The 253864-nt window shown below is 40.2% G+C and overlaps 1 protein-coding gene across 2 annotated transcripts; it reads right to left on the bottom strand.

Annotated features, from left to right (window-relative positions):
- Positions 1-10925: 10925 nt before the first annotated feature.
- Positions 10926-172005, bottom strand: LOC124607499 (histone deacetylase HDAC1). Of its 2 annotated transcripts, none has more exons than XM_047139883.1 (10): positions 171873-172005; positions 164562-164674; positions 96179-96296; positions 92828-93183; positions 88132-88333; positions 59429-59678; positions 42815-42873; positions 37663-37819; positions 27236-27348; positions 10926-12119 (listed from the first exon to the last, which is right to left on the bottom strand). In XM_047139883.1, exons 1-10 carry the CDS (start codon positions 171919-171921, stop codon positions 12049-12051), a joined length of 1488 nt encoding a protein of 495 aa, XP_046995839.1. In that variant the 5' UTR covers positions 171922-172005; the 3' UTR covers positions 10926-12048. The 2 variants fall into 2 exon arrangements, with proteins under 2 accessions (XP_046995839.1, XP_046995840.1); XM_047139884.1 differs by having other exon boundaries at positions 10926-11945.
- Between the last annotated feature and the right edge of the window lie 81859 nt (positions 172006-253864).

Here is a 253864-nt window from a genome sequence, read left to right as displayed (position 1 = left end):
CAGACCAGAAGTACTACTTTCCAAATTATCCTGCAGTAATCCTAGTTTCCCGAATTGTTTATGTAATTTAGTTTTACTTGCATTGGGCGAGGTCACATCTCCCTTGTTATCTGGTGGCACATCAAGGTTATTTGATTTTACACTGCTTTTGGGTTCCAACTCTTGAACAACACACTGTTTTACACTTCTAGTGTGTTGGATTCCACCAAACTTACGTTTCTTGAATAGACTAGCACTTCTAGGCATGTTTATATTACGTCAAACTGCAGCAGATTACGTCGAAAGTCACTGTTTCATTCAAAACAAACAAACAACTGCCAAGTGACTGCAAAATAGCAGTGTGACTAACATCAGCGCCAATTGTTTTCTATCAGAGAAGAAAATCACAGCCTTCTATAAAATGTAGTTTCCGAGATATTCACATATAAACAGACGCACGTCCGAAATTTTGTGATCTTGCAGATATGCATGTAAGACTTCAAAATTAAAAATAAAATACTTCTAAACGTCACACACAGATAATTTATGCACTATTTTGTGCAGGAAAGCGTACATAATATTCTAGGGCATGTTTTGTAAAATGTGAAAATCTTCGAATTTTTGCCTGCAAACTCTCCTTAAGTTGAGGGAAGCAAGACTTATTGCATAATATGTTGTAAAAAATCCAGCTGGAATTTTGCAATTTATTCATGCAGTCTGCATATGAATCAAACATTTGGTTTGAGTGTTATGGAATTTTTAATCAAGCCGACCGATACACTCCTCAGCAACAGCAGAATGGACTTGTCCCTGAAAGGGAAAGGGGGGGGGGGGGGGGGTGGACATGAAATAGCCCATCAGTAAAAGATACTATCTGGATGAGAAAAATATATACTACAATTCTCTCAAAAAGTTACTCTGAATAAGGATACACTTTACTCGTCACTGGTGTTAATAAATGTATTTTAACTACGGATAATATAAGAAGTGATGTATCTGACATCACAGAAACAGAAAAGTTTACCAACAGGACTAGCGTCCTCTCACCTCCATGTCACTGGAGGCTGTTCAACCTCATTAGTGCACAAAGTTTACCTGATTTGACAAAGTAAAACCATGTAATACTGTGTAGGAAGTGACTGACTAGTGCCGAAAAGTTTTATTTGGAATTATTACAGTAACTACAGAGTTAGATGTGGTTAGCTCAGATGAACATAGCTTATGTTGGCCCATTGTGTTACACTGTGTCATGTCTCTTAACTCTTACTAGTAATTAGGCTATGCTCACTATCTTGTTGTGTGTATTCTGTATTGTGCTAGATAATTTAAAATGTCCTTATGTTCACGGCTGAACAGGGAGATATAATAGTAGAGAAGAATCTTGTTGTGAATTATACCAAACAGTATCCTTTTTTGTCTATGAGGTAACACGTGGCAACATATTTTGTATGGGCAATACTGAGTGTGTGGGAATAATGCCCATCTATTGAGTTATCTCCCACTGCTGCAGCTAGTTCCCACAGTATACAGTAGGGAAGATGTTTACTCAGAATTAGTGGCTCCTGTGAAGGCTCCTCGAATTCTTGCATGATGCACATATATCTTTGATGTTGAATATGATACTTCTGTACAGCGCCTTAATTAGAGGACCCAAAGTCTCAGCAATATAGTCCTGTTTTACAAGACATGCTGGATACTTATTTTCTGGTCAGCCAACCTCTTCCCTGGTCTATCACTTCATTCACAGTGTATGCATGTGCCAGCAGGAACACAACATCAAAACTTACATAGCAAATGAGCTGCGGGTAGGTTTTGCAGGCTGCAGCATCATTGGCGTGTGCTGACTTACAGTACCAAACAAGTGGATTTGCTGTCTATTTGTTTTAGACTGTGACTGTGGGTGCCTGTAGCTTAAATTGCTCCCAATGTGGAGAGTTCTTTTTGTCACAGATGTGTGCATTTCACCTAAACTGCAGAAACTGATGTGGTATTAAGAGACAGGTGACTAAGTTGCACGTGGGATAGAGTGTAAGAAAAAAAATTCATGTAGAACATGCTGTTCACTCACTACACAGCTCTTAAAGGCAATAAAAGACAGTATCTGAAGTAGTATTTTGACATCAACTAAGAATTTGGTTTTCAGTAGCTCTGCCGACAAAGAATAAATGTCAAAATAATGACAGAAATTCAAGACTGGGGATCAAGTACATGCTTAAGACTTTTCATGCACATTACAGATCATATTCATAATTGGTATGATGGGGCACATGTTGTTCATACAAGGAATGTTCAAACAAAGCTATATACAGAATGTTCAAATGAAAAAGTACAAAATGCCAGAAGAACCAAGCTGGTTGAAATTTGCATATGTTGCTTTGCGTAACATAGTGAGACCCTAAGAATGTAAATGTAGTGTCATCACTCACCCCTGAAAAATTCAAAGCTCTGCCAACAGCAGGCAACATGATGCTCAATGACTTTTTTCACATCCAACGTCTCAAGGTCTAATACTTATTGAATTCCTCGAGCATGAGAAAACCAGTAACTGTGATGTGTGCTGTGAGAGATTCCGTAGCCTACACAAGTCCATCAAGACCAAACAGCCTGGACTGCTTGTGATGCACGTCCATACTTCTCCAAGGTCACACAAAGTGTAATGGTCAAGTTCAAATGGAAGCAGCTTGAGCATCTGCCCTACAATTTGACATGTCGCCCTATGACTTTCATGTGTTTGGTCCACTAAAAAACATCTCAAACGTAAGTGCTTGAACTCTGGCGATGAACTGCAGGACACAGCAGAGGACTGGCTCCTGTCACAGCCACATGAATTAGGGGAATAGGACATCTTTTGGCTCCATAAACAGTGGGACAGTTGTGCTCAGACCTCTGGTGATTACTTTTGCATAAATACTTCAATTATACCCATAGTGTTGTTCTGTACTACTTCTTTTGAAAACCTCTCATGTAAGATTACATGTTAGTACACAACTAGCATCCATCTGATTAATTCAATCGAAGAACTTATCTGCGATACAGGAATTGTCAAGGAAACACAGTTTTCTTTATTTTAAAATTATTTGTACTGTCTGTCATATAATAAGATTTCCCTGGGGAAATGTTTTACTGCTGTCTTACTACTTCTTTCATTCAGAGTACCTGATAAGATACAGGAAGGAGTCAGAACATTTTTTTCCATGTTATTATTGCCTTTTTGAATATTCAGAAACTGAAATGAACTAAAAACATGTTTCGTCAGACAACCACTGCACTGCGAGGACGCTGATTGTTTCAATAGATCTCTTACAAGCCAAATGTGGTAGGTTCTCACGTACACCTGTCCTGTGCAATAAATTTCTCTGGTACAGCCCAGATTAATATGAAACAAGATGTTGGGGAATTAAAATAAGCAAAATTTTTTTAACTTTCTTATTTTTTTAATCCTAAGGTAGACAGTTATTCTGACAAAAGTAACTGGAAGGAGTCCTTTTGTTTTTTATAACTATGATGATGAAATGATTATGGCATCCTCTTGGGTAAAATATTCCGGAGGTAAAGTAGTCCCCCATTCGGATCTCCGGGTGGGGACTACTCAGGAGGACATCGTTATCAGGAGAAACAAAACTGGCGTTCTACGAACCGGAGCGTGGAATGTCAGCTCCCTTAATCCAACAGGTAGGTCACAAAATTTAAAAATGGAAATGGATAGGTTGAAGTTAGATATAGTGGGAACTAGTGAAGTTCAATGGCAGGAGGAACAAGACTTCTGGTCAGGTGAATACAGGGTTATAAATACAAAATCAAACAGGGATAATGCAGGAGTAGGTTTAATAATGAATAAAAAAATAGGAGCACAGGTTAGCTACTACGAACAGCATAGTGAATGCATTATTGTAGCCAAGATAGACTTGAAGCCCACACCTACCACAGTAATACAAGTTTATATGCCAACTAGCTCAGCAGACGACGAAGACATTGAAGAAATGTATGATGAGATAAAGGAAATTATTCAGGTAGTGAAGTGAGACGAAAATTTAAGTCATGGGGGACTGGAATTCGATAGTAGGAAAAGTAAGAGAAGGACAAATAGTAGGTGAATATGGAATGGGGGTAAGGAATGAAAGAGGAAGCCACCTGGTAGAATTTTGCACAGAGCATAACTTAATCACAGCTGGTTTAAGAATCATGAAAGAAGGTTGTTTACATGGAAGAGGCCTGGAGACACTAGAAGGTTTCAGATAGATTATATAATGGCAAGACCAATATTTTGGAACCAGGTTTTAAATTGTAAGAAATTTCCAGGGGCAGATGTGGATTCTGCCCACAATTATTGGATATGAACTGTAGATTAAAACTGAAGAAACTGCAAAAAGGTGGGAATTTAAGGAGATAGGAACTGAATAAATTGAAAGAACCAGAGGATGTAGAGAGTTTCAGAGAGAACATTAGAGAACGATTGACAAGAACATGGGAAAGAAATACAGTAGAAGAAGACTGGGTAGATTCGAGGGATAAAATAGTGAAGGCAGCAGAGGATCAAGTAGGTAAAAAGATGAGAGCTAGTAGAAATCTTTGGGCAACAGAATAGATACTGAATTTAATTGATGAAAGGAGAAAATATAAAAATACAGCAAACAAAGCAGGCACAAAGGAATACAAACATCTCAAAAATGAGATTGATAGCAAGTGCAAAATAGCTAAGCAGGGATGGCTGGAGGGCAAATGTAAGGATTTAGAGGCATGTATCACTAGGGGTAAGATGGATACTGCCTACAGGAAAATTAAAGAGACCTCTGGAGAAAAGAGAACCACTTGTTTGAATGTCAAGAGCTCAGATGGAAAACCAATTCTAAGCAAAGAAGGGAAAGCAGGAAGGTGGAAGGAGTATATAGAGAGTCCATACAAGGGTGATGTAGTTGAGGACAATATTATGGAAATGGAAGAGCACTTAGGTGAAGATGAAATGGGAGATATGATATTGCGTGAAGAATTTGACAGAGCACTGAAAGACCTCAGTCGAAACAAGGCCCCAGGAGTAGACAACATTCCATTAGAACTACTGATAGCCTTGGGAGAACCAGGCCTAACAAAACTCTATCATCTAGTGATCAAGATGTATGAGAAAGGCAAAATACCCTCAGACTTCAAGAAGAATATAATAATTCCAATCCCAATGAAAGCAGGTGTTGACAGATGTGAAAATTACCAAACTATCAGTTTAATAAGCCACGGCTGCAAAACACGAATTCTTTACAGACGAATGGAACAGCTGGTAGAAACCGACCTCGGGGAAGATCAGTTTGGATTCCGTAGAAATGTTGGAACACGTGAGGCATTATTGACCCTACAACTTCTTAGAAAATAGATTAAGGAAAGGCAAACCTATGTTTCTAGCATTTGTAGACTTAGAGAAAGCTTTTGACAATGTTGACTGGAATACTCTCTTTCTAATTCTGAAGGTGGCACGGGTCAAATACAGGGAGCGAAAGGCTATTTACAATTTGTACAGAAACCAGATGGCAGTTATAGAGTCAAGGGATATGAAAGAGAAGCAGTGGTTGGGTAGGGAGTGAGACAGGGTTGTAGCCTATCCCCGATGCTATTCAAACTAGACATTGTGGAAGCAGTAAAGGAAACAAAAGAAAAATTTGGAGTAGGAATTAAAATCCATGGAGAAGAAATAAAAACTTTGAGGTTTGCCGATGACATTGTAATTCTGTCAGAGACAGCAAAGGACTTGGAAGAGCAGCTGAACGGAATGGACAATGTCTTGAAAGGAGGCTATAAGATGAACATCAACAAAAGCGAAACGAGGATAATGGAATGTAGTCTAACTAAATCAGGTGATGCTGAGGGAATTAGATTATGAAATGAGACACTTAAAGTGGTAGATGAGCAAAATAACTATTGATGGGTGAAGTAGGGAAGACATAAAATGTAGACTGGCAATGGCAAGAAAAAGTACTTCTGAAGTAGAAAAATTTGTTAACATCGAGTATAGATTTAAGTGTCAGGAAGTCTTTTCTCAAAGTATTTGTATGGAGTGTAGCCATGTATGGATGTGAAGCATGGACGATAAATAGTTTAGACAAGATGAGAATAGAAGCTTTCAAAACGTGTTGCTACAGAAGAATGTTGAAGATTAGATGGGATCATGTAACTAATGAGGAGGAACTGAACAGAATTGGGTAGAAGAGGAATTTGTGGCACAACTTGTCTAGAAGAAGGGATCGGTTGGTAGGGCATGTTCTGAGGCATAAAGGGATCACCACTTTAGCATTGGAGTGCAGCATGCAAGGTAAAAATCGTAGAGGGAGACTAAGAGATGAATACACTAGGATGTAGCGTGCAGTAGTTGCTTTGTAATGAAGAAGCTTGCACAGGATAGAGTAGCATGGAGAGCTGCATCAAGCGAGTCTCTGGACTGAAGACCACAAAAACAGTAACACCACCACTATGATTCTTGTAGTTTACGTAGCATCTCCTCCAAAACACATGCAATTTCATATTTTAACTAGGTTCTGTGAATACAGCATGTTTTACATGTTTCTGTCCTATGGTGAACAAAAGAACAGATACATGTTCCCTTCATTGTATGGCATGATGGAAACGTTAAGAAGGCTTCAACAGAAATAAAGAAAATTATAACACTGCCAAGTTCAAACAATGTTGCACGAGACAGTTTTGGTACAGTTTAAACAGACCCAGAGGATACGGAACAGAAACACCTTATTTAGGCTGATGGTGCCATAACATCGCTGATGTGAAACTACAGACCCTTGTCCTTATCTTTGGTTAGCGCAAAATTTCTGAACATATTTTATAATAAATTTCCTTGAGACAGAAAAGCTTCTTTCCACAAATAAGAACAGATTTCAAAAGCATCGTTTGTGCAAAGCTCAGCTTGCACTTCTCTTACATGATTTCCTGTGAGCCACATATTAAGAGCGAAAGGCAGATCCCATACTCCTAGATTTCTGGAAAGCGTTTGACGTGTGCCCCATTATAGATTGTTATGGAAGATATGAGCATACAGACTAGGTTTCCAGATATAGGAAGGTGTCACCATTTGAGTGACTATAGGAATATACAAGGTGATGGAGACAAAATTTCTAGTTGGTGTGATGAATGGCAACTTGCTCAAAATGTAGAAAAATGTAGGTTAATGCTGAAGAGTTGGAAAAAACAGCCCCATATCGTTTGAATACAGCATTAGAAGGGTGCATCTTGACACAGTCACAACAGCACGGAAGGAATTCAGAGGTGTGCTGATATATTTGATACGCGAGTGTTACAGAGATGCTTCATGAAATTAAATGGGAATCTCTGGAGGGACAACTGTTGTTTACGCAGAACACTAATGAGAAAATTTAGGGAACCGGCATTTGCAACTGACTGCAGAACAATCTACTGCTACTAAAATACATTTCACATAAGGACTACAGAGGTAAGATGAGAGAAATTAGGGCTCATATGGAGGCATATAGACAGTTCTTTTCCTTCACTCTATTAGTGAGCAGAACAGGAAAGGAAATGACATCTTGGGTTGTCGGGTGTTCTGCCGGATATCAGCGTCGTTCTTGCAAAATATTTCGGTAATGTAGCTTGTAACCTTCATCAGGTACGACCTGAGACTGCTCCTCGAGTGGACCTGGCCCAGTATTAATTTCTGTAGCCTTGCCCTCTACAGCGGTTGCAGGCGTTCCCTCTGTGGCATGTGTCCACCAGACCTGCTCCTGGGTGTTCCATCTTTGGCCTGGCGTGTTTGGAGTTCTGTATGGGTTGCCGGGTGTTCTTCCTGCGGTCCTCTCCTGCTCACTGCGATCTTCTGGAGTGTCGCTGTTCTGTTTTCAGACCACTGCGGTTCTGGGTGTTCTCTCTGCGGTCCGCGCAGGTCAGACCCACTCTCGGATGTTCCATCTTTGGTCCAGAGAGCCTGGCATTCTGTCTGGGGAGCATTTTCTATATCCACACCTTCAGTTCTTCTATTCATGGAGTGCTGCAGCTGTCCCCATTGCTCCTTTAACAATTGCAGAGCAGGATCCCAGGCTCTGCTTAGCTGGTACCCCACGTCAGGTTCATGAGATTATCAGTTACTTTTATCTCTATCGATTCCCTTACAACACTGTCCCAAAATCTGGGTTTCATCATAATTCATGGCATGATCTGGTTCTAGACAGTGTCCAGCAATGGCTCATTTCGCCACCTGTCTTAATCGGGTGTGCCTTCGATGTTCTTTGCACCTGATATCCACTGTTCTTGTCGTCTGGCCAATGTAGGACATCCCGCATTGACAAGGTATTTTGTAAATGCCTGGTATTCGTAACCCCAGGTCACCTTTAACATTTCCCACCAGTCCCTCGATCTTGCTGGATGGACAGAAAACACACTTGATGTTGTGTTTACAGAGGATCCTACTAATTCTGGCAGAAATAAAACCAACATAGAGCAGATATTCCACCTTCTTTGCTTATATTTCAAGTACTTGGCCACTGCATATGTAGGTGCCCCGATATTACTGACAACTGGGCATAGGGGCAAGCGCTCCTTGTATATTTTAGGCAAACCATATAGTCTATGTGGTACTGGTGCTTTTCCCCGTAGTTGTCAGAGGATCTTATCAGGCATCCCAATCTCCTTCAGAAGAGCCCTGGTCTACTTGTCCACCTTGTCAGTGGGGTCACACTCCAAGGTTCTATACGAACGGTCCCTCAGAAGTTGGCATATTTTCTCATTGTAATCCACCTGCTGCAAAATGACTTTAGAATTCCCCTTGTCTGCCGGCAGTACTACAATACTGTTGTCTTCCCGGAGCTTCTTGAGTGCACGCAGGTGCGGACCGCAGAGGGAACGCCTACAATTGCCGGTGGAGGTGGAAGGCCATCGACATAAATACTGGCCCAGGTCCACTCGAGGAGCAGTCTCAGGTCGCACGTTACCAAAATATCATGCAAGAACGACACTGATATCAGGTAGAACACCCAACAACCCAAGATGTCTTTAGATCACCAGGAAAGCCTGAAGAGTTACAGAAAAGGAAATGACTGATACTGATACAGGGTACCCTTTGCCATCCATTACACAGTGGCTTGCGGAGTATGAATGTAGAGGTAGATGTAATCCAACTCAAGAGCTTAGCCCCATTTCAAGATAAAGTTCAGGTCGCAGCAATCAGTCCATTGAAAACCTCAGAAGTATTCTGACAAAGGCTTGCACTACAAACTTATGTTAGCCCCTATGCCTTCTTTAACCTGTAAAAAAAATGCACTTTGCCTTTCTACATTTCAATGCAACTGAAGTGAAGGAAATGCTGCTCATAACTTTCAAAAGAACATCATGGGAAACCTTATGTAGTTACACTTTTTCCTGGGCTCAATACATAAAATAATTAATTAATCCACTGTACCAAACAGTATGGAATGGCTTTCATGTAGAGAAAAAGCAGAGGACTTCAGATGAAATCTTCTGGAATATCCTTTTTAATTTCTTTATTCTGTGACATGGTAACCATATTCCTTAATATAAATCCTCTTTTCAGCTAAGATGGAGTGCTGTATCTTTCATATCATATCATCTCTGACAACATTGTAATTTACGCTATCTAACCACCTGTTAGAACATGGTTGGTGAATGCATTAGCACCAGTTGTAGTGACTTTCTGAAATCCATTGACCACCTTAAAATGTTTTATTTTTCACATTCTGTTACACATTTCTTCTGCATTTTCCCTTTGTCTCAACATGTGCACTTTCTTGCAGCTTAGTTTCTCTCTGATCCGTAGTGTATAGACAACTGAATTATTTTAACGTAGTTTCCTATTTCCTGCTTTTATACTGCTAATAACATTTATTTTAAACATTCTTGAAGCTATAAAAAACAACAATGTATAGGTTTTTTTTTTCCTGGCTCCTACAGGTGTTCTTGATGAAACTGAAAGTTTACCCGTACCTGTGATTTCAGAAATGCTGTCATTTTCTCTTTAACAATATTTCAGCAACCTCCCTAGTTCTCTTCATTAGATATTGATCGAAAATTTTGTTGCTTGCTGTTTGGACTCCAACCAAACTGTGTTTGACAGTGGTTGGAGTACAAACAGCTAGCAATGGAAGTAGTGTGCAACACCTGAGCCCTGCCAGAAAGGTTGTCGAAATGTCATGTAAGCAGAAAATGACATATCAGCTGTATACCCAGAGACCTGGATATCATATTTAAGTTTTCCTGGTGAACTGCATTTATCATACTTGAAATGAAAGTAGGAGGGGGGGCAAGTCAATGCACTACAAAACATTCTTAATTTTATTAACTGGCCAGACATATTTGACATATCCAATAGCCACTATCTTACAAGAAGATTAAAAGGAAATATTCTAAAACAACAACACATCAAGTGAGAGAATAGGTGGAAGAGTTTAATGAAATTATTGTGCTAGTGTACTATAGGGAATTCACATGACAGACGGTTGGTTGGTTGTTTGGGGAAGGAGACCAGACAGCGTGGTCATCGGTCTCATCGGATTAGGGAAGGATGTCGGCCGTGCCCTTTCAGAGGAACCATCCCGGCATTTGCCTGGAGTGATTTAGGGAAATCACGGAAAACCTAAATGGACAGACTGTTGTATAATATACATTTCACTTCTTTATACAGATGAGGCCGGACTACTTACACTGTCTGTGCAGTTCTTCATAAACCATATTTTGGTGTATACTTGATCATAAATAATTTATGTGCATTATTACGTCATTTTCCGGACACTTACCTTGAACTTAGTTAGATCCATATCAACATAAGCAACTGGTATCAAATACATATCAGCCCAAAAGGCATCGTCCATACTCCAAAAGAAATCATTTAGTTGCTGTTAACCTGCTTAATTGTGGCTGTTCATATTTTATGTAACACTGTTCTGACAAAATTAATGGAAAAGGTAAAATAAATATGACAAGTGGAGTATGAATCTGATAAAACAATTTATTTGTATCTATTCTAAATTTATATAAATAAGCAAGATAATTTATGGTTAAAACTTCATCTGAACTGTACAATGATATTCCTACTTACAAAGTCAGTCAAACAGACAAGAAAAGTGGTTCCAAAACAACTTGGTTTGTTCCAAAACCACTTAAAATGGCAGTCTGTATTACAGTTTATCCAACAGATAGAAAAGACAAAAATCTGTGTGAATCAGACACCAACTACAGAAGCAAATATTTACATCTTTTTATCAAAAATATCTATTAGCTTAAGTTGGATCACAATGTATCAAACAAAAATAAATGCAAGATCTATTACTTCCAAACACTGGATCCCAGTTTCATGTCTTTCATGACGAGAAACAAATACAAGAAAACAAAAATGACACCAGAGCAAATATATCATCCTGACCTTAAAATAATGTGAAGATATAAAATCCCCAATAAAAATTTATTTCTACCAGTTTTCACACAAAAGCTATTTAAAATAAGACACTTTTCAGAATACTGTCTAATCCACACTTTAAAAAATTCTTAATATGAATTACCGTAGTCAAAACAGATTTGTCGTATCAAAAAATAAGCCTAATTCAAAATTCAAATAAGTCGCAAAAATTTATGAGAAGATAGTGACGTACTGAAGTTGATTTGCATTCATAATCAACTTCTTATGAGGGCACTGGGAAGTCAAATGAGAAGTTTTACTGTGTAGGCAATGAAAAGTACATTTAAAGTTCTTTTCTATAGCATATTTCATTTTGGCAACTGTCTTTAAAAAACAATCACATCAAAAATGTACAAAATAGTCCTCCATGGAGGATATTGCTGACAGAACACACAACAAAGAAAATGAATCAGTGCAATAAAAGTCTCATGAAATGATGAAAATGATCTTCATGCATCCTGGATTTCAAATGTCACCACACAACACCATTCACTTCAAATAATGCAAAGTGCACACAACTGTAGCAAATCGCCTGATGATATTCTTGTTTAAACTGTGTTAGAGAAAGGTTGATTAAATTAATGTACAACTTTGTACATTATGATTTAGTACATAATTATGAAAGCTACATTTCATTATAGTTTTATCACAAATTATCATGGATTCAGGTTTGACTCTTTCTTTAAGTCATCTGTAATTCCAGATTTGTCATCCTTCTCCACTTCACCTATAATTAAAAAATAAAACAAATGAACCTATAATAAAAACAGCACTGTGACATACATAAAGCTAGCTGTAGAGGAAGATGCTGCTACAAAGAATATGTAAAAAATTCAGAACACTTTCAGATTATCAGCAAAAGTTAAACTAGCTTTCTTTTATAGAATATACTATTGCAGAAGTAACAGAGAGAATGTTAAAGTTTGTGTGTAGGTTTTTATGTAGCAAAACAACTTCAAATGCTACAGCTGAATGATGTGTATAGTTATTGTTACTATTATGGCAAAACATGCTATTAGTCTAACTTCTGAATACACCCTCATTATTTGTACATTTATGCAACACCTTAAAAGTATTTTCCTTATGGTACGATTAAAAGTCCATAAACCTGAAAATTTTAGTTTCACATTCTGGAAGCAGGCTCCTGGCTACTGACGATATGAAGAAAGAAAACTACTGTACACAGGTCCTCTGAGCAGAAGAAACAGATGTGTGAAAAATGCCGAATATCATCATAGTTCAGCTATCTACTTACTAATTCACATAGCCCCCCCCTCCCCCCCCCCCCCCCCCCCCCACACACACACACACACACTCAATATCACACTCACTCACTTAGGCTCTTTGCCAATTTTATGTTTGGACTGAGTTGTGGCCTCAGCTCAGATGAGTGGAAAGGATGCAGGAGAGGAAACAAACAGTGGTAGATGGGGAAATGGATAACTGTACATCAATTACATACCACCACCTTGTACTAGAACAACTAAATCAATATACGAACCACACTTGCCTTCTACTCCTTGCCTTATAGATTATGTGCATGACCTGTCATATTTGGCCCTTCACCATCTATCCTGATCCTGCCACCAGCACCTCACAGGGAGAGCTACTTTCAAAACAGTCATAATCCAACTTTGCTGCAACAACTGCTTGTCCATGAAGGAAATACCCCTGTTGTGGTCTTCAGTCTGAAGACTGGTATGATGCAGCTCCCCATGCTACTCTATCCTGTGCAAGCCTCCTCATCTCCAAGTGACTACTGAAACCTAAATCCTTTTTAATCTGCGTAGTGAATTCACCTCTTGATCTCTCACAACAATTTTTACCACCTACACTTCTCTCCAATACTAAATTGGTGATCCCTTGATGTTTCAGAATTAACTATCAACTGATACCTTCTTTTAGTCATGTTGTGCCATAAATTTCTTTTCTCCTGAATTATATTCAGTGACTCCTTATCTGTTCAGCAACACTATGTATCAAAAGCTTCTTTTCTCTCTTCTCTGAACTGTTTATCATCTATGTTTCACCTCCTTACAAGGCTGCAATCCAAGAAAATAACTTCAGAGAAGACTTTAAATCTACATCTGATGCTGACAAATCTCTCTTCTTCAGATACTTTTTTCCTTCTTATGCCAGTCCTCTCTGCTTCGGCCATCAACTGTTATTTTATTGCCCAAAAAGCAAAATTCATCTACTACTTTTGACATCTTGTTTCCTAATCTAATTTCCTCCAAATCACCCGATTTAAAATGCCTACATTCCATTACCATCTTTTTGCTTACATTCATCTTATATCCCTCTTTCAAGGTATTGTCCATTCCTACCAACTGTTCTTTCAAATTCTTTGTCGTCTCTGATAGAATTACAATGTCATGTCCCTGAATTTTAATTCCATCTCCAAATTTTTATTTGGTTTCCTTTACTGCTTGCTCAATCTGTAGAATGAATAATTTCGGGGAAAGGCTACAATCCTGTCTCACTCCCTTCTCAAACAGTGCTTGCCTCCCTTTCGCACCCCTTGACTTCATAATTACCACCTGTTATCTGTACAGTTGTACATAGCCTTTTATTTCCTGTATTTTACCCCTGCTACCTTCAGAATTTCTAAGACTATATTCCAGTCAATGTGGTCAAAAGCTTTCTCCAAGTCTACAGATCCTTTACATGTAGCTTTGCTTTTCCTTTACCGATCGTCTAAGATAAGTCTTAGGGTCAGTATTGCGTTGTGTGTTCCTACATTTCTCCAGAATCCAAACTGATCTTCAACCAGTTTTTTCCACTCTTCCATAAAGAACTTGTGTTAGTATTTTGCAACCAGAACTTATTAAACTCATTCTTCAGTAAAATTCACATCCATCAGCACCTGCTTTCTTGAAAATTGAATTATTACATTCTTCTTTAAGTGTGAGGGTATTTAATCTGCTTTGCACATCTTGCATGCCAAGTGGAATACTTTTCTGACTGGCTTTCCAAAGGGTATCGGTATTTCTATGGGAATGTTGCTTCATCCCAGGGCATTTTTTCGACTTGGATCTTTCAGTGGTCTATCAAATTCTTCTCACAGTATCACTTCTCCCATCCCATTTTCATCTAAGACCTCTGCCCTTTTTATAATATTGTCTTGTACAGTCCCTCCATATACTCCTTCCACAATTCAGATTTCCTTTCTTTATTTAGTACCCGTTTTCCCTCTGAGCTATTGATATTTATACAGCTGTTTCTAACAGGCCTTGTCTTTTTACCTATTTAATCCTCTGCTACCTCCACTATTTCATCTCTCAAAGCTATCCATTCATCTTCTACTGTATTTCTTTCCCCTTTTTCGGCCAATCATTGCCCAATGCTCCCTCTGACACTCTCAACAACCTCTGGTTCTTTCACCTTATCCCGTGTACTTACTTTCCTACCTTCTTGCTATTTCTTCAATTTTACAATTCATAGTCAATAAATTATGGTCAGAGTCCACATCTGCCCCTGGAAATGTCTTAAAGTTTAAAATCTAATTCCGAAACCGTTGTTTAACCTTTATATGATCAATCTGAAGCTTTCTATTGTCTCCAAGTCTCTTCCACATATACAACCTTCTTTCACGATTCTCAATTACGCTCTGTGCAAGGTTGTACCAGGTAGCTTCCTCTTTCTTTCCTTTTCCCTAGCCCTTAGTCTCTTCATCATCACACTTAGTGATTTAGTTTTTGATAGCAAGGAATGTTGTGGCAGCATAAATTCATTGACAGATAAGTAAGGTGTATGGCCCCAAATCAATGAATGACAGAGAATTGCGTAAGTGGTGAGCGCTTTCAAGGACAGACAGAAAATGTTCAAGATGCATCATGATCAGGCTGACCACCCGCGAATTCAGAACATATGGTCAAAGCCATGGAAGAAAATACTTGTAAAGACTGGCGATTCACAATTTCAACTTTCTCACTGAAATTTTCAAATGTGGATAGAACAACTTTCACTAACCGTCTCTTAAAAATTGCAATTTCGCAAATTGTATGCTCGGTGGGTTCCCAGGCTTCTTACTGACAAACACAAAATGGATCCAATGGCCAGCGCTCTTGAGTTTTGGATTGATAGCATAAGGAAGGAGATGAATTTTTAAAGAACAGTATCACAGGGGATGGGACTTGAGTTTCTCACATGACCCCAGAGTCTAAATGTCAGTAAGTGGAATGGCGTCACACAAAATCACCAGCCAAAATTAAGGCAAATAAGACAACCTCAACACACAAGGTTATGGCAACTGTGTGTTGCGATAGACATGAAGTCTAGTTTATGAAGCCAGGGACAACAATAAATGCAGCCACTTACTGCACTGTCCTGACTGAACTTCAATGTGCAACACAGAATTAGCGATGTAGTCTTCTGAAGTCAATGCAGACCCCTTCTGCCATGCGCACCCAAAATCTTTTGGATTGGAACAGACTGCCCACCCACTGTACAGTCCAAACATGGTGCCAAGTGACTTTCCCTGGAGTTTCTCAGCATCAAGTGCTTTGCAGAAGACAATGAGATGAAAGAAGTAGTCGAAGACAGGTTATCTATACAGGAAGCAGAAGTCTATGACTTAGAGAAACAAATGCTTATAGAACTTTATCACAAATGTTTAAACAAATGTGGACACTATGTAGAAAAATACTGAAACATATAAGGATGTAAATAAAATCAGTTTTTTGAAAAAGTCTGTGATGGTTCATGTTTTACAAGAAATCAGACCTTACTTTATGAACAATCCCTACATATTACACTGTAGGAAATACTGCAACCACCCACAAGTTTTTTGAAATGATTTTATTGCACCATTACTTGTTTCAGGCCTGAGCCCATTGTCAAATGGTAGCATTGACTTCCTTACAAGTTTTACATTTGTGTACTAAAATGTAATCAAGTTTTTGTGATTACTTAGTTTTACACTTGTATATGCTCTATACATCGTACTTACTTTATGAAAATCAAACCTCTGTCTTATAATATGCAAAGAATTGCTTTTCATCAAGTAAATACAATGTACACAGCATACGTAAGTGTAAAACAATGCAATCACAAAAGCTTTGTTATATTTTAGCACACAAATGGTAAACCTTTTACAAATTATAAATCACAAAACTTTATTGTATTTTAGGATATAAATGTAAAACTTGCAAAGAAATCAACGCTATCAACTGACAATCGACTCAGGCCTGAAACTAGTAATGGTGCAATAAAATTATTTCAAAATAACTTGTGGCTGGCTGCAGTATTTCCTACAGTGTAATTTATGAAACAGTGCAGGTTTTCTCTAACCAAAATGGATAAAATAACCCTTGTACAATTTTGTTGGATCATATGACTCCTGTGAGGTACTTTCAAATGCAGAGTGCTTTAAGGACTCGTACTTTTAGGGCTCTCTGTTGGGGCTACTGAGCAAGCTCACAATGAACATGAAGCTGTTAAATACAGATCAAAAATAGGTTCAGATTTTACAACTGAAAAAAAAAAAAAAAAGAAAATGTTTTATCTGATAATTCTTAAAGCACACTTTCAGTTGTCATTAACATGTTGCCCCAGACTGGAAAAAGACCTAGAAACAGAAAACTCGCCACATAAAGGGCATTCAAGGGGGCCGTTCACCAAAGAAATAACATTTATTCTAGTAGCAAGATTAGTCAAATTTATAACAATTTCTGTGACAACACTGTTTACACATTCAGAACAATCTTAACATCAGCTGTGTGCCCGACCGAGACTCGAACTCGGGACCTTGCCCGCGAAAGGCAAAGGTCCTGAGTTCAAGTCTCGGTCGGGCACACAGTTTTAATCTGCCAGGAAGTTTCATATCAGCGCACACTCCGCTGCAGAGTGAAAATCTCATTCTGGAATCTTAACATCACTCACTCAGTATTCAAATAATACACGTTCTATTCTCCCTGTTCTGCAGACAAATGTCTTGGCTTGGAGGGGAACAGGCAGGGCAGGCCACAAGTGTGGGAGGGGAAGTAGCACATAATAAGCAGTGAATTTTTGCATGCCGCATTGGCCCAATACAAAACTATTTTTATGAAAATAAGGCCAAACTATATCTACTGCACCCCCCCCCCCCTTTTTTTCAACCTCCGATCACTTAGTATAGGAGCTACGCAAGCAGCAGAAAGTGGACATGCACTGTAGGCTACTGCACAACTCTCGCACTACACACTCCGCCATTGCTGACCTCAAGGCAACAGTCTGTGTTGGACTACAGCTACGTAAACATGGCTGCTGTCATTGTGGCTCCTGCCAAGTGTGAATTATGAAGTGTAATTCCATTTCTGCGAGCAGAAGGGAATAGAGCAGCAGAAATTCATCGGACAATGAGCCGAGTGTATGGTGATAACTTCATGACTGATGGTGTTGAACATGAATGGTGCCAAAAGTTTAAAGATGGGTGAAATGATGTGCATGATGAAGGGGGCCAAGGACGCAAGTCTGTTGTTACAGCCGAACTTGTTGAACAAGTTGACAGAGTGGTTAGAAAAAATTGTAGGTACATAACTGCTTTGTCTATGGAAATTCCGGAAGTTTCAAGATGTGTCGTACACTCTATCATAACCAAACATTTAGGCCACAAATACATTTGAGCTTGTCGGGCTCCAAAAACGTTGACGGACGCCCACAAGTCACTGAATGGCGCCAGCTCTGAATTTCCTTGACCATTATCATGATGAAGGAGAGAACTTTTTGAAATCAATTGTTACTGGAGATGAAACTTGGATCCAATACGACACACCGGGAACAAAACGACAATCACAACAAAGGCTGCATCCAAATTCACCAAACAAACCAAAAAAATTCAAAAAAAAACATTCAACAACAGAAAGGTCATGGCTACCATGTTTAGGACCAAAAAGGTGTGTTGCTTGTAGAGTTTATACAGCCCAGAGCCACTATCAATACCGTTGCTTATTGTGAAACTTTACTACATTTGCGGAGAGCCATTCAAAACCAGAAGAGGAATGCTGACTCCAGGAACTGTGTTGATCCATGACAACACTCGTCCACACACTGCTGGCACAACCCAATGGCTCCTTGAACAATTTCAATGGGACATTTTCGATCATCCACCATACAGTCCGGACTTGGCACCCAGCAACTTTCACCTTTTCCCTGAACTGAAGGTGTGGCTAGGAGGGCAGCACTTTCAAACCAACGAAGATCTTCAAAACAACGTCAATGCTCATTTGACATCATTGGCGCCAACATTTTTTGAAGAGGGTACTGCAAAGCTTGTTCGCAGGTGTGATAAATGTCTCAATCTTTTCAGTTATTATACTGAAAAGTAACCATAGTGAACAAAACTTCTGGTAATAAAATAATTGCTTTCTATGAACTTGTCTTTTATTTACTGCCTACCGGAGGTTTAAAAAATGGCTCTCGTATCATATCACTAACTTGCCACTTGCCGTTAGGGATCATAGTTATTATGATGTTTTGAAATTAAGAAACCCACAGCACTTAATTCAGAGAACTCTGAGTAAAAAGTGTGGTTACTTAATGCTTAATGTTCTGGACTACAGTTCATGTGTTGCTGTACACGAAATGCAGTCATAATACTGAAATTGCTTTTCAACACTAAGTACCGGATCTGAATAAAGCCCCTCTGGCAGCCATGCTATGGGTGACCCATGCCCAAGTTGTGCTTATTTTCCACTGTTTATACTCCTATCATTGTTCTCATGACTTCTTTTCAGGTTTGGAGTGCTATGAACTGGCCTCTGCATGGTGCTGCCATTGTGTGGATGATTCTGAAACTATTTTGTCATTCTCATGGTCAATCCTCATTTGATCAAAACTATTGCATTGACAAGTGTCGCTGTAGTTTCTGCAGGTTTCTCACTGTGCTAACAGTGTGCCGTCCAATGAATATTTCAAAGTTTTTGACCAGTAATGAAGTCAAGAAGCTACTGAATGATCTACTTGAAGACTCTGTTTATGAAGGGGACTTTTTGAAAAGAAACACAGTGATTCTGCTTCTGAATCAGAATAAGTTATGAAAACAATATTATTTCATAATCACCATTCCATTGTTGTACAGAATTTTGCTTGAGAAATCTACTACATTAACTACATTTCCATTGTGTTTTCTGGTGAAATTCCACCTCTAACAGTGAATAATACACTGACACAAAAAAAAAATTAATGTAGAGTAACGAAATTTCAGGAATACATCTGTCCAGGTAAAATATTTAAGTGATTACCACATTGCACGATCACAGGTTAATGTAAGCACAACATAAGCCATTGCAAATGTGAAATGCTAGTACATAAACAACTGGTGTAACATGCGTTCACTGTGTTGCACAGTTGCCAGATATCAGTTTGTGGGATTGAGTTCCATGCACTTGGTCGGTCAATACAGGGATGGTTAATACTGTTAGTGGATGACGCTGAGGTTGTCCAATGACGTCCCGTATATGCTTGTTTGGAGGAAGCTCTGGTGAACGAGCAGGCCAAGGCAACATGTCGACACTCTTCAAGGCTTGTTGGCTTACATCATCAGTATGTGTATGAGCATTATCCTGTTGGAAAACACCCCCTGTAATGCTGTTCATGAATGACAGCACAACAGGTCAAATCACCAGACTGACATACAAATTTTCAGTTATGGTGCATCGAATAATCACAGAAGCGTTCCTGCCATCATACGAAATCATACCCCACACCTTAACTCAAGGTGTATGTTCAGTGTACCTAGCATGCAGACAGCTTGGCTGCAGGCTCTCAACTGGCCTCCTAACCAACACATGGCCATCACTGGCACCAAGGTAGAACCACCTTTCATCAGAGAACACAACAGATCTCCACCCTGCCAATGAGCTCTCACTTTACACCACTGAAGTCACACAAATGGCAGTGGTTTGGGGTCAGTGTAATGCATGGTAAAGGGCACCTGATTCAGAGCTGTCCTTGATGTAACCAGTTTGTAACAGTTCTTTGAATCACTGCACTGTCAATTCCAGCTCAAATTGCCGCTGCACATGCAGTACGACGTACCAGAGCCATATGTCGAACATTATGGTGTTTCCCTCCCGGTAGTGTCTTGTGACCATCAGGAGCCAAGTCTTCTTGCAACTACATAGTCTCATGATCACTGCTGCTAGCAATCATGTTAAGAGTGGTTACATTCCTGCTAAGTCTTTCTATAATATCACAGGAGGAACATCCAGCAAGTGACGATGAATATAGTCCTCAGGTTTTAGGAAATGGATTGAAATAGCTTCTCTCAACAGGGTGGAAGACGTATCTATCTCTCACACTGAGTAATGAACAGTAATCATACTTTTCTTAGAATTCCCTGCAAGGTGTCACAATGTCTTGTAATGTGTCTTACTACACCCAGCTCCAAATATACATTAATTACTAATGAGAGTATTAAAATTTCCATTATTTTGCATATCACTGACTTTATGTCTCCCACTTCTCAATGGGATTATAGTGGAAACTTCCCATATACAACTGTAAATTTGCTGATTTTATTCATTAAGTACAGCAACTCTTGCCACAATATTTTCTAGTCTTCTTAAATAATATGAAAGGTTCGCCTTCAAAATCAAAAAAGATATAGGAAATGTTGGAAATATGAGGAACAATAACTGTGTACCGACACATTTACCTGTTATGGAAATGTAATTCTACTAGCAGAATTTAAAATTTATATACAGTTTATACAAGTCACGATCTGATACCATTAGCCACAATGCACTAATTCAATTGAAGGAGGCTGTGGGAAGGAACAGATTATGGCCTTGAAGATGGAACCACTCAATCATGTACTATAAGTGGGTTATGGAAAACACTGAAAATCTAAATCTAAATGACAAACTAAGGAAAAATATATCTAAAAACAAAGATGATGTAACTTACCAAACGAAAGCGTTGTCCCTTTTTCCCCCTAAGGTAAGTATTTCCGCTCCCGGGATTGGAATGACTCCTTACCCTCTCCCTTAAAACCCGCATCCTTTCGTCTTTCCCTCTCCTTCCCTCTTTCCTAATGAAGTAACCGTGGGTTGCGAAAGCTTGAATTTTGTGGGTGTGTTTGTGTTTGTTAGTGTGTCTATCAACATACCAACACTTCTGTTTGGTAAGTTACATCATCTTTGTTTTTAGATATATTTTTCCCAAGTGGAATGCTTCCCTCTATTATATTCATATGACTAACTTTCCCATCACTGATCACTGACAAGATAAGCATAGTGTCTTACCAATGTACTTGGTACAATCTATAATACGGACAATATTGACAGGAACTTTCTGGATAGAATAAAAGTCCATCAATCAAATAATACATACATAAAGAAAACAATGTTACAAGTTAAAGAAAGAAGACAGATCAAATCTACAGGAATTTTGCAAATTATGTCTTTAGCGTCAATTGGGGTAAATTCCAAAGAAAAGAGTCATGGGGTGAACCCAGATAACTGACAGTAAAGTATAGTAAGTACAATGAACAACAGTAACTATAATCAGACAGTGAATATGGTGATAAACAACTGTGGTTAAAGGAACAAGGCACTGCCTATAGCGATTATTATAAATCCACAACAAATTTTACATTGACTGTAGTTAATCGCCATTTGTATCTTCATACTGTTGTAGGCCTATTGCGATTCTAAAGCATTAGACAAGTTACCTCTGGCACTTTCAAAAATTATGGTAATCAACATTGTAGTGGACTGCATGCATACTGAAATCCACATTAGTGGGTACTATCTCAATGTTAAAGCAGACGGAGGTATACCATCCAGTTTGGTGCAAAGAGCATCCACTATGGGTGCTCTCCTCCAATCATGGTCCCACGTCAAAAGATGAATACAAATTGTTTGATGACCAACGGTGTCAGCAAACTCAAGAGACAACAAAAGCAAAGGACTACACCACATGGCACAAGGAAGTGATTATCTGACCACGTGATATCTTCAGTTTGTGCCTATCTGCAACTCGGCATCTGCGCTATATGGTGAGTAGCAACTATCCTTTTCATAATACTGTCACTATTCAATCATGGATTTTCCACTGTTTGTTATATGGGGAAGTTGTGTGATTAGAGTAGTGAGAGTCTCTGTGGAGGGTTTAATGAGGCAGCAGGGACCACAAACTGCAACAAGCACACTATAGTACTCCTCTCTACACATATCGTACACTGACACAGACTGCCATTACTCTTGAAATATGTATGTTGTAAATAGAAACACAAGGTTCACTGTTACACCATTAGTTCAAATTCCACCAGAAGCTTCTTAAATTCATTTAGGCTGCATGGCAGTATAGCTACTATGTGAATAGTTGATGAAAAGCTCTTGGGTTTCAAGCTGGGTGGCTATGTTAAAATAATGCAATATTTTGATGACTGTCACACTCATGATCTTCTGGTGAAGAGTAATGATATTGTGGATATTGTAATAGTTATACCAGCAGTGCACCCCCGCCACCTAGCTGCAGGCAACCGGGTACTCTCTGGCCCATGAGCAGGGAGGTGGACTAATTGCAGTGTGGGGATAGTAGATGCACCAGAGGCTGTGCTCGAATCTCAATTTGGAAATTCTGGAAGTATCTCACATGTCCAATGGTTCTGGGCATGCTCTCATCATATCACCGCTAGTGCAGGATTACATGCTGCTGATTTAAATTGCAAAACTTCATCCCCACTGACCAGGTTTTCATGCCTCCTTGTTTCTATTGATTCCTTTATAATGTTGCCCAGTAGCTGGTGGCTTGGCATAGAACCTAAAAGTCAAATGTCTTGCCTTTTTTTTATGGTAAGCCCTGCCATCACCAATTTCTCTACGATTCGCTGCGGTACATGCCTCACATACCCTCACAGCACTTCGAGATACAGCACTGTGTTTGCCTGATGTATTGGAGCCACATTCACAAGAGAGGCTGTATACCCAAGGTACATTTAGTCTTAGTGGGTCTTTTGCAGAGCCAAGGCACTCTTTCAACTTAAGAAGTTGTCATAAGACTATTTTTTATGCTGTATTTCTCAAGCAGCCTCACAATTTTGTCCAAGAGTGGCCCCAAGTAGAGAAAGAAAGTTAGTCCCTTGTCTTCTTCCTCTTCTTCCCAGTTTGTTGCATCTTTCTTCTTGAATGCATTATTAATCTGTGCTTCACTGTACCCATTTTAATGGCCGCTTCCTTTGGGTGTTTTAGTTCAGGTATGAGGCATTCCTAGTTGCAGATGAGGTGTGTCCTATGTACCAGAGTGGCTACCACTGTCTGCCATAGCACTGGACAGTGGCAGCTCATTGCACGGAAGTACAGTTCTGTGCGGTTCGTATTCCTATACACTGCAGGACCCACCATACCACATGCCTTCTTTTTCAGGCCCAACAAAGGGAGACAACAATTTTCCTTTATTTACAAACAGAATGCATTGTTCTGATGGCTACTGTTATGGTAGTCCAGAAATTAATCCTACACCTGTCTGCCATGGTCTCACACCACGATAGTATCGTCGACATAGTGGAAGTAGTGCTTGGGTTTTTGGCGAGCAGTTTGAAAGGCCATCTCCTCGAAGTGTTCCATGTAGATTTACAATCTCAAGAACCTGTGGGCATGTAGATTTACAATCTCAAGAACCTGTGGGAAGCCCACAGCCACTCCATCCTTCTCTTCATAAAAACTTCCATCGTATCTTAAGCAGGAAGTCAGTACATGTTCAAAAAGTTTATCTGTGGCTCAAAATGTTGAGTAAGGATCACCAAGGAGGTTTGAAGAGGTCCTTTTGTGAATAGTGACATATGTCTAAGCTCATGAGCAGATCATCTCTTTGTAGTTACATGTCTTCAAATACTTTCACGGAATCAGCAGAGTTCTTCTGGTGGTGACTCATGTGTCCCACAAGGGGTTTAGTAGCATCGCCATATATTTGACCAGTCCATAATCATGCAAGTTGATGGTGTTAAGTATAGACTGCAAAGGAAACCTCTCCTTGTAAATTCTGGGAAGTTCACAAAGGCACTGTGGTGTCACTAGTGCCCTGGAATACAGCCACTTGCTCACTTTCTCTGGCAGATCTGAGCTCTTAAATAGAACCACAGTTTATCCGGTCATTGTCAAGGTTAAATCCTTCTGGAGTTTTTTGTGGGCCAGGTCCTTAATTACCATCTGAATGGTAATACTTTCATCTCTGTCAAGTTAGGGGACTTGTGTGAGTATTCCCTGAAGAAAGTCCCTAAAATTAGTTTCCATTACATCAAATTTACTTTTACACTCCAACTTCATTGTACACATATTCATTTCTGTGAAAATAGTGGTGTCTTAAAATTTGGAAACAAGTCAGGTTCGATTCACACTATCAGACTGCTACAGCTGTACTTTGTACTCAATAACTTCTGCTGTTCTCTGGTAGTCTGGAGGTGACAATAAGCTCTACTGTAGTTGCACTTGCAAGCAACGGTGCTCATACCAAATCCAAATCACAGGCTTTTGGGTGGAGAATCTTTCTTGCATATCACTTACCCACTCATAGGTACATTTCATCTAGTTTGTGTATGTAACTGCAACATTCTGCATGTGGATCTACAGCTTTTTGGCAGTAACAGCTTTCATTCACAGCTGTACAACTGCCATTTAAATATGTAAGTTTCTCTCTGTTTTTTAAAGAAACAGTGGCATGATGTAAAAACTTACTGGAGCCTATTTTTAGGACCATAACTTCACTGCACTAATTATAGTGCACCCTTTGACATTACACGAAAGACAATGCAATCTTCTATTGCCACCTTCCACTTGTCAATAAAAGAAAATCTGAAATCATCCAACATAATCCAGATATTTATTTTTCATGGAGCTCGTGGGGAAGTTACAGCAAGGATCTCTCTTGTCCTTTGAGTCAAGTACATCGTCTGTCCACTTCCGTCTTTCAGACTGTGTGTACAGTACTTATCCCCATATCCCACATTGTTGCCAATTTTGTCATTAACTGCCAGTCAGTTAAGCTCCTAGACTACTTCAGCACCTTCACAATAGCAAACTAAACCAACTCATCACATCATCTTAATTGCTTGGTAAATTTGAAACCATGCCCATCTAGTATAACACTTCATAGCTTACAAGTTATCATTAACATGGCACATTACTAGAAATGCATATTCAAAAATGATTCTCCTGTTTCACATATGTTAATGCGCAACGAAAGGTCAAGTCCCTATGTACACTATCTGGTAACAATCATTAGTGTCTTAGGACCCATCATCATCGGTGCCAAATTGTCCACACTAAATATCACACACAGCCGAACAGTTTAAATCACTCTATCCAGTGACAAAAGAGATGGAACTAAGCAACTCTCTATTCAACTGATTAAACAAAAAATTAAATTTACAGAAGAACATTACACACTGCAATAAGGTTTTCAAGATCTTACTTCAAATAATTATTATAATTTTGAAATCTCTCCAAAAGCAACAGCTTGAGACCAACACCACAGTTCACGACTTTTCAAGTACTCTCACTGCATGCAAAATGTTGCCAGCTGCCAGTATGAGCACAAACTTTCCAGCTGCCATTAAAAATAATTAAATGAAAGAATCTGCAAATGAATCACTCCCAACCACAATGTAATTATGGAAGTCCATAAACAATAATCAGACAAAAAATTTGAACTGAATGAAAACATTTGTTAATGCAACAGGAGCATCTACTCACCAGCATAAAACAGTAACAACTAGAGCTAGTCAATTAACATCCAAATTTAAGAAGAAAGTATAATCTTTTTTTCACTTTTTAATATATATTTTATCTTCAGAAGAGAGGAACAGGTAAATAAAGGTGCTAAAAGGAAAGAAAAGTCATTCCTCTTTTGGCAGTAGATAGGTAAGCAATATTTCTTAGGATTCAATTTTATTTCTGCTTTAGCCAATTCAATGAAAAAATGACTACTGCACTGACAGGCTATAATTAACTTCAAACTATTCGTCTCCCAGCAAGTTGATACAGCTAACTTTTACATACACTATAACAATCAGGAGTACACAAGAGAATCTGCAAAATGGTTAAGGAAGAAATCCAAAGCAACACTCACTCACAAAGTACTTCTTACGATGAAGAATTCCACATGCCAGTTGTCCACATGCTACCCTTACACACCACCAACTTGACATCACAGGTAACCTTGATAAAACTGTACACTCATGTATAATGCACAGGGATGGAAATCAAGATCCATAATGGAAGAGACTGTAGCAGACTTTTAAGTCTTTAAGGTATACACAGATGATTCATCTGAAAAGAACTGTTCAAGAACCTATATTGATGTTCTTGCCCATTAAGCTATTTTTACTTGTCACAAACATTTGACTCAGCTACATATATTTTCAGTGGTGACTGATCCAGTCATCACATTCTTTCTTCCATGTCTGTTAGTTCTGTAGGACAAGTGGAAGAGTATTTGCTGAGTTGGGAATGAAAGTAACAGACAAACTTTCTGTGACAACTGCTCAGATGGCTCAATCGGAAAAGCGGAGCATGCTGTTGCGAGTTTCACATTAAGATTTAATCAATGGGAAATACAGAAAATATAACGTACACTTAGTTTCAAATTTGAAATTAAAGTCAAATCTGAAAGAGTTAAGTGTTCTTGAAACGAAAAATTAGTGCAGCTTTGCTGTCAGAAATTTAAGAACAATTCCAGTTTCCCCAGTTAAATGAATTTTTCCCCTGGTTCATTACCGGTTTCATACTCGTATAATAAAAGTGTAAACAAAGCAAATTTTACAGAAATTTGCTAATGAGGCAGCAAGATGCAAACATACTATAAATTTGCATTCAATAATATATTACATCACATAATTTCTTGCAACGCATTTAAAATTACCTTTTGTCTCCATTTTTGTGATATCATCTGGTTTCGTCTTTTCATCTGGGTCAGGCTTTTCTGTTTTGGGCTCCAGTTTGTCAAGCCTAGGTCGTTTCCTCCCTTTGAAGGATCTGAACAAATAAAATAACTATGTTACATACACACATCACTATGTTGCAACTTTTTTATAATGTGACAACATGAAAATATAATACGGAAATTCTTAAAACTGCAATGTGCATAATGTTTGGTTTTTCAACTGTTTATCTGATTCTTGGCTTTTTCAAAGTGTCAGAACACAATGACTTACAATGCACTGAGTGCTGTTCTCAAAAGGAACAAAAATCTGCACTATTCTACAGGTATCATGACATCTTCACTTATTACTCAATACAGAACAAATGACCAACATAACACACCTCCTTAGCACTGTAGAAGCAGTCTGTTAGGACAAGAACAGTATTTTGATTGCTGACATTTGCCTTTGGAGACAACAACCAATGAGCCAGCAAACTGTAAATGTCTGGGAAAACTTTTCAGATCCAACAGAAACAAACAAAGAAGCATGTGGTTGACAAGTTTTCAGCTGAATAGCAAAACCTAAACACACTAGGATCCTAATTCAAAAACTTCTTCAGCAATTAAAACGGGTGACGGTTCACTCTCTCTATTGTCCACATTCGACATCAAGTGACTTCCACATTTTTCCTGAGATGAAATTACTGTGTGAACAGTGTTTCACCACAAATAAGGAATTGTAAGGCTGTGAGATACGAGAGCTTGGCAGAAAGATCACAAGAATTTTTTTACACAGGGCATAGGAAGGTTGTTATACACTTATCACCAATGTTGATATTCAAACTTGTTTTAATTCCCAGTCCTATACAAGACTGAAAATAGAAATGGCTCCGAATATATCTTGCATCTTGCAGTAGAAATTTCATTGTTATAGATTTAAGGACAGATTACCAGGATTCCATTGTGAACCTTTACCCTCCCAGTCAATCTCTTACCTACTAAACTATAACCTGACTCAAGGCTTCAAAGTGTCAATCTCTCTCTTAATTTCCAACCTCTGGCACACTAGCCCAGTAAAATATGCGAGAGTTTTTATGGAAATTGGAACTTAGGGAAAGAAGAGATACTGGCACATTCAATACATGCCTGTATAGTTTATAGCAAGAGAAAAGGGATTTGAGCTAGTGTACCCATTCAGTACACACTACTGATCTGTCTAGTGACTTAATAAGGCAACTGTGTTACATATTCAGCAAAAGCCATACAAACACACGTGGGATGGAGAAGGTTGAGGCTTAGCATTCAGAAAGAAAACTTTGTTGAGTGTGTGAGTGAAAAACCTGGAAAATGGTAGATCCACAATCTTCAAATTGGAATGAAAGATTTTCATGTGCCACATACAACATTGTTCCAAACTGTTACCGACATACTAAATGATGGGAAACTGTCTTCAAATTGAGTTCTAAAACCCTGGATTGTATTTGAATTAATATCAGAGGCGCACTGAGGAAACCATCTGAAGAGACACTGGTTTAATCTAGCACTGTCCATGTGGACAAGAGGGTGTGTGTGTGTGTGTGTGTGTGTGTGTGTGTGTGTGTGTGTGTGTGTTCCCATGGTGTGGAGAGTCAAGACAGCAGCAAACGAAGTTTGTCACACAATTCCCTTTCTTCCTTTATCCTATACTGACTCTGCCCTTTGTTTCAGAGATATGGACTTTTTAGTACTGGTATACAATCAGCACAGGAGAAGAATATCTTCGAACCAAATCTTGGAATTGGCATGTCTGTTGAGACACAAACACAATGCAATTGGAAATGAGTGGCATGTGCCTACAGCTGACCTGACTCCATACACCTTGTGTTGATGCACCTGTGGAGGCAGGCAGCAAGGCTGAGAGGGTAGCATGAATAGTGGGCAAGTTTGTTGGTACCTAAATGGCATCCCAACTGTAGCAGCATCAAAAGAGGCCAACACTGATCCATGTGCAACCACATGGAATTAACATGGGTAGCAACAGTTTACCAGTTGTAAATCTGCACAAATGTACATATGTGCATGCATCGAAGATTGCTACTGACAGTGGGAGAGCCTAGCATTGGTCCACTGGTAAATCACTGCCTACTTCACGCTAGGCAGTCCCCAGACAATAAGGTGCTTGCCTGTCCCGGCACTGATTATTCCGTTTGGGTGTATGCAACACTAGCATTGATAGCAACATATAACATCCACACTATAGTGTAAGGCTTCCTGGACACCTGTGGAAGCTCTCAAGATCCATGCAAAACAGCCATCAGCAACCTTGAACTAATCAGGCTTAATATTGCTATACCAACCTTGAAGGAAACCAGGCTACCAAATGATGGTTCAGTACAGGAGGAAAATTAAATATTTTTTTCTGGAAGACAAAGGACACTGCGAGTCTCAGACAACAGTGTCCAATTAGCTACTTGCATGATCCATTGAGCACCTTTAAAAGCCTAACTGGGATCTCAGAATGCATTATGACTTTGCATTTGTCAACTAGCAGCAGAGCAATAACACTGAGAGCTGTATACACACCAGTGCTGACCTCTACTGCAGACATAAAATGACCAGATTTTTGAACATCTCAGTGAAATGGTGCAGGGTCTGCACCCTGTGGACCGACTGTGCATTCTTGGTGACTTCAATGCCCATACTGTATGTGATTCTGCTGCTTGGCCTGCTGCTTGGCCAGACTGCATAGCTATACATGGGGTGAGGAAGATGAATGAGAATGGTTTACTGCTGCTTGAATTTTGTGCCAAATACCACTTGTGTGCCACTAACACATACTTTAAATACAAGGTGAGTCACAAGGTTTCTTGGCTGCACCCTTGCTCCAAACATTAGTATCACCTACATCTGATTTTAACTAAGAGGCAAGTGCTCTGGCATTTTCTTCACACATGCTCCTTCCATAGCACTGACTGATACTGATTATACAGCAATAGTGACAAAAGTGCACTTTGTGCTTAACACTTTCAACACTGTCCTCTTTACACCCGGCGCTTGGCTGTGAACTGGCATATTTAATGGATGTTTGAAATTAGATTGCAAACAACAGAAAAATGAGAGGAATATGGTTTTTGCATGATTTAAAAGGAAAAAGTAAGAGCTTTACATGAATGTGAGTTTATTTTAGAATACAAAATACAAATGGGTGTTATAATTAATAAAAGAAAACACAAAAATGTCATGGATAAAAAAGTTTTATGTGGTCTCTCTCTTGAGTAATGCCATTATTACTGTATCTAAATTAATATCACTGGATTGTATAACAGCAGGTACCTATCTTTTGTTTTTTAGTTTTAGTGTTTTGAATATTCGTCGCAAACCTTTCCTGTTTTTTATTACAGTTACCACTCCACGAGCTTTATTTTCCCACAACATGTCCAAAAGAGATGGACTGGTGTAGTACCTATCCATATAAATGCAATATCGTTTGCCAAAGTACTGTGAACACAACCTATTTACAAGGCCCTGGATACTATTGCCAACACTGCCTGCAGAACCTGTGTATAAATCACAGTTTAGCATATAACCAGTTGATGAATCGCAGAGAGCATACAATTTTATTGCACATTTATTGGGTTTGTTTTTCATGTATACTCTGAAGCTTGTTCTACCACGAAAGGGACACATTGCCTCATCTATTGTCAGATTCATGCCTGGCCGAAAACTGATTTTGCTTTTATTCACAAAGAAATCAAACAAAGGCCTCACTTTGTGAAGTGGGTCATGCTTTTCTTCATCTCTGCTAATGAACGTAGCATTGTCATTCAAGTGTAACATCGACAATGTAGCGCAAAATCGATCACGTCTCAACAATTTACTCGCAAATCCTGTCTGCGAAAATGGGTCTGTTGACCAATAATCACAGATTTTTCGGCAATTTGACGACGCACGTATGCAAAATAATACTGCGAGACCAGTAAATCTCTTGCAATTTTACTGCAGACCACTTATGCCAAACAGAGTTTATTTTCAGGCTACCATTGCATTTCACTACCATAATAACGTTACCAGCGTACCGAATCGTTTCACTTTTGATGAGCCGAATAAGGTCATCAAAGAAATAACTAAAATATTGAAGCTCCTCAGTGGCATCTGAAAAATGTGATGCTGCGCTGACTACTTCCTGGAAATCTGGTAGTACTGGCTGAACATCTAGTTCCGACCAGTGATCAGTGAGCCACACACGACCAGGTACCACAGATGGTGACTGACGGTCTGTACCATGGTCTACATAGAAAAAAAATAATGCTAAGATTGGTACTAAAAGGTACTAAATGCAAGTGAAGTAATGAACACTACTCACAATACAAAATGCGCTAATGAACTCTTCACTTTATAAACAATCGAGACATATTCATACCCGAATCATCACTTGTACTTTCGTCTGGAGAGTACAAATCCTCTTTGTCAGAATCGTCAATTTCAGATCCTGCATCTCCATAAAGAATATCTAAGATCTCTACCTCCGTCAACTCGCTGCGCGATATTTTCACGGTCGTAAACATCTGTGAATGAACTGCAGGTAACTTCGTCTTTGCAGTGCTCACAACCGCTACCAGGATGAGAGAGCCGATAAGTGCTTGCCTCTTGCGGAAGAAGAATGAAATACATCCACATTAGTTGACGAACTGCTTCGGAGACCCGCTAAACGCGCTTATGGAGCCAAATACAGGCTCGCCCGTACGGTATACGGGCGCCGTCGCCAACGTCAGGGCGGCCACGCCCGTATGGCGTACAGGCACCGTGCTCTAAGTGTTAAAGGGATTCACTCTGCTAAAACACTTTGTAGAATCAAAATTAACCTTTGCAAAACTAAGGACCCTACAACAGTAGAAATATTTGCTGATGAAGTTCACAAAAAAGTTAATACCTGGAATGTAAACACACCCATTGCCAAAGATTGGCAAAAGATCAAGTCACTTCTTACCATTACAGCTGAAACTACTTTTAGAAATTTGAAAGTGAAATACCTGGATGAGTTCTTCAAGCAAGGTGATATCCTGAAACAATTCCTCGATTCTAAATTTCTGCCAAGTTTAAATTGGCACTCAAACCCTTGCAACAATACCTGCAGTAATCTAAACAAAGCAAAAGCAATCATTCAGCACACCATCTGCAACTGAAGAGGGTTACTGGCAATCATTCTTCCTGCAAACTATTCACGATGAATAGAAAGGGGGGGGGGGGGGGGGGGGGGGAAGTGACAATGGAAGACAAAGTACCCTCTGTTACACACTGCAAGGTGGCTTACAAGGTATAGATTTAGATGTAGGTGTGTTTCTATGCTGGAAACCTTGGTCGAGTATACTCAGGTATCAAAAGGGAACTGGACCTGCCTCTAAGAAGACTGCTATGCTTACAGAACAGTCATCATGAATTGTTATCGACTGTGCAGCCTATAATCACATTTGGCCAACATAATCTTAAAAGCAATAGGTGAAATTTCTTAAATGTCAACTTGCCACCAGCTGGACAGCATGCCTCCAAAGGAGCAGCTTCAATGAGCTGTTGTGCTGCTTAAATGTGGGAAATGTCCTCGCAAAGTTGCCATCCGCACAGAACTTGTCAAAATGCTCTGCAACCTTATACTGAAATGTCCGGCTGAGAGTACTGTACCACAAAACAGTCCTTGTGGTGCTGTGAGAGTGTGTACCCTGATCTCAACGTGGGTTTCGAGCTCAGCAAATTACTACTGATATGACCTTCACACTCCATCAAATTTAAGGAAAGTTGTGCAAGCAGAAGATTCAATTGTTCATTGCTTTTATCAACCTACATAAGACAGGACAGGGAGATACCACTGTATACTTCACTAATGAAGGTAGGGTCTCCTCTAAATCTCCTGAAGATGATCATGGCTTTTCACAATGATATAAAGGGTGCTGTGGTATCTGCCAGAAGCACATCTGACGTGTATGTTGTGCAAAGATAAATTTATCAAGGCTGTGTACAAGCCCCTACCTTGTTTGGTATATTCTTCTTGCTACTTCTCAAAGTTGCTTTTGGCAAACCAAACCTGGGTATCCACTTACATACCAGGACTAACAGGAAACATTATAACTTCCCACTACTATGATCCAAGTGCTGTTGTGAGAACTTTCTTGTAAGTAGACTTTTACACACCAAGAGTGCAGCATTCGTAACATATACTCAGAATGACCACCAAAGGCTCACGGACAAATCTGCTACTGTGTGAAAGCTGTTCTCTACATCTGTGAATGTGAAGAAGATTGATTATGGCGTGAGTACACACGGATATGCCTGCCATAAATTGGATAGCTCTTTGTTGAACATAGCCTACAAATTCTGCCACCTTGGCTCAGAAGTGTCAGAGAATCTCTCTCTGGACAATGAAATATTTGTGAGAATTGGCAAAGTGGCAAATACTTTGAGAATCAGCTCTGCACAAGAGTATAACACAACAAAAATATTCATTTATTGAGCATGTACGCTAAGCATCCTCTTGTACGTGCCAAGAGTTAGACATCATACACTAAACAAGAACGTAAGCTTGACAGCTTTCATCTGCAGTGCTTAAAAAATATTCTAGGTAGTACATGGAGGCACCATGTGACAAATGAGACAGGTACAAACACTGCAAAGTTACTAATGTCACTGTAACTCCCACAGAATGTCTGCTTTGGTGGCTTGGAAACTTACACAGTATGGACCACTCCCTTCTTCGCCAATACATACTAAACTCCTGTCTTCACCAACACATACTAATTGATTAGATAGCAGCACGTGCCAAAGGACCACCAGGAAGACCTGCATTGTGTTTCCAAGATTGCACTCAGATTCACATGACCACTTTTAATACCAACTGCAATAAATGGGAAGGGGAGGTGCTCACCAAAGACCACAGCAGATCGAGGAAACTTGTCAAGGATGGCAGCAAGTGTCATGATGGCACCTGGCTATCTGGTTATCTGTGACGTGAGCGAGCAGACCATTTCGGGTTGATATACACTTTCTCAACATATGGGCACCAAGGTCGGCCCTCACATTGCACTTCAGAGACATCATCAAAAGTGCCTGTATGATGCTACTTGAATTTTCTGTTAGGAAGTCTTGGACGATTATAATGATGGTGGTGGTGTTATCTGTATAGAGTCTAAAGAGCAATCCATACAATGGCATCATTCGAAAGTTCCAAACTCAAAAAAAAAGTAAAATATAATCTTCACAGAAAGTGGTGGTATTTTGTGTCCAATAATGTATACTCTTTGTACATTTTGTAGGACTGAAAATATCAGTGAGGCCCAAAGTGTTCTGCCAAACACTACAAGAACTTAGAAATCATTCAAAATAATCAGCACAAAAAGTTGATCCAGAATTTTCTTGATTAATGTTAATGCATAACCACAAACAGATGCTATGTTCAGAAGATTGGAAACTTTTGGGGGAATCTTTTTGAATACCCCTCCCTTACATTCCAGCAACTGCCATAGCCATCTAAATCTCATGAAACCGATCGATTCATAATCAAACACTTAAACCTTCAGTTATGAACAGGCTGAAATCAGAGGAATGAGAAGTCTTCACAGATAGCTTCTGGAATGCATGCAACAAAGTTCCTGAGCTCATATCTGTCCCAGAAAGTGGCAGCCCCATGTTTCTACTGACCCCATATTCATACAAATTAGTCACAGAGTTATTCAAAGACAGCATTAACTCAATAGCATGCAAATACCTCAAGCATAGGTTAGAAGTACAGGATGTCTCAAACAGGACTGAACAGATTTGAAAATTCATACAAATTAATTGATAGTACGTACAGATGTGATTGTAGTGTCAATTTGAAGGGAAATACATCAAGATTTGTGTCGCGTAGTTCACTAGCACCGAATCGGACCATAAGGAGCGCTAGTGGCAGTTGCATTAAAGATGTCTGCCTTCACTGGACCCGAGTGTGCTAGCTGTGTGTTTTGGTTTGAAAAATCGAAGTCAGTGACAACAGTTCAGCATAATTTCCACACCCAGTACGCTAAAGATCTTTCTAGGAGGCCTACAATTTATGAGTGGCATAAATGGTTTGTAGAAACAGGGTTCTATGAGAGAACCATCAACGGAATAGTGTACCTGGATATGTTATAACTATTTTTGATATCACAGATCAATTGATGAGGATCACCAAGAATGAAATGTTTACTTCGTGCAAGACCATGCACCACCCCACTATCTGGCTGAGATCTGGAATTTTCTCAGTGACCGCTTCCAGGTCAATGGACTGGCTGTGATGTGCCATTTGCATGGCCCCCATGTTCCCCAGACCTGATACCACTCATTTTTTTCTTTTTTCTTTTTTATGGGGATCCAACGCGGATAGTGTGTTTGTACCTCCTTGCTGGCTTCTCTACCTGAACTTAGAGCAAGAATGTATGCCACCACAGAGCAAATTACACTTGCATTACTACACTGAGTTTGGGAAGAAATTGACTTCCAATGGGATGTGTGCAGGATAACCAATGAAAGCCACAAACAACATCTTTAGTTTAACATAAAAAAAACTTTGTTTCCCCACAAAATAACACTAAACCCAGCTCTATATCTTCTCTCAATAAATTTATATGGATTTTTAAAACTGGAAAGTCTTTTTTTGAAACATCCTGGAAGCGCTGACAATCTGACCAGTACTGACTTGGGAAATAATGCATATGTTATCAGTGGTCTTGTGAAACAATGCAGAATATGATGCCAGACAGCAGTTCGTACATGAAAAAAATTTCCTGACCACCTTGCTGCAGAAGGACCTGATCTTTTCCCAAGTGTGTCACTAAAGAGACACAAATTAGTGACTATGATGCTTTAACACGAGTAATGTTTACTAAAGGCAAAATTTCACCAAGGAATCTCTGAGAGCATTTCTGTTTGGTCAAAGTGACTGACAGTCACTATAAACTTACCTAAAAGATGAACTGAGAACATTTTCTTTCTCTCAGCCCATATTTATTGAGAATCTCTTTTATAATTAATAGTTAAGACATGACTTGGAAAGTTGGAGAAGGAACTGGCAGAAATAAAGCTGTTAGGGTGGGTTGCAAGTCTTGCTTGGATAACTCAGCTACTAGACTACTTGCCTCTGAAACGCAATGATCAAAGGTTCAAGTAATGGTCCTGCATATTGTTTTAATCTAGCACACAATTTCAAAGCAATAAACACACCACTGCAGAATGAAAATTCACTGAGGATCTTAAATAATGTTCTCATTATGCATAAAAGATTTACCAGAGATGTTCAACAGCACTATCAGATGGTTCACTGACAATTCTGTCGTCTATGGAAGAATATCATCTGACAACCATAAGAAATGGAGAAGGCCTTTGACAAAATTTCCGTTCTCTGTAATGAACAGCAGCTCTCTTGAAATGTGGATAACCCGATAGTGGCAGTATTTGATTTGCAGGACTAGTAGTGAATACCTTTAACACATCACATATGTAAATATCCTGGGCACATTCAGAGGGATACACATAGCTCTAAAGTTCTGAAAATAAATGGGCTCAAAGATACAAAAATTAAAATCAATGTCTAGCCAAGTTTATAATTGCAGACAGTGTGGAACTATTACAAGAAACGGTTGAAGAGCATTCACTGCTGTGCTCCATAAGCACTTTAGTCATCATCAGCTGTGAAGTTTTATAGAAGAATTAATGTGCAATGAATTCACCTAGGTTTCTAAGTGCAATTACATGTGGTGTTGGGCATTCTTCCCTTTGAGCATCAGTCTTCTTTCCTGAAGGAAGCACAGTGACTGGAGATCAGTTGTGTGTATGCTTGAATATTTCGTCCTAATTTTTCTGTTTTTATGCATGAGAAGCAGTCAGAAGGGAAACCTGTGAGTGATCTGGTTCCACAATAACAATGCCTCCGTTCACATGATATCTAAAACATAAGCCTTTCTTGTGGATCCAAAATCAATGTATATTTGCACCCACATTATAGCCTTGAAATTGCATGTGGGCACAATTCTGAACCTCAGATGAAGCTATATCTGCAAATGAAGTGTTTCTGAACACTGTGCAAATGCATCAATTTAACCCTTTAACTGCTCTGGATGTGTTAAGGCACGCACCTTTGTACCTGTCCCTGTGTGCTCTGAACGTGTTTACACACGCCACCAGTCCTTCTACCTGGTACTCTAAACGTGTTTACGCGTAGACACGTTCAGAGTACCAGGTAGAACAACTAGTGGCGTGTGTAAACACGTTCAGTACACAGGGACAGGTACAAAGGTGCGCGTGTTAACATGTCCAGAGCAGTTAAAGGGCTAAAACTTACCTACAGTAAATAATAACACAAGATGCAGTTATATCACAAATTGAACAAATAATTACAAGATTTTGGCAGTAATGAATGTCTACAATTATTAATTAAGAACAAAAACCTCTGATCTCTCCTTCCTCCCTCTCCTTCTTCCTCAGAATCACTATACTCATTGTCAGGAGCTATCCTCTTATCCAGAGCAGCCTGTGTTAACCTTTCATCAGGATTCGCTTTTTCTTCATCCTCATCAGAATCATTTACTGCGTCTTCTGGTATTGCTGCAAAGACATTTAAAAAGCAAGTAAAATTTTGCTTATCTATATTATTGGAAAATTTAACTTTCTTTGGATGTTATATTTATGTACCACTAAGAACTACAAATAAAACATTATTTATTCGCTACTGACTTTGAAGGAAACAGTCATCATGCAACATGAAATTGCTATTGCAGCACTGTAGTATCCAGATAGCAGCAGCACAAAATGTACTGAAAAACTAGACATGTTCCACATATTTCCATCAAAATTTTATTTCAGATGCAAACTAAATGGGATGTATGAAACAATCATCATTCATCATTCATAGGGTAGTGAAAAGTACTAAAGAGGACTGTACAGCAAAAATCATAGCATTACCAAATCAATAATCTCGAAAGCTGGCTGATATTTTCAAATTACATGAGCCAGAACAGAAAATATCTTATTGTCTAACTGACCAAAATTTTACCTTCTGGAAAATGAGAGTTAAGCAGTTCAACAGGTTTCCACCCATGGAACATAAACTTATTATTGTTATATGTTACTGTTAGGAGTCTGTTCTATTGGATGCTAAGTTCATCCGGTTATTAATATGTATTTCATCAATATATGTTTTAGGAAATACCCATGAAAATCAGTTTAATTTTCATCTAAATCATTGAGGAACATTATGGCTCAAGCTGTCACCCTAACACACATGGTACTCAAAAGATTGTAAGTATGATTCCTCTTTTGACTCCAGTGTATCAAAATAATCCTAATTTTATAATCATTTTCCTTACTAAAGGAACATGTGAATTTGTTAGTCCTCTATTTATTTATTCCCAGTTATTCCTTCTGGAGACAATCAAGGGCTTTGAATACAGTTATTTAGTTCATACCATTGCTTACAAAATGAATGTGACGTCATTATCTAATCCACACACAAAAGATTAGCACTTTGGGGATGAAATCTGTAAAAAAAAATACTGATTTGAACGGACTACCGAGAAGTCTGCCACCCAAAATTTTTAAGTACACACTTTCTTGATGGTTCCTCTCATCCCTGTAAGTGTTGTAATTCCCACTCACCTCAGCTTCTACGTAGGTGATATAGTTCAAGTATTACTAAATTGGGAGGGGAGGTTGGCACATTGGAGAAACATATACTTTGTCTTTTTGGTGGGTCTCTGCAGCGACATGTTTTTCGCTTGTGATCTCAGCTGAATCAGCATGGCAAGGTGGTGTCTGACCAACACTAAAATTGCTAGAGTTTTTGGGATTTTATAAATAGCAACACTTGATTTCTTGGAAAATGATGCAGATGAGTCCGAGGACAATGAGCACAAATTATTCAGTATTTTTATTCACATTTCAGTTGAGAGTATTTTCAGTAGGTAATTACAAAATGATATTATTTTCAAATATGACTGTAGTAGAATCAAGGCACACAAGAGACAAACATCACTGTTAGTCGTCTAGATATTAAACCCGATGAGTGGGATTGCAGAAAACCAAGGTCAATCATGTATTTTCAGGACAATCTGGACAGTACAATATATGTTTAGATGAATGCAGTGAATCTATAAATATTTTTGTGTACTTTCTGACAGATTCTTTCATTTAACAAACAAAGCAATACCATTACGCGAAAAAGGGAACAATAAAGTACTGGATAACTACAGGGGCATCTCTCTATTTAACAAAGGGTACAAGGTTTTGTAGAGAATCTTGCTGAGCAGAGTTGAAGAACAACTGGGGACAACAATAGGAGAGCACCAGAGTGGCTTTAAAAAAAGGACGAACTGTACAGAACAGATATTCACAATAAAAAGGATAACAGAACATAGACATGGGAAAGGAAGATAGAGGACTGGTTGCTACAACACAAGCAATAATAAAGGAAACATTAAACGACACTACTGCCAGGATCAGGCTTCGAAATACAAACAGGAGTGTGACAAGGGGATGGGCTGTCACCAATTTTATTTAACCTGGTTTTGGACGAAATAGTGAGGCAGGTGTATAAATAGGGTACATGGTTAAACATAATGCAACAGTGGACTGCCTGGCATTCGCAGATGACATGGCACTTTTAAATGAGACAGAAGAAGAAGTGAATACAGCACTAAAAAATCTAGCCAAAACACCAGAGAAGGTTGGACTGAAGATTGCACATAAGAAGACCAAGACACTAAACACTGAGTCTGACTGGAAGATAAATGGCCAAGTGGTTGAGAAAGCCAACAGTTTTCGTTATTTGGGGGAGAAAATAACTGGTGGCATACAGGGAAACAGTAGCACAGTAGACAGGGCACAGCTTTTGCAGAAGCTTTGGTATGCATTGAATATAACATATGGCAAGAAAAATCTTGTCACGGAATGCCAAATTGTGACACTACAAAGCAACTGTAAGAAATGCTGCTCTGTATGCATCAGATACAATCACACTCAGCAAATGAGCTTGTATACAGTTAGAGAACGAGGAGTGGAAAATTTTGAGACATATGGGGCACCAAAAAACATGGGGATATCTGGATACACGTAACACGACAGGAACTGTATGTAAATACTGAACCCATATTGAGCGAGAAATGGAAGAGGAAGTTACAAGTTTTTGGGCACATCATGAGTATAGATGAGGAGAGGTTGGCTAAGATGATACAGAATGCTACATGTCATACAGGAAACAACTGGGTGAAGGAAGTCAGAGATGACTGGAAGGCTGTAGGAATAAAACAAAGGACTCTGTAGCCCAGATCACGTAAGAAACAGATTGACTGTCCTTATGGCGGAACAGGCAACCATAAAAATAGTTTTCCCGTCGGTCAACAGATGTCGCAGGCGACGCTACAATGCTAACTGACCTGTCCATGTCGCGGAAATGGCAACGCTGTATCTTCGGTGACTTGAATGACACTGATTTGCGTTCGGCTAGAGCGCTGCGCGCGAAATGCATTCGTCACACAGCTGACTGTAGACCATGATCGGCTTTGGTTTTCCCGAGTTTTCAATCGAAGAATGTAGATTAGCTCCTGTAATTTACAAACCAAGTTTATTTCTACTGTAGGGATACTTCTTACAATCATATGCGAAATGAAAAGTAATTCACAATCTGCTTTCGCGCAGACATGTTACTATAAGCAGTGTTGTTTTCGAGTGAAAGCTGTGTGAGGATTATTTGCGCACAGATAAAAAAAAATTAAAATAGGGAGCGTCTATAGTTTGCATGCTATGCTCGTTCTCTTCTATCCTCCTCCCTTCATTCCAGTATAAACGTTTGTTCACATGTATAAACGAATGGAACTGAACATTGGCGAATTATCTATGAATACTCATTTGCAGCAGTGTAAACGAGGTTTTACACTCATCCACTTCGTTCGCTCTAGTATATACCAGGATTTAGAGGGACCAATGACCTAGCAGTTAGATGACAGCTATTATTCATTTATTTCACTGTTGCGATCTCAGTTCTAGAGCCATTTTCAAGTACCAAGGGAAAGGTCTTGTAAGGTAATGCTTCTTAAATTGTTTACCAAATGCTACCACACTATGATTTGTGTTTTGTTATCCATATCTTATATTGGTTTCAGTTTTCACATTGCACACAAAATTGCCTCTACAGCCAAAATTACGATAGTGAAGTGAATAAACAGTTTAAAAAAAGTCCAAATCGCAGCAAAGATTTCATTTAAAAATTATATGATATGCTTCTTGTACAGGAAGGGCTGCCTCGTTATATCAGAATATAAGATCGACAAAATTTAGATAGGATCGAATGCTTAGGGATCTTTATTAATTCTTACTCGTAACTAATTTATAGATTTACCTGAATTTAAAATCCACTCGCATAATCTTTCTTTATTTTGGACGGGAATCTGAACATTTTCAGTCCAGGATTTGTTCGTCTACTCCTTCCACAGTTGATACACTTGCAGGCCCTCGGCATGACGACTCGATCCACTACCACCGGTATGTCAGAAACAGCTGTACTTCACAGACGCCAAATAGTGGAAAGCTGCACGCGTTCGGCCGATGTTGCCACATATTTCACAGAACGGAGTGCCATCTAGTGGTTGATTCCACAAGTAAGGGTGTGACGCTGCTGCCGCCTGGTGGCCGTTCCCTGACAAGGGTTGCCTACTAGACCAAGCGATTGGGCAATCTGTTTCTTACGTGATCTGGGTCTGTAGGCAGTAGTACAGGACAGGGAGAATTATAAAGGGTCGGTGGATGGTCACAGGTGGCCGGACACCAAAGGCAAAGTTGTCTTAACAGAAGAAGAAAGGAAGAGAAGAGCTGAGAGAATGAAGAGGTACTGGGAAGAAAGAAGGCATGCAAAACAAGCCACATGTGATCCTGAAGGGTCTTAATAAAGCAGAAGAAGAAAGCAGGAATGTAAACTATATGCCGAAGTTAGGGGATAATAATTCCCTTTCTTTTATTGTACACTATGAAAGTGACAGAGTAACACTCACTGAAACTGGAAAGTTTCTAGCAATTACAGTTCACATATGTATCAGTCAGAAGATAGGTCTCACAAATTTCTGTTGTGTGATGCCTTTCTGCCCAAAATTTACAACCTAAAAGTTAGACCTCTCTGGAAACTATGAGTGCAAATTTCCACTGCACACATTTTTAATGTCATCACTGCAAATTAAGGCATTCGTAAATTGTATGTCCATTATTTCAAACAATATATACCCATATGTTACTGGAGTCAAGCATAGGTTCCTCGTTTTGTCAGTGTTGTTCTACTTGGATGATGACAATAATGAGACTTACAAGTACAACAAAGAAAATTGTTGTTTACTGTGAGTGAATGGTCATCAGTACTCCATAATAAACATTTCTTTTTAAGTATCTTTTTCTCAGATTAATAAATATAATCTTTAGCTGTCAATTTCATATCCCAGCTCTTTGCCTTCGACTCTTCACATCACATACTTGCTTTTTCAATCTTAACACAGCGAAACAAGAGCAGGAAAAGAAACATTTTACACCATGAAATTAACCTGAAATATATTTTCTGCTTACCCTGCACCTGTACACCTGGAGCATGTGGTAACATCCTTAAATTCTCAAATAACCTCGTCCTGAAATAAAAAATAAAATTAACTCATATCATTGCTCACTGTTGGTTTTGCTTGCAATTGTTATAAACAAAATATTTGATAATAACATAAAAATCTGAAGTCTCAAAGCAACACATTTGCTGATCAAATTACATAGCAGTTCTTGATAAATGAATAAAGTATCTTTACAAGATAAGGAGGAAAATGAAGGCCCGTTAACACAAAGCAAAAGCTCATGTGCTCAGTTCTCAAAAGAAAATGGATAAAAAAACTCAATGAAGCCAATCATCATATACATAACACAACCCATTAGTGCCACAATTCCAAACAAAAGCATGCACAATGAGCTACTATGAACAATCTTCATATTCAATACAATAAAGGACAGTGTAGATATCAGGTGTAGAATTTTACAACACTCCCCCTCCCATTCCCTAAATGTGTCATCAGGCATGCACTACACACAGGAAGTGGATAATAGGGTAGTGGCCTAAACCAGACATTAATAGCAATGAAATTCTAAACTCTGATTGGAACATATGTCGGAAAGACAGGTTGAATGCTACCGGTGGAGGCATGTTTATAGTCATAAAAATACAATAATATCTAGTGAGATTAGTATAAATAATAAATAATTTGGGTGAAGACAAGTGTTAAAAGACAGATCAAACCAGGTCATCAGACACTTTTATAGACTCCTTGCCTCGGAAGCGGTAGTGGCAGAGCAGCTGAGGAGAAATTTGGAAAATGTTTTGTAAATTTCCTGGTCATACTGTTGTATTTATTGAGAGATTTCAACTTATCAGCTGTTGACTGGGAGACTCAAGTGATTAGGGCAGACAGTCGGGACAGAGAATCTAGTGAAACTATTCTAAATGCCTTATCTGAAAATTACCATAAGCAGTTTATCAAGTACCCAACTCGTGAAGGTAAATTCTTAGTTCTGCTGGTGACAAACAGACCCTACCCAACTTGTGAAGGTAAATTCTTAGTTCTGCTGGTGACAAACAGACCCAAACTTTCTGACTCCGTTAACATACAACAGGGAACAAGTGATCATAAGGCTGTTGCAGCATTGATGGATAAGGATGTAAATGTGAATACAAACAAAGGTAGGAAGACCTTTCTCCTTAGCAAGTGTGACAAGAACAGATTTCAGATTACCTGAGTGGTCAGCATGAAAATTTCTTTTGCAACGCTAACAATGTTGAGTATCAATGACAATGACAAGTTCTAAGAGCACTGAACAATACGCTTTAAACAGGTATGAGTAGAGCAAAGTAGTGAGGGATGGAGAAGACTGCCATGGTTTTGCAGTCATGGTAGAAACTTGCTGAAAACAAAGACAGTTTCACTGCAAATTTAAATTCAGACAGACAGACAAAAATGAAACAAAGCCAAAATTAGAAAAAGGAGGGCTGTGCGTGAAATGTTCAACAAGTTCAAAAGTAAAATTCTATTTATTAACTTAACAAAAAATCCTAAGTGTTTGTCTTTAGTTAAATCAGTAAAGAGATTGAAGCCCTCTGACCAGACACTCTGTGACCATAATGGACTGAAATGGAGGATGCCACAGAAAAAGCCTAAATACTAAACTTTTTTCTTCCAAAATTGTTTCGCATATGACAGAAAAAAAAACAATCCTTCAACAGAGGAAAGAACACAAAATACAATGGCTACCGGCGTGATTTTACATCGAATCTACAGAACAACTTATCCCTTTCTAGCAGCTGTGTACCATATGTCTCTGGCAGAGCTAAGTGTCCCTGATGATTGGAAAAGAGCCCAAGTCATTCCAGACACAAAAGAATTAAAGAAGCTGCCAGTGGAATTCATTTATATCATTGGGGGAAGGTGAAAATTTGTCCTGGTCCAGGATTCAAACCCAGGTCTCTTGCTTACCGGGCAGATGCGCTGACCACTACACCACCCAGACAGAGCAGATGCACACCAACCTCGAACACTTACGGAATCGACAAGATGCCGTGAGCAATGAGGCTAATGAGCAGGTCCATTACATCGCTAGTGTGTGGTATAAGTTGAGAATGTGTGTTTGAGGGGAAGCATGCTAGGAAAGTCCGTGTGGTTGTGGTGACCACTGTGTCCACATGGCACACTGGTCAGTACATGTGCCTAGTAAGCAGGACACCCGGGTTCAAAACCCAGTTCGACACAAACTTTTGACTTAGCTCTGATATAAAGCAGTGTCCACTTGCAGCTAATGCTTTTAATTTCTTTCTGTCTTGATTCGTAGTGCCTGCAGGATCAAAATGGTTTCTATGTCCGAAAGAACAAACACCACATATACAAATCATTCCTGTTTTGTAAAAGGTTCATTGCACAGATGCACAAAACTATAGCCTACATCTAACATAGGTCTGTTGTAGAATTTTGGAACATCTATTATGCTCACATATTATGACATATCTGGAAACTGAATATCTCCTCTGTGGCAATCAACATAGGTTCCGAAAACAATGATAATGGAAACCCAGCTCACTCTGTTCATCCATGTGACCTATAAATCAGTAGGTAACGGTGTCCAGATAGATGCTGTATTTCTTCAATACAGTTCCACACTGCCACCTAATGGACAAAATACATGTGTATGGAATATCAGACCAACTGCATGACTGGATTGAACAGTTTCTAGCAACAGAACACAGCACGTCACTCTCAGCAGAGAGAAGTCTTCATATGTAAAACTAACTTCAGTTGTACCCCAAGGAAGTATTATAGGCCAATAACTTTTCACAATATACATAAATGACAGTACACAATACAAGAAGTTCGTGGGACTTTTCACGAATGACACTGTTGTACACAGGTAAGTCGGATTGCTAGAAAATTGTAACAAAATGCAGGAAGACCTACAGAGGATCAACACTTGGTGCAGTGTGTGACAACTGACTCTCCTATATAGACAAATGTAATTAATTGTGTATACTTAGATGTAAACACCTACTACTAAATGATTACATAACTGCGAAACAATAACGAGAAGGTGTTACCTCCATAAAATATATGTGAGTATGCATACAACGTGGTTTAAAGTGGAATGACCATATACAACTAACACAGGAAAGGCAGATGCCAGTTACACTATGTGATCAAAAGTATTTGGACACCTGACTGAAAATGACTTACAAGCTCAAGGCACCCTCCATTGGTAACGCTGGAATTCAATATGGTGTTGGCCCACCCTTAGCCTTGATGACAGCTTCCACTCTCACAGGCATACGTTCAATCAGGTGTTGGAAGGTTTCTTGGGGAATGGCAGCCCATTATTCATGGAGTGCTGCACTGAGGAGAGGTACCGATGTCAGTCGGTGAGACCTGGCACAAAGTCGGCATTCCAAAACATCCCAAAGGTGTTCTATAGGATTCAGCTCAGGACTCTGTGCAGGCCACTCCATTACAGGGATGTTACTGTCGTGTAACCATCTTGCCACAGGCCGTGCATTATGAACAGGTGCTTGATCGTGTTGAAAGATGGAGTCGCCATCACTGAATTGCTCTCCCACTGCGGGAAGCAAGAAGGTGCTTAAAACGTCAATGTAGGCCTGTGCTGTGATGGTGCCAAACAAAACAACAAGGGATGCAACTCCCCTCCATGAAAAACACGACCACACCATGACACCACCGCCTCCGATTTTTACGTTGGCACTGCACATGCTGGCAGATGACGTTCAACGGGCATTCACCATACCCACACACTGCCATTTGGTCGCCACATTGTTTACTGTGATTCATCACTCCACACAATGTTTTTCCACTGTTCAGTCGTCCGATGTTTACGCTCCTTACAACAAGCAAGGCATATCGTCTGGCATTTACTGGCATGATGTGTGGCTTATGAACAGCTGCTCGACCATTAAATATGAAATCCAAGTTTCCTCGACTCCTGCCTAACTGTCATAGTACGTGCAGTGGATCCTGATGCAGTTTGGAATTCGTATGTGATGGTCTGGATAGATGTCTGCCTATTACACATTACGACTCTCTTCAACTGGCGGCAGTCTCTGTCAGTCAACAGAAGAGGTCCCTTCGTGTTTCCACTTCAGTATCACATCAGAAACAGTGGGTCTAGGGATGTTTAGGAGTGTGGAAATCTTGCATACAGACGTATGACACAAGTGACACACAATCACCTGACCACATTTGAAGTCCGTGAATTCCGCGGAGCGTCCCCTTTCTGCTCTCTCATGATGTCTAATGACTACTTAGGTTACTTATATGGAGTACCTGGCTGAAGGTGGCAGCACAATTCACCTAATATGAAAAACATTTTTGGTGGTGTCCGGACAGTTTTGATCACATAGTGTAGATTCGTCGGAAGAGTCCTCAGGAACTTTATCTAGTCCGTCAACAGCAGAGGCAGCTTAAAAAACCATCATTCGACCAATACTTTAGTACTGTTCATCAGTATGGGATCTGTAGGCTTTATAGAAGAAGTAGAAATAATCCAAAGAAAAACATGATCATTCAGCAAGCAACTCTAGTGGCAGACACTGCAAGAGAGGCATTCTGCATTAAGGTGCAGTTTATTGTTCAAGTTCCAAGGTTGTACATTCGTAGAAGAGTCAACAAATACGTTCTAAGGCGAAAAAAGAAAATGATATACTGTGTCACAATTATCAGAATGGGACAGAAATGCGCATCTACAGACAAACAAATGATTACAATTTCAGAAAAATTGGATGATTTAGTAAGGAGAAAGGGTTTCACGAATTGAATAACTCAATAATGCACTGGTCCACCTTTAGCCCTTATGCAAGCAGTTATTCGGCTTGACATTAATTGACACAGTTGTTGGATGTCTTCCTGATGGATATTGTGCCAGATTCTGTCCAATCAGCATGTTACAACAAAAAAATCCTGAAATGATTGGAGGGCTCTGCCCCTAATACTCCAAATGCTCCGCAATGGGTATAGATCTGGCGATCTGAAAGGTAAGCCCAGCATGGCTTGCCATGGTCAGTAAAGCAGAGTGGTTCTGCTATGAAAATAAATGGCGCCCAAGATCATTACTGCTGGTTATCGGACCATATGGTGGGCGACAGTCAGGCTGATAACCCAATGCTGTCCGAGGCGTCTCCAGCCACGTCTTTGGCCTGGAATCTCACTGACTGGAGTAAAATTGTCTTCAGTGATGAGTCCTGCTTACTAGAGAATCTCCCCATTGCAGCCCCCTCAAATTTAGTGGTAAGAGGGCCCAGTGGACTGCCAGTCAAAAACTGAACACCGATCAAGCACAAAAACAGGAAAAAAAGCAAAATAGAAACACTGAATGATCCAAGAACAAGAAATGGAAAATACAGCAGCTGGGAAGAGAAATGGCATTGTAGTTAAGTGGTTACGGTGTTGAACTGCCAAAGAGGTGAGCCATGTTCAAACCTCCCTCGTGCCTACTTTTTTTCCCACTTTATTCAAAATTGTGTCTATGTCATGGCATAATACCCGTTTACAACAGCGAGGTATAAGATAGGGACCTATAATGAAAGATGATTCTGTACAACTCCATTAGCAGCCGAAAGGAAGTGGCTTTTGAATGGAAACCTCAAATGTTTGATGACAAGGTGACAAGTCAACTGAATCCTCCAGTGTCTTGTGTGATATACAGGGCATTAATGACAATATGTGTCATATGACAGGAATCTCTCATTGATGAACTTAATTTGTATGACTGGTAAGAGAATGATATATGCCTCCTTGCCCGATATTGGTGTTTGTGTGAGTGTGAATTTGATTACTTCCAAGGAAATGATGGAAACATAATAGTTTGTCACATAATCTGCAACAAATGGATGCAACAGTTTCACAATCACTCAAATTCTCTGTGCTCTGCCAAAACACATTTTCAATGTTTTTGAAGTTGTGTTCTGTTTTGGAAGCCTTGACTCGAATTTTTTGTTGTAACATAGTTCACACCCCTTTACTTGTTGTTTTCATTTCTGTGAGACGTCCTATGTGGTATATCACCTGCTCTGACTATTCATCACATTTACTTGTGACAGAAAGGTATTCTTACCATGACTCATATTCCATAACCAACCTATAATATGACAACTGCCAAGACTACAGAAAAAGAACAAACATTTCAATGAGCAGGCGGACAGTTCATAATGTTCTGGAAAAAAAGTAATAATAATAATAATAATAATAATAATAATAATAATAATAACAATAATAATAAAAATAATTATGACAACAACAACAATAATAATAATAATAATAATAACACAAGGGAGTTTTGAAAACAGCTTGCCCACTTGGGAGTCCAACACCATGAAACCTTACCCATGATGACGATGCTGTTTCAGGCAGCTCTTTATAGCACTTCTTGTTCTTGGATCGTTTATCACAATTCAGTACTCCTTCTTCCTGTTTTCATGCTTTATTTGTGTCCAGTTTTTGATGGGCTATCCACTGGGCAATCTTGCCACTAAATCTGAGGAGGGTGTGCTGGGGAGTTTCCCCTGTTAGAAATGAGCCCCATGACCAGTGAAGACATGTCTGGAGATGCTGAGGACAGCAGTGGGATACCAACCTGACCGCCGGCCATGGTGGCCAAGCGGTTCTAGGTGCTACAGTCTGGAACCGCGCGACCGCTATGGTCGCAGGTTCGAATCCTGCCTCGGGCATAGATGTGTGTGATGTCCTTAGGTTAGTTAGGTATAAGTAGCTCTAAGTTCTAGGGGACTGATGACCTTAGAAGTTAAGTCCCATAGTGCTCAGAGCCATTTGAACCATTTTTTTGTTACCAAATACAGGGCCTGACAACCAGGAGTGAAAGTCTGGAGTGACATTTCTTTACACGTCATGGCCCCTTTGGTTGTCGTTCGCAGCACCCTTATAGCACTGCAGTATTTCAATGATATTCTACAATCCATTTTGTTTTCCTTCATGGAATGCCATCCCGGGCTCATATTTCAGCAATATAACAACCACCCGCACATGGTGAGAGTTTCTATTGCTCGTCTTCAAACTTGACAAACTCTACCTCGACCAACAAGGTTGCCGGATCCCTCTGCACTTTAAAACATTTGGTGTATTATGGACAGAGCCTTCCATTTTTGATGATCTAATGCTCCCGTCAGATAGAATTTGACATAACATTCTGCATGGGGACTTTCTACACCTTTATCAATCAATTCCACACTGATTAACTGCTTGCGTAAGGGCCAGAAGTGGTCCAACACGTTGCTGACTTAATTGATTTGTGAAACTATTTCTCTTGAATAAATCATACAATTTTCATGAAATTACAATAATTTGTTTTTCTTTAGACGTGCCTCACATTTACCAGTTTCTGTCCCACTCGGATAATTCCTTCATTGCACATCATCGTTTTTTGTCTTAGCACATATATTGCTTCCACCTATGTATACATCACTAAAATACCATGAAGATAAAATCAGATTTGTTCACACATAGAGGCTTACTGTCAATTGTTCTTTCCGCAAAGCATTTGCGACTGTAAAAGGAAAGGGGGAGTGATAGTGCTACACAAACCACTCTCTGCCACACACTGTAAGATGGCTTGTAGAGTACAGATTAAGATGTAGGTATCTGGTGTTAAATAATGTAGAGTCAGGTAAATGATAAGATCCTTGGCGATATGCAATATTTTATCGCCTATTGATTGGTTGATACCCAGAAACTAAAAACAAAACTTTCTGAAAAACAGCAATTTATATCAGGAATTAGACTGCCCAGAACATTTTGTCCCTTTAAGACTTGCTGGTGGTGACTACTTTGTTTGGTCAGTTCGTAATACTGTCTTCGTTTGTTTAATGTGGGCACTTTTTTGTGTTTATGCAGTTAGAAAACAGTTTTAACTTTTTTCTGACACATCTATCAGTAGTGAACAAGATTTAATTACATGAGTTTTTTCATACTTTACATTTCTTTGATAAAATGACTGTCATACTGCCATTTCTCATGTCAATTATATGTTCTTAGACAACACGTATGTTACTTATATTGAACATCATCACTTTTCCTTAAATTATCTGGTTCAATGTATTTCAAAGAGTTTAACTCTTTACGATTTAGATTCCTAGAATACATCCTGCAAAATTCCTTTTTCCTTTGTCGCTGACTGTAATATGACTCCAGAATGAGATTTTCACTCTGCAGTGGAGTGTGCACTGATATGAAAGTTTGGAAGGTAGGAGACGAGATACTGGCAGAAGTAAAGCTGTGAGTACCGGGTGTGAGTCGTGCTTCGGTAGCTCAGATGGTAGAGCACTTGCCCGCGAAAGGCAAAGGTCCCGAGTTCGAGTCTCGGTCGGGCACACAGTTTTAATCTGTCAGTAAGTTTTGTAATATGACTGATCTTTTTGGTTGGAGATGCAAAATTCCGACAAAAACTTTCAATAAAGTTTCAATCGTGATCTAAATGTGAACTTCTCAGACCCCTAACCCCACCCCCTACCCAAACCAAGTCAAAAGTTTTAGAATCTCTGGGTTGTGAACACGAAGGAAGCTTCAGAGATCACAGTCCTCTGCTTCTTTTGACTGTTCACACAAAGTATCGACTGTTCTAATCTTCAAACATATTTGATGATATATTTACATCTGGAAGGTGTGTAATTCCAATGATCATGAAAAATAATTCGAATGAGGGCGAATTTGTCAAGGTTGGATTAGAGTCCGAAACATGTAGTATCAACATATGTCCTATTGTTAGTTAAGTGATGGATATGTCAAAAATTAAGTATGAAACAAGACTCTAATCAGTAACAAACAAGGACAAAAATACCATACAGAAACAGTTTGCACATCAAATATGTTGGATAAAATTTGCATAACAATAGCAGCAGGTTTATAGATTTTCATTTCTGTGATTTAGAATGACAAAAAAGAACTCCGCATATATGATGCTGTGCCATGAAATTTCTACTCGACACTTTGAGAAATACATGGCACTTAAAAGTGTTAACCAAATTCGTTATTCAATTTGGTTCTTTCAACATCAATTTTCTGTTTGACGATCATTAAAGATGAATATTTTGTTATTATTGTAGGCTTACAACTAACTTCCTACATTAAAATCATCCATGGAATCAATCATATAGAGGTGACGGTGGTGAAAGATTAACTAATGAAAGGAATCTCAAGAAAAGGTTTGGTGGTGCTTTCATTTTCCAATAAGACCCAAGACTGGAACCTATGTCCAATGTGTCATGTGTCTCCTCCATACTATTTACTTTTAAATACCAATTTACTGGCGTATATTACAATAGAAAAGTAAAAGGCTGTAGATCACTGACAAGTGATTAACAAATCAATTTTTACATCTACATCTCCCAAGAAAGTGTTCATGACAAACAGTACTACTGAACAAAATAGACAATTAAAACACATTTATAATTCACATATACATTGCTACATATTAAGATATATTCTCAAATCATTAATTCGAAAATTTATATAACTTACTAGAAATAAAAAAAATCTTTTTTTTTTCTCCTTTTCATTTCTCCTGCCAACCCATTTTGACTCCTCATTATTGCCATGGTCCACTGTGGACTGTGCCGTATCTTTCAACCCCTCATCAATCCATTTCTTTATTTATTCACTGCTTCTTCCAGCATATCTGGTAGTTTCTGTAGTTTTGTTCTTTAGTTTTAATCTTCTCCTCTACAATCTTATTCATCACCTGTTTCCACCATCTGTAACTATTTCACATCTATATTTATATTCCCAGTGTCTTTTGTATCTTTATGTCCAACATCCACTACTATTAATTTCTCAACTTTTAAGCAACTGAGCTATTTGGCAATGTCGTGTATACAGTTCATAGTAGCCAAGTCGTAACAGTATCATCAATCCTTTAACATGATAAATGAATTGTAACCTGATTGAAGTTCAAAAGGAATTGGTTATGAGTATAGCCGCATGTTCACCATGTACCAGGAGATCAGAATTAAAGTTGAGCTACTCGCAGAGGTCTAATGTGGGCTGTAATTATCGTGTGGCAGTGAGACTTGGTAGATATACTGATGTGTTAATGTGGAATCAATTTATGCTGGAAAACAAATTCATTCCAACTGTGGCGACCAAACGCAAATCTTGCACTGTACACTGTTTGTATGATAATATGACAAGCACGCTGTAATTTGACAAGCCCTAATGTCAGTTAACAGTACAGCTATTGAGAAAGAGAGACTGTGTGCCATTAGTGAAACTCTTTACGGACAGCAAATATTACAGTGCTGCATTGGGAGTGTATTACTGACTGAAAGGTCTGAGGAGAGGCACGATGTCGCTAGATGATGTAAAGAAGTCTATGTAAGTGGAAAAAGGATCACTGCTGTCAGCTGCAGGAAAAATTAAGCAGAATCAGTGGCGCCAAGCAAAACTGTGAACCAGACGAGGATTCGAACCCAGGATCTCCAACTTACTAGGCAGGTGCAGTAACCACTGCGCCATCCGGACACAGCGTTGTTGCAAATGCATGTACTATCTCCATAAGCCTCACAGCCAATTCACACTGCCACCTGCCCGCAGTCCCTGTCCATTATACTCCTGTTCGCTATCCAGAGATTCCCACAGAAGGTCGATGTCTTTTATGCATGCACATTGAAGAAAGTGTATCCATTTGCCCAGGCAGGTTTATCAATTACATGAATGAATGATGTCTGTTCCTCTGAAAGAAACACTATATATAAATGTAAGGAGGACCACTGCTGTCAGCTGCAGTGAGACACTAAGTTGAATCAGTTGCGTCGAGCAAAATTGTGTACTGGACTGGGATTCGTACCTGGGATCGCTTACTTACTAGGCAGGTGCAGTAACCTCTGCTCCATCCAGGAGACAGCATTATCGCAATTACGTGGACTATCTCAGTATGCCTCACAGCCGATCCATGGGCAGAGACTGCGAGGCAGATGGCATTCGGTGGGAGAGTAGATTGGCCGAGAGGCACACCAAGATAGTTTGTGCAGTTGCGATATCGCTCTGTCTAAGATGACACATTGGTTGCCACACCTGCCTAGTAAGTAGAAGATCCCAGGTTCGAATCCCAGTCCGGCAAACATTTTTATTTGACACTGCTGATTCCACCTAATGTCACACTGCAGCTGACAGCGATCATCCTTCTTCCATTTAGATATAATTTTTCTTAGCTGCGCGATCTGCATGGTGTCTGTTCTTTTGAAGCACCAGACACCACGCATTCATATAATTGATAAGCTGACTGGACAATGAATCCACTTTATTCAGTGCAAATGCATGAAAGATGTCTGACCTCCTGTAGGAACCTCTGATTAGTGAATGTGAGTATGATGGATAGAGGCTGCGGATAAGTGGTGCTCAGTGGAAGTGTGGATCGGCCATGAGGCATACCGAGATATTCCACGCAGCTACAATAATGCTGTGTCCCAAAAGGTGCAATGGTTACCACACCTGCCTAGTAAGTAGGAGATCCCAGGTTCGAATCACGATCTGGTACACATTCTTGTTTGACGCCGCCGATTCCACTTAATGTCTCACTGCATCTGATGGCAGTGATCCTCCTTCCATTTACATATAGTGTTTCACAGCCACAGGGTCTGCGTAGAGTCTGTTCTTTCGAAGAAACAGACACCACGCATTCATATAATATGATTTAAAGAAAATTATAATGAAATTTGAAAAACTAAGTAAGGAAGGTGTCCTATCATGGTGGACATTACTGTTGGGGTAGCTGTAACTGACCATGTAGTACATCTCTCGGGTAGTCTAGTACTTGTGCAGTGTCAAAAGATTTGTCTATTCCATGGTCAACAGTACAGAAAGTTTTGCAGTCTATTTTACACTGGTACCCGCACAAGATCCACACAGTACAGCAACTGAAACCTCATGATCCGCAGCGACATTCTGCATCTGCTCTTCAGTTTCTGACTGACACACATCGAAGTTGATGACTTGTGCCTGGATAATTTTCTATGGGTTGGTGAGGCACATTTTACACTAGAGAATGCTGTGAATACAGAGAACTGTGGAATTTGGGGTACTGTTGAACCGCATGTTCTGCTTGAAGAGCTGCTGCACTCGCAGTATGTGACTATGTGATGTGGATTCACAAGCACCTTCAATTTTGGTCCGTTCTTCTTTGAAGAGAATACACCCAGAGGGTGTGTACCGTGAAAATTTGCACATTATCAATACCTCCTCTTACAGCATGTGAGTCCTGATTTGGAATAGCACAACTGTGTGGAAACCATTGTTTTCATGCAATATGGGGGGGGGGGGGGGGGGGGGAGATCTCATGTTATTCTTCCAGTGGCAGATCTGTTATCTCCGGATGTTCTCCAGTTGCATGGCCTGCAAGATCGCCCGATCTGAGTCCATGGGTCTTTTGGTTCTGTAAGTATCTAAAAGAGCTAATTTACCAGGGACTTTTCAGTCTCTACCTGATCTGAAGAACAGTATACAGGAAAATATTGCTCAGATTGCACTGGAACTGCTGCGAGTAACTGTTGATCACATTGTTTGATGAACGCAACATCTTGTCAATGTGTCCGGTGCTCATATTGAACAAATTGTGGAAGTGACAAACATAAAAGTCAACATTATGCCTTTTTTGCCCGCATCATTCCTTATCAATTACATATGGAAACATTTCTGTATGTCTTCCTTGCATTCACAGCACCAGTCTTTTTTCCAGCATAAATCGGGTCCACAGTAACATATTACAATATCTGCCATATTTTGCTGTCATGCAACAATTACAGTCCACACTGGAACATTGTGAGTAGCTGCACTTTAATTAAAGCCATATGGTGCTTTCTGATGCTTTATGCCGATTATAGTTAGGTCACAAATTTCTTTATGGATTTCAGTTCACTGTAATACATTCAAAACTAGGCACAATTTTTATTTTCTTGGACATTACTTGCTATTTATTCTTATAAAAGACCTTTTGGCTTTGTTCTTGCTTCTGTGTCTTGCGTGTACCTAAATGTTGCAACTAAATGTTGCAACATTTAGTTTTCTAATATAGGCGGCCATGGTACACTCTTCTGCATTTCTTAACCTAGCGTTTCCATACATTACATTTAGCACATAACTCAATTAATATTCAGTTTCAGCTACCACTGCTGTATCATCAATTACCATCTGTGCTAATTTTCTGGTCTTGGCACACAACAACAGTTCTATAACTCCCTTTTCAATGAAAAATAAACACCAGTGGTGACAGTGACCTTAACTTGAATATTTCCTGGTTTTGGTTTCCTATACAAATCTGTCAGTGCAGACTATCCTAATTCACTTTGAAGAAAGAGGGCGGATTTCCATCTCCAAGTCCAAAAAAGGAAATATATTTTATTTTATCCCAGATTATGTCTTTTCATATTTATAACGTCATAATACACTTTGAAATATGACCTCCTTCACATTTTGAATTTGGTTCTCTACTCCACATACACAGCACACAATGGTTTTACAGCTTGTTTATACATGCTAGCCACTTGGAGTTAACGGAAGATTATCACTTTCTTTGATCAAATCGCAGGTAACGCACTAGATATGATCAAATAAATTTGACAAAGGTTCTCTATTACACTATGTCAAATATATTTGACAAAGCAACTTCGTCAAAGAAATTTGATAGTGTAATACTAGCCTTAGCATTATTCCAAAACCTTGCATATATGTTGGTTGATGGTTTTCACTGGCTTCTCATTGCATTGGAGGGGGGTAGGAGAGGGTGCAGGTGGTAAGGGGTAGGGATGATTTTAAAAGCAGGGTGCTAAATACTGAAAAGCAACATAACCCAAAAAATGCCTGGTTCTCAGCAGGTGAAATGGTTAAGTTAATAATCATTTCCCATTTCAGTAACAGGTATATCTCAGATAGTTCCTGATGTCTGCACTGGCATATACAATAAACTCAAGAATTCCATTAACAAAGAGAAAGTTATTTGCATTTTATTAATGGAAAGTAAAATTATTGATGGCCTGTCAATAGGCTATTGCTATAGTTTTTGGAGATGAGATAACAAGATATAAGTTACAATTATTTTTAGAAGTTCGGTTATAACATGAAAAATATTAAAAGCACCAAAAAATAAGAGTTATACATCTGTGACGTAGCTACAATGACCTCGAATTTAAAGCAGAAGATTGATCAGGTCTTATCCATATTTTTTATTTTACTTCAATCAGCATACTATTAGTACCTATTCGTATTTTTTTTATTATCAAGGACATTTTTTGTAGTATTCCTTTTTAATAAAAAAAAGGATACAAAAGCTTGTGTATCTACACCCCCACCTAACAGAAGCATTTCTTTCACAGACCCAGCTGGACTTTTGAATGCTTCGCCAATTTTCTACCAAGTGTGTATCTTTCTCCTGGAATTTTGGCCTGTGGGCCCCTTTGGGTCTGACATGCATCTATGCTTTCTATATTCTTTAACAACATTACATCCTCTTTTAATAATTTCCTAAATCACCCAACTCATGTTAAAAAACAAAAGTAATTTGCAGAAACATTCTCTCGATGCTATGACCGCTGAAGCAGAGAACATGCTAACTTCTACTGATAGTTTGCTGAAAGATGAACGACCAGCATAAGATGAGCAAGAACCGAATGCAAATTGAACTAGATCGAATGCTGTTTGTTTGCCTATCGTTTATGCCAGAGAGAACAATCTGTCACTGATGCTCAACTGCTTGTGCACTTTCTGGTGCAAACTGGGTTTAATGTGTCTCCAACTAGTCAGTTACTGATATGCAAATTTCAGTGCTTCAGATGCTACTTCTAAAATCTTTTCTGTTGACTTGATAATGACATACTGCACTGAACAATAAGTTTCGTCTGTGAGAAACTATACTGATATTTAAAGCAATTTCCAAGAATTAAAGTCATTTCAAATTCTGTGTTATGTGATGACATACAAGGAGCTCAAGAACCTTTTCGAATTACGTTTACAGTCACAATTGTTTTACTTTGACCCTTACAATGCATGTAGGATACTGCTAATTGGATACTCAAATAATGCTACACATAATGTAAGAAAAGACAGATTGCCACTTACCGTAAAGAACATATGCTCAGTTGCAGACAGGCTCAATTAAAAGACACTTACATATAGCTTTCGGCCATTGTCTTTATCAGCAAAACAGAGAGAGAGAGAGAGAGAGAGAGAGAGAGAGAGAGAGAGAGAGAGAGAGAGAGCATTCATGCCAACAAGCAAGCACATCTCACGCACACACGACAATCAACTCCAGTATCTTAGCCCGGAAAGCAACATCACATGGAATGCAAGCAGCAATCTGGAAGGGGCAGGGGAGGGGAAGGGGAGGAGAAGGGATAGTGTACATGTGGGGAGAGAGATGAATGCTGTCTGGTGGAGTGTGCAGGGACTAGTATGTCAACAGTGCAGTGTCAGGAGGTTCCCCTGTCCTCTCCTTTTTTGCACCTTTCTTCTCCACCTCCCTGTCCCAGAACCTCCCGACACTGTAGCTGTTGACATTCTAGCCCCTGAACACTCCCACCTGACACAGATCATCCCTGTCCCCACTCCTTCCTGTTCCCTCCAGATCACTGCTTGCATCGTTCGTGATGTTGCATTCCGGTCCGAGCTGCTGGAGTTGACGGTCGTGTGCGCATGAGGTGTGCTTGCTTGTATGTGTGAATGGTGTGTGTCCCTCTTTTACTGATGATTGCTGCGGCCGAAATCTGTATGTAAATGTCTTAATTGTGCCTATCAGCAACTTGATGTGTTCTCTATACAATAAGTAGCCCTATGTGGAATTTTCATTGTTTGATTTCATGTTACAAATAAATTGCCTGTGACATTCAGCCCCAGTAACTAAGAGACTTTTGGTTTTAATATTTTCAGTTTTTGTCCTTTTCTACCACAGTTACAATGGGATGTGATGTTGGGAAATATTTAACAGCTGCAAGCATTTTATTTTTTTTTTTTTTTCCATTTTGTTTTTTATTTTTCAGCATTCTTGGACAGTTGGGGCTATAACAAAACGCAGTTAACAAATATTATGAAACATAGACTGCCACCCACTGTAAAAATTAAAATACTATTACACACTAAGCTTTTGGTCAAAGCCTTCTTCAGACTAGAAAGAAAACAAACACTTTCACATTAGCAGGTAGACCTCTCACACACATGACCGCTACCTCCAGCTGCTTGGGCACTAGAGCTGTTTCAATCTTTTAGCATTAAAATTGCAATTGCAATACTATTTGTTGAGCATATTTTCAACAATATATGCACACCAACGACTAAACAATGTATTCGATAATTTTCAACCCTGTAATCTGGCAATGGACTGTTGTAGTAATATTACAGTTATTTCTATAATCTTCATAAGTGAATACTTCCTAATGTTTAGGTATGTTAAGTCTTGCTGATCCCAATGTTTGAAATAATAATCATTTCTCACAGTCAGTATTTCTTTCACTCAACAATTAAATACTGTTAGGCAAACTGATTGCCACTGTAAACACGCATGACAGCAATGCATGCATTTGTCCATCGAAGTGCGCACACTTACATTTCTTTCCTTTAGTCAACTACAAACAACTACCTTTTTTTAATTTTACTAAAATCCACTTACTTAATCTTCTCCAAGTATTCAGGTGTATTCTGATTTGCCATGTTAGATGGACTAATGTGCAGTTTAAAATCTGGACCAAAATATTCAAAATAATCGTTGTATGGCAATTCATTGGCTATTTCAACACCAAGAGCTACTGAAGTCTCGTAAGTCCAACATCGTGAAACATTCCGTATCGTGTAGCCACCACCACCGACCATTAAAAATGGTAGTCCATATTTTTTTACAAATTCCACACACTTCCCATGGCCTGTTTGAAACAGATTAAAATACACAACAGTTCAAAAGAGATACTTAAATAAAATACGAATTATAGGAAACTTTAAAACATAACATAATTCCAAGAGTAAGATGTAATTTACAAGCTAAAATTGTCAACAAAGCAAAAACTTCACAATAGCATAATAGAAGTTCCTCCTACAACATAGGAAACAGCTCACAGGACACAAATAATAATAGGTTGCACTTTATCATTTTCCTGACATAACTTTAGCATTGTGCAGTGAGATTGCTCATGTCTTTTGACAGAAACTGTGTTACTGCACAGGGAGGAGGATCTGAAGTACATTCAATTTCAAAACATCAGCAGTGGGGAAATACATGTCAATGCATTTCATGCTTGCTAAATGAATAAAAATATTACTTACCATTAAATGCTTATTATTACTGACTGCTGTGAAAGTCTTCAAGTCTTTAAATTGTGGTTTCATCAGCTGTATGACCAATTTCTGTCGCAGTTGAATAGAATTTCCTTTCTATTCAATGTATATCAAAAAGTGTGTGTCCAGTCACTTTCATCATCACTACTGGTATAATGGCCTTTCCAATATCCTGCTCCATTAATTCACATCTCTTTTTAATAATTGTTAAGTATGCCCACAATTTAGCTCAGTCTTCCACCACCACTTCTTTCTTGCAGTTTTGTGACAGCCCCTTTTTAAGTTTTCAAGTTTAACATTTCTTGCAAATATTTTTTGTTTAATTATGTTCCAAACTGATTTAATTGGATTTAGGTTGCAGATGCAGGCAGATAATTGTAAAAAGAAAACATCTAAATCTCTGCTGATGGTGTATGAAGTGTTACCTTTATTTGCTCTAACAATTTCCATCATTCCTGGTAAGCCCCAGTTTCTCTTCTTTACACAACTTCAGAAGACTGTGAGTGAGTTTGCTACTCACTATTTGTGATAATTTCTTCAGAGGTACCTCCACTCTCCTTTTTATTGAAATATGTAGTAAGTATTCTGCAGTGTGTACAAACAGCAGCTGTACTACTCATATTAGCAATCATTGGTGTGCTAATGTAACTTGTGCAGAATAAATGGATTCCCCACTCCCTGACCTTTGACTCTTTCTGCAGTTAGTTCAAGTATTTTCCGCAAGTAAAGACGTTAAATACAGGCAACATGTTTATCATGGTTAGAAAATATATAACTATTCATTCTGTCAAATCATTTACATTCATATCACAAAATTATTTGATTTGTTGAAATTCACTAAGATATGAATTATCAAGGCAACAGGACCAGGCCAACATTGTCTGCATAGCGAGCAACAGTAAATACAATACCAAAGATGTCTGATAATGACAGTTAAAAAACTAATGAGTAAGTAATTATTTAACTGATACTTGTTGAATTAGGCATTACATAACTTTATTTTCAAACAGAACAATTCTTCTGAATGGAGAAAGGGAAAGGCCACAAGCAGAAAGAGAGTGACATTTGTCAGTGGCTAAGAGAAGAAACCCAAAACTCAGGCAGGAGACTTTTGGGAAACCACCATCAAAGGGAAAAATTATTTGATGCGTCTCCTACAAACGTTCTGTCAGATGTCACACTGTTAACAGCTTTCAACTTCAGTTAATAAAATGAATGATTGGAAAATTGTCATTATCTATTAAAAGCACAGGACAAAAGTTGAAAGAGGACAAATTTCTATTTTCTTGTTTGGTAGCAAACCTGACCAAACCCCTATTATTTTTATTTAAATGGAAAAATTCTGTATTTTATGGTAGAACCTGACTTATAGCTGAAGCAGCACAGGGGCTCAATACAATAATATTACCTTAACATTTGTAATACAGGTCACATCAGATAAATAATATTCTAACCCAATGATTGTGGAACTGCATCATCATTTTCATCAAACAGAACATTGACAAAAAAGCAAGGAAGTCCTGAGCTTGGAGGATGCAAACCTACAGCTGCGAACACTGTCCAAGACACTGAAAGAACATGTTCATCTAAAAAGTGTTCGTAGACCTTACCACCTACTTTTCCTTTCAGTGTGAACACCAGGATATGATCATCCAAACCATCATGGACCATCCGTTGTTACAGTTGTAACAGTACAATCTGCACTTTACACCTCCTCTGTGTGTTCTCCACATAACATCTGCTGTACATAACACAACCACAGGACATGTTTCAACTGGTCAATAGATTAGTAGAGATTCGTGAATCTGTGAAGAGATCTATGCATGATGTTTACAACACCTTAGCAGAAAGTCTGCCACAGAACTTCAGAAAATTCTGGTCCTATGTAAGATTGCTACGCAGGTCTAAGACTTCTACTCAGTCCCTTGTTAACCAGTCTGGTGTGGCAATTGACGATAGCAAAACAAAAAGCGATGTTTTAAATTTCACGTTCAAGAAATTGTTCACACAGGAGAATCGCACAAACATACCATCATTTGACCATTGGACAGACTCCTGTGTGAACAACATAGTAATAAGCATCTCTGGTGTAGAGAAACAACTGAAAGAGTTGAGAACAAGTTAGCCGCCAGGTCTGGAAGGAATCGCAATTCGCTTTTACGAAGGGTACTCTACGGCACTGGTCCCACACCTACCCTGCATTTATCATGAACTCTTGCCCAACACAAGAGTCCCAAGTGACTGGAAAACAGTGCAGGTGACTCAAGCATACAAGAAGGGTAGAAGAACATACCCACAAAATTATGGACCAATATCCCTAACTTTGGTCTGCTGCAGAATCCTTGGGACATATTCTCAGTTAGAATATAATAAACTTTATTGAGAGGTCACCAATTGGGACACATCGAATTCGCTCAAATTGCGTGTGTAGAAGGAGGTGGGTCCCCATATTACGTGCCTTAAATATTTCACCTGAGTGGGCCTTCAGAAAGGAGAAAATGCTCTCGAAAGTTTTTCCAATACCACTATATACGTTACTCAGAGTTCTGTTCATCATTAACGGCATAGCGTTAATGGTCAAGCGCATTGCTTATGGAACAGGTGACCTGGGATCAATCCCAAGTGCTTTCTGATTTTATTCTGTTTTTTCCCCCATGTTTCTTTCACTTCATTTCTTCCAATTGTTCAATTATTTACAGTAGAAATTAAACACATTCAAGCAGTATTTTTATTGAATTAGGCAAAAGTTTTAATGAAAATAAAGTTTCCGAAGATTCTTGTGATTATGCGCACTACTTTTTATTCATTATCACAGTAGAAGGTTTGCAATTTGATGGTGACATCTATCATAGAAACTTGTCAAACATATATACGTTTCACACCAGGCACATTCTATGAAGGCATTGTTTGAGCAGTTACATTTTGCTGAAACATGCATCATTGGAAAGGACACTTCATTCAAGTTTTGAAACGACTGTTTATCCGCTATCAGTTTGGATGCAAACCAAGCGTGCTGGATCATAGCGGTGAACACAGGAGCACTGAATTGATGCTGCACGATCAAATGTATTTCAATTGCGTCTTCTCTTGGTGATATTTCTCGCTGTTGTCGGAGCAATTCAGGGGCACTTTGCAGTCTTAATTGGAATTTTGACTTGGCAATAGAAATATACATCACAAGGTTGAACCAAAGGTGTACATTTTGGTGAAATGACCTTCATGGTACACATTGCCTCGCCTAGCTCAATCTTAATTGTCTCATCATACGATGTTGAATCTGTTTTGCCACCCCAAGAATCCACCAACAGAAGAAATTTATTGTCTGTGACGTATGGCTTCAATGTTGTTTCCAATAATGTTGCACAAAGCTCTTTTGTTAGTTTCCCTGACATGGAACAAGTAACGACAACATTTTCATACTCGTCTTCTAATTTTTTGACAGTGGCGGCAACCTGAGGACCGAATTTATTCGCAGGCTCTTGCAAACATAAAAACACAAGGGGTGAAAGTTTCCCTGAAACGGTTAAACTGTACTGTGCTGTGTAAGAGTGGGTGGCCTTCGATAGATTAGTTTCTTCACCATAACAGTCTTTGCACCTTTCACATCCAGAGACCTGTTGTATGTTGACTCATACTGGCATCCGGTCTGGTCAGTGTTAATTATATAGTCGATGTTGAAATGTGGCATTAAATGTCTCATCTACATATGAAGCTTCTCTGCTGCTGCCGCCACTGTTTCGTCCAAAGTTACATCAATTTTGCTGACAAATTTCGTGATTTTTCGCTGCCTTATCGAATATTTTTTCTTGAAGGATTTTGCCCAAGTATTAGAAGCACGGAAGTGAAAACGCTCTGATAAATACAGGAATGCAGCGGTCATTGCCCATTCTTGTAGGGATCTAGTCATCACCAATTCATAGCAGCTACATGCATCTTGAAATTTATCCCATGTTTCCGAGTCAATTAAGGACAACTTTTCAAGTCTGGTGCCACCTTAGTGTACTTCTTTCCTCCAAATTTTAAGATAATCCCTTTTCTTCAGGATTGGGAATCTAGACTGCAATGTTGCAAATTTCCATTTTGGATGAGTGTCAGCAAATTCCAGGACCTCCTTCTTGTCAGCCAATGTTGCTGATGTACGTGAGGAACTCGTGGAAAAATCTTCAGGAGTATAATCCTTATCTGTACTTGAAGAAGTCACCTGTGACAGATAAAAAGAGACTGCATATGATTAACATGTGTGTGTGTGTGTGTGTGTGTGTGTGTGTGTGTGTGTGTGTGTCAAAGAGAGAGAGAGAGAGAGAGAGAGAGAGAGAGAGAGAGAGAGAGAATGTTCCACGTACCTCTTCATAAATATTTTCTTCTTCAGGCTCTGTGCATAGTATCAGATCTTCATCATACTCTATGAAATGCATATTCATAATGTCGATAACTGCCTCTGCAATTGCTTTACCTATGGCTATTACTGTAGGTCTGAAGGACATAGGAGGATTGTCAGTGATCATCCCTTTTTCTTTATAAATTGAAAAATCATAGGAAAGAGCACTGGTGAAGTTTGCTTTGAAATCTTCATCAAACGTTTCGAGATTATCAGTCACTTTTTGTTGGATTGCCATGTTTGATTTTGGCACGACGATACTCACAGCTCCACAAATCGTTGCGAACTGACAATAGAGGCACAGTCTAATACATACAGTCACGACACTCACTGGTGAGAAATCCATTACTGTCTGATAGCTGACGAGACGCTTGCGATTCCACCAGTCAGCTAGGGTAACGTCTGTTAGTGTCATATACATAATAAGAATAATATTTTTTTTTCTAACCTTTTTGTACGTCATTTACGATATGATTGTTTTACACTTGATTCAAAAGATTGAATGTATTTAAATTCTACAGTAAATAGTTGAACAATCTGAAGAAACGAAGTAAAATAACAATTGGGGGGGGGGGATGGAAAAATAATTAGGAAGCACCAGGGATTGGTCACAGGTCGCCTGTTTCATAAGCAATGCGCTTGACCATTACACTATGCCGTTAACGATGAACAGAAAGCTAAATAAGGTACATAGTGCTACCGGAAAAACTTTCGAGAGCATTTTCTCATTTCCTAAGACCCACTCAGGCGAAATATTTAAGGTACGTGATGTGACGACCCAACTCCTTCTACACACACAATTTGGGCAAAATCAGCATGTCCCGATTGGTGACCTCCCCTTGTGAGAAGCTTATTTCCACAAATCAGCACAGTTTTAGAAAGCATCGTTCATGCAAAACTCAGCTTGCCCTTTTCTCACAAGATAAACTGCAAACTATGGATGAATAGCAACAGGCAGATGCCATACTTCCAGATTTCCAGAAAGTGTTTGACACAGTGCCTCACAGCAGGTTGTTAATGAAGGTACTAGCATATGGAATTACTGCACAGATATTGAAGTGACTCGAAGACTTCTTAAGTAACAGAACCCAGTATGTTGTCCTCAAAAACAAGTGTTTATCAGAGAAAAGTATACCATCAAGAGTGACCCAGGGAAGTGTGATAGGACCACTGTTGTTTTCTATATACATAAATGATTTGGCAGACAGGGTGGGCAGCAGTCTGCAGTTGTTTGCTGACAATGCTGTGGTGTAGGGTAACATACTGAAGTTGAGTGACTGTAGGAAGATACAAGACGATTTAAACAAAATTTCTAGTTGGCGTGATGAATGGCAGCTAGCTTTAAATGGGCAAAAATGTAAGTTAATATGGATGAGCGGGAAGAGCAGATCTGTGGTGTTCAAATACAGTATTACTAGTGTGCTGCTTGACACAGTCACATCATTTAAATATCTTGGCATACTGTTGCAAAACAATATGAAATGGAGAAATCATGTGAGAACTGTGGTAGGGAAGCCAAATGGTCAACTCTGGTATATTGGGAGAATTTCAGGAAAGAGTGGTTCACCTGCAAAGGAGACCTTATATAGGACACTGGTGCAACCTGTTTTTGAGTACTGTAGGAGTGTTTGGGATCTGTACCAATTTGGATTGAAGGAAGACATTCAAGCAATTCAGAGGCGGGCTGCTAGATTTGTTACCTGTAGGTTGGAACAACACATAAATGTTAAGGAGATGCTTCAGGAACTCAAATGTGAATCCCTGGAGGGAAGTGTGTGGTTTGAGAAACATTAAGAAATTTTAGAGAACCAGCATTTGAAGCTGACTGCTGAACATTTCTATTGCGGTCAATATACACTGTGTGTAAGGACCACGAAGATAAGATACGAGAAATTAGGGCTCATGCAGAGCATACAGACTGTCTTTTTCCCTCGCTCTATTTGTGTAGTGGAACAGGAAAGGAAATGACTAGTATTGGTACACAACACCCTCCGCCACACACCATATGGCGGCTTGCAGAGAATCGATGCAGAAGTACCAGGTGGTTATTTTTTTTTAGAAGTTTCCCTATTTAACACGTTATAACACAGAAACTAATTACTGTACCAAGTACCAAACTTGGTAGCATTAATGTCCAGAGTATGGAATGCATGATACCCATGTGTCACAGTGCCATCGTCCAGTTCCAACTATGGCCACCATATACCATGATCAGTCATCGTGATTCATAGTCTCACACACCTGACCTGTCACATTGCACTTGTTGATGTCTCAACACGAGCTTGGATGAAAGGAGCAGGACATTATTGGTGAAGCTCTATTATCAAAACAATAGTAATGCTGCAACTGCACTTCAAGAATACCACCAGCTGAAAGAATTACAGAAGGGTCCCCTTTCTCCATCTGATGTGTGGAGCATGAAGAAGTAGTTCAAATCTGGGCGTCGCTCTGGGAAGAAGCCGACAACTGGTCATACCACAGGTGGTTGATGAAATAGCTGTTGCTATGGCAGACAGCACTGCGCGCAATTCCTGATCGCCACACAGTGCATGTGCTGTGTCACGGCAGTTGAATATCCCCATGGTTCACTGTACGGAAGGTGCTTCGAAACATTCTCAAATGATATCTGTACCAGATCCGTATCACACAGTAACTTCCACCACAGAAGGCTCTCCACTTTCTCACAAGGACTGACATTGAGAGGGCTGGCCCTGAACTATCCTATGGACAGACGAAGCTCATGGTATAGCTTCATGGCTATGTTCATCATTGGTCCATTATTTTTTTAACAGGTTCGTGCTCAAGGACCAAAGACGTGCACTGTGACTGGACAGCGTTACTGTGACATGCCTCGCCAGCATGTCATATGTACCCTACAGGAGAGAGATGTATCGAACTCAATAGTTTTCATTCAAGATGGGTCCACACCACAAATCGCTTGTGAAGTTCACCTACTTCTCCGAACCACATTTGGAAATGATCGAATTATCGACCGATTATTTCCAAATGCTTTTCCAGCACAATGGCCTGATCTCACTCCCTGTAATTTCTGGTTGTGGGGCTACCTGAAAGACAGGGTTTACCAGGAGAATATTCACACATGTTCTGATCCGAAGCACAACATATCAAGGGACGTAGCCAGCATACCTATGGACATGCTTCATTCTGCTGAGCAGAGTGCAATCCTGCACTTTCACACCCTTCTGGACACCGAAAGGCACCACACTGAGCCCCTTTTGTAGCCTTAATGGGTGCCAGTGCATAATGGTATGATGTACCGTAGCAGCATATTAAAAGTGTTTCGACTGAACTGATTCTGCATTATTTCTCTTCCGCATGTCCTTGACATTAATGCTACCAAGTTTGGTTCTTGTACATTAATTAGTTTCTGTGTCACAATGTGTTAAATAGGGTTAGTGTAATTATAACCATCCGGTAGATGTAGATGGGGACAGTAGTTTACCTAAGATAGAGGCCAGGACACTTACGGGAGCAGACGATGTGTTGCAAGGGTAACCCTCATCTTTGTGGGTCAAAGAAGTTGGTGGTGGAAGGAATGATCCACATAGCTTGGGCTGTGAAGCAGCTTATTCCGACCGATGTGATCGTGTGCAGCTTTCGTGACATTTTACACCACTGGTCGTCGCCTTTCTGATGGTGCAGCATTACTTCCAGCTACTAACCACAACTTATAATCCCCCCCCCCCCCCCCCCCCCGCCACACATTCTTCCCATCAGAACTTTATATCTTTCCTTCTCCTTTCCTGTGTATGATAATGACTTTGCACGATCAAATATCCTCACGCCACAATCCATCCTGTTGCTACCAGTACAATTTGCCCCGTCCTTTTAACTCTATGAATTCACTCTATACTACCCAGTTCTTCTTACAGCCACCTAACACTTTCAGTTGCCAATTTCCTGTGTTATTTACATTTCCTATCATCATCCCTATCCCAATGGACCACTGCTCGCACATTGCTGCACCAGTTCAGAAAAGTATCTCTTTTTCCTTGCAATAATCCAGTCCCATATCTTGCTCTTTAAATGCTGTCTGAACCATACAATCCCCTCAAAATGCCTACCCATAAAAATCCCAGGAGGGATCCCACTCTCCTCCATTCACAAAAACCCACACCTTTCCTCAGATTCTGCCCAGTCCCTATCCCTCACGAACCTGGTACTGCAAAAGCACCTCTCTACAGTACAGGCATTCCAAAACCACCTGTACTCCCTCTGCAAGACACTATTGCAATGCAATATTCACTACATACGCAACATCTCTGAAATAAAAACCTTTGCACTCCAAAACATGGAGGAGCATTCCAGACACCACCTCCGCAAACTGTCAACCTACTGGCACCCTAATCCTGTCTTGAGGTACCACTATCCATCAACATCCATCTTATTCATAATGAACCCCCTTGTCAACCCCTCATAGGTCCCAGAGCCTGCCTATCTGACCACTTTCATTTACCACATCCACCAAAACTCCCTCCCAACACCCCACAACCCAAGCAAACCTCAAACACCGTTGCTAACCTCTCCGGCAAAAACCTTAGTCCCACATACATTTCAATCCAATCCAAAAGCCTAACCTTCAGCCCTACATCCCATTTTAACAATGTTGGTCTTGTCAGAGACTGCTCTCCTCCTCCTACAGTGGAAACACTCACAGTTACCAATCCCTCCAACCAAACCCAACCTCATCCAGTATTGAACCTTGCCTCTCCCACTTCATACCACCGTCCGACCGCGACCCTTATTGCCCCTCTCCCCCCTCAACATAACCCCTCCCCCCTAGTCAGCTTCCAGTTACACAACACCACACTTGTTCAGTGAATCATGAATATGACATTTCGTAATGATGTGGATGGGCCAGTAATTCCTCAACTCCAACTTGGCATCCAACCTTCCCCAGGTCCCTTCTTAAGAACATCAACCCTTCTGTAGGTGAAAAGACAGCCATACACAACCTGAATACAGATCCAGACCTAATCATCCTCCCTAGAGACAAAGGCTCCACCACTGTTATGATGAGTTGCAGTGACTATCTGACAAAAGGCCTCTCCCAACTGTCTGACTCCTCCACCTACAAGCTCTGTCAGAGTAATCTCATCCCAGGAGTCCAGCATAACCTCTAATCCATACTGACATCCATGTACTTTCCAGAACTTCTCACCTGAGTTCCATGTCCTTCCACACTCCAATAACACACAGCACACCCATTTCCACCCCAAAAATCCACAAACCCAAATATCTTGGTCACCCCACTGTAGCTGGCTTTCGTGCTGCCACTGAAAGAATTTCTGCTCTTGTTAACCAACACCTCCAACCAAATGCCCGAAACCTCGACTCCCACATCAGAAGTATCCAGACACCCCCAAAAACATACTTTTTCATATTAGGTGCATTGTGCTGCCAGCTACTGCCAGGTATACCATATCAGCGACATCAATAGTCATTAGACATACCGAGAGAGCAGAATGGGGCGCTCCACAGAACTCACGTACTTCGAATGTGGTCAGGTGATTGGGTGTCACTTCTGTCATATGTCTGTACGCGAGATTTCCACACTCCTAAACATCGCTAAACCCACTGTTTTCAATGTGACAGTGAAGTGGAAACACAAAGGGACACGTACAGCACAGGAGTGTACAGGCCAAAATTGTCTGCTGACTGACTGAAACCGCCAACAGTTGAAGAGGGTCGTAATGTGTAATAGGCAAACATCTATCCAGACCATCACACAGAGATTCAAAACTGCATCAGGATCCACTGCAAGTACTATGACAGTTAGGTGGGAGGCGAGGAAACTTGGATTTCATGGTGGTTGAGGGGCTGTTCATAAGCCACACATCACGCCGGTAGATGCCAAACGATGCCTCACTTGGTGTAAGGAGTGTAAACATTGGACGATTGAACAGTGGAAAAACATTGTGTGGAGTGACAACTCATGGTACACAATATGGAGATCCAATGGCAGGGTGTGGGTATGGCGAATGCCTGGTGAACGTTATCTGCCAACATGTGTTGTGCCAACAGTAAAATTCGGAGGCAGTGGTGTTATGGTGTGGTCGTGTTTTTTGTGGAGGGGCTTGCACCCCTTGTTGTTTTCCATGGCATCTATTACAGCACAGGCCTACATTGATGCTTCAAGCACCTTCTTGCTTCCCGCTGTTGAAGAGCAATTCGGGTATGGCGACTGCATCTTTCAACACGATTGGGCACCTGTTCGTAATGCATGGCCTACAGCAGAGTGATTACACAACAGCAACATCCCTGTAATGGAGTCCTGACCTGAATCCTATAAAACACCTTTGGTATGTTTTGGAATGCCGACTTTGTGCCAGGTCTCACTGACCAACATCGATACCTCTCCTCAGTGCAGCACTCCGTGAAGAATGGGCTGCCATTACCCAAGAAACCTTACAGCATCTGATTGAACATATGCCTATGAGATGGAAGCTGCCATCAAGGCTACGGGTGGACCAACACCATACTGAATTCCAGCATTACCGATGGAGGGTGCCATGAACTTTGAAGTCATTTTCAGCCAAGTGTCCAGATACTTTTGATCACATAGTCCTTCCTTCACCAACTTTCACCAATCCCCATCCCTTAAACTCACGGATCCCTACTTGTCACTGCTGATGCCACCTCCCTATACACCAATATCCCTCATGCCCATTGTCTTTCCACTACTTCTTCCAACATCAGTCAGATTCCAAACCCACCAACTCATTCCTCATGCACCTTACCAACTATGTCCTGACCCACAACTACTTATCCTTTGAATGGAAGGTTTATAAACAAATCCATGACACAGACACGAGCACCCACATGGCACACTCCTATGTTAACCTTTTTATGGGCAATCTAGAGGAAGGCCTATTGTTGTTGTTGTGGCCTTCAGTCCAGAGACTGGTTTGATGCAGCTCTCCAAGCTACTCTATCCTGTGCAAGCTGCTTCATCTCCCAGTACCTACTGCAACCTAAATCCTTCTGAATCTGCTTAGTGTATCCATCTCTTGGTCTCCCTCTACAATTTTTACCCTCCACACTGCCCTCCAATACTAAACTGGTGATCCCTTGATGCCTCAGCCTCAGAACATGTCCTACCAACTGATCCCTTCTTCTAGTCAAGTTGTGCCACAAACTTCTCTTCTCCCCAATCCTATTCAATACTTCCACATTAGTTATGTGATCTACCCATCTAATCTTCAGCATTCTTCTGTAGCACCATATTTCGAAAGCTTCTATTCTCTTCTTGTCGAAACTAGTAATCGTCCATGTCTCACTTCCATACATGGCTACACTCTATACAAATACTTTCAGAAATGACTTCCTGACACTTAAATCTATACTCGATGTTAACAAATTTCACTTCTTCAGAAACGCTTTCCTTGCCATTGCCAGTCTACATTTTATATCCTCTCTACTTCGACCATCATCAGTTATTTTGCTCCCCAAATATCAAAACTCCTTTACTACTTTAAGTGTCTCATTTCCTAATCTAATTACCTCAGCATCAACAGACTTAATTTGACTACATTCCATTATCCTCATTTTGCTTTTGTTGATGTTCATCTTATATCCTCCTTTCAAGACACTATCCATTCCGTTCAACTGCTCTTCCAAGTCCTTTGCTGTCTCTAGCAGAATTACAATGTCATCGGCGAACCTCAAAGTTTTTATTTCTTCTCCATGGATTTTAATACCTACTCCAAATTTTTCTTTGGTTTCCTTCACTGCTTGCTCAATATAGAGATTGAATAACATCGGGGATAGGCTACAACCCTGTCTCACTCCCTTCCCAATCACTGCTTCCATTTTGTGTCCCTCGACTCATACCTGCCATCTGGTTTCTGTACAAATTGTAAGTAGCTTTTTGCTCCCTGTATTTTACCCCTGCCACCTTCAGAATTTGAAAGAGAGTATTCCAGTCAACATTGTCAAAAACTTTCCCTAAGTCCACAAATGCTAGAAACATAGGTTTGCCTTTCCTTAATCTAGCTTCTAAGATAAGTCGTAGGGTCAGTATTGCCTCACGTGTTCCGATATTTCTACGGAATCCAAACTGATCTTCCCGGAGGTCGGCTTCTACTAGTTTTTCCATTCGTCTGTAAAGAATTCGCGTTAGTATTTTGCAGCTATGACTTATTAAACTGATAGTTCAGTAATTTTCACATCTGTCAACACCTGCTTTCTTTGGGATTGGAATTATTATATTCTTCTTGAAGTCTGAGGGTATTTCGCCTGTCTCATACATCTTGCTCACCAGATGGTAGAGTTTTGTCAGGACTGGCTCTCCCAAGGCTACCAGTAGTTCTAATGGAATGTTGTCTACTCCCGGGGCTTTGTTTCGACTCAGGTCTTTCAGTGCTCTGTCAAACTCTTCACGCAGTATCATATCTCCCATTTCATCTTCATCTACATCCTCTTCCATTTCCAAAATAGTGCCTTGCAGTACATTGCCCTTGTATAGACCCTCTATATACTCCTTCCACCTCTCTGCTTTCCCTTCTTTGCTTAGAACTGGGTTTCCATCTGAGCTCTTGATATTCATACAAGTGGTTCTCTTTTCTCCAAAGGTCTCTTTAATTTACCTGTAGGCAGTATCTATCTTATCCCTAGTGAGACAAGCCTCTACATCCTTACATTTGTCCTCTAGCCATCCCTGCTTAGCCATTTTGCACTCCCTGTCAATCTCATTTTTGAGACGTTTGTATTCCTTTTTGCCTGCTTCATTTACAGCATTTTTATATTTTCTCCTTTCATCAATTAAATTCAGTATTTCTTCTGTTACCCAAGGATTTCTACTAGCCCTCGTCTTTTTACCCACTTGATCCTCTGCTGCCTTCACTACTTCATCCCTCAAAGCTACCCATTCTTCTTCTACGGTATTTCTTCCCCAATTGTTCCCTTATGCTCTCCCTGAAACTCTATACTACCTCTGGTTTAGTCAGTTTATCCAGGTCCCACCTCCTTAAATTCCCACCTTTTTGCAGTTTCTTCAGTTTTAGTCTACAGTTCATAACCAATAGATTGTGGTCAGAGTCCACATCTGCCCTGGTAATGTCTTACAATTTAAAACCTGGTTCCTAAATCTGTCTTACCATTAGATAATCTATCTAAAACCTGTCAGTATCTCCAGGATTCTTCCATGTATACAACCTTCTTTTATGATTCTTGAACCAAGTGTTAGCTATGATTAAGTTGTGCTCTGTGCAAAATTCTACCAGGCGGCTTCCTCTTTCGTTTCTTACCCCCAATCCATATTCACCTACTACGTTTCCTTCTCTCCCTTTTCCTACTGACAAATTCCAGTCACCCATGACTATTAAATTTTCGTCTCCCTTCACTATCTGAATAATTTCTTTTATTTCTTCTTCGTCATCTGCAGAGCTAGTTGGCATATAAACTTGTAACTGTGGTAGGCGTGGGCTTCGTATCTATCTTGGCCACAATAATGTGTTCACTATGCTGTTTGTAGTAGCTTACCCGCATTCCAATTTTCATGTTCATTATTAAACCTATTCCTGCATTACCCCTATTTGATTTAGTGTTTATAACCCTGTAGTCACCTGACCAGAAGTCTTGTTCATCCTGCCACCGAACTTCACTAATTCCCACTATATCGAAGTTTAACCTATCCATTTCCCTTTTTAAATTTTCTAACCTACCTGCCCGTAAGGGATCTGAGATTCCACGCTCCGATCCGTAGAATGCCAGTTTTCTTTCTCCTGATAATGACGTCCTCTTGAGTAGCCCCGCCCGGTGATCTGAATGGGGGACTACTTTACCTCCGGAATATTTTACCCAAAAGGACGCCATCATCATTTAACCATACAGTAAAGCTGCACGCCCTGGGGAAAAATTACGGCTGTAGTTTCCCCTTGCTTTCAGCTGTTCGCACGGCAAGGCCGTTTTGGTTAGTGTTACAAGGCCAGATCAGTCAATCATCCAGACTGCTGCCCCTGCAACTACTGAAAAAGCTGCTGCCCCTCTTCAGGAACCACACATTTGTCTGGCCTCTCAACAGATACCCCTCCGTTGTGGTTGCACCTACAGTATGGCTATCTGTATCACTGAGGCACGCAAGCCTTCCCACCAACAGCAAGATCCATGGTCCAGGGCAGGACGGGCGGGGGGGAGGGGGGGGGGGGGGGGGGGGGGGGGGGGGGGGAAATGCCTAGAGCCTCCCAAAACTCCGAATACCTAATCTGCTTCATGTTCATTGATGATATCTTCATGATATGGACTCAGGGCCATGACATCCTATTCACATTCCTTCACAATCCCAATACCCTTTCCCCCATCCACTTCAGTTGGTCAACCTCTAGCCAACGCACATCCTTCCTGGACATTGACCTCCAACCTTCTGATGGCTCCATCCATGCCTCTGCCCACATTACGCCCATAACCAGCAGCAGTACGTGTATTTCGACAGATCCCATCCTCTCCACACCAAAAAACCTCTCACATACAGCCTAGCCACCCATCGACAATGTATCTGCAGTGACGAGAACTCCCTTGCCCAGTATGCTCAAGGCGTCATAAAAGCCTTTACAGACTGGCAATACTTTCCAAACTTAGTACACAAACAGATCTCTTGGGCCGTAACCTCACGCACCGCCAATCACCCCACCACCCCAAGCATCAGCAACAAAGGAGCAACCCCCACAACAATCAATGTCACCCTGGACTAGAACAACTGAACCATATCCTTTGACAAGGCCTTTATTATCTCTCCTCCTGTCCAGAACTACGGGACATCCTACCCAAATCCTTCCCACTCTTCCCAAAGAAGTGTTCCGTCACTCACCCAACCTACACATCATCTTAGTCCATTCCTATGCCACTCCCACTACCAACATGTTGCCACAGAGATCACATGTCTTAACATACCTACTCTGCTGGAAACACTGCACAGCTTTTTATGTTGGTATGGCTACTAGTCATCTGTCCACCAAGATGGTTGGCCATTGCCCAATTGTTGCAAAGAACAAAATTGACTACCTGGTGGCATAACATGTTCAATTTTAATGTCTGCTTCACAAGTTGAATGTCCGGGATTCTTTCCTCCACCATCAGCTTCTCTGATCATGCTGATGGAACTTATCCTTACAACACAACTTCTGCTCCTGTAACTGTCCTGGCCTCAACATCGGGTAACCCACTGTCCTCGCACACTCCACACAACAGTTCCCCCTTCCTGTGTCCTGTCACCCCCTCCCAATTCATATCCCCATGTCACCTTCACTGTATGCCGCTTCCCAACGCCCATTACAATCATGCCCGCCCATATATCTGCCACACCTTCCTCCCACATTCCTAGCCAGCAAACCACCTACCTACCTTTGTGCCACTATCCATCCAACTCCCAGTCCCTTCCCCTGCCTCTCTCTCCCTCTTCCTCTTCCCACCCTAACCCACTACAACCACCACGACCATTCCACCTACCGGAAAATAGTCTGGCAGTTTCTGGTGACTAGAGGGAGCAGTGTGGTGCTGATGTGCCAGACTCTCACTCACACTTTACTAATGAGCTTACGTGGAGTTGTTTCGCCATCTTCTTTTCAGGACAGCCGGCTGCGACTGTCTGCCCAACTTCTCCAAAGATAAGATGCTGTTTTGCAGGAATTTTTTATACTCTTAAAATAACTCCGTACACTCAGGATACTTTTAAACCAATCGCACTATATTTCCATTTCCATAAACAAGACACCATATAAATGATTCAATTTTTGTAAGCCCAACAATTACCGGTCCAACAGATACTCTTACATACTTTGTAACAAATACAATCTAGAAAGCTCTATCAAATCCACCATCCGGACCTCACGAAAGTAAGCGAATAAGTAAGTGTCTTTTCTTTTCTTTAACCACATTCAACTGTTCTCAATAATGACTGACAGCACCGTCATGGAGTATGGTGAGTCTGCTCCTTGTGCTGGGCGTGTAACTTCTGAGGAAAGTGCGGCGACTATCTGCCTGCGCCAATCAACCATCCAATACACACCAGTCCTGCACAAACACATAATCAAGGCGCAGTAGACACAGTTCCACTTTCACACACTCATCTTTAAAATAACGCGTGTTCGAGATGGTGGAAATACGAGTGTGTCTACAATTTACCCCGAAATTTGCAAGGCACTACAATAGCATTTGTTGGTTCAGATGGCACCAAATAGGGACATGTCTAGGTTGTGTGTGTGTGTGTGTGTGTGTGTGTGTGTGTGTGTGTGTGTGTGTGTGTTTACTCTAGCTCATTAAAGGATAAGTTCGAAAGCTAGCAAGTTTTCTTTCTTTTGTTTGTGCGATTCCTAATAAGCTTTAGAACTGGCTGTTTTGCTAATGGAGTTATTGTCACAGTGTTTTCATTACTATCATGTTTTCTGAATGCACACAGAGCTCAGCAATCTCATGAAAATGATTTTCTTATTGTAAGTAATATCTCATTTTAATTACTTCCAGTCTACCTGGAAGCATTTTTTCTCACTATTCAGTCTTCTCACAGACTGTGTACCTCTACGGGACATAAAGCTGCTAGATATCACAAGTTGATTTGGGTATGTTGCCAACAACAAAGGGAGGTTACAACAGTTCAAAGTCTAACCTCCAGCACTGTCACAGTTAAACAGACCAAGAAATTTTTCAAACACATTCAGACCCCCCCACACACAAGCACAGGTATATCAAACCAGGCAGTCATATTAAGATAATTAGGTGACTTTCATCAATGTTACCCATCTATAATTCAGTAATTAAAATTCCTTTGCTTGCACTGACATAAAAAGTCACTGCTGTTCTAACCATGATCACCTAGAGCGGCACCAACAACTTCTACAGAGTGTCAACAAAGTCTCACAGATAATGACTTCACATCAGCAATGTCATCTTTAAAAAGGAATATAAAACAATTTCCCCTTTATGATAATTATCTACTTCCAAAATAATGAACCATTGCGGTATTAAGTGTGACATTTTGTCTTACTATAGTTAAATTAAAATAAATTCCTTTGCTCCATGAAGTTCAAGACATCTCCTCGCTATATGAACTCTTCCATGTTAAGTCCTTTACCAACCCTCCTTTACATTAGGCCATCTCTGTCTTTTCTTACCTCTTGAAGTTCTGCAAAGAAATCCTTTGGCCTCACTGCCTGTTTGGTTAACTGTATGCCCTGGCCATCTCCGTTTCATTTTCATTACGGTCGTAGTTACATATACCACTGCAGACTGATTCCTGAATCATTTGTTTTGTTTTCTGTCTCCCCTTTTAACTTCTAACATGCATCTTCCCAACACTCAGTTTCTGAATGGTTTTCCATACTGAATAAATGTCTAAATAGTTAGCCATTACATCAAAACAGATAACACACAATGAGTGTTAATTTTCCTTACATTGGATGCTTGCAACTGAAAACACTATTAAGTTTACCATCCGCATTAAATGCCATTTGTACATTTCAGTTTATTTGTCTTCCTGTATGTCAGGAGACATTAACTGCCATGAATAGTAAAACTTGACAGTTTTTTCTACAACTTCATTACTAATTTACACAGTTTTCTTTCTGCTGTGGGGTTTATATGTTATTTTATTCTCTAATATTGAATTTCTGACCTATTTTTAAACTTATTCCATTGAGTTAAGCCATTTTTGTTGAAGTTCATGTGAACAATAGGCAAACAGCACAATATCACAAACTATAAGTAGATAGTTCAAATCCATTTCTTCAAAACATATTTGTTCATTATTTTTCCATCCTGAGGACATGAAAACTTCTACAGCCACTGAGAACAGTTCTGGTGATATGGAATCTACTTGCCTTACCCCTCTTTCAGTTCTGAATTTCTTACTATTCTAATGGAAGTCGTAGCTCTGTAATCTGCTAACAGGCTAAATCAGCAACTTGTTTCTCTGTGAGATGTTGATACAGATTTTGTTCAATATGAGTGAAATGCTTAAGGGTAATTCCACATCAATTCAGCACAGAAAAGTAAACTGATCCACACCAGAGAGGGAAAACTACTAATCTGTAGAGGTATATGACAGTTCTGATAAATTTTATAGGTCGCAAAGTTTCAAAATAGTGCGAAATTTACATGCATCTGTCTGAACATAAATGACTATAATTCTGGTTCTAATCCAGATACATCACTGAAACTTGTATCATTGAAAACCTAATGAGTAGAGCTTAACATTGATATGCAAGACGGCAGATTTCTAATACCTTTCACATTCAACGTTACTGACCTTAATCTTTGACCTTGAGCATTTCAAAATACTCCACTTTCAGTATCTTTTTGGGGGGAACAAAATATATTGAATTGCTCCAATATGCTTCTATAAACTGGTAAATATCAACATCACACACCAAAGACATCAAGACCAAAAATTTATTTTCTTAGCTTCAATGTACTATCAAAATTCAGAAGGCAGCACATAAATACTAAATACAAATTATTGAAAAATACAATTTGTAAGTAATTTTGTACAAAATTATGCTTTGTATTAGTATATGGTATTATGAACCACTTACCATGTAGCTTCAATGAACAGGCAATAAAAAGTGGTTACATCTCATTTCACAAGTCTCCAATTAAAATTGTTAATGGTCACCATACCTGATGCAGGGACACAGTATATCCTGCCAGCTGGTGTCACTGGATCCAGTCTTGTGAGAATGTCACATCTTCTGCTAACAAATGTGTCTGGTATGGCAGGAAATACAAATGATGGAGATGGTCCATGCTGATGCAACTTCATCTATTTCTTCATAATTTTATTATGAAAATTATGAAAAGGATGGTTGCTACTCATCATATAGTGGAGATGCTGAGTCACAGAGAGGCTATCAAAGAAAGCTTTCAGCCAAATAGGTCTTTATCAGAATTAGACACACACACACACACACACACACACACACACACACAGCCAGCTCATGCACACATGAGCACAGTCTCTAGTTGTCAGGCTTTTTGCTTTGCCTATCTGCGATGCAGCATTTTCACTATGTGGTGAGCAGCAATTATCCTTTTCATAATATTGCCATTATTCCATCATGGATTGTCCATTATTCATAACTTTGGAAGACATATGCAGCCCACCAACAATTGTCATACATAAAGGCAACAAATCTATGTATGTTTTAACAGCATTTATTTCCATATATCAAACACCGACACTTCTCTGCTCACTAAAGAAGCAGAATATGTCTTTATCAGGTTACCTTCCATTAGGAAACTGGGTGCACTCAGCGGCTGTTATGCAATTTATAAAAGATAGAGCACAGCAACCAGTCGTCATCTAATCCAGATTTCGGCTGGTGCCTAGCCATTATCAACGCACTATTTTTTAAACTCGATGAATGTTAGTTCCCTGTTGTTTGTGTGTCAGTCACAGTTCTTTGAATAAATATTCAAAGATCTGTGACTGGCACCCGAACAATAGGGAACTAATATGCACCGAGTTTAAAAAATAGTGCATTGATAATGGCTAGGTAGTAGCTGAAATCTGGAGTTGCATAATAAAATCTGCACAAAAGGACAACTGATTGCTGCGCTCTATCATTTATAAAGGAATATGTCTTTGTTACAATGAAGCTAATGGGTACATGGGTACCTGGAATTGTACTTGTATTCTTGCAATGTTGCTTCAGTTGGCAATGACTTAATCATGATGGGAAACTGATGTGTAGTCGAATACACATGAAAGAATATTTTCTTTGCACCTCTGAAAGAGCTGTCAGTCTGTCAAAATATGGGTTTCATGTCACTTGAGGCTGACAAGTGAGGCTAATCTCTTTGCAGCCCCTACAATCTCACCCCAAGGTCCTTCACCGTGATCTTCGTAGTGACAGGACAAGAAATTCTTTCTGTTTTTGTATTGGGCAGCACATCCATCAAAAACATAGTAAATGTGCTTTGTAGTTGGAAAGTGACATTTTAAGACACTGATGAGACAGTGCTGGAAAGAATACATACATATATTGTATCATGCTGAAGGCGATCAGATACTTCCACATATGACACATGGTGTATTTCATTTGTATTTGTGGTCTGTAGTAAGTTACACACTGGTGGATGGTAACCAGTGAATTATTCCAGTGAAATACCTGTACTTAACCCTGAATGGTGAAGGAGTAATGCTCTAGAAAACCACAAACAAACTCTACAAAATCGCAAACAACAAATTATTCACTTACTTTGAGTTGTCCTTTAGCAATTTTAAAGATCTGTGACTGCAGCTGGGTGATAATGAGCAGAAGGAGCTGTTGTAAACTTTATGCAAACTAACCTGCCCGTAGTTACCCAACACTTGGATGTAATTTCACCAATGCAGTTTGTACCAACTGATAGATAATCATTCAGCCTTCTCAAACTTTGACAACAGGGACATGCGCCTGAGAAACATTGTGGAAGTGCAGGACTGCATGTAACAGATGCTATACAGTGCTTTTATGATGGTCATGTGTGTTCTTCACACTTCATTAGTTCTTTCAATTTACACACGTCAATTATTAACTTAAAATTCTGATGTGAGAGAAACAAAAAACATGGGTTCCACTGGCATGGACAAGAACACAATGCTTTGTCAGCAACTGATAAAATTTTGAGAATCCAATATTTACATCTGGTTATCTATTTTTTAAATATGCATACAGTTCCTTCAGATTGCATAATTATAGCTGCTTCTGCTTATTTACTCCAATTCTATTTCATTTCACATACACACAGTCTTTTCTTCCTAGCATCACAAGGCTCACGTTACAATCACAGTAAAATTCGTGGATGAGCTGATGGTTTTTTCACAACGTCTTACCTAGTTATGGATTTGGTGTCATTAGTATACCATGTTCTGCTACTGTTTTGCTCTTTGTATTTTGTAATCTAAAGTGTAAAATTCTTTCATGGTTTTCCTTATGCTCCAGCTCTTGGGAAATGCTTCATAATTTGTATTTTGTCACATATACATTCTGTGTTGTGAAACTTATCTTTTACCTGTGCTGTGATTTCTCTTTCTCCATTTTTTATACTCTTCTTTTTCCAGTTGTACCACGTAAGTATGCTCCAACACAAGAGGCAACCTTTCCAATTTTTGTTTATGCATTTAGCCTCTGTCTCTTCACAGGAGATTCACCCAGAAACTGAAGGTTAATATTTAAAGAATCTAATGCCAGATCAGATGCTCTTTCATCTGCACTATCATCACCTCTGGAAGTACCTTGCACAGCTGAGGCAACACCTGCAGGGGTTGAAGGGTTTTGTGGATTGCTTTCTACATCTGCTTCAAATTTTTCCACCAGGAAATACATCAGAACACTTGTTTACCATCCACTCCTGAGCACTTCTCAAATTCAGCTGTACTCCTGCAACACTACCTTTAAATGGATTTGTGACAGTTCATTTTGACCTGAGATGCATTTTTTACAAGCTACTACTACAGACTATTTCCCAGTACATGTACACTGCAGTTTGAGTAAACAAGCCACACCCACAAAACAAGCCAATAATGACTGGTTGAAATAAAAGTCTCTATGATTCATTATTAACAACAAGAAATTTTCACAAATTTGTGAGTATAATAGTGACTGCTATTGTCGGCTGTTCTGGAAGAAGTCACTGCATTTTGTTAGTGCAGTGATGGAGACAAAATAAATTTTTGATCCTGAGTCTTTGATGTGCCTTCTTGATATTAACCAAATTTATAGTAACATACTGGAGCAACACAACCTATTTTTTTTTCCAAAAAAATTGAAGGTGGTATGTTTTGAGAGAATCAAGGTCAAAGTGACCTTGAACGTGAAAATTCTTAGAAACCAGCCATCTTGCATATCAATGGAAAGCTCTACTCATTAGCTTCTCAGTGACATAAATTTCGCTGCTGTATCTGGATTACAATCAGAATTGTAGTCATTTATGTTAAATTTCACACCATTTCAAAACTTTGCAGACCTATGGCTTTTCTCACAACTGTAATACACCTCTGCTAATTGGTAGCTTTTCATCTCTTATCTGGATCACTGGACGTACCACATTTGAAACAAATCTGACAGTCGGGGTGAGTGCTGCATTGAGTTTATATGAAATTACCTTTCTGTAAAATCTGTGAATCCATTTCCTTGGTTTTATAGTTTTTTTCGCGAGTTGCAAATGGTCTACTGTGTTGCCATCCACTTCTAAAGCCAGCTAGTTTCTTTGTCTGATTAAAATCTATTTTTCCCCTAAGCAGCCTAATTTTATGGAACATCTCATTCATTGTGGAGCTAAGGGTTAATAGAGCTACAGTCTCTTTACCCCTTTTTGTTGCAAAGGAGAATAATTACGGTACTGTTCAGGTTTTGAGAAACCGTCTTCCTCCACATACATTTTGTAAACAAATTTGTCAGTTCCTCTTATACCACTTTGACTCCAGCTTCAACCACTTCCTCTAAAACACGATCTCCATATACCTTCATACCTCAAATGGTTTTACATAGCTCAACTGACATTACTTTTACAATGTAATTTTCATTATTAACCTCCAGTGGTTTCAATTTTCTCTTGCACTATGTAAGCATTTAAATAAATCTTGAATTTTTTTTATTATTTACTCTCCCTTATTAGTATGACATTTGATGAAATCCAACTTACATTTCTATTTTATTTTCTTTGTATTATTATTGTTTTCAATTGTTTCATCATGTGTGGTTCAATGGCTCAGTGATGAATATCTAAATCATGGATCAAGATCTTTTAGTTCGATATCCAGTCAGTCCTAGGACTTTTATCTGTCAAGTACAGCAAAACCCCGAACTAACTAACCTGCATTTAAGGAACTCCTGCTGTTAATGAATATTTTCTTCAGTCCTGGCAATATTCCCATAAAAATAATATTAATCATCCTTAGTTTTAACGAACACCACTCTAGGAAATACTCCAGTTTGAAGGATTAAACATGAAATATTTTGCAAATTAAAATTGAACCTTTACACAACTGCTATTGTGTCCAAGTGAGTTTTTGATTTATATGTTTCATGCAGGTCGTCTTTCGGATCATCTCATGGCAGTAAATGGTAACTTATTCTTCTGATCAACATGCACCTAGAACACAGTTTTTTGGTCAGTAACTCAAATATCCTTCTAGCGATACTGGAAAATGAGCTGAAGGAATAGGAAAGTGATTTCCGCCTTGCCCAACATGCGACTGTAGTCACGTGATCTAATTGTACGAAGTTAGATTGTGTGAAGTGTGAGCCAAGAAGTGTAGTTGTTTATTACTGAATTTATTAGTTTACTTCAGTGGAGTTATGGCTTGCAAATGTAGAAATCTCAATTCAGGAGAAGCTGGTGATCAGCCACAATGTTGAAGACAATCGCTAACAAAAAAAACTTTCCCATGTGGTGAAGGAGTACAATTTGGTGCCATGTTCATTGTGCAGCATACTAAAAAACAGAAGTGTTCTTAAATGCCTGTCTCTGTATCCAAAAGGTGAAGCATTTGCCTGTCAACACTAAATGCCATGCAAAACATTCTTTTACTACTGTTTCAAGGAATGGGAAGTGACAGCATTTCTACAAATGAATGCGTATTGCAAAAGAAGCCCCTTGAAATCATCCTAAAGGTCAGTGTTGAAAATTTCAGTGCACCTAAGGACTGGCTGGACCATTTTAAAAAAATAAATAAAAATAAAAAAGTGATAATCTCTCATTTCTCTGAAAGTGAGGCTGCAAACACAGATATTGTAAATTTTTGAAGGAACATTACGTTGCCATGACTAACACAGGATTTTAAGCCTGGAGATATTTTCAATGCAGCTGAAACTGACTTCTTTTATAATTACTTCCGACAAAAATGTATTCTATTAAGGGAGAAAAATGCCATGCAGATAAAAAATAAAGAAACAATGACTGCACTATTGTGTGTAAATAGTGATGAAAGTGAAAAAATACCTCCATTAGTAACAGAAAAATTTAAAACCCACATGTTTCTCACAAATATAAAAATATTACCTTCTGATCAGAGCTGCCGGTGGCGGCGGCCAAGTGTGCATGAGGTGTGCTTGCTTGTGTGAATGTGTGTATGTTTTCTTTGCTGAGGAAGCCTATTGCCAATAGCTGCATGTGTAGCAGCCTTTTTGCTGTTCTTGTCTGCAACTCAATGGGTCATCTTTACGATGAGTAGCAATCTATCCTATTCCTTATATTGTTGTTATTTCAACCTGGAGTGTCCACTGTTTGAAAATGCTACCTTATACTTACAAGTACAACAGGAATGCCTGGATGACATCATAATCTTTACAAGATTTCTCACACAGGAAGGACAAGAGAACTTATTATCGAGCACTGCCCTGTACATCCCAAGGAAACACTATTACTGAAAATGTATGTGACGTTTTCTCTCCTCCATAATGCACAAATCATCTGCAGTCTCTGGACCTGTGCATAATACACCCCTTTAAAACCAAATACAGAATAGCAGTAGTGTAAAAGTCAATTTCATTCCTTGAGAGAAAGGAAGTGATGAGACTCAACATTCTCCAGGCTATGCATATGTTTGTTGGTACCTAGAATAACATAACAGATTGTGTTAAATTGTTTCACAAAGGCTGGTTGTGGTGCATCAATTGCTGTTGAAGATGGCCTTGTTCTAGATGAATCGCATAGAATCACTTAGACATTCCAGAAAATAATATTTCTTGCAATGATGATATCGTGACTTCCACATTCAAGATGAATGTGAGTTGTGTGAAGGGCTTCTGAAGGAAAACTGTGAGGTAGGAGGCAGTGACAACCAAGAAGAGGAAGAACAATAACAAGAACAAGAACTTGTGCCAAGATTCACAGCTGCTGTGCAGTTGATGCCATCAGGAAATAATTTTCCTCTTTAGGATGAAACAAACAACTCTTCTAGATTCTTTTTTTTTTTTTTTTAAATGTGTTCCATTAAGATTGTGATTTTATAGATACTTTTACCACATAAACATACCTGAATTATGATTCTTGGTCACTCCTGTGTACTTGGGAAAAAACCCATTTAAGGAAAACCCCTGTTTAAGGAAAAAATTTTCAGTCCCCAGAGATCATTAAAAAGGGTTGATTTGAAAAATACTGAGTTGTACCACAGTTCACAGTCCATGTTGAACTGTAGGTCCCCTGTAACTGGCTGGTGAAGACAGCTAAAAGTTCGGAGGAAGGCAACAGTATACCACCTTCAACAGGACCATGCCTCGTACAAAACTGTGGTGCTCCAACCAATCTTCGGATTGATGATAGCTTTCCTTTTTTTATCTTCCCACATCTTTTGAAAGACATTCCTCAACAGTTTCATTTAGTTCAACATATTCTATCATAATGATTACAATGGTGGACTTAGGGCAACCAAACGAACGTCATCAGTGCTCTCACTGGAAATCAATGCATTCATTTCACGGATTAACACTGCCTCTTCTCACAAGTGAAATTGCACAGTGGTTCTCCAGGAATGTATATTAACAGCTTTCTTCAATGTCTGGCTTGTTTCTCTTATCATTGCCTCGAACTCCCACACATCCTCTTTTTTATTTGAGGTTTCCTTTTCTTTTAATTTATATGCACATAAAATAAATCTGCTGCTTGCAAAAGTTCCTTTGTTTAACACTTTCTTTTGTCTATGTCTATGTCAGAGGGTGTGTTACTGTGAACAGTTCAGTGACCGGGTTGTTCTAATCAGAATCAACAGCAGACCAACACCGACAACGATAGTTCAGGTATACATGCCGACGTCGCAAGCTGAAGATGAACAGATAGAGAAAGTGTATGAGGATATTGAAAGGGTAATGCAGTATGTAAAGGGGGACGAAAATCTAATAGTCATGGGCGACGGGAATGCAGTTGTAGGGGAAGAAGTAGAAGAAAAGGTTACAGGAGAATATGGGCTTGGGACAAGGAATGAAAGAGGAGAAAGACTAATTGAGGTCTGTAACAAGTTTCAGCTAGTAATAGCGAATACCCTGTTCAAGAATCACAAGAGGAGGAGGTATACTTGGAAAAGGCCGGGAGATACGGGAAGATTTCAATTAGATTACATCATGGTCAGACAGAGATTCCGAAATCAGATACTAGATTGTAAGGCGTACCCAGGAGCAGATATAGACTCAGATCACAATATAGTAGTGATGAAGAGTAGGCTGAAGTTCAAGACATTAGTCAGGAAGAATCAATACGCAAAGAAGTGGGATACGGAAGTACTAAGGAATGACGAGATACGTTTGAAGTTCTCTAACGCTATAGATACAGCAATAAGGAATAGCGCAGTAGGCAGCACAGTTGAAGCGGAATGGACATCTCTAAAAAGGGCCATCACAGAAGGTGGGAAGGAAAACATAGGTACAAAGAAGGTAGCTGCGAAGAAACCATGGGTAACAGAAGAAATTCTTCAGTTGATTGATGAAAGGAGGAAATACAAACATGTTCCGGGAAAATCAGGAATACAGAAATACAAGTCGCTGAGGAATGAAATAAATAGGAAGTGCAGGGAAGCTAAGACGAAATGGCTGCAGGAAAAATGTTAAGACATCAAAAAAGGTACGATTGTCGGAAGGACAGACTCAGCATACAGGAAAGTCAAAACAACCTTTGGTGACATTAAAAGCAACGGTGGTAACATTAAGAGTGCAACGGGAATTCCACTGTTAAATGCAGAGGAAAGAGCAGATAGGTGGAAAGAATACATTGAAAGCCTCTATGAGGGTGAATATTTGTCTGATGTGATAGAAGAAGAAACAGGAGTCGATTTAGAAGAGATAGGGGATCCAGTATTAGAATCGGAATTTAAAAGAGCTTTGGAGGACTTACGGTCAAATAAGGCAGAAGGGATAGATAACATTCCATCAGAATTTTTAAAATCATTGGGGGAAGTGGCAAAAAAACGACTATTCACGTTGGTGTGTAGAATATGAGTCTGGCGATATACCATCTGACTTTCGGAAAAGCATCATCCACACAGTTCTGAAGACGGCAAGAGCTGACAAGTGCGAGAATTATCGCACAATCAGCTTAACAGCTCATTCATCGAAGCTGCTTACAAGAATAATATACAGAAGAATGGAAAAGAAAATTGAGAATGCGCTAGGTGACGATCAGTTTGGCTTTAGGAAAAGTAAAGGGATGAGAGAGGCAATTCTGACGTTACGGCTAATAATGGAAGCAAGGGTAAAGAAAAATCAAGACACTTTCATAGGATCTGTGGAAAACACTGATAAGGAGAAGGGACAGGATGATAGGACATCCGCTAAGACATGAGGGAATGACTTCCATGGTACTAGAGGGAGCTGTAGAGGGGCAAAAACTGTAGAGGAAGACAGAGATTGGAATACGTCAAGCAAATACTTGAGGACGTAGGTTGCAAGTGCTACTCTGAGATGAAGAGGTTAGCACAGGAAAGGAATTCGTGGCGGGCCGCATCAAACCAGTCAGTAGACTGATGACAAAAAAAAGTCAACATGTAATATAGTTAACTATCTACTTAATGGAATCTGGTATATCTCCCTATTCTTAAATAAATTCTCAGTTCTGACTTCCTGCAACATGAATCAATTTCTTCGTAATTTGGTATATTTTTACTATGCATCTTACAGGTCTATGATCATTTTCAGTAAAAATATATTGAGTCATTGCTTTAGATAATTACTGAATGTTACCTCTAACTGTTAGGTTGAAACAGCCCAACCTATCACCCGTTAAGGAATCTGCACCACACTGTAGCACAACTGCACTAGGTTGAAAGGTTTCCATTACTTTTGATATTATAGGAACAAAAATGGATTCATAACTTTCATCATCCATTCCATCCCTTAAGGGTATATTAACAGCATAGTATTTTCCTTTTCCAGCACCAATGTCCTGAAAATAGGGAACAGTTATAAAGGACAGTCCAAAAAAATAACAAAAATGATATTTTCAGAAACAAATATTGCAAATGCATGAGCACAATTAGACATACATGTGTATAATTAATATGATATTAGCAAACTGAAGGAGCATCCAAGGAAAGGCCCCAGAATTAGTATCATTTACCAAAGGTTGTAACGCAGAGAAAGTTTGTTGAAACTGTGAGAGAATAGCAACAACATCCTAAGTTCAGATTGGAATATTTATCATATGGACAGGTTAGTCACTAATGGTGGCGACATATTTATTGCAGTAAAGAAGCCAATACTATTTAGTGAGGTTATCACACATTTCAAATGTGAATGAATCTGAGTGAAGTTAAGCTTCGAAGGTCAGTCAAAAATGGTAATCAGATGCTTTTATAGAGGCCTGTGTGTGTCAGGAGCTGTTGCAGTAGAGTTCTTCAGACAGAACTTGCAGAATACTGTTATGAACTTTCCTGATAATGTCATCATAATATGGGGTGACTTCAACTTGGCAGCCACGGATTGGGAGATCATGATACCAAACTTGAGCCACAGACAGGGATTCATATATTATCATCCTGAAAATTACTTTGAGAAGATAGAGAACCAACTAGAGAAGGTAACATCTTGAACCTCCTAGTGAAAACAGACCTGAACTTATTGAGTCAGTTAACACAGAGGAGGGTATCAGTGATCGTAATACTGTCATGACAACTGTAACTACTGGTATTACAAGGAATGTTCAGAAAAGTAGGAAAATATTTTTGCTTAGCAAGAGTGACAAGATGCAAACTGCAGAGTATCTTAACAGTCAACATAAAACATTCAATGCTGAAGACGAAGATGTGGGGCACAAATAAAAAAAATTCAAAAGCATCATTTAATGTGCGTTAGACAACTATGTTCCGAGAGAGGTCTTCAGGAATGGGAAAGACCTGCCATAGTTTAACAGCTGTATTATAAGACTGCTATGTAAACAAAGAGGGCTTCATCACAGATTTCAGAGAAGTCAAAATCTAGCTGACAAACCAAAGTTGAACAGAGAGATAATGAGCTGAGCATAATGAGAAAAATCAGAGAAGTGTTCAATGACTTTGAAAGTAAAGTTTTGTTAACCGATATGACTAAAAACCCTAAATGTTTTATTCTTACTTAAAGGCAGCAAGAGGTTTGAAATCATCTAATCAGTCAGTCAGTGACCATACTGGCAACGAAGCGAGAGATAAAAGATAGAAGATCGAAATACTGAATTCGGTTGTCTGTAACTGTTTCACCACAGAAGATTGTAACAAGGTCCCTCCTTTCAATCATTGTACAAATGTTGAATGGCACAAACTCAGATAACCGATCGCAGAATAGAAAAGCAGTAACAATCACTTAGTAGTGGAAAAGCATCTGAACCAGATGAGATACCTGTAAGATTCTGTAAAGATTATGCGGAAGAACTTGTTTCATTTCTAGCAGCAGTTTATCATATTTCACCAAAGTACTGAAGGGTATCTAATGACTGAAAAAAAGCACAGGTTATTCTCATTTTCAAGAAGGGTCGTAGGACAGGTGCACATAAGTATAGGCCTATACCATCGGCACCAATCTGTTGTAGAATTATGGAACATGCATTATGCTCAAGAATTAAGACATCTTTGGAGAACGAAAATCTATTCTATTAAACTCTACTTGGATTCCACAGACAGAGATTTTGCAAAACTTAATTCGTTCTGGTTCTCCATGAGATCCACAGCGCTGTACACAAAGGTGCTCAAGTTGATGCCATGGTCCTTAACTTCAGAAAGACAAATGACAGCCTGCCACACTGCTGCTTGGTGATAAAAAAGACAAGCTTACCGAGTACTGGTCCATATTTGCAACTCAATTCAAGAGTTCCTTGTACATAGAACTCAACATGTTGTTCTTATCAGAATAAAACTGACAGATGAAAACGTAATTTTCAGAGTACCCCAACTAAGTGATATGACTGTTACTGTTTACAATGTATATAAACAACTTAGTAGAAAGCATTGGAAGCTAAGACTGATTGCAGGCAATGTGGCTGCCTACACAAAGGTAGCAATGCCACATGACAGCACTGACTTGCAGCATGATCAACAGACTGAAGAATGGTGCATTCTCTGACAGTTGATCCTGAACATAAATAATTGTAACTTACTGTGCACACACAGGCAAGGAAATTCACTACTGTACAATAACATTATTGATGACACATTACTGGAAACAGTACCTACCGTAAAATTTTTAGGAGTAACTAACCAAATGACCTCAAGTGGAATGACCACATAAAACAAAACAAAATAGTAGGAAAAACAGATGCCAGACAGATTCACAGCTCATCTACGAAGCTAGCAGCTTACGAGGCTCTTGCTCACCGATTCTTGAGTATTATTCATCAATCTGGAATGCTTACCAGGTATGACTGATAAAATAGGGAGAGGGGGGAAGGGGGGGGGGGGGGGGGGAGAGAGAGAGAGAGAGAGAGAGAGAGAGAGAGAGAGAGAGAGAGAGAGAGCAGTGTATTTCGTCTTTGTGTTATTTAGTCAGTGCGAGAACATTACAGAGATGCTCATCAAACTCTAGTGGCAGATGCTCCAAGAGAGGCACTGTGCATCACAGAGAGGTTGAGAGGTTTACCATGAAAAATTACTAGGGAGTACTTTCCGGAAAGAGTAGGACACACATTACTTCTTCCCACATACTTCAAGAAATGACCATGATCAGAAAATTCAAGAAATTAGAGCTAATATCGAGGCTTATCAACAATCATTATTCCCATACACCATTTGCAATTGGAAAGGGGGGAGGGGCGGGGGGTTGTACAGTTACTGGAACCAGAAGGAGTATTAATGTAGGTGTACATAAGGGGGGGGGGGGGGGGGAATTTTCAGTTTTGAGATATTTCTGCACTATAACAGAACAGAATTTTTTGCCATGCTTCAGTTATATCTAACAATTACTGTCAGAGTTAGTTTATTGCCAAGGTATAATACCGTCTCAAGGAATGTGTTAATGGATCACCAGCTATTTAATGACAACTTCTGGTATGAAGGCAGACTTACAGAGATCAATTTTGCAGTCAGTGCACTGGTCGCATCGCAAGCTTTTTAAATTCAACAATCATTAAAAGGAAGAAATTAGGTTTAAAATTAGTGTAAGAGGAAAAGAAATAGTACCTCAAACAAACTGGGTACTGAGTTAATTATCAATCACAACAAAAGATTAAACGAAACTGGATGATAACTTTTTTTCCTTCAAGCGGAATGGCTTAAGAGCAGAATACTAAGTAAAAACTATAGAAAAGATGTCTTATAAGTAGTGAACGATTTTAACCTGAGGATAAATGTAACAAAAACCACGGAGAAGTGCTTCCAAGGGAAACGACCTTTGACGACTAGAAAGTTATACATGATAAATAATAGAACAACTATACATTTTCAACTACCTAGGGTATAAGTTATGTCACTGAAAGGATGGAGATCAATAACAAAATAAAGTTCAAAGAATGTGTGGTACAATACATAACACATGAGGAGGGAGAAGCCACAAATCAAGTTTTATAAGATGATATCCCTGCATTTACATACAGCAGTGAAAATTAGACACTAAAGAGGTCAGACCAGGAGAAATGAGAAGCTGCTGAAACGAGATTTATAAGATCTGTGGCAAGCTATATGCTCTTGGATAAAAGTAGATATGATGATATATGAAAGGAAATGGACATTTTTCAATATAAATTACAGAAATCAGGGCAACAAACTAACATGTAAAAAAATACTCAATGGATGGACATCAACAGAATTCAAAAGAGGTTGCTCTGTCTAAGCCAAAATGATAACACAATGCAGGAAGACCACTCACCAGATGGGAGGATAATTTGCCCTGAAGAAGGAACAGGTCTGCAAGCTAATTTTGAAGATAGTGATGGTGATGCTGACAAATTATAGAGGAGATACTAACTATGCAGAGCCATTGTTGAATACTCTATACACAATTGAACTTGTGCATGGCAAACAATGATCCATAATGATTATTAAAGTCACCATTTCCGATTAACGCCAACCTGAATACCAACACACAAATTAAAAGCTTCAGCGATGGTCAATAAATTTTTTATAAGAAACTGACCTCAAGACCATACTTATCGATATTTTTTTGATAAGGCATTACTAAATTTACAACTTCATACTATAACATAGATATAGCTTTACGCCAAACAATCAAACTATTCAAATATTAAAAGCATTTATAGTGACAAAGTTACGAAACCTATGCATGACTGTGTATGTTAATTTGGTATGTTGTATGATATACATTAAAGCAGTGATAATTAGTAATGATAACGTCAACTTCAACAACAAGAAAAACAACACATCATCTATATAGCCACACAATTTCAAAGTCTCCAAAAAATAAATATCATTATTCATATAACATTTATAACAAAATTTTAAAACTTAATAGCTCTTACCCTCAGATCTCCTGTGCCTGGGAAGTATTCACCGTATTTATGGAATGAAACAGTCATCACACGATCAGTAGTATAAAAAGCTTCTTCGACACCATCACCATGATGGACATCAATATCAATATATAAAACTCGTTGGTGGTACTTCAACAATTCTAGAATCCCAAGAACTATGTCATTCACATAGCAAAACCCAGATGCTTCAGATTTTTTAGCATGATGCAAACCGCCTCCCCAATTTATACATATTTCGGAGGCTTGTTTGTTCAATTTCACAGCAGCAGCAACTGACCCACCAGAGGATAACTGACAAAATTCATAGAGGCCATCAAATACAGGACAATCCTCTCCAACATTAACTGAAAAAGAAGGAATATCCAAGAATGAAACACTGCACAGTCCTATCAAAATGTATCAGCAGTGAAGAAATAAATAATTCTACAAAACAATGGGTTTTAAAACTACTGTTCTCTAAACTCTTCAAATACGTGTGATAGCATGTGCTCCATCATAAGCTTCATGTATAAGGTGGCATGAGCTGTTAATGTTTTCTGGAGGTATTTTACGCCTCTTTCAGGGTTGTTTCGGGGAGGTGAGTGGGGTAGCTGGTAGATGACAATGTTATGTGCCCCATAATCATGTGTTGCTAACAAGTCCAACAGTGCCCAGTCAAGACCACCCAAATTTGGTGATTTTATCACAACAGGAGCAGCAAACATGAGGGCAATCATTGTCAGCTAAGTCCACCAATAACACACCATGCCCATCCCAGAACACTGTCACAAGCACTTTCCTAGCAGACTGAGCCGCTTTGAATTCTTTTTTGTATTGTTGAACCAGAGTGTTTCCACTCTACAGATGCCTGCTCGATTTCAGGCGTGTAGTGGCAGACCCACAACTCATCACCAGTGATGATTCCTTTCAGAAAGCCGTGCCCCTCTGTGGTGTAACACCTTACGTGAGACAAGCTTGTCGTCATTTGCTGGCCCTAGTGGTTGCCTGTCAGGTTCTTAGGCACCCAGCAAACAAAAACTTTACAAAATTTCAATGTGTCACAAACAAAACCGTACATCACACCATAAGAAATGTTGAATTGCTGTAATAAAGTTCGCAGTTGCACTCGCTGGTCATTCAAAATTAGTTTCAATTGCTCCAACATTCTGCAGGGTTGCAGCTGTTACCAGCCACCCAGAGCGTAGCGAATCACTGATGTTTACACAGCCCTCTTGGAAGAATGCACACTACCTGGAACCATTGCTTCAGTCATCCCTATACATGCCACACATGTATTTGTGAATTTCACTTGGTTTATGTCCTTTGACCCACAAATATCGAAATACACTCCGCTGCTCTTCACAAGTTGACGACAGAAACATGTGTCGCGTGTGTTTTGTAATTCAGGTTTATCTCGCTACAGCCACATATAAAAACAAAATACCCCCTGCAGCGCAAACTTCCAACTACATCATCATCACGAAATTTCAACATTGAACTGCAGTACCAGGGCAAAAAAAAATTATTGTGCATTATTTTCCATTCCTCCCTCATACTTTTTACTGTCACCCAATAATTCTTCATATGATTAAGAGATTTCAGGACATAAGAATGCAGCTGACAGGAAGGAAAACTAAATTTTTCATCCAGCAGCATTTACATCTTGCCTTATGGAAGGTAGTCGGAAACAGCAACTTCCAACTAATCAAGTACTGCTAAGTCTGAATTGGGTTCTCATGATTAAAAAAAAGAAGTTATTTTCATACTAATAAAATTCTACACTGAAAATTTCTTATGCAAGTTAAGGAAAAGAAAACACTAATTCCAATGTGTGATATGGCATAATATACTACAGCTAAGATCAAAAACTATTTATTCTACAGAATATTTTGCACAACCCCATTCAGTGACCTAGGAATTATTTACACTTGCTAATACATTTACTCCCTAACAGTATTTGTGCTTAATAATGAAACTGAATTTAACATGAACTGTGAAATTCAAAATCATAACACAAGAAGTAAAAACTGTTTCAACAGACTATGCATGTCTGCCTATGGTTCAGAATGGAATTTTATATTCTGCTGGAAAATTATTTATTTTAGAGCAACCACAGGAAACATAAATCAGGATGGCCAAAAGAAGATCACTAAGGCCTTCACTGATAGCCCCCCACCCCCACCCCAAAAAATCTTGACCACAGACAATTTCACATGCTATATTCAAACTTGCACGCAATCCTTTAACCAACCCAAGAAACCAGCTGCAAAGGAGCAGCTGTCCTCTCATGGTCCAGTTGTTGTTGTGGTCTTCAGTCCTGAGCTGGTTTGATGCAGCTCTCCATGCTACTCTCTCCTGTGCAAGTTTCTTCATCTCCCAGTACCTACTGCAACCTACATCCTTCTGAATCTGCTTGATGTATTCATCTCTTGGTCTCCCTCTATGATTTTTACCCTCCACACTGCCCTCCAATACTAAATTAGTGATCCCTTGATGGTCCAGTACCATCCCCAAATGCAACAGAGAAAAACCATATCCTTTGTCAGGATGTCAATATACCATCAAGCCTGGAAATAAGGTCCATCCCACACACAATCCTTCCCATTCCGTCCAAAGTGTATTTCATTTCCTGCTCAGTCTATGCAATAGCCTTGCCTATATTACACAACTACCCACCTTGACATATGACTCATACTCTTGTGGACTGGTGCAAGGCCTGTCTGATACTGCCATCCACCACATCCAATATGTGCACAGTATTTTATGTGAGCACATCCATCAGCCATCTTTCTATCCAAACTACTGGCCACTGCCAAACTGACCAACAGCACAATTTATCACCCAGTCTCACAATATGCTGCAGAGCACAACATGTTCAATTTCAATGGTTGTCTCTGCAACATATTCTTTGATCCCATAGCTTTTCTGGCCTCTATCCCCACTAGACTGTACCCTACAGCTACCTCCACCTTTGCCCCAGAACCCTAGCTTCTGTCATCCTGCACCCACATCTGCCACTCTGCAGTTTCCCTCTTCTGCGCTATCTCCGCCTCTCAACCCACTCTCTACATCATCATGTGCTGCCTCTCCCTCCCCCCACCTGCAGCCATAATGAGCTCTTCAGTGCCACTTTCCTATCTTGGGTACCTCCTGCCTCTCCCTCCCAACTGTCAACCACCCTTTTCCAATTCTCCCTCCCATTCTCCACCTTCCTCCTTCTTTCATCCACTCCATCCGACACAAAACTTCTCACCCCACTTGAGCTGCAGTCACCCGCACAAAGTAGTCCACAGGGACAATGTATCAGTAGGCGAAAGTGTGTGTGTGTGTAAAAAATAGCAATTTAGGAAGTATACTCACAGCGTTGCATCTGCTTGTTATATTCAGACATGTTATCTGGCCTGATACTCCTTAAAAACCGCACATAATCATCACTGTGAAATTTCGTCATTTCATCAGCAGTTGCTTTATGCGGCCGCTGCAAATGGAAATCAATTTTATATAAATATTTATTTGTAATTGTAAGAATGGTCAGTATTCACATACAGGAATTCATTACATCTCTGATGTTTAACAGCTCAATTTGATTTGGTTTGTATCATGTTACGGAAATATGTAAAAAGAGAAAACGACATGAAAATTAAGTTATAAACACAATATTTGTTTGGATAAATGCAAATATCTACTAACAGTGCTGCACATTCTGATAACCAGGATCAGTACTATACAAGTGCCAAAAATATACATTGTGCTTGTTGTTCAGTCAGATAAGGTCAAAACTGAATCAAACTAGGGATTATATCCATGGTTTTGTCATGAACCCTTTGCCTCACTGCCTCATATGCTTCAGGAAATTGCAACACTGGGATGGTACAATTACTCTAAAGTGGTACAGTGTGAACACCCTGACAATAACTGCCGTAGCATCAGCAATCTGTGAGCTTTGGTGACTGAATGGATCATTCATAAGAACATTTTTATTTTTGTGAGTGACCTCTGGCAGCATGTCCCCTGAATTGTAAGCAGTACAGATCTGTTGTCTGTTTCCACTCAGATCCTGCTGTCACAATTCAGCGCATTTAATTAAGAATGCAGTCGCCAATAGATAATGTCTTCTTCGTGGCATTTCCTGCAGAAAATTTATTATCCGTCCTGTCTAAGTCACAATTTTGTTCACACTCTTACATTTCATCCATGTGCCTTTTCACTGACGTGGCTGAGGTAATAACTACTATTCAATTTTGGTGTTCATCACATACTGTTGTCTTATGGCTTTTCAGCCAGTCATACATATACAACAGTGGCTCCAACAATAAAGGTTGCATACTTCTCTAGACTTCAAATTAATTAATATTCTTGAAATGCATGGGGGGGGGGGGGGGGGGGGGGGAAGAACAGTTTGAAATGTCTGTACACTGCAAGTACCCAACAGAACAGCTACGCTGTATATGTATAAAAATTTGTCGGAGAGCCATTTTTTGTTGAAAAACACGTTATTCATTGTACATACTCTAGTTTTTATCTTTTAATAAACTTCACTAAATGATTTTTTCCTCACATACTGTGCAAAGAGAGGACGACTTCTTTGGAAACACCAAGTGAAGACTGTCTCCTGTCCACCAACTCAAACAATGGCACTGCTTGATAGTGTCAAGGATGACTTCAGACTATGGAAGTCTGGTTTCTATTAGATCCGCTGCCAATGTGGCATGACAACACAGTTCAGACAGTGAGTACTGTCCAAGATCATTGTCAAGAACACTACCATCACACCAGACCGCAGAAGCCTAACAAGCTGGGGTCATGGAACACTGCCTATCAGAGTTACACAGAAGCGATTACGATCGTGGTCTGGTTCTGGCATAGACTAACTTCTAGGGCTATGTCATTAAAGAACCTATCGAGTTTCAGTTAAGGAAATTGCTAATCACAATGAAGTGACGAACAGTGGAGATGCTGCCAGCACTCAACCCCTGGCATGAAATTCAGACAGAGCAACCAACTGGCAGAAGGAGATGTTATAAACACGCACACCCATACCTGGATGTGGGCCTCAGGTAGAGCAGCAGGTCAGCAGGAAGGCACAGGGGTAGGATCGGGGAGCAGGGCACGGAAGAGATAAAAGCGCCATGTCAGCTTCTAAGCAACCACAATGAAGCCGTTGTGTATGCCATTTCATATTTACCCAGAGTAGATAGTTAAAACATTCTGAACCTTTCAAAGGAGGTTATTTCATTAAAGACTGTCTAATTAAAACCGTAGAGATTACTCTGACAAAAAATTTCCAAAAAGCCTTTCAAAACAGTATTGTTGTCTGAAATTAAATTGTGGAAAGAATAACTGATTGGGTCAAATCATCTAGTTTTGAAGCTTTTCACTATCTGTAAAAAGAGTAAAAATGTATAGAACGTAGTTCAAGTAACTGTTTCTTAGTGTTTGCAATATAGACGTCAATACTTTTGAGGAATTATTGGAACTAGTTATTACCATCATATAACACCAGCACAGGACATGATAACTGTGTTTTTGAACATCTGCAAAAAATGCAATCTAGTTCTGTCCAAATTAACATCTGTTACTACAGACTGAACCACTCCTACAACCGGAGAAAACAATGTTTTGTGCAATTCTTTGGAAAATAAAGAAAAAAAAAATGCAGATAATTGTGAGTACGGCTCTTGCAGCAAGGGTTCTGTACAAACTTAACTTGTATTTACAGATAATTCATCCATTCAGGAACGGAGAATCTGGATGATTTTTGACTGTCATCTGTATTAATACTGGCATTATATCTTTACTGGCAATTCCAAGACTTTCAAGAATGTTTTAATTTTAAGTTTCAAGTTCAAATTTTTTGTATAATTTCCCATTTGCTATGATTTAATGGAAGTCCCCAGAAAAGAAAATGGCTACGAGTATTGTTGTTATGCAAATGTCTAACTGTTATGTGAAACAATGGATATTTTATGAGATAACAAGATCATCATCCCAAATGATAGAAGTGCAATCCTGCATCAATTACCAATATTGCTTTGCTTTGAAACATTACAGATGGTGTACGTATCTTAAGCACAGACTGTCACGGTGCAGCTGTCACGCGGCCTTATGCCTTTCCCCACTAGATGACAAGGCATTGTTTTTACAGCAGCAGGGGATTTCACTTCAGGGCTATTAGCACAAAATATTTATAAATTATACAGAAAAACCTCTCTCATGAAGAACTCTACCTATTACTGAAAACCAAATCAAATCCCTACAGTAATTTCTAAGACTTTTGACATTTTATGAAAGCAATGTCAGTTTGTAGAGGCAGAAAATATTTTTTTTATGTGATATAATTACAATTAAACAATTTTTCAATTTTTTCCTTTATTTACACTGTGAAACCTCTTGTCTTGCCAAATTGCACAACTCTAGGTTAACGGGATAGACACTGTGGGTTTTGGTGAGCGAGTTTGCAAGTATCAAAATGTGACATAAATGGCTATACCTTTTGATTGTATGACTTAAAATCTTAAATTTTTTATGCTACCAAGCAACCATAGATCTTATGATGGATGGATGGATGGGGTTGTATGGACGCACGACGGCAAGGTCTTCAGCGCCTGCTCAGTAACAGATTGAGACGGGGGTCAAGAAAATACTCAGAACAGGAAGATAAAACAGAACGTAAAACACAGGTATCAACCCTGGAAAAATATGTGCCTACCCACACCAAATCGTGGAACGAAGCATGCTGTCAGCAGTAAAATATAACAAGATCATCATCCCAAATGATAGAAGTGCAATCCTGCATCAATTACCAATATTGCTTTGCTTTGAAACATTACAGATGGTGTACGTATCTTAAGCACAGACTGTCACGGTGCAGCTGTCACGCGGCCTTATGCCTTTCCCCACTAGATGACAAGGCATTGTTTTTACAGCAGCAGGGGATTTCACTTCAGGGCTATTAGCACAAAATATTTATAAATTATACAGAAAAACCTCTCTCATGAAGAACTCTACCTATTACTGAAAACCAAATCAAATCCCTACAGTAATTTCTAAGACTTTTGACATTTTATGAAAGCAATGTCAGTTTGTAGAGGCAGAAAATATTTTTTTTATGTGATATAATTACAATTAAACAATTTTTCAATTTTTTCCTTTATTTACACTGTGAAACCTCTTGTCTTGCCAAATTGCACAACTCTAGGTTAACGGGATAGACACTGTGGGTTTTGGTGAGCGAGTTTGCAAGTATCAAAATGTGACATAAATGGCTATACCTTTTGATTGTATGACTTAAAATCTTAAATTTTTTATGCTACCAAGCAACCATAGATCTTATGATGGATGGATGGATGGGGTTGTATGGACGCACGACGGCAAGGTCTTCAGCGCCTGCTCAGTAACAGATTGAGACGGGGGTCAAGAAAATACTCAGAACAGGAAGATAAAACAGAACGTAAAACACAGGTATCAACCCTGGAAAAATATGTGCCTACCCACACCAAATCGTGGAACGAAGCATGCTGTCAGCAGTAAAATATGGACAACACAGGAAGAAAGGGGTAGAGGGAGCTAAAACAATATAGCAGATGGAAGTGGCTGGCTGACCGCAAGGAAAAGAGGGAGGAGCCAGTCACTCTGCAATACACTAAAACCTCCAGCCTTAAAGTTTAGGCCAGAGTCCAGACACATCACAAAACTTTAAAACCCTAGACACACAAGTCTCATCATTAGCTAAAACACAGGGCAGATCCCCATCAACTTCTGCTGCTGCCCTTGCATCACGGTATAAAATGCAGTCTGTTAAAATGTGCCGGACAGAGATGTGCACACCACAAGCATCACAAAATGGGGGATCCTCCTGCTGTAATAAAATTATATGTATGAGAGGACAGTGCCCGATCCGAAGACGCGTGAGGGTCACCTCTTCCTGCCTGAGCAACCGGCAGGAGGAACGTCGCAGCCGAGTTGTTGACTTCACCAACCGCAGTTTATTGGCCATCACCGCCAGCCATTCTTCCTCCTACAACTCCATGCACATCTTGTGGAGTGCAGAAATGACAGACTGCAAGGGAATAGGACACTGGACCACATCCTGCTCTCTGCAGGCCTCCTTGGCAGCCCGATCAGCCTGTTCATTGCCCCATATTCCTACATGACCAGGGGCGCCCAGCAGAAGGACACCACCTTACACCACCGTTGGAGCAAGTACAGGTGGTCATATATCAGCTGGACCATCTCCTCAGTTGGGTACAGATTCTGCAATGATTGTAAGGCACCTGAACACAATTCATCTGCTCCAGCGCCTTCAGGTTCATGTGGAGGTCCGCTGCGAAAACAGTATATTCATCAGGGAGGCGAATCCTTGTAATATGATCAGGGAACACTACAAAACAGCTAAGGAAATTCCCTTGTTTGGAGCCATCAGTGTAAACGACGGTAAAACCATGAGGCACATCTAAAATGTTAAAAAACAGATTGAAATGTGAAATCTGGCGTACTATCTTTCTTAAAATTGGTCATATCTAAAATAAGTCTGGGTCTCCAGAGAAGCCAAAGTGGAAATCTGCTCCAGCCGCGATGGAAAACACAAAAACCAGCCATATCCATCGCCGAGGCGCAATCCTGTGTGCGAATCCCATAATGGTTATGAAAAAGTCGTGCCAGAGGAAGCTGAGCAACATTATGGTATGCAGGTGTGTATGGTGTGGACAAAGTTTTATACGCCTGGCGCACCGTAAGTAGCCGTCGCCGCATATGAAGTGGAGGTTAACCAGCCTCTGCCCAGAGGCTTGGTGTGGGTGCCCCAGTGGCCAACCTAAGCCCTTCATGGTGCACAACATCCAACATCTTTAAGTAAGAAGGCCTTGCAGACCCATACACCGTGCAACCATAATCGAGCCAAGATCACACAAATGCCCTGTAAAACTGGAGCAGACAAGTCCTGTCTGCACCCCATGTACTGTGGCGAAGACATTTTAAAATACTTAAACCCTTAAGTGACCGTTGCTTCAGGTCTTTAAGATGAGGTAACCATGTAAGTTTAGAGTCAAAAATGAGCCCCAGAAATCTCAGCGTGTCTTTAAAAGCAAGGACAGTGTCCCTCATCCTCAACTCAGGAAAGGTTAAAATCGAACGAGAATGGTGAAGAAGAACACACTCGGACTTCTTGGTGGGAAACTTAAAACCACTCTTCTGCACCCAGTCATCCAAACATCTAAGAGTAAATTGCAACTGACGCGTTGTCGTTGCAAGGCTTGAAGAAGAACAAAACAAAGAGAAATCATCCATAAACAAGGAACACTGGACAGGACTTTTCACTTTGGAGGTAATGCTGTTAATAGCTATGGCAAAGACAGTCACACTTAAAACACTATCCTGAGGGACACCATTCTCTTGCTCAAAGCGATCAGACAGGACATCACCAATTCAGTATCTAGAGTATGGCGGCGAGAGGAAAGACTAAATAAAAAGAGGAAGACAACCATGAAAACCCTATTTGTGAAGCTGCTCCAGGATGAGACGGCTGCAAGTAGTATCATAGGCCTTCCTGATGTCAAAAAATACACCCACAAGGTAATGGCAGCATAGGAAAGCTTGTTGTATAGCCACCTCTAGGAACGAAAGGATATCGAAAGTGGAACGAATCCTCCTGAGCCCACAATGAAAGCAACTAAGGAGTTGCCGGGATTCTAACATCCAGACAAGGCGGAGGTTGACCATCCGCTCCAAGGTCTTTCCCATGCAACTAGTAAGGGCAACACTACAGTAGCTACTTGGGCTCGTGCTGTCTTTCCCAGGTTTTAAAAAAGGAATTAAAACTGCCTCACGCCACAAGTCAGGAAAGTGATCTGACGCCCAAATGGCATTAAAAAGGGCAAGGAGGATTTCTTTGTTGCGCCTTGTGAGGCGCCGTAGGATACTGTAATGGATCCTGTCGTGACCAGGGGATGTGTCACATTCTGCAGACAATGCAGAATCCAGCTCCCACGTGGAAAATGGCCAGTTGTAAACTTCATTAGACGTGGACTGGAAGTCCAGACTACACCTCTCAGCAACCTCTCTATGGTGCTGGAAAGCCGGATCCTGACTGGCTGTTGAAGCAACCATGGCAAAATATGCTGCCATAGTCTGGGCAACATCTCATGGAACCGTGTGGAGAGTGCCGTTATTCATTACAGAAGCCATGGGGCACCTCCGTCCTTTCCCAGAAATTCTCCTGATGGTCTCCCACACAATGGAACTTTTGGTGGAACGATTAATGGTTTTCAGAAACTGTTGCCACGACCTCTTCTTGCTCTCTTGAATAATGTGGCGGCATTTTGCCCTCGCTACCCGAAAGGCTGCAAGATTCTCAGCAGTCTGCCGACACTGGAACCGACGCAGAGCTGCACGCCTGGTCCTGATTGCACAGCGGCATTCGGCACTCCAACAAGGGACAGTTTGCCTCTTCTGGTGGCCTGTGGAATGGATGCTGCAGCGGCATTGTGGACCATTTTGATAATATGATCCACGCACGCCTCAACATTCCCACAGTGTTCGAACCGGGCCAACTGGCTATAAAGTGTCCAGTCCGGCCAACTGAGCAGCCATCGTGGTGGTCTCCTTTCAGGGCCCATGCCATCTAGCAGGTGAATCCACAACGGGAAGTGATCACTGCCGTGCAAGTCAGTGACCACTTCCCATTTAGCACTGGCGGCAAGAACTGGATAGCAAAAAAGAGATCAATGGCAGAGAACAACCCAGTCGCTGTGCAGAAGTGAGTGCTCTGTCCTGCATTGAGCAAGTAGGCACAGGATGACAGGAGAAGCCTCTCAATTGCTTTACCCCTGGGACAGGTAATTGCAGAGCCCCAAAGCACATTGTGGGCATTAAAATCATCACAAATAATGAACGGCTGAGGGAGCTGTGTAAGGAGGTCGGTGAGGGCCACATCATCAAGTGCATCATGTGAGGGCAAGTAGAGTGAACATACAGTCAATGGATGACGCACGTGCACGTACACAGCGACAGCTTGTGAAGTCGTTGTAGGCGAGAGAGGTGAGGAATGACAGTCCGGCCTGACAAAACTACCTACGCCTCCTCTACCTCTCTCTCCACGCAGGTCATCCTTTTTGTGGAGCGTATAGCCTCATAGCTCAGGGGAGTGTGATGGATGGAAATAAGCCTCTTGGAAACACAGACACAGTGGTCTACCCTGAGAGAGTAGACGAAGTTCCTCCACATGCGTCTTGAACCGCTGCAAGTTCCACTGAAGTATGGGAGCCATCTATGACGGGGGTAGCACCTTCATCCTGTCTCTTCGACAGGGTGGGGAGACTGCAGCAGGTGGAGGGGCAGGCGTGGGGCGCGATGATTGCCCCACATACATGTCTAACTTCATCAGCTCGGGGGAAGAGTCAGATGAAGCATCATGTAAAACGACATCTGCATGGTCAGACGGTTTACCATGTCATTTGACCTGCTGTTGCTGCTGTATAGGGTATAGGAGCTTTCTGCGGTTTGGTGGGCTTTAGTGGAGCCGACGTGGGAGTGGTAACGGCTGTACTGGGCTTCTGAACGGCCTCAGCTGTTGGAGGCGCCAGGGGCTGGCCCAAGTTTGCCACTGTACCTTTGCCTGCCATTCGAGTAGGGGCTGCAGGCTCTGAAACACTGGCTGCATTGCAAGTGCACTGACATCTGCATGTATTAGTGCCAACACTCACCACCTCTGTCTGCATAGAGGCATCTGCTTTTAGAGTAGGCTTCTGAACGATTGACGCAAAAGATGTAGCAAATGTGGGAGGTTGCACCGACTTGTAGATCTTTTTGGCCTCACCATAGGGGATACACTTGGTTGTTTTTATTTTCTGGACTTTGAGTTCCTCTAAAAATATTCGGCAGTCCCTACTCCAAACAGGGTGGTTTCCAGAGCAATTGATACATTTGGCTGGAGATGAGCAACCAACTCCTTCATGAGCAGCCTTAGTGCAGTTGCCACAAGTTGCTTTGCCTTTACACCCTAAGGTGGTATGCCCAAAACACTGGCATTTAAAACAGCGCATTGGGGTCGGGAAATAAGGCCTCACACTAAGGTGAAGGAAGCCAGCTTTAACATGTTCAGGAAGTTTCGTGCTACTGAAGGTCAGAATAAAGGACTCGTATTTGATAAGATTGCCATCAACCCTCTTCATGATATGTTGTACATCAACTATACCTTCCGGAGCCCACTCACGTTGCAGTTCTTCCCTGGGAATGTCGACTAGATCCCGGCATGTCACAACACCTTTGCTATAATTCAAGGTGCTGTGCAGTTCAGTGTCTATGGCATGCTCCCCAAAACATTTAGCAAATTGGGGGTTAATTGCTTGCTGGGAATTGGAAGTTTCCACCAACAAGGTCCTATTATGCAAGTGCTTCACTGATTTTAAGGAGCCACAGATTCCCTCCAAACCCTTTTGTATATAGAAGGGCAAAACCTTCTCATAACTACCCTCCTTCTGTTTCACAATGAGAAACACGTTATGATTACCAGAATGCATTCTGTTACCAAAAACTGGACTTGTCAAAGAAGCACCAGAGCCAGGGGGACTGACTGCACGAGCCCTCTTGAGAGACTGGGTGTTAGAAACTCCCAGCGGCCCACCCTTTCCGCTGGGAGGAGGAAAAGAGGATTTTGAAGGATCCATCTCGGTCCCACGAGCAGCTAGGGAACTAGAAGTCCACCTAGACAGAGTCCCGTGTGCCTAGGTAAGCCTTATACAACTGAGGTGTGACAGGTTCCCCAGAGATTGCCCGCTAATGACTGTTCCACCTCAACAGCCACGCATCTCATCGGCGCGCAGCACACCTTGAGATTGAAGGGTTGTTTATATAGATTTATTTCATCCTCGCAATCTGGGCGGCCAAGCCAAGATCCCCATTCCCTGAGAAGCACAACGTTCCACCACCGCACCACACAGTGATCGCTGAAGTATGCCCAGAGCTTACGATGACAGGGGACTGGCAGCGCTTACCAGTCCCCAGCTCAGGAACACCGGGGTCGCCAAGCCCGTACCCAGCAAATGAATGCCGAGCCCCTGCCGGCCATAGACCTTAGTACGTGACAAATTTCAACTTGATAGAACTGTCCGTTCCTGAGAAAAAGGGGCTTTAACAGTCAAACAGGTGGACAGACATACGATGGACACACAGACAGGACAGATAACAAAGTGATCCTATAAGGTTTCCGTTTTTACCAACTGAGGTACAGGACCCTAAACACAAAATGAAATTTATGATGCATACAATATTTATTATATCTACTGCATTATACATTAATAAACATCATGCACCAAAGAACCATGGAAAATGAGAAAAAACAGTCACAAAAACTAATTTCATTGAATCTCAAGGTCTTAATAAGTAAGAATTGTTGCTTTCTTAATTGAATTATAAATCAAATATTCTGCCTTGTCCTTCTATACCGAGACATGTTGACTATCATGCTCTATATGTTTATACACTTGTGGGACTTAAAAAAAGAAATATGCTTGTTGTTAATAATTACCGACCAAGAAATTTATTTATTTTTTGCTGCTATATAGTTGTGAGAGTTATGCTTAATAGTTGATGTAACAAAATGCCTTACCTGGTTTAAATTCAAAACTGCATGGAAGAGACTACACCATCATGAACACGAGTCACCAAGTTAACACATTCAAATGACAACCAGTTCATTGGGAAAAGTAGCTGAAGAAATTCCAACATGCAACATGAACAAATCCAGAATTGAATTTGAGAAAGGGTTTCCAGATTTTAAAATTGTGGAAGGCAAATTTTTCTGATAAATACTGAAGCAATATTGTAGATCTGAAGGCAAAAATAATTATGTGGCTTTGCCTACCTGGTTTTTACAAACATTTCCTGCCAAGTTCAAAAAAATCAGAAAATTCAAATATTAAATTATATTAATATTTGGATGCACAACATGAGCAATTATTTATAATCATTATGGTAAATAAATCACCTGTCAGGGCTAGAAATACTGACATTCCACTAGGTTCCATTTTGAAATTGTCCCTGCAAACAAAAGTTCCCTTAAAATAGAATATATAGTATCAGTGCCAGGATGAAAATAATTTTATCATTGTTCTCCCTTCCTGTATTGTACTTTCGGTAACTGCAAGTTCAACTGATAACAACCACCTTGCCTGAATTTATATACCAATGTAGTAACCCATTCAACTGCGCGGCCATCAACACCTATGTTAAATATGGGCATCTGTATTTAGTGACCGGAACAAAAATACCCTTTTTCACAAGCAATAGTGCTATGACTATGTCCATGTGACTCCACACCGAACTGCACGGAGGGCAGACCCTCAATCTCCCCAGAAGTACCTGTCTTAATGCTGTCACTCGTTGCTGGCATTCCAAACCCTTTCCTGTTGTCAATGTGAAGGCCCAATACGGAGTGAATGACAGAAATGAAGAACAATGTCAACGGTTTTCCATGTGAAAAAATTTTCACATATCAGTAGCTTTTTTAGAAAACATAGCAATGTCATTAATTAGGTGTGTGAGGAAGGCCATTCTTCCATGCCTAATCTGCCAGGACAAACAGCCCTCCCAATTGCCATCAACAACAACACTGCCTACACTACTGCTGTCAAGAGGTCTGGCCCTGGCAGCCAGAGACAGTGGTCATGTGTGTGAGAGTTGTATTTGCATGAAGGTGCGTGTGTGTGTGTGTGTGTGTGTGTGTGTAAGTAATTCAGAAGGCTTTTTGGCCAAAAGCTTACTTGTTTAGCAGTCTTTCCATTGTGTCTGTCTGCGATTCAACATTTCCACTATATGGTGGTAGCAATCTATCCTTTTCATAATACTGTCATTATTCCAGCCTGTATTTTCCACTATTTGATGGATCACATGAATTACTACAACATGGTAGTTTTCACATATCAGAAGTTTTTTTAAGAACACCAACATTTAGGCTGGGATTACACTGGAAATTGCATCCCACTTGACTTGATGTGGGCTTATTCAACCGGGTAACCAACACCAGCAGGTCTTCTGCCCATCTGCCATTGCAGACTAACATTCTTGACTGTGGTTTAATACTTGCATCATCCTTAGTCTTTTAAATGTATACTTCATACATTGGAGGACAAAAGAAAATTTGTCTGACCTCAAGAAAATGTTTACACTTCTAGATATTTGGCAACTGGTTGTATCTTTCACCTAACTGAATGGTAATCAAAATTAATTATGCAGCTGTAGAAAATACAGTAAGCTGCGTTAACAATGTCATTTAGTAGTAGTCTTCTGCAGAGCACAGAAGATTTTTTTTTTTTTTAAGAAAAAGAAAAAAGACAGCTATTGTAGACTGTTACAAAGAAAAATAAAGTTTCTGAAATGAACCATTGGCAATTACAGACTGTAAGTGTTTTAGGATAAAGTGTCCTACTAATAGTGGAGGATGTATTACAATTGTAAAATTGTAAACACTTTTTTTTTATCATCATCAAACTGTTGCTTGCTGCAACTGAGGGTTTATTTTGGTTGACATTTGGGGAGATAAGAAAAGTTATAGTTGTACTTTTTCGGCTTCCTATCTGTGATTTCCACATGAGGAGAAAACACAAATCATTGTATTTCAAGATCAAGAAGAACTATAAAATGTGAATTTGCTATTATGATTCCCAAATGGAGAGTATCAACCAAAGTCCACAAATACTGCCAAAAAGTGGAGAGGGTTGTCAAATGCTCCTGTTTACCACATTACATGTGCATTCAGAAGGAAGTTTATCAGTTTCATTAATACAAACAGTGTTCACATGAATGCAATTAGCAATATCACTTCCTGAGAGAGAAGCTTTCTTCTTGTATTTTAACAGTCCTTAGAGATATGTGGCTACCCAAACTTTTTAAAAAAAAAAAAAAAAAAAAAAAGAAAAAAAAAAAAAAAAAAAATCACTGAGAATTCCAGGTATGGGGAGCAAGACGATGTCATAAAAAGTCCCTGATAAACTATCTTATATCTCGGCTGAGATTTAATGGCCATAAGCAGTAGTTTGCCCACAGTCTATAAATATTGCTAATTTATATGGAAAAACATTCATATAATTAACTAACTCTGAAATATTAAGTATTTTACAATTTGTAGTTTATAAAACTCAATAAAATTAAATTCTAATGCTAGGTTAAAACACAGCATTCTCTGAGATTTTGTGAAAGTCTTGAAATTCCCTGAGAATGTCCTGATTTTTCCATGTAAAATGTAATTCCCTGAGAATTCCAGATATTCCAGAAGAATTGCCACCCTGTTGGGGTTCAAGTTCATGGCAACACCTGAGTTTAAATCATCAAAATGAACATTGATTTTTACCCATTCTATAACCTTCAAATGATATTTACAAGTACCTATTATTTTAAGTACCTAGTTTCAGCTCCCTGAGATTGCAGATGCGTGTGCAAGTTGCACTCGTGTGAGTTTGTGTGTGTGTGTGTGTGTGTGTGTGTGTGTGTGTGTGTGTACTGCTGACAAAGGCCTTAATGGCCGGAAGCTATGATTGTGTGAATCTTTTTATTGTGGCTATCAAGGCTCAGCATCTTCACTACATGGTGACAACAACTTTCCTTCTCTCGTATTGTTACATTCCATCCAGGATTTTCCATTGTTTAAGTACCTTTTGTTCTTCCAAATGTCAATGCTGGTAAAAATACCACAGAATATTCAACAGTCACTTTTTGTTGGCACAGAGCACACAGGTAGTCAGTGTGGTAATATCAGTTTAGGACGGCTCCCAATACCTACAAATGCCAACACAGTTTCTTCTCCAGCTGTCACCCCACAGTGTTGCCCTCTATTGTTGGAAAGTTATAGTGATAGATAAACAATGGTATGAGTGGAAGACAGACAGATTAACTATTTCTCCCAAAAGTCTTTATTTTACAAAAAAGCAAACTACTGCAAAAAATTAAATCACGCACTTAATGGTTGGTCACTGACAGAAACTGAACTGACCAACCTACTTTTTAATACATTAAAATCTTCAGTTGCTTACAGAGACTGCTGCAAATGACAAACTAAATTGTACAGCACATATAGTACTTGTTCCATTGTTATAAAAATGGGTCATAAGTCAGCTAATGAGATCCAGATGCACAAAATGGCAAGCTAATGAGATCCAGATGCACAAAATGGCATTGCACATCTATGGAGGAAGCAAAAATTTTACTGGTTTGCACAATGAACAGAAAATCTTATCTGCACTGAGCATCACTAAAAATATCCAAAAATGTGTTAAGCGTGGAGTAAAATGTGAGTGCCTTGTTCTCTCCCACAAATTTCATCCATGGGCTGGACTGTAGCCAATCGTGAGGCTGATCCCGTCAACAGGCACCATTCACCAACCCATGTCCTACGCCATCTGGGCAGGGCAGAGCCACCTGTGAAAGCATCCATATGATCTAGCAACTAATCTGCAAACACTGTGTTGCTTTCTACATGGGTATGAAAACTAACATGTATGGATGAATAGCTGCCAACAAATTGTGACCAAGACACAGCTGAACATGCCACCCAACAAGCTGAATTCTTCCTACAATCCTACAAACACCAGCTTTTCAGAACTGTGCAAGTGGGAACTCTCCCTACAACATATTCTTCATCCTGTAACAACCCTGTCCTACACCTTCCCTAGTTTCTTTCTCCCACTTATCTACACATTCCCTGCAACCAATCCAGCACTACAAATGTCTTCTACCCTACACGTCCTTTCCCCTTCTATCCCTTCTCTTCCTCTTCTGTCCCTTTCCTCCTGCCCCAGCAGAGCCTCCCATGCTGCACCTAACAACCATATCCTGTCTTGTCCCTATCAAGTCCCTACATGACTGTTTAAACCAGGGTTTTACACACACAGTCTGAACCCTCTCTGGCTGAAGATCTGCAAACTGTGCATGTCCTTGAAGTATATAATGCAGTGCAACAAACTTTTTTAACTGACTGACATTTTTCAGTTGGCCAAGAGCCATGGTGATTCAGTGCAGCGTATTTCTGTAATGGAGTCTTCCTTTAAACTAATAAACAACTTCCATTCAATGGCATAAAACTGGCCACGTTCTCTGCAATACAAGTACAGTGCTAGGCACTGTTTGTGGCAAAACACTTTTGTTTCCCAGCAGTCCAGATTGATCTTCTTTGCATTCCAGATGGGAATGTTTGCATTATGAGAATGACTGTTGTGGCAAAAATAAACCCTAGTGTGGAGGGCTCCAGGCAGCAACCCCACTCGATGCAAGTTAATAACATTTCTAGCAATGATCAGTTGCTGGTATCACATAACACTTTATTACTTGCAACTACACAAAAAATTCCAGAGAATTTTTAGTTTCAGTCCTGATGATCGGTCTCAGTCATTAAAGTTATATCAGTCTGGGTGCTCTCTCACTCAATGCAGTAAAATCAAAGTTGTGGGAGTATTGCTGTCATGAGATGCCACTTCTAGGTCGTGTGCAACTGATAGCCACTTACAAGAAGATGTCCTGAACACTGTAATTTTTGGTTGTGGCAGATCCGTTGGTCAAGAATATATCTGGCCTCAGTGCATATTCCATTTCGGATTTTCATTACACATACAGTACACTCCCTCAGCATGTCAGTACCTTGCGCTGCCATTAATGTGCTTCATACATAATTTGCATCAGTATTTGAACCTGGGTTGGGAAATGCACTGGACTTTCAGGCCCATGCTGTCTTATAGGCGAAGGCAAATCTGAGATTATGCAAAAAGTCCACTTGATTCCGTTGGCCATTATGGATAAGGTTAATATTCAACTCCGATAGATTATAACAGTAAGTTTTGTCCCGTTTCTTGGGATCGGTGGGCTTCGCTCTTTGTGGTGGTTAGGAAGCCTGGGAGGGGTGCCCTCCAAATGCTCAGGCACAAACTGATTATTATCACTTGCCTCATTTGGATGAACTCTATTCTAAATTTTAAGAAGGTGAACTATTCTACAAACTCTTTCTCACAGAGGCATATTTTCAGCTGCCTCTTGATGAAGACTCAAGGAAGATCTCTTGAACACACAGTTTGCACTGTCCCAATACAACTGTTTGCCACTTTGTATGGCTAGCACCCCCACCACTCTCCAGAGATATCTTGAACAGACTATTGCTAGCATTCCATACTGTCTCAGTTACTTAGATGACATTTCACTCACTGGCCATACAACTGACGAACATTTGCGCAATCTCTGTTTCGAAATAAGTGTAATTTTTCCAAGTACACCTTCACTTACCCTTTGGTCATTTATTTTGGTGATATCCTCAATGAAAATGGATTTCAGGCCACCATTGAATATGTAGTAAACGCTATTCGGAATATGCCAGTGCCAAAATTCATTAAGGATCTGCAAGTATTTCTAGGAAAAATGAACTACAATCTACAATTTATTATCCAAGCAGCCTCCATAGCCAACCCACTTGACCATAAACATAAAAAAGGAGTACCTTATCAATGGTCCAAAGTGTGCAATCAGGATTTTTAGAAGTTTAAATCCACCTTCCAAACTGCCCCCCTGCCTTGTGACCAGCCCCATTTGGCATTGGTGTTGGTCACAGGTGCATCACCACAAGGCCTTGGAGCAACTCTGCCCCCAAGTTAGACGATGGAATTAAGGAGCCAATTACGCTTTTGTCAACAACGCTTACTCAAGATCTCGAACTTTCTCTCAGATTGAAAAGGAAGTGTTGGTCACTGTTTTTGTGGTCAATTAATGTTGCATTTATTGTACGGTCACAAATTTCATCACACCGTCAATCAGGGTCCTTTGGTTTGGACCCGAACGGATGGTCCCAACCAGAGGCTCCTTTGGTTCTGTGACGATCATGGCTGAAGATTTATGGACCTGCATTATAGGGCACAGAGCTGTGTGAAGGGTGCTGTTCACAAAGGAAGCAGTTACTCAGATCGTGGAGTACTTGTAGAGTGCGCATGGGGTTGTTTTAGGCTAGGCTGTAGTTTGATGTCCTCTGCTGAATGCTCACGAGTCAAAACACAGAAAACAAAATCAAATCAGATACAAAGTGGAGACACTTCCATTCTCAAAACTTTTACAGTAAATTTTTCAAGTATTTGTTACAAAGCTCCCAAACTGACACACCTGCAGGAAATTTCTCAAACTCAAATTATTCTCGTGACCCAGAGCTGGCTGAAATCGAAAGTAGAAAGCTTCGAGATATTTAGCGTTTCAAGGAACATGTATCAGAAAGACAGATTATATGCCATAAGAAGGGGAGTGTTTATTGCAGTTGACAAACAACAGGTCTAAATCAAATCAAGTTAATTACTGGATGTTTTTACTGGCCACCCAATTCTGCTGCGACAGTTTTAGATTCCTTCAAGGAAAGTCTATGGTCAGTATGGAAACACCCAGTCTATGTAATATTAGTTGGAGGTGACTAACCTACTGTGTATACATTGGAACATCTATAGATTCACCACAGGTGGTACAGACAAACAGTCTTGAGAAGTACTTCTGAACACATTTTCTGAAAACTGCCTTGAATAACTACAAGAGGCATTCAATAAGTAATGCAACACATTTTTTTCTCAGCCAATTACAATTGAAAAGACATGGAATTTGTTGTGGGATATCGTGGAATATTCCTACTTCAGCCCCTATAGTTTCATGAACTTCATATAGGTAGCGGCACTATACGTACCCTTCAAAATGGCGTCTGTAATGGAGATGTGTTCAAGTTATCATTGAGTTTCTTTCAGCAGAAAACCAGAGCAACACAGATATCCACAGGTGCTTGCAGAATATCTGTGGAGACATGGTAGTGAACAAAAGCACGGGGAATCATTGGGTGAGAAATCTGTCATCATCATAACAAGGCTGCACAAATTTGTCTGATGGTTGGGTGGTTGGTTTGGAGTGAAAGGATCTGAACTGCAAGGTCATCGGTCCCTTCATCTGTTAAGTAGCAAACAAGGAGTAGTCATCAAAGGAAGGAGGTGAAAGGCAAATCCTAGAAACTCTACGTATAACTAACACGATAAAAAACAGAAACAACAGCCACGAAAAAAGACAGCACAGACAAGTCATTAGAAGATCTGTCATGACAAGGTGTTAGAACCAAGAAATTTAAAAGAATGAAAACAATAAAAAGGTGGAAGGGTAGAGACCAGGCTGGGCCACCCAGCAAGGGCCACCAAGGGACCGCGGGGAGAGAGGAGGTGCCAGAAAGGGGGTGCACTACCAGCTCCTCAGGTAGTCTAGGAGGCCAATGTCGTCATGGGTCACCGAAGTGTGCCCAATGTGGAGTCTACAGAGGAGGGTGGATTCCCTGCAAGAAACATGCAGGGAAGTTTGCCATGTGGTTGTGGTCTCCTTAATTGTCCTCAGTTTGTCTGAGGAAATCAGGGTGAACCAATGTGATTTCAACACACTTCCAGCAATCAATGGTGTATAAACAACTGAAGGTCCGGTTCTGGGACTGCCATTTCCAGAATCAGCATCCTGGTGGCCAGCTTGGCCAACCAGGTCAGCCCATTCATTTCCTGAAATCCCAACATGATCGGGTATCCAAATGGAAAACAATTGGCCACCCAACTAAATGAATGTCTGAGACTAGATCCTGGATAGCTGTATAACCAGTGGGTGGGGAGAGTAGCACAGGCGTACAACCTGAAGGCTGCTAAGGGAGTCACTACAGATTAGGATACTCTTTCCAGTGCAAGAAACATGGCTAAGGGCTAATTTAATGGCCATCAACTCAGCAGTGAAGACACTGCAGCCATTTGGCAAAGAGTGGAGTTCTCTGCACCACACAGAGTGTACGCAAAACCTGTTTGTCCATCGACTGTTGAGACATCGGAGAATACCACATCAGAACCCACATACTTCTCAAGAACAGCTAAGTACAGGCAGCAAAAAGTCATGGGGTCAATGGAACATTTTGAGCCAAAGGAGACTTTGAGGCAAATCCAAGGTCAGAACACAAGCCATGGGGGCATAGGTGATGTCTCCCTGACCAGAGGCGACAGTAGAGGAAGATGGAGTTCCAAACACTGACACGGGAGCTGTGTTGCAATTGCTCCTTGTTGTCTAATCCTGCATTCCTCCCATGGCGTGCCAAGAGAAGGGAATGCGTTGGTATCATATTTTGCTGTGTTGTACGAGGCCTTTGTATTTGAAGAGATTGCTGAGGCCATGTGATCACCAGCGAGAGAAAGTTTAAGCTGCTTCATGTGCAAAATATCCGCCATGGTGCCACCCAGTCCGAACGGGGGCTCTCCCCATGGGCACCATCCACCCACAGTACAGCTACCTGGCCAGTAATCTGGTGCTGGGAGTCCCTGTGCCCCAGTCACAACAGGCATATACTCCATGGCACACAAGGGACATGTTCAGCGAAGGCACCAACACTGCGATCCCTGCATGGTGGGGGAGGAGATTAGTGTTTAACGTCCCCTCGACAACAAGGTCATTAGAGACAGAGCACAAGCTCTGATTAGGAAAGGATTGGGAAGGAAATCGGCTGTGCCCTTTCAAATTAACCATCCCGGCATTCGCCTGAAACAATTTTGGGAAATCACAGAAAACCTAAATCAGGATAGCCGGAGACGGGTTTCAAGCATCATCCTCCCGAATGCAGGTCCAGTGTGCTAACTGCTGTGCCACATCGTTCGGTCCCTGCATGGTTAGGGGGGCTATCATTGTACAGGCACTTGACCAGTGTGGGGTAGCAACAGAAGAAAGAAAAAGGAAAGCTGAAGTTTTACATTCTACATTTAAGAAATCATTCACACAGGAGGACAGTTCAACCACGTCACTTGACTGTTGCACAGAGACCCACATGGAGGACATACAAATTGTCATCCGTGGGATAGAGAAGCAGGTGAAAGATAGGAAAACAAACAACTCATCAGGTCCACATTGAATCCCAGCTCGCTTTTAAAAGAGTACTTTGCGGCATTGACCCTTACTTAGCCTGCATATATCGTAAATCTCTTCCAGAGCGAAAAGTCCCAAGTGAGTGGAAAAAGCATAGATGACTCCTGTAAATAAGAAAGGTAAAACAACAGACCCGCAAAATTACACACCAATATTCGTAACATCGGTTTGCTGCAGAATTCTTTAACATATTTTCAGTCTGAATATAATAAATTTCCTTGAGATAGAAATACTTCTGTCTACAAATCAGCATAGATTTAGAAAATATTGCTTCTGAGAAACTCAGCTTTCCCTTTTATCACCTGGTATCCTACAAAATATGGATAGAGGGCAAGAGGCAGATTCCATGTTCCTAAGATTTCTGGATAGCATTTGACATGTCGCCCCACTGCAGACTGTTTACGAAGGTGCGAGCATACAGTATAAGTTCCCAGTGATATGAATGGGTCAAAGACTTATTGAGTACTAGAACTTAGTACACAGTCCTCGACATTGAATGTTCATCAGAGACAAGGGTATTGTCAATGCCCCAGGGAAGTCTGACAGGACTGCTTTTATTCTCTATATACATAAAGAACCTGGCGGACAGGGACAGCAACAATTTACAACTGTTTGCTGATTATACTGTGACATATGAGAAGGTGGTGTCATTTGAATAACTGTAGGAATATATAAGATGACTTTGACAGAATTTCTAGTTTGTGTGATGAATGTCAGCTTGCTCTAAATGTAGAAAAATGTTAAGTTAATGCAGATCAATACGAAAATGACCCTGTAATGGTGAAATGCAGCATTAGTAGAGTGCAGCTTGACACAGTCACCTCCATTAAATATCTAGGTATAAAATTGCAAAGTGATAGAAATGGAATGGGCACGTCAGGTTGGTACAAGAGTAGGCGAATGCTCAACGTTTTATTGGTAGAATTCTGGGAAACTGTAGCTCACTGACAAAGGAAACCTGTGTATGACACAAGTGCAACCCATTCTTGACTCCTGCTCAAGTGTTTGGGATCCCCATCACGTCAGAGTAAAAGAAGATATCACAGCAATTCAGAGGCAAGCTGCTATACTGTTACCAGTGGGTTCGATAAGGTCGCAAGTATTACGTATTACGGACATGTTTCGTGAACTCAAATGGGAATCCATGGAGGGAAGATGCTGCTCTTTCCCCAAGATACTATTGTATACATTTAGAGAATCTGCATTTGAAGCTGACTGCAGAATGATTCTATTGCTGTCAACATACATTATGCATAATGACCTTGAAAATAAGATTTGAGAAATTAGGGCTCATACAGAGGCTTTTTACAGTCTTTTATCCCTCACTTTATTTGCAAGTGGAAAAATTAGGGAACCGACAAATAGTGATACAAGGTGCGCTCTGCCATGCAGCATACGATGGTTTGCGAAGTATGCAGATGTAGATGTAGATCACCTCTCGTGTTACTTTTTGAACACAATGTTAAATTGCCAGTGCGTTCTGCGCATTGCATTCGGTAATGGACACACTATTTTTCGAATTTCCAGTATTGTACTTATTATCACATTTTCTGCCAGCATTCGATGTAGACGTGCTACCTCGTACTCTGTCAAGTCCTGTCCTCAATTTGAACATCCAGAAATGATTTGTTTTCACTTAGAAAACCAACTGAAGCAATCGTTCCACAAGTTCCCTAATACTTCCTGGTACATGGCTTCATTTTCTCCATGTGATCTGCTTTGTAACCACCAAATCATGAAGGCTGACAACGCTCACTGATTGAAAATTGCTGCAATACAGTCACGTACTAACTGTAGGCAAAGAGCCCAAAGTGCCACATATAGGAGCCTCAAATGTCAAACCGGGCAGATTTCCTGCCCGAGAAGAGTTCCAGCGAGCAGAATAATTCCAGACATAGGGGTCTCGTGTAGACAACAGCCTACAACAGATACTATGCAAGTGAGCATTATACTAATTTAGGTTGTACACTAAGAAGGACTTGCAAAGTTTACCTGTTTGCCTCTGAACTATTATTGTTTCCAACATACATCAGTCTACATGTGAATATGTGTCACTTTCACTGTGACAAGTACTTGCTTGAACCTTAAGGGTTCAGTCAGAGGAACAGAATCTGGCAGTTCAATTGTTCATGGTCTGTAGTACCATTTGTTACTGTGTATACCCAAATCCTAATAAAATTACAGGCCGAGGTCACCATTTGTTCTGATAACTACTGGAGACTTTAGGAACCCTCATTTATGTTTTAAACTCACAGTAGTTATAGACCAGTGTCTGTGCTCTTCTGCATGTTCATTGCAAACGCTTGAAGAAGCAACAAAAAGCAAACCAGTAAGCCAGCCTAGAATCATTTCCATATCTTCACCAAAGCTACCTATTTAGCCTAAAATTTGAGTTGTTCTGTACACACCCCAAAGACCCATTGCCTTTTCACTACTGTATGCAGCCACTCGTGCACCAAAGAATGGATGACCTCAAATAATGTGTCAGCTGTGATCTGAGTGAGCCTCTGAGTTAACTACGTTGCGATCCACATTGTGTTATGCAGGACTTCAACAAGCCCTGCAATATGTCTGGTCAGGTTGGCCTCCCACATTCACCAGTGCAGAGCCACCTGGCCTTTGATGTCTCTCTTTTTTTTTTTCTCTCTCATTAGCAGTATCAACTTCAGTCTGGCAATGTGTAGTACTTGTTATAGAGTCTGACAAACAGTGCTGTGTGTTGGCACCATCCTCTCAGCAACATCTGGTGCTTCAGTTCATGCGTCAATCCAACTGGAGGATTTCTAGGATAAAGCAACTGGCATGTCACTATGTCTAATGGCCTTGTATGGACAATGATGCTGTGTGGTATGCGTGATGCAACAGTGTGCTGTTTGCCATGCACACCAACTAGACCCAGCCAGTCATTCTCGCAATGGTTAACACCAACTAGCTGTCCTACCCCCCCCCCCCCCCTCCCCGCCAACTTCATAAGGACCATTTCCTATTGTCCATGTGGTTAATCATTGCAGACTCCTCCTCTCACTCTCTCACTTCCTGTGTGTTGTTGCCTCCAGCAGACAAAGGGAGCCTCAGAGTGGATCTTCTCCACAGAAAAAGGATGAACCCTGCATGCTGCTGACTGACAATAGTCCCCCACTTCACAGAGGCTGATTTTAAAAGATTTTGCACCCATGATGATATTCACCACCTTACAATACCCCTTTTCCATTCAGACCAAAGCAAGCATTTACACTGCCTGTGATGCGACACAATGCAATGTGATGGGGAGTTCACACTGCACGCAATGCAGCGCATGATCTGGCCACTGGGGAATAGCAGCTGTTCAGTCTCAGAATGAAGGCATTTTCCTCAACCCAGTAAATTCTTTTTCATTATAAAACAGGCCTCTCAGAATTCAACACAGTCACAAACATGTGCATAAAAATCAACAAGGAGAGAAGGACTTTAGAATAATTCTGTCATTCATACAGTGACTTGAGAAAAGATGATGATGATGAATTCTGGAATTATTTCAGGATGAGTACAGAGGCATTTGATTATATTGTGTTGTCTGTTTCAAGTAGATTACAGAAGCAAGACATAAATTTCAGGAAGGCTATTACCCCCAAATAGAAATTTATGGTCACCATCAGGTAAGTACACAATATCAAGTTTATAAAAAACTTTTTATTATGAGAAATTTACAAGTTGTGATATATTCATCATATTTTATAAATTATCACATAGTTGACAGTGAGCAGAAATAATGTTCATCACATTTCACTCTAAATCAAAGTTTTTTATAATCTTGTGAGCTTGAAATCACTATATCATCTGGCTGAATTGCACAAATGCCAATTTTATTTTGAGAATTTTCAGCAATTACAATATCAGCTGGTGGGTTTTCAGGAGAACAGCACAACCTGAAAGAATGTGCAGAGGAAGTGGTTGAATCTTCCAATTATTCCAATAAAATTTGGCTGAATTTTTATTCTGGCTTTCAACTGAGCTTCAGGCAATAGTTTTCACACTGTTGGCAGCAAAATCGCTAAAAGACGATAGCTCACATCTCATGTTCCTGATGTTGACATTTGTTGCTCGATTCACTTTAACTTCTGCTTCTTTATATTTAGCACTGATTTACTGGATCTCTTGTTTTGGTTGTCTGTATGTAGGGAGGGTGAAGGAGGAGGCTTTAAACATCAGCCTCAGAATTCAGAACATACTGACACTCTTGAACAGCTGGCTTGGTTGCTTTCATCAGGTGAATCACACTGACACTCTGCAAGAGCTGGTGAGAATAGTACATCATCATGTACATTGTTGTGTTCCAATTCTGTTCTTTTCCTGTGACAAACACTACTTTTTGTCTGCCATGGTGTCATTTTTTCGGTCAAGAATGTCATTAGCTAATACTGTGGCCAATTACAATGGAATGGTGGCATGCCACCTTCATCTTCTGTATGTTCAGCATGATGTGTTTTGAGTTCAGAGCAGAAAGTGTAATGTACATTATTCCATTTATTCTTCAGAACCTCGCCTGAAAATACAGACATGAAAATATGCATAAATAATTACGTAGACTGTATACTGAACAGATTATTTTTTGACCTTCGCACATTAATTGCACATCCTACAAAGATTGTATGGATCCTTCAATTCTGTTCACTTCCTTCTTTTTCAGATATTTGTTGGTTGGGATGTATTTCCACGCACTTTCACAGTCATCTCAGATGGGTCTAACTACAGTCACACAATGTGTGCAGTAATATTTCAAAATGTCAAATTCTGAGCCAGGACATCTGCCTTCTCTTACTATACTACTGCTCCAAACCACTGCATAACTCACGTATGCCAGTTGGAATTCTCTGAACTGTGTGTGGGGCCACTGATGGTAAGTATTTTTGGGTTAAGTACCCCCTCATTCTGGAGCAATGTAATATATAGAAGAAGAAGAAGAAGAAGAAGAAGAAAAAGAAAAAGAAGAAGTCCCTTGCTTTGCTAGCTGTAGCTGACACTAATGCAGATTAACAGCAGTTGATGTTAGAGGCTACAGCAAGCAATTACAGAGTTTACACATGGACAAGAAAAAGAAATTCCCAGATTTTTCCTAGATTTCCTGTTAAAAAATATGCTTTTGCTCAGGCGATAATACATTATACCGCTGGTGAAAGCACTTTTTTTTTTTTCTTCTATGTTAAATGACAATATACTTTCCCTCAGAGCTTCAAACTTATCAATCTTTTGAATGGTATAGGTTTTATACATCAGCTTAGAACTTTCTGGCATGTGATCTCACCAGCTAATTGCAGTAGATATTCAGTGTGTTGGACGCATAATACAGTTAGCCAACAGAATCATCACTATTAAGCAGTGTGAACACACAAGTAGAAAAAGTTAATGGTTTAAATTAATATACATACAGTATAGCTACAAGGAAAGCTGAGCTTTCATACAAAATACTGGTCAGCAAAAAAAAAAAAATTTAAAAAAATTAAAGAATACAAGGTTGTGGTTAGGCAGGATCCTAAGAGCATGGCTTAAACTGCAGCAGCTGAATATTTCTGACAAGCACTATTACAAACTTCACTGCTATGCACTAAACATTTCATGGGTTACCTGGATAAATACATGTCTTTTTTAACATGTATTACCCGTTAAGGTATCAAACATACACTGAAGTGCCAAAGAAACTGGTATAGGCATTCGTATTCAAATACAGAGACATGAAAACAGGCAGAATATGGTGATGTGACTGGTAACACCTATATAAGACAACAAGTGTCTGGTGAAGTTGTTAGATCAGCTACTGCTGTTACAATGGCAGGTTACCGAGATTTAGATGAGTTTGAACATGGTATTATAGTAGGTGCATGAGTGATGGGACACAGCATCTTCGACATAATGATGACGTGGAGATTTTCCCATAAGACCATTTCACAAGTGTACCGTGAATATCAGGAATCCAGCAAAACATCAAATCTCCAATATGGCTATGGCCAGAAAAAGATCCTGCAAGAATGGGACCAACAACGACTGAAGAGAATCGTTCAACGTGACAGAAGTGCAACCCTTCCACAAATAGCTGCAGATTTCAATGCTGGGCCATCGACAAGTGCCAGCATGCGAACCATTCAATTACACATCATCGATATGCGCTTTCATAGCCGAAGGCCCACTTGTGTAGCCTTGATGACTGCACGACACAAAGCTTTACACCTCACCTGGGCCCATCAACACTGACATTGGACTGTTGATAACTGGTCGGACAAGTCTCATTTCAAATTGTATTGAGCGGATGGATGTGTTTGGGTATGGGTATGGAGGCAACCTCATGAATCCATGGACCCCGCACGTCCGCAAGGGACTGTTCAAGCAGCTGGAAGCTCTGTAATGGTGTAAGGCGTGTGCAGTCAGTGATATGGGACCCCTGATACAACTGCAACTCTGACAAGTTACCCGTATGTAAGCATTCTATTTGATCACCTGCATCCATTCACACCCATTGTGCATTTCGAAGGACTTGGGCAATTCCAGCAGGACAATATGACACCCCACACATCCACAACTGCTACAAAGTGGCTCCAGGAACATTCTTCCGAGTTTAAACACTTCCGCTGGCCACCAAACTCCACAGATATGAACATTATTAAGCACATCTGGAATGCCTTGCAATGGTCAGAAGAGCTCTTCACTCCCTCGTACTCTCATGGATTTATGGAGAGCCCTGAAGGATTCGTAGTGTCAATTCCCTCCAGAACTACTTCAGACATTAGTCGAGTCCATGCAATATTGTGTTGCAGCACTTCTGTGTGCTTGCAGCAGCCCTACATCGTATTAGGCTGCTGTACCAGTTTCTTTGGCTCTTCAGTGTATAAGCACCAGTATAATTTTAAATAAAGGCATAAATGGCTGGTCCTCTGTATTAAGTTTTCTATGAGAGTCTAATGCTCCTTGATCTAAGAAACTCATCACCCATTCTCACACATAACATATTTCATTTTATTTAAAGAGAAATTTATTTTGAAAGTAAATCAGCATTTGTAATATCTTCCCGCGACCTGCTACAAACGTATGCAGATGTGACGTCATGGTCATCAAAATGAGGCCCGCAAGGAAGACGCATCAAAAGCAGTTTGTTGTTTCAAAGTACTGCATAGTCTTTGACACATTTTGCTGTCGGCAGCCGTTTTCGTGTACATCATGTTTTGTTGTTGTTAATGGCACATTTTCTTTGCACCTTAAGTTTTATTTTTGCATTAGTCTTTTATTTATGTTTTATTGCTGCAGTATTATTCTGCAGTAGTGGGCTAAACTGAAATTTTTTGTTAGAGTATCAGTCATACCAGTCAAAATTACAAAAATTTAACTGAAAACTAAAACAACGAAAAATTCCCGGACTCCTAAATAAATAAAAAAAAAATCCTCTGGTTTCTCCAGATGAAAAAATTCTCGTGTTTTTTCCGGATTTACCAGTTGTCTTGGGGCTTATACTCCCTGAATTAGAAGGCAGGACATTTAGAGCAAGTAATTTGTACAATAATATTTTGAATATAACTGAAAACTAGCCTTCACCGAAAGAACTACCCAGTACTTCAGTGAAAGTCCCATCACTGTTAATTGGAGATTAAGCCTTTCACCTACCAGAAAACTTAATGCGCCCTTTTCATGCACTGCCACAGAGTGAGAAAGAAATGTTATTTAACATGAAGTTATTGAGGAGTAGAGTGCTTGTGGAATGAAACTTTTGGAATTATGGCCAGCAAGTGGTGTCTCCTCCGAAAGGAAACCGAAACTTCTGTAGAACATGCAGATCTTATTATTCGGTGCATTTGCATCTTGCACTACATAACAACTAACAAAAGTAGGCCTGATGTTTCCCTTCATTGTGTGTTGACCAGGACATAACTAAAACCAATGCTTTGGCAGCACGCTTCCAAAATGATAAAGAAAATAGAGGTGGTTCAAGGAGAGTGAGGAGTGTCTGAAAGGCATTCAAAAATTATGTCAACTGTCATTAATGCAAACGTATTTCACATTGAATTTTTTGAATACTGTAACTATTGTAGCCAACATTTCCTTATCAAAATACTGTAACAATATCTGTACAAAACTGATATGTGAAAATATACAAAACTGTTTGTGTTACTTAATTCTTGTAATTCTGTAGTTATTTATTTTACTTTCTCATACTTAGTGTCTGTTCCAAAATCTTGTGCTATTTCATTCCATGCTTGACATACCAGACACCTGTTGTAGTAATATTTATTTTTCTGATCCCACAACATGGAATGTTCACACACATTGTCAATTAGCTTTCTGACATCTATCACAAGAAAGCAACCACGCCAGAAGCAAGCACAATCAAGCTCCATATGCTCACACAAAACGCAAAGCTGCTTGCAAGTACAACGGAGTCATTGCATCAGATGACTCAGCCCAATCTCCAAACAGGCACTGCGTTGTTACCAAATGTTAAACCAAGTTGCCTCATCATCACACAATTTCAGCATGTCATCACTTTGTTCAGCATCAACTTAGCCAAAATGGGCTGTCAGAACAATTTGTTTGCAACTTTAAGGAGCAAACGCTGCAAGGTTTAGGAACTGCTAAACCAAATTCAGTTTTAAACAACTTTCTAGGATCCTACACATCCACACCAGTCAATGATCACTGCTCAGTAGAGATCTTTCATGAGTGCCTCACAAGACACTTCTGGGTTTCCTGTGTTCACCCCCACAATAGGAGGAGACACAGCCAGATCATCCTGTGTTGGTGCCCCTATGTGGGCACGCACATTTGTGTTTAGTCCAGGTTGCATCTCCGAATTCATTGCCGAACAATATGGGCACCAGGTGACATTGGTGGTTACACCATGTGGGATTCTACGTCAACGCAGCACCAATTCCAGTTGCAAAAACTGGGTCAGAAGCCTTCTCCATCCAGAAGTCCACTGTCTTCACTGTTGTGGCCACATCACGGCTTTCTCCAATGCCCGGTCTCTGAGGATGGCCACCTGGTCCTCCCTTCCCATGAGCTGCAGGATACATCCATGATGGCGATATGGCTTCAAGAAAGGTTGAATCAAAAACCCTTCCATGTGTTGCAGTGACACCCCCATTCCCAGAAGTCTATGAGCCTATGCAAGAAGCTCCAGATTCAGCACCACTGTCTTCAGTGGACCAGACACCTTCCATGAGCTGCCTGCTGCAACATCATTCAGCTCCCAGCTGCTTCTGCCACATCTTCCTCTCCTGCAGTGGTTAGGTATGTACCAGCCCTACATGTCCATTCAAGTAGGGAGGTATTTAGTAACTTCATCAGACATACAAATGGATGATACAGACATATGGGTGTATTGCACACATTTCGGAATACATAGCGGGTAAATTGTAAGGGCACCCAGCAGCCATCTGTCTCAGTTTGCTGTTATTCAAATTTTTTGACTATTTACTGTGTGTTTAATGTTACAAGTTGTGAACTTGTGGTCTCCACCACTTCTTACATGTATGCAGTTTTCATTTTGAAATATGTGTTATTCGGCTAAGTCACGTTGGACATTATTGTTTTACTCCCAAATGATTTTCAAGTAATTTTTATTGTGGTTTTAAGGAACTTTTCACCACAAACTGTTTCTGCTTAATTCTTAAGCTAACTGAGTATTTACATTGTTTCTGTAGAAGTTTTATTTACATTCAATAAGTGCTGTGGCACAGAATGACAGTTACAACACAGTGTGTCTGGTATGTAACAGAATGTGACCTCATTTTCCCTTTCCTCCTATTCTGTATAGTTTTTGTGCAAGTATGTACCTTGTACAGCTTGTAGACCACTGATAAAGACAGAGCAAGTGAGAAATTTTCTATTGTCATGGTTTTTCACCTGCTCCAGTGCCTTAGGGATTAATATGCTACTTAAGATATTCAAGAAAGCACAATCTGAAGACATTTAACATGAAAAAAGAGAAGGGAATATATTTACACCCAGTTACATATATAGTGATATAATCTTGAAACAACATTGTATCTGAAGAAAACAAACTTTTCAAAATTTGTTGTGAGTATAAGAATTATTCGATAGCCAAGCTCAAAATCACTTCAGTACACTGAAGAAGTTGATACTAGAGCCTATTCATTATTGTAAGGTCTGACATATACAGCTCTACGAGACATTCTTTAGTAAGGAATCAAAAAGGTTTGCTTGCATGTGGCCAATTTCTGAACATCCATTCAATATTTGGATAATTAATCTAATAACAGCAAATACTATCCTCAGTCAGACTGAACTGGGCCAGTTTGGTAAGGCCTGTTAAAGAGAATATCTTTATAGTGGACAGATAAGGCTTCATTCTGATCAATAAATAATGACTGCCAGTTGATATGGAATGTTAGGGATGTTTTTTTAGTACTGCAGGAAATAAGAACTGTTGGGCCTCACGCTTTTCTGCTGAAGCATTTCAAAATGTCCAGTGATTTTATGCATTTTGTTCTCAGTCTTTCATACATGGCAACTTAGTTAATTTCTTGTCGAAGAGTAACTCTAGAAATCTCACAGAGTCATTAAAAATTAAAACGGCACCCTTTGCTTTGATTTCTGCTTGGTTAAAAATACAATGTGAGTGGTTAGAATTTACATGAACTGTTTTATCAAGGAAGGAAGGAAGACTGCATTTAACGTCCCATTGACATCGAGGTCATTAGAGATGGACCACAAGCTCGGATTAGAGAAGAATGAGAAAGGATATCATTTCAAAGGAACCATCCCAGCATTTGCCTGGAGCAATTTAGGGAAATCATGGAAGACCTAAATCTGGATGGCCAGATACAAGTCTGAAACACTGTCCTCCAGAATGTGAGTCCAGTGTGCTAATCACTGAACCACCTCAGTCGACGTGAAAAACTAAAACTGGTCTCTTCTGCTCATTCTTTCAGGTTTTAGACTGTCTGTTACCACTGCTATGTGATGGACGGACAAAAAAGTAGATCATAAAATCTTTGGTGAATTCTGCAGTGGATGACACCAATCTCACGAAGAACATTGGCAGGGCACCACCAATATTGAACGGAAGTACATTCTCAAAAGAAAGGACTGTATAAGAATTTGCGGTCCCAAGTTTTGATGTTGGCAAAGGATATTATAACACCGTATGGTGTCACTGACGTTTTCAGGTCATAAATATGAAAAACTGATATATGGCCACTTTCGATACGATAAGGTTATCAAAGATACCGTCTAAATCAGCACAGGAAACAGTCCACGAGGTTTTGGGGTTCAGGAATCCATACAAAATCGTTAGGAAACAACAGATGAAACATCAGTGCCACACTCAAAGTGCAAAAACGTCTTGTGATATCCGGTTTTATTAAAACAATCATGGATAATGTGTGTAGTCTGTTTTCGGGACTGTGCTGTTACTCGTGCAATTGCCAAAGTGGATTCCAGTATGTAGTATGTGTGGTTTAAGTTTCAACATCTTCAGAGCTCATCTTCCCTTCTGCAAGTTCTGCTGTAGACGTGGATTGTTGCAACTGGTCTGAGTGAGATGGTGCTGTTAAAGGGAGTACTGACTCAAACTCTTGTGAATATTGTGTGAAATGGTTAATGAGATTCACTAATTCTTTTAATGATCTTTTCTTGCCTCTCTTTGGCTCTTGCTCGGGCAGGTTGATATGTTAAAGGAATCACCTATTTTGGGGAAACCTGTTTTGTCCAGTGTCAGGAGGACACAAACACAAAAGGGTAGAGGGTCTACTAATAATTGGCAGTTCAAACATATGGCAATTGATGGTACTCCTTAGGGAAATGGTAGCAAGGGGCAGAAAAGAACACCCGGTGCACTCTGTGTTATGCCTGAGGGCCTCATTCAGCATTCTGAAGAGGCTATTCCAGCAGCCACCAAGGGAAGAGGGTGCAACCAACTGCAGATTAAGGCACATGGTGGAACAAATTATGCCTGTCTTCTGGGCTCGGAGGTCATTATTGGGTCATTCCAGCAACTGGCAGAGAAGATTGAGAATATCAGCCCAGTGCATGGAGTTTCAACGAAGCTAACGATTTGCAGCATTGTCCCCAGAAGTGATTGCGGTCCTTTAGTTCTGAGTTGGGTGGAAAGACTGAACCAGAGACTTCAAAGGTTCTATGACAAGCTAGGCTGCAACTTCCTGGACTCGTGCCATAGTGTGTGAGTACTGAAGGGTACCCCTAAATGGGTCAGTTGTGCACTACACATCCAAGGCTGCCACTCAAGTAGCTGACTGTGTGTGGGGTGCACACAAGGGTTTTTTAGATTACGCAAATCTCCATCCAATTCAGATAACGATAGTTACATGAAACCTGGAAGTATCAGTGTAAGATCAAAAGAAATGCCTCCCACAAGTGAGAGTATTCAAATCCTAATGGTAAACTGTTAAAGCATACACATCATCAAAGAGCCAGAATTTGAAGCATTCATGAAAGGCACTGAAGCTCTCATAATACTAGGTACAGAAGCTGGTTGAAACCTGAAATTGATAGCAGTGAGATTTTTGGAGAAAGTGAAAGCGTCTATCCAAAGGATAGATAAATGGGAAATGGAGGTGGTAGACACGAAACGCAAATCCACCAAGGTAGAAATTGAAGCTGCATGTGAGACTGTTTGGGGGAGACTCAATATCAGACGTGGGCATAAAATGATAACTGGATCCTTCTATAGCCCACCAGATTCATCTTCTGATGTAACCGAAAACTTCAGAGAAAACTTCAGTTCACTTGTACGTGAGTTCTCCAATCATACTGTAATCATCAGTGGAGATTTTGATCGTCCAACAATTAACTGGGAAAATTACAGTTTTGTTCCTGGTGGCAGTAATAAGACATCCTTTGAAACTTTACTAATGTCTTCTCTGAAAATTACCTAGAACAGATAGTCATGAACCCCACTCACGATGGAAATATGTTGGAGCTAATGGAAACAAATAGCCCTGACCTCTTTGAGGATGTCCATATCGAAACTGGTATCAGTGACCATAATGTGCTCATGGCAGCAATGACTACCGAAGTACATAAGGACAACTAAAACAAGCACAGATATATACGTTCAGTGAGCTAGATAAAAAGTCAGTAGCATGTAGAGGAACTACGGTTCAAGCTTAAAACAGTAGTTGACCATGCACTGGAAAGAAATGTACCCAGTAGAACAGTTCATAATGGGAGGGAACCTCCATGGTACACAGTCGCTGTAAACAAACTTCTAGAGAAACAGAAATTACTGTATAATAGGTGTAAAACAAAGTTAGGGCTATAGAGATGCTGAATGAAATGCTTTGGCTGTCTAAAGAGCAATGCATGCCGCCTTCAATGACTACTTTGCCAAAATATTGTCAAGTGATCATTTACAGAAGCCAAAGAGGAGGAGGAGGAGATTAGTGTTTAACGTCCCATCGACAACGAGGTCATTAGAGACGGAGCACAAGCTCGGGTTAGGGAAGGATGGGGAAGGAAATCGGCCGTGCCCTTTCAAAGGAACCATCCCGGCATTTGCCTGAAGTGATATAGGGAAATCACGGAAAACCTAAATCAGGATGGCCGGACGCGGGATTGAACCGTCGTCCTTCCGAATGCGAGTCCAGTGGAAGCCAAAGAAATTCTGGTCGTATGTAAAGGCTGGTAGTGGCACCAAAGTTAGTGTCCAGTCCCTAATGAATGAGTCAGAAACTGAAATTGAGGGTAGCAAAACAAAAGCTGAAATGCTTAACTCCATTTTCAAATGTTCCTTTACAAAAGAAACCCCAAGAGAAATTCTCCAACTTAATTCCCATCCCACTGAAAAGATGAATGAAATATGTTTTAGTGTCAGTGGTGTTGATAAACAGCTGAAATTGTTAAATTGAACAAAGCTTCAGGGCCCAATGGAATCTCTGTCAGATTCTATACTTAATTTGCAGCTGAGTTAGCCCCTCTTCTGACTATAATCTATTGTAGATCCCTCAAACAAAAAACCATGCCCATTTCTTGGAAAAAGGCACACATCACAATCATCTACATCAGAGGTTCCCAAACTGGTGGGCGCGCCCCCCTGGGGAGGGGGGGGGGGGGGCGTGATGATGTTGCAAGGGGGGCCCCGGTGGAGTTAGCGGTATAAACCTAGTATTTCTTTTTAATATCGATATTTTAATAAAAATGAATGTGCAGGTATTAATGATAGATTATGGTGCTAAATGCAATTGTTTGGTGTCCCACTTCCCGCAATCCTATCTCAATAACCTATCCTAGAACATACAGCTTTTGAAGATCACGTTTAGAATGTCACCTGTAGAATGTCACACACAGAAACTCTCAAAATTACGAAGGCGATATGCGTTAATTCCTATACATCAGATTTGTAAACAACTTACTTCTGACAATTGGAAAACAGAAAAGTCAGGTATTAACTATTCTGTACATTTGTACACATGAACTGAACGTAATCACGTTATAACGTTCAGCCGTAGTAGGCTATGTTCATCAGAGTAATAATCACTTATACTGCATAACTGCAAAAATGCAGTTTTATTACCCTGTCAACCCGCGGACCCCCATGTGATGCGATTACAGTGACTTTAACAGACTGTATACGCTTCAAATGAACTGGCGGGTTCATAATTTGGATGCCAGGGTTATGCACTTTGTCACCAGAAAAATGTGCACGACATGAATGCGAAACTAGTACAAGTGTTCGTTCTGAGCAGAGTACTTCACGCCGCTCTGGAAACATTGTCGTGAGTGCTAACAACGAAACATAACCAAGCTAGGCAGACAATGAAGTCCATTAGTGAGGCTACTCTCTCTCTTTTTTTTTTTTTTTTTTTTTTTTTTTCCCCCGAACGGACAATACTACAGCTCTTTCATTCGGATTACTTATCTGACAAAACAGTTATTTATCTTCTGCCTTTTTGAAATACGGCATAATTTAGTTTGAAATTAGTGTACGTTCTTTGCTGAAAGAATGGCTTCTTTTGGTATGAGTACAGAGATAACTGCTTGGCACTGTGCACAGTTTCCAGCGATGTGTGAGGTGTATCCATGACCTTACTTAATTACTGTGAAATTTGGCAACCAATTCAATTCATTGATGTTATCTCAAAACTTATAACATTTTGTTTATAAGTAACGAAAGATAGGGGCACGAAAACGATTTTCGCATAAAACCCCAGGCTGCACTGCTCAGAACAGCACCGCAGAACAGGTAGCAAATTCTTAGGGTGCCTGTGGGCTGTTTCCACCCTAATCCGGGAAAAGTGCGTTTCTCCCAGCAAGACCCCTGCTCAGCCACCAGGTCGCAGACAGACAGTGCACTGACTACCTGCGCTGCAGCTGGGCTTCCCCTTCTTTGCCCCACTCCTCACAGGCAATCATCTGAGGTGCCGACAGATGACAGTAGCTTTCCTTTATTTCAGTTGGTTGCTTGCAGTTGTTGACACATCTGATGTATTGGATTTTGTTGAAATCGCATTGAATCTTTCACAGTTGTGCCTCAGTAAAATCAGTGTTAGTGCAAAATTATACCGTTAACTTCTTGTTTTCTTTTTACTTCACCATGAGTGTCGTGAAAAAACGTAAATATAATGATGATTATATCAAATACGGTTTTGCTTCTATACAAAAAAAATGGTGTTGACCAGCCGCAATGTGTTATTTGCTATGAGGTATTGAGCAATGATTCCATGAGACTTTTTCGTCTGGAACGCCATTTGTGGGCAAAGCATGGTGCATTGAAAGAGAACCCGAAGGAATTTTATGCTGCAAATGTGATAATTTGAAACGGATGAAGTTGGACACTGCTGGATCCTTCGCTCAGACATCAGAAAAGGTACTGGAAGCCTCGTATGAGTTATCGCTACTTATTTCAAGGACCAAGAAAAGTCATATTATTGGAGAGACACTAATGAAACCCTGTTTGTTGAAAGCAGCTGATATTGTTCTTGGGTCAGAAAGTAAACAAAAAATTTCACAAATACCGCTTTCTGACAATACTGTGAAACGTCGGATTGATGATACGGCCGAAGACATACAAAATCAATTAGTTACGGCCGTCAAACAATCGCACTTTTTCGCAATACAGTTAGACGAGAGTACCGAGGTTGCGAATTGTTGCAAACTGCTAGCTTTCGTTCGCTATATAGAAAATGAAGCAATTAAAGAAGAGTTGCTGTTTTCTACAGAGTTAAAGACAACTTCAAAAGCAATTCATATAATGGCAGCTGTCTCTGAATTCTTTTGTAAAAATGAGTTATCATGGCAGAAACTGATAGGCGTATGCACAGATGGTGCTCCATCAATGCTTGGATGTCGTTCAGGTTTCGTGCAGATGGTCAGAGAAAAAAACCCTAGTGTTACTGCTATCCACTGTGTAATACATCGTCAAGCATTGGCAGCTAAGTCACTTCCAAAGGAACTCAATGATGTCTTGAAATTGTCATCAAAATCGTGAATCATATTAAAGAGAGTGCGTTAAATTCCTTGTTATTTACGGCTCTTTGTGAAGACTTGGTAGCAGAGTATAAAACACTTTTATTTCATACAGAAGTTCGCTGGCTCTTAAAAGGAAATATGCAAGGAAGATTATTTGAACTTCGAGACGAAGTGATGCAGTTTTTGGAAAATAACAAACAAACTGAATTGTATGTGGAATTTAGAAATCCCAGTGTTCATGTTGCATTGGCTTATCTGTCAGATATTTTCGAATCTTTAAACACATTGAATTTGAAATTACAAGGTGGAGAGTCAAACATTATTTTTCATCGGGATGCCATCAAAGCGTTTACTGATAACTTGCAACTATGGAAACGTAAAATTTTAACCTGCAGTTATCCCTGCTTTCCCAGATTGTTTGGAATCCTGGAAGAAGCCCGATTTCACAACGATTTTAAGGATACTGATACTAAGAGTAAAATATCGAACCATTTGCAGCACCTCATTGATTAATTCGAACGATACCTCCCTGACAGTTGTGATAGTAAAATTTATTATAGGTTAGCGGTGGATCCATTTCACGTTGACGTGGATGTGTTGCCAGACAGACTACAAGAGGAAGTATTAGAAATTAAAAATGATTCTGCAGCCAAGTATGACTTTGAGAAGATGGATAAGCCTTTATTTTGGGTGGAATATCTCATGGTGTATCCCAGCACAAAAAAAATGTTTATCCTAGATATGGCAAGCGAAGAGTAGTCCTCAAATCGTATACTGGTGAAGAAATGGTGTGCAGCAAGGGAATGTAATCAAGGTAAGGAAGTTGTTTTATTCATATTTTTTAAAGTTCTGTGTAGCCTGCAAAATTATTTCGTAAGACTTATTTTTTATTTTTGACTGGTTCTGAGGGCGTTTGTCGCCGTCGGTAAATGTAGTCGTTGACATAAATGCCAACCTATGCGCAATGACAATGGGGAGCGCTATAGGCATACAAATCAGTGATGTTCGTTAACACTGTGACTGAGTAACTATTTTTGATAACGAGTGAAAGTAATAAGCTACACTCAACTTAAAATAATGGCCGGCGTCCACTAATCTGCAAAGGTTGCAAATATTTCTCCTTGTTTACCAAGGGCTTTCTTTACTTTAGGAGTGGCTTATAATCACTACACTAGACTGATGATGTAATAACTGCGACTCGATACATTAACAGCCCACCATGTTACAAGACGTCACCATCACAAATTTTCCAATAGTTTCTTGATAATTAATAAAAATCTCCATTTTTTTTAGGGGGGGCACGGAAGTTTTCTTTTCGGCAGAAGGGGGGGGGGGGGGGGGGGGGCGTGACAAACAGAAGTTTGGAAACCTCTGATCTACATGAAGGGTAGTAGAAGTGATTCACAAAACTACCATCCGATATCCTTGATAACAATTTGTTGTAGAATCTTACAACACATTCTGAGCTCAAACATAATGAGGTATCTTGGACAGAATGACCTCCTCAATGCCAAGCAGCACACATTTCGAAAACGTCAATCATGTGAAACCCAACTCGCACTTTTCTTACATGACATACCAAAAGCTATGGATCAAGGCAATCTGGTAGACGCTGTATTTTGTGTTTTCCAAAAAGTATTTGACTCATTTTGGCTGGTTGGTACTTTAGGGCACAAAGCTGCTGAGGTGTTAAGTGCCTGTATCATAACATAAGAAAAAACAAGAACTAAATAAAAACCTGAGAGACTATAATCATATCAACAAACTTCAAACGAGGGGCAGCTAAGAACCAGGACATCCCCAGGGAAAATTTCTCAAAACATTGTTGAAATAGCGAAGGTCCCTGCCGGTGGTAGTGGTGGTGGTGGTGGTGGTGGTGGGGGTGTGTGTGTTTGTGTGTGTGTGTGGGGGGGGGGGGGGGGGGGGGAACAACTTTGCTTCGCCATGCCACTACAGTGAATAAAAAGTAAGATGCGATTGACAGAACACGTCATCCACTAAAACATCTGACAAAGTGGATGGCAAACAAAGATGTAAACGTAAACAGCTACAAAATCGGCACCAGATTTAAAAGTGGCACACCACCAAGAGTTGAGAGCAGTAGGCAGGGTCACCACTTAATAAATGGCAATGACAAAAACAAGTGTCCTATATGCAGCCAAGCTAGAATGACCTCCTTGCAATGTAAGAGCCGAGGGGAAGTTGACCATGCTATTGGGACAGGTTTAATGTCCTGGATTTTGTTCCCCTGGAGAGATCACCTCTGTGGATTCCAAAGTGATACTACATGCCGACAGACTGACAAAGACACAAGTATCAGCCACGGGAACATAATTACTAGCAGGCGGAGGGAAGAGTTCTGCAGCCTTTGCAGCAGCATCAGCAGCCTCATTCCCTGGCATGCCAACGTGACTTGGAAACCACAGGAATACCAAGTTGGCTCCCCCCCCCCCCCCCCCAAAGTAAGCAAGTGGAATGTTGCTGGATGACTTGGGTGGGCTGACAGAGGACATAGAGCTCTGCAGTAAAAATAGAGCACCGCTCAAGAAGCCAGTATTGAAAAGGATCACTGCCAAGTACAAAGACACACCTGACACTATGGTCAGTCCTGGAATCATTGGTGTAGACAAAGACACTGCAGCAGAGAAGCTGGGCACAGCCCATACTAAAGGTCTACAGAGTATTAGATGGGTGACCGGGCATATAAGACAGACGACTCACATAACGACTGAGGAGAACATTCTGCCGATAGGACAACAGTAAGACAGCAGCCTCAGCATAAAGACTCTCAACAGGACTAGTATACAAGACACCAGTGGCTAAACATACCTTGCAATGGTGGATGGTGTTAAGATGATGTAAGATAAACAGATGTGCGGATGAATATGTGATACATGCATAATCCAGTTTCAAACAGACAAAGGACCGGTACAGATGGACCAGGATGGTCCAATCCGTTTCCCACGAGGTACTTCATTAAACACGTAGAACAATGAGGGACTGAGCACAAAGAGCTGCCAGGTTGAGAGACCAACAGAGCTTCCTATCAAATGTGAGTACCAAGAATTTCATCGTGTCAACGAATGGAAGAAGGAATGGGCCAATACGGAGGGATGGGGGAAGAAACTCCCGGTGATGCCAGAAGTTCATACAGACAGTCTTGTCAGCAGAAAAGTGGAAGCCATTGTTGTTACTCCATGAGCAAAGACGATCAAGACATCGCTGAGGACGCTGCTCAAGTAGACAGGTTCACTGACAGATCGCAAAGCTACCAACGAAAAGAGTGCTTGAGGTACCTAGTGTGAGACAATTCCTAATAGGGTAAAGGTTATGGCAAATAAGCCAATGCTGAGCACAGAACCCTGAGGCACCTTGTTCTCTTTAATAAGAGTGTCCAACAGAACCGAGCCCTTACGTACCTTAAAAACACGGTCTTTTAAAAATTTTCAGATAAAGAGGGTCAGGCGACCCTGGAAGCCCCACTCATACGTAATACAGAGGATACCTGTCCTCCAGCAGGTGTCGTACTCCTTCTCCAAATCAAAACACACAGGCACAGTTTTGCACTTCCGCAAAAAATTGTTCATAATATGAGTTGACAAGGTGATGAGATGATCAACTGCAGAGCGGTGCCTAAGGAAACCACATTGGGCATTAGTGAGCAGATTCCGAGATTCGAGCCACCACACCAGCCGACCATTAATCATACATACCATTACCTTGCAGATGCTACTGGTGAGGGAAATTAGACGGTAGCTGGAAGGAAAGTGTTTGTCCCTACCAGGCTTAGCTATGGGAATGACAATGCCCTCACTCCAGTGACTGTGAAATGCGTCACCTGTCCAAATGTAGTTATATGTATGAGGGAGAAAGCATAGACCCTAAGGAATTAGGTGTTGCAACGTTAGAATGTGAATGTCGTCCAGTCCTGGAGCGGATGACCGGGACAAAGGGAGTGTATTTTTAAGCTCATTCATATTAAAAGCAATATTGTAACACAATTCTGGGAGGAGAAAGATATCACCCTTGCCTCCACCACCCATTTCAGAGTGGGGAAGGCAGGATGGTAGTGGGTGGAACTCAAAATGCCTGCAAAACATTGGCCCAGGACGTTGGAGATATCAAGAGTGTCTACAATGACATTGTTCACTATTGTCAGACCAGGAAACTAGACAGATTACCCCAAACAACACAAGAGGGAGTAAAACTGTTAAAAGAGCTTTGAAAATAAAGCCAATTAGCTTTTTCACTACCTCTGAAAATGCGGCAACAATGCTCAGTAGCTGATTATAATGGGTACAGTTCACCATCATGGGGGTGGCATTTAAAAACACACAGGACTCGTCTCCGCACGTGGATTGCATTGCGGCATGCCTTAGTCCAGCAAGGGATGGGTGCATGTAGCAGTGAGGAAGTGTTGCAACGTACAGAACATTCCACAGCAGTAAGGATAGGTTTGTAAGGTATTCTATCTGGTCATCAATGGAGGGTAAATGGTGATCACGGAACACCATTTTCAGTGAGGAGTAGAGCTGCCAGTCAACTTGGGAAAGATGCCAGTTGGCTGGATGCACAGATGGGATAGGCGTTAACTAACAAATGACACAGGGGAAATGGTTACTCGAGTGTGTGTCAGAAAGAATTAACCACTCGAGATGACGAGCAAGCTGAGCAGTACAGATAGAAAGGTCCAAGTGGGAAAAGGAGTGCGTGGAACTGCAAATAAATGTGAGTGTATCCATGTTCAAACACATTAGACTGAGCTGAATGAAGATATCTACAATGAGAGTGCCTCTCAGACAGGAGTGCCTCTCAGACAGGTGGTGGTCATTGAACTTGGCGAGCAGCAAAAAGGGAGGAAAAAGTTGAGCAATAATTCGCAAAATGCCTGCCGTGGTGACAGCAGATGATGAAGGTGAGTAGACGTGAAACAAGGAAGGAAAAGACGGACAGCAACAGCTTGAAGCTGGGTGTTCAAGGACATGGTGTAGCTATAAACATTGTCTCAAATGAGGAACACGACTTCCCAATGAGTCGGTGTCCCCATCTAACGGGGGAGGTCAAAATGGAGTGAAATGAAATGTGGGTTGTGGAAGTGATCATGAGTGCATAATTTTGTTTCCGGGAGGCAGGAAACAACTGGACAGTATGATCGCAAGAGGAACTGTAATTCAACCCTATTGGATCTGATGCTGCGAATGTTCCATTGGAGAATAACCGTATCTGATGACAGACAGGAGGTGGGTCAAATAAGGGGGCAGTCACTGCAATAGCTGTCGACTGCCAGAATTCGAACATGCACAATGACCAGGTTCAGAGGCTGGAGGATCTTGGTCCATTAGTTTGACAGAGGTGTTGGTATTCACCCTTGATTAGCCAGCGGGCTGACTGTTGTTGGTGCATCCCAGTGAAACGGAGGTTGGTGTTGAAGAAGAACATCAAGGTGTAGAAGGGCTTTGTTTGACTGCTTACAACCTTTGCGTTTGTTAGGTGCAGACCCAGACATTGGCTGGCTAGATGGCACAGAACGTCATTGCGGGAGTACTCCTTTTTTGGATTTCCGTGCTTCTGTTTGCTAGGCATGAGATTTTGTTGGTGCAGGCGAAGGTTTGTCGGTATGATGTGCACCCGAGCACCCATAGCAAGTGAAGATCAGCGTGTGACCTTGGAGATGGACACAACTTCTTCACTTTCGAAGGCCAGACATACCAACAATTAAAGGGAACAGCCATGGGTACCAGGATGGCCCCCTCCTATGCCAACCTATTTATGGGTCGCTTAGAGGAAGCCTTCTTGGTTACCCAAGCCTGCCAACCCAAAGTTTGGTACAGATTTATTGACGACATCTTCATGATCTGGACCCACAGTGAAGAAGAACTCCAGAATTTCCTCTCCAGCCTCAACTCCTTTGGTTCCATCAGATTCACCTGGTCCTACTCCAAATCCCATGCTACTTTCCTTGACGTTGATGTCCATCTGTCCAATGGCCAGCTTCACACATCCGTCCACATCAAACCCACCAACAAGCAACAGTACCTCCATTATGACAGCTGCCACCCATTCCATATCAAACGGTCCCTTCCCTACAGCCTAGGTCTTCGTGGCAAACGAATCTGCTCCAGTCCTGAATCCCAGAACCATTACACCAACAACCTGAAAACAGCTTTAGCATCCCGCAACTACCCTCCCGACCTGGCACAGAAGCAAATAACCAGAGCCACTTCCTCATCCCCTCAAACCCAGAACCTCCCACAGAAGAACCACAAAAGTGCCCCACTTGTGACAGGATACTTTCCGGGACTGGATCAGACTCTGAATGTGGCTCTCCAGCAGGGATACGACTTCCTCAAATCCTGCCCTGAAATGAGATCCATCCTGCATGAAATCCTCCCCTCTCCACCAAGCGTGTCTTTCCGCTGTCCACCTAACCTTCGTAACCTCTTGGTTCATCCCTATGAAATCCCCAAACCACCTTCCCTACCCTGTGGCTCCTACCCCTGTAACTGCCCCCGGTGTAAAACCTGTCCCATGCACCCTCCCACCACCACCTACTCCAGTCCTGTAACACGGAAAGTGTACACGATCAAAGGCAGAGCCACGTGTGAAAGCACCCACCTGATTTACCAACTGACCTGCCTACACTGTGAAGCTTTCCATGTGGGAATGACCAGCAACAAACTGTCCATTCGCATGAATGGACACAGGCAGACAGTGTTTGTTGGTAATGAGGATCACCCTGTGGCTAAACATGCCTTGGTACACGGCCAGCACATCTTGGCACAGTGTTACACCGTCCGGGTTATCTCAATACTTCCCACTAACACCAACCTGTCAGAACTCCAAAGATGGGAACTTGCCCTTCAATATATCCTCTTTTTCCCGTTACCCACCAGGCCTCAACCTCCGCTAATTTCAAGTTGCCGCTGCTCATACCTCACCTGTCATTCAACAACATCTTTGCCTCTGTACTGCCGCCTCGACTGACATCTCTGCCCAAACTCTTTGCCTTTACATATGTCTGCTTGTGTCTGTATATGTGCAGATGGATATGTGTGTGTGCGCGCGAGTGTATACCTGTCCTTTTTTCCCCTACGGTAAGTCTTTCTGCTCCCGGGATTGGAATGACTCCTTACCCTCTCCCTTAAAACCCACATTCTTTCGTCTTTCCCTCTCCTTCCCTCTTTCCTGATGAAGCAACTGTGGGTTGCGAAAGCTTGAATTTTGTGTGTGTGTTTGTGTTAGTGTGTCTATCAACATACCAACGCTTTCGTTTGGTAAGTTACATCATCTTTGTTTTTAGATATATTTTCCCCACGTGGAATGTTTCCCTCTATTATATTCATATCATTGTATAAATATTCAGTCAGACCTTGATAAGATTTCAAAGTGGTGCAGAGATTGGCAATTTACTTTAAATGTTCAGAAAATTAAAATTCTGCACTTTACAAAATGAAAAAAATGTAGTATCCTCTGGCTACAATATCAATTAGTCACTGTTGGAATGGGCCAACTCATGCAAATACCTGGGTGTAACACTTTGTAGGGATATGAAATGAAATGATCACATACATTCAGTTGTGGGTAAAGCAGGTGGTAGACTTCAGTTTATTAGTAGAATACCGCAGAACCGCAATTAATCTCCAAAGGAGATTGCTTACAAATCACTCATGCGACTGGTTCTAAAATATTGTTCAAGTGTGTGGGACCCATACCAGATAGGCCTAACGGAGGATACCGAAAACATGCAGAGGAGGGCAGCACGAATGATCACAGGTTCATCTAATCCGCAGGAGAGAGTCACAAAGAGAGTGAAGAAGCTGAACTGGAAGACTCTTGAAGACAGACATGAACTATCCTGACTAAGTTTATTAACAAAGTTTTAAGAACCAGCTTTGAATGATTACTCTAGGAATAAACTACAACTCCTTATGTGTGACACATACGGAGCGTGAAGATAAGATTAGAATAATTACTGCACACACAAAGACATTCAAACAATCATTCTTCCCTTGTTCCATACGCGAATGGAGCTGGTACAATTGGGCGTACCATCTGCCATGTACCTCATCATGGTTTGTAGAGTACAGTTGTAGATGCAGAATTTCTGGTGGTGTATTACGTCTAAACTTTCATAGAGCTACATATTAGTCCCCCTGATTGCCAAGCAACATTTCCTATTTCACCACTGGACAGTTTGTCTTCTAAGTTGAGGGGGTAACTAGTAATGTGAGCCACATTGTCCTAGAAGCTATTTCAGTATTCACACATAACCAACTGCTCTGACTCCAACTACTTAAGGAGAAATGACCACCTCAATAAAATAAGAAAAATCTGAGTGAGCATGGAAAGATCTACATGTATGTTTATTATTTTTCCAAGTGCTATTCAAACGTAGAATAGTAAAACAATAATGAAAACTGCTTCTACGAAGACTTGGCCAAGTGTTAATTGCACAGTAGTTATGTAAATGTAAAGTGTTCAGCTCCTCAGTTATATCCATATAGGCAACCTCTTTTCGGGTACAACTCATCCAGAAAGGCAAATTCATAGTGGGAAGAGCTCTATACAGAGCAAATTACAATCAACTTCCCACTGACCAGTACATGCACATCTACATAGTTACTCTGCAATTCACACTTAAGTGCCTGGCAGAGGGTTCATCGAACTATTTTCATACTACTACTCTGCCATTCCACTCTCGAATGGCGCGTCGGAAAAAGGAACACCTAAATCTTTCCTTTCGAGCTCTGATTTCTCTTATTTTATTACAATGATCATTTCTCCCTACGTAGGTGGGTGTCAACAAAGTATTTATGCATTCGGAAGAGAAAGTTGGTGATTGAAATTTCATAAATAGATCTCGCTGCAAAGAAAACCACCTTTGTTTCAGTGACTGCCACCCCATCTCGCGTATCATATCAGTGACACTCTCACCCCTATTGCACAATAATATGAAACAAGCTGCCCTTCTTTGCAGTTCTTCAATGTCTTCCATCAATCCTACCTGGTAAGGATCCCACACTGCGCAGCAATATTCCAGGAGAGGACGGACAAGTGTAATGTAGGCTGTCTCTTTAGTGGGTTTGTCACATCTTCTAAGTGTTCTGCCAACAGAGTGCAGTCTTTTTCCGCTTTCCCCACAATCATATCTATGTGGTCTTTCCAATATAAGTTGCTCATAATTGTAATTCCTAGGTATTTAGTCGAATTGACAGCCCTTAGATTTGTGCGATTTATTGTATACCCAAAATTTATCAGATTTCTTTTAGTACCCATGTGGATGACCTCGCACTTTTCTTTGTTTAGTGCTAATTGCCACTTTTCGCACCATACAGAAATTCTCTCTAGATCATTTTGTAATTGGAATTGATCATCTGATGATTTTACTAGACGGTAAATTACAGCGTCATCTGCAAATAATCTAAGGGGGCTGCTCAGATTATCAACTAGATCATTTACATAAATCAGGAACAGCAGAGGGCCTATGACACTACCTTGCGGAATGCCAGATATCACTTCTGTTCTACTCGATGATTTACAGTCTATCACTACGAACTGTGACCTCTCTAAGAGGAAATCACGAATCCAGTCACACAACTGAGACGATATTCCATATGCACGCAATTTGATTAGCAGTCACTTGCGAGGAACGGTATCAAAAGCCTTCTGGAAATCTAGGAATATGGAATCGATCTGAGATCCCTTGTCAACAGCACTCATTACTTCATGGGAATAAAGAGCTAGCTGTGTTGCACAAGAACGATATTTTCTAAATCTGTGTTGGTTATGTATCAATAAGTCATTTTCTACAAGGTGATTCATAATGTTCGAGAACAATATATGCTTCAAAATCTTACTGCAAATTGAGGTCAGTGATATGGGTCTGTAATTCAATGAGTTACTTCTATTTCCTTTCTTGAATATTGGTGTGACCTGTGCTACTTCCCAGTCTTTAGGAACAGACCTTTCGGCAAGTGAGCAGTTGTATAAGATTGCTAAGAAAGGTGCTATTGTGTCTGCACACTCTGAAAGGAACCTGATTGGTATACCATCTGGACCGGAAGACTTGCCTTTCTTAAGTGATCTGAGTTGTTTCGCAACACCTAAGATATCTACTTTAATGTTACTCATGCTAACACCTGTTCTGGTTTCGAATTCTGGCTGGAATATTTACTTCATCTTCTTTCGTTAAGGAATTATGGAAAACTGCATTTAGTAACTCCGCTTTAGTGGCATCATCATTGGTAACATTTTCATCGCCATCGCGCAGTGACGGTATTGACTGTTTTTTGCCACTGGTGTGCTTTACATACAACCAGAATCTCTTTGGGTTTTCTACCATATTTTGAGACAATATTTCATTGTGGAAACTATTAAAAGCATTTCGCATTGACGTCCGCACTAAATTTTGAGCTTGCGTGAACTGGGGATTTTGTGTTTTTCTGAATTTGGCAGGCTTTTTTCATTGATTTTGCAACAGTGTTTTGACGTGTTTTGTGCACCATGGTGGATCAGTCCCGTCTCTTATTAACTTATGCGGTATGAATCTATCTATTACTGTCAATACTGTACCTTTGAATTCGAGCCATATCCGGTGGTCTACATTTACATAATTAGCTTGGAAGGAATGGAGACTCTCTCTTAGGAAGGCATCAAGCGAATTTTTATCTGCTGTTTTAAATAGATATACTTTGCATCTGTTTTTAGTGGTTTTTGTTGATATGGTTTTGAGCCTCATTACAATGACCTTGTGTTCACTAATCCCTGTACCCATCATGATGCTCTATATCAGATCAGGATTATTTGTGGCTAAGAGGTCAAGTATGTTTTTGCAACCATTTACAATTTGTGTGGGCTCATGAACTAACTGTTCAAAGTAATTCTCAGAGAAAGCATTTAGTACAATTTCAGAAGATGTTTTCTGTCTACCACTGGCTTTGAACATGTATTTTCGCCAACAAATCGAGGGTAGTTTGAAGTCTCCACCAATTATAACTGTATGAGTGGGGTACTTATTTGTAATGAGATTCAAGTTTTCTTTGAACCGTTCAACTATTATATCATCTGAGTTGGGGGGTTGGTAGAAGGAGCCAATTATTATTTTGGTATGGCTGTTGAGTGTAACCTCCACCCATAGTAATTCGCAGGAACTATCTATTTCAACTTCACTACAAGATAAACTACTATCAACAGACACAAACACACCACCACCTACTTTATTTAATCTACCCTCTCTGAACACGGTTTGCGCCTCTGTAAAAATTTCAGCAGAATTTATCTTGGGCTTTAGCCAGCTTTCTGTTCCTATAACGATTTCAGCTTCAGTGCTTTCTATCAGCACTTGAAGCTCTGGTACTTTTCCAACACAGCTACGACAATTAACAACTACTATACCGACCGTTGCTTGGTCGATTCCCATCGTTTCTTTGCCCTATACACTTTGAGACTGGAGCCCTTTTTGATCTTTCCCAAGACTGTCTAACCTAAAAAACCGCCCAGTCCATGCCACACAGCCCCTCCTACCAGTGTAGCCACCTCCTGTGTGTAGTGGACACCTGACCAATTTAGCAGAACCCAAAACCCCACCACCCTATGGCGCAAGTCGAGGAATCTGCAGCCAGTACCAACAAGAGCAGACACAATGAAGGATATCAGTGGTGAATAGCAACCACATTGCAGTGTTAAAGTACATCCCTTGCCCTCCATAGATAATATCGATGGCAGACAATGAAAACCTCATAACTCCATCTGCCATGACAATATTGTAGTTCCAGGAATCAGTAACTCCATGATAAGAGAGAGATTTGAAAGTGTATGGCTTTTCTAATCAGTGAATAACTAGGCTTCTGCAATATAGTTACATATGTGGAAATTTATCCGTTCCACTTTATATTATAATTTAAGAAACAATTTTTGCTTCTCCCGTAAAATTTAACGAAACGGAGTTACGAAGTTTTCACTGTCTTCTGTCAATATGTCATCTACAATAATATAAATAAATGCAAGGTGTAGACATTAGTAAAGCCCCACAGTCTTTTGAAAGCCCCAAGAATGAATATTGGAGGGCATGGCCACTTGAGGCCTCAGAGAGCAAGGCATATAGGGTCTCGCAGTGGCACACTTAGAGAGTGATTTTCTGTACAAATTTCTGATGGCATCTGCTTATAAATCAGTGCTACGTCAGATTGATGAGGAATGATACCCATAATTATCGAACAAAGCCATCATTAGTGACCCTGTCACTAATCAAGGACTGTCCTGTGCAGACTGTGCCCATTAATAACATGTTGTCATTTTTAAAGTGGGTAGCATGAGAGTTTTGCCAGTCAAAAGAGTTTCCATTCGTTTGCAACAGTCCTGAATCCATTCCTGTTCCCCAAAAAATGTGAGCCACTTATGCAGTGATACCTGTCTCTACTCCTCAGTCTTAGTGGTGAGTCCCAGACATTGGAGGCTGTTTCAAGATTCACATGGTACCTTATTCAATTAGCATTTCAGAGCTGTCATCTGATGTAGAAGACTTATCCTGTGATGAATCTGAACTTTCGGTGCTTCTTTTCATTTGCCCATGGCATTTCAGTTTATTTGAATCTTTAAATACCTCATTGAATAATCATCAGAATTTCATGTACTGACTTTCAGTTCTCCACTTTGTGTAGGGAGAAGAGAGTGCAAAACTAGAAGGGAGGTGCATGGCAACTCCCATTCATGATAAGGTGGTCTCCAGTCTCCACAGTTTATTTGCCTCCGTAACCAAATTTTATACCCCCAACTTTTGAAAGTTGTAAACTGCATGGTATTCAGGATATAAGATCACACCTTGACACAGATAAATTATACTTTAAGCGTTAAAATATCTTGGCAATGATGGACATTCAAAGGTATGAATGAAAACTGATTTTTCCCAACCTGCTGTTTACTAATTTCATAACTTGTGTGCATCTGATATTCCTCCTCCAATTCTGATGTTTGGATGTGAATAAGATCTGTGCATTTTGAAACATCTTGCTAAAAATGAGAGTGCTGCAGTTCTGCTATAATCAGCTAGCAGGTTCTTTTCAAGGAGGGTGGTACCTGTAGATAAATAAATATTTTGATTAAACAGTACCAGAGAAGGAAAGTTGCTAACCACCATATAGCGGAGATGCTGAGTAAACCATTCTACTCTCAAGTCTTTTCATAGACATCAAATCTCAGCAACCCCCTTTAATCTTTCATGGAAAAGGAAGGAAGAAAGGAAGGACAATTAGGGTTTAATGTCCTGTCGACACTAAGGTCATTATAGACGGAGCACAAGCTCAGATTGGTTCAAGGAAGGGGAAGGAAATTGGCCATACTCTTTCTAATGAATCTTCCACCAATTGTTTGGAGCAATTTTAGGGAAATCATGGAAAACCTAAATTCAGATGGCCAGATGCAGTTAATCTTTAATGTATGTAACAGTGTAACATGGAGCACTACTTCTAATGACCCAGTAATTCTCTTCATATCCTGAATTACACTATGAGACACCAGTATGATGTCCTGTCAGAATTTTCAATTACTTTTTAAGCTGACTGCTTTTGTTCTCTTAATTGATTTGTATTAGTACCCACGAGTGGACTGCTCTCTCTCTCTCTCTCTCTCTCTCTCTCTCTCTCTGGTAGCTCCCAGCAAGGGGCCAGTAAGCCTAAGCAAGCCCATACATCCCTCAAGAGCCATGTACACATTGGGGTGCAGTGTTATCCTAAGCTTGAAGCCTCTTTTTAAAGGCTAAATATTAAGCCAAAATCCATGTTCCTTGTGTCACACAACATTCAATCACCATGTCTTGCTGAAGCATAGCCATATTTACAGTGGAGGAGGACTGCTGACACAGACCAGCCTGCAGGTGCACCATGTCCATTTCCAGCCGTTTCTGCTCAGGCTACAGAAGGATAGTCCAGATTAAGGAATCTATGCACAGAAGTTGAGATTAGCTGCTATGTGCACTTGAAAAGTATCCATTTTGCAGATAGTAAACAGCACATCTTTTATGACGCATTTCTATAACTGACTTTCGATTGAAATTTCAAGAAGAAAGCTGTTATCAAAAAATTAAAATGATTACTGGTATTCCTCAAGGAGATATAATTATGGAAACAGTATGTCCGTACTGATTATAGTGCCTACTGCTTATTAAGCCCTGACCCGTGGTTCTGGGTGACTTTCCCGAAATCAATCCCTTTTCCTAGACCTCTCCAGTCCTTTTCCTTCACCGTTCTTCCTTACCCTCCAACCCTTCTGCATGAAGAAGGAGCCAATGTCTCGAAAAACTTGTCAATTACGACACTCTTTTATGTGTGTGTTCTGCTGCCGCTTGGTGAATAGATTTTTTATCTATCCAATTAAATAAGTTTGTCAATAATTGATTGTTTTCACGTTCATGTTTTGCAACTTGCTAACTGTCTTTATTCCTTTTTATACACTACCATCTGCGTCCCATATCTTTCACAGCAGATGTATCACATTTATGAAATGCATACTTCTCCCACTGCACTAATGAACTGTAATAGAATATTAACATAAATGCTTGAGTTTATTTCAAACTGCTTCAATAAATTCCTTAAGACCATAAATCAAAGTGATGCCAGAGTCTAGTACCTAGAGGCCTACTGGTGAGAAATGCACTTTAGAAGTTCGTCAAACCTCTGTATGAAGTGAGTGTTAGTCTGGTAGTAACTGGTATACCAGTCTTTCAAAATTGGGCTCTCCAACTCTTTGCAATCAGTTTCATAATATACAAGAAGTGTTCAAAAATAAATCAAATTCTTGAAATAGCAAACCAACCGGCAGAGCGAAAGTGCTGTGGTTACTGTGCACATGTAGCGGCAGGTTCAGAAAACAAACTGCTGTTTGCCAGGTTTGGCTCTGGTCGTTAGTAAGCAATCTACAGCCGCTGAAGTGAGCACATGCACAGGCTGCACATCAGATTAGTACTGAAATAACAACGAAAGAGGTATGTTGATGACACCTTTGTAGTTTGGCCCCATGGTGAAGACAACTTGCAAGACTTCTTAAGACATACGAACTCCCTCCACGATCAAATAAAGTTCACAATGGAAATTGAAAAGGAGGGATGCCTTCCATTCTTGGATATTTTGGTTCGGCAGAGAGAGGATGGCACTTTGGGACATGAAGTGTATAGGAAGCCGACACACACCGATCTGTATTTACGTGCAAATAGCTGCCACCATCCTGCCCAGACAATGAGTGTTCTCCGAACTTTGACTCACAGAGCGCATATTATTTCTGATGAAAGCAGTCTGCAAGATGAACTTTCTCACTTACAAAGAGTGTTTGAAGACAATGGGTAATCTCCACAACAAATACAGAGGGCACTGAAAATGAAACCGAAAGAGGCTACAAAGAAAGCAGAAGAAGATGAAGAAACCTTTAAATCGATGGCCTTCCTGCCATATGTGGGTAGCCTCTCATCAAAAATAGGACGCATTCTCGGCAGACACAAAGTAAAAGTGATTTTTCGTCCTCCACCTAAGACAGCTGCACTCGTGGGCTCCGTCAAAGATGATTTGCTGCTCCGAAAATCTGGAGTTTACAAAATTCCATGTGAATGTAGCCTTTCTTACAGCGGACAAACAACTCGTATTGTCCACGAAAGATGTACAGAACACCAGAGATACACCTTTGTAGGTGTAACCTAACAAGTCGGCAGTGGCAGAACACTGTATTGATAATGGTCACAGTATGATGTATGACAACATCGAAATTTTGGCAACTACATCATCCTTTTGGGACTCGATAGTAAAGGAGGCAATTGAAATTCGCGTGACGACGAACCTAATTAATAGAGACAGTGGTTTCAATCTTGATAAATCTTGGAATCCGGCACTTGCCGTAATAAACTCGCAAAGACGTTGTCACAGTGCAGCTCACAATAATATATTGATATGCCAACAAAGATCAACTGCGTAGTCATAAATACAACTCGCACATTATGCACGTCTCTGCTGCCAACCAACGTCTCTGGCCCATTTGCATCTGTGGCCGCATGCGCAGTTGCGCGGTACAACAGTATAAAGGGACGAAGTGAGCGCTGGAGCAACAGTCTTGCGGCTCACTCTGAAGATGACTGAACGTTATACAGCCAAAATATTTGAAGAAAAATGAGATTTCTTGCGGCTGCACACCCAAAACTTAATGGAACAACAATGAAAGAGTTTGAAGACCAATGTGTGTGTGTGTGTGTGTGTGTGTGTGTGTGTGTGTGTGTGACATTTTGCTACAAACTTGGTTAAATTTTCACAGCTACATTACAGTTGCTTAGCCCAGCATACAGAGAGGACAGCGTGAGTCGCAGAGATATTGTGCTGCGATTCATGGAAATCGTCATTTAATTGTTTGAAAAGTTGCTGAGAAAGTTAGGCATCAGAGTAGGATCATGCCATCAAATTTTGTGTGACTACTGTGAGACACATCTTGTCAATGCAAAATTCGAGTTACATTTGTTTACTGAAGATCAGAAACAGACCAATGACTAAATCAGTGGGGAATTCCTCACAAATGACAATGACAACTTCCTTAAGAACATCACGACAGGTGATGAGACATAGGTGTCTGGCTATAATACTGAAATTAAGATGTAGCTGCCGCAATGTGTGAGGAAAGGGTATCTCCATCCAAAAACAGCATGCATGAGATGGTCAAAGATCAAGCTAATGTTGGTTGTGTTTTCTGACTACAACAGCATTGTCCATCAGGAATTTGCACCACATGGTCACATGGTAAACAAGGAATCCACCAGGGAATCCTAATGGGCTTGGGGGACGCTATGTGCAAGAAGAGGCCTCAAGTGTGGGTAAATCCAACTTGGATGTTCATCATGACAATGCGCTGGCTCACACATCACTCCTTGTCTGTAGCTATCCAGCAAAATGTACATTCCTGTTGAGCATCATCCGCCATACTCCAGATCTAGCCCCCAGAAGACTTCTCCCTGTTTCCCAAACATACGACCATGTTGAAAGGAGACTGTTTCTGACTACAAAGGAAATTCAGGACGACAAACAAGAGAGCTGTATGCCATCCCAGTACATGCACTCCAGGGGTTTTTCCAAAAGTGAAAGAAACAATAAGAACAGTGTATTGTCATTAGAGGGGATTTCTAGAGGCGCACAATGCTTAAAATGTTGTAGAACGAGCAATAAAGGTGTTATAGCGAAAATTCTGTTCTCCCCCCCCCCCCCCCCCCCCCCCCAACAACATGATTTGACACTCAGGTTAAACGTGAACGATCAGTTCACGAGTTATTTTTTAGAAGCAGTTTGTTCAAAAGAATGTATCTAAGAAGCCTAATTTTTCTTTTTCTTGTTAACTTTCCTCCTTGCGAACTGTAAAAGTAAAACAGTCACACTCACTTCCCACTAGTTTGCCAGACGTTTCCAGGCAATATGTCATCAATACACAGTTTCTATGTCCATGTAAATGTACCTTACCACCCAAACTGAATCTGTACACTGTTATTCAACAGTTGTGGAAAACTCACTCACTAAAATTTTGCATGAATATATGACAAGAGTAGCTACTGAAACCCAATCGTAGATCTGTATCTCATAAAAATGTGAGACCATAAGTGAGAAACAAAAGGATAAAGTATTATTTATCCTTAGACAAATTTACTTGAGGTAGCTTTCAGAGAGTTTTCACTATCTTTAAACAGACATATACCTGCCACTTTCAGAGAACTTTGACCCTCTTCAAATAGGGATATACTTGGCATCTTAAGTTTTCCATTGCAAGCATATATAAACAACTAGCTTAGTGATCGCTGCTTTGCTTGGGTAGACTGAATGGCCTGCAGAGAATTTTTATTTTGTTTTTGTGTGATCGAATTTCATTGTTTTTCACAAACTGCAATACCTTCTAGCATTTCATGCTAATTAAGCCCATACTCCCCATCAACCATGGACCTTGCCAATGGTGGGAAAGCTTGCGTGCCTCAACGATACAGATAGCCGTACCATACGTGCAACCACAACAGAGGGGTATCTGTTGAGAGGCCAGACAAACATGTGGTTCCTGAAGAGGGGCAGCAGCCTTTTCAGTAGTTGCAGGGGCAACAGTCTGGATGATTGACTGATCTGGCCTTGTAACACTAACCAAAACAGTCTTGCTGTGCTGGTACTGCGAACGGCTGAAAGCAAAGGGAAACTACAGCCGTAATTTTTCCCGAGGGCATGCAGCTTTACTGTATGGTTAAATGATAATGGCGTCGTCTTGGGTAAAATATTCTGGAGGTAAAACAGTCTCCCATTCGGATCTTCGGGCGGGGACTACTCAGGAGGACGTTGTTATCAGGAGAAAGAAAACTGGCGTTCTACGGGTCGGAGCGTGGAACGTCAGATCCCTTAATCGGGCAGGTAGGTTAGAAAATTTAAAAAGGGAAATGAATAGGTTAAAGTTAGATATAGTGGGAATTAGTGAAGTTCGGTGGCAGGAGGAACAAGACTTCTGGTCAGGTGAATACAGTGTTATAAATACAAAATCAAATAGGGGTAATGCAGGAGTAGGTTTAATAATGAATGAAAAAAAATAAGAATGTGGGTAAGCTACTACAAACAGCATAGTGAACGCATTATTGTGGCCAAGATAGATACGAAACCCACGCCTACCACAGTAGTACAAGTTTATATGCCAACTAGCTCTGCAGATGACGAAGAGATTGATTAAATGTTTGATGAGATAAAAGAAATTATTCAGACAGTGAAGGGAGGCAAAAATTTAATAGTCATGGGTGACTGGAATTCGATAGTAGGAAAAGGAAGAGAAAGAAGCACAGTAGGTGAATATGGAATGGAGGTAAGGAATGAAAGAGGAAGCCTCTTGGTAGAATTTTGCACAGAGCATAACTTAATCATAGCTTACACTTGGTTCAAGAATCATTAAAGAAGGTTGTATACATGGATAAAGCCTGGAGATACTTACAGGTTTCAAATAGATTACATAATGGTAAGACAGAGATTTAGGAACCAGGTTTTAAATTGTAAGACATTTCTAGGGGCAGATGTGGACTCTGACCACAATCTATTGGTTATGAACTGTAGATAAAACTGAAGAAACTGCAAAAAGGTGAGAATTTAAGGAGATGGGACCTGGATAAACTGACAGAAACAGAGGTTGTAGAGACTTTCAGGGAGAGCATTAGGGAACGATTGACAATACAGTAGAAGTAGAATGGGCAGATTTGAGAGATGAAGGCAGCAGAGGATCAAGTAGGTAAAAAGAAGAGGGCTGGTAGAAATCCTTGGGTAACAGAAGAGATACTGAACTTAATTGATGAAAGGAGAAAATACAAAAATGCAGTAAATGAAGCAGGCAAAAAGGAATACAAATGTCTCAAAAATGAGATTGACAGGAAGTGCAAAATGGCTAAGCAGGGATGGCTATAGGACAAATGTAAGGATGTAGAGGCTTATCTCACTAGGGGTAAGACAGATACTGCCTACAGGAAAATTAAAGAGACCTTTGGAGAAAAAGAGAACCACTTGCATGACTATCAAGAGTTCAGATGGAAACCCAGTTCTAAACAAAGAAGGGAAAGCAGACAGGTGGAAGGAGTATACTGAGGGGCTATACAAGGGCGATGTTCTTGAGGACAATACTATGGAAATGGAAGAGGATGTAGATTAAGATGAAATGGGAGATATGATACTGTGTGAAGAGTTTGACAGAGCACTGAAAGACCTAAACTGAAACAATGCCCCGGGAGTAGACAACATGCCATTATAGCCTTGGGAGAGCCAGCCCTGACAAAACTCTACCATCTGGTGAGCAAGATGTATGAGACAGGCGAAATACCCTCAGACTTCAAGAAGAATATAATAATTCCAATCCCGAAGAAAGCAAAAGTTGACAGATGTGAAAATTACCAAACTATCAGTTTAATAAGCAACGGCTGCAAAATACTAACACGCATTCTTTATACAATGGTAGAAGCCGACCTCGGAGAAGATCAGTTTGGATTCCGTAGAAATGTTGGAACATGTGAGGCAACACTGACACTGACTCATCTTAGAGAGTACATTAAGGAAAGGCAAACCTACGTTTCTAGCATCTGTAGACTTGGAGAAAGCTTTTGACAATGTTGACTGGAATACTCTCTTTCAAATTCTAAAGGTGGCAGGGATAAAATACAGGGAGCGAAAGGCTATTTACAGTTTTTACAGAAACCAGATGGCAGTTACAGAGTCAAGGGGCATGAAAGAGAAGCAGTAGTTGGGAAGGGAGTGAGACAGGGTTGTAGCCTCTCGCCAATGTTATTCAATCTGTATATTGAGCAAGCAGTAAAGGAAACAAAAGAAAATTTGGAGTAGGTACTAAAATCCATGGAGAAGAAGATTCGCCGATGACATTGTAACTCTGTCAGAGACAGCAAAGGACTTGGAAGAGCAGTTGAAGGGAATGGATAGTGTCTTGAAAGGAGGATATAAGATGAACATCAACAAAAGCAAAACGAGGATATTGGAATGTAGTCAAATTAAGTCAGGTGATGCTGCGAGAATTAGATTAGGAAATGAGACACTTAAAGTAGTAAATGAGTTTTGCTATTTGGTGAGCAAAATAACTGATGATGGTCAAAGTAGAGAGGATATAAAATGTAGACTGGCAATGGCAAGGATAGCATTTCTGAAGAAGATAAATTTGTTAACGTCGAGTATAGATTTAAGTGTCAGAAAGTCTTTTCTGGAAGTATTGGAGGGCAGCATGAAGGGCCAAAATCGTAGATGGAGACCAAGAGATGAATACACTAAACAGATTCAGAAGGATGTAGGGTGCAGTAGGTAGTGGGAGATGAAGAGGCTTGCACAGGATAGAGTAGCATGGAGAGCTGCATCAAGCCAGTCTCTGGACTGAAGACTACAACAACAACATAAGCCCATATAAGCATGGTATTTTTCCAAATGAGATTCTGATAGCTAGGGTTCAACGTTTTTCTTAATCATGCCTTTTGTGTTCTTGTGGAGCTATTTCCATAGCTCCTTTCATCCGCTAACAAATATTTCTTTACATCTAACTGAGAAATGAAATAACAAGAAACAAAAATGTTATCTTGAAAATTCATTCCCTTAGGGGTTGAATGTCCAAAAACAGTGACATGCATACGTTTTACTTCTAGCAGATAAACCAAATACAAATTTTCATAGATTATGCTTTAAAAATGCTTGAACAATGAAATGCTTCCATAAAAACTTTCATCTTCCATTTCACCCCCATAGTGGTTGAATTTCCAAATACTTTGTGTAATGTAACCTGTTAAAGGCTTTACTTTACCAAAGTATGCGATACCCTCCAAATTCAATCAGTTTAACGAGTATTTATGATTATAGAAAAGTTATTGTGTATGTTAACAATGATTGCATAACATGTCACCATAAACAGTCAACCCATTAAATTATACTGAATAACTGACCCACACAAAACTTAATATCACTTGATCACTGATGCAGCAAATGTCATCATGCTAAAACACTAAGTTCATCTTAAATAATTATTATGAAGTACGAAAAATAGTGGACAACTTAGGTATTTTGGATCTCCTTGAATAAAAATCACCCAGTGAAACCTATTTTTTCACTAGGAGCGTTTTCACTCAGTATTCGCGTAATCACTCCTATTTTAGACGAAAACCAATGTAATTCTTAATAATTCAAGTTATTTACTTATTTATGCAAATTAGAGAAGTCAATTGACAAATTTCTAAAAAACGGCCTTTTTGTACCAAAGAATTATTCTGTCAAGTCAACAAATCTGTCTGTCATTTTAATAACATGTTAAATTATGTCACTCGATGTAAATTAATAACTTTTCTGTACAAATTATGATAACAGATGTACATGTGACTTATAAACTATATCTCCTTTTAGTAGTTCTTTGTCAAGGCTATAAATACAAGCAGCAAGAAGGGTTCAGAGTGCAGTCGGAATGTCACTCTGGTAAAGTGTGTATTATGTGTGTTATTGTTCGAGGTGGATAAACAATGCAAAGAACATGTAAAAGCAGTACTACTTTGTGTTGTGTCATTGTCTTTGGTGGACAGTGTAATTAAGATGGCCACCAGAGTAATAAATATTTGAAGTTTAAATATTTGTTGGTTTCGCTCATTATTTATCATCAAAAGCACATCAAAAACACGGGCCCTCATTTTTTTTACCCCTAAACAACCAGATTTAGAGCCAGCATCAGCATCGAGACACAGCAGCGATTCAGCAAGCAGCAGTGATTACCACAATGCATTTTAATGGCGCCAACCTAACATCAAGTGCTAACAAGCTCCGTAAATGGGAGTGAAATAGTGCGATTATAGCAATATCTACGACTAGCCGGCCATTACAAAAGTGGGGGCTCAGTCGGGATCTTTAAGTGCATTGATGATAATAGTGCAGCGATAAATTTCATAAGTGCTTAACACTACGAAAAGTTTATTTGTGCAGTGTGGCAACAGTGAAAATATTTCAAAGTGAAAAAACGTGAGTATGTGCGACTACGAAAAATCATCATCACACCGCTCAGAAGGTTAACATCTAGATTATGTCAATGGAATTCATCACTCAAGATTTCAGCATCGATAAAAAACCAAATAAAAGTGAAGAAAGCCTACAAGGAACACCGACCATGACATCATAGCATAGCTACAGAAAAAAAAAGCAAGGTATTTTGTTGTTGTTGTCATTTAAAAAATTAATAGTTAACATGTCTGTACCTGAGGGTAATGAGATCGTAGGAAATGTAAAAATTGAACCAGGGGATGGTGAACAATTAAACTTAACATAGTGGCTAGCAGAGCTTGCAACTCAAATAAGCTCACAACTTAAACAATCTAGTGAACAAGTAAATTTGAAACTTAAAGAAAACACAGATAGACTGGACAAGTTAAGTTTGAATTTTGATCTATTAAGTACTCATCTCAATGAGAAGTGTGAGGAAATTAAAACTACCCTCAGTAAGAACACTAGAGAACAGTTGATACGCTTCAGAAAAGAATTTCAAGTTGAAGTTCAAAAGTTTAAATGAAAACATACAAGCTAACACAGACAGCATTGCCGTCATCAACAACAGAGTAGATACTGAAGTAGAAAGATTAGATCAGAGAATAGACAAAACATCAGAAAACTTTAAACAAGAATACAACCTGTATACCAACAATGTACATACAAAAGTAGAAAATATACACACTAAATATACACAATTGGAAGATGCACTGATGTCAAAACAAATGTTTTACAATCAAAATACAATGTATGGGCACATCCAAGTGAAATGCTTTCCTAGTGAAAATCTGCTCCCTGTTTACTTTATTCACCAATGTAAGGATATGTTTGCTGTAGGAATGTCAGATAACATAAAAATTAAGTTAGTAAAAAGGTTTCTAGAAGGGGAAGCCCTATCCTGGGCAAACGAGAATAATGATTCTTGGAATACTTTTGGAGAGTTTGAAGCTAAATTTATTTGTAAATTTTGGTCACAATCCATACAAGCCAGATTAAAGTCAGAATTTCTAAATGGACCAGTGTATAGAGGGAAAGTAGGGAGAATGCAAAAATTTTGCAGAGATCAATTGAAAAAACTTGCTCACTTGAATAACTCTTTTGATATTATGACACAAATTGAAGTTTTAAAGAGAAGTTTACCAGAGAGATTGCAGTGAGAATTGGTCCATGGACCAGACGATTCAATGGAAGAGTTCCTGAAATTTGTAGATAGATTAGATAGGGCCTTGGAAAGAGAAGTTTTGGTTCTGGCAACAACCAGCATGGGGGGTGGAACAGGAATGTAAAGAGAGATTATTATGGGAGGAGAGACTTTGAAAATTCTGGAAATAATGCTCCAAATAGGGGAGACAGGAGATATGAAAATGATTTCAGAAACAATACACAGGAGGGAGGATGGAGGAGAGATAACAGGAATGATAGAAATAGGTATTGGGGAAGAGAACAAGATAGAAGGGGGTTTGTTGAAACTAGTGAACAAAACGACAACTACAGACGGACAGACTGAGGGAACCAGCTGGGAAACGGTAGTTTTGGGGCTGGATAATATTATGACGGGACAACACATAACCGAAACTGGAAAAGGAGGAGATACAATGTAAAAGAGTAAGTACCATGAAAATACTGATGTTGTTAGAAGGAATAAATTAGAATTTAATAAAAGGTTTTGGGATACTATGAGTAAAAGTGATACAGTTAATAAAAACAGCGTTCAAGCACAGGTAGTTAGTGAAAGTGCAGAAGTTGAAGGTATTGCAGAGTTCCATAGTGGGGCTGAAAAAGATACTGGTGTTAATAACAAGTCAGACACACCACAAATAGAATCTATTCTGGGGGGTTTATTTGATAAGAAGGGGGATGATTAAGTGTTTAATGGAGCCAAAGACTCAATTGCTGAGATTCAGACACATAGGGGGGAAACTGAAGATGGGGTTGTCGTGGAGGAGGAGGAAGAAGTAATAGAGGGACATTTAAATAATGATCCTAAGTCAAGTGATGTTATTGATGAGAGTGTGGAGGAAAAAATAAAAGAAATAAAAGTATTTGTAGAATTGAAAAGTGATGATGAGGTAAAGGTAAGTGATGTGACAAATATGGGTAATAATGGGGTTAATTTAAGTGAAATGCAGGCTAGGGAATGTGTATCTGATGACAAGCTATTGCCTATTGGGAACTATGAAACACTAATCTATGAGAATGGTAATAATAATAATAATAATAATAATAAAGAAAATATAAAGGGATGGAATGTAAATGTGTGTTTTCAAGAAAAAGGGGAAAAGTTTTTAGAAGTTTTGTGGAACAACTATGGAAACTGTATAAACAAAGATGCCTTTTGGAAAGAATTAGCAAAGGTAAGTGCAACCTTGTATCCTACATGGTGGATAAGAATCCGTAGTGGACTTCATAAAAAATGGGGTGAAAACAGTAGTTTGTTAAGTGGCAACACAGTGTTAAGAGGAACAGATGAAAACAAAGGTTTATATTTAAATGTCAATGCTTTGCAAACAGAGAGGGATGTGTCTAAGTGTAGGAAAGAGACATTAGACTTAGGAACTAAAGAAATTGAAAATGATCTATTGTTTGAAAATACTGAAATAGATAAAGATGTTGAACTAGGTTGTCCATATGTTAAAGTAAACATTGACAAGTGGGAAGGAAGAGTGTTAGTAGACACAGGAAGTCCTGTTTCTGCCATCACTTCTACACTTAGAGATAAGCTCAGAAATTCTCAACATTTTCCTGAGATGCCAGTTGTTGGATTAAAAGTGAGAGGAGCTACAGGCAGAGCCAGTAAGGTAGTTAAAAAACAAGTATTACTTACTTTTAAAATTGATAACCTAAATTTTGAACATGGATGCTTAGTAGTAGGTGACCTGAATGAAAATTTTATTTCAGGTACGGATTGGACATTAAAAGTGAGTGCTGGGTTTAATTTTGCAGCAAAACAAATGTGTATTATAGAACCTGTTATGCAACAAAGCTGTGTAGTGAATTTGTTAATTTTAAACTGTGGTGACAGCTGCAATCACATTCAGTCAGTGTATCATGAAAATGAGGGTGTTTATTACCCGGATGAGAACTTAGAGGGAGATGGAGAGGGTCAAGAGTTTGATAAGTTAGTAGAGAAAAAACTGGGGGAAGCTGAAAGCCTAAATAGTACACAGAAGGAAAAATTAAGAGTTATTATGGGAATTCCAAGATGTGTTTGATGACAGACCTGGTAGAGTGAAATATTATCAATGTAAATTACAGTTAAAACCTCATGAGCCTTTCTTTATAAAACCGTATGGAATACCATTTGCAAAAAGAGATGATGTGGAAAAAGAAATACAAAAAATGGAAAAATTGGGAAGTTATAGAAAGAAGTTGCAGTGCCTATAACAACCCGTTGGTCATTGTAAAAAAGGGAGACAATAGCGTTAGGATTGTATTAGACTCCAGACATCTGAACAAGTATCTCATCAGAGAAAATGACCACCCAGAAAGTATAATGAGCTGTTGGGTAAATTTGAGTGTGTCAAACATATGACAAGCCTAGATCTCACCGCTAGTTTTCATCACGTTGAACTTAGTCCTGATTCGAGAAAATATACAGCCTTTCTATATAATGGTAAATGTTATCAGTATACAGTCGTGCCATTTGGTCTCAATGTATCAGTTGCAGAATTCATCAGAGCATTAGATTTTGTACTTGGTCATGAAACTAGTTCAAAATTAACCACTTATGTAGATGACATTTTAATCACTTGGAAAACTTGGGAAGAACACCTTGAATTATTAAGGGAGGTATTTATGAAACCCAGAAAGGGAGGAATGACATTAAAATTAGAAAAAATGTAAATTTGGGCTAGAGGAGTTAAAATTTTTGGGACACATCATTACAGAACAAGGGATTTTGCCAGACAAAGACAAAATAAAAGCCATAGAAAATTTTCCAACACCTAGAAACAAGAAACAACTCAAATCATTTTTCGGCTTCACAGGATTTTACAGAAAATTCATCAGTAATCAAGCATTAAATGCAGTGTGTTTGTATAACTTAAGAAAAATGTAGTGTGGGATTGGACACCAGAATGTGAAGATGCTTTTAACAAAATCAAAACGCAACTATGTAACAGCCAACTTCTACATAAACCAGACATGTCTAGTCCTTTCTGGCTAGCTACTGACAGCAGCGACGCAGGGTTAGGAGTACATATATTTCAAGAAAAGGAAGTAAATGGAAAAATGGAACACTGAACAATCGCATTTGCCAGCAGAATTCTGCAAAAACATGAAAAACACTACACAGTGACAGAAAAGGAATTACTAGCTATACATTGGGGTTTTACAAAATTTAGAAATTGCCTCTTGGGACATAAAGTAATAGTACAGACAGACCACAAAGCATTAAGCTATCTCCAAGAGTGCAGCAAACTCACCAGATGGGCCATGTTTCTCCAGCAGTTCGATTACGAAGTGAGGTACATTCAGGGAAAATAAAATGTGGTAGCAGACGCTTTATCAAGACTACCTTTGGGAAGTGATTTGGAAGGAAGTAGTGGGGAGGAGGAGAGAATTTTCAAAATTATGTATCTAAAGGGCATTAAAGAGGAAAAGGAAATACAAAAAATCTGTAACGACATTAGGAGGTTTCGGAACCACGATGAAAACTGGAAACTAGCCAAAAATTACATTGGAAAAACTGGGGTAGAAAAGGTAGAAGCATACTATAAAGTACACAAGGGGATACTATTCAGAAGACCTAACCCCAATTTAGACTATTGGAAACTGTGTTGGCCTGAGCAACAAATAGATACGCTCATTACTTATGTACATGACAGCTTTGGCCACTGTGGCACCATTAAGTGTATTGAGAAAATAGAGGAGAACATTTATTTTTACAACATTAGCAGAACAGTAAAGAAAAAGTTATCAACATGTGACAGATGTCTGCGGGTAACAGCGACTAACCAAACAACCAGGGGAATAATGCAGAACATATTACCCACAAATAAACTCAATCTCATTGCAACTGACATCTACGGACCGTTACCCAAGACAAGGGGGGTTACAGTTATATTTGTCATGGTAGACATCTTCTCCAAATTTATAAAGCTTTATCCCTTACGGAAAGCTACCAGCAAACAGATAGTTTCAAAAATTACAAGTAATTATTTCAACACTGTGGGAAAACCAAAGGCAATACTTTCAGACAATGGGTCTCAGTTCACCTCTAAATACTGGAAAACTTTTATTGAAGACACGGGAATTAAACACATTTTAATATCTGCTTACCACCCGTCAAGCAACCCAGCTGAGAGATACATGAGAGAGATTGGAAGACTGTGCAGAACCTACTGTAGCCAGAACCACACTAATTGGTTAGAGTACATAAATAGTTTTGAAGAAATAATGAACAGCTTACAGCACTCTTCCACTGGATTTTCCCCACCTGAAATAATGTACTGAAAACATAGAGTACCCACCTTGCAAAATTATGTCACCCCAAGAAAGAGAAGACTGTGTACGGGAAACCATGAAAAAACAAGGGGAATCAAGAAAAAGGCGACATGCAGCCAAAGGAAAAGCTACACAGTTCAAACCAGGGGACCTTGTTACTCATCAAGACACAAGAGAAATCAAAATTATTGTCAGCCGAACTTAAAAAGTTTTTTGATATTTACATTGGTCCATTTGAAATAAAAGAAAGCCCACATCCTAATGTGTATAGACTTATCTTTCCCAGATCAAGAAGGTTATTTGGATTAAGAAACATCACTGAATTGAAACCATATAAACATGATTAAGTACATTTCCCTTTTTGAATACAGTTACTTACCCATTTTCCATAAAGCATTTTATCAGCAAAGATGTTTACTGGGTGTGTCAAATAGCAACTACCACTCATCCTATAGATCCTGGAAAAGTTCCAGATCTCTGAGAGAATGTTTTTATATTATTATTGTCACTATTGAATATTAAATTTTGAGACATCTTCTTTACTTGCAATGGGCAAGTATAACCATGCACCCAAGAAGGTGACAAACATTTATTACTTTCTTTTTGTATTGCTGAATATGGGACATACTTGCACCAAATACAAAAGACAATATAAAAAATTGTTGTGCAAGACCCATCATTTTGTTACTATTCTTTTCTTAGGCATAAGATTTGTGTACCATTTTTTACAGCTAATCAGATGTTCACCAAGTTTGATGTTTGTGTTATGTTGTGTCCAAATTAAGTGTGCAATTTTGGTATTAATATGTTCTTGTCCTATATTGACTGTGTGTCTCAATGGGAGACAATATTTAAAAAACTATTTTTTTTTCTTCTGCAAATGCATATTATATTCATGCATATGACTTGTCTAGTGTTTGTGTGTATATATCATGTCCATACTTACAATTATGTTCTTTGTTTTCATTTCCATTACGTGGCTCAAAAAGAGCAGACAGCAGCAATATTTTCTTATGGACATATGACCTGTCAATCTATGTAATATCTTTATGTTCCTTCTATTATCTTGATTATTCTGTGACTCAATGAGAGCTGACTTTGAAATAATTTACATACATTTTTTATATATCTTAACATAAAATGTGATATATTTGTGTCTGTTTTTGATCATTTTCAATGTGGCTCACTGTGAGCGAAGATTATACATTTTTTTTTTTTTGCTTTCATATATTACTAAATATTTTTATTGTGCTGTCATACTGAGAGTCATAACACAAAGTACATTTGAAACAACATAACTAAAATATTTGCAGGAAAAAGTCATTTTGAAACAGCGTAACGGTCATTGTATACATACACATTATGCCTAGTAAAACAAAAAATTTATTAAAGTAGAACTTTTCCAAATTTTAGTCATTTGACAAATTTGTCCTAGTCGGCTAATATCATTAACATTCTGTAAATAATATTACCCGAGCGGGGTATTGTAACGGAACCTATTAAAGGCTTTACTTTACCAAAGTATGCGATACCCTCCAAATTCAATCAGTTTAACGAGTAGTTATGATTATAGAAGAGTTATTGTGTATGTTAACAATGATTGCATAACATGTCACCATAAACAGTCAACCCATTAAATTATACTGAATAACTGACCAACACAAAACTTAATATCACTTGATCACTGATGCAGCAAATGTCATCATGCTAAAACACTAAGTTCATCTTAAATAATTATTATGAAGTACGAAAAATAGTGGACAACTTAGGTATTTTGGATCTCCTTGAATAAAAATCACCCAGTGAAACTTATCTGTTCACTAGGAGCGTTTTCACTCAGTGTTCACGTAATAACTCCTATTTTAGACGAAAACCAATGTAATTCTTAATAATTCATGTTATTTATTTATTTATGCAAATTGAGAAGTCAATTGACAAACTTCTAAAACACGGCCTTTTTGTACCAAAGAATTATTCTGCCAAGTCAACAAATCTGTCTGTCATTTTAATAACATGTTAAATTATGTCACTCGATGTAAATTAATAACTTTTCTGTACAAATTATGATAACAGATGTACATGTGACTTATAAACTATATCTCTTTTTAGTAGTTCTTTGACAAGGCTATAAATACAAGCAGCAAGAAGGGTTGAGAGCGCAGTCGGAATGTCACTCTGGTAAAGTGTGTATTATGTGTGTTATTGTTCGAGGTGGATAAACAATGCAAAGAACATGTAAAAGCAGTACTACTTTGTGTTGTGTCATTGTCTTTGGTGGACAGTGTAATTAAGATGGCCACCAGAGTAATAAATATTTGAAGTTTAAATATTTGTTGGTTTCGCTCGTTATTTATCATCAAAAGCACATCAAAAACACGGGCCCTCATTTTTTTTACCCCTAGACAAGCAGATTTAGAGCCAGCATCAGCATCGAGAGACAGCAGCGATCCAGCAAGCAGCAGTGATAACCACAATGCATTTTAATGGCACCAACCTAACATCAAGTGCTAACAAGCTCCGTAAATGGGAGTGAAATAGTGTGATTATAGCAATATCTACGACTAGGCGACCATTACAAGTGTAACACCTTTTTTTATTTCCGGGAAGCCAAATTTAATTTTTCATAGATTTACCCATAAAATACTTTCTTAATTTTAAAATATTTTCATAAAAAATCTCATCCCCTATTTCATCCCCTTAGGGGTTCAATTTGTAGAAACACTGACAAATATTTTTTTTTTTTTTATTTGTAACCATGAAGTCAAATACCAATGTCCATAGACGTAACTTTAAAAATACTTTAGTAGTTCTTTAATAATGATATATTTTCAAAAAGTTTTCACCCACTATTTCATCCCCACAGGATTAAATTTCCAAAAATGCTGAAATGCACATACCTTAATTTCTGACCAAGAAACCAAATACAATTTATGTAGGTCTAGCTTCAAAACCCTATTTCACCCCCTTAGGGTTGGAATTTCGAAAAATCCCTTCTTAAAACGCCTACAATAAAAGATCCACATCTTCTCTAAGTTTCAAGTTTCTTTCCTCAGCGGTTTGGACTGGGCGATGTTGAGTGAGTGAGTGAGTGAGTCAGTCAGTCAGTCAGGATATTGCCTTTTACACAAACAGGAGAAGATTAGAGCAGAGATTTAAATTAGTAAACATTCTAGGGCTATTATGTTGTGGTTAACGATTTTCTTGACAAAACCAACATTCTGCTACAGTCTGTAGGGGATGCTGTTGACAACGGTAGGGCAGTTTGACTTTGTTCTCAGTTCAAAAGCCCGCGTGTAACCCATTTAACCTCCCAAAAAGGAAAAATAATAAAAGCACCCTTATGCTCATAAGTTGGTTTGATTTACATCCCACTCCATTCTAATATGTGATGTCCAATTAAGATGGGCGTGGCATTGCTTGTTAACAGTTTAAGAATCAAAGCATGTATCGAATAATTTAGGGATGTTGCTGGTAGTGCACTATAAGTGCACTATATCTGTTAACAGGTAACATACTCAACTGAGCTACGAAGCTGAACTTCTTTTGTGGAAAAATACTTACAACATTCCAAGAGAAAATTTCTATTATCAAACAGGCTGTGTTGATTTACATTCAAACTTTCTAAACATCCAGAAAAAGAATCAAAAAGTATTTTTCCTCAAAGGATGATGACAATTACTTAATATTTACAGAACAACAAGCAATGGAATATTAACACCAATACAAGTAAAACAAGCATAACTGAAGGTAGATGAATGAAGTCAGATGATGTTGGGGGAATTAGATTGAGAACTGAGATTCTGAAACCAGCGGATGAGTTTTGCTATTTGTGCAGCAAAATTGAGAATTTGAAGTGATGTAAAATGTTAACTGGCAATAGCAACAGAAGCTTTACAATAAAGAGAAATGTGTTAACAACAAGCATAAATTGAAGAGTGTTTTCTAACTGTAATTGTCTGAAGAGTACGGAACTGAAACATGGACAGTAAACAAGAGAAATGTACATGGTTTTCAAATGTGGTGTTACAGAAGAATTCTGACGACTACACAGGTGCATCACATAACCAGAAAGAAGTAGGCTGTGAGGCTGAACTTGGGGGAAAAGAAGTTATATCACAACTTAACTAAAAGAAGGGATAGGGTGAAACATGGTAAAGATGAGGATTAAACCTTAGTAGAGTAGGCAGGTACAAAATTAAGTAAGTTGCAGTAATTGTGCAGAGACGAAGACTCTTAAATAGCCTGGACAGGTGAACCCATACAGTCTTCAGATGGAAGATTACAATAGAATAGTGGATGCACATCCAATAATGCAATCAACAATAAAATAAATCACATGCATATAATTATTGCAAAGATACATAACTATCTTATATGGCTGAGGACAACTTAATTCCAAGAATTATCAAAACCAAAGCAAATTGTAGCATATATATACTCACATAGATTTCCATTTTCCTGTAAAGGCCATAATTTAACAACAAGTTGTGTGTCATACGAATGCGATGAGGTTTCATCGGATGACCTTGGCCATAATAGTAGTTTCCTATGTCACCTGCAAATATCCAGATTTTGTGAATGAGCTTCTATTGTGTAATAGTATTAATATTAGTAGGTTTGATTACTCCTACATCAAGTAAAATTCTAAAAATACCAGGAAAAAATCCAGGCAGAGCTGCATATACTTAAACTACTACTAAATTGGACTCAACTCACAATTCTTACCTTTTGCAAGCAGTACTTAACTGTCTGCTATATCCTTCCTCCAGTGGGTTCTGATTCTGCAGTACCATGGTGGAGCCTTTATATAGCATGGCAGGCATGGAGAGGAACTACATGCTCATTAAAATTACTTTGCAATTGACATTTCATCGAGACGAGTGGTAGGGGCCGGACACCTGCTCACTGTGTTGGCTGTCTTTTTCATACCTGCAGCACTTTGTGAAGTGTGGCTGGTTGCACACAGGCAACACTGTGACCCACCCCCACCCCCCCTGCAATATGTCAATAATCACAAAGTAATTTACGATCTTGCAGTACCTGTGTTGTTCCTTAAGAAATGTGTGCAAGTCTGAAGGGACAGGCATTGCAGTGACTACGATTGGTTGGTTGATTTGGGGGAGGGACCAAACAGCGAGGTCATCAGTCCCATCGGATTAGGAAAGGAAATCAGCGATGCCCTTTCAAAAAAAATCCTCCCGGCATTTGCCTGAAGCGATTTAGGGAAATCACAGAAAATCTAAATCAGGATGACTGGACGCGAGTTCGAACCGTCATCCTCCCAAATGCGAGTCCAGTGTGCTAGCCACTGCGCCACCTTGCTCGGTGCACCACCAACAGCCGAAATGGTTGACAACATACGGAAGTTTGGGACCGGCTGTGAGATGTGCTCAGATAGCCTTACGGTAAGGCAATTTCTCACAATAAGGAGGAAACATGGTTTGAGTCCCAGTCTGGCACAAATTTTCACTGTCATCATTCCATTACAAAGGTGATGATTGCCCATATTCTGAACAAAGTAATTTTAACAGGAGTATAATGAGGTAACAAAAATCATGGATAGTGATATGCACATACATAGATGTATTGCATACACAAGGTATGAAAGGTCAGTGACTTGGCGGAGCTGTCATTTGTAGTCAGTGGAGTCATGTGAAAAGGCGTCCAATGTGATTATGGCCACACGACAGTAATTAACAGACTTTGAACATGGAATGGTAGTTGGAGCTAGACACATGGGATATTCCATTTCGAGAACTGTTAGTGAATTCAATATTCCGAGAGCCACAGTGTCAAGAGAGTGCCAAGAATACCAAATTTCAGACATTACGTCTCACCATGGACAATGTAGTGGCCAATGGCCTTCACTTGATGACCGAGAGCACCAGCATTTGCGTAGTTGCAGACAAGCAACACTGTGTGAAAGAACCACAGGAATCAATGTAGGACATACGACAATCTTATCTGTTAGGACAATGCATCAAAAATTTGGAGTTAATGGGCTATGGCAGCAGAAACTGACTTGAGTGCCTTTGCTAACAGCACACCATCACCTGCAGCTCTTCTTCTCGGCTTGTGAGTGTGGAATAGAACCCACGAAACCATGGACCGAAGTTGTCAACAAGGCATTTTGCAAGCTGGTGGTAACTCCATAATGGTGTGGGTCCTGTTTACATGGAATGGTATGGGTCCCCTGGTCCTACTGAACTGATTACTGAATGGAAATCACTATGTTCAGCTACTTGGAGACCATTTGCAGCCATTCATGGACTTGATATTCCCAAACAATGATGGAATTTTTATAGATGACAACACATCACGTCACTGGGCCACAATTGTTCGCAACTGGTTTGAAGAACATTCTGGACACTTCAAGCAAATTATGTGGCCAGCCATCGAACATTTATGGGTCATAAAACAGAAGTCATTTCGTGCACAAAATCCTGCACTGGCAACACTTTTGCAATTATGGATGGTTCTAGAGGTAGCATGGCTCAATACTCATGTAGGAAACTGTCAACAACTTGTTGAGTCCATGCTACAATGTGTTGTTGCGTCACACAGAGCAAAAGAAGGTCCAACATAATATTAAGAGGTATGCTATGACTGTTGTCATCTCAATGTATAGTGGCAGTTTGAGACTTTGAGTTAGTCCATGTCGCAGAATGCACAACTGGTAGCACAATGGCCAATGAAAGGCAAGTATTCACGTTCAAGTTGTGTGACAGCACATAGTTTCAAAAGGTTGCAAATATTTACTATTACTGTCGCTGCCTTTCAAAAGAGTAAAGGAAGAAAAAGAAATCTTAACATCCTTACTCCTAAAAGCCCAAAATTCTGAGCAAAAATAGGAAACTGGAATCATTTGGCAAAGCCAAACCTGACAACTCGAAGATGTTCTCAGAACGAAATGGACCATAGCACAATAAATGTGTAATAAAACAGCTGGAGTGGCTTCCATTAATCATTAAACTTCCTGCAGGGTTGCCGAGAACAGTTTTGGTGATACTGAATCTATGTGCCGATCTCCTCAGTCAATTCTATACTTCCCAACCATCCAGATAAATTGTAATGAAAGTTTTCCCATTGTTGTATACATTCTTTAGGTTGTTGATACATCCACTGAATCAGCATCTTGTTTCTCGGATTTTCTTCAAATCAAATTCAAAATTTTTCCTCATAATCTTTTATTATCTACAGATGGGCCATTGTACTACATCCATTTCTAAAACCTGCCTACTCCTTTAACTGATTAAAATATAACCATCCTTTATTTTACAGAGAGAAGGTTGGCAGGTCTGTTTCTTCTGGTATCGTTTGTGTCCATTCTTTGTAAGTAGAATACCTACAGCTTTCTTCCAGTTTGGGCAACTGTTTTCTTCTTTTAACACTGTGTGTCTGTATGTATTACTTTGCCTCCAGCATTAAAGATTTCTACTGAATTACCATCATTCCAGATGGCTTTACTTCCTTCATAGCTGTCATGGCTTTACACACTTCTGGCATTAAGTCCAGAATGTCATTTTCATTATTAACTATCTGTGTTCCTGATTAGCTCTTTAACTACACAAGCATTTCAAGAAATATTCAAATGTTTTTACATTTTTCTTACCAGTGTTAATGACACTTATCTTACTTGATAGAATGTGGTGTCTACTAAATGCCATTTTTGCTGACACAAAATGCTGTAATTTGTAACATGTTCTATGTTTTGAGGATCCCTCGTGTACACATCATTTTGATATTTGTGTGCTTTGTGTACCCTGTAACAACTTTTTTTTTTTTTTTTTTTTTTACACAAATAAAGGAGACACAATTTAAATTACTAAAGAACTGAAAATAAAAAGGAGCAGTTCCAAGAAACAATAAAAAATGGAGTGACTGGAATGCCATAAAGATATATGTGTACTTGTATCATGAGAGTGACATAGAATAATACTGCAACATAACTATGGTGTAATTACATTTGTTATGCAGCCATAGAACTACAACTGTGTGTCTAATATGTATCAGAGCTTTTGTATTAAAGCAACAATTACAGTCAGGAAATTAAAATTCCAAATGAAAGAAATGTGCTGACTAGAACCTATCTTCAAGAAGTGCAACTCTTAGTACAGCATTCCACTGGTAGGAAATGCATACTTTGTTGAGGGAAGTTGGACATAAGGGGCACATCATCAGCTTACTATTTTACACATTTCTTTTAACTGTTCCAGAAGCACAGTTCCTGAAGATAAACCCACAACTATTTGCAATTTTAATACATACAACTTTGCAAAAAAATATCAAACTTTGAACAAATAATGCCAGTGTGATTTTTTACAATGTTTGCATGGACCACAAAGTTTTGTGTGTTTCATCCAAATCAGTCTCTGCACACCGTCAGAATTTAACATTTTCCATGCATCAGATACCAACAAACAATCAAACGTAAGGAAATGTGCTCTTAAGAATATGAATTTGACTGAGTATCTATTGTCACTTATTTATATTTTATGCCATCACTGGACCTCTTTGATCAGTTCAATAAAAAAGGTTTTTCAGTTTCCTGCTTCCCAGCGCTTTCATTATCGGATCTCAACTTCCTTTCTTCATCTTAAATCACTATCCCATTAACTGATTGTTTATCTCAGTTTTTAATTTGTTTTGTTTGCCTTCAATTTTCTCAATTATGTTATTTTTATATCTCAACTGTAATTTTTATTCCCCCCTTTGTTCCTTGATTTCTGAAATTCAATTAATGTTGCTTTTACTGTTTAATAAGTTCTCCTGTTGATTGTTTTCTAGAGTGCTGATTACACACCAAATGAACAAAATGTGTTTCTGCCTGATCATGTTCATAAATGGTTCCAGTTCCTTATACATTATTTTATTAGAACCTACTTTTCTAGTGTACATTTTCTTGGCAACATATTTTGTGTGTGTGCACATTCTAATTTTCATCCTTCTGACTATTCATTCTATTTCGGCTGCATTGGTGGTTTTGAGAATTATTTCACTTACAAATATTATTTCTGGTTGTATAATATGCATTTTGATTACTCATACACATTTCAATTTAGTCTGAGATTTTGATTTGCTGCTGTTTTGTTGTGATCATAGTTTACAGTGACGGATCAGTAAATATAATTTTTTGGTTTTCTCAAAAGGTATTCTGAGGCTGATTTTCTGTGGTGAGGCGGCTTATTGGTAGATTTTTTGGGTGTTTGCATGCAGAATAGCAAGGTCTTCAGCAAATCCCAGATAGTTTTAATATATGTTGCCTCTGAGTCCTACAATTTTGATGTTGATCATGTTAACCTTTTACCATGCAAGTCACTGTACAGTGCTTAGAATTCTTATGCTTAAGGAAAAAAATCTAAACACAATATATGTTTCTGTAAGAATTTCACATTTCAGTATTACCAATTTCCAGATCTACAATCATCCAGATTGTCGCAAATTTGTATCAAGCAATGAAAAACTGAAAATAACTAAATGTGGTGCTACACAGGCAGTGTCAAATTCCACCCGTCTGCTTTGACCCATGATGTAGTGGTGTGTGACAGCACTACCGTGTGGAGTTTTTGAGTTGGTTGTGTTTGCAGAAGTCGTGTTGTTGTATTTGATCATGCCATCTTGTGGTGGATATGCACGTGCCAAGTTTAACATGTTATTGGCTGCATCTGAGTTTAGGTTGTCATCTGCTAAAGTGGTTTTGAGTTTAAGTAGTTGGTACAGTAACATAGATTGTGGACGTGTTTTAGTGAGTTATTAAAGCTTTTTTAATTGCTTATGTTTTTGGGTTTTTTTTAGGTCTGATTAGTTTGATGTTCATTGTGCAGAAAAATGTCTAATTTTTTTATAGCTTTTTATTATGTATGGAGACCGACAGTGAAATTCATGAATGTATCATTAATTTCTGAAGTGGATGATGTCTGACATACAGTTTCTGCAGATGTTCAGTCTTATTGCTGAATACGTTAGATGTCACATTTGTGGCAACAACATGAGGTTGATGAGAGTTCCCGTAGCTCGGACCGTAGCACGCTTGTGTTGTGGTAAGTAATTTTCATTTTGGTTTTATTTTATAGTAATTGTTATCTTTTGTCTGTGTATATTTGTGGTGGGTTGGTTGTGTTTTAAATGACATAGTGAATGTGGGATATTTGGGTTTTTGGCTCCATTTTTCAGAGTTGCATGTGCTGGTTTTTTGGTATTGATAGTTTTGGTTTTGGTGGTGCAGCAGAATGTCATAATTTAATTTTTTTTCTATTATTTGTTTTGGGATGGTGCAGTGTTTTTTTCTTGTTGTATATTTAGCTCGCCTCGGCCAAAACCTCCAATTTTCCACGGTTGTCCTGTTAGCTTCATTTTATTTTTCAAGTGAGATGTTGTTGTGTCATTTTCATTTTTGATTGTATTTGTTGGCGAGTGTGGGTGGTCTTGTGATTGTCAGTTTGTATACATGGAAAGTAGCCATTTCGGCCATATTGATGACATCATGGATCAAAGCAGGCAAGTGGAATAGGACACTTCTGTAATGTCCTATACAAGAATGCTGAAGATTAGTAGGGTAGACTAATATCTAATGGGAAGATATTGAATTGAACTGAGGAGAAAAGAAATTTATGGCACAACTTGACTAAAAGAAGGCACCAATTAACATGACACATCCCGAGGCATTAGGGAATAGCAAACCTGGTAATGGAGGGAAGTCTGAGGGGGAAGGAGGTGCAAAATATACTGGAATGACCTATGGGACTCGGCAAAATCTGCAACCCTGCCCCCCCCCCCAAATCCAAATGTTTAAGAGATCAATTCCACAATCTGAATCATAACAATCATAATGGCATTCTTTAACAATATCTGGTTTGCAGTTTTATTTCCGCGTTTATCTGGTGTAAATAAATAAATAAACAAAAAATCGCTTTCAAAACTGATGTTGATAAACGTTTGGTCTCCCTAAATACTATTTAACCCAATTTCGCAAAACATTTCATCATATAAGAAGTTATTATTATCAGGAGATGGTGATAATATTAAATGACATTTGGAGTCTCAGATGCATCTTATTCTCCACAAACTCGTGGCAAAGTCAAATATTTTTATTTCTTGTATCTTTAAGCGACCATTCAAAAACGGAGCAATCACATCAATCTAAATTCGGTAAAACGATCTTATAGGCAATTAGGACTTTTTCGAATTTATCTAACAAAATTATCTATGCCGTAACACAAACAGTTTTCACTATGAGTAAATACGAAAATCGCCTATCGGCGGTTTATTCCACATTCATTATTCCAAGACAGCTTAGGCACCGTACTTCCAAAGCGGGAACACAATTTAACTAATGCTAACTAAAGTTACTCTATTTGGCAGTGATAATGACGATAATTCAGCTTATTAATCAGTAAGGTGTAGAAATAGAGATGCAAAAACGGTCTTATATTAATCAATATACAATTCTCATTGACAATATGTGCCTCATGACAAACTACGGTGCTTCGATAATGTCCGCCCAGACAATTTCTTCCCCTAACAGGAAAAATACTGACCGACAACTGAGAAGTGCGCAAGTCACCACATCGTTCACTGTAGGGCTATTAAAATTTACATTGTTAATTCTATTTACGTCCATTTTCGCACTTAAACGTTAAACCAGCGACAAAAAATTAAATTATATACGGATCGACGCTCATTGCGAAAGTAACTGCGACTTTAATATAAAAAAACGTCACTATTTCTAAATCGTACTCTAATAAAATACTTACTATCATAATAATAGCAGACGCGCTTCTTACTGTGCGGCTGAGTAGTCATTTTTCACACATAAACTATTGAAAAAGACGCACAGGTACACCAAACAGTAAACAACGTTCGCAGATCTCCGCTGGTAAGCGACCAATAGCCTGCGAACAGACCAAAGAACTTGATCACGGCTCTAAGGGGAACCTATATACTTAAGAACTTTGAAAAAACTGAACAATTGTCAAATGCTTTTTCTGACTGAGACGAAACTTTATTTCGCCTGTTCCGTGTCATAGCGACGCGTCACGAATGTCATCCACTGAGCATAAATAACTAAATACAGAACAGAATTCGTGTTAGGGAAAAAAACAAGTAGTCTCGCACTATACACGATTGTTACAATTTACCAACGTGCAGCTGAAGAACGTTGAGGTACTGCAAAGCAAAACTAATTTTTCACAAAGACGAGGTTTTCTCGCCTCCTCGCCGTACATATGGAATGGATAACGGTGATCGAATGAGGAACATATGTAAAATTGTTTTTCTAATGTCAAATATGTGCGTGTGATAAACAAAGTTCAGTGAGAAGGAGAATTCTCACGGATGCCAGATAACTCTCTTAATTAGAGAAACTGTATAATAGACTATTCTTCGATGGCTTATTAGTTAATAACTCCTAGTGCAAGCTACATTTTCATAAAACAAAAGTGCACTTGAAAGATGCAATTCGTATTTTGCATCCACTTATATACTCCGCAAACCTCTGTGAAGTGGATGACAGAGGTTGCTTCCCACTGTACAAATTTACTGGACTTCGTATGGTTCATATCGCGTATGGAACGCGAAGCATCTCAGGTATCGCAAAATTGTCGTTTTGTATCAGATTAGTGCAACACGGCAGAGTAGTTCCTGCCTCTAATCAAGCTTAGAGAAAATTACGTGCCAGGACCGATAGCGCTGCTCCGTAACTCGAGCATAGTCTGGTGCAACTCATGGAAACATCCTCACTTCGAAAAGCATTTGGGCCGTGAGTTGGCAACGAAGCGGAACCCCAGATAACTTTAGCGTGGCCACACAATAGCAACACACACAAACACCATAGTAGGACACAACAGAGATGGCCCAAATGTAGGATTCCCCTGACCCCATCTCGCTAGGGAACCTGACCACACCAATGAAGGCTTCAGAACTGTATTTAGGATTCAAAACTGTATTTTAGGTGTCGAATCCAACGGATCTCCAGCAGAGATTACATGTACACCTATGTCATCAGTAACATGCCAAAATGAGATACCCAATGCGAGCTGGGCCTCGCCTTCTGGCAATACGTAAGGAACATCGAAACACTGACGATTAACCTCAAAAAGAACAAACACATAGTGTCAAGCCCCCCCCCCCCCCCCAACCCCCACCCCCGCTTTCAGCGAAAGGAAAACATATACTGTAGACAGGTGCTTTTCTTTCAACAATATGATTGAAAAGTCGGTATTAAGCAGTTTTTTTAACAGGATCACAACTGGACTTTTTTTATGGTTACTTACAAGTCGCAATTCATATCACAAAATATTAAAAATACTACATAACCCCGGTCTAGCCAGCCCCTTGCCCCCCTACAAACTATAGTATGGGGGCGCCTTTGCATAGTACCTGTATGTATATCAGGTCGCACATTCCGAGTAGCACACACTTTAAGCGAAAGTCTGTGGCGTGCCTCGCATCGTGCCGTGAAGGCACAGGGACAAAACCCAAGAACCAACGAATATCCCAAAAAAGGCGACGTCCCAGTGACATATGTGTTATTAAAGAAATAGATCACAACGTGATAGACAACTAAGTAGTAAATGAATTGAGAAATCAGAATTTAGAAGTACAACCAACCCCTCGCTTCAAAGAACTAACTATGAGACCCAGAAAGCAGTAGATACAGCCATCCAGGAAGATGCCATGCTCCTTGACTTCCAGAAGGCACTCAATACTGTTCCACACTGCCACCTATAGAACAGAATACGAGTGCACGCAGTGGTATCTCCTAGGAGGGAATGCAATGTGTCACAAAGCTCGCAGTGTTTGTACGGATTTCAAAGAGCAGCAGGTTGAGTTACCATACTACCCTGGCCACCAGAACTCTCCAGACTTAAACCCACTTGAGAATCTGTGGGACCACCTGGATCAGGTCTAGCACAATTGGCAACAGCACTGGAGTTGACGTGGCTCCACATCCCTGTCGGTATCTCCCAGAATCTCATTGGGTCTGCTCCTGCAAGTCTCACCTGCAATACGTGGTTATTGAGGCTTTTCGCTGGGGGTCACATTAATGTGACTGGACAGGATAAATGACATAGTAAACAATATTGGAAGTTCCAGAAGGCTATTCACGGTTGATGCTGTTGTACACAGAGAAGTTGCAATGGTAGAAAATTATAGTGAAATGCAGGAAGACCTGTAGAGGATTGACGCTCAGTGCAGGGAGCGACAATTGACCCGCAACATAAATAAACATACTGCGAACAAATACGCAGGAAAGCCCGTTATTGCACCATTACATGAGTACAGAATAATCACTGGTAGCAGTTACTTCCATAAAATATCTATGTATAAGGAGGGATTTGAAGTGGAGTGATTACAATACCCCATCGTCTACTCCTTTACATAATTAACTTGTATTGGTATGTAGATGTCCAATTAAAGCTGTAAACAATCAGTTGTTACTCAAGGATAAGAAAGTCAAAATTGCCACAAGTTCTATTGTTTGTTATAAATCCCCACACAAAAGAAGAACAGTAGTTGCACTGAAGTATAACATGGACATGTTTAATAACATCCTGCTCATTGACAAATTATCACAAGAACACGAAACAGTTACAAGTAACTAAGGTTGGCGGAGAGTCAAGACAAGGAATCGATAGGTAGGTTACTACATTGTTAGACCACTGATTTGTTTTCGTGACCTAACGACAGTGACTACCATAATTTGAGTTCGTAAAATTGAGCATGCCAGAAGGGCATCTTCCTCCTACTCATTAACACTATAACATTCACTGAGTACATAGAGACCTATACACACCGAATTCGATTACTGATCTCACCATTTAAAAAAAAAAAATCGTCGTTGAGTTGTCCACCAGTGCTACAGTCAGTGACCATTATGTCGGATGATGCTTGTGAATCCTGAAAAGCTACCTAACACAAACATTACATCAAGCTCCAGTTGGCGCTGTAGAGTGAGCCAATCATAGCCTCTCACGAGCAGTCATCCAATGACAAGTGTCAATACTCCCGGAGCGTCCTACCACTTCTCAATAATTTTCCAAAACTACTACATCAGACCAGAGTGACAAATGAAATTCCTGCATTATCACGCCCAGAGGCCTACAGCTAAAGAAAGGAATGTGTTTTGGCGCCAACCTGTTGGTGCCCCAAAGGAGTGCATTAGCTTGTTGTTTCCTACGAATGTCCTAAGATTCCTATCTGCCTTATATAGATGGACAGCTACAGGTATTTTTGGGACAAAAAAGTTGCAATCTCACACTTATAGAACCCTAACACCTCGCCTGCCAGCGTCTGAAATGAGTATAGAGCCATAAATACCTGTAGCTTTCACAGTGCCTACATAGTGTCCATAGATATATTGCTCTCCTACCAGTAGAGTGGCACCGTCTTTTCTGCACTCTCTGCCCAAGGCTCATTGCTGCCCACTTCGTTGGACCTTTACTGTACTTTACAATGCCCTCACTGCAGAAAAACGTCTTGGGGAAGTAGGTGCAGTGGTCTTCTCATGCAGGATTCCAATAACTCCTCTGCAGCCGACCGAATGACCGCAGCGTTACCTGCTGTCCACATTGTGTTGACTTGCAGTGAGCATCCGTTCATCCTGTACGGTACACACAGCAGCTTACGGCGAATGCTGTCTTACCTGGCGTCAGCATCACCTATCACTACCTGCCTCAAGTTAACAGTGTCCTTCTCCCACCTTTGATCTGCTGTCTGTTTGTGAAATTGCAGCCCAGCCAAACATTATTCTCAAGAAAGTACTTCATGTATTGGCAATCACTATCAGATAATCTTTAATAAAAATAAAAGAATACTCTATATATTGGTAATGTGAAAGTCGACGAAACCGTCAGTTTCGCTGTCTTTCATGATCACATAAAAGTAACTACAGTTAAGGCAATTGCCAGACTGAGCTTCATTGGAAGAAACCTCAGGAAATGTTGTCCAACAACAAAGGAAGTAACTTAGAGAACACTCGTTTGACCAATACTTGATTACTGCTCGTCAGTATGGGACCTGTATCAGATGGGACTGATAGAGAAAATAGATGAGATCCAAAGAAGAACAGTGTAATTAGTTACAAGTTTATTTAGTAAGCACGAAGGCATACAGAGATGATCAAAGAACTTCAGTGACAGACACTGCAAGAGAGTCGTTCTGCATTACAGTATTGCTTATTGTTAAAATTCCAAGAGCACACATTCCTAGAAGAGTGAACAAATATGTTGCTTCCTCCTACCTATTTCTCACAAAAGACCACGAAGGTAAAATTAAAGAGATTAGAGCCCATATAAAGGCTTACAAGCAATCGTTCTTCCTGCGTACTATTCGTGCTGGGAATAGTAAAGCGTGGGAAGTGACAGTTGTACTCAATGTAACCTTCCCCACACACTGCAAGGGGGCGTGCAGAGCATAGATGTCATGTAAATGTAGAAGGTCTGCGTAATTACCCACTGCCAAGACACACTAGTCACACTGCTCTGCAAATGGTTCATGACCGAAAAGTCAAATCCTCCATGGTCCCAAGTAACACAATGCCCCTTTAAATGCGTTTAACTTGGGAATCTAGCCGAAAAATAGGGAGAAAATGAAACCAAATATCCCAAATGAAGAGAAAAACACGATATCTGGAATTGCAACGCAGACATAGCAGCCCCAAAACGCAGCATCTGCAGTGATAGCCACTTACTATTCTCTGCAAAATGCGCAGAAAGACTACAAGCGGGACCCAGTGATACCCGAGCCCCATTCAGAACTCTGGACAGCTGTTCCGATCCCCAAACATGAGAAGGAACTAATGGAAGAAATGACAAACGGCGTATTCATGTTTGTCACAGCAGTATTGTGGAACCTCTTCCAAGCCAAAAAGAGCAAATAGCAAATGCAATAGGGATGGTCTCAGACAAATTCTTCGTAACGACAGTAAAAGTAACACATACCAGAAAAGGAGTGCACATCACAGTCAGACTACAAGATCAACACAAAAGTGAATACAAAGACTAGAACAAAAAGAAGCTAGTGCCACACAACAAAGAATTGGAACAGTTATTTTATATTCACATTGCAATCAGTTTGTAAATATGGCTACATGCCGAGATTTTATAATTTTTTTCAGTTAAATATACAGATGTCAGTAATTTCTACCCATCACCATTTACTCATTACAATAACAAATTCTTCTCCAGAATAGGAGTTGCCAAGGAGGGTCTCAGATTTTACTTTGCTGTCTAGTCCTCTACAGAGCGATCACGAAAGACGAAAAAGGGATAGAAGCGCGACTGAAATTCCTGTTTGACGAAGAGAACTGTCTGAAAAACAAAAAGACAATAATAAATCACACACTAATCAGGAAGAAAATACACATGTTGGGTCTAGCAGAAACATGGACAAAAGACAACGATAGATTCGAACTTGTAAAGTATGTCTGGCGTGTAAAGCATAGGGCAGACAAAAGTGGAAGAGGCGAAGTTAGCCATCTACACCAAGGTATATATAAAAAAGGGGGGACGCCATTCCGGCCCCTGGCGAGCAAAACATCCCCAGACATCTATGCGCGTCTTGGCGTCACCTTGAGGACTGTCGTGGCTGTGTACTCAGCAGAACACGGCAGTCTCGGTGTGCATCCAAAGAAAATAACTCGTTTCGTGTCAATCATGAGCAAGGGTCACTGTAACTGCGTCTTGGCAAAGTGCATTAATACTACTCGAAACACAAAAAACGTTATTTATGACGGTTTTCCCAAAGATGAGCACTTACAACATGAATGGATGGTTCACTCAGGTTTATTAGCTTTTGCTCCTGGATATCATATCTTCATGTCCCATGGATATAGCCGTTATTCTTTTCGTATTCCAGCGGTGTGTTAACTAGTTTAATGTAAGAATATCATATAACTTGCGAGTGAACTCTTACAACAATTCGTATGGTGATTTAACAATAACAGTGTAAGTCAAAGTGGCAGTGTGGTGTTCTTGTTAAGAACCATGCCTCACTTGCTGAAGGTTGTGAGATCGAATCCAGTCGAATGCTTTAATTTGTATTTTTAAACTTTATTGAATGGAATTTAGAGGACATTGCCCATGCATTACCTTAAGAGCTATATTGCCAAATGTACATGATTCTTTACAAAAGCGAAAAATGCCTTTGTCATGCAAAGCATCATTTCAGAAATGGACGAAGGAACCATATGCAGTCTGGCTATTCTCGAAGATATGCTGTATTTATTGAAGGTTAAGTCAAACACTCCTACTAATCAAGAGAGACTAGCAGTTTTGACATTTGATTAAATGAATATTGATGGTAGCATATGTTACAGTTCATTGGAGCACATAGCGATCAGTCCTCATTCCATTGTTCAATTTTGCATGATCTGTGGGTTGTGCTGATAGTGGAAGCAACCAGTTTATTATGACTGCGACACAATTATGACTAGCAGTTTGCTTCAAAGCATCATTAAGGCAGTTGAAGAATCGAGAATGGATGTTGTAGCTGTGACATGATACATAGGTGGAAGAAATATAATAATTTGGTTGGAATTGCATGTCTATACAGATGAAACATTTTAGTAAATCCAGCAGACGATACTAGCAATGTGTGGGTTTGCTTCACTGTACCAAATTTGTTAAAGTTGTTGAGGAACCATTTTATAGCCAGAGGCATTATGCTATTTAATGTGTCCAAAATAACTAAGGCAGCTATAGAGGAATTTTTTAAACATAAAAAGGTGACCTAACGATAACACACACAACACTGAAGTGTGCTTAAATGTAACTGGACGAGCAAGGCAGGACGTTAAGATGGCAGCATGCTTATTTTCATAACAAACAGCTCAGGCCTTGAAGTACGTTCTTCACAGAGACATTGAAAACAATTTTATTGAACTCGTTAACGATGTCTTGAACTCTAGAATTCCGAAAAAATGGATATCCATTAGTGTGTTGCGTATTTGGAATGAATCTCACAATTCAGGAGAATATTCTGTGGGCCCAAGTAGAATGACGCACAGATTCTGGCAAAGTATTCCACACTTTATAACTGTGAACATAAACTGAACATATACATAAAACATCCGCTTTATACGCACAGTTTGAGAGACAAACGGGAACTGGTGATGAAAGATCGTGAACTTAAACTACAGATAAACCATGTCTGTAATTGCCGCAGACGACAAGTTGTCCGAAGTCAGTACTGGCGGCCGATGTCGCCCCAGAGACCCCCCCCCCCTCCCCCGCCCTCCAGTGCGGAGCACTGTGTTGTGGGGAGGGAGCTGGTGGTTTACTCCTGTTCATAGTCCCATTAGTCCCATAGAAATTGTGGGGGTGGAGGGGTATGCCATAGCGGGAGCAGGGAGCGTCACTGCCAGCAGCATTTGAGACATGTAGAATCATCTCCAGTTCTAGTGTCACAGTAGTCGTATCATGGTGGAGGTCCATGTCAGAATGGTTGGGGGAGGGGGAGATTGAGCTAGGAGGGTTGAAGAGGTCTGCGTTCTGCTCCGATGTTAGCACTCACGTCAGTTTAAGCCGATGGATGGGTTCAGCTGTGGGTTTGTCCTTCTGCTGTAGTCTGAAAGGCACGAATAAGTATTCATATAACCCTTAGGGGGTGATAATGGCAGTTTTATCAGTGTCTTAAGTTGTCATTGGTATTTGCAGATATGCTTTTCGACAGTCAATGATACTGAAAATCGTGGCACCCGATAATTCATGATCAAAGTCCTAAACGTTGGGTACCGGGTAAAGATCAGTAGTTGTGCACATACTGAGGATTCTGTCGTCTCTGCACATTCGAAAAGTACCATCTATTTTGTGGGCCATATGTAGAGGTGAATCCCAGCGGCTGTTTGAGTGGTGGGTAGTGCCCAAGTTGAGCAACTTGTCTGCAGCGGTTTTGGCGATTTTCCTTTTCTTGGGGGAGAGGCACCGCACTTGGCGAGAGGAGGGCGATCGCTCTGTTGTTGGGTTTCTGTGTACTGTGCCATTAATAATGTCATAGCAGGGAGGAGACTGGGAGATACGGGAAGGGGGGGGGGGACCTGACTGTTGCAGCCACTTGTTGCACAATTAGACTGACTGCACTGTCACTTGATTCGCTGGCAGTGACCTTTTCGTTCGTAGTGTTTGTCAAAGGTTGTTGTTTGCTGGCGAAGAGAGGCAGCATCCACGAATACTTGAGCAGCTCAGCGCAACGTTGGATGGTGTCCACAGCTTGTTTGTGATGGTGCTGTGTGTTGCTGGTAGCGTCTGTGAGGTCCAGGGTGAGCACCATTTGGGTTAATGTTTCGTCGAGGTGACAATATTCGTTGTAGTCGCCGGATCTGGCGAAGAATTCTGGGAGTGGAGGTCCTTCTCCACATCCTGTATGTCCACTGGATTTGTTCCTTGAGAGGGTAGTCGTTCCGTGGTAGTGGTGTGTGAGGGCTGAAGGAACCTAAGTTTTCCTCCTGTAGCGAGAGACATACTTTCCTTGTATCAATGTACTGTTGGTTCGTTATTGTAACTTGACTCTCGATGGAGGAGCTCTGCAGTTGGAGCATGTGTGCCACTGAATTGGCCCCAATCAGTGGTTCATTGACACTGACGCGAAGAAATGTTCATATGAAATGTTGGGCAATGCTGAGGTCAGCATTGTAGGAGACAGTTTTGTAAATGGCAATGATCAATCCATTTGTCATTTGTAGTGTAGGTGCAGAGTTGGGGGCATCAGGGGATAGAGAGGTATTCAAGATAATACTGATTTCCAACTCCAAGTCCACTAACAAGTGCTGCTTGATGTGACGATCTTGCAAGTAGATCCTGGATTTGTTGCCGACGGGTAGATGAGACAAACTGGTTTGGTTCATAGGGTATGGTGTGTGGCAAACTTTGATGATGCCACGGCCTCTGATGCCCAGTGAAGGTCGCTGGAGGCGTTTGGGTGTTGGCAGGGCTGCGGAGACTTGCGTGCAGCAGTGCAAAAGTGGGTGTGAAACCACATCACTGTGTGGTCCACTGTCCATATCCTGTGGTGTGAGTGGCCCTACACTATCTGTAGTTGTTAGCTGTGGGGAAGCATGGAACCAGCAGCCGTGGGTTGATGACCAGCAGTGGAAGCACCGGGCATTATCAGGAAGGTATGATAACAGTTGGTCGTGGCTTGCTGGGTAGGGAAGCAAGATGACCACCCATGCTGCACACTCGACGTGTCAGAGGACCTCAGGTGAAGTCAGCACTGTTTGGTGGCAGTGTCCTGGAGAGGACAAGATTACTGCCACTGCTCTGTGGCTGGCGTGTCGAGTAATCTCAGACGGGGTCAGTGTCATTCAAAAGCCGTCTGCCGACTCAGTGTGCAACACTGACTTTTTCTGTCTTGAGGTTACTCATGCAGGTCAGCATTAATCGCCGTGAGCAAAGCGAGCGCGATTAATAGTTCCACCACAGTTTGGTGACCATCGCTGCTTGAATACATTGCACATCAAGAGGTTGTGGTTAGGTTAGGGCACGAGTGTAAATTCAGGGCTACAAAATGCGTTGGCTGCCACAGTTCAGCCATCGATCATTTAAAATCAGTTGTGGACAGAACATCTCAAATTTCCACCACACCTGATGGCAGCACCTTCCAACATCGCTCTATATTATATGAACAGCATTTCAGCACTTGTGAAGTCATCCACTGCGTTTGTGTGTCGCCTTTAACCGAGCAGTAGCTGATGTAGCAACACTACGGCGTCAAGTGCCAGACATCCACTCTCAAGTAGTTTTAAATGGACTATAGTTACTGATTCTTCCATTCCATGCTGTGTTATACACCTTGCAGGATGATGCTGTAAAGTACGTAATATGGAGTGAAGTGGTCATTGTATGCTATGTACAATTGTTGGTTGGCAGTATTCTATCCATGGGTCCTGTTGTTAACAGGTCAAATGGGAACTATACATTATTACTTTCGATTGTGTCACTTAAATGGTTCTGTCTTGCATTCCCACCCATTATCAGTAACATTTTCTGGAAATTGGGGAGATATCTTAGAATTTAGATTGGTAGGCGTTGGCTGGCTGGTGCATAGTAAAGGCAGTGTAACCACGTCACCATTAGCTTTCCTGTACATATTATGGGAATTTGGGTGTTTATGGCATATATATTTTGGAAGTGCTGTGAAAACTAGACAAATTAAATCAGTGGCATGACACATGTATTATAAATTAGAACTATGCAAATGATACTTAAGGCGAAAAATAACTCATTCATTTGGTGAAGGAGCAGATTTTTATGTAGCCTCTTCCAGATCAAGATGCAATCCATGGCTGCTTCCTCCTTGTGGCATATTTCTTCGTGGCTTTCAAGTATTCTTCATGATTCAGATGCCTAATCCTTATAAATGTTCTTGTTCTCACATAAAGAGCAGTAACTGTGTCAAGAACCTTGGGGAAACTTTAGTTTCAAAATAGAGCACAGAAATTTTATGACATTTTTTTGTTTGACACTCCATTTCCTCTAAATGCAGCATATTATTTTTCATTTGCATCACTTTCTTTTGCTTTGCTTGCATTTCAAAGTAAAGACCATCACGAAATATAATTGAGATCCAGTCTGCATTAGGCTCACCTACTTCACATTTTGCTGCTGACACCTTGCTAACACGTTGCACAGACATAATTGCGAGAGAACTCTGAAACAGTGGTTTATTAAGTGAGGAACTGAAGAAAACTACTGTCAGTAGCTCTCTGAAAAGCACATCCTCGGCCCAGAATAAATGTGTAATGTCTTCAGTTATGTTGTTCCCCAACCCATAGAATTTCTCGTTTTAGCAGTTATCGATGGCCCATAAAATTTAAATACTTTCAATAAAAAAAAGTCTGTAGTTAGTGGAGTAACATGGTAGATAATGAAGTTTTACATAATAAAGTTATGGCAAACTACTCTCCTCTTTGCGTGCTATCAATTGTGAAAATTTTTTTTTCGATATCTCAAATCGTTTATGAAATATGAGGAATGATGTGGGTATTTTACTCTTGTTTTATTGCTGGCGCTGCGCGATCACAAATGAGTGTACCACATCAGATGAGTTTTCTTGAGATTAAAACAGAGGCTTCCACCAAAATCTAAAGAAAAATTCAATATGTTAGCTAAATTTTATACACAGCAACGTATAATGTAATATGCATCAAAAGCAAAATCACAGCGGCCCCTATTTTTCATTGCAAACTTTTTCGAATTTCGCGCAGTGCCTTACTTCCATGTAAATATCACAGTAACTAAGATCATTAATGAAATGATGGACACATCATCATGAGCCTGACATACAGAGCTATAAGTAACGCAAAAATGAATTTTTTTACCGAAAATCGCTTAGGAAAGATCAAAGGGTGTGCGCCTCGATTTCGTCATCTGCAAGTGGCCGAAGGGTGGCAAAAACTGTGGGCCTCCCCTTTCGAACAAACAAATGGACTCGTCCAGGCTTTCGGACAAAAATTGTCACTGCGCATCGGACACCGTATCCTGCGTGTACTCTATGCAGGTTTATGAGACTGGACAACAGGACACCGAGTGAAGAAGTATACGAAATCGTAAGAATAACCTGACTTCAAACACATTTAGTAAATTTGAGGGCAAGATACGGCAAACGAATATTCCAAGTCCGTCCCGACTTAAGAGACATATTAACGATCAGCATAACAAAAATTTAAGAAAAAGAAACACAAGCACATACACCCAAAACGAACAATTATGGTACCCAAAACACAAAGCAAATTTTCCGATAACTAACATACACAATATTGCCTCTAACAGAAACTGATGAAACAGCGCCACATTAGACGAAAGAGAAATAAGACAGTACATTAGTAAGATATAGAAAATAACAAATATTGTAATAACTGGCCACTGTACAGACCACTGGCAAATGGAACAGTTTAGACTGTAAGAACAGAAACATGTAGCAATCAGTTACTGCACACAGTAGTACGATTTGCTAACACTAGACATAAGTATTTTAGTCAACAAAGTTAAAATGTTAAATTTAAGGTTTTAACTTTAATGTATCCCTCTGTGATTGTGTGAGTGAGTGAGTGTGATTGTGAATGTGTATGTGAATGTAACAGAAAGTTAAATTATAATGAAATAAATGAATGTAAAAAGTTCTACGGCTGAATAGACACGAAAATGTTCTCAAGCAATCTGTCATTTTCCCCCTCAGAGATGAGAGTGGGAAAAGAAAAAGAAACGCTCTACCAGTCAGAAGCCTACGAGAGATTGTAGCATTCACTTTGGTATTCACCACCCTCTCTCTACTTCTAGACTCCTTATCAACTGAAGACTGTCATCGAGACCTCATACACTGAGAAGATTGCCAGTGCTGCTGAAACCTAGAAATTCTCCAAAAGCTTCAATGAGAACATCAGCTCACACACTAGTGCATTAGAAAGTAAAAGTCATGAATAGTCATCAACTCACAGATTCCACATCTTACTGCAAACTTCCCAAATGGGAATAACGCAATCTGTGTTAGGAGACTTCAGTGTCAGGGGCCTGCTAATGCTGAAGCACCCCACGTACTGTAGGCCAAATCTCTTCCTCCGCGCTCTCTTGCGTCACTAGCGATTTGGGACACTTCTGTAGGGTTGAATAGGGCAACACACACCAGGATGGACCCTTGTGGTTCACACCCATCCCTCTTTCCGATCACCTGTAAGACCTGTAAGGGCTGCTCATCACACTCAGCAATGCTGCATAAGCAGTGATGATTCCAAAGAATACCAAGTCCCAACCTGACATTAACCACAGCAGAAGATGCTGCATCAGAAGATACCATACTGGTGTTCATCCCTAAGGATGCAGAAAGTGAGAAGCCAATGTGTAAGGTTAAGCTAGCGACAAGAACTCCTGCAACACCTGTGGTCGAGACTCCAGGGGCTTCACCCTTGTAAGGTTGGGGAGAGACACACCATAATGGGTTGAACATACAATGTGGTTTTCCAAGTGTTTGAGATTCTTGCAAAAGTAAAATTTTGTGATATTATTTGCAGATAACATTTGTCAGAACAAAGATGCAACTAGTATGAAACTTCAAACAAATCTTCAGAAAGCGGACAAAGCTGTTATCTCAAGAACAGCATCAGAACAACGTTAGACTGTGAGGGATTTCAACAATGCTCCAGCAAGTGATGGGAGTGTTATTCCTTCCATGTTGACACAGTACTGCACTTCACCTTTCTTCATGTGCTGTGATGTTGGAAACCTGTTTCAGCTACAGTAATAGCATTTTTGGCGTAATAAATTCGGTATCAACAAACAGTTTTGACATTTATTAAATTTTTAACCAGATTGTTTTCACTTGTAGTGAGGTTTGGTGCAATGTAAAATAGTTCAGAGAGAGAGAGAGAGAGAGAAGGTCATTTTTATTCACTCTATTAAAGTCCATGAATCATGAACCTTTCCATCAGTGGGATGGCTTGTGTGCCTTAGCAATAAAGATATCTGTAGCGTAGGTGCAATCACAATTGAGGGGCATCTGCTGCGAGGCCAGACAAAAATGTGGTTCCTGAAGAGGGGCATCAGCCTATTCAATACTTGCAGGGACAAGAGTCTGGATGATTGACTGATATGGCCTTGTAACATCGACCGAAACGGGCTTACTATGCTGGTACAGTGAACGGCTGACGCCCAGAGGAAACCACGGCCACAATTTTTCCCAATCGTACACAGCTCACTGTACGGTTAAATGATGATGGTTCCTCTTGGGTAAAATATTCCAGAGGTGAAATAGTCCCCCATTTGGATCCCTGGGAGGGGACTACTCAATAGAATGTCGTCATCAGGAGAAACAAACTGGCATTCTATGGGTCAGAGTGTGGAATGTTAGATCACTTAATTGGGCAGGTAGGTTAGAAAATTTAAAAGGGAAAAATGGGTGGGTTGAAGTTCAATATAGTGGGAATTAGTGAAGTTCAATGACAGGAAGAACAGGACTTCTGGACAGGTGGATACAGGATTATAAATACAAAGTCAAATAGGGGTAATGTAGCAGTAGGTTTAATAATGGAAAAGAAAATAATAATGCAGGTAAGCTACTATGAACAGCATAATGAACGAATTATAGTATCCAAGATGAAGCGATGAAGAGATTGAAGAAATGTAGGATGAAATAAAAGATATTATTAAGATAGTTTAAGGAGACAAAAATTTAATTTTGAAGGGGACTGGAATTCGATAGTGGGAAAAGGAAGAGAAGGAAAAATAGTAGGTGAATGTGGACTGGGGGAAAGGAATGAAAGAGGGAGCCACCTGGAAGAATTTTGCACAGAGTGTAAATTAATCGTCGCTAACACTTGGTTAAAGAATCGCAAAGGAAGGTTATACACATGGAAGAGACCTGGAGACACTGGAATATTTCAGATTTGTAATATAATGGTTAAACAGAATTTTAGGAACCAGATTTTAAATTTTAAGATGTTTCCAGGGGCTGATGTGCACTCTGACCACAATTTATTAGTTGTCAACTATAGAGTTGTGGGAGCTGGATAAGTCGACAGAACCAGAGCTTGTTCAGAGTTCCAGAAGGAGCATTAGGCAACAACTGATTAGAAGAAGAGAAATGAATACAGTAGAAGATGAATGGGTATCTTCAAGAGATGAAATAGTGAAGGCAGCTGAGCATCAGAAGGTAAAAAGGCAAGATGTAGTAGAAATCCTTGGGTAACACAAGAGATATTGAATTTAATTGATGAAAGAAGAAAATTTGAAAAATGCAGCAAATGAAGCAGGGAAACAGAATATAAACATCTAAAAAATGAGATTGATAGGAGGTGCACAATTGTCTATGCAGGTATGGTACAGGACAAATGTAAGGATTTAGAAGCATATTTCACTAGGGAGAAGATAGACACTGCTTATAGGAAAATTAAAGAGGCCATTGTGGAAAAGAGAATCAGATGAATGACTATCAAGAGATCGTATGGAATAAGAGTCTTAAGCAAAGAAGGGAAAGCTGAAAGGTGGAAGGAGTATATAGAGTGTCTATACAAGAGAGATGAACTTGAAGGCAATATTGTAGAAAGTGAAATGAACATAGATGTAGATGAGATGGGAGATATGATACTGCGAGAAGAATTTGACAGAGCTCTGAAAAATCTAAGTCAAAACAATGCTCGTGTGATAGACAGTTAGTTAGTTAGTTATAGTTAGTTAGTTGGTCACATGTTCCATTGATCAATATCATGGTACGGAAGCTGTTATGATGTGGAACATGTCAATTGCACAAGAAATGCATATATGATACAAGATTTTTAATATATATATATATATATTACAGTACAGTGTTAAGGTAAATATTTCTGTTATTTACCCCATTCCTTTCAATGGTACAACATGCATATACTATATTAATAGATTTATTTATTCCTATTCAAGAATTCATCTGTGGTATAGAAGGAGTTGTCAAGGAGATATGATTTCAATTTATTTTTGAAGCTATTACTGCTATCTGTCAGACATTTTATTTCATCTGGTAATTTGTCAAAGAATTTTATAGCAGCATGTTTTACCCCTAACTGTGCCAAAGATGGATTGAGAAAGGATAGTGTAAGTTTTTCTTTTCTTCTGATGTTACAGTCATGAATATCACTGTTGTTTTTAAACTGGTCCACGTTGCTGAGAACAAATTTCATTAGTGAGTAAATGTACTGTGAGGCTGTTGTAAGAATTCCCAATCTTTTAAAAAGGTGCCTACAAAATTTGCGACTATGAACCTCACACATTATTCTAACCATTTTCTTTTGAGCAGTGAATACTTTTTGTCTATATGTTGAGTTGCCCCAAAATATTATTCCGTATGACATCAAAAGTGAAAGCATGCAAAGTATGTTAGCTTACTAATTTCTATAGCCTCAAAATTGGCAATTATTCTGATTGCAAAAGTTGCTGAACCTACTCGCTTTAGAAGACCCATAATATGAATTTTCCAGTTAAGATATGTACACCCAAAAACTTAGTATGCTCTACCCTGTCTATTGACTTCTGTTGATGTCTTATATTTATTGAAGGAACAGTATTTTTTTCAGCAGAAAATTGGATTTACTGTGTTTTTTCAAAGTTTAAAGCAAGACCATTTGCAGACAACCAATTAATGACTTTTGCAAAGATCTTATTTGTATAATTTTCAATTGGAGTTTCTTTTACTGGATTAATAATTATGCTTGTATCATCAGAAAACAGTGTACTTCAGCTTCTTGTTTCAGATAAGAAGATAGGTTGTTCACATATATCAAGAACAGAAGGTGTAAGTGAAAATTACTGGCTGTGCTGTGTGCAGTCTGTGGCTGATTGGCATTGTTGTAATATTCGCTATTGTAGTGTTGGCAGTTGGAGGTGAGCCACCAGCAGTGGTGGATGTGGGGAGGGAGATGGCGGAGTTTTGAGAGCGGATGATCTGGACGTGTGTCCATCAGAGACAGTAAAATTGTAAGACTGGATGTCATGAACTGATATATATATATTATGACTTTTGAACACTATTAAGGTAAATACATTGTTTGTTCTCTATCAAAATATTTCATTTGCTAACTATGCATATCAGTAGTTAGTGACTTCAGTAGTTAGAATCTTTTATTTAGCTGGCAGTATTGGTGCACGCTATATTACAGTAGTTCGAGTAACGAAGATTTTTGTGAGGTAAGTGATTCATGAAAGATACAGGTTATTGTATTATTTATTGCTAGCGCGTAATTGTAGAGAGAATCTTCTTTGTAGTTGTAGTTTTTCATTGTTGTACAATAAAACAGATGTGGCATGCATGTAGATTTGCACCAAATATTTCGCAGCTGCGCTTGCGATAAACTAGATATTATTTTCAGTGCTATGTTAATGTGTTTTCTTGTTTTTGCTCTTCAAATTGTGCTTGTCTTGTTATCGCGTGAAATACGTGATAATTATTGCATGTGAAAAACGTAACACTAGGCTCTAAAGTAAATTGAGAAATGATAGTGACGACGAGCGTAGCTTATCAGCACCACCGTGTAATGCATTAACAGGCATTCAGAGTATTAATTTGGTAATTGTGCATAGGGAAATGGAGCAGGCGGCAAATAATGGTGTAGACAGTGAAACAATTAGTGAACAGGGAAACATCGCCTCAGGAATCCGAAATGACAGGACAAAATTTTGCAATTACTGCAGATTCAGGTTTTGCGTCATTACCCGTTTCTCAATCAAGTCAATACACATTTTCTGCCTTTCAATATGCGAATGTTGCCTGTTATGCACTGCCGATAAGAACAAAGGAACAAGTTCGAGACACTAATACATTGTTATTGCAATTCATGCAACGAATGGAACAAAATCAGGAACGAACACAGCAACAGCTACACAAGTTAGACACAATGGAACAAAATCTTTAAAAGTTAAACACAATTGAGCAAACGCTTGAACAAACTCGTAATGATTTAACTGCTGAGTTACTTAAAATCGAATCGAAATGTCAAAAAGTCTGTAATGACGTAAAAACACAAATTTGTGAGCATTTTCAACCTATTTTTTCGCGTCATGAAAATGCACTACAGAATCACGAAGCAGCCATAAAGGAACTGCAAACTATTGTTCATGAAAATCATGACACCTTGCAAGCTCAAATTGACTCAGTTGCATCTACCGATTCGGTTACGCAACCTGCAAAAACTCAGGAAAACTTAAAGGAAACAGTAGATACGTTTCCAACACAAATGGACACTCTGAAACTTGGTTCAGAAAGACACATGGAGGAAATTAGTTCATTATCAGAGAAAGTAGTTGAACTTTCGGATCAGCTACATAATTTATCTATGAAGGTAGATGATAATCTGAATGACACAAGACCGGTAGTCTTTAATGACACAGAAGAGTACGAACAAATTAGGAAATTCAAACAAAACCAGAATCAAATTAATACACAGTACAAAAGGGAAATCCAGGAAGTACAAGATCAGTTGGCACAGGTAATACAAAAATTACATATTTCAGAGGAGATTCGCGCTCCAACACGGGAAGAGGGACTTAGAAATACGGAAAAGCCACAAAATAATAGCACAGTGCATTTCGGAAATTATGAAAGAAATTGGCATGGTGCACCGAATTTTGAGATGGAACCGCCGACGCGACGTAACAATGACCGATATGCGACTCGCGCGTCACGATGACTTTGACTATAAGCTGTTCATTACTACACGTAAATTCAAAACATTTAAGAACCCTGTCAACGACATGCATCCACAAGCGTGGCTTCACCAATTCTCTCATTTTTTTCCTCCCAACTGGTCACTGGAGCACAGATCAGAATTTATGTGTGGACACCCAGAGAATGAACAAGCTGTAAGAATGCGATTGGTCATTCACGATTATCACAGTGAAGAAGAATTTTATCATGCATTCCTCTCAGCATATTGGTCTCGAGCTACTCAATATTGCGTAAAACATAGCATCATTATGACGAAACATTTCGAACAATCTGAATTTTCCAGTCTTGTGAAATATTTTGAAGACATGTTGCATAAGAATCAGTATCTGTCAAACCCATACAGCCCCTGAGAAGTCATCCACATTTGGTTAATCAAATTGCCTGAACATTTACGACGTATTATTTTGGCAGGAAGTTGCAAAGACGAGATTGAAGCTTTTCAGGGACTGTTACAAGAATTGGAAATTGACACTGGCAATCGTGGTACGCGAAAACAGGAACACAACAATTACAGGCCACATCCTTCACAATTCCGCGATGAAGAAAACAGATACTACCCATGTGACAACCGCTGGTAGAGTGAAAATAATTACAGAGAAAGATCGCATTTCCGTAGTAATGAATATGACAGAGACAATCTGAGAAACAGACATTATTGGAACCAAAATAATTATTATCAAGGGAGACAGAATAACTTCAGACGCAACAGTTCAGCGCACAGTTACGACTCATGGAGAAATTCTCCCCCACATGACCCACAAGAAAGAAATTACAGGAATTACCGACATGACGACAGAGGATATAAACATAACGATAGATCTGAATTTCATCAGAACTGGCGAGATTCAAACAGGGCAGGGCCCTCTCAACAAGCTGAATTTGTAGAAGTTAGATCTGCTAATCCTAATAACGATGCGCGCCAACAAAGAGACAGACAATGACTCGCACCCCAGGCAGCCACGTGCGCCGGCTGGGCTTGAGAAAAATAACATAAGCTAACCTTGAGAAAAATTCCAGTATTCTTTACCGACGTATACCGCATGATAATTGTGTTCAAGTTGAAACTCTGAGTACTAGGATGAGTAATGGTTTAGACTACATTTCACATGTAAAACCGTTTATTGAGAGATAATCTGTTTTTTAACTTAGTCTTTGCACTAAAATCTTTCACTTCACGTTACTAGTACGCTTTGTCACACTTAGAAATTGTTAACATGCAACTATGTTTTAAAATTAACTATCCAGTCAAGAACCTAGGGAACTTATTTAGACAGTAATTACAAATGCATTGTTATAGTGAACAGACGACACAGTGTTATTGTGTGTGTACATTCTTGCTTATTAGTTGCACAATTACGTAATGGCTACAAGGCTTACATACTTAGACCATAAACCAGTACTGCTAATGAGATTTCAATGCAACATTTTGGTTTACTCGAAAACACATTATAGATTTAAAGTGCTTTCTGGGAGATACCAGATGACACAGTGGTTAGTTTATTTGACAGCTACATGATTATATCATGACACTACTAATGTGTGACACAAGTTACATTGTTGCTTTTGCAGTGTATCTGTTTTATATCCGTACAGTTTTTCTGAATTCTTCTGGAAAGTAAAACATACTTTAGTAGTAACTTTTGTGGTATAGCTACAATGAGACAACCTTTTTCGTAGCGCAACAATACGTTACAGTATAGTACTTTCTTGATCACGGTAATGTACGTAATAACTACGATATATATACACATAGCATTTCACTTTGTTTATTACGAGGTAAGTACATTAACTTCTACAGAACTTTGCTTGCAGACGACGATAATTACGACACTTGGCACATTTTTTACCCTTACGTAATGACAGAGATTATCTTACAACAACACACACAGTTTAGCGCTGCAGTACACGTATTTGAGTGATTAATTTTGTACTTAAAACATCTATTTTTAAAGATTTTTGAATTACAAAGATACAAAGTTTTCCGTGATACATTTCATTCCATTGCTGTACTCTATAACACCTGAGGGTATATTTACATTAATCCTCAGGGGGATACACGCTTACTTTCAGTACCATGTGTGTGGCAAGCACAAGGAGCCCTAGCTAACATGTTATTTGCTTATACAACTTTAAAACATCGGTACCATATTTCTCTAATGCTTACATTACACAGCTATCTCATCATTTAACTGAGAGACACAAACATTTTTTTTCTACATCAGTGACAGATGTTTACGTAAATACACAGCTGGATAACTTCACACTTATTAAATTGTATTTTGTCTGTACTTTGTTAACTGTTCATATTTTTTCGGAGCCATTGTGATACTATGAGAGCTTTGAATGATGTATTTGGTATGGGATCATAATTTATAAAGTACGTTTGAGGTAGTTGACACTATTGAAATGAGCAGAGAATTTTTTTTTACGTTTTGAAATTATTGCAGAAAGCTACGACGTTTTTGAAATTTGACTGAGGTGTTATGATGTTATTGTTACGATAACGATGTGTAATTGTGCTGTTGAAGTATGTTTATGATCAATAAGCTGATGCTATATGAGGAATTTCATTATGCTACATATTTATTATGATGAAATATTGAAGAAGTGTCGACGAATATGTATATGTGTAATAAGGTATGGAATAATGAGTAGTGGTTAGGGACTCTGATTTGTGAAAAAGGATGTCGGAAACGAAGAATCATACTTTAAGGATTATGAAATGTGGTATGCATGCGTGAATGTATCACAATGCCAACGAAAATTTTTTGGACACTGTTATATTTATAGGAATTTGTTTATACACATTTGTAACGCAAATTCTCGACCTGTGAAATTTTTTATATGAGACTGTCGCTGTAGCACAAACTGCTCTCGTAAATATATCGGTAAGAAAGCTAAGTGACCTTGACTTAATGTGCTGTAGGCGCCAAGCTATGTGACAGTCGCCTGGAAAAAAAAGCTGTACCTTTCAGAGGCACAACAAAAAAAGGAAAGACCATTAACCTCGCTATTAACATTGCTTTGAGAAAGCGTTTCACAGAAGACACACTCATACTTGAAACATATGATTACAATTTTGAGATCATACTTTCTGATATTTACTGAAATACCTAATGAAATGATGAGAAATATTTTATGTCTATATACCTGATTATGACTACTGTCTTTCTAGTTTAAAGATTTTTTTACTGCCTTATGAAATGCCATATGGCTAGTGAATGATGCTTCATGCTTTGCTTTGTATATATATTTGCCTATGTTGTTTAATATCTATTTTGTAGCTGCACTGCAGCATTGGTTAAAATAAAGTTTAATAGATGTACTAATGTAAATATTTTCTGTCTAATGATCCATTAAACAATAATTTTATGATCCACTTTCTTTCAAGAAAAGGGAACACAAATAGACATTTCCTTTCACAGGAATTGCATAAATAATTTTTTAACAATTTGGTAACTTGTCTGTTAGAGTAAGGTATCGTGATGCATCACTCTAGAGTTAAGATGTGACATAGGTATTAGACATGGCCATCTTTACTGTAATATTTTTTCTGCTTGAGCTTTGTCATGCTTAGGTATAAATTATTGCATTTGCTGCTGCTGTTTGTCAGGCACTGTCGTACTGAATTTTACCTTTTGTTAAGCCAGTTTTACTACTGAATTACTTTTCTTGTTGCTGCACATTGGCTCATATTAGTTGTATGTTACATTTGCTTTGCTAATTTAGCTATACTGCTGCTTGCCTTGCCAATTTGCATTTTTTGTCATTGCTTTTTGTGTTAATTGTTTTGTGCTGTTGCATTGCCTCGTCCCTTTGTTTATGCATCGGAGCTCAGTAGATTTAAGTTAGCTTAAGAGGGGGTAGGCTATATAAGAGAATGAGTTGTGATGAATTGGAAGAAATGCATTGAGAAGTTATATGAAAAAGATTTGGGCCAAAATGAGTAGTTTACAAAGAAGAATAATTATTTTGAAAGAGGATATGAACAAAACAGAAGGGTTTAGGGACAACAGATATAGATAGGACTTTTTGAGAATAATGATGAATGAAGGGAGATCGCCAAGAAGTAAAGAAAGTTTTGTTTGCAAAATACTGCAGTAAAACAAACCCTGTCCTTTCATTTTGTGTTATTCTGCTATGTGTTTGTGCACCATTGTGTATTTGTGTTCGTCCTGTCTTTATGTGTTTATCTGATAAGAGTTATATTGTAGAATTTTTCTTATATATGTTAATTTTCTATGTAAAGATGTTTAGGCATTATTAATTCTGTTCTGTTTCAATGCTCATGTGTGAAATTAATGTTTCGGAAACTATTCTTATTGTTTTATTTATTTACTTATGTCATAATTCCTGTAACACCTATGTACATGTTTATTTCTATTCTTTTGTAAAGCCTGTATTACTACAAATGTTATCTGTATTATTATGGTTTTAATGTTGTTTTCTGTACCTTTGTGATTCTATTCTCATGTTATAAAATTGTAATTGACACCAGTTCATCAAATTAAGTAACTTGTAAGCATTCATTTCAGTGCACACATTTCTGTTGGTCATAGTATATGCACAATATGTGAGAAATTGGGACTGTTATTGTTTGCATGTGTTTTAATAATTCAGCAAGCGACTGGTTAACAGCATTGCTGGTTCTATGGACAAATCCAAAAACTTTGTGAGTGCACAAGTGGTGGTTTATGGACTTGCTATATTGTCCGCAAGACTTTTCGATGGTGATTGTGCACCAGCTCAGTGTCAACAGATGGCTGCTGGCCGTCTCTACAAGGACTACAGTGGGTCTGCATCTTTGATGACCCACCAATACCATTATTTCTACAAGGACTGCAGTGGGTCTGCCCTCTGGCAGTATTTGCGCTCGCTATACTGCAGTAGTTCGAGTAACGAAGATTTTTGTGAGGTAAGTGATTCATGAAAGGTATAGGTTATTGTTAGTCAGGGCCCTTCCTTTGTAGGGATTATTGATTGCATTGTGCTAAAATTATTGTGTGTCAATTTATTGTGCATGTTCAGTTTTGCTCAGCTGTTTGAAAATCAAATAACGTAAGGAGTTTATCACCATAATCATTCATAAATTTTTCTAAGGGGACGTTTCAAAGGGGACCCATGATTGAGCCCTGTGGTACACCTAATATAATTTCACCCCATTTAGATGAAGTGGCAAACTTATTTAAATCACGTGACCCATGTCAAGAAACTTTTTGTTTCCCGTTCAGTAGGTATTACTTAAACCACTCATATGTTATTCCATTTATACCATATAATTTTAATTTTTGTAACATAATGTCATGGTTCACACAATCAAATGCTTTTGACAAGTCGCAGAAAATTCCTATTGGTGACATTTTACTATTTAAAGACTCTATTTTGTAGATAGTGAAACTGTATATTGCTGTCTCCATGGAACAGCGTTTTTGAAATCCGAACTGTGATTTACTTAGTATCCCATTACTGTTGAGATGGCTAATCACTCCTGAGTACATTATTTTCTCGAAAATTTTTGAAAATGCTGTGTGCAAGGATACTGGTCGATAATTATTGACGTCTGTGGTATCCCCCTTTTTGTAGAGAGGCCAGACAATGGCATATTTTAAATTGTCTGGGAAAATACCTTGAGTTAGTGATGCATTACATATGTGACTCAGAACATCAGCTGTAATTGCTCCACATTGTTTTAATATCTTATTAGAGATGTCATCTACTCCAATAGAACATTTACTTGTCAAAGATTTAATTATTTTGCTTATTTCACAAGAGGTTGTTACATGAAACCTAATCTGACTCAATTTTTTCAAAACTGACTCTTCCATGTACTTCCTGGCTTTTTCTTTTGAACTATTTGAACCAATTTTTTCTCCTACACTTCAGAAATAGTTGTTAAATACTGTAGCTACTTGTGTACTGTTGGTTAGGATGGTCTCATTCTCTTTAATAGTAATACTACATACCCCAGTGGTTACTTTTCTGTCCCCCTTCTAATAACATTCCATGTTGATTTGATTTTATTGCCTCTTCTCTAACATACGTATTTCTTGTTTTCCTTACAACTTTTCGCAGTGTGTTACAATAATTTTTATAGTGTAAAACTACTTCTGGATCCTTAGTAGTTCTTGCTGTCTCATTCAGTTTTCCTTTTCTTTCTGAAGACACTTTAATAGCTGTAATAATCAAGGTTTCTTTGAAAAGTGTATGGTTACATTTAGTAATTTTCTTTGGCAAACAATGTTCAAAAAGGGATATAAATTTATCAAGAAATATATTGCATTTATCACTAGCATATGGCTCATTATATACATCTCCCCAATTAACATTTCTTAAACGTTCTCTGAAGTGCTCTATAGATACTGTGTTGAGCACCCTCACACTTTTACTTAATGGTTTCTGAACTGTACACCCTGTTAGGTTTTGTAAGTTAATCAGTTGTGCATCATGGTCTGACACTCCACATACCACAGGGAAAGCATGTGTTTGTTTTACACCCTCTTTCTGTACAAATACATTATCTATTAGAGTCCTACTGTCTTGAGCTGTATGTGTAGGGAAATTGACCACTGATTCTAATTTATATTTTGTTAATAACACTTCTAGTTCACTTTTCCTATCAGAATGACTTAGAAAGTGTACATTGAAATCACCACAGATTAATAACTTCTTCGTTTTGTCTGGCTGACAGTATAATAGGGAGTCAAACTTTTTTATGAATAGCTCCCAGTCTCCTACTGGGGACCTGTACACTGTTGCTAATATCAATATTACATTATCTAGCTGAAGTTCACAATCCTCAAAGTGCTGATCAACACAAAATTTGCTTACTTCTACAGTTTTGTATTTATACTCTTGTTTTATGAAAATGGCAACTCCTCGTTTATCCATCCTAGATCTACAAGTGTAAGATGCTAAATTATACTCACTTATACTGAACTAGCCATCACCACAGTTACATGGTGTTCAGTATATCAATCTCATTTTTATTTTTGAAATCATCTAAACTCACTAATAGCTCATCTACCTTATTTTTTATTCCCCTGATATTTTGATGAAGTAAGTAGATACTGCCCTTAGCTTTGCCCCTCTCTATCGTACATGAAGTTTCTTTTTTCTGTCAGAACTACTGAGAGCGATAGGAGAGCCAGCCATGACAAAACTCTTCCATCTGGTGTGCAAGATGTATGAGACAGGCAGAAGACACTCAGACTCCAAGAAGAATGTAATAATTCTAATTCCAAAAAAAAAGTTGCTGACATGCAAAAATTACCAAACCATCAGTTTCATAAGTCACAGTTGCAAAATACTGACACTGATTTTTTACAGAAGAATGAAAGAACTAGTGGAAGCTGACCTCAGGGATGTAGGAACATGTCAGAATGGCCCTATGACTTAACTCAGAAGATAGGTTAAGGAAAGACAAACTTACTTTTTTAGCATTTGTAGACTTAGAGAAATCTTTTGACAGTGTTGACTGGAATACTCTCTTTGAAATTCTGATGGTAGCAGGGGTAAAATACAGGGAGAAAAGGCAGTTGTAAGAGTCAACAGGCATGAAAGGTAAGCAGTGATTCAGAAGGGATTGACAGAGTGTTGTAACCCGTCCCCGATGTTACTCAGTCTGTACATTGAACAAACAGTAGACGAAACCAAAGAAAAATTTGGAGTAGTAATTAAAGTTGAGGGAGAAGAAATAAAAACTTTAAGATTTGTTGATGTCATTGTAATTCTGTCAGAGACAGCAAAGGCGTTGGACCAGCAGTTGAACAGAATAGACAGTGTTTTGAAAGGAGGATATAATATGAACATCAACAAAAGCACAGCAATGGGAATAGAATGTAGTAGAATTAAAGCAGTGGATGCTAAGGGAATTAGATTAGAAAACGAGACACTTAAGGTAGTAGATGAGTTTTGCCATTTGGGAAGCAAAGTAACTGATGATGGCTGAAGTAGAGAGGGTATAAAATTTAGACTGGGAATGGCAAGAAAAGAATTTCTGAAGAAGAAAATTTGTTAATATGGAATGTAAATTTAAGTGTTAGGAAGCCTTTTCTGAAGGTATTTGTACAGAGTGTTGCCATGTATAGAATATGGACAATGAACAGAATATAAGCTTTTGGAATGTGGTGCTCCAGGAGAATATTGAAGATTGGATGGGTAGATCAAGTAACTAATGAGGAGGTACTGAACAGAATTGGGGAGACAAGAAATTTGTTGCACAACTTGACCAAAAGAAGGGATCAGTTGATAGGAAACATTCAGAGACACAAGGGAATCATCAGTTTACTCGTGGAGGGAAGTGTGGGGGGTAACAACCATAGAGGGAGACCAAGAGATGAATACAGTAAGCAGATTCAGAAGGATGTAGGTTGCAGTTGTTATTTGGAGATGAAGAAGCTGTCACAGGATAGCGTAGCTTGGAGAGCTCCATCAAACAAGTCTTCGGACTGAAGACTGCAACAACAACAAATTATATATGTGTACATATATGTGTGTATACATGTGTGTGTGTGTGTGTGTCTGTGTGTGTGTGTGTGTGTGTGTGTGTGTGTGTGTGTGTGTTTGTGTGTGTGGTGTTATCTCCCTCATATACTGTAGCTTAACATCTAGTTTATGCATTAAACCCCTACAGATTCTGTTGTAAATTACGATTACTTCCTGTGTATACTGTTATACATGTAAATCAGTGCCTGTAGTTGTAAGACTCCCTTTCTCTCCATCAAATGAACTTTAAAGTCACTTGGGAAATATGTATGATGGAATAAAACATCTTCCAACTTGCAAAAATATTATTTATTATTATATACAAGGTCAACATTAATAAAACCGACAAACTGCAGGGATGGATTCCTGATTGGAAATTGAGATTAAAGGTCCTATGAACATGTGTCCGGAAATGCATCATAGTCATGATAGATGGCACTGATGAGTGACAGTTCCATTGACCATGTGTATGTGTTCCTTGATTGTTGCAGGCTGTATGATTGCTGCAGCTTTTTGGGCATTCGTGTGGTCATGTGTCCTTTCAGGCAGACAAATGTGCAGGGGTGTGGCAGACTGTGCATACACCATATTTGGAGGATTGAGTTCAAGAGGATATTGAGACAAACCCTACTACAAGTTCCAGGGAAGTGGCGTGTCAAAATGATGTAAGCCGGAGTGCGATTATGTGTATCCTGCATGACACTGCCATCCAACTGAGGTCAATTTAAAAATCTGTTATGACATGTATGTGAAGCAGCTCTATACTGTGTTCCTGGACTATTTGTTGCCATTGCAAGTGCACTGTACTTTTTCTGACACATGTTCATAGGATTTTTTTTGTCTGTTTCCAGTCAGGAATCCAGCTCTGCAATTTGTCAGTTTTATTTATGTTCACCCTGTATATTTGGAGGCAATTTATATACATTGTTGCTATACATTTTATCTACTTTGATAAACGAGGAAAATAAATCACCATTGTTAAAATACTGTCATCCTTTTTTTCTACATCAACCCCACAGCAATACTTTCCAAATAACTGTTTTTTATACACCTTAAATTTACTCACTGGATTGCATTCAGGTTGATAGGAGAGACAATATACATAGGTAGTCTGTCATGAAATTCTTCTTGTATGACTTTGGTACCATAGGTGTAATAGTAGCAGACTTCAGTATTTTACAAATACATGCATTTATACATTGTTAAAAAAATCCTCAGATTCAATATGCTCTAGCAAAATTGTAATGAATCACCCTATATATTCCCCTCCCGCCGAAGGATTGAGTCCTCCTTCAGGAATGGGTGTGTGTGGTGTTTTTAGCATAAGTTAGTCTAAGTAGTGTGTAAGTCCAGGGATCGATGACCTCAGCAGTTTGGTCCCTTACGAATTCACACACACATTCACACACATACACCCTATACATTGACACGTAACATGAAAACTGTAACAAATTACCCCATACATCAGCATGGTTACACGACATTGTAACAAATTATCCACATACACTGTAGTGTTATAGCAAAATAGCATCATTATGTTGCAAAAGTATTGTAACAAATTGGTGTAACAGAGTTGTAGCAATTTGTTCACTATGTCATCATGTGTAAATGTACAAGCAGAATTAATAAAGATTTTGTACAGGAATATATTTTCTTATTTGTCACCCGACAAGATGTGCGACAGTTTCTTTAGTACCCAACTGCGATTCGGATTCCCCACCCAAGCTGAGTATCTACAAAGTGTTTCCTCAAGCACTTCTTCTTCCAAATGTCTACCTGGAGAAACATCCTCAAACATAATTCTAGCTGTCAAAGCAAGTCCTTATATGCATTCAGATGCATGGATTGTGGTGGAGGTGGAGTCCATTACAGAATTCATTACCACATCATGGGCAATGTGTTGACTTTCACGTTTTTAAATACAGATTTATGTTTACTGACTACCACCATTGGCTCTGAGCACTATGCGACTTAACTTCTGAGGTCATCAGTCTCCTAGAACTTAGAACTACTTAAACCTAACTAACCTAAAGACATCACACACATCCATGCCCGAGGCAGGATTTGAGCCTGCGACCATAGCGGTCACGCGGTTCCAGACTGAAGCGCCTAGAACCGCACGGCCACACCTGCCGGCTGACTACCACCATTGTTCTGACAGGATCTCCACTGAACAAAGTTCATAGTAACTTTACTTTATCATATGTTGATGATCAAAAAATGCTGATCAGTTGTGATTATTAAGGCTTCTTATATACTCTAAAGATCCAACCTGACAGCACTTTCAGTCACGTGATCATGGGGTCACATCTGTTTACTCCCCATAAATTTAGAAGGCTGCTGTGTGGTCCCCTAGTTCCAGACAGTTAAAAAAATCGTCACATAATGTATTTGTAGGAAAAATGTATGGAAAAGAAATACTTTTTAGAAGATTTGGTTATTTTTTAACGCTTTGACTGACGTGCTGAATATAGCACTCAGTGCTACCTAAAGCCATTGGCAGACACAACAAGGCAGCTAACATTGACTGCATGCAGATGGGATATCTAACATCATGAGACACAGTACTGTCAGCATGTGCAACAAGCTGTTTAACACGAGTTTGCTCTCTCAGCGCTCTCCAGCGGCAGTTGTCGCTTTTATTTGATTTGCAAACCATATGGTTTGTACATGAAAACGGACATGTGTAGAATTCCTACATCAGCTCATTTTAAAACATAAAATTTCTTTCTTGACCATATGCTAGTCACTCTATCTCAGGTGTATTTAAATAAAAATTCGCTATCCATGAAAGTACAATAAGACAAAAAGGAAAGATAAAGTCCATTCAGAAAGGACATCAAATTACAAAAAGTGAACACGCTCACTCCAGACACAGAGTGCACTTACATTTAAATAACATCAAATATTACGAAAATTATTTCTATTCATTTCATGGGCAAGTCCCATAACCTTTTAGAAAACGCAAAGGTGGAAAAAATGTATTAGCTGCAGGACACGTATACTCTACTGATACACCTTCTGTTCTGTAGCATGGCATGTCAACCACTTGGTGTGCTATGCTGAAACTCTGCTACTAGCGCTGTAGTATTTTATGTTACTTTGTTCTATAGCCTTTAATCACCGAAATGTCATTAACTGACATATCACTATTACAAATCCTTACAAGAAGGACACGTTTTCATATATCTTCAATGGGTCGTTACAGTAAAACGGGTGGTTATAAAGCGAAAATAATTAAATACAGACATTATTTAACCACCAATATGACGTTTGCTCTCATTTTATTGCAACAAATAGTACCAATAACGATTCTTTCTCGAGGCATTCAATGTTCTGGTGGTTAGAAGCAGCATACATTCACGGGATGTAACGTTAACATAAACCCCAACAAATATGGGCTTCTGAGGAGTACAACAAATGCAGGTTGGCGTCTTGCTTTGTGCTTTTGACGTAAGGAGCATTCTTGCTTACTATTGGTTCTATTTGATGTGGAACGTTGCTGAAATATCACATGACTTATTTTCAAACAATGGAAAATCCAGGATGGAATGCAACAATATTATGAGAAGGAAAGTTGCTCCTCACCATATATCGGAGATGCTGAGTCGCAGATAGGCACAACAAAAAGATTTTCACACTTAAAGCTTTCGGCCAATGGCCTTTGTCAACAATAGACACACATACGCGCGCGCGCGCACACACACACACGCGCGCGCACGAACGCACGCAAACGCAACTCACACACATGACTGCAGTCTCTGGCAACTGAAACCACACTGTGATCAGCAGCACCAGTGCACGATGAGAGTGGTGACTGAATGGGGGAAAGGAGGACGCTGGGACAGGGATGGGGAGGGGTACTATGGTGGGGATGCTGGACAGTGAAGTGCTGCAGGTTGGGCGGTGGACAGGAGGGAAGTGGAGAGGGGGGGGGGAAGTAGCGGTAAAGGAGAGATATAGAGAGAAATCGAAAAAATATAGAGAAAAAGTAGTGGGTGTGGTAGTGAAATGATGGCTATGCAGTGCTGGAATGGGATCAGGAAAGGGGCTGGATGCGTGAGGACAGCGACTAACGAAGGTTGAGGCCAGGAGGGTTACAGGATCATAGGATGTATTGCAGGGAAAGTTCCCACCTGAGCAATTCAGAAAAGCCGGTGTTGGTGGGAAGGATTCATATTGCACAGGCTGTGAAGCGGTCATTGAAATGAAGGATATCATGTTTGGCAGCGTGTTCCGCAACAGGGTGGTCCACTTGTTTCTTGACCACAGTTTGTTGGTGGCCATTCATGCGGACAGACAGCTTGTTGGTTGTCAGACCTACATAGAATGCAGCACAGTGGTTGCAGCTTAGCTAGTAGACCACATGACTGGTTTCACAGGTAGCCCTGCCTTTGATAGGATAGGTGATGTTAGTTAGCGAACTGGAGTAGGTGGTGGTGGGAGGATGTATGGGACAGATCTTGCATCTAGGTCTATTACAGTGGTATAAGCCGTGATGGTGACATCTTTGCTATCTGGATCGAAGGTGAGGACACCCTATCCACATTCCTCCAGAACCTCAACAACCAGTGATATCCACATAAGAGTACGATGTACACATGTAATCAACAGAACCTACTCCACCTTTGGTTGCATTTTACTCCAAATTTACAACAGACTTGCCTTTGGTGGTGTCTATTTCATCACTTTCAGATGCGGAAACCACAGCCTTGTTTTTTTTTTTTTTTTTTTTTCGTTTGGCGCAAGACAAGACAGAAGTCATCTTGAGTTTCTCGCGATTTGTTTGGCAAAAATTCCAGAGCAATTTTTTTCCTTCTATTTTTTTTCAGGGTCCCTATGAAGTTCAGCCCATTTTATAGAATATGCTGTGCTAAAGGATAACTACTATAATAGTTGATCATAGCTACATACTTGTGAGTGCACTTGATTGGTTTAGCTAATCTCTTCACAATATCGATAGACTGTTTGGTTACAAGATATGGTCCAGGATTCTGTCTGTCACAATATACTTCAAAGCTACAATTCAAAATTGCCATGCTATCGGATAATGTGTGCAACTTCAATCTATACTTCGCAAGCTTACTGGTAATGTACTGCACAAAACCACAACAATCGCGAAACGAAATAAGCATTTCGTCTGTAGTTGTGACCCACTGGGCTTTAGCTATTTCTGCAGCTGTTCAAAAATTCAGAGTGAAGATCGCGGATGGCAGCAAATTTGTCGATGGAAAGTCCTTCATTTCTTGTCCAAAGATCGTCGAATTTCATTGACCGGAACAAGAAAGGAAAATGCTTGGAGCTAAATGCTGCCGATGGAATAATCGTTTCTATTTCATTTGATGCCCACACGCAAGGGCGTAGCCAGGATTTTGTCAAAGGTGGTGGGGCTCCGATTTGTTAAAGAGGACCTTAAAAAGACTCATGTCTTTCATTTAGTCTGAGTACTGCTGCAAAGAACGATAAACAGTTGTATTCGCAAATGATGTCTGCGTTTTCACCAATTAGAGATATAATCTAACTACTTAGGAACGCTGTATTTTGGCAAACCACTAAGAAGCAGTCATGATCCAGTCTCCCTTCACGTTCCAATATCATTTCACACTCTTCTTCTTTCAATCTGGATTTGAGCTGCGGGAGTGATCAGGAATGTACGAGCACAATTTTTTTTTTTTGAGACACTGCAATTGTTACTGACAGAGATCTCTGTTCGAGAGGGAAGCTAGAATAATTTTTAGTGGTGAAAATACAATGGATCTGGAATTATTAAACACTACACTTTTCAAATTTTCTCATTTGAGTAAGCGTCTGCCACGTCTTGCAATGTAAGAACTATCATTTTCTGCAGTAAAGAATGTTTCAGCAGAAAAATGCATGAGCCTAAATCAGGAGTAATGGGTTATTATTTATTATATGACTTTTAGTGCCGGGAGTCTCCGAAGACATACACTCCTGGAAATTGAAATAAGAACACCATGAATTCATTGTCCCAGGAAGGGGAAACTTTATTGACACATTCCTGGGGTCAGATACATCACATGATCACACTGACAGAACCACAGGCACATAGACACAGGCAACAGAGCATGCACTTTGTCGGCACTAGTACAGTGTATATCCACCTTTCGCAGCAATGCAGGCTGCTATTCTCCCATGGAGACGATCGTAGAGATGCTGGATGTAGTCCTGTGGAACGGCTTGCCATGCCATTTCCACCTGGCGCCTCAGTAGGACCAGCGTTCGTGCTGGACGTGCAGACCGCGTGAGACGACGCTTCATCCAGTCCCAAACATGCTCAATGAGGGACAGATCCGGAGATCTTGCTGGCCAGGGTAGTTGACTTACACCTTCTAGAGCACGTTGGGTGGCACGGGATACATGCGGACGTGCATTGTCCTGTTGGAACAACAAGTTCCCTTGCCGGTCTAGGAATGGTAGAACGATGGGTTCGATGACGGTTTGGATGTACCGTGCACTATTCAGTGTCCCCTCGACGATCACTAGTGGTGTACGGCCAGTGTAGGAGATCGCTCCCCACACCATGATGCCGGGTGTTGGCCCTGTGTGCCTCGGTCGTATGCAGTCCTGATTGTGGCGCTCACCTGCACGGCGCCAAACACGCATACGACCATCATTGGCACCAAGGCAGAAGCGACTCTCATCGCTGAAGACGACACGTCTCCATTCGTCCCTCCATTCACGCCTGTCGCGACACCACTGGAGGCGGGCTGCACGATGTTGGGGCGCGAGCGGAAGACGGCCTAACGGTGTGCGGGACCGTAGCCCAGCTTCATGGAGACGGTTGCGAATGGTCCTCGCCGATACCCCAGGAGCAACAGTGTCCCTAATTTGCTGGGAAGTGGCGGTGCGGTCCCCTACGGCACTGCGTAGGATCCTACGGTCTTGGCGTGCATCCGTGCGTCGCTGCGGTCCGGTCCCAGGTCGACGGGCACGTGCACCTTCCGCCGACCACTGGCGACAACATCGATGTACTGTGGAGACCTCACGCCCCACGTGTTGAGCAATTCGGCGGTACGTCCACCCGGCCTCCCGCATGCCCACTATACGCCCTCGCTCAAAGTCCGTCAACTGCACATACGGTTCACGTCCACGCTGTCGCGGCATGCTACCAGTGTTAAAGACTGCGATGGAGCTCCGTATGCCACGGCAAACTGGCTGACACTGACGGCGGCGGTGCACAAATGCTGCGCAGCTAGCGCCATTCGACGGCCAACACCGCGGTTCCTGGTGTGTCTGCTGTGCCGTGCGTGTGATCATTGCTTGTACAGCCCTCTCGCAGTGTCCGGAGCAAGTATGGTGGGTCTGACACACCGGTGTCAATGTGTTCTTTTTTCCATTTCCAGGAGTGTATTTGGGTCACCTTTGTTGCACCTCTTTCCATTTAAGCAGAGTATCTGCATCTTTAAGTGAATTGGAATATTTCAGGAAAGAAAGGTATTCGGAAGGAATTGGCTGTGGCCTATAGTAAAGGACCAACCCTGCCACTTGCCTAAATTGCAAATGGGAAACCACAGAAACCCATTTTGAAGGTTCCCAGTAGATGGATTCAAACCAACTCACCTCCCAAATCCAGGTATTGCTAGCTCAGTGGCTCAATACACAGAGCTACCTCATGTCGATGCAGAATTTGGAAAAACTGATTGTTGTATATTGTTTTAGAATAAAATAAAATGGATCTCAACAAAAGACTGAATTCTGACATTGCGTATTTTCCTTTAATTGTGCATGTTTAGTCATTTGATAGTGCATGAATGCATGCTTATTTTAAGATTTAATTGTGCATGAAATTGTTGGCTTCAGTTATTATAGTATTACAAGAAACAAGCAGCCCGCTGAAAACATCTATTAGAAAAATTGGGAATTTTTGGTTAGGTGTTACGGGACCAAACTGATGAGGTCATCGGTCCCTAAGCTTACACGCTACTTAATCTAACTTAAACTAACTTACACTAAGGTTACACTCACAGCCACGCCCGATGGAGGATTCATCACATAGCCCGTTCGTTATCCACAACCCCCCCCCCCCCCCCCCCCCCGTATCGAAATTGGTTTTCATAATTTAGTAATGTCTGGGTGACTATACAGGGCGATATTTTGCCATTTGGGCTATTAATAATAGAATATTGAGCAATTTTTTGAAAGAAACGCAACCATTGCCACTTATGTGATATTTTTGTTGATCAACGCAATTTTTGGGCGGCACAGACAAACCCTAGCGTATTTTTATGCACTGATTTAAATTTAACGTTACTTGTAACGATATTTATGGCTCCATTGCATCTACATCTATCTACATCTACATCCATACTCCGCAAGCCACATGACGGTGTGTGGCGGAGGGTACCTTGAGTACCTGTATCGGTTCTCCCTTCTATTCCAGTCTCGTATTGTTCGTGGAAAGAAGGATTGTCGGTATGCCTCTGTGTGGGCTCTAATCTCTCTGATTTTATCCTCATGGTCTCTTCGCGAGATATACGTAGGAGGGAGCAATATACTGCTTGACTCCTCGGTGAAGGTATATTCTCGAAACTTCAACAAAAGCCCATAAGGAGCTACTGAGCGTCTCTCCTGCAGAGTCTTCCACTGGAGTTTATCTGTCATCTCTGTAACGCTTTCACAATTACTAAATGATCCTGTAACAAAGCGCGCTGCTCTCCGTTGGATCTTCTCTATTTCTTCTGTCAACCCTATCTGGTACGGATCCCACGCTGCTGAGCAGTATTCAAGCAGTGGGCGAACAAGCGTACTGTAACCTACTTCCTTTGTTTTCGGATTGCATTTCCTTAGGATTCCTCCAATGAATCTCAGTCTGGCATCTGCTTTACCGACGATCAACTTTATATGATCATTCCATTTTAAATCACTCCTAATGCGTACTCCCAGATAATTTATGGAACTAACTGCTTCCAGTTGCTGACCTGCTATATTGTAGCTAAATGATAAGGGATCTTTCTTTCTATGTATTCGCACTTGTCTACATTGAGATTCAATTGCCATTCCCTGCACCATGCGTCAATTCGCTGCAGATCCTCCTGCATTTCAGTCCACTTTTCCGTTGTTACAACCTCTCGATATACCACAGCATCATCCGCAAAAAGCCTCAATGAACTTCCGATTCATCCACAAGGTCATTTATGTATATTATGAATAGCTCCCCTGCGGCACACCTGAAAGCACTCTTACTTCGGAAGACTTCTCTCCATTGAGAATAACATCCTGCGTTCTGTTATCTAGGAACTCTTCAATCCAATCACACAATTGGTCTGATAGTCCATATACTCTTACTTTGTTCATTAAACGACTGTGGGGAGCTGTATCGAACGCCTTGCGGAAGTCAAGAAACACGGCATCTACCTGTGAACCCGTGTCTATGGCCCTCTGAGTCTCGTTGACGAATAGCGCGAGCTGGGTTTCACACGACCGTCTTTTTCGAAACCCATGCTGAGTCTTACAGAGTAGATTTCTACTCTCCACAAAAGTCATTATACTCGAACATAATACGTGTTCCAAAATTCTACAACTGATCGACGTTAGAGATATAGGTCTATAGTTCTGGACGTCTGTTCAACGTCCCTTCTTGAAAACGGGGATGACGTGTGCCCTTTTCCAATCCTTTGGAACGCTACGCTCTTCTAGAGACCTACGGTACACCGCTGCAAGAAGAGGGGCAAGTTCCTTCGCGTACTCTGTGTAAAATCGAACTGGTATCTCATCAGGTCCAGCGGTCTTTCCTCTTTTGAGCGATTTTAATTGTTTCTCTATCCCTCTGTCGTCTGTTTCGATATCTACCATTCTGTCATCTGTGCGACAATCTAGAGAAGGAACTTGTGAAATACTGAGATATTGCTACCTCCAAGTTTACCAGCGTACAAGCAACGACTCCAGCGCTACAATTAAACTGCTGTTTCACACTGAAGAAAAACCTGCAACGTCAAAAAATAATTTATGTAGAGTAATGAAATTTCCGAAATTTGTATAGGTAACGTATTTAAGTGATTAACATTTCAAGATCACAGGTTAATGTAAGCACCATATAAGCTATGCAGATATGAAATGCTGGTACCTTAATAAACAGCGTAACCGCCAGGATGCTGAAAGCAAGCATGCGAACGTGCATGCATTGTGTTGTATAGATGCTGGATGTCAGTTTGTGGGATGGAGTCTAATTCCTGTTGCACTTGGTCAGTCAATACAGGGAAGGTTAATGCTGTTTGTGGATGAAGCTGGAGTTCTCATTCGATGATGTCACATAAGTGCTCGTTCGGAGACAGGTCTGGTGATTGTATGTGGACGAGTGTTATCCTGCTGGTAAACACCCACCGGAAAGCTGTTCATGAATGGCGGTACAACAGGTCCAGTCAACCACACACATACAATTTTGCAGTCAGGGTGTGTGGGATAACCACGAGAGTGCTCCTGCTGTCATGCAATATCGCACCTCAGATCACAATTCCAGATGTAGGTCCAGTGTATCTAGCACGCAGACAGGTTGGTTGCACACCCTCAAGTGGCCTGGTTCTAATCAACACACGGCCAGCACACAACAGACCTCCAACCTGCCCTCCAATAAGCTCTCACTTGACACTACTGAAATCGCAGATGGTGGTGTTTTGGCATCGGCGGAAAGTACGCTGCAGGGAGTCTGTCTCGAAACTGTTCTTCTAGTAAGCGATTTCTAACAGTTCGTTGTGTCACTACGGTGCCAACTGCTGCTGAAATTGCTGCTGCAGACGAAGTACAATGCGACAGAGTCTTGTGGCGAATACAATGCGTCTTCCCCCTCGGTAGTGCCATGTGGCCATCCGGAGCCCAGTCTTCTTGATCACTGCTGCCAGTCATCACAGTGCAATGGCTACATTCCTGCAAAGTCTTCCTGTAGTGTAGCACAATAGACGTCCAGCTTCTCGCAACGCTGTCACACGACGTCGTTCAATCAAGTTGTTGTTGTTGTTCTGGTCTTCAGTCCTGAGACTGTTTTGATGCAGCTCTCCATGCTACTCTATCCTGTGCAAGCTTCTTCATCTCCCAGTACCTACTGCAACTTACATCCTTCTGAATCTGCTTAGTGTATTCATCTCTTGGTCTCCCTCTACGATTTTTACCCTCCACGCTGCCCTCCAGTACTAAATTTGTGATCCCCTGATGCCTCAGAACATATCCTACCAACCACTCCCTTCTTCTATTCAAGTTGTGCCACAAACTTCTCTTCTCCCCAATCCTATTCAATACTTCCTCATTAGTTATGTGAACTACCCATCTAATTTTCAGCATTCTTCTGTAGCAATTTCGAAAACTTCTATTCTCTTCTTGTCCAGACTAGTTACCATCCATTTTTCACTTCCATACATGGCTACACTCCATACAAATACTTTCAGAAATGGCTTCCTGACACTTAAATCTATACTCGATGTTAACAAATTTCTCTTCTTCAGAAACGCTTTCCTTGCCCTTGCCAGTCTACATTTTATATCTTCTCTACTTCGACCATCATCGGTTATTTTGCTCCCCAAATAGAAAAACTCCTTTACTACTTTAAGTGTCTCATTTCCCAATATAATTCCCTCAGCATCACCCGACTTAGTTCGACTACATTCCATTATCCTCGTTTTGCTTTTGTTGATGTTCATCTTATATCCTCCTTTCAAGACACTGTCCATTCCGTTCAACTGCTCTTCCAAGTCCTTTGCTGTCTCTGACAGAATTACAATGTCATCGGCGAACCTTAAAGTTTTTATTTCTTCTCCATGGATTTTAATACCTACTCCGAATTTTTCTTTTGTTTCTTTTACTGCTTGCTCAATATACACATTGAACAACATCGGGGAGAGGCTACAACCCTGTCTCACTCCCTTCCCAACCACTGCTTCCCTTTCATTTTCCTCGACTCTTATAACTGCCATCTGGTTTCTGTACAAATTGTAAATAGCCTTTCGCTCCCTGTATTTTACACCTGCCACCTTCAGAATTTGAAAGAGAGTATTCCAGCCAACATTGTCAAAAGCTTTCTCTAAGTCTACAAATGCTAGAAACGTAGGTTTGCCTTTTCTTAATCTAGCTTCTACAATAAGTCGTAGGGTCAGTATTGCCTCACGTGTTCCCATATTTCTACGGAATCCAAACTGATCTTCCCCGTGGTCGGCTTCTACCAGTTTTTCCATTCGTCTGTAAAGATTTCGCGTTAGTATTTTGCAGCCGTGACTTATTAAACTGATAGTTCGGTAATTTTCACATCTGTCAACTCCTGCTTTCTTTGGGATTGGAATTATTATATTCTTCTTGAAGTCTGAGGGTATTTCGCCTGTCTCATACATTCTGCTCACCAGATGGTAGAGTTTTGTCAGGACTGGCTCTCCTCAATCAAGTCACGAGTTGATAATGGCGTCTTTGTCGCCTTAAAGGCATTCATCATTAACATCAAATCTCCACGTCCAATTTCATAGGTAACTAATGTTCACGACCGTTAAAATGTGTGTTTAAAGCAAACCTGATTTGCATCCTCATAGTGGCGCAATTAACGCCACTCTTATGCGGCTAGTGGGGAATCTGAACTGACAGCATCTTTCAAATGTAGAAACAGGCCTACCAGTTTTTGTTTATGTCACACAACTCGTTCTTGAAACTGCGGCTTCTTTCCGTCAGTGTAGTAGTGCGTACATAGTTTTAACTTACCATAGCTGTAGCTCACGAATCAAAACCGGTTTTCGTGTTCTTTCTTGTTACAAACTTATCCATTATTAGAAACTATAACAACAGTACACATCACAAAAACAATAAAAGATAGCTCTTACGTTACACTGAACTGCAAGTAAGAACTGAATTGATTAAGAAAATAACAACTGAGCTCAAGCAAGACCAGCGATAGGGATGAACGATAGCTGCTAGAGCTATGGATGTACAGATAGTTCAAAACTATCGTTAGCCTTGCTGACTACCGATAGTGAGTATCCCTATTCCGTCGTATGACTGAAAATCAAAATGTCTTTCATTTTCACTATACAGTAACTAGGTTGTGCGTAATATAATTTAAGTTGATAGGATGGGTCCTTGTCACAGTTCTAATACATATATGGGTCTTCCTTCTTGTGCAGCAATGAGAAACAGTGCTCCTAAACACTCCATTACTTCAGAAGCTGACGTATTTCTGCTATCTCTGCCCCTCATGTATTTCACAGTTGATCTTTTGTTATTTATCTATTTACTTGTGTTTGCAACAACAGAATCAGTTATACCAGGTTAAAAAAAAAGAGAAAAGTTTCAGTTTCAGTTTTAGTTTCGCTGGCATTGTGTTTCAGGCAAGCTGAGATCTTGATAACATTCTTACGTTTCGTTTTCCCTGGCACCACTAATGAATTATTTATCAATAAAGTTCCCTGGTCCTTACCGCTATAAAAGTGGCACTAATCACTTTGTTTTTCTTTCACTTCTTTCCTGCCATTGCACAATTATTCCGATTCACTGGAATGGTCTGTAGCCTCCATTATTACTGGTTCATCAGCGCTGTCAAAGTAATTGGCATAAACCTCTTCGTGAGATTACTCCAGACAAGGCACTTAGTTCTTCCAGTGTCAGTCTCTTTCTTCGTCTGAACCTGGAAGGCAACAGAAAAACTGTAATACTAAAGTAATTTTAGTAACAAAATACAGGTAATCATTCACCTGAAGTGTTTTTGTAAAATAGAGCTTCTGACCTCCAAAACATTCAGTAGCGATTATCCTACACTTACTTGTACTAAAGAGCATGTGTGGTGTGCAGTGCAGTGCGTCTGCCTAGTAAGCAAGAGGTCCAGGTTCGAACCCTGGGCGGGCACAAATTTTGATCTGCTGCCGCAGCTGTACTTTAACGCCCTGTGACAGCCTGGACCACTGTACTTCGATATTTAATTGATTGACAAGACTGTCTGTTTCCATTCATAGTGTCTTTCGGACATGTCGGAAAGAACAGACCCCCCCCCCCCCCCCCACACACACACACACACACATATTTCTATCTTATATGCTATTCGGAAAATGTTTGGCAACTCAGTGATAGAGACGCAATGGAGCTGCATTAACCTACTCATTTCGCTAGAAATAGTTGTAATTTTCTGAATAATTCATGTTTAATAAGTGACAGCGATTTGAAAAATTTATGTTTGCGAGATGGTTATTTTATGCGTTAGTTACAGTGTCTCTCAACTTTTACTTTGTTGGAAACCTGCTTCTTTCTGCCCTAGCCTATACTACAGCAATGAGTGAGTGCTCACATTCTTGATATCTCGGTGGATGTGCTACTGCAGCTGTAGCCAAAGATTCAAATCCCACTGAAAAAATATATGGTTTTGCTTCTCCTCTAATGTCACTGAAAATGATCACAATAAAATTTTTAAGCACAGGAATCCTACGAAACCCTTGAGTTCATATTGCGGTGCTGTGCAGATGAAGAAAGTAGTTTTTCACAAATATCAGATGACAGATAGAGTTTATCAGATGACAGATGGAGTTTGTCAGATTCCACTTATTATAACTGCATTATTAATTGATGGTTCACAGGCGCTTTTCTGCCGCTTATTGCAACTATTTTTGAATGCCAGAGCTGGAAGAATAGAAACATCAGATTTTCGCCATATGGAAATTCGAATTCACCATAAGTCTTCACATTTCGAGCAACGGCATAATATCCGTAAAAAAGGCTGACAACAAGAAGCCACGTCATGCCTGCCTTCTGGCGGGTGTGTCAATGACAGTGATCTCAATAACAATATTGTATACAAAGATACGTTGCCAACTCAACTGCTGGAGAAGCTCCAAAATAGTGAATCGCGTCTGGCGAATAAGCTTTTAAGGTTTCGGTCCGATTAAGATAGTAAAACACAAGTAATTGTCAAAGTTATTAATTTATGACGTTTCGTTTACACTCATTGCATCGATGTATACAAGTAAGGCCGGCCGACGTGGCCGAGCGGTTCTAGGCGCCTCAGTCTGGAACCGCGCGACCGCTACGGTCGCAGGTTCGAATCCTGCCTCGGGCATGGATGTGTGTGATGTCAGTAGGTTAGTCAGGTTTAAGTAGTTCTAAGTTCTACGGGACTGATGACCTAAGAAGTTAAGTCCCATAGTGATCAGAGCCATTTTATTACAAGTAATTACACTATGGCCCCTAAACATAGTTACAGAAATGCGAATCAGACTCATTGACATTTAATGAGGATATCCCGGCCTTTGCCACCCACAACTTTGAGACGAAGCTATAGTCACTTCCGAGGTAACTCACAGAACACATCAGCTGGTATCCTTCCTGGTAGTATAACTGAAACTTGGCAGCAACGCAGAATATGTTTGGCAACTCTGTGACCGATGAGTGGTGGCACAGAACTATCCTGCTAAATTATCGTGCCATTTCAGTTGACTGAGATGTGATATAAGGATATCAGTTAATGCTTTTGAGTCCATGTAGGTCGTTCCACACGAGAAATACAACTACTCACGTCTCTTATGTTGCGATTTCTCTGCCGTAGGGGCAACTGGACCAATAAGTAAGATACATACGAGTATGCCACCCTCTTCGTTAGCTGAGAGGTAACGTGCTTGCCTGAGAGGTGCAATCTGCTTTCGTCGAGACTCGTTTAAAGGCAAATTTTTAATTCTTTTGGAACAGAGCTACAAACAGGCAGATAGATACTCAATAAGGGAATCGTAAGACAACGCTCGGGGAAAATTCGTCTTGCTACTTTCAGTACCCCTTAGTGTCAGAGCGAAAACCTTTGGTACTTCAAAATTCATAATGCCACTTTTATTTTCTGCTGACATATTTTTTGTTGTTGTGAATACATAATTTTATCTATGAACTGCCACATTTTCATAATACTTGAGTATGATTCAGGACAAGAAGTAAATACAGACCTTTTCGAAATCAAAAATCGATAATATCCTACTAATTCGTGTTAAAATAGGCACAATCGTCTTACAGACACTTACTGCTTTATTAAGATAGACTGCCATCGTGATGTTTCTGTAGTCAGTTGAATTTAACTTGTATTAGTACAGTGAATATTTTAATTGCGTTTTCCGTTAGTTTATTGAACACAGCAGTAATCATCAAAGAGAAATTAATCAGCAACAGTATATTCTTTCACAATATCTAGAACAATCTGACAATGTTAAAGTAGTTTACAAATTCTACTCGTGTAGAAACCCACTGGTTCTAATGATGTCATTAAACCGATAGAGTTTGAAGAGCATTTTCGTCTATAAATGAATTGACTTGACGGTTGATCGATCAAGAACGGGAAAGGTAAACTTTGTCGAGTATACGATCAGAGGGACAAGTGCCTGAGAGATGTGTTCCCTATCAATACATGTGCCTGGGAGATGACTTCACTATCAATCCCCCGGATAGTTTTGTTTCTCAAATCAACAGAGTACGTTATCATGCAGTAGCACATGTGATTCAGTTTTGTCGGTCGATTTTCTTACACTGGTGTCTCCGTTGTTGGCAACAAATTCCAGTTGTAGTGGACACACCCTTGGGGAAGAATTCCAAGTACAAAACACACTTTTGGAGTTATCAGATGGAAAATATTATCTTCACACTACTCTTTGCTCGAGTTTACGTCTTTTGGTAGGGTTCATCCTTTCATTTCTTCTTAGGTAATTAACGATAAAGGGATCATAACTCGTCACCAGTAACAGTATCGCATGGGAATGCTCAATGAGCGACCTGATGACGTTCAAGCAAAACTGCAATAGTAGTCACTTCACTGATTTTCGATGTTTCGAATTAGAGCATGCAGTACTCTACACCAGACATCTGAACCTTGCCCGTTGAACGCAAATGTCGCATGATGGTTAAATGGTAATCCATCACTTATATCAGTAGTCGAGACTTCTTGAATATGGAAAATCATTCACGCCAGAACGATCTTTGTTGAAACAAGAATATCTTTTTCTGACGTATTTTTCCCAAAAGCACTCGCTCTATGCACAGTTCAAATCTTTCGAGCTGCCTCCTCTGCATTCACCCCTCTATTGTACTAAAAGTAAATATTGTGTTGCAGATGTTACACCTTTTTCCACTTGCGACCCAATTTTACAACGCTTAACCGCAGTTCATGATTTTCAAGTAAGCAAAATCCAGTGCTTATCTGCAAGATGCTAATTAGAACGTCAAATTCGAAAATGACAGTTGGTACATACACCAACAGCGTCGCGCCGCGTTCACCTGGGCGGCGCCCGATTTCAGGCTGCGGGTGTCGTCTAGCCGGTGACCGGTAGCCGCTGCAGCGCGAGAAAACGCTCGAGCGTAAGCTGTTCTGATAGCGACACAGCCACGAGCTGTCCTGCGGAATTGTTTCTGGAAGTATTTATTATCACTAGTGGGTAGAATGTGAAACGAATTATCTTCGATGTGTAATCAGACACATAACTTTAGATGAGGGCCGAAATGTGGTAAAATAAAAAAAAGTCACGGTTAGACACGAACACGCAACTGTAAGTTTAGAATGCTTGACGATTGCCACTAGACCACGGGTTCACACAACAGGACAACATCTCGAAAGTAGACAACACTTCCTCCTGACATTTCCGCATCTTACAGTGTTACATGATTGTGCAGATGGCCAGACTTAGTGTTGTCAGAGGCGGTCGGTTTTATTGATCACCTTACGAAAACGACTCGGACTTAGTCTCAGAGGAGGCCGGCCGACGGTCAGTTTATATATCTAAGACTGTACGTGCACACTACAACAAACTATGGCAACTCGAGGAAGAGCGCAATACAAGAGTTCGCAGTCGGTCCCTCCGTACAGTGGCTGAGCCAGATGCTTCCTCAGGCTGGCATTGTGATAGCTCACACACACTTATCTGTTTTACAGGTTTGCCCCACTACACGCAGAGCAGGGTATGACCTAAAAATGCGTCAGACATATACTGAGACTCAGCCTTAACGACGAAACGGAAAACCAAATTTTTAGAAAAGTTTTTCAGTTTGAGAAAAACAAATACTACTGGCCATTAAAATTGCTGCACCACAAAGATGACGTGCTATAGACGCGAAATTTAACCGACAGGAAGAATATGCTGTGATATGCAAATGATTAGCTTTTCAGAGCATTCACACCAGGTTGGCGCCGGTGGCGACACCTACAACGTGCTGACATGAGGAAAGTTTCCAACCGATTTCTCATACACTAACAGCAGTTGACCGGCGTTGTCAGGTGAAACGTTGTTGTGATACCTCGTGTAAGGAGGAGAACTGCGTACCATCACGTTTCCGACTTTGATAAAGGTCGGATTGTAGCCTATCGCGTTTGCGGTTTATCGTATCGCGACACTGCTGCTCGCATTGGTCGAGATCCAATGACTGTTAGCAGAATATGGAATCGGTGGGTTCAGGAGGGTAATACGGAACGCCGTGCTGGATCCCAACGGCCTCGTATCACTAGTAGTCGAGGTGACAGGCATCTTATCTGCATGGCTGTAACGGATCGTGCAGCCACATCTCGACCCCTGAGTCAACAGATGGGGACGTTTGCAAGACAACAACCATCTGCACGAACAGTTGGACGACGTTTGCAGCAGCATGGACTATCAGCTCGAAGACCATGGCTGCGGTTACCCTTGACGCTGCATCACAGACAGGAGTGCCTGCGATGGTGTACTCAACGACGAACCTGGGTGCACGAATGGCAAAACGTCATTTTTTCGGATGAATCCAGATTCTGTTTACAGCATCATGATGGTCGCATCCGTGTTTGGCGACATCGTAGTGAACGCACATTGGAAGCATGTATTCGTCATCGCCATACTGGCGTATCACCCAGTGTGATGGTATGGGGTGCCATTGGTCACACGTCTCGGTCACCTCTTGTTCGCATTGATGGCACTTTGAACAGTGGACGTTACATTTTAGATGTGTTACGACCCGTGGCCCTACCCTTCATTCGATCCCTGCGAAACCCTACATTTCAGCAGGATAATGCACGACCGCATGTTGTAGGTCCTGTACGGGCCTTCCTGGATACAGAAAACGTTCGACTGCTGCCCTGGCCAGCACATTCTCCAGATCTCTCACCAACTGAAAACGTCTGGTCAATGATGGCCGAGCAACTGGCTCGTCACAAGTTGAAGCTGCAGGGGCAGCTGTACCTGTACACGCTATACAAGCTCTGTTTGAAAAATGCCCAGGCATTTCAAGGCCGTTATTATGGCTAGTGGTGGTTGTTCTGGGTACTGATTTCTCAGGATCAATGCACCCAAATTGCGTGAAAATGTAATAATATGTCATTTCTAGTATAATATATTTGTCCAATGAATACCCGTTTATCATCTGCATTTCTTTTTGATGTAGCAATTTTAATGGCCAGTAGTGTATAAAATAATACTCAGTATCTCTGGCTATGTGGTATAAGCTTGTGGTCCAGGACCTATGAGAAGATGGAAGCAATAAAAGCAGCCCTGGTGGAGGTTGCGAATTGGAATGGGAGGCATGAACAACTGCTTAGACAGTGCCGTGATGGGACTGAGCTGCATGAGACACTGGCATGGTCTGGATTCCTTGCCTTACATAGCTAATGCATGGTGGCACTCAGGTGACGAGAGCATGGTGAAGTGCGGTGTGACCGGTGTTTGCGCTCGCTCGTTGCTAGTGGCATGCAGGAAGAGGCAAATCTTTGTAATAAAAACTTTGTAATTGTTCTTTTTCTTCCTTCCAAAATGGGCATAAAAGTGCTATCGCATAAAAACGTTTGCAGTAAATGTTAAACATTTAAATGAGAGGCTATAAGTGTAATTTGTTTTTAAAGAATTGACCCTACACCCTCACAGTGTAATTGGTACACAGAAAGAATGTAATTTGTTTCAAAAGTGAAACTCAGCCCTTTCACAATGTAGTTGTTATGCAGCAAGAGTGTATGTTGTTTAAAAATGAACCCCAACACCTACACAGTATAACTGTTACAAAGTAAGACAGTACTTTGTCTAAAAAAAGTCTCTTACACATACAACTTGCCGAGATCCAACACTTTATTTTGTTGTGATGCGCTGTATTGAACCGTAAACTATGCTGATTGGGTAACAAATTGTAGCAAAAAGGATAAGGGTCATAAAAAAATAAGGCAGTTGGTCTAGAGAGATGGGGGAGATGGGAAAGTGGTAATAAATCATTGATAAGGGGGTGTTAAGGATGACAGGTCATAAATCACGGGGCACAAACCAGCAAAACCATTGTAATGACAAGCTACTGCCCCTTGGAGGCAAGATTTTATTGGAGGGGACTAAAATACAAAGAACATCAGTTGGAGCACCAGGTTCATGAACATAAGCAGGCAACAGCTTCTTTGCACAACAGAGCAGAATGACGCCATAGTCATTGGCCCCTACCATCTACCCACCTAGAGGCCAGCTGGAAGTCCTAATCAGGGTCCAGCTCCTTGCAATCAATGCAAACGCCCACATCATATTGGCGCCCAGCAGCATACCAGTAGTCATCTTCACCTTGAAGAGATACCACTGCTGCAATGAGGACTCAAACTGCACAGGATCCCAAGGAAAAATTATAGCCAACAACTTGAGGAAGACATTGGATCAACCCCTGGACCGTTCACTGTAGGAGCAGAACAACTCTCTGCTAGATACTCAAGAAAGTAGGAGTCGCAGCAATTTGCAGCATGAAGTCACTCTTTCGTAGTATAGTAACTGAAATATTTATTTTCATTTAATTTGAGTTATTTAGGTGAGTTATTATGTCAATTTTTGTTTGAAATTTGTAAGTTTATTAATATAATAAAATAATTTAGATTTTGCAAGGAAGCTAAAGGCGTCAGAATGACAAGTAGATGTTGCATTGTTCAATGTTTTGTTTTTAGTAGTATAAGTAAATGTATTAGACCGTACCAACTTCTTCTGTTCTGGCGAAGAGTTCTCGGGCTTCCAGCCGGGTGGCGGTGTCTTCAAACTTCGCCAGAAGATGATGAGTATGTCACTCGTCGAAACGTCGCAGTTTGAAGACACCGCCACCCGGCTGGAAGCCCGAGAACTCTTCGCCAGCTGTATACGCCGGGAAAGCATACATTCACATTCTTCTGTTCTGTTAGCTCTCTCTCAGTCAGAATCTCGGTTACATTTATGTTTGTTGTTGAAAAGTGTTATTTGTGAAAGTCTCGTTTTGTGTGGGTTGAGTTACGAATAAAACAGAATCAAAAGTAATCTCTGGTTCAGCTTCGTTATTTATGGATTTTAATATGTGCAGTTATTGCAGTGGTACGGTTTTAAATCTGAGGCTGATTGGTTTAAAAATACTAGACTGCACGTACTATAGTTTTGGAGTCAGTCCCAATTCAACAGCAGTTAAATTAACTTCCGATCGTAGCACAGAGCGATTGACTGACTGTCATTTAGTTGAAGAATTTCATCGACACATTGCAGCAATCGCTCTGACTTTCAGCGTGTAATTTGACGTGAAAAGTCAATTACGACGAATATAGGGAATCAAGACATTTATTTTCAGTTCTGGGTTCTTGAAATTAAATCTAACTAAAAACAAATAGTGTTTGTTCGCCGAATTCGGGTCTAGTGCAGCAGGGGATACAACCCGTCGGCTTTGAACAATGACGTCATTCCTTAGTCATAGATCGTAATGTCTTCACTTCGAGGCATAGATAATAAAGCAGTTCTGTGTTCTAATAAGCACTATCATTAAAATAATTGAATATAAATCTAAAAGCGATCGCTTGATATTGGGTGCATCATTAAACGTGTGACTTAATTAACTCAATTATTTGTTTTTTATTCGGCCGGTACTTAATATTTTTCGTAATGATATTAAGGTAATGTGGATTATTAATTTTTTGTTATAGAAAATTTGTAGTGTCTTATTTTCGTTTAGCTTTTGCTGTTATGTTTCAGTTTCGTTTCTTTACTGATTGCTTAATGAAGTAGGATCAATTTATTCTATCTCGTGAGATTTTTTTTAAAAAGCCAAAAAACACTTATTAGGTACTGAAGGGAGCTGCTTAATAAAGTAGGATCAGTTTATTCTATCCTGTGAGATTTTTTTTTAAAGTCAAAAAATACTTATTACGTACTGAAGGGAGCTAGAACATTAAGAACAATCGCTTCTCGGCTTTTGACAAGATATTGCTTAATAAAGTAGGATCAGTTTATTCTATCTCGTGAGATTTTTTTTTAAAGTCAAAAAACACTTATGCTTTTGACAAGATCAATGTTTATCTCTCTCGCATTCCTTTGTTTCTCAACATTCTCCTCAGCTCTTTCCTCTCTGTAATACATGCTCTCTGGCGACTTGTGACGTCATTGTTCAAAGCCGACGGGTTGTATCCCCTGCTGCACTAGTCCCCCGAATTCGACCGAGGTTCCTTAATACAGGGCTTGTCAATAAACAATTTAGATGATGTCAAGCTACGTTACGTTCGCTATTACGAGATTTTAATGAAGTTTGTGAGTTGTCCTCTCAGCTTTAAATAAAAATAAACTGAACACGATCCTGGAGATAGAAGACATCGTCACCTGGCAACTTCATAAACTAAAATTTAGTACCCACGAAAGACTACAAAAAGGAGGAGGAGCCACAATTGGCGTCCAACGTGGGGCTCGAAGATAATTAAGATGTAACGATTAAAAGGGTGCAAGAAACATCAAGATTACGTAATTGTCAAGAAATCAACAGTTGATGAAATTACAAAACGAAATCTTACATAATGAAGACAATATAAATGACAATTTTCACTTTTTATGCTTACCATTAACTGTGAAATATTTACGATGTGTGATAATATTTTGTGTGTGACTATTCTGTGATACGTAACTAATATGTGTTCTCTTATGTTGCACGATCCTGCTATGTTTGCTGACAAAAGTTTGCGTCGTAAATGAGCCTTTGACAAGAATATTCCTACTCGTCACATGCTGATGGTCAATGCATGACAGATGATCTGCCATCGACAAAAAGGTAAATACTGATAATTGTGCCACTGCCTTAATTGTTTTTTCATCTTGATGTGTATTGGATTAGTAATCTGTAGCATAGTTATTGTAAAAAGGGCAAGGTTTTGTTGTAGATTGATAGTAATTTGTTAACTGATACTAGTATATGAATAAGTGCCTACAACACGTGGCGATTGATTTTATCTGGTAACTGTGAATAGCGAGATTATTTAGGACATGGTTAAGATACGAAAGGTGTGATAGATCATAAGACACCTGACATGGGTTCAGTTAGAAGTATTACTGACAATAATAAGTCAGAAACGAGAAGCTTGGTTGCCTGTAACAAAAGCTACATTCAATCTAAAATTTTACTTCCATCAGAAACCTTGTTACTTCCTTTCTCAAATCCAGTGGGTAAGTGTTTAAGAGCATTGAAGTTGGCAGCACGAGATTTTGAATATAATGCTACTACTGCATTCACTTTCATCACTTAATAATACTTGGCTACTCACAAATATTGTCTGTGAATCATATAACAGAAACATAATATATTTTCACAATGTAAATTAACCATTACATACTAAATAAAGGTTTTATATATGGAAGTCATACTTTCTGCTACTGCAGCTCAACAAACCATACATATTTCGGAGAGATCTTTAATATGGAGTATCACTGAAAACTGCATAGCCTTGTAATACACAAGTATACATACAAAAACCACCAAAGACGGCAACGGCTTCGGAAGCATTGAAATCAGGATGGTGACTGTTTTGCCTTTGATGCTAGGCGGTGGTGGGGGAAGGATAGTGGCGTCACAAAGTGGCGTCAATGAAGTTGCATCACAGGAATTTCGGTGTTCCCACACACAACTTCAATGACGTTACTGGGGTGCTGGCCAAGTGGCATCATTGTTGTTTCATATGGAAACCCAGATACATATACTCTAGAACTGGTCACACAAGCTATTTGTATATTGTTTTCTTTACAGATGCACTGCACTTTCCCTGCATAACCCGTCCAACAAATGTGTCTTTCATTTGCCTTCTGTAAAATTAATTTTTCATGGTTTAGTCGGTTACCAAATCATATTATTATAAGTTTGCACAACATGTGCCACAGTTCCAAATTTATTACAAGCCAAGGTGAAAAATGAAATTGCCTTTTAATATTATGATCTGTTATCAGCTATTATGTGCTCTGTAAATTGTCACTCATTCTTTAATCATTAGTTCTGGCACGCAAGTAATAAGGTGCGAACTGCAAGGAATTCACACCAGACGCCAACCAAAAAAAAAAAAAAAAAAAAAAAAAAAAAAAAAAAAAAAATAGAACATTAAGAAAAGTGCTCTACAATGAATTATTTACTGTGCTGCTGTGTTATTCAAAACCCAACTTACGCTTCCCCCTTGATAATCTAAGCAAGCAAGCAGACAGGTGTTGTATTGACTGAACTGTTCTATGTCTCTCATCAAAATATGAACGATTTGTAATCATACAGACTGCAACATACAGCCTGTATCGAAAATAAAGCTAATTTTCTTCTTATCTATCTTTGTTGCAAACTATAACAATTAAAATGTCAATAATCGACCTAGACTAAGAATCACTGTGATCCTTTCTTCATAAGTGAAAGAACGTGGACCAATTACAACGAATGACGAAACAATATAACTCTATGAAGAATGTTCATAAACGACATTAGGGCTGCTGGTACAGTAACGGTTCTTATGGTCTTGGATTGTAAGACTGGTCTCATTTGAGCTTGTCCTAAAAACTTTTGTCCTCGTTTATGTTCGTCCCCATTTGTTATCAAAATTCTGTCGTTACTGCTGATCTACTTCGATTCTCGTATGATCCATAACTCATATGGACGAAAATGTGAGTCGTCATAATTTGGCGAACACTCTCTCATCGTGGCAGTCTATATGCAGCTGACTGCCTTGCTTTGGGGCTGAACGCCGTGGACTGAAACGCACAGAGTGTGTAATATGGTGCGTAAAAGAGGATGGGTTCATGTAGACTATGTGCCGGAGGCAGCGACAAGTCGAACAAAAGTCTTGACCAATGTCGATACACAAGGGCGCGTAGAAAAATAATATCTCCGAACTTTTTATTCTGTTCTCTATATCAGTTGAGGTATTACATGTCACATATATTACCCGGATAACTTTCCAGCTGATACAAGCTGCAAACCAAAACTCGAAGGCGAGTCGTGATGTATTTTCTGTATTTTAGGATGGTGAGTGCTGCCAAATGCCATAGGATCAGTGCTTGTGCTTTATATAATTTTAGTAACAGCACCTTCCTCCAAAAAAATCGTTCACCAAACATATCAGTGAATATCTAAGGGAATAAACGTATATTTTTGAGAACTTTAGGAAATTACGAAGTATGTAATGTGTCAATTGTGGAGTCACGATTATTTATATTAGTAACTGAACTTATAAACTCCTCAGGGTGTGTCAGTCAGAAAGCGTTATCCTGCCACAGTGCTATGAAGTTGTATGAAATTCAGATGATTTGGTCCACAGCTACTGCGTGAGGTTGTCTAGGAGGGGGAGGACAAGGCCAAAGTAAGGGTTGAACATCATTCATGACCAAAATAGCCGTGAAGGCGGCTAAGGCGCATAAGCAGACGGCGACGTACTGGAGAAGATAAAAAGAAAGGACACATTGCGAACCTCACGCTGTCCCCAAATTCACTGAACAGGAGTAAGGTACCCCACCGTAGTTCGAAGACGCCACGCTTCCATCTTAAGCAAGGCGTCACAACCACGGACTTCCGTAGTGGGAATAACTTCGGTCGCCTCGTGTTCTTCGGAGCCGCCAGGGCATGCCCGGCAAAAGAGCGAGAGAACATGCGGTTCTAGTGAAGAACAGAGAGTTGTTGAGAAAAGCAGACGATCTTCATTCCTTAAAAATGCGTTTAACACAAGACGAATACAATGCAAAAATGGTATTAATAGAAAGACAAAGAGAAATCATGTAAGAAGAGCATAACCTAAAAATGGAAATTATGAATCAATTCAAGAACGTAATGGAGCAAACTTGAGGTTCCAGTTCTTCAGGCAAAGTGCTCCAGAAATTTCTTTTTCTTTTTAATGAATAAGAAAATATTCATATGTATAAAACATATCTTATTCCCTTGGTATTTTTTCAAATGGTTAATATGCTCTTGTTTCTTGTATGGCATAACATTTGTGTTTACCATTTCAAAATCGGTACTAATTTTTGTTAATACCACATTCTAATATTTATCTGACTTTGCAGTATTACAAAATAAGTCTTATTTTTAGACGTAATCGAAACATTGTTTGACTTTGTATACTCAATTAAGAAATAAAATTAGAATTTCAATTCCCAAGCAAAAAATAAAATAAAATAAGAAAGAAAGAAAAAAAGAACATAATTATAAAATTACCCATAATAAAATGAGTCACTTTTCACTGCAATAGTGATAATCCGGTGGCTCATTTATTCATTTAAGAAGGAAAAGTCTTTACACTAACTTCTAATTTTACTAGCAAACTCGGCACAATTTTAATTAAAGTAATTAAGTATAATAGACCCTCTGACAGCTTGGCCTGCATAATCTGATTCTGGTTGAAATGCATATTGTTCGATGTCATTCACCTCCACAGCACACATTTCTAACTTCTATTCCAAAGTTGTGTAGAACTGAAGCAGCCACAATTATATTCCGGCACTTGTTTGGTTTAAATCGCGTTGTTTTAGTAAGAATTTGGAAACGTTTCTTCCAAACACCGAACGCTCGCTCTATTACACATCTGGTAACATTAAGAGCTCTAATGTAGCGCCGTTCGGCTCCTGTGCAGTCTCGGAATACAGGCGTCATAAGATGTTTGGAGAGAGCATATCCACTGTCTCCAACAAGCAATCCATCGTATTGTCCATTTTCAAATTCTGCAGCATCTCTACTATTGTCTCAAATGCGTGCATCGTGCATGGAACCCGGCCAACGACTTACCACGTTCAAAGTCTTCATATTGACATCACAGGTGATTTGTGGATTGATAGAAAAGAAATTCTTGCGATTTCTGTATAGTTCTACCTGTGCTCCAGAAAGACAAAGTATGGGTGTATGTACACTATCTACGGCCCCTATGACATTTGGGACTTCACCAGTTCGATAGAATTCCCTTTTTGTTCTTTGATATATTTCCTTGGCTATGTGGCATGGACACATACAGTGGCTTAACGGCAATTAAACTGTTTATCACACTGTGAAAAGCTCTTCCAGCAGTAGTACGACGGATATTATTGAGATCCCCTACTACGATTTGATAAGTAACTGTGGGAAAGATTCACAGTCCACAAAGAAGTTGCAGCCTAGGAGACAAGGCACGGTTCCTGTCAGAATTAAGCTGCACTAACGGCTCCAGAATACCAAGCAGCAACTCAAAAGATTCCGTACGAAACCCAAACCGCTCTTTGAGATCACTGTCGCTGTTGTTATTGTTGTGGTCTTCAGTCCTGAGACTGGTTTGATGCAGCTCTCCATGCTACTCTATCCTGTGCAAGCTTCTTCATCTCCCAGTACCTACTGCAACCTACATCCTTCTGAATCTGCTTAGTGTATTCATCTCTTGGTCTCCCTCTACGATTTTTACCCTCCCTGCTGCCCTCCAGTGCTAAATTGGCGATCCCTTGATGCCTCAGAACATGTCCTACCAACCAATCCCTTCTTCTATTCAAGTTGTGCCACAAACGTCTCTTCTCCCCAATCCTATTCAATACCTCCGCATTAGTTATGTGATCTACCCATCTAATCTTCAGCATTCTTCTATAGCAGCACATTTCGAAAGTTTCTATTCTCTTTTTGTCTAAACTATTTATCGTCCATGTTTCACTTCCATAGATGGCTACACTCCATACAAATACTTTCAGAAAAGACTTCCTGACACTTAAATCTATACTCGATGTTAACAAATTTCTCTTCTTCAGAAATGCTATCCTTGCCATTGCCAGTCTCCATTTTATATCCTCTCTACTTCGACCATCATCAGTTATTTTGCTCCCCAAATAGCAAAACTCCTTTACTACTTTAAGTGTCTCATTTCCTAATCTAATTCCCGCAGCATCACCCGACTTAATTCGACTACATTCCATTATCCTCGTTTTGCTTTTGTTGATGTTCATCTTATATCCTCCTTTCAAGATAACATTTTTGTTTCATTAAAAAGATGTAAAGCTAAATTTATGAACATTGTTATTTCGTTTCTCAGTTAGATGTAAAGAAATATTTGTTAGCGGATGAAAGTTGCTATGGAAATAGCTCCACAAGAACACAAAAGGCATGATTAAGAAAAACGTTGAACCCTAGCTATCAGAATCTCATTTGGAAAAATACCATGCTTATATGGGCTTACGTTGTTGTTGTAGTCTTCAGTCCAGAGACTGGCTTGATTCAGCTCTCCATGCTACTCTATCCTGTGCAAGCCTCTTCATCTCCCAGTACCTACTGCAACCTACATCCTTCTGAATCTGGTTAGTGTATTCATCTCTTGGTCTCCGTCTACGATTTTGGCCCTTCATGCTGCCCTCCAGTACTTCCAGAAAAGACTTTCTGACACTTAAATCTATACTCGACGTTAACAAATTTCTCTTCTTCAGAAATGTTATCCTTGCCATTGCCAGTCTCCATTTTATATCCTCTCTACTTCGACCATCATCAGTTATTTTGCTCCCCAAATAGCAAAACTCCTTTACTACTTTAAGTGTCTCATTTCCTAATCTAATTCCCGCAGCATCACCCGACTTAATTCGACTACATTCCATTATCCTCGTTTTGCTTTTGTTGATGTTCATCTTATATCCTCCTTTCAAGATACTATCCATTCCACTCAACTGCTCTTCCAAGTCCCTTGCTGTTTCTGACAGAATTACAATCTCATCGGCGAACCTCAAAGTTTTTATTTCTTCTCCGTGGATTTTAATACCTACTCCGAATTTTTCTTTTGTTTCCTTCACTGCTCGCTCAATATACACATTGAATAGCATCGGGGAGAGGCTATACAACCCTGTCTCACTCCCTTCCCAACCACTGCTTCCCTTTCATGTCCCTCGACTCTTATAACTGCCATCTGGTTTCTGTACAAATTGTAAATAGCCTTTCGCTCCCTGTATTTTACCCCTGCCACCTTCAGAAATTGAAAGCTAGTATTCCAGTCAACATTGTCAAAAGCTTTCTCTAAGTCTACAAATGCTAGAAACGTAGGTTTGCCTTTCCTTAATCTTTCTTCTAAGATAAGTCGTAGGGTCAGTATTGCCTCACGTGTTCCAGTATTTCTACGGAATCCAAACTGACCTTCCCCGAGGTCGGCTTCTACCAGTTTTTCCATTCGTCTGTAAAGAATTCGCGTTAGTATTTTGCAGCCGTGACTTATTAAACTGATAGTTCGGTAATTTTCACATCTGTCAACACCTGCTTTCTTTGGGATTGGAATTGTTATATTCTTCTTGAAGTCTGAGGGTATTTCGCCCATCTCATACAACTTGCTCACCAGATGGTAGAGTTTTGTCAGGACTGGCTCTCCCAAGGCTGTCAGTAGTTCTAATGGGATGTTGTCTACTCCCGGGGGCCTTGTTTCGACTCAGGTCTTTCAGTGCTCTGTCAAACTCTTCACGCAATATCATATCTCCCATTTCATCTTCATCTACATCCTCTTCCATTTCCATAATATTGTCCTCAAGTACATCACCCTTGTATAGACCCTCTATATACTCCTTCCACCTTTCTGCTTTCCATTCTTTGCTTAGAACTGGGTTTCCACCTGAGCTCTTGATATTCATACAAGTGGTTCTCTTTTCTCCAAAGGTCTCTTTAATTTTCCCACTGTCGCTATACGTCACAAATTGAACTCTTCTCTCCATTACAACACTCATTCTTGGGATGTTCACCTCTTCCTCCGTCTCCATATACTCTTCGTAATCCAGGTAATCCATAGAATTCGACACTTAAAACACAGAACTTAAAGATCACACCTTACTCTCTTACTTTACTCCTGCTACAGCATAGGAGTAAGTTTTGGTCTTATTGCTTCCTTAAGTTACTAATGTAGTAGCGTACTCTTCAGTGGTGATCTCCACCCGTAATGGAGTAAATAAATTAACTTGGGAAGTAAACGAAACATTTACTCCTGGAGTAATTTACTCTTTTAGTTCAGTACTATCGACTGGAAGTCGCCTATTTCCTTCTCTCTTAGTAACTTACTATTTTAGTTTCACTTACTCCTGACTGGTGCTCGCCACCCTTATTCTCGGACATGCGGCCTAGGCGGAATACTAAAGTCCAGCCGTCTGATGGAGAAATTGCACAGCTCGAATGACGACACGCCGTCCCTGATGAGCACTTCCTGCCCTTGCCTGCCGTCGTCTACCCACTTTTCACAACGCCACTTGTTTTCGTCAGAATGGCTCTCGCTCCTCGAAGAGGAGGCATGCGAAAGATGTACCGCGATCTATCGACAGGGTACAGCTGATGAGTGATATGCAATCTCGCCTGATAGGAAGTCGGTTAGAGTTACAGTGTCGAGCATTATGATTTATTTATTTCAGTCCAGATTTCAATCAGTAGTAGTCTGTCAATTCATGTCGGGAACCCCAGCCTGGCTGTGTGTCCGTGGACGCGTTCATGCCATGGGCCACGTAGGAAGCGCGAGGCCGGCCGGGTCTTCCTATAGCCGGAGTCACGAACGATGGCGGTCGAGTTTAGGCTTGTTCTGCGCACCTACGTTACGTATTCTCTGACAGCCAATGTGCGTTCAGTAGTGTTCTGAGTGCCCTGCTGTGAATGTTGCAGCTAACGCGAGCATTAAACGTGATCGTAGCGAATTGTTCAGTGAATTTCGATTCCATTTGTTGCGAGTTCTCATCGCTGATTGCGGTGGTAAGTGATAAATTCTGCATAAGTAAGCGACAGACATAACTTGCAGGATACACGTTTTCTTCAAGCGGAAAGCACGCGCATGCACGTACCGCAACTGTCACTTGGAATCGTCAACAATGCAATCCCCATCCGTGCCTCGACATGAGCGAAGCGCCATCGTTCGTGGATCTGACTATAGTGCCTAATGTATACCGGGAAGACTAGCGCAACTACTCTGGTGCGAGGTAAAGCTCGCTTCCCCAGTTTACTGTAAGGAAGTGCCCAAGCCGGAAGACTGTCAGGCGTATACACCTGACTCCTCTTGAGGGAGCAGTTTGCCCCCAAATCGTAGGATTTTCCCGCTTTTAGCCACGTGAAAAGGGGACGAGAATCCGGGAATTTTGCCACATGAAATGCAAGCTTCCCATTCTTTAACAGGAACAAACTGTCGAGTGTAGAGCTATAGTCAGAGGGAAACAGAAAGTAGTTGCAGCGGAGAGGACTGGTGGTAGGGAGGAAAGTAAATGTTAGCACTTGGAACGAACCCCACCACTGGCTGAAGACGGCGAAGTGGGAGACAAGAGAGCATTTGCGTCCCCTGAAAAACTAGTGGTTAGCCACAATAAACAAATGTATAGGAAGGAGAATTTTATGAAAGTAATAACCATTCTGATTCGCTGGAGTCCACCCCGCCTGAGAGGCAGCTCGTCCCCATGAACCGAACCGAAAAGGTAAATCTCATAACTTCAGAAACGATACTCCTGTTGTTGCCGTCGAGTAAGACCGTTGTTGCTGACATCGTCAGAGAAACGCTGCTCAGCTACCTCTGCCGTAGCTGTCGGCCGCCGTGGTCCACTGCGGCACTCGTGAGACTGTTAAATTCAAGCAGGCTGTGTAATACTTAACGATTTGCAGCCATCTCGCACTTCGGCATCTCGACAGATAACATTGTAATACCGAAGCAACAGCAATTAGGGTATAGGGAATTGTACTGGACGAGCAGTGCTCAAATAAGTTTCACTTATTACAGTCTAGAATCCAGACCCAGACTTGCAGTTGCTAATGACTCCTCTTCAACTACAGTTTGTTTGATGAATTTTCATCTCTGAGTTGCGTCTTAGATTCAGTTAGTTGCTTCCCACTGTTCTCACAGACAATCACGGGTACCCATTTAACTTTATAGTGAGTGTTTGATTTACACTGAGGTCAGATTACACTTCGGTAATCTTTAACCTTTCAACGTTAGATTGCCTATCGAGAGTTATTAATTCTAATTTAAGGTCAGTTTGCGTATTAGATGTCCTGACTCTTATTCCAAGCACATATGAATACTTTAAGAGTAAGATTTTATGCAATTATATTCTTGAATGCAACTAACGAAAAATTATGTCATAAACCAACTAAAACCCGTTCTCTCCATTACTTTACTAACAAGCACTCCTACACAATGTCGCGCGTAGCGCATTTAGGAGTAAATTACAGCTACTGTAGCATACGCGAGGGCGTGCTGACAAGTAACGTCTCCGAATTTTTTTATGTGAAAACGCTTAAAACTCTTTATATAAAACAAACGTCATAAACATTCTGCATCTTTGTTCTTCATATCTACATATTCTCAACATAGTCAACCTGGCGACGAATACATTTCTCACAACAAGAGATCAAATGGTTCAAATGGCTGTGAGCACTATGGGACTCAACATCTGAGGTCATCAGTCCCGTAGAACTTTAGAACTACTTAAACCTAACTAACCTAAGGACATCACACACGTCCATGCCCGAAGCAAGATTCGAACCCGCGACCGTAGCGGTCGCGCGGTTCCAGACTGAAGCGCTTAGAACCGCTCGGCCACAACTGTCGGCTACAAGAGATCAGTTTGTTGGTATCATTACTGGAGAATGACTTTGTTGACGGGGCCGCAACCTCAAGTCTGCTTTCGCCGCTTCATCACTATCAAAGAGAAGTCCTCTAAGGTGTTCTTTAAGTTTTGGTAACAGATAAAAACCGGATGGGGCGAAATCGGGACTGTATGGAAGATGATCGATGACAGAGAACCGAAGGCGTCAGACTGTTGCATAAGCCGCAGCGTTCGTGTTTGGTCTGGCATTGTCACGCTGACGGGTGCTCCATATGCAGACGAACTCTTAGAAATCGAAACTCGATTACAGTACACTGTTTCTCATGCATCGACATAGTACACACCGCCAAGTTACATGATACAATTCAGAGCCCTCTAGCCCCAGAGGGCAGCAAATATGTGGATATGAAGAATGAAGATGTGCAATGTTTTTAACGTTTGTTGTGTTTAAAAAGATTTAAGTGTTTTGACATAAAATTTCGGAGGCATTGCTTTTCAGCACGCCCGCGTACATCCGCCTCATCTGTGGGTTCGACTACATGGGTTGAAAAATAACAGCAAAATGCAAAATTATGTTGTTAAACATTTTCTTGCAAACATCTCTCACTGAAATCAAAGGGTGACAAAAAATAGTACGCGTTCCTCGGTATATACCATAGCATGGCAAATGAAGTTGAGTGTAGATGTAGATCTGTCATCTACTTTCACTGGCCTGATAAGCACTGCTTGATATAACTTTGGACAGATTGTTTCTCATAGAACAATATATATTTAAATACTGTGAGGGTATCGTGTTATATATAGTGGTTCTTAATTACGACGAGAATTGCCGCATCAGGCACCATTCCAACATAATGTTCTCACTTGAGGAACGTCCGCGTCACAGATGAACTAATATTTTTAGAATGGATTAGTCTTTTGAAAGCTTGAAACTCTGTTGCGCAATTACATTTAAAATTGTTGTTTGTATTCTCCTTGCTTTTCACTTTAAGTGAAGCTGCCCACACTGCTTTACTAGACATTGTGCTATTGGAGGTGGTATGCCTTTGCTTTCCTCTAACCTTTGAAATGATTTACCCAGGCAGTTATAGGCGAAACTATAGTTTAACATGGATTCTGAACCACTGTGCCACTCGGCATTTTTTCACACTAATAAGCATTGCCAGATAAGCAACAAAGAAAAACTTAGCACCAACTAGGGATCTATCCTCGGACCTTATAGATCTGCAGACTGGCGCTTAATCGCTTTTTTAATTTATTTTGTTTTCTATATTTTTCGCTTATCTTTTTCAAAGAAAAACTTCTTCTTAAATTAATTTTCTTCTTCTTGAAAAACTAAATTTCTTCCCTCATGAATTAAACTCTAAAAAATATGAAAAGATCTTCTGTTAATTCTCCACTTACAGTTTGGATAAAACGAAACATACGTAGTTTTTATGTCTCGTGATACTTACGCGGTAGCCTTTTGCAGATTAGCCAGTGTTGTGGCGTCAGATATGGAAATAAATACTGCATGTTTGTCTTTGTCGTTTTGGGGGAGTAGCTAATGTCACGTACTACTAACCACACAGCTGTTTTGTTTGCCCTGTGGCTTCAGAAGGTAGACCTCTTCAGTCATGTTTGGTGCTGTTCGGTTCATGACAGAATTTTCTGTTTGCACAGAGACCTCAGTGCAGTCTACTCTATGACATGGCAGTGATCACAATGTGCGCTTGATGCAATATTCTACACCTACGTCTACATGGATACTCTGCAAATCGCATTTACGTGCCTGGCCAAGGGTTCATCGAAATACGCCTTTGTTTTAGTGATGTCCACCCCAAATCCTGTATCATTTGAGTGACACTCTTGCCCCTATTTCGTGATAATACAAAACGTTCTGCTCTTCTTTGAACTTTCTCGATGTACTCTGTTAATCCCACCTGGAAAGGATCCCACGCCGCACAGCAGTTCTCTAAAAGAGGACGGACAACCGTAGTGTTGGCAGTCTCTTTAGTAGATCTGTTACGTTTTATAAGTGTCCTTCCAGTAAAACGCAATCTTTGCTTTGCCTTCCCCACAACATTTTCTGTGTGTTCTTTCCAATTTGAGTTGTTCGTAACTGTAATTTCCAGGTATTTTGTTGAATTCACAGCCTTTAGATTTATCGGGTAACCGAAGTTTAACAGATTCCTCTTAGCACCTATGTGGATGACATCTCACTTTTCGTTATTTAGAGTTAGTTGCCAATTTTTGCACCGTACAGATATCTTCTCTAAATCGTTTTACTATTTGTTTTGATCATCTGATGACTTCACTAGACGATAAATGACAGCATCATCTACAAACAACAAAGGCGTCTTCTCAGATTGTTTTCTAAGTCATTTATACAAATAAAGAACAGCAGAGGGCCTATAGCACTACCTTGGGGAACGCCGGAAATCATTCTGTTTTACTCAATGACTTTCTGTCAATTACTACGAACTGACAGGAAATCACGAATCCAATCACCTTTTTCTCTTTAGTGGAGACGATTTCTGTTAGACCATCATGCCATATGAACTGTACAATAGTTGAGAACGTTTTGTCATGAACGTCATCAGTAATCAGTCATCTGACTGGTCTCTTGCGTCCTGCCAAGAATTTCTCTCCTGTGCCAATCTCTTCATCTTAGAGTAGCTACTGCAACCTACGTTCTCAATTATTTGCTAGATGTATTCCAATCTCTGTCTTCCTCTACAGTTTTTACCCTCTACAGCTCTCTCTAGTAACATGGAAGTTATTCCCTCATGTCTTAACAGATGTCCTGTCATCCTGCCCTTACTTCTTGTCAATGATTTCCATACATTACTGTCATCGCCTAGTCTCCAGATAACTTCCTCATTCCTTACTTTATCAGTCCACCTAATTTTCAACATTTGTCTGTAGCACAACGACTCAAATGCTTCGATTTCTTCTGTTCTGGTTTTCCCATAGTACATGTTTCACTACAATACAATGATGTGCTCCAAACGTACATTATCAGAAATTTCTTCCTCGTATCAAGGTCGATGTGCGATACTAGTTGACTTCTCTTGGTCAGGAATGCTTTTTTTTTTTTTTTTTTTTTTTTTGCCAGAGTTAGTCTGCCTTTTATGTTCTTCTTACTTTGTCCTTCATGGGTTATTTTTCTGCGTAGGTATCAGAATTTCTTAACTTCGTGATCCCCAATTCTGACGTTAAGTTTCTCACTGTCCTCATCTCTGCTCCTTCTCATTACTTTCGTCTTTCTTCGATTTATTCTCAATCCATATTCTGTACTCATTAAACTCTTCATTCCATTCGACGGATTCTGGTATTTCTTCTTCTCTTTCATTCAGGCTTCCAATGTCATCAGCGAATTTTGTCAGTGATATCCTTTCACCTTGAATTTTAATCCCTCTCTTGAAGTTTTCTTTTATTTCCGTCATTAGTCTTCGATGTATAGATTGAACAATAGGAACGAAAGACTACGCGTCTGCCTTACATCTTTTTTAATTCTAGCACTTCGTTCTTGGTCTCCCAGTCTTATTACTCCCTCCACATTCTTGAACATATTGAATATTATCCGTCTTTCCCGTCTCTATTTTCCCCAGACTTTCGAATAACTTGCACCATTTTACAATGTCGAGCGCTTTTTCCAGGTCGACAATTTCTATGAAAGTGTCTTGATTTTTCTTCACTCTTGCTTCCGTTATCAATTGCCTCAGAATTGCATCTTTGGTGCGTTTAGCTTTTTTAAAGCCAAGTTGATCGTCCTTTACCAGAACCTCAGTTTTGTTTTACATTCTTCTGTATATTATCCTTATCATCTTGGATGTCCGCCCGTCAATCCTAAGGGCCCGTGTTCGATTCCCGGCTGGGTCGGAGATTTTCTCCGCTCAGGGACTGGGTGTTGTGTTGTCCTAATCATCATCATTTCATCCCCATCGACGCGCAAGTCGACGAAGTGGCGTCGAATCGAAAGACTTGCACCCGGCGAACAGTCTACCCGACGGGAGGCCCTAGTCACACAACATCGTCTTGGATGCATTAGCTGTTACGCTGGTTGTACGATAATTCTCGCACCTATCGGCTCTTGCTACTTTCGGAATTGTGTGGATGATGTTCTCCGAAAGTCTGATGATATATCACCAGTTTCATAGATTCTCCGTACAAATGTGAGTAATCTTCTTATTGACACTTCCTTCAATGGTTTTAGAAATTCCGATGGAATGTTATCTATTTCTTTTGTCTTATTTGATCTTCACCTTTTATAACTTTTCTCGATGTAGTATAAATGTACGAGGGTAATCCCAAAAGTAAGGTCTCCTATTTTTTTATAAGTACATAGACCTGTTAATTTCTACAATGGTTTACATCAGTTTACAGCTTGAATATTTAGCTATTTTTCGACAAATCACCATTTCTGTCGATGCATTTTTGTAGACGCTGTGGCAGTTTTTGTATGCCCATGTTATACCAGCTCGCCGCCATGCTTCTTTCACCCCGTCATCGGAGCTGAATCGCTTTCCGGCCAAATGTTCTTTTAACTTAGGGAACAGGTGATAGTCACTGGGCGCTAAGTCAGGATTATAGGCTGGGTGGTTAATTATGTTCCACTGAAACTGTTGCAAGAGAGCAACGGTTTACCGAGCGATGTGTGGGCAAGCGTTGTCATGGAGAATGTGTACGCCCTTGCTCAACATTCCTCTTCTCCGTTTGAGTTTTTTCAGAGTCTCACAGTACCTGTCAGCGTTAATTATGGTCCCAGTGGGCATAAAGTCGTCCAACAATATCCCTTTCCGATCCCAAAAAAAGTTGTCATCACTTTACCGGCAGACTGTGTTTGTTTGAATTTCCGCTGCTTTGGCGAAGAAGGATGCCGCCACTGGCGTGATTGTTGCTTGGTCTCAGGTGTAAAGTGGTACGCCCAGGTTCCTCACCCGTGACAATTGAGTCCAGAAAGTTGTCCTGTTGGGCTGCAAGGCGGTGAAGAAATGCGCGGGAAGCATCAACTCGTTGCCGCATGTGGTCCTCAGTCAGCATGCGCGGCACCCATCTTGCGCACACCTTCCGGTAGTTTAATGTTTCCGTTAAAATTCTGTGAGCGGTGCTTCGGGAAACCTCAGGAACCAACGCGCAGAGATCATCCAGGGTGATCCGCCGATCTTCACGCATGCTTTGCTCAACCTTCAACACTGTCTCAGAAATTGACGGTCTCCCGCTCCTTTGTTCGTCGGGAATTCCGGTCCGACCAGCTGTAAACTCTCTACACCATTTACGAACTTCAACACTGTCTCCTCAGAAACTGACGGTCACCTGCTCCTTTGTTCGTCGTGAATTTCGGTCCGACCAGCTGCAAACTCTCTACACAATTTACGAACATTTTTGACATCCATACACGACTCATCATACACTTCTGTCAATTGGCGATGAATTTCAATCGGCGCAGTGCCCTTTGCGTTCAAAAACCGAATAACTGCGCGCAGTTCGCACTTGGCGGTAACATCCAACGGCAACTCGATTCTCAACGGCTGCCAAGCCAAGACTGAGCGCCTCAGCGCGGCGTGCGCATGTTTACACACAGCGCGTGAAGCACTCTTCATAACAGTGTGACAAACTGCCCCACAAACAGAGTTCTGTATTTATAAAATAGTAGGAGACCTTACTTTTGGAATTACCCTCGTATATACTTGGGTCAGCGGTTACAGGTTCTGAGACCAATCAGTCGATCCTTGTTCTGCAATAGATAGCATCAAAAGAAATATTCAGAAAGGAGAAATTTCGATCTGTGCCACATTCAGACAAAGAAGGAATTCATTGGTAACAAATGAAAATTTTGCCTAAGGCCGGGATTCGGACCGGTGTCGCCTGCTTACTACGCAGATGCGGATGCATTACTCTAAGAAAGACTCCTTAGCACAGTGTTTACATGCAACTGCGTGGACTGCCCAAGCACGCGTCCTCCCCTCCGTCCACATTCCCATTTGCCACACACTACCAAAGCAGTGTCCCCTAGCGCTTTTTCCTCGTTTTGATTGTCGCATCACGCTAAGTCCCGCACGAGATCGGGCGAAGAGTGCGCTGCATTGAATGATCATACTAGCCTTCACGGCGCAGGTATATCTATATGAGTGGAGTCTGTTGTTTCAGACATGTCCACCCATGTAGATACATATGTATATGCGCCGTGAAGGCTAATATGATCATTCAGTGCAGCGCACTCTTCGTCCGACCTCGTGAGCGACTCAGCGTGATGCGACAATCAAAACGAGGAAAAAGCGCTAGGGGACGCTGCTTTGGTAGTGTGTGGCAAATGGGAACGTGGACGGAGGGGGGAGGCATGCTTGGATATCCGTTTAGTTGTACCTAACCGTTGTGCCAATCTGGCGTAGGTGGTTAGCTTATCTACCAAGTAAGCAGAAGACCTGGCTTCTAAACCAACCTTGGTATAAATTTTCGTTTGTCAGCAATGAATTCTTTCTTTGCCCGAATGCGGAGGAGGCTGGAATTTCTCCTTTCTGAACATATTCTATGTTCAGCCGCATGATCAAACATAGAAATGGTTTCTTTTCTTTTGGACATCGATTACATGGAAAAGCTGGATTCCAAAAGGGCACTCTAAAATTATTGAGATTCCATACGTGTGAAGGTGCAGCACTGAAGGTTCTGACGTTACAGGAAGCAATGCAGCACTGTCTATTATGTGTATTCAATCGAAATTTATCATAGTTTGTTCTTGGCTGGCGTTTCTTACAGTGTGTATTTCATTTCCCAATTAATGTAAACCAAGGTCTGTGGATACATCTTACATTCCTAAATATTTCCTCGAATGTACTTGAAGTAACCAGGGGTGTCAGGCGGTGTACGAGGGGTACCCAAAAAAACCGGAATTATTTTTTAAAAGCTATATATTTTCTAACTGTGTACAAAACAACCTTATCCCTTTCAAAATCCTGTCCATTACAACTAATACATTTGTCCCATCGGTGCTGCCACTGTTCGAAACATTTCTTTCTAGTCAATTTTAGAAACGACTGGCTGCTACTCCCTTGTTTTTTTCCTTGACTTCTTCATTGTTGTCAAATCGGTGTCCTGTAATGCGCTTTTTCAGGCTTGTTAATAAGAAAAAGTCTCACGGAGTCAGGTCAGGTAAGGTGCGTAGGGCAGCCGAACCACGCCATTTTTAGCCAAAAAACTAACAGAGATGGCTGTGTGTAGGTGCGTTGTTGTGGTAGAAGAACCAGTCTCCCGTCTGCCACAGTTCGGATCTTTTTTGACAAACCATGGACCTTGCCGTTGGTGGGGAGGCTTGCGTGCCTCAGCGATACAGATAGCTGTACCGTAGGTGCAACCACAACGGAGGGGTATCTGTTGAGAGGCCAGACAAACGTGTGGTTCCTGAAGAGGGGCAGCAGCCTTTTCAGTAGCTGCAAGGGCAACAGTCTGGATGATTGACTGATCTGGCCTTGTAACAATAACCAAAACGGCCTTGCTGTGCTGGTACTGCGAACGGCTGAAAGCAAGGGGAAACTACAGCCGTAAAGTTTCCCGAGGGCATGCAGCTTTACTGTATGATTACATGATGATGGCGTGCTCTTGGGTAAAATATTCCGGAGGTAAAATAGTCCCCCATTCGGATCTCCGGGCGGGGACTACTCAAGAGGATGTCGTTATCAGGAGAAAGAAAACTGGCGTTCTACGGATCGGAGCGTGGAATGTCAGATCCCTTAATCGGGCAGGTAGGTTAGAAAATTTAAAAAGGGAAATGGATAGGTTAAAGTTAGATATAGTGGGAATTAGTGAAGTTCGGTGGCAGGAGGAACAAGACTTCTGGTCAGGTGACTACAGGGTTATAAACACAAAATCAAATAGGGGTAATGCAGGAGTAGGTTTAATAATGAATAGGAAAGTAGGAATGCGGGTCAGCTACTACAAACAGCATAGTGAACGCATTATTGTGGCCAAGATAGATACGAAGCCCACACCTACTGAAACTTCCCCTTTCAACAATTATACATGACTGTGGTTAACCTGACACACAATATTTTGTTAGCGCAACGCAATCTGACTTTCAAAAATCCCTACAAAAGAATGGCCCTGACTAACATTAAACTATACCTTTCACAAATCACTTACCTCACAAAAATCTTCGCTGCTCAAGCTACTGCAATACAGCGAGCGCCACTACTGCCAGCTAAATAAAAGATTCAAACTACTGAAGGCACTAACTACTGATAGGGATAGTTAGCAAATGAAAGATATTAGTAGAGAACAAACAATGTATTTACCTTGATATCATCATATATAAATATAGCAGTTCATGACAAATTTCAAAACTCCGGCATCTCTCTCTCCACATCCACCACTGCTGGCGGCTCACCTCCAACTGCGCAACGCTACGCGCTGTTCACAGCCAGCTGCCTAACACTACAATGGCGAGTATTACAACAATGCAAAGCAGCCACAGACTGCACACAGCACAGCCAGTGATTTTCATATTGAGCGCTACGTAACGTTGCCAATAAGAAAACATAAACAGCCTACTTACATAGAGAAAACATAAACAGCCTACTTACATAGAGAAAACATAAACAGCCTACTTACATAGCCCCCATGCTCCCCATAAAAAATTTTACAAATTTTTTTTTGGGCAGTGGCCAATAATGATTTGATAAAATTTTTCATAATTACAATAACAAAGAAATCAAATGCACACACTTATTGATACAACGTTGGTCAAAAGCTAAAATTTTGTCACAGTCCATAAAGACAGTCCTGATCATTCATTACGGTAAAATATAGTGTTTTTCTCAAAGTCTGAGCAGTAAAAGAAAATGCACACGGTAGTAGTGGATTTCCATGCAGTCTTGAAGAAGTAGTGTTGTCCTTCCAACGGAAAGACAGTGCTGACTCTTGACATGCTGACAGGTAATGGGCCACAATGGAGCAAACCCACAGCAGAGTCATTCGAAGTTTTGAAGAATATTGGTAGGTAGGTCATCACAGAGCAGACCCACTGGAGTCCTGGTAGAGATTGTGGTATTGGTGGGCCACCAGAGGTGCAGACCCACTGCAGTCCTTGTAGAAATAATGGTATTGGTGGATCATCAAAGATGTAGACCCACTGTAGTCCTTGTAGAGATAGCCAGCAGCCATCTGTTGTGACTGTGCAGGTGCACAATCACCATTGAAGAGTCTTGCGGATAATATAGCAAGTCCATAAACCACCACTTGTGCACTCACAAAGTGTTTGGAATTGTCCTTAGAACCAGCAATGCTGTTATCCAGTCCCTTGCTGAATTATTAACACACGTGCAAACACTAACAGTCCCTACTTCTCACATATTGTCCATATACTATGACCAACAGAAACGTGTGCAGTGAAATGTAACTTACAAATTAATAATATGATGAACTGGTGACAATTACAATTTTATAAAATAAAAATACAATAACAAAGGTACAGAAAACATCATTAAAAACATAATAATACAGATAACATTTGTAGTAATACAGGCTTTACAAAAGAATCGTAATAGACATATACATCAGTGTTACAGGAATTATGACATAAGTACATACATAAAGATCACAAGAACTTTTGAAACATCACCTTCACATGTGAGCAACAAACCAGAATAAATAATGTCTAAGCATATTTACAAGGTAAATAACATATTATTAATGCAAATTATATTTGAGGATAACAGTATTCCTCATCATAGTGAATGTAGCTTAATATCAAAAGAAGAAAAAATTCTATGAAACTACACAGAGACAGGAAGAAAACAAATACACAAGGGTACACAAACATATAGTGGGATAACACCAATAGGAAAGGATAGGGTTCGTTTTCAGTGTAACATTTGGTACTGCAGTCCATCCCAAAACTTCATTCTATAGATCTTTCGTCTTATTTCAACCTTTGCTTCCACCAAAAAAATCTTATCCAAGCATGCTTTCTGTATTCTGTTCATATTTCTTTCAAAATAATTATTTCTGATTGTACAATACTCATTTGGGCCCAAATCCTTTTTATATAACTTCGCAATGCATTCTTTACCTATTCTCCATAGTCAGTTTCTCATATAGTCTACCCCCTCTTAAGCTAACTTAAATCTACTGAGCTCAGATGCTAAACTAAGGGACGAGGCAATGCAGCAGCACGTAAAACAATTATTATAAACAGCAATGAAAAAAATGGAAAATTGCAAAGCAAGCTACAGTATAAATTAGCAAAAGTCAAATTCAATAACACTATGCCTGGCAAACAGCAGCAACTTATACCTAAACATGACATAGCGCAAGCAGAAAAAATATTACACTAAAATGGCCATGTCTAATACCTATGTCACATCTTAACATTAGAGTGATGCATCACAATTTATTCTACAAAAGAAATTACCAAGTACTTGAAAAGAAAATTATGAATGCAGTTCCTGTGAAGGTAAATGTCGCTTTGTGCTCCCTCATTTTTTTGAAAAAAATTACGAGCGCCACTACTGCCAGCTAAATAAAAGATTCAAACTACTGAAGGCACTAACTACTGATAGGGATAGTTAGCAAATGAAAGATATTAGTAGAGAACAAACAATGTATTTACCTTGATATCATCATATATAAATATAGCAGTTCATGACAAATTTCAAAACTCCGCCATCTCTCTCTCCACATCCACCACTGCTGGCGGCTCACCTCCAACTGCGCAACGCTACGCGCTGTTCACAGCCAGCTGCCTAACACTACAATGGCGAGTATTACAACAATGCAAAGCAGCCACAGACTGCACACAGCACAGCCAGTGATTTTCATATTGAGCGCTACGTAACGTTGCCAATAAGAAAACATAAACAGCCTACTTACATAGAGAAAACATAAACAGCCTACTTACATAGAGAAAACATAAACAGCCTACTTACATTACTACAGTAGTACAAGTTTATATGCCAACTAGCTCTGCAGATGACGAAGAAATTGAAGAAATGTATGATGAAATAAGAGAAATTATTCAGATTGTGAAGGGAGACGAAAATTTAATAGTCATGGGTGACTGGAATTCGAGTGTAGGAAAAGGGAGAGAAGGAAACATAGTAGGTGAATATGGATTGGGGCTAAGAAATGAAAGAGGAAGCCACCTGGTAGAATTTTGCACAGAGCACAACATAATCATAACTAACACTTGGTTTAAGAATCATGAAAGAAGGTTGTATACATGGAAGAACCCTGGAGATACTAAAAGGTATCAGATAGATTATATAATGGTAAGACAGAGATTTAGAAACCAGGTTTTAAATTGTAAGACATTTCCAGGGGCAGATGTGGACTCTGACCACAATCTATTGGTTATGACCTGTAGATTAAAACTGAAGAAACTGCAAAAAGGTGGGAATTTAAGGAGATGGGACCTGGATAAACTGAAAGAACCAGAGATTGTACAGAGTTTCAGGGAGAGCATAAGGGAACAATTGACAGGAATGGGGGAAATAAATACAGTAGAAGAAGAATGGGTAGCTTTGAGGGATGAAGTAATGAAGGCAGCAGAGGATCAAGTAGGTAAAAAGACGAGGACTAGTAGAAATCCTTGGGTAACAGAAGAAATATTGAATTTAATTGATGAAAGGAGAAAATATAAAAATGCAGTAAGTGAAGCAGGCAAAAAGGAATACAAACGTCTCAAAAATGAGATCGACAGGAAGTGCAAAATGGCTAAGCAGGGATGGCTAGGGGACAAATGTAAGGATGTAGAGGCCTATCTCACTAGGGGTAAGATAGATACTCCCTACAGGAAAATTAAAGAGACCTTTGGAGATAAGAGAACGACTTGTATGAATATCAAGAGCTCAGATGGAAACCCAGTTCTAAGCAAAGAAGGGAAAGCAGAAAGGTGGAAGGAGTATATAGAGGGTCTATACAAGGGCGATGTACTTGAGGACAATATTATGGAAATGGAAGAGGATGTAGATGAAGATGAAATGGGAGATATGATATTGCGTGAAGAGTTTGACAGAGCACTGAAAGACCTGAGTCGGAACAAGGCCCCCGGAGTAGACAATATTCCATTGGAACTACTGACGGCCGTGGGAGAGCCAGTCCTGACAAAACTCTACCATCTGGTGAGCAAGATGTATGAAACAGGCGAAATACCCTCAGACTTCAAGAAGAATATAATAATTCCAATCCCAAAGAAAGCAGGTGTTGACAGATGTGAAAATTACCGAACTATCAGTTTAATAAGTCACAGCTGCAAAATACTAACGCGAATTCTTTACAGACGAATGGAAAAACTAGTAGAAGCCAACCTTGGGGAAGATCAGTTTGGATTCAGTAGAAACACTGGAACACGTGAGGCAATACTGACCTTACGACTTATCTTAGAAGAAAGATTAAGGAAAGGCGAAACCTACGTTTCTAGCATTTGTAGACTTAGAGAAAGCTTTTGACAATGTTGACTGGAATACTCTATTTCAAATTTTAAAGGTGGCAGGGGTAAAATACAGGGAGCGAAAGGCTATTTACAATTTGTACAGAAACCAGATGGCAGTTATAAGAGTCGAGGGACATGAAAGGGAAGCAGTGGTTGGGAAGGGAGTAAGACAGGGTTGTAGCCTCTCCCCGATGTTGTTCAATCTGTATATTGAGCAAGCAGTAAAGGAAACAAAAGAAAAATTCGGAGTAGGTATTAAAATTCATGGAGAAGAAATAAAAACTTTGAGGTTCGCCGATGACATTGTAAATCTGTCAGAGACAGCAAAGGACTTGGAAGAGCAGTTGAATGGAATGGACAGTGTCTTGAAAGGAGGATATAAGATGAACATCAACAAAAGCAAAACAAGGATAATGGAATGTAGTCGAATTAAGTCGGGTGATGCTGAGGGAATTAGATTAGGAAATGAGGCACTTAAAGTAGTAAAGGAGTTTTGCTATTTGGGGAGCAAAATAACTGATGATGGTCGAAGTAGAGAGGATATAAAATGTAGGCTGGCAATGGCAAGGAAAGCGTTTCTGAAGAAGAGAAATTTGTTAACATCGTGTATAGATTTAAGTGTCAGGAAGTCATTTCTGAAAGTATTCGTATGGAGTGTAGTCATGTATGGAAGTGAAACATGGACGATAAATAGTTTGGACAAGAAGAGAATAGAAGCTTTCGAAATGTGGTGCTACAGAAGAATGCTGAAGATTAGATGGGTAGATCACATAACTAATGAGGAAGTATTGAATAGGATTGGGGAGAAGAGAAGTATGTGGCACAACTTGACCAGAAGAAGGGATCGGTTGGTAGGACATGTTATGAGGCATCAAGGGATCACCAATTTAGTATTGGAGGGCAGCGTGGAGGGTAAAAATCGTAGAGGGAGATCAAGAGATGAATACACTAAGCAGATTCAGAAGGATGTAGGTTGCAGTAGGTACTGCGAGATGAAAAAGCTTGCACAGGATAGAGTAGCATGGAGAGCTGCATCAAACCAGTCTCAGGACTGAAGACCACAACAACACATTGACAAACAACGAGCTCCAAGATAACCCACTGACCTCCGACAGTTGAGAAATTGTCTGTCAACGGTCTGTGAGCATAAGCTCTCGAATTTTTTCAATATCTTCATCAATTCGAACAGCTGATGGACGTCGAGAACAAGGTTTGTAATCAGTCGACATGTCGGCATTTTTAAATCGAACAAACCACTCGTACACTTGAGTTTTTCCCATAGCGTCATGTTGGTAAGCTGTTATCAACATTAAAAGAGTTTCAGCAGCATTTTTACCAAGTAGAAAACAAAATTTCACAGCTGTACGTTGTTCACTCAAAATTGCCGTAGTAAAAAACGAAACAGCGCTAACACAAACTGTCATCGGAGATGAATAGAACAAGCCAGGTCGACAACACAGGCGGCACTGAACTGCCAATGAGTTGCGCTACACACGACTAGAGGCAGAAATGCGTACTACACAAGTTCCGCCCACGACAATGTTATTCCGGTTTTTTTGGGAACCCCCTCGTATACTGCCTAATCAGTTGGACGTATTACAAACATCTGTAAGTTAATGCTTGTCACGCTGTGTTTCTACTGGTGTTCATAATATTTATGGTATTTTATACACTCCTGGAAATTGAAATAAGAACACCGTGAATTCATTGTCCCAGGAAGGGGAAACTATATTGACACATTCCTGGGGTCAGATGCATCACATGATCACACTGACAGAACCACAGGCACGTACACACAGGCAACAGAGCATGCACAATGTCGGCACTAGTACAGTGTATATCCACCTTTCGCAGCAATGCAGGCTGCTATTCTCCCATGGAGACGATCGTAGAGATGCTGGATGTAGTCCTGTGGAACGGCTTGCCATGCCATTTCCACCTGGCGCCTCAGTTGGACCAGCGTTCGTGCTGGACATGCAGACCGCGTGAGACGACGCTTCATCCAGTCCCAAACATGCTCAATGGGGGACAGATACGGAGATCTTGCTGGCCAGGGTAGTTGACTTACACCTTCTAGAGCACGTTGGGTGGCACGGGATACATGCGGACGTGCATTGTCCTGTTGGAACAGCAAGTTCCCTTGCCGGTCTAGGAATGGTAGAACGATGGGGTCGATGACGGTTTGGATGTACCGTGCACTATTCAGTGTCCCCTCGACGATCACCAGTGGTGTACGGCCAGTGTAGGAGATCGCTCCCCACACCATGATGCCGGGTGTTGGCCCTGTGTGCCTCGGTCGTATGCAGTCCTGATTGTGGCGCTCACCTGCACGGCGCCAAACACGCATACGACCATCATTGGCACCAAGGCAGAAGCGACTCTCATCGCTGAAGACGACACGTCTCCATTCGTCCCTCCATTCACGCCTGTCGCGACACCACTGGAGGCAGGCTGCACGATGTTGGGGCGTGAGCGGAAGACGGCCTAACGGTGTGCGGGACCGTAGCCCAGCTTCATGGAGACGGTTGCGAATGGTCCACACCGATACCCCAGGAGCAACAGTGTCCCTAATTTGCTGGGAAGTGGCGGTGCGGTCCCCTACGGCACTGCGTAGGATCCTACGGTCTTGGCGTGCATCCGTTCGTCGCTGCGGTCCGGTCCCAGGTCGACGGGCACGTGCACCTTCCGCCGACCACTGGCGACAACATTGATGTACTGTGGAGACCTCACGCCCCACGTGTTGAGCAATTCGGCGGTACGTCCACCCGGCCTCCCGCATGCCCACTATACGCCCTCGCTCAAAGTCCGTCAACTGCACATACGGTTCACGTCCACGCTGTCGCGGCATGCTACCAGTGTTAAAGACTGCGATGGAGCTCCGTATGCCACGGGAAACTGGCTGACACTGACGGCGGCGGTGAACAAATGCTGCGCAGCTAGCGCCATTCGACGGCCAACACCGCGGTTCCTGGTGTGTCCGCTGTGCCGTGCGTGTGATCGTTGCTTGTACAGCCCTCTCGCAGTGTCCGGAGCAAGTATGGTGGGTCTGACACACCGGTGTCAATGTGTTCTTTTTTCCATTTCCAGGAGTGTACATCTTGGGTATTGTTTGTTAAGAAGCTCACACAATCAGTACATGGCTGCACTCCAGTTTTAAATGTGAAAAACGTAAGTCATAAAATGATGTGATGTAGTTTCCTGATGAATAGTTCCATAGCTAATACACATAAGCTCGTCAAAAGGAAGCAACCTTGTTTGAGAGCTCGACCGACAATGATGTGTTTTGTACTTTGTTTCATTTATCTTAATCTTGGTGATAGCCTTTAATACAACTTCTATCACTGTTCATATAAATAGGGCGAAACTACAAGAACTGTGATAGGTAAACACATTCAGTTCTCGTGTAGGCATTAGCGACGTCTAAAACTGCAATAGCCATAGAAATATTGTCTAATTAGCAAATATGTTGACTACGTCCCTGTAATGGGCTAGAACATAAGGGAGAGAGTGGGCCATTTTGATGTTCGTATTTTATAAATCAAGAAGCTGTGGTTAAACCAGTTTAAATGGTCTGAATGTGAAATTTAAAATTTGCGTTTAATAATTTAATGAGGTCTGTATTAAAATAGTGATCTTCTCTGTAAGTCTGCTGGAAGTATGTCACCCTGAAGAAGTTCACTGCACATTACCACTAGCTGTTCGCCTAGGACATAACAGTACCGTCCATAGAATTCAGCTAGGGTCGACGTAATTATAACTATGTGTTCAGCACTTGGAAGAAGTATGTCTTAAGTTCACCGGGTTTGTATATCCGCTAGAACAGAGCTCCATATTTATGTTTAACTGATGAAAGAGTTCCCACTCATCTCTTATTTTCTCAGTCTAGTGGAGGCATACTCGACAGAGTTCCAAATTATGAGGATGGAGACATGTGATCTGTAAACTCAGGGCAGTAGAATCAGTGCGCCACATATTTTTGCTTTGAGGCATCTGATTGTGGAAAACTTTCCTTTACTTTACCGTACTCCTGTCAGAAATTTGCAAATTTATTGTTCCTTCGTCTACCTTCTCCAGTGTGCATGCTTCTTAATCTGAGTTTTGATAGAGATTATAAGATTTGCCTTTGAATGTTGCGTCCACCATAGTACACGTGACTGATATATTGGAAGAGCCGTTCCTTTTTTTTCCAGATGAAGCGAATTTCTTGTTCAAAGTTAAGGTCTAACAGCTTTTGACGGTTTAAGTGCCACAGCCCACATCTACACTACTGGCCATTAAAATTGCTACACCACGAAGATGACGTGCTACGGACGCGAAATTTTACTAACAGGAAGAAAATGCTGTGATATGCAAATGATTAGCTTTTCAGAGCATTCACACACGGTTGGCGCCGGTGGCGACACCTACAACGTGCTGACATGAGGAAAGTTCCCACCCGATTTCTCATACACAAACAACAGTTGACCGGCGTTGCCTGGTGAAACGTTGTTGTGATGCCCCGTGTAAGGAGGAGAAATGCGTACCATCACGTTTCCGACTTTCATAAAGGTCGGATTGTATCCTACCGCGATTGCGGTTTATCGTATCGTGACATTGCTGCTCGCGTTGGTCAAGATCCAATGACTGTTAGCAGAATATGGAATCGGTGGGTTCAGGAGGGTAATACGGAACGCCGTGCTGGATTCCAACGGCCTCGTATCACTAGCAGTCGAGATGACAGGCATCTTATCCGCATGGCTGTAACGGATCGTGCAGCCACGTCTCGACCCCTGAGTCAACAGATGGGGACGTTTGCAAGACAACAACCATCTGCACGAACAGTTGGACGACGTTTGCAGCAGCATGGACTATCAGCTCGAAGACCATGGCTGCGATTACCCTTGACGCTGCATCACAGACAGGAGCGCCTGCGATGGTGTACTCAACGACGAACCTGGGTGCACGAATGGCAAAACGTAATTTTTTCGGATGAATCCAGGTTCTGTTTACAGCATCATGATGGTCGCATCCGTGTTCGGCGACATCGCAGTGAACGCACATTGGAAGCGTGTATTCGTCATCGCCATTTATCACCCAGCGTGATGGTATGGAGTGCCATTGGTTACACGTCTCGGTCACTTCTTGTTCGCATTGACGGCACTTGAACAGTGGACATTACATTTCAGATGTGTTACGACCCGTGGCTCTACCCTTCATTCGAGCCCTGCGAAACCCTACATTTCAGCAGGATAATGCACGACCGCATGTTGCAGGTCCTGTACGGGCCTTTCTGGATACAGAAAATGTTCGACTGCTGCCCTGGCCAGCACATGCTCCAGATCTCTCACCAACTGAAAACGTCTGGTAAATGGTGGCCGAGCAACTGGCTCGTCACAATACGCCAGTCACTACTCTTGATGAACTGTGCCTTCGTGTTGAAGCTGCATGGGCAGCTGTACCTGTACACGCCATGCAAGCTCTGTTTGACTCAATGCCCAAGCGTATCAAGGCTGTTATTACGGCCAGAGGTGGTTGTTCTGAGTACTGATTTCTCAGGATCTATGCACCCAAATTGCGTGAAAATGTAATCACATGTCAGTTCTAGTATAATATATTTGTCCAATAAATTCCCGTTTATCATCTGCATTTCTTCTTGGTGTAGCAATTTTAATGGCCGGTAGTGTATATTGGTGGAAAGAGAAGCTGAATGGCCGGTGTTCACAGGTAGTGTCATGTGATATAATATTTTGCTGCATGTAAATTCTATCTATTCTTCCGACAGGGTGTGCTGTTACATGTGTAAAGCCACTTGCATACGAGGACGGTTGTGGCGGGCAGTGCCAGCGGCCAGAGCTGGCGGCCAGTGTCCTAGCCGGGACAGTGGGCTTGCACAAGAAGGCAGTAACGGATTTCAGTGAAATTGTTCTAGTGGGAGCCAGTATCTAGTTTTTGCTCGGCTGTGGTGAATGCAACATTGTCCGAGGGTATGTGAGAACATGGAGGCGATTGATTGAAGAGTATGAAGAACATGTTGATGATGCTGTGAGTGAAACTGTACATTGTTTAAGTGAAGACCTTCAAAAAATATTAACCAAAAATATATAATGACGGGTTTGAAGACTGGATGTGATGCAGGGATCAGCTGGAAGCATTGTCCGCAATAATTTGAAGTTGCTGAGGAGGATCTCATGAGCACAAGAAAATTGTGAGAATGGGTGTGGGGCAATTTAACGAACTGTAGAGCTTAATTGAACATAAAATATAAAAGACAGATACGCGAATGGGAAACGCAATTCCAAACGGTCCAAAAGTTGAGTCTGACATGGGGTTTTTAGGTATTGGTGACAGTTGCCAAAATCTAGCCACCATCTTTCGAATACCACCCAACACCATTTCAGGTTTTATGCCCGAAGTACTTACAGCAATAACGAGCATCATAATAATGTATGAAAGTAAGATCTCACAAGCTACTGCTTGCTATCTAGTTAATTTATAGGTAGAAGAAAAATCAATATGGGGCCTGACTTTTCAGTCATGCAGTAAACATTTCTGAAAAGAGGAGCACGTTCTTAACAATACTGGTGCGTTAAAAGTAAATAAATGCAGAAATGTGCATTAATTTGGATGCGTACACTTGCAAATATCAGTTTCTAACAAATTTTTCTTTTTTAGGTTCCGCTGACACGGAGGAATAGGTGGAAAAACAAAACAAAAAATTGAAACAAAATGGAATTTTCCTTTATGTTGCGGGGCAATTGACAGAAGGTATGGGACCATACAGCGTCCGTCTGGGAGTTGCTTCGAGTTTTACAACGAAAAGGAAGTTCCGACTTTATACTTTTGGCATTGGTGGATGCTGACTGTAAGTTTATACACACAGATCTGGGAACCAATGGAAGAGCCGATGACGTAAGCGTATTCCGGTTGTCCTCACTTAAGTAAGCTTTAGACCATAGTGTACAAAGTTTTCCTAATGACCACTTTATTTTGGATGATGACGTGTTCGCTTTGTCACCGAACTCAATGAACCCCTTTTCCCAACGAAATTTAACATTAGTGGAGCGTATATTCAACCATCGTTAAGGCGTTCATGAAGAGTGGCGGAAAACGCTTTTGGCATAATGGCAGCAAGATTCAGAATTTTTGGAAAAGAAATCGAAGTTGATTTGGAAATCGTGGATTTGATCCACAATGTACTCTCCAAAACTGGTTGCGAACAACGTCACCAGCAGCGTCCCTTGAAAGAGGATGGGGTGACCATGAAGACACTAACACTGGAGTTTTTCACTTCGGCCAATGGTGTTCCACTGGGGCAGAATTGTCGTCACTGAGAGAGGCTCACTCGACAAACGCATATTCGAAAACTGCTTAGGAAACAACGAAGAAACTGGCTGAGTACTTCACTGGCAAGGGCGAGTGTCTTGGCAGATAAAGGCTGTTGGCATGCAAGAAGTGGCACAGCGAATGTAATGTACAGTTCGGCTTTAGAAGTCGTTTTACAGCTGAAAATGCTATATTCTCTTTTTTCTGTGAGGTGCTGGATGGGTTAAACAAAAGGTTTCGAACGCTTGGCATATTTTTTATTTAACTAAGGCATTTAATTGTGTTGATCACAAAATGTTGCTCCAGAAGTTGGACCATTACGGAATACGGGGAGTAGCTCACAATTGGTTCACCTCTTACTTTAGCAACAGGCAGCAAAAGGTCATTATTCACAATGTTGATAACGGCTGTGATGTGGGGTCTGGGTGGGGTACTGTCAAGTGGAGGGTGCCCCAGGGATCAGTGTTGGGGTGACTCCTGTTCCTTATTTATATAAATGATATGCCCTCTAGTATTACAGGTAACTCTAAAATATTTCTGTTTGCTGATGACACTAGCTTGGTAGTAAAGGATGTTGTGTGCAACATTGGCTCGGTTTCAAATAGAGCAGTACATGACCTCAGTTCATGGCTTGTAGAAAATAAACTAACGTTACATCACAGTAAGACTCAGTTTTTACAGTTTCTAACACACAATTCAACAAAACCTGACGTTTTAATTTCACAGAACGGGCATATGATAAGTGAAACTGAGCACTTCATATTTCTAGTTGTTCAGAAAGATAGTAAGCTGTCATGGAAAGCCCACGTTGAGGATCTTGTTCAAAGACTTAATAGTGCCATTTTTACTATTCGAACGGTATCAGAATTGAGTGATCGTTCGACACGAAAATTAGTCTACTTTGCTTATTTTCATTCGCTATTGTCGTATGGTATTATATTTTGGGGTAACTCTTCCCATTCTAAAAGGATATTTTTGGCTCAGAAACGGGCGGTTCGGGCGATAAGTGTTGTAAGTTCACGAACCTCTTGTCGACCTCTGTTCACGAGTCTGGGTATTCTGACATTGGCCTCTCAATATGTATATTCCTTATTATCATTTCTTGTTACCAATATTAGTTTATTCCCAAGAATAATCAGCTTTCACTCGGTTAATACACGGCAGAAATCAAACCAGTATTTGGATCGGACTTCCTTAACTCTTGTGCAAAAAGGTGTGCAGTATACTGCTGCATCCATTTTCAATAAGCTGCCACTCGAATTCAAAAATCTTAGCAGTAATCCACGCGCTTTCAAATCGAAACTGAAGGGTTTCATGATGGGTCACTGCTTCTATTCTGTCGAGGAGTTCCTTGAAAAATTAAGCTGATTATTATTGTATTGCTGATAGCGTTTACTTAAACTTATGAACTGACTTTTTTAAGGTTCATGAACATTTATTTTTATCTGATATTACGTTTATGTTGTAATTTCATGTATTGACACGTTCCATGACCTTGGAGATTTGTTCCTCAATTTGGTCCTACGGAACTTGACGAGTAAATAAAAAAATTAAAAAAAATAGTTGTGTGTGACTGTCAAATACAGTTTACTCATATGGGTTAATTGCTTTATGAACTATAGTGTGGCGTGGACGAGACCTAAAAATATATTTCGCCGTGTTTTTTTTAATAAAAATATGGCGCTTGTGGATAATATGTGTCTAGTATCTACACTGGTATTACAATGCCACTTCACTAAAAGGTTGACACAGGGAAATGAACTCGCCATGTCAATCGACATATTGGAAGTACAGATTCCAAACTCACATAGAGATGAGCACAGGAAGAACTGATGCATACGGCTAATGGGTAAGCATTGGCACAACAAATGGCACAATAAGCGAGGTGAGATCCACAGTGGTCCAACACCAAGTAAGCACTGGCCTGCCAGGCCAGCTGCCAAGCAAGGTTAGGTCCACAGTGGCTGAACTCCAAGTAAGCACTGGTCCACCCAGCCTATTGCCACCCACAGATAAACACCTCTGCCAGCAAGTCTGGCCACACTATGTGTCATTTACACACTCCTTGGCAGGTTTCTGCACTATCCTGCTATGATACCTGGCTACCTCGTCTTCCTCCATCATGATGTATGTATGTTGTTGGGGATGCTAAAACCCTCCCCCGAAAAGTGTACATAACATCGAAAATGACCAGGCTTGAGCTGTGACCTTCAGTGCATAACTGGATAGGCCACTGGAGAACCCAACCAGCCGTAGGAGGCAACACCAGCACCACTGGCTCCACAGGAAGGGAAGAAGGGCTTGGGTGTTTCAGCAATCGGCTGTCTACTGGTGGCAGTGGAGGTGATGCCACCTCCATTGGAGCAGGGTGGGAAGACGCAAAGGAGGAGGAGGAGGAGGACAGATAAAAATCCATGAACTGCACATTGATAGGCGCAGGTGCGGGTTTCACTGGATGTTACTGCTGCAGACGACGGCAGTATAGTGGAGTGACCCAACCTGCCGCCCATCAGAACGCAGCAGTGATGTCCCAACGAGATGTAGACGTAACTGATTTGCATGGCTGATCAGCTGCTCCCTATCAACATCCACGACAAACAGCTGCCGACCGTTTGTGGTCAACCATGACACCTGGCAGTCACCCCTGCCATCAGCTGAAAAACTAGGTCCAAATGGCAGC

This window comes from Schistocerca americana, chromosome 3 (assembly GCF_021461395.2).
Source record: "Schistocerca americana isolate TAMUIC-IGC-003095 chromosome 3, iqSchAmer2.1, whole genome shotgun sequence".
Classification (NCBI taxonomy): domain Eukaryota; kingdom Metazoa; phylum Arthropoda; class Insecta; order Orthoptera; family Acrididae; genus Schistocerca; species Schistocerca americana.
The sequence above is the reverse complement of the archived record's forward strand: the minus strand, read 5'-3'. Positions and strand labels throughout refer to the sequence as shown.

Coding starts and splice junctions, on each gene's coding strand:
- LOC124607499 (XM_047139883.1), bottom strand. CDS start 171,921: ATGACTACTCAGCCGCACAGTAAGAAGCGCGTCTGCTATTATTATGAT. Junction 93,184..96,178: donor TAACAAGCAGATGCAACGCT/GTGAGTATACTT, acceptor CTTCTTTTTCAG/TTAATGTTGGAGAGGATTGT. Junction 37,820..42,814: donor TCCAGGTGTACAGGTGCAGG/GTAAGCAGAAAA, acceptor ATGTCTTTGCAG/CAATACCAGAAGACGCAGTA.